The sequence below is a fragment of the Penicillium daleae genome (genome assembly GCF_028827525.1).
Source record: "Penicillium daleae strain IBT 16125 chromosome Unknown utg000006l_segment0_segment0, whole genome shotgun sequence".
Taxonomy (NCBI): Eukaryota; Fungi; Ascomycota; class Eurotiomycetes; order Eurotiales; family Aspergillaceae; genus Penicillium; species Penicillium daleae.
In genome coordinates this window covers 723082-999970 of record NW_026623154.1, presented here as the reverse complement: position 1 = coordinate 999970, position 276889 = coordinate 723082, and the positions used below count along the sequence as shown (strand labels likewise).

Genomic DNA, 276889 nt, shown 5'->3' with positions numbered 1-276889 from the left:
CTATCTAGAGATCTAGCTACTAATAATATAGTAAGCTAGAATTCGATGCTACAAAAATCAGTAGCCCTATCTACCTACGAGGCCGAATATATAGCTATAAAAGAAGCTATACGAGAAGCTATCTATCTAGCTAATCTCTTTAACTATCTAAACGATAGATTAGGCCTAGGCTATATACCTAGCAAGCCTACTATATTAGTAGATAATAAGGCAGCTATTAAGCTAGCCGAAAATCCTAAATTTCATAAAAGGATAAAGCATATTAATATACAATATTACTATATTAGAGATTAGGTTAAACAAGAAAGGGTCGATATTTAATACGTCTCTACTAAACTATAATTAGCAGATTTCCTGATAAAAAACGTTAGAAGAGAAATATTTAAAGACCTAAAGAATCTAGCTAACCTCCGAGAGATCGAGATTTAGGAAGATATATATCTAGCTATCTTATAGTAGTATATATATATATCGATCCTATCTACTCTATACTAATCTCTATACTCTACTACTATCTATACTATAGTATAAAGATTACAGGGGGGTATAAGATATTCGGTGTGAGATATAGGGTAAGATACCTAAACCGTTATATAGCATATCAAGCCAGATTTATAAGGCCTATATAAGATAGCTAAATCTCTATAAGCTTTATACTATACTATTATTACTACGGTTAATAACATCAAGTAAGACGTATACAACAGTATACGATCTATATTATCACTACGGTTAATAATACGATCTATATCATCACTATAGTTAATAACATCGTATAATCAAGTAACCACCGATCAAACAGCTACTACATAAGATCACTATATATCTAGATCTGTCTGCATAAGATCATTATATATCATCTAGAACGATCATATACAAGAGACAAGTTGATTATAAATATGCCCTGCTTTCTCTACTAAGATAATAATTATGTTGAAGATATACAAGCAAGATTCAATACAATCAACCAAGCTTCAGTCCCACTTTACTTTTCTCTCATCTTTATGATTCTAAGCCGAATTGAACTTATCCTTCCTATTCAATCAAGAGGAAGAAAGATCAATCGATCTTATTTAATCATCTTTAATTTATCTTCCTCTTTACCAACCTACGCAGCATCGCTTGCTCATAAATTCCTACTTATTAAATTTCAACGTCTCGTACGCGAATAATACGACGATTAGTCGGAATCTAGATACGCTAGATATTATAGACTTTATAGCCTACTAGATAGCTAATAGTAGCGTAGGGCGCTAGCTTAGCTAATCTTAGTAGCTTATTAATTCGTATATAAGCTTTATATCCGAAGATGCGTATATTCGATAGATTAGACTTTATTTATAGCTAATATAGTATTTTATTACTAAGGTAGGTAGTAAGGGATTTATACGGAGATTACTAGCTAATTAATTAATAAGATAATTAATTTTAGATATAGATAGCTATCTTAGCTATCTTAGGCTAAAGATAGCTTAGTAGGCCTAAATCGATTATTATCTATCTAGCTATCTTTAATATTAATATACTATATTACTTAGCGTAGCCGTTTTAATTAGGTTAATAGGGTAGTATAGTTTCTAGATTAATTCTAGAAGATTAATCGAAGAATTCGGAGAGGACTCTTTTATTATCAGTATATACTATAAGAACGCGTAGATCGAATTAATTTTAGATAAAATTAATCTATTTCGATAGAGATTAAGATAATTTAGTCTTAGAAGAAAGATCTTCTATAATTTAATATTTCGTAATAGGATTAACCGAATATAATAGGTAGGAAGTTTTAGCTAATAATAGCTTGAAGTAAATAAGATCCTAGTATAGCAATTTAATAGGCGATTATACTATATAGGTAATCTAGAGATTTAACACAGCGAATTAGCTAGTTTATATATTTTATAATAGCTAATTAGCAAAGATATATCCTTAATCGTGATACTAGATACGTAGTTAGGTAGGCGAGATAGTATATCTTTACTAATATAGCCTAGTCGTCGGTACTACTAATTAATTATTCCTTCTAGCTATTTCTTAGTATCTAATACTAAGGTAATCTTACTAATTTAATTAACAAGAGGGTTTATATAATCTTATAATATAGTAGTAAGGGGAAAGTAAGAGTTTAGTAAGGGATAAGAGATATAGTTAGTAGTAGGATAGCTAGTATCCGTTAATTCGTTCTATTTAATTAGATAGATACCTAATTTCGGATTTAATCTATAGATAGGCGTTCCGTCTTCCTCTTCTAGTAGGTAATTTCTCCTATTAATATAGATTCCTATATTAGCTACTCGTTCGGCTAAAATAAGGTTAATATAGATAGAATCTAGAGTAATAGGTAACTTATTTTAAGAGAAAAGTAGTTCTATTAAGAGATTTAGTATAATTTCGAGTACTCTATAGCCGAGGATAGTAGTTTTAGTATTTCTAACTATAACTAAGGACATAAATAGCCTATAGTTTTATAGTAGAGATCTATTATTCGTGATATAAACTAATACTCCGGTATTATAGTACTAGGAATTACTCTACTTAGTAGAGATCCTAATTATACTTATAGCTACCCTATTTTCTTCTCGAAAGAGGTTTTTAACTTTATTCTTTAGAATAAAGGCTAAAAAGGTATCTCGCTTTCTAGCCTAATCTAATTAGCTAGAATTAATAATATCTAGCTAATCTAATTTGTTTAATTAGTATTCTCTAATAGCCTTTTTATATTATTATTTAAATAGAGATAACGATTCGTATCGGAATTAGAAGTTCTTTATAGCTCTCTAGTCTAGTAGCTAACCCTTTAGTCTAATTATTAGATTAATATATAGGTACTTATTAAAATCGTGGTTACTATAGCTAGAAGGTCCTTTATAAGGGTAAATCCCCTTTTAGCTAGGTTTAATTAGTCGATCTTTATTAGGTTTTCGTCCCTAATAGGTTAGATAAGTAGGTTTATTATTAGGTTCTTGTCCCTAATAGATTAGATAGATAATTAGTCGTCTACTAGGCAAGACGATTAGTCGATATTAGTTAATAAACTAATTAACTAGTTTAGTTAGGATAGGTCTCCTTAGGCCCTAAAGGATTATATTATACTAGAAGGTATAGAAGTCTTAATTACTATATTAAATCGTCTCTAGGAAATCGTATACTAGAGATAGTAGGTCTTAGAAGTAGGTAATTCTAGCTTTCTTATCTTCTAATTAGCTAATTAGCTATTTCTAGCCCTATATAGTAAGATAAGATAATTTAGATAGTAGTATTTATCGTTTAATTATATCCTAGTCGCGTAGGGTTTAGTAGTTCTTTAATTAGTATAATAGAGTAAATATAGTACGTAGCTTAGTAATTACTTCGCGTACTATTAACCTATTAATAATCTATCTTCCTTCTAGTATAAGGGAGGATCGAATTCCTTACTTAAGAATCTTGATAGATTATATATATCGTAGATAGTTAGATCTAGCTAACGTATATTCGCTAAGTAAGACTTAATAGATAGCTAATTAGTTAGAGGTAAGATTAATAAGTCTGATTTGCTTATTAGGAAGATTAGATATAAATATATTCGTAGGTTTCTTAATTATATTAGATAGATACGGCTTAGTTAGTTCCTATATTAGTATAGTAGGAATAGGTAGATCTAGATTACTATATTTCTATATACTATTTGCTAGTATATAATCTTTAATAGCTATAATCTATAGGATCTAATACGTGTAGTATTTTAGAGGATAATTAAGCTAGGTAGCTTATAGATAAGACGAAAGTAAGAGATAGATAAGAGGAAAGTAAGAGGCCTTAGTAGAGGCTTAGGCTTATAACTATTAGAATTACGTATAGTATATAAAACCTTAGTAGAAATCGTTCGTACGTACTAATCTTAGTACTATAATTATAGAAGAGAGACGAATTAGGATAGATCATAATCAACTAATTAGACAGAAGAATCAAGTAGTAGAAGGTTAATTTAGATAGTCTACTATATCCGGTGATTCTTCCTAGGATAAAAAAGATGTCAAACTTGTTTATTCTAACTAGGAAACAGAGTATAATTTATAATATTAGGAATATAGCAAATATTATATAAGGAAATCAAGAATATTCGAGGTCATTTTGGAGTATTAAACATTCCTTTGCCTAGTTAGATAATATTGACACGATCGTTAAAGATCAGAATCTAGGATTAGAATCTAGGGGTAAACAAGATTAGGTTTTCCTAGCGGTAAGCAAGATAGGAATACTTAGTAAGCAGGTAGGATTCAAGATGTATATCTAGCCTATAGGCTATACATGCCGATACCTTCTTTAATAGCTATTATTATAGCGTAGTATTTAGCTATTATAGATAAAGTAGTAATAATTTCTTACGAATAAGAAGACTATAAGATAGAGACTCCTATAAAGAACTAAATATAGGCCTTAGTTAATTTCGTACCTTCTATATTAGTATAGGAAGAATTAATATAGCCTTCTAATCCTTTTAATAGGTCTCTTCTAAATAGGATACTAAGATTAATTATACTAGAGAGATATTATAGAAGATCTCTATATACTAAGATATTAATCTTTCTTAGTATACTAGTATATCTTTATAATTTTAAGTCTAGGTATATAATATTAGGTTATATTTTAATAGATAACTATCTAACTTTACCTATTTTCTATATATATACTAGTTTATTAATTTTAGGTTTAATCTTCTTATTAGTAGTCTTCTAGCTAAGGTTTATATAATAGAATTATAGCCAGATTAGTATTTTATAAGTTTTCTTAGTTAATTAAATTTATTAAATAAACTTATTAGTTTATAATAATTACTCCTAAGGATTCTCGAATAATATTATAGCTAAGAAATCTTTTAAATAGTAGTTCTTTTAATTTCCTCTTAGATAATAGACCCTTCTTAATATAGATAATTTTATTATTATATCTAGTTACTGATATATTATCTATATAAATTAATGGAGGTTCCTCCCTCCCTTAGCCTTAGCCTCGGCCTCGATCGTTTAGCTATAGGACTAGCAATTATTCCTGCTTGTAGGATATTGCAGGATGTAGAGGGTTTTCTGGCTTCTTCCTTCTATTTCTCCTAGATTGCTTTGTTCGATGGCCTATATAGGCTATCTCCTGTCTTCTTCCTCTTCCTGTTCCTTAGAGGTTTCTCTAGATAGAGATTGATGATTATTTTCCCTGCTTCCTTCCTGGCTTCCTTTGCGTAGCAGCGATTTTCGCCGTCATAAATTATAATAAAGAGTATAAATATAGAATTAGTATAGATATATAGTTGTGAGATATAGGGCAAGATGCCTAAACCGCCATACAGGATTCATAAGGCCTATACAAGATAGCTGAATCTCTATAAGCTTTATGCTATACCATCATCACTGCGGTTAATGATATCAAGTAAGACGTATATAACAGTATACGATCTACATCATCACGACGGTCAATAACACGATCTACATCATCACTACAGTTAATAACATCATAAAATCAAGCAACCACCGATCAAACAGCTACTGCATAAGATCACTATATATCTAGATCTGTCTATATAAGATTATTATGTATTATCTAGAACGATTATATACAAGAGACAAGTTGATTATAAATATACCCTGCTTTCTCTACCAAGATAATAATTATATTAATAATATACAAGCAGATTTAATATAATCAACCAAGCTTTAGTCCTACCTCACTTTTCTCTTACCTTTATAATCCTAAGCCGAATTAAACTTATCCTTCCTATTTAATCAAGAGGAAGAAAGATTAATCGATCTTATTTAATTATCTTTAATTTATCTTCCTTTTTACTAACCTACGTAGTATCGCTTGCTTATAGGTTATAAGCCCGAATTGATCCTACTTCAATTCGGCTTATACTACTTCTTTAATCTTCTATCTTCAATGAAGAATCCCTTACTTTTAAGAGAAACTTCTCTCTCTTAAAGAGAAACAAAAAGCTCCTCTGACTTCTTGTTTTTAAAAATTTATACTCGATTTTTACCGGTCGCGTCTACTTCTCTATACGAAATACTAAGAAATCTCGACTTTCTTAATAAAAACAATCATTTTTCAAATATTTAATTAAGTTTTTTGAACTCAAAATAATTAACAAATATAATATCGATCCTCTTAAAGGAGAAGGAAATTATGTTACCTGGTCTATCCGAATTAAGGTAATTCTTGATCAAGAGAGACTAATTGATACGATTCTATATAATTATACAAAGCTACCTACTATTTAACAAGATTAGATTCCTAATTAATACTAGTCTTATAAAAAGGCAATCGCCCTACTACCGAATTAACGATTATCTAATTATAGAAATACTATAATTTAGAAAGAATAAGATCTCGTAGACCTATAAGATCTACTAGCCCTACTATCTCTAAGATAGGTTAAAATAAGCTAGTTATCCTATCTAATAAATTCAAAACTATTAATTAGATTAATCGAGACGCTTTATTATTAATTAAACTATTATATAAGGATAGCCTACTCTTTTAGTTAGGAGATACTATATTAGCCTACTAAGTATAGGTTACCTTAGCTACCTAATATCGACCTAAAGGCTTTACTACCGAATTCCTTATATTAAAAAGCCTATTTAATAGTTAATTAGGCGATTTCGATAGTATATATGTGAGATATAGGGCAAGATGCCTAAACCGTCATGCACTTTATGCTATACCATCATCACTGCGGTCAATGACATCAAGTAAGACGTATACAACAGTATACGATCTACATCATCACTACGGTCAATGACACGATCTACATCATCACTACAGTCAATGACATCGTACAATCAACCAACCACCGATCAAACAGCTACTGCATGAGATCACTATGCATCTAGATCTATCTGCATGAGATCATCATGCATCATCTAGAATGATCACATGCAAGAGACAAGTTGATTATAAATATGCCCTGCTTTCTCTACCAAGATAACAATCATGTTCAAGACATACAAGCAAGATTCAATACAATCAACCAAGCTTCAGTCCTACTTTACTTTTCTCTCATCTTATGATTCTAAGCCGAATTGATTTTATCCTTCCTATTCAATCAAGAGGAAGAAAGATCAATCGATCTTATTCAATCATCTTTAATTTATCTTCCTCTTTATCCAACCTGCGCAGCATCGCTTGCTCACAATATATAATTATCTTACTAAGATAAGACGCCTGCTAATCGAACTAGTAAGCCTAGGAATCGATTTCCCTAAGCAAATCATTTTCGTATAGGTCTTAAATAATCTTGATCAAAGTTATATACTAATTGTTCAAAATATTATTCAATCTCTTCGTAGAGATTCTAATTCCTATTCGATTCAATCGTTATTCGCTAATCTAATTAACGAATCGCGCGGTTATATTTAATTAAGCAAGTAAATTTTCATAGCTGCTAGTCAAAGTAATCGTTAAAGCAATCGTTAAAGTAATCGTTAAAGCAGTCGTTAAAGTAATTATAAGGCTAATTATAAGCCTAACTATTAGGTAAATCACTAATCAAATCGTCAGGCTAATTAAAAACATCGAATTAGCAAAAAACTATAGAAAAAACTATTAAATTCAGGAAATATTGCACGTATTATAATATACGAAGCTATATAGTATTAGATTGCTAGTATCTATATCCTTCTAGTAGACTAGCTAATTAGAGACCTAGGGTAAATTAGCCTAGATCTAATCAAATCAATCATTAAAAATTTGATTAACAAAAGAAGATAATCATAGCAATGCTTAATAAGCAATCTAACGAGGAAGAAATCTATGTTACTAGTTATATAACTAATTACCCCGCAGAAGCTAAAGAAACCTCGGCTAGCAACCTACTACCTACTAGCCTATTAGCTAATAATCTTACTAATCTTAACGGTGATATCTATTATACACCGATTAGTTAAATTAACTATAATATACCTATAATAGAGGTATAGCTAATTAGGTATAGCCTACTAATCTTTAATAATTAAAACCTAATAAGAGACTACTTAAATCTAAGTAATAAATCTATAGTGAATACACTAAGAAGTCTCTTACTCTACGATAAGTTCTCGTATAAAACCGATTAGGTAATTTATCTACCTATCAAAACAAACTAAGAAACTAATTCTAATATTACTATAGAAAGTGTATATAATCTAATAAATTTAGATCTTTCTACTACAAAGTGATTTTTATTATTAATACAGCTACTACTATATATATAGTATCTAAATTAGATTTGTTTAATAGTATATATAAAACTAATAAAACTATTATATAGGGAAATACACAAAGATTATCTATCGATCTTGCTAGAGATATTATCTTCTAGATAAATACTAATCTAGTCTATAAATTAACTAATATACTCTATATCCTATAATTAGGAATTAATATATATATATATACACTAAAAAATTCAGTATCTCTATTTAATAGAGAAAAGGCTACTATTTTCGATCAATATCGAAATATTATGCTAATTAGGTATAAGTAAGATAATCTATATCGAACTATCCTATATATAATATATATAAAGCTATATAAGGAAGATTCTGATTAATTAGATAATTAGGATTAATCTATCTAAAGTACTAGTAGTACTACTAGTATATTAAAACTTTAGTATAATAGATTAGGTTATATAGGCCTAATACTACTACAAAGGCTATTAAGCTAGACTAATATATCTCTATCTAATATAGAGATAAGAGATTATATACAAAATATATACGAAATATATATATAGTCAAAATATAATAGGAAGATTAATAAATCTTCTACTTCTGCTACCGAATACGGTATTAGCAAAAGAATATATAGCGATATTAGAGGGCCTATTAGCCCTAAGACCAATAATAGCTATTACTACTATATTACGTTTCTTGATAAAGTATTAAGATATCTATATATATCTCTACTTCGATCGAAAGACGAAGCTATTAAGAAATTTACCTTATATAAGTAATTAGTTAAAAACTAGCTTAATAAGAAGATTAAAGAGATATTTACTAATAATAGTACTAAATACGTGAATAATAACTTCTATATATTATTAGGAAGATACGGTATTATACACCGAACTACGCCTATCTATATAAAAGAGCTAAATAGCCTAATTAAGCGTATAAACCTAACACTTATAAATAAGGTTAGATATTTATTAATCTAATCAGGATTAAAAGATAATATATAGGGAGAAGCCTTATTAGCTGCTACCTATCTATATAATATAACCCTATATAGTGCTCTAGGGTTTAAATCACCCTATAAGATATATCACAAGCGCTTACCTGCTATTAGGTATATAAAGACCTAGGGATCTATTACCTACTATTATATAAATAAAAACCTGCCTAGTAAGCTATCGCTAAGAAAATCTATAGCTATTATTATTAGCTATAGTAAGTAGAAGCACTATAAGCTATATAACCTAAAGTAGAAGAAGATAGTTTAGTTAAGAGACCCTACTATCTTAGAAGGTAGATTCCTAATAAATTAATCTAATCTAGCTAATTAGGAACTAGGAACTAAGAAAAGATCTACTAAATAAGCAGTAAACCCTATTAAAAAGAAGATTACTAGTAAATCTACTAGTAAATCTACTAGCCTATCTACTAGCAAAATAGCTAGTAAAGAAACTAGCAAATTAGCTAGTAAGCCTACTAAGCAAAAAGCTAGTAAGGAAGCTACTATAGCAGCAGATCTGTCTTATAAGATTAAGATTCAAATCCTATCAACTAGTAAAGATATATATACTATATCTAATACGCTACTAGGAGATTTTATAAAGACTATTATTAACGATCAGCCTACTAATTATATATTATCGGTAGGAACTAATAAAGAACCCTCTACTTTTAACTAAGCTATACAATTAGCTAAAAGGAATAAGTAGTATAGGGCCTATCAGGACGAAAATCAAAGCCTAATAGATTAGGCAACCTATAAAATCGTTGATATACCCCCTGGTGTAATACCTATTAAGGGTAGATAGGTATTCAAAAAGAAGCCTATAAGGAATGCCTCAGGTATCTAGGCTGATTATATTACAAATACGAACAAAACGATTCGCTATAAGGCTAGATAGGTTATATAAGGATTTAATCAACGATTAGGTGTTGATTTCCTAGAAACCTTCTCTACTACTACTAGAATAGAAACCTAGTATATATTACTAATAATCGCGATAAATAAAAGATAGTATATTAGGTAATACGATGTTAAAAACGTATTCGTATATACTAATATCGATAGTGATATATATACTATCTTGCTAACTAGCCTATATAGGCCAGGAGACCCTGCCTATTAAAATAAGTACTACTACCTAAAGAAGGCTCTATATAGCCTAAAGTAAGTACTAAGGCTTTAGTCTGAATTCTTTATAAAGGCTATCGCGAACCTCGGATTCGATAGAGTTCCTATCGACGAGGGTATATATATAAATAGCAAAACCTAGGCTATTATTATTATATATATTAATGATATAATTATTATACACAAAGATCTAGCTTATATTAATAAGCTAGCTACTACAGCTAGGTAGTATATTCAATTAGAAGAGATAGGCGAATTAGCTACCTTCCTAGGTAATAATATTAGCCTAAATTATTAAGATTAATCGATAACTATCGATTAAAATAATTATATATCAAAGATCTTATCAAAATTTGCTACTACTAGCAAACGGCTAAAGAAAACGCCGGGTAAAGCAGGGATCTACCTAAGAAAAAATCAATTAAAAGCTTTAGAGCAAACTATTAATCTCTATTAAAAAGAGATTAGCTTATTACTATATACTAGCCTAAAGACTAGGCCTGATATAGCCTATCTAGTTGCCTATTACTTAAGATATATAAGTAATCCTAACTAATTATATATCTCTAAATTAAAGAAGATATAGCAATATCTATAATATCGGCTAAATCTAGGCCTATACTACGATTGTACAGGGAATAACCTATATATAAAAGGCTACTCTAATACTGATTAGTTAGGCGATATTAATAGTAGAAAATCCACTACTAGCTATATATTTAGCCTATCTAGAGATCTAGCTACTAATAATATAGTAAGCTAGAATTCGATACTACAAAAATCAGTAGCCCTATCTACCTACGAGGCCGAATATATAGCTATAAAAGAAGCTATACGGGAAGCTATCTATCTAGCTAACCTGTTTAACTATCTAAACGATAGATTAGGCCTAGGCTATACGCCTAGCAAACCTACTATCTTAGTAGATAATAAGGCAGCTATTAAGCTAGCCGAAAACCCTGAATTTCACAAAAGGACGAAGTATATTGATATATAATATTACGATATTAGAGATCAGGTTAAACAAGAAAGGGTTAATGTTTAATACGTCCCCACTAAACTATAATTAGCAGATTTCCTAACAAAAAACGTCAGAAGAGAAATATTTAAAGACCTAAAGAATCTAGCTAACCTCCGAGAGATCGAGATTTAGGAAGATATATATCTAGCTATCTTATAGTAGTATATATATATATCGATCCTATCTACTCTATACTAATCTCTATACTCTACTACTATCTACACTATAGTATAAAGATTACGGGGGGGGATAAGATATAGAGCAAGATACCTAAACCGCTATACAGGATTCATAAGGCCTATATAAGATGGCTGAATCTCTATAAGCTTTATGCTATACCATTATCACTACGGTCAATGATATTAAGTAAGACGTATACAACAGTATACGATCTACATCATCACTACGGTCAATAACACGATCTACATCATTACTACAGTCAATGACATCGTACAATCAAGCAACCACCGATCAAACAGCTACTACATGAGATCACTATGCATCTAGATCTGTCTGCATGAGATCATCATGCATCATCTAGAACGATTATATGCGAGAGACAAGTTGATTATAAATATGCCCTGCTTTCTCTACCAAGATAATAATTATGTTGATAATATACAAGCAGATTCAATACAATCAACCAAGCTTCAGTCCTACCTCACTTTTCTCTTACCTTTATAATCCTAAGCCGAATTGAACTTATCCTTCCTATTCAATCAAGAGGAAGAAAGATCAATCGATCTTATTTAATCATCTTTAATTTATCTTCCTCTTTACCAACCTGCGTAGTATCGCTTGCTCACAATAGTTCTAATTATAGTAGTAAGAGATCTAGTTCTTCTAAATCCTTTATAAAAAGATTATACTAAAGATAACCTATCTACTATAGACTATATAGTACTTAGTTTAGTAGATAGACGTATTTAATTCCTTCTAAATAGTAGTATTCGTAGCCTATTAGTTACTTTATAAAGATTACTCTATTATTAAGAGCTATATTAAGATATACGCTAACTATATCCTATTAGTCGATATTATATTTTCGAATAGCTACTAGAGAGAGGAATAGTTTTACTACTATATTAGAAACTACTAGGATATAACGTTATTAGATTAGAAATTAACTCTAGGTATTTAGTAATTACTATATACTACCTATCTTATACGAAATTCGAGAATATAGCTATTATTATCCTCTTTTAGGTTATAGACCTATTTATCTAGTAGAATTAAAGTATCCTTTAGGAGAATTAGTACTAATATTATTATATTACAAGTAATAATCTTATCTAATTAGGTTTTTTCTACTTATAACTAATAATCTACGAAAGAGGTTTTTATAGCTTATATATATATAGAGAGAATTATTATAGTACTAGATCTAATTCTTTTAGTTATAGTATAAAATATACCTAGGCTAATAACTTTATAATCTTCCTTAAGAGAGCCTATATAAAATAATCTAATAGCGAAAATCGCCGCTACGTAAAGGAAGCTAGAAGGAAGCAGGGAAAACAATCATTGATCTCTATCTAGAGAAACCTCTAAGGAACAGGAAGAGGAAGAAGATAGGAGATAGCCTATATAGGCTATCGAACAAAGCAATCTAGGAGAAATAGGAAGAAGCTAGAAAACCCTCTATATCCTATAATATCCTATAAGCAGGAATAATTGCTAGTCCTATAGCTAAACGATCGAGGCCGAGGCTAAGGCTAAGGGAGGGAGGAACCTCTATTATACCTCCCTCAGGACTAGCGCTAAAGAAAAGAAAGAAGTAATCTATGATAAATAAAAGTAGTCTTTTGTATAAAACTATTCTATTATAAGCAAAAATATATAGAAAATAAAATAGTTAGTCTTTAATTAATCATTTCTTTATTAATAGTGCTCTTATATATAGTAAATTCTCCCGGTCGGCTTCAAAAACTCTATAGGGTTTTACTTTAGTTAAAATATCTACTAGGTTCTCTTTACTCGTAATCTTGACTAATATAATTAAGTTCTTTTTAATAAGATCTCTAACTAATTAGTAGCGTAAGCTAATCTATAAAACTTTAGGGCTTAATTTGCCCTAGATAACTATAGTAATAGCGTTATCTAAATTATAATATAGAGCTAAAGGAATATTTTTGTCGAAATTAGCGTTATAATTTAATAGGTCTATTAATTATAAATCGGCTATAATTCTTGCTAAGTATAAACCCTCTTTAATAGTAGTACTTAATACGTAGTATTCGGCTATTATAGAAGAATTTATAACGATGACTTACCTATAAGAAGCCTAGGAAATTAGTACGCCTACGAAAAACTAAATATAGGCTTTAGTAGATTTACTATCTTTAGTATTAGCGTAAGAAGTATTAATAAAACCCTTAAGACTCTTAGTAGGATCTCTTCTAAAAGGGATTCCTAATATAATTATACTAGCAAAATACTATAAAAGATCTCTATATATAGTATCGTCTTCTTTTCGTAGTATTCCTATTCGTCTTTATAATTTAGAAACTATATAGGTAACGTCCGGTCCTATTTTAATTAAAAGCTATCTAATCTTACCTATTTTCTTTATATAAGATAATTTCTCTATTTCGGTGATTATATCGTCTACTATTAGTATTTTCTAGGATAGGTTTATAGGAACTAAAAAGTAATTAGTATTAGAAAAACCCTTATTATTAAGTAATTAAATTAAATACTCCTATTAGTTTATAAAAATATAATTAGGAGATTCGCGAAAAATATTATATCTAAGAAATCATTTAAAAGGAAGTTTCTTTAATTATCGCTTATTACTTATTCCTTTTTCGAATCGAATTCGTTTATCTTAGAGGCCTATTAATAATATATTATCTATATAAATTAGTACGTAGAGAGTATAATTAGTATTAGTAAAAATATAAGGTTCTAATTCTAATAGATATAAACTAAGGTCTTTTAAATCGTTAGTAAATACCTTATACTAAAGGTATCCTACGTATCGTAATCCGTAAAGGGCCTAGTTTAAAAGATATATATATTCGATCCTATTAGGGCTATAGTATTCGTGTCTAGTTAGTTATTTTATAAAGATAACTCTATTATTAAGAGCTATATTAAGATATACGCCTATAATATCCTATTAATTAATTTTAAATCCTCTAATCGCTACTAATAATAGAAATAATTTTGCTATAGCGTTAGAAATAATAGGGGAGTAATATTTATTAGGTTAGAAATTAATACTAGGTATTTAGCGATTACTATATATAACCTAGTATACACGAAATTCTAAAATATAGCTATTATTATCTTTCTTGATATCGTAAACCTACTTACTTACCTAGAAGAATTAATATACCCTTTAGTAGAATAGGGATAAGAACTATAGCTTCGGCTGCTTAGATCTTTTTTAATTAGGTTTCTTCTACTTAGTACGAGTAATCGGCAAAATCTAATTTTATTACTTCTATATAGGCGTTAAGGATTTTAACTATACTAGATCGAATTCGTTCGGTCGTACTATAAACTATATCTAGTTAGATTATTTTATTAATTAATCTAGTAAATACGGAAGTATTTCGTGGTTTAATTTTTCCTTTATTAGTATTATAACGAATTATACTAGGAAACAATTCTCTTTCTATAGTCTCTCATATAGTTCGTCGTAATAGTCCTGATAGTTTAGAGGTTAATTTAGTTAATCTTCTTCGAATTAGTATAGGTAGTAGTTAATTAATTATTATAATTAGGTCTAATAAAGATATTTAACGAATTGTTATAATTAGGTTAATCGAAGAACTTTCACGAATTAGTAAAGTAGGTTTAATTATTAAATACCTTTAAGTTAATACGGTCGGAGATAATCCTTATTATTATAATTAAGGTATTTAGTGTTGAATTAGTTGTTACGAATTAGAAGGTATAGGGGTTAGTAGTCTTTTATCGAAATCCTTTTCAATCGTCGGAATTAGTGTATCTAGATTTTGAATTTCTCTAAAAAGTCTTCTTGCTAGTATATTCGGTAGTAATCCTCGGATATTATATAGTTAACTAAATTAGTAGAATTAGAGGTCTTAGTGTATTCTGAAAACCTAGCTAAGGGCGTAGTTACGGTTAGAAAGTAATATTAGTCAAATCCTGATTATTCGAAAATGTTGATTTAGTCAAATCGTATATTAGATTATTATATTAAATTTAAGGTAGTCGCAATTCTTAGTTTGTTAAATATAACTAATTTCTTTTAAAGAGAGGATATAGAGTAATATATAATGTTTCTTATAGATTAATTTGAATTAGATTCGATTATAATTAAGGTTGTGAGATTATATTTTGTGGTAGTTAGGTTTAGTTAATACCTCGAACCTTTCGTTTTCTTACGGCCGGTTTAATTAGGATACTAGCTTACGGTACTAGTATCTTTTCGCTAATAGTTATTATTTACTACTAGTAGTTAGCTTTAATAGGTAGTTCTTCGGCAATTAGAGGAGCTTCTTCGAATTTTAGTAATCGCTTTATCGGCAAAGGTTCTTCCTAAAAGGTAATATCTCGTCTTATTACTACTTGTCTCTTAGAAGGGTCGTAAATTCGGTAAATATAGCTACTATATCCTTTATAGCTAACTAAATAACTAATCTATACGCAAGGGGCTATTTTATTACTTTGCACTCTTTATTCTTTAGGGATATATACGTACGCTTTAGAATACTATACTCGTAAATAACCTAAATCTACTAGTTCCTGATAGCGAAGTTATAATACTTTATTCTACTTCTTAATTAGTACTTCTAGTTCGTTCGGTCGTCGAATTCGGTTTAAGATATATATTAACACAATTATAGCTTCCGGCTAGAGAAATACGGGTGCTTCTAGTACGGAAATTATTAGTACTCTTGTAGATTGTATAATAATATAGCTAGAAAATTCTGTAATACCGTTTTGTTTATAGGTATATAGGGGAGAAATCGTTATAGCTATTCCTTTTTCTTGAATCTAAAGAACGAATTTTCGCAATCCTAAATCGCTATTAGTCTTGATCTCTTGTAGCTAGTAGTTAGTAATATTGAAAATTAATATTACCTAACGGGTTAATATAATTAAGGCTTCGTCTTTCGTTTTGACTAGGAGCGACTAACGAAGCCTTGTATAATCGTTATAAATAATAACCAAATAGTTTATTCTGTTAATTCTAGTTAGTTTGCAAGATTATAGATTAATATATATATACTACTATAGTTTTGTTACGCGGTTTTATAGTAAGTAGGAGATAATCTTTCTTGATTTTGCTTTTCGGCATAGTTCGTAATCGAAGATATCGTCTCTATAAACTTTATCTCTAATTCGATAGTAGTTAATCTTTGTAGAGGGTTAGCTAATATAACCTAATCGAAAATGCGCAAGTTCTAGTATAATTATCACAAAACTATATACCTAGGTAATATTTAATAGTGCTTTTAGTTCTGTTAAAAGAGATAGGCGAACAGAAGTAGTATATAAAAATAGAATACCTCTTTTTCTATAGGCGTAAGCAAGAATAATCGATTCGTTAGTTAGATTAACAAAAGTGTTAGTCTAATCCTTCTAGCCTATCTTGTAGTTATAGAATATTCTCGTTGTTAAAAGCAAATTGAATAGGCCTTTTAGTACGTATTCGTATTTAATATCTAAGGGGGTTATACGGTCGGGAAAAACTAAATTGATTCGTGCAATCGCCTTTCCTTTTAATTCAATAACTCGACCTTCTAAAGTTTAGTATTTATAGCTATAATCGTGCTAGTAAGGTTCGAAATAAATAATTATATCTCTATCAAGGCAGATTAATCGTGAAGCACCTGAATCTATAATCTATTCTCTATAAGTTCGTGCAATATTCGCTATTGCGGGTAGAACAGGTATTATTATGTTAATTCTAAGGATATAGACTAGTTAGGGGTTAAACCTTCCTTTGTTAAAGTTATATTCTTCTAACGTAATTCACGGCCGGTCGGGACACCCACTCTAAAATCGCGTATTCCTATATACCTGCCTTATTCAACCACCTACTATGCTACCAAAACGATCGGAATCATGGCAAAAATCGGCTAATCAAAAGGGCAAGATTATATTAGCCCTTGATGATTTAGATAATAGCCGTATACCCTCTATTCGCGTAGCAGCGAAGCTATACGATATACCGCGTTCTATACTACACGCGCGCGCGTAGGGAAGATGCTCATACGTCGATAAACGCCTATTAGGTCATAAACTAACTCAATGCGAAGAGGATTCGCTTACTGAGTAGATTATCTCTATAGATACGCGTGGAGTAGCGCCTAGGCTAGCTGTTGTGCGAGATATAGCTAATATCCTACTAGCTACGCGTGGTGACGACCTACCGGCTACTGTAGGCGTAAATTGGCTATTATTATTCATTAAACGGCGCGATGAGCTTCGATCACGATTCTCTAACGATACGATTACTAGCGCGTATTAAATAAAGACCTAAAATCTTTACGCGAGTAGTTTACGACCGTACAGCACGCGATCGACGAGTATAGTATACAGCTAGAGGATATCTATAACTTCGATGAAACTGGCTTTGCAATAGGCCTTATATTATTATAGAAGGTAGTTACGCGAGTAGAATACTACGGTCGGCGATCAATCCTATAGCTAGGAAATCGCGAATAGGTTACTGCGATTGAAACGATCTACGCTGATAGCTATTCGCTACCGCCCTGTTAATATTATATTTAAAGGCCAGGTCTATATCTCCGGTTGGTTTGAATCGTCGAATCTCCCTAGAGATTGGCGGATTAAGGTTTCGAATAACGGCTGGACTACTGATGAAATCGGTCTACGCTGGCTACAGAAGATCTTTATTCTATACACGAATTCGCGTGTACGAGGGCGATTTCGGCTATTAATCCTCGACGGGCACGGTAGCTATCTAATACCTTAATTCGATCGAATCTGCGCTGAAAACAATATTTTACCGCTCTGTATGCCTTCGTATTTATCGTACCTTCTATAACCGCTTAATGTTGGGTGTTTTGCAGTACTAAAACGCGCGTATAGTCGCTTCGTGAGCGATCTAGCGCGAACTAGCTATAATCACATCGATAAGCTCGATTTTCTAGCCGACTATCCTCGCGTAAGACTAGAAGCTTTCTAGCCGAATATCGTTCGAAGTAGCTTCGCGGCTAGTGGTATAGTACTAGTTGATATAGAAAGAGTGCTTTCTAAGCTTAATATCTGCCTAAAAACGCCTTTACCACTAAGCAGCCGACTAAGCAGCAGATCTAGCTAATTCACGCCAAAGACGCCTAAACCGGTGATTCAGCTACAAAAGCAAGCTTCGATACTTAAAGACCTACTAAAGCAACGATCGAAAAGCCCGCCTATACCGTCGAAAATCATTCTTGATCAGATTATCAAGGGCCACGCTAAAGCCCTATACTATACTGCGTTGCTTGCGCAAGAGAATACGAATCTACGCGCAGCGAATAAAAAGAAACGTCAAAAGCGCACTAAATCGACTATGCGGATCGCTCACGAAGAGGCTCTATCGATCGAAGAGGGCCTGTAGCTAGCTTAGTAGCTAATTCAGCTAGTAGAAGCTGATAAGGTAGTATCGTATAAGCAGGGCGATTTACCTACTTAGTAGGATCAGCCACGTAAGAGGGCTCCGCCTATATATAGTGGGTACGGGCAGATTAGGTATAAGATTAATCAATGTAAAAATCGCTAGTTTTATAGGAATTGAGTCGTTTTCGTTGAGATATCCTGTTTTATAATTTTATTATGGTGGTAGGTGTCCTGACCGGCCGTGTGTCCCGACCGGCCGTGAATTACGTTAGTAAATCGGAGGCTTCATTGTTATCAATACAATCGTTAAACTAATCGTCGAGGTTAAGTATAGTTGTTGCAAAATCGTATATAGAATCGTAAAAGTGGTCTCTATCGTCTTTAATAGTCAATAATGAAAAAGTATATAGTGCGTAATAACCTAATTCGCTTCCGATTGCTATAGATATCGGTTAGGTAGTTAATGTTGTATCTATCTCTTGTGATTTTGGTATAATTATAATAATTAGTACTAATATAGTTAGTATTAAGGCCGTTTGGGTTACCGTTTGCTATAGTGTAATATTAGTAGGTAGTAGGTTTGCTAATCTATCTTTTCGAATTCTGTTTTCGTATCTTGTTTTAAAATCGTCTAGTCTTGTTGTATTTAGATTATCACGATTTTTCTATAGGCAAAGCACCTAGATTCCTTTAACTAGTATCTAATTAGGTAGTCTGTCTTTAATCGATATATATAGGCAGTTTCTAGAGCTATAACTATTTCTTCTATAAAAAGTATAATACCTATTTAGTGTAGTTTAGTTTAGGCTATCCGTCTAGTCTTTAATGAATTTAGATATCGTTCCTTTAGGTCTACTTAGCGGGAAGTTCTTTAATAGGTAAAATTCGTAGTTAATCTTCTTATTAGAGTTGTTGTTCTTGTTATTTGACGAAGAAGAAGATTTCTTTTGTTCCTTATTAACGGTAGAAGATGCGTATAGAACTTCTATAGTTCGGAGGTTATTAAGTAATTTATTGAAAGGTTTATAAAGATCGATAGTAGTGAAATCAGCTAGCTTAGCGTAAATCGTGTTAAAGCTCGTATATTTATTAGAGACTAATGTTAGATGATCGTCTCAAATCCCTTTTAAAACTAATTAGTAAATAAAAAATAGTAGAAGGGCAATTCGTTAGTAGGTTTTTGTATAAAGATCTCGGAAATAGTGAATTCGTATGCTAAAGTAAAGTTAGAACGGTTAATTGCTAAAATAGCAATACAATCTTAGATAGCTTTGTTGTAGCCTATTATATTAAGGGTTTATTTAAGACTTTTAATATATTCGTCGGCGAAGTTAAATCGAAATTAGCGGGATTAGATTATGTAATTAATCTCTTTTGAAACAGATTAGTATAACCAAATTTAAATATTACGAGAAGTTTTAACCTATCAGGTCGTAAGTATAGTAGAACGAGCTAGTAGTCTTCTAATTTAGCTATTAATAAATCGGTGCAAGCCTTTCTAGCGGAGAATTCGTATCACGTTATTAAGCTAAGTATCAAAATCAGCAGGGTCGTTTAGTTTTTATTCTAAAGGGTTCAATTAATAGTCTTGAGGTACATCTGTAATTTAGGTAATCTCTTAACTAGTTATAGAATCCGTAATAAAGGTACTGTAGTCTTCGCTAGCTGCTAGTAGCTTAGCAAAAGAAGGATCGTATTCTAAAACTATGTTAGAAGTGCAAAGTAGCAAGTATAAGAATCAAAAAGAAGAAGAAAAAGGTAATCGGGCGCAGAACCTAACGGCGAAAATCGCCGCTACGCAAAGGAAGCCAGGAAGGAAGTAGGGAAAACAATCATCAATCTCTATCTAGAGAAACCTCTAAGGAACTGGAAGAGGAAGAAGATAGGAGATAGCCTATATAGGCCATCGAACAAAGCAATCTAGGAGAAACAGAAGGAAGAAGCTAGAAAACCCTCTGTATCCTGCAATATCCTATAAGCAGGAACAATCGCTAGTCCTGTAGCTAAACGATCGAGGCCGAAGGCCAAGGCCAAGGGAGGGAGGAACCTCCATCACTAGTTATTGGTTATGCACCAAGAACTCAATAATAACAGCCACAATCTCAATAACAAGAACTTGCTTCTGCTATATTGCAAGATATGTCTTATTACTATCCGCAAGGTTATATATCTTTAACGATTAAACCTGTTAATTCGGATTTTGATTCGGCAAAAGACTACTTTATAACTGCAATGATTAAAACTAACGATTAGTTTGATAACCTATACTCTTTAGGGGATAATCACGATTTTGATAGTAGAAGATTAGAGCCTTCTGTTTTGTATACCTATAGTATTAACTAAAGATTTCCTATTCCTGTTTCCCTTGCTAATATTGTATATTCTACTAGTGAATAGATAGTCGATTCCGGTGTATCTCGAATAATTTATATAGATAGAGATACAACCTCGGAAGGTCGAACCTTAACTACAAAAGGGAAAGGAATTGTAAGAATTAATTTAGTATTTCCCGATTATATTAAAGAACTAGATATTCGCTACGAATACGTTCTAGAAGGACCTTTTAATTTGTTATTAACTACAAGAACCTACTACGACTATATAATAGGTTAGAAGGATTAGTTAAATATGATAGTTAACCCTTAGAACGAATCAATTATCAAAGTATACGCATTCCGATAACGTAGTATACTATTTTTCTATATAATATCTATTCGACCTTCTCTGTTAACTAAATTGATTGTACCGAAATATATTATCGAAGCCTTTTCTTTTACTACGATTACCCCTAAGCTTACGTATTTTCGATTAGGCTATATTAGTTAACCTACTACGAAGATTAACTATTATTGTATTAGTAAAGATATAGAAGGCGACCACGAATTTAATTACGAACCCTGTCGACTAGCTAAATCAAAGAAGATTGTTTCCTATATCCCGTAGAAACGTACGTTAAAACTATTCGAATTTATTTATTTTAATATTCAACCTTGCAAGCTAACTAGAATTAGTAGTATCGACTATATTATTGTTGTATATAACGATATAACCCGAAGGCGTTCGTCAATTCTAATCAAGACTAAGGGACAGGCTTCTAATATTTTGATTAACTAGGCTACTTAAATCTATAATATTATAGGATATTAGCTATTTGAAATTCGAACTGATAGCGATTTGGGTTTCTTGTGATTTACTAGATAGATTAAAGAAAAAGGTACTGTTGTTATACTTTCGCTACCTTTAATATATAAACCTAATATTATAGCCGAATTATTAGGTTATATTATTATTTAAGAGTAAGAACTTTGATGATTTTAGTACTAGAAGTACCTATCTATCTCTAGCTAGAAGTAGTAATAGCAATAATATACGTTTTAAATAGAATTCGCCGTCTAGGTTAGTTAGAGTCACTAATTAAGATATAGAATAAAGCTTTAGGTCTTCGAGATATAGGCCTAATTAACCTAGGTTTTTTGCGTGTGTGGTTTTTAAAAGCCTACGTTTATATTCTAAAAGAGCTTAGGGTTCAAGGAAACAAGATGGCCCCTTGCGTATAGGTTAGCTATTTAGTTAGCTACGAGGGCAATAATAGCTATATCTATAGGATTTACGACCCTTCTAAGAGATAGGTAGTTTTGCGCCGTAACGTATTTTAGGAAGAACTATTACTACTACGATATTTATTAAAATTGATTGAAGATTAAATTCTAGAAAAATTACAAGAACCTCGCGACTGCTACCTATTAACAATCTAGAGAACTAAAGAAGATATCTAGATATAACCTATTTAATAGCAAGAGCAAAGCTAATTGTATTCGAATCTACTAGAAATTATTATTTATAAGGTAGTTAACCCTATTACACTAATTGCCGATCGGGAGTTAAGTATATTTTATTAAACTCTATTAATTACTATACTAAACCTACTTATATTATTAGAACTAACTACACTAAGATAATAGAAATCTATTGCTTTACGACTTTAAAAGACAACAAAACTAATTATATTACTAAAGGCGAAGATATAGACTAATTCTTTAATTCAAAATTTGTTACTAGTACTAATTGTATAATCTATTCCTACTTCTTTAGTTTCTCGTTAATCTTCTTTTTCTAAAAATCAAAATATAATAGATATTTCCGTTTTACTAATTTAATAGACCTAGCAAACTATCCTATTAACTACGCGACCACTAATTGTACCTATTTAACTATATACAATTCGAGATTTACTACCGAATACACTAGTAAAAAGATTATTTAGTGATATAGCAAGTATACATGATCCTGATTTACTAATTCCGAGTATAGAGGATTTTTCCTGAGCGTTATCTATTTAAACACTAATTTAAATACTAATACTACTAGGTACTTTTCTAAGAAGCTCTTCTATACTAATTTATCATTCTTTTACTCGAAGTTCTTCTCCAGATCTAATTGTAATTGTATAATCTCCCCTATATACTACTTAATCTACTTCTTCCTTATTAATAAATCTAATTAAGCAGACTGCTTCTCCTGACCTAATTCAAATTCAAATTACCTATCCTCCTAAGCTAATTAAGCAACTAGTTCAACAACAGCTAATTAACCAACTAACTCAATAACAACTACCGAGAAGATCTGCTAGAAAAAGTAATAGAGGTTCCTCCCTCCCTTGGCCTTAGCCTCGGCCTCGATCGTTTAGCTGTAGGACCAGCGATTGTTCCTGCTTGCAGGATATTGCAGGATATAGAGGGTTTTCTAGCTTCTTCCTTCTATTTCTCCTAGATTGCTTTATTCGATAGCCTATATAGGCCATCTCCTGTCTTCTTCCTCTTCCTGTTCCTTAGAGGTTTCTCTAGATAGAGATTGATGATTGTTTTCCCTGCTTCCTTCCTGGCTTCCTTTGCGTAGCGGCGATTTTCGCCGTCAACTTCTCCTTCTTCAATTCTAATAGATCCTTCTTAGAAAACAACAGACGATAAGGTCAACGACGGCACTGACAAATTAGATTATATAAAGAAAATAGGAAAAATTAGTTAGTTATTAATTAAAATACGACCTGATATTACAACAACAGTTTCTAAATTATAACGACGAACTAGTTCTCTACGAAAAGAAGATATTAATATATATAAAGATCTTCGTTACCTCTCTAGTATAATTAACCTTAGTATCCTATTTAGAAGAGACCCTACGAAGGGTCTTAAAGGTTTTATAGATTCCTTATACGCTAATACGGAATATAGAAAACCTACTAAGGGCTATATTTAGTTCTTTACGGGTACGCTAATTATATAGTTATCTCGCAGGCAAGATATTATAGTAACTTCTTTAATAATAGCTAAATACTATACTGTAAGTAGTATAGTCAAAGATAGCCTTATACTTACTAAGTTAGCTAATAAGCTAACTCTAGCTCCCATATTAAGCGAGGATAATTTCAACAACCTATTACCTTTATATTACGATTTAGACAACGCTATCAAAATTATTACTAATAGCAAATTAAGTACTAAAGTCGTATAGATTAGCACAAGATACTATTTAGTACGCGACTTGATTAAACGAAATCTTATTACCTTAATCAATATCTCTAGCAAGGATAACCTAGCCGATATCCTAACAAAATCCAAGCTATTTAGTATTTTCGAAGACAATCGAGACAATTTATTATATATAAGAACACCAAGTTGATTTTATCAAATTACTTTATAAGTTTATTTCTCGCCAAATTGCGATTTACAACACTCTTTCCTACAAGATTAAGCTTTTTCATAACCTTCCTATTTTATTTCCTACTATTACTATATACCAGAAGACGTAGCTTCTAAGGCTCTTTTACATTATATTATCGTTACCAAGATTATATTTACGATTGGCTTATTACGAGATTGTTTTAGATTTTTCAACCTTAATCACATTAGATCTCTTCGGCCTTGGCCGTGTAGGGGATATAATAACTCGACCTCGATCTTGCCCGTTTAGCAGTACATACGCTCGTCTTCCTTTTCCCTGCAGGTTTGCTAATTGTAGGCCTAGGCCTTTGTTTCTTTCTTCTTGTAGACCTATATAGGCCTTTCTCTTCTTCTTTTCCTTCTTCATCCTCTTGCTCTCCTAGATAGACCAATCTAACTTCGTTCTCCCCTTCTTCCTGTGTACTTTGGTGTCTATAACACCATCAGTAGTAGATTTATTAAAATCGTTATAATTAGGTTAATTAATAAAGTTTCTCTTACAAATAATAGTTAATAAGATAGAGGATCTAGTTCTATATTCGATATTAGAATTAAATTAATAATCGAATTAGAAGATATTAGTATAGGGATATACTATTATAAGTTAGAATTTTCTATAGTTAGGATTAGTATACCTGGATTATAAAATTCTCTAAATAATCGTTTTACTAGAGTATTAGGTAGTAAATCTCTTACTGAATAAGGTTTAATTAGTCGAGCTAATAGTATATTTACTATTAGAATTCCTAGCTAATAAGGTTAAAAAGAAATAGAGGAGATATTTTAGTATTAATAAAAAATTAGTTATTACGAAATTATAGATTTAGGTAGTTAGGTATTAATTAGTAAATTCGCGGAAACAGGAAATTATTACTTAACTAATAGTATAATCCTCGGTCTTATTAGTATAGTAGATACTATCGTCCACGTATTTACTTATAAGATAATTAGATTTATAACTATATAAGGAATTAGCGTAGTATAAGTAGTTATTCGAATATTTAATTCGGTAATAATTAGTATAATTAGTATAATTAGTATAATTTATTACGGTCGCTATTACTATCTCCGTTTTCTAGAAATTATTTATAGTTATTAATAGCGAAAATAGCTGCTACGTAAAGGAAGCCAGGAAGGAAGCAGAGAAACACTTATTAATCTCTATCTAGAGAAACCTCTAAGGAACAGGAAGAGGAAGAAGATAGGAGATAGCCTATATAGGCTATCGAATAAAGCAATCTAGGAGAAATAGAAGGAAGAAGCTAGAAAACCCTTTATATCCTACAATATCCTATAAGTAGGAATAATCGCTAGTCCTATAGCTAAACGATCGAGGCCGAGACTAAGACTAAGAGAGGGAGGAATCTCTATTATATCCCTCTTAGGACTAGCGCTAAAGAAAAGGAAGAAGTAATCTAAGGTAAATAAAACTAGTCTTTTATATAAAACTATTCTTAAGTAAAAATATATTCTAGAAAATAAAATAGTTAGTCTTTTGATTAATTATTCTTTATTAATAGTACTCTTATATATAGTAAATTCTCCCGGTCGGCTTTAAAAACTCTATAGGGTTTTGCTTTAGTTAAAATATCTACTAGATTTTCTTTACTCGTAATCTTAACTAATATAATATAATTAAGTTCTTTTTAATAAGATCTCTAACTAATTAGTAGCGTAAGCTAATCTATAAAACTTTAGGGCTTAATTTATCCTAGATAACTATAGTAATACCGTTATCTAAATCGTAATAAAGAGCTAAAGGAATATTTTTATCGAAATTAGTATTACAGTTTAATAGGTTTATTAATTATAAATCGGCTATAATTCTTACTAAGTATAAACCCTCTTTAATAGTAGTACTTAATATATAGTATTCGGCTATTATAGAAGAACTTATAACAATATCTTGCCTATAAGAAGTCTAGGAAATTAGTACGTCTACGAAAAACTAAATATAGACTTTAGTAGATTTACTATCTTCGGTATTAGTATAAGAAGTATTAATAAAACCCTTAAGACCCTTAGTAGGATCTCTTCTAAAAGGAATTCCTAATATAATTATACTAGTAAAATACTATAAAAGTTCTTTATACATAGCGTTATCTTCTTTTCGTAGTATTCCTATTCGTCTTTATAATTTTAAAACTATATAAGTAATATCCGGTCGTATTTTAATTAAGAGCTATCTAATCTTACCTATTTTCTTTATATAAGATAATTTCTCTATTTTAGTAATTATATTGTCTACTATTAGTATTTTCTAGGATAGATTTATAGGAACTAAAGAGTAATTAGTATTAGAAAAACCTTTATTATTAAGTAATTAAATTAAATACTCCTATTAGTTTATAAAAATATAATTAGGAGATTCGCGAAAAATATTATATCTAAGAAATCGTTTAAAAGGAAGTTTCTTTAATTATCGCTTATTTCTTATTCTTTTTTCGAATCGAATTCGTTTATCTTAGAGGCCTATTAATAATATATTATCTATATAAATTAGTACGTAGAGAGTATAATTAGTATTAGTAAGAATATAAGGTTCAAATTCTAATAAATATAAACTAAGATCTTTTAAATCGTTAGTAAATACACCTTATACTAAAGATATCCTACTTATCGTAATCTGTAAAGGGCCTAGTTTAAAAGATATATATATTCGATCCTATTAAGGCTATAGTATTTATATCTAGTTAGTTATTTTATAAAGATAACTCTATTATTAAGAGCTACGTTAAGATATATACCTATAATATCCTATTAATTAATATTAAATTATTTAATCGCTACTAATAATAGAAATAATTTTACTATAGTGTTAGAAATAATAGAGGAGTAACATTTATTAGGTTAGAAATTAATACTAGATATTTAGTAATTACTATATATAACCTAGTATATATAAAATTCTATAATATAGCTATTATTATCTTTCTTAATATCATAAACCTATTTACCTAGGAGAATTAATATACCCTTTAGTAGAATAGGGATAAGAACTATAGCTTCGGCTACTTAGATCTTTTTTAATTGGTTTCTTCTACTTAATACTAGTAATTAGTAAAATCTAATTTTATTACTTCTATATAGATATTCGGGATTTTAACTATACTAGATCGAATTCGTTTAGTTATACTATAAACTATACCTAGTTAGATTATTTTATTAATTCATCTAGTAAATACGGAAGTATTTTGTGGTTTAATTTTTCCTATTATATACCTATTTGCCTAGTAGGATTAACGTGCCCTTCGGTAGATAGGGAATAAGAACTATAGTATTAGAAGTAGTAATCTTATCTAATTAGACCTTTTCTACCTATAACTAGTAATCTATAAAATTAGATTTCTTTACTTCTATATAGGTATTAGGGATTTTAACTATTCTAGAACGAATCCTCTTAGTTATACTATAAACTATACTAGGGCCTAGTATATTTTCTTTAATTATAATTATTAATAGATCTAAAACTATTAGGCCTTTCTTAGGATATCTTACTATACTAGGACCTAAATTAACTAGCTTTCTTTCTCTAGTAGATCTTCTCGGTGGTTATTATTAAGCTAGTTAGTTAATTAGCTTAGGAGGATAGGTAATTTGAACTTAAATTAGGTTAGGAGAAGCAGTCTACTTAATTAGATTTATTAATAAAGAAGATTAAATAATTTATAGAGGAGATTATATAATTATAATTAGATCTAGAGAAGAACTTTAAGTAAAAGAATGATAAATTAGTATAGAAGAGCTTCTTAGAAAAGTACCTAGTAGTATTAGTGATAACTTGACCTCGACCTTGCCTATTTAGTAGTATATACGCTCGTCTTCCTTTACCCTATAGGTTTGCTAATTGCAGACCCAGACCTTTATTTCCTTCTTCTTATAGGCCTATATAGGCCTTTCCCTTCTTGTTTTCCTTCTTCGTCCTCTTGCTCTCCTAGATAGACCAATCTAACTTCGTTCTCCTCTGTTTCCTATATGCTTGGTGCCTATAACACTATCAATTAGTATTTGAATTAGTGTTTAAATAGATAATAGTTAGGAAAAATCTTCTATACTTAGAATTAGTAAATCGGGATCGTATATACTTGCTATATCACTAAATAATCTTTTCGCTAGGATATTCGGTAGTAAATCTCGAATTATATATAGTTCAATAGGTATAATTTGTGGTCGTATAGTTAATAGAATAGTTTACTAGGTCTGTTAAATTAGTAAAAAGGAAATATCTATTATATTTTAATTTTTAGAAAAAGAAGATTAACAAGAAACTAAAGAAGTAGGAATAGATTATATAATTCGTACTAGTAGTAAATTTTAAATTAAAGAATTAGTTTATATCTTTGCCTTTAGTAATACAATTAATAGAGGTTCCTCCCTCCCTTAGCCTTGGCCTTAGTATTACGCGTAGCCGACTAGTCACTACGAGTAGTGCTAACCGGGGTTATACTTACCTAATCCTACTACGGATTCTAAGAGTATCTCGTAACCGTACCGTTACTATACTAAGCCTTATATAGACTTAGGCCCTATTAAGTATCTTATAGAACGTGCTAGAAGTACGCGCTAAGTAAGTTAGTTACTAAGTATTACTACAGAGTAAGCTCTCCTACTTATAGGTTAGATTATCTTAAAGATAAATTATAAAGTACTAAAGATAGTAACTAAGTAATAATATAAGGATTAATCGCGAAGAACTAAATATATATATACTAAATAAGTATCCTTATATATCTAGTCCTTCTCTTAGTAGTCTATAACTAGGTAGTTATTATAGTATACTAGATTATCGATACTAATAGTCCCTCTAGTATACCTAGTTATATACCTATTAGGTTATATAGTTCCTTTTTAGGGTAGTCCTAGCAGCCGGATATTATCTAAGATATATATAGATATATATACTAGATATTATCTACTATATAGATATAGGATCCTTAGTTACCCTAATTAATTAATAACTATAATTATATAAAACCTACCTAGTTTGTTCCTAGGAGTACCTATTTAAGTTACTTTTGCTCCTAGGAGCCTCTTAGTTAGGGATCCTGGTTAGTTATATATAACTCCTATAAGTATTCCTATTCCTAAGGTCTTGGTTAGCTATCGTTATCCCCTATAGGTTGCTAGTAGCTTGCCTCGTAATACTTAGCCTCGATCGTTTAGCTATAGGACTAGTAATTGTTCCTACTTATAGGATATTATAGGATATAGAGAGTTTTCTAGCTTCTTCCTTCTATTTCTCCTAGATTACTTTATTCGATAGTCTATATAGGCTATCTCCTATCTTCTTCCTCTTCCTATTCCTTAGAGGTTTCTCTAGATAGAGATTAATAAGTATTTCCCTACTTCCTTCCTAGCTTCCTTTACGTAGTAGCAATTTTCGCTATTAGGTTCTACGCCCGATTACCTTTTCTTCTTCTTTTTAATTCTTATACTTACTACTTTATACTTCTAATATAATTTTAGAATACGATCCTTCTTTTACTAAGCTACTAGTAGCTAGCGAAGACTATAGTACCTTTATTACGGATTCTATAACTAGTTAAGAGATTACCTAAATTATAGATATACCTTAAGACTATTAATTAAACCCTTTAGAACAAAAACTAAACGATCCTACTAATTTTAATACTTAGCTTAATAATATAATACGAATTCTCTACTAGAAAAGCTTATACTAATTTATTAATAGCTAAATTAGAAGACTACTAATTAGTTCTACTATACTTATAACCTAATAGATTAAAACTTCTTATAATATTTAAATTTAGTTATACTAATCTATTTTAAAAGAGATTAACTATATAATCTAATCCTACTAATTTCGATTTAACTTCGCCGACGAATATATTAAAAGTCTTAAATAAATCCTTAATATAATAGGCTATAATAAAGCTATCTAAGATTATATTACTATTTTAGTAATTAACCGTTCTAACTTTACTTTAGTATACGAATTTACTAAAGCTTTCCGAGATCTTTATATAAAAACCTACTAATAAATTACTCTTCTACTATTTTTTATTACTAATTAGTTTTAAAAGAGATTCGAGATAATTATCTAATATTAGTCTCTAATAAATATATAAGCTTTAATACGATTTACGCTAAACTAGCTAATTTTACTACTATATATCTTCTACTATTAATAAGGAATAAAAGAAATCTTCGTTAAATAATAAGAATAATAACTCTAATAAGAAGATTAACTATAAATTTTATCTATTAAAGAACTTCCTACTAAGTAGACCTAAAGGAACGATATCTAAATTTATTAAAGACTAGATAGATAGCCTAAACTAAACTATACTAAATAGGTATTATACTTTTTATAGAAGAAATAGTTATAGCTCTAGAAACTACCTATATATATTAATTAAAGATAGACTATCTAATTAGATACTAGTTAAAGGAATCTAGATACTTTACCTATAGAAAAATTATAATAATCTAAATATAATAAGACTAGACGATTTTAAAATAAGATATAAAAATAGAATTCGAAAAGATAGATTAGTAAACCTACTATCTACTAATATTATACTATAGTAAATAGTAACCTAAATAGCCTTAATACTAACTAGATTAGTACTAATTATTATAATTATACTAAAACTATAAGAGATAGATATAATATTAACTACCTAGCTAATATCTATAGTAATTAGAAGCGAATTAGGTTATTATATATAATATAGTTTTTTATTATTAACTATTAAAGACGATAGAGACTACTTTTACGATTCTATAAGTAATTTTATAATAACTATACTTAACCTCGACGATTAGTTTAATAATTATATTAATAATAGTAAAGCCTCCGATTTACTAGAAGAATATAACTTTAATAAAGGAAGGTTTAACCCCTAACTAATCTATATCCTTAGAATTAATATAACAATACCTATTCTACCTATAATAGCGAATATTATACGAACTTATAGAGAATATGACGACATTTGGAGGAAGTATAGTGGGGTCGAAGGACGGCAAGGTCACATGATATATCCAGTAGGCCAAAAATGCTCCTAGGGGCGATATTTCTAGCTTTCTTAGACATATATCGACCATGCAGTTCAGGTGTTAGATTCTTTTCTCATATAAGCGGATTGGTATGCCACACATGCTAACAGAATAGATTATAGATTTAGGTACTTCACGATTAATCTATCTTAATAGAGATATAATTATTTATTTCGAACCTTACTAGCACAATTATAGCTATAAATACTAAACTTTAGAAGGTCGAGTAATTAAATTAAGAGGAAAGATAATTATACGAATTAATTTAGTTTTTCCTAACCGTATAACCCTCTTAGATATTAAATACGAATACGTACTAAAAGGCCTATTTAATTTACTTTTAATAACAAGAATATTCTACGACTATAAGATAGGCTAGAAGGATTAGACTAATACTTTTATTAACCTAACTAATAAATCGATTATTCTTGCTTACGCCTATAGAAAAAGAGGTATTCTATTTTTATATACTACTTCTGATGACTCGACCTCGACCTTGCCCGTTTGGCAGTGCATGCGCTCGTCTTCCTTTGCCATACAGGTTTGCTAATTGCAGGCCTAGGCCTTTGTTTCTTTCTTCTTGTAGGCCTATATAGGCCTTTTCCCTTCTTCTTTTCCTTCTTCGTCCTCTTGCTCTCCTAGATAGACTAATCTGACTTCGTTCTCCCCTGCTTCCTGTGTGCTTAGTATCTATAAAACCATCAGGTTATCGAGCCCGTTATACTATTTTACTTCGTATCCTTCTTGTATTTTTGCAATTGACCTTCGTAGGGTAGTAGTGCTATTTTGCCTATATCGTTATTACCCTTCATCCTTTTTCTCCTTCTTGAACTATTAGGAAGATAGCTAGACGCTAAGATCCCGTGTTCGCTAAATCTGTTACTACGCAGGTTGACTACAGCAACTACGTTTCTACTACTTCTGCTTAGGGTACAATTTACCAAACTACCGATACCCCTGAAGAGTATTAACTCAATCCTCTTAACCTATTTAATGATATCGCCGATTTTGACACTTAGCTAGATAATGTCTATCGTGTTTTGTGCTAGAAAGGTTTATAGCGTTTCATTAATCAAGATATTCCTCGCCTACTAAGGGATTTAGTAGATACAGACCGTTAGGTAAAGATCTCTCGTGACATTCAAATCTAGATATACCAATCTGTTTCTAAAGAGATTAACCGTATAGTAAATTCTCGTAACTTCTATACTGAATTCGCTAATAAGTATATTAAAAATCTTAAATATATCCTTAATATTACTAGTTATAATACAATAAACAAGGATTGTATTACTTAGTAGATCCTTCGTCGATCGCAATATACTTCTAGTGTAGATTTCGTTAATTTATTCAGAGACACTATTACTAAGGTATCAAAACGTATTAATATTAACCTACTTCTCTTGCGTTAGGTTCTTTTATATAAGATTCGAGAAGATAACCCGATAATAGTTACTTCTAAACACTCCTCTTTCGATAAGAAGTATACTAATAGCACCGAATTTGATATTAATAAGTTCTATAAGCTATATAACGATCTTATAACAGAATTAGAAACAGTCTAAACACTTTATACGGTCGTAACGATTTTAAAGGATACTAAAAACAACAACAACAATTCGGATTCTTAGCTATTAAAGAATAGGCTACCCCGAGGACCCCTAGGTTTAACTAACAAATAGATCACTAATTAGATTAAGGGCCTAAACTAATATATACCCTAGGGTTATTATGTATTTTGTGGTAAACCTAGTTATATTACTAAAGATTATCTTTATTTAAACTACGAGAAGCGTTCTCCTAGTTAGAAACCTATTAAGGGTCTTTAGTGTTTATACCCTTAGAGGAATAGAGATAACCTTAAAGGATCAAAACTAGCGGATTAGAATTTTGATAACCGTATTCGTAAGGATAGCTTATCGTCTCTATTAGATATCCCTCCTATCCCTAATCACAATTTATTAACTTCTTCTTTTTCTTCTTCTATATTAAACCAAGTTCTAATTACTTCTTCAAAGAATATTAACTCCTATATAACGATTACTAGTCGAGGACTATAACTAGTTATTAGTTATATACTAAGAACTCAATAATAGCCATAATCTTAATAACAAGAACTTACTTCTACTACGTTATAAGATATATCTTATTACTATCCGCAAGGTTATATATCTTTAACAATTAAATCTGTTAATTCGGATTTTGATTCGGCAAAAGACTACTTTGTAACCGTAATAATTAAAACTAACGATTAGTTTAACGACCTATACTCTTTAGGGGATGATCACGATTTTGATAGTAGAAGATTAGAGCCTTCTGTCTTGTATACCTATAGTATTAACTAAAGATTTCCTATTCCTATTTCCCTTACTAATATTACTCGTTCTACTAGTGAATAGATAGTCGATTCCGGTATATCTCGAACAATTTGTGTAGATAGAGATATAATTATCTACTTTAAATCTTACAAAATCAATAAAGGTTACTAATATCAAACCTCGGAAGGTCGAACCTTAACTGCAAAAGGGAAAGCAATTACAAGAATCAATTTAGTATTTCCCGACTATATTAAAGAACTAGACGTTTGCTACGAATACGTTCTAGAAGGACCTTTCAATTTGTTGTTAACTACAAGAACCTACTACGACTATATAATAGGTTAGAAGGATTAGTTAAATATAATAGTTGACCCTTAGAACGAATTAATTATTAAAGCATACGTATTCCGACAACGTAGTATACTATTTTTGTATATAATATCTATTCGACCTTCTCTGTTAACTAAATTAATTATACTAAAATATGTTATCGAAGCCTTTTCTTTTGCTACGATTACCCCTAAGCTTACGCATTTTCGATTAGGATATATTAGTCAACCTACCGCAAAGATCAACTATTATCGTATTAGTAAAGATATAGAAGGCGACCACGAATTTAATTACGAACCCTATCGATTAGCTAAATTAAAGAAGATTGTTTCCTATATCCCCTAGAAACGTGCGTTAAAACTATTCGAATTTATTTATTTTAACATTCAACCTTATAAGCTAACTAGAATTAGTAGTATCGACTATATTATTATTATATATAATAATACAACCCGAAGGCGTTAGTTAATTCTAATCAAGACTAAGGGATAGGCTTCTAATATTTTAGTTGACTAGGCTACTTAAATCTATAATATTACTAGATATTAGCTATTTAAAGTTCGAACTAATAGCGATTTAGGTTTCTTGTAATTTACTAGATAGATTAAAGAAAAGGGCACTATTATTACACTTTCGCTATCTTTAATATATAAACCTAATAGTATAGCCGAATTATTAGGTTATATTATTATTCAAGGAGCAAGAACTTTAATAATTTTAGTACTAGAAGCACCCGCCTATCTCTAGCTAGAGGTAGTAATAGTAATAATATACGTTTTAAATAGAATTCGCCGTCTAGATTAGTTCGAGTTACTAATTAAGATATAGAATAAAGCCTTAGGTCTTCGAGATACAGGTCTAATTAACCTAGGTTTTTTGCGTGTATAGTTTTCAAAAGCCTACGTTTATATTCTAAAAGAGCTAAGGGTTTAAGGAAACAAGATAGCCCTCCGCGTATAGGTTAGCTATTTAGTTAGCTACGAGGGTAATAATAGCTATATCTACAGGATTTACGACCCTTCTAAGAGATAGGTTGTTTTACGCCGTGATATTGTATTTTAGGAAGAACTATTACTAATACGATATTTGCTAAAATTAATTAAAGATTAAATTCTAGAAAAATTACAAGAACCTCGCGACTGCTACCTATTAACAATCTAGAGAACTAAAGAAGATATCCCTTAGTAGACACAACCTATTCAATAGCAAGAGTAAGGCTAATTGTATTTAAATCTACTAGAAATTATTATTTATAAGGTAGTTAACCCTATTACACTAATTACCGATCGGGAGTTAAGTATATTTTATTAAACTCTATCGATTACTATACTAAACCTACTTGTATTATTAGAACTAACTACACTAAGATAACAGAAATCTATTGCTTTACTACTTTAAAAGATAACAAAACTAATTACATTACTAAAGGCGAAGATATAGACTGATTCTTCAATTTAAAATTTGTCACTAGTACTAATTGTATAATCTATTCTAACTTCTTTAGTTTCTCGTTAATCTTCTTTTTCTAAAAATCAAAATATGACCGATATTTCCTTTTTACTAATTTAATAGGCCTAGCGAACTATTCTATTAACTACGCGATCACAAATTGCACCTATTCAACTATATATAATTCGAGATTTACTACCGAATATACTAGCAAAAAGATTGTTTAGTGATATAGCAAGTATACACGATCCTGATTTGCTAATTCTAAGTATAGAAGATTTTTCCCGACCGTTATCTATTCAAACACTAATACTACTAGGTACTTTTCTAAGAAGTTCTTCTATACTAATTCATTATTCTTTTACTCGAGGTTCTTCTCTAGATCTAATTACAATTATATAGTCTCCTCTACAAATTACTTAATCTACTTCTTTAATAAATCTAATTAAGCAGACTACTTCTCCTAACCTAATTCAAATTCAAATTACCTATCCTCCTAAGCTAATTAACTAACTAGTTTAATAACAGCTAATTAATCAACTAGCTTAATAATAACCACCGAGAAGATCTGCTAGAGAAAGAAAGCTAGTAGATTTAGGTCCTAGTATAGTAAGATATCCTAAGAAAGGCCTAATAGTTTTGGATCTATTAATAATTGCTATTAAAGAAAATACACTAGGCCCTAGTATAGTTTGTAGTGCAACTAAGAGGATTCGTTCGGGAGTAGTCAAAATCCCTAATACCTATATAGAAGTAAAGAAATCTGATTTTGCAGATTACTAGTTACAGGCAGAAAAGGTCTAATTAGATAAGATTACTACTTCTAATACTATGGTTCTTGTTCCCTATCTACTAAAGGATATATTAATCCTACTAGGCAAATAGGTATATAATATAAAATCTGATAGCGATAGCTACGTTTTGGAATTTCGAGTAAGATAGGTAGTTTGTGGTAATCGCTAATCTCTAGGAGTTAATTTCTAACTAGACGAGAGATTTGTACCTATTATCTCTAACGCTATAGCTAAACTATTTCTTACTTTAGCTGCTATTCGACGATAGAATATTAAATAATAGGATATTATAGGCGCCTATCTTAATACGGCTCTTAATAATCGTATTATTTTTATAAAACAACCTACTAGCCACGAATACTATAGTCCTAATAGTGTTAACATAGTCGTATTATTATAAAAGGCTTTGTATAGTCTTCGCTAAGCAGGCTACCTTTAGTATAATCTCTTTACAGAAGATTTGAAAGATCTTGGTCTTGTTCCCTTGATTTCAGAACCTTGTATTTACACTAATCATAACAAAACTGTTTTCATTTTGATCTACGTGGACGATGTCCTTTCTACTAGCCTTGACGACGAAATAGCCCGTGTTCGTGATAGTATAGCATCAAAAAGGAAGCTTAAGATGTTACTATTTAAAAGATTTCTTAGGTGTAATATTTTTTATAACAGGAGCGAAAGTGTTATATTCATGAACTAGTAAGTTTATCTTTCTACTTTAATTTCTAATAAGGGTTTTACTAATACTTCTCCTTCTTTAATTCTAATAGATCCTTCTTAGAAAACAATAGACGATAAGGTCAACGACGGCACCGATAAATTGGATTACGTAAAGAAAATAGGAAAAATTGGTTAGTTATCAATCAAAATACGACCTGATATTACAACAACAGTTTCTAAATTATAACGACGAACTAGTTCTCTACGAAAAGAAGATATTAATATATACAAAGATCTTCTTCGTTACCTCTATAGTATAATTAACCTTAGTATCCCGTTTGGAAGAGACCCTACGAAAGGTCTTGAAGGTTTTGTGGATTCCTTATACGCTAATACGGAATATAGAAAACCTACTAAGGGCTATATTTAGTTCTTTACGGGTACGCTAATTATATAGTTATCTCGCAGGCAAGATATTATAGTAACTTCTTCAACAATAGCTAAATACTATACTGTAAGTAGTATAGTTAAAGATAGCCTTATACTTACTAAGTTAGCTAATAAGCTAACTCTAGCTCCTATATTAAGCGAGGATAATTTCAACAACCTATTACCTTTATATTACGATTTAGACAACGCTATTAAAATTATTACTAATAGCAAATTAAGTACTAAAGTCGTATAGATTAGCACAAGATACTATTTAGTGCGCGACTTAATCAAACGAAATCTTATTGCCTTGATCAATATCTCTAGCAAGGATAACCTAGCCGATATCCTGACGAAATCTAAGCTATTTAGTGTTTTCGAAGATAACCGAGACAATTTATTGTATATGCGAAGACTAAGCTGATTTTATTAAACTGATTTTCAAAATACATTTCTCGCTAAATTGCGATTTACAACAAACTCTTTCTTACAAGATTAATCTCTTTTATAACCTTCCTGCTTTATTTCCTACTATTGCTATATACTAGGAAACGTGGTTTCTGAAGCTCTTTCACATCATATTATTGTTACCAAGATTGTATTTACTATTAGCTTATTACGAGATTGTTTTGGATTTTTCAACCTTGATCACATTAGATTTCTTCGGCCTTGGCCCTGTAGGGGATGTGATGACTCGACCTCGACCTTGCCTGTTTGGCAGTGTATGCGCTCGTCTTCCTTTGCTATGCAGGTTTGCTGATTATAGGCCCAGGCCTTTGTTTCTTTCTTCTTGTAGGCCTATATAGGCCTTTTCCCTTCTTCTTTTCCTTCTTCGTCCTCTTGCTCTCCTAGATAGACTAATTTGACTTCGTTCTCCCCTGCTTCCTGTGTGCTTGGTGTCTATGACACTATTAACTTCTATTCGCCTATCTCTTTTAATAGAACTAAAAGTGATAGAGATTTCCCCTTAGAAATCCCTATAGGAGATTCCCTTAGAGATTTCTAGGGCAGCGCCTGGTATTTACTAGTAAGCCCTATTTAGGCCTACTTCTTTCCCTTCTTCTTTTACTTCTATAGATAGTTCTCTTATAGTTCGAACTAGATCTGTTCGCTCATCTTCTATTTCTTACTTCCTTATATAGTAGCGCTAGATATACTATTAGGTTCTATACCTGATTACTATCAGCATGTATAGCCTATAGGCCAGATATGCATCCTGAATCCTGCCTGCTTACTAAGCATTCCTATCTTGCTTACCGCTAGGAAAACCTAATCTTGTTTACCCCTAGATTCTGATCCTAGATTCTGATCTTCAACGATCGTGTCAACATTGCCCGACTAGGCAAAGGAATATTCAACACTCCAACATAACCTCGACTGTTCTTGATTTCCTTATGTAATATTTGCTAAGTTCCTCATATTATAAATTATACTCTGTTTCCTAGTTAGAATAAACAAGTTTGATATCCTTTTTATCTTAGGAAGAATCACCGGATATAGTAGACCATCCGAATTAACCTTCCACTGCTTGATTCTTCTATCTAACCAGTCGATTGTGATCTATCCTTATTCGTCTCTCTTCTATAATCGTAGTACTAAGATTAGTGCGCACGAACGATTTCTACTAAGGTTTTATGCACTATACGTAATTCTAATAGTTATAAGCCCGAGCCTCTGCTAAGACCTCTATCTTTTACTTTCGTCTTATCTATCTATCACTTTCGCCTTAGTAATAGATTTATCCGATCTACGAGCTACCTAGCTTAATTATCCTCTAAAATACTACGCGTATTAGATCCCGTAGATTATAGCTATTAAAGATTATATACTAGCGAATAGTATATAGAAATATATTAATCTAGATCTGCCTATTCCTACTATACCGATATAGGAACTAACTAAGCTGTATCTATCTAATATAATCAAGAAACCTACGAACACGTCTATATCTAATCTTCCTAATAAGCAAATCAGACTTATTAATCTTACCTCTAACTAATTAGCTATCTATCGAATCTTGCTTAGCGAATATAAGTTAGCTAGATCTAACTATCTACGATATATACGATCTATCAAGATCCTTAAGCAAGGAATTCGATCCTCCCTTATACTAGAAGGGAGATAGATTATTAATAGGTTAATAACTAACTAGTTAGTACGCAAAGTAATTACTAAGCTACGTACTATATTTACTCTATTAGACTAATTAAAGAACCGCTAAACCCTACGCGACTAGGATACGATTAAATAATAAATACCGCTATCTAAATCGTCTTATCTTGCTATATAGGGCTAGAAATAGCTAATTAGCTAATTAGAAAGTAAGAAAGCCGGAATTACCTACTTCTAAGACCTACTATCTCTAGTATACGATTTCCTAGAGACGATTTAATATAGCGATCAAGGCTTCTATACCTTCTAGTATAACACGATTCTTTAGGGCCTAAGGAGACCTACCCTAACCGAACTAGTTAATTAGTTTATTAACTAATACTAACTAATCGTCTTGCCTAGTAGACGACTAATTACCTATCTAACCTATTAGGGACAAGAACCTAATAATAAACCTACTTATCTAACCTATTAGGGACGAAAACCTAACGAAGATCGACTTATTAAACCTAGCCGAAAGAGGATTTATCCTTATAAAGGACCTCCTAGCTATAGTAACCACGATTTCGATAAGTATCTATATATTAATCCGCTAATTAGACTAAAGGGTTAGCTACTAGACTAGAGAGCTACGAAGAACTTCTAATTCTAATACGAATCGTCGTCTCCGTTTAAATAATAATATAAAAAGGCTATTAGAGAATACTAATCAAACGAATTAGATTAGCTAGATATTATTAATTCTAGCTAATTAGATTAAGCTAGAAAGCAAGATACCTTTTTAGCCTTTATTCCGAAGAACGAAGTCAAAAACCTCTTTCGAGAAGAAAATAGGGTAGCTATAAGTATAATTAGGATCTCTACCGAGTAGAGTAATTCCTAGTACTATAATACCGGAGTATTAGTTTATATCACGAATAATAGATCTCTACTACAAAAGTATAGGCCGTTCGTGTCCTTTATTATAGTTAGAAATACTAAAACTACTATCCTTAGCTATAGAGAACTCGAAATTATACTAACTAAATCTCTTAACAGAACTACTTTTCCCTTAAAATAAGTTACCTATTACCCTAGATTCTATGTTAATCTTATTTTAGCCGAACGAGTAGCTAATATAGGAATCTATATTAATAGGAGAAATTACCTACTAGAAGAGGAAGACGGAACGCCTATCTACTAATTAAATCCGAAATTAGGTATCTATCTAATTAAATAGAACGAATTAACGGATACTAGCTATCCTACTACTAACTATATCTCTTATCCCTTACTAAACTCTTACTTTCCCCTTACTACTATATTATAAGATTATATAAACCCTCTTACTAATTAAATTAGTAAGATTACCTTAGTATTAGATACTAAGAAATAGCTAGAAGGAACGATTAATTAGTAGTACCGACGACTAGGCTATATTAGTAAAGACGTACTATCTTGCCTACCTAACCACGTATCTAGTATTACGATTAAGGATATATCTTCGCTAATTAGCTATTATAAAATATATAAACTAGCTAATTCGCCGCGTTAAATCTCTAGATTGCCTATATAGTATAATTACCCGTTCGAATTACTATACTAGGATCTTATTTACTTCAAGCTATTATTAGCTAAAACCTCCTACCTATTATATTCGGTCGATCCTATCACGAAATATTAAATTACGGAAGATCTTTCTTCTAAGACCGAATTATCTTAATCTCTATCGAAATAGATCGATTTTATCTAAAATTAATTCGATCTACGCGTTCTTATAGTATATACCGATAACAAAAGAGCCCTCTCCGAATTCTTCGATTAATCTTCTAGAATCAATCTAGAAACTATACTACCCTATTAACCTAATTAAAATAGCTACGCTAAGCGATACGGTATATTAATATTAAAGATAGCTAGGTAGATAACGATCGATTTAGGCCTACTAAGCTATCTTTAGCCTAAGATAGCTAAGATAGCTATCTATATCTAAAATCGATTACCTTATCGATCGATTAGCTAGTAATCTCTATATAAAGCCCTTACTACCTACCTTAGTAACAAAGTACTATATTAGCTATAAATAAAGCCTAATCTATCGAATATACGAATCTTCGGATATAAAGCTTACGTACGAATTAATAAGCTACTAAGATTAGCTAAGCTAGTACCCTGCGCTACTATTAGCTATCTAGTAGGCTACGAAGCCTATAATATCTAGCGTATCTAGATTCCGACTAATCGTCGTATTATTCGCGCACGAGATATTTAATTTAATAAGTAGGAATTCTATAATCCCTTGCTAACTAATTAGAAGATCCGGATATACGATAATACAGATCCTACGTAGCTAATCGCTGTTCTTAATAATAAAGAAACTATACGAATTATTAATAATATCGATATAACGTAATTCCCGGCCGACCGGGACACCCGGTCGCGCGGGACACCCTATCCAAAATCGCGTCTTCCTACTAACCTACCCTATTCAACCAACTACCATACCACCAATTCGCTCTGAATCTCGGCAGAAATTAGCCAGCCAAGAGGGCAAGATACTTCTAGCCCTTGATGACCTTAAAAATAGTCGTATCAAATCTATTCGCGCAGCAGCTAGCCTATACGCAATACCGAAGTCAATACTGCATGCGCGCGCTGATAGGCGAATACCACGCGTTGATAGCCGCCCAACTGGCCATAAACTGACACAACTAGAAGAGGATTCGCTTTGCAAATGGATACTCTCTATGGATTCGCGTGGAGCAGCCCCTAGGCCAGCTACTATACGAGATATGGCGAATATCCTCCTAGCCGCGCGCGGTAGCCAGCCGCTACCTACCGTCGGCAAGAATTAGCCATCAACCTATATTCAACGACGCGATGAGCTTCGGTCACGTTTCTCTAGGCGATACGATTACCAACGCGTATTAAACGAAGATCCCCGATCGCTCCGGCAGTGGTTTACTACCGTCCAACGTACAATTGATGAGAAGGGGATTCAACTAGAGGATATCTATAACTTTGATGAGACAGGATTTGCAATAGGCCTTATTGCAAATCAGAAAGTGGTTACGCGCGCTGAATACTACGGTCGGAGATCTATATTACAGCCAGGAAATCGCGAATAGGTTACTGCGATTGAAGCAATCTGCGCAGATAGTTATTCACTACCGCTATGTATAATCTTCAAAGGCAGTGTTTTCCAAGCTGGCTGGTTTGATAACCTACTAAAGGATTAGCGATTCGAGGTCTCTAATAACAGTTAGACTACTGATGAGATTGGCCTACGCTGGCTATAAAAGATCTTCATCCCATCAACGAATTCGCGCGTACGCGGCCGATTTCGCTTATTAATTCTTGATGGTTATAGTAGCCACCTTACGCCCCAATTCGATCGAATCTGCGCAGAAAACGATATTATACCTCTTTGTATGCCTGCGTATTCATCGCATCTATTACAACTACTAGATGTTGGGTGTTTTGCAGTGCTTAAACGCGCGTACGGTCGCTTCGTAAGCGATCTTGCCCGCGTAGGATATAACTATATCGACAAGTTTGATTTCTTAGATAACTACCAACCCGCGCGGCTAGAAGCCTTCTAATCGAATACTATTCAGAATAGCTTTATAGCTACTGGTCTAAATCTACTAGATGCAGAAAGGGTCCTTTCCAAGCTGAATATCTCTCTACGAACGCCTACACCACTAAGCAGCCTACTAAGCAGCAGATCTAGCTAATTCACACCAAAAACGCCTAGGACAGTGGTTTAGCTATATAAGCAAGCTTCAATGCTTAAAGATCTACTAAAGTAGCGGTTAAATAGCCCTCCGAGCCTATCAAAAATTATATTAGATCGCATTCTCAAGGGCCACTACGAAGCGCTGCATAACACTGCAATACTTACGCAGGAGAACGCGAATCTCCGCGTAGCGAATAAGAAGAAGCGCCAGAAACGTAATCGGTCAACTAGGCAGATACCCTATAAGGGTGGCCTATCAGTCGAAGAAGGCCTACAGCTAGTTGAACAGCTAGACCAGCTAGTGGAAGGTAATGAGGTAGTATCGTATAGGCAGGGCGAATTGCCTAGTCAGGCAAATCCACCACGTACTAGGGCCCCGCCTAAGTGTAGTGGGTGTGGGGAAATTGGCTATAGGATCAATCGATGTAAGAATCGCTAGTAGTAGTAAATTCAATGCGTTTTGATGGAGATAATTAACTTAGAAATTCTCTTATGGGAGTGGGTGTCCCGCGCGACCGGGTGTCCCGGTCGGCCGGGAATTACGTTACTAATTCCTGCTAACTAATTAGCTAATACGCCGGTATAGTAAGATCTCGGGGGTAGAAGTACTACTACGGCTAATTTCGATTATACTATATCTTAAATTTAGCTTACTTCGGACTAAGACCCTTCTAATCTAGACGAAATCCTTAGAGACTAACTAATCATACTACTACTTAATACAAAATTAGACGGATCTATATTAGATCTAGAATAATCCTACTAATTAGATTAGCTATTCGTCTTGATTAATAATATAAACTTTAATCCCTCCGGCTACGAACATCTTTCTTTAATAACTAAGCGCCCTCGATCTAATTCTAATACTAGCCGAGACTAAGATAAGGTAAAACAACCTTATTTTAGCCTTACTACGTTTATATAAGCCTTCTTATCTAATTAGATTAAGTAGCTAAAAATCTTAATCTTATTAATCCCTCCTATACCTTCTAGCTATAATTAATTAGCTAGTTACCTATTCGAAGATCAATTCCGATAGGCTATATAAGTTAAATTTAATAAACTCCTTAATATATATATATTTAAACTAATTAGTGTAAACTACGTTAGATATACCTACTAATTAAATTACAAGAATCTCGACTAATTAAATTGCCCTTAATACTAATTTATTCGAATACGATAGGTTTTTACCTATAAATTAGACGAATTAGGCTATTTAACTAGATTTAAAGCCTGCCTATACGTACGCGGAGATACGTAAATCCCTAATAATTAAGATATACGTACTAGTACCCTTACTACTAGAACCTTCCGTACGCTAATAGCGATTACTACTCGATTTAATCTTGAAACCTTTTAGATAGATATAGTTAACGCTTTCCTAAATAGTACGCTTAAAGAGGAAGTTTATTACTAATACCCTCTAGGAATAGGACGAAAATTAATAGTTCTTCGCCTATATAAAGTAGTATATAGCCTACGAATCGCTAGGAAGAGATAGGAAGATAATATTAAAGAGCTACTTCTCTTACTCGGATTTCGACTATATCCTAATAATCTAGCCCTCTATACTAATAATCGTATAGTTATTATAGTATTCGTTAACAATTTTCTAGCTACCTACTATAAAACTAAGAGCTTATACGCTTACTAGATAAAAGACCTACTCTTATAGTAGTTTAAGATAAAAGATTATAGTAAACTAACTTAATTTATTAGAGTTCGCGTTATTAGAGATCGTTAGAAACGAAAGACCTAGCTTAGTTAAGTAGCTTATATTAAAAAGATCGCTACTAGATTTAATCTTCTTAATAAAAAGCCTCTAAAAATACTACTATTAACTAATCACGATATTAATCTAGTTTTATCTAATCTAATTAATCCGAAAACCGCTAAACTATATTAACAAAAGTATACGGAGGTCCATTTCAAAAGAAATAAGCAGCGCATTGACCACCACCTTTTTAAAATACTATATGAACATCGTTTTCTACTATACCCTAAACATCTTCCCAATCACCCTGCTGCTTCTCCCTGCCCTCTTTATATTCGTTTCCTCCTTCTAGCTCTATAATCTGCTTTATATGCCAAGGAATACGCTCAATCCACTACTGAATCCTTTCCTGCAGAAGTTCTTGCCAAGCTGCCTTCTATACACTAAACGCTTCCTGCCAGGTCTTCGGTGCTCCCTTGCGTGTTGTTCTTCGCTTCATCCAAGGCTACGCAGGCTCAATTGCATTAAGATCAGGCGAATTAGGGCACCAGAGTAATCGTTGTACTCGCGCTATATTAAAAACACGCTGTTGGATATGATGATTATACGCTGGTGCTTTATCTTCTTGTATAAGTGTTCCTGGTCTTTCAATAGCACATTCTTGCGCAAATAGAAGCAATTTTGGTAGTAAAATAAGGCGTTGATATCGATACCAATCGATTCCACCTCGCTTTCCACGGCCTAATTTACTAGTCTTTGTAGTAAACTTCTATGTAGGCTTCCTACTACTAGGATTTTGACGAAGATTTAGACGGCGTACGCCAGTTTTAATCTCCCACGCAGTACGTAGAGTAGGTTCAATCTCGTTATTTAAACGTTCGCTCTAGTACTATTATAACCTAACCGTACTAAGCTATTTGTTATTAAAATAGATATCTCTAAATAGGTAATTAGTATAGTTCTCCTATAGATTAGCTATAATAGAAAACTTTACCCTATTACGTTTAATAGAAGAAAGCTAATAGGGGCTAAGTTAAATTATCCTATTTACGAGAAGGAGCTTTTAGTAATTAAAGAGGCTTTACGTCTCTAGGATTACTATATCGAGAACGGAACTTAGACTATAGTTATTACTAATTATATAAGCTTATAATACTTATAGATAATAGTAACCTATAGTAAGTAACTTACTAGATAGATATATAAATTTTAAGAGTATAACCTAGCTATATAGTATTAGAAGGGTGTGATCCTGACGGCCACGTGTGGCCTGATTACATCATCCGTACGGCTCAGGCACCTCGAATTCTGCCGGTATCTACCGGATTACACTCATTTAGACCCATTTCCTTACGAATATAACAAAACATGCTCTACCAAGATCACATATGGTAGCAAACCCTTAAAAACGGGCGACCTTCCACGGCCGCCCGGGGGAGATCGCTCTCGAATGGAGACGAGAGGCCTCCCTAGAAGATCCGAACTCACGATCAACGGAGAGGATCGCGCAGTAGAAGGATCGCTAGATGGGCCTTATTGCGAGCGAAAGCGTCAGGAGAGAAGGCTTCGAATAATATTATAGTGACCTTAAACCCTCACCGTAGTGTAGGCTTTCCCTTCCCGAGGCGCGTAACGCAGCAAAAAGGGGCTTAAGCGACCTAATTACGCACGATTCCTCTAGTGGGGCATCCTTCCGCTCGCACACGGCTAGAGTCAGGGCCGTAAGCGAGCTAAAGTAAAACTACGAGAGTATTAGAAAGGAACGCTTTGACTAGAACGCTTCGAGCAGAAGAAATCAGCGAGAAACCTCCTTTTACCCTCTAGTTAAACAGTCAATCGTTATAGAATACTTCCCGTACGTACTAACCGATAAGCAGGCTGCCTAGGCCTATAAACTATAGGACCCGAACACCTAAGGTCCTGACTAGCCGGACCCGAATCCTCACGCCTAGGATCTACCGGATCCTCTAACAACGGTAGCGTTGCTTCTACTACCGTACAAGATAGGCCAATAGTATCTCTACCTATAGCGGACCGCACCGGATCGAGATACTACCGCGCGCCTTATTAGAGAAACCGTCCGCTTTATATAGCTCGCAGAAGCGAATACGAGAGCTATAGCTACGCAGCCTACGCCGACGGCTACCCCGGCTGGAAACGATCGTGCGGAAGCAGATAAGAAATAGGCTCTTCTTAAGACAATCCCTAAGATTAGAGATTATATAGGGAAGATTCAAGGAGACGCCGCGCGCGAGTATCTCTACGATTACGAGCGTTACTTCTAGCAAGTAGCCGAATTCTCGGCTTCGGCTCTAGTCGATCGAGAGAAGATTATGTACGCTAGCGGTGTACTAATAGAGAAAGCTCTAAGGAGCTAGCGTAGCCACGAGTGCTAGGTCGTAGAAGGATACGAAACTGCTATTTCGACCTAGCAGGGCTATAAGGACTAGATCAATCGTGAATTTTCGGAACACCTTAGCGCTGCAAAGAGGTAGAATCGGTTCAAAACGCTCCGGCAGGGAGAAAGGCAGCTATTTATAGAGTACGCAACTCGGCTCCGACAGGCCGCGATTAAATACGAACAGATTATTCCGGACCCGATCTTTGTTGAATTCTTACGAGATAGCGCCTAAATACACCTATAGCGTCGGTGGGTAGAGGAGCGAAATCCCCCGACCGATCTCCGCGATATTATCGAGCGCTTCAAGAGTTACGAAGAGGGAGCTACTCTCGCGAGCTTCTACTCGAGATAAGCTCCGAACAACAGCGATACGATAGATTTGTCCGCGATGCTAGCTAGACCGATGTATCAGGAGAGAAGGAAATGCTTTAACTGTAATAAGATTAGGTATATCGGGAGGAACTGTCCGAAACTAAGGAGGGAACGAGGCAATCGGAAGCAATTAGAGGAATCGGGAAACTAGAGGGCCTAGCCGATATCGAAGCGCTCGCTAGCCGCCTCCGAAAAGCTTCACAAGTTGCGGAGGTTCCGCCTAAGGACCGACTAGACCTGAAAGACAACGAACCTGCGCTAAAGCACGCCTTATTACTCACGGTTAGTAAGGCCTTGCTATTTTATAGCGCTATCTTGGGCCTACTACGGATAAACGTGACTATTTGCGCCCTATTAGATTGTAGAGCATTATACACGTTTATATCCTCTACCGTTGATAAACGACTAGATAGGCTAATAGTACGACGCTATAGCAAGCCTCTTGCTGTTAGGATACCCGATAGGAACGAACTATACACGAATACGTCTATTCGGGTCCCTATAACCCTTGCCTCTTGGCGTAGATACGTAGAAGTATAGATCCTAGAGCTTCCGGGATACGAGTTTATCCTTAGCCGCGATTTTCTCCGGTCCTAAAACCCTCGGATTAATTAGGTTATATCGGTTATAAGGCTACGAGATCGCTTTAAAACGCACCGAATCGAATTATTGCCCGGGAGTAACGAGCAGGCTTTAGCCGAAGGGAAGCTTAACCTTCTAAGCGCGAGGTAAGCTACTAGGGTAATACGGAAGAGAAATACTGAGGGAACACTCTTTGTACTACGACAGGCCGAGAAAGGAAGCGAATGCGCGCTACCTAGGTATAAGGACGAGATAGTCGGATAGATTTTGAAGCGTTTCCTAGAGGTATTTAGGGATTCGCTACCGGAGGCGCTCCTACCTAAACGAACTACCGCTTATAAGATTAATATAGATAATGCCGCTCTAGTCAATATTAATTCGTACCTGATATCGGACGAGAAGCTCCGCGAATAGATACGGCAGGTTGAGATGCTCTTATAGAAGGGCTTAATTCGACCGTCTGCTAGCGGATAGGGCTTCCCGGTTATCTTCGTGAAGAAGTCTAATAGAATATAGCGAATATATATCGACTACCGGGCTCTAAACGAGCTCACGGTCAAGAACGGATATCCTCTACTACGGATCCACGAACTATTAGACCGTGTCGGCTAAGTAAAGGTTTTGACGAAGATTGACCTTGCTTCCGGCTACTAGTAGATCCGTATAGAGGAGAAGTCAATCGAAAAGACCGTATTTAACACGATTTGGGGAAAATACGAATAGCTTATAATACCTTTTAGCCTTTACAATACACCTGCAACCTTCTAAACGGTTATGAACGAGACCTTGCGGCTGTATTTAGGAATATTCGTTGTTGTCTACCTCGATGATATCCTTATCTACTCGGAATCGATAGAAGACTACTACGACTACTTAGAAAAGGTACTTACCGTACTCTAGAAGAACCGATTAGTTACGTAACCGAGCAAATGCGTTATCGCGGCGAAAGAGCTAGAGTTCTATAGGTATATTGTAGGGTTAGGGTATATTCGGCTACTACCGGCTAAGGTCGATATAATCCGTACGTGGCCGAAACCTTAAAACGTACACGAACTACGTTAATTTATCGGCCTTACTACGTACTACCGTAGATTCATTAAGGGATTCGCCTAAATCTGCGTCCCTTTACACGAATTGTTTAAAGAAACTAACGAGGAACTTCGACGAGATAAGTTCCGCCCCCTTCGGTAGACGATAGCGTGCGAGAGTGCCTTTAGTACTCTTAAATAGAAGCTTATAAACGCTCTAGTTATAGCGCAACCGGACCTGTCGAAACCGTTTGTGATTGAGACAGACGCGTTAGAATAGGCGATTAGGATAGTCCTACTTTAGATAGGAGCGGACGGAAAGTTGCATCTAATCGTATACAACGGCCGGAAGCTTTTAGGGGCTAAGCTAAACTACCCCGTTTAGGAGAAGGAGCTTCTAGCGATTAAGGAGGCCCTGCGCCTATAGGATCGCTATATTAAGAACAGCACGCAGACGACGATCGTCACCGATCACGCGAGTCTATAGTACCTAATATCTACTAAGACCTATAGCAAGCGTTTAGCTTGCTAGGTGGCTGAATTTCAGGAATATAACTTGCGTATCTAGTATCGGAAGGGATCGGACGTAGTAGTCCCTGATGCGTTGAGCCGTAGGCCCGATTTCGTAGAGGATAGGCCTGCTAATATATCGAAATCCCGACTGATATAGAACTTTTCTCTAGCTATCGCCTAAGCAATTAGCCGTACGGTTATGAAAGTTCCTGAAGATGAGTAGTTATCCGCAACCCGCTAGTTCTTGGAGACTTAGGAACTACTAGTAGATCCCCCTATAGCAGCAGCCGTTAAGCGATTTGCACCGAAGCTAAGCTTACGGGATAACAAGGGCAGCCTAGGAGACTAAAAGCTTATCTTCGCCTACGAAGACGGGCTCTACGCCCCGTATTTAGAGCCGATCTTCCGTGGAGACCTCTTAAACCGCCTACACAAGGAATTTGGTTATCTTAGCTATCCCGGCCTAATAGGTATACTCCGTCCGCGAGCGTAGTAGCCCTAACTACGGTATGATATTAAAGATCTAGCACGTTCGTGCCCGAATTGCTAAATTTCGTAGGGTTCGCGCACGAACCTAGAGAGGGAACTAGCCTAATATATAGTTACGGCCGGTATCCGCCCTTTCTAGCGATAGGGAATTAACCTAATCGGACTATTACTAAAGACGCCGAATGGTAATAAGTAGATAGTCACTGTAATTAACTATACCACCGGCTGGCCGGTCGCGAAAGCCCTCTAGGAAGTAACCGAGGAAGAATTAGGTTAATTCTTGCACGATTAGATCTTCGCAAATTATAGAGCCCTAATAGAACTACTCTTAGATAACGGCCCGAACCTTCTATCTAGGGCCGTCCGGTTCTATCTATAGCTTATAAGGACGAAGCACCGCACAACAATACTATATTACCCGCGAACGAATAGGAAAGTTGAGAATTTGAATAGACTGCTAGGCCGAATACTCACGAAATACCTTATAGGGAAACCGACTAGGGCGTAGGATCTCTACCTTACGCAAGCGATAGTCGCTACGAGGTTCTATAAGTATACTATAACAGGCTACAGCCCGTTTTACCTTATATATAGAATCTAACTACGCCTCCTAGGAGACGAATTATCTACGAAAGTATTGCCCTTCTACGAGAGAACCGAAGAGCTCTAGAATATAGCAGATACTCGGACGAAAGTAAATAAGCTTTTGCTCGCGAGAGCGATTCGAACGAAGCGTATCCGTGATAGTACGGTCACGAAAACGAGCTTCAAAAAGGGCGATTAGGTATTAGTTCGAAACGAAAGTAGGAAGAAGTTCGAGAGCAAGTAGTTCGGGCCCTATAGGGTCCTATCTTCCTATCTACTCGGAATATATACTCTCGAGGAGCCGTCTAGCCGCGTACTTAGGAATCTTATCAACGGATCCCGGCTATTAGAAGCAAATATTGCTAATCCAACGAAGCTATAGGCGTCTTCGGCCGCGAAAGCTGCCCTCCGGAGGGTAGGCCTACGCCTACGAAGACCGGAAGAAGTACGGAAGGTACTCGAGGATAAGACTAGTATCCCCGATTACTCGGAGTTGTCTACGTTTACTCGAGAAGAATAGGCCGACTTTAGGCGTAACGGTACGCGCCACGAGCTAGTAGGGGAGGAAGCGATCGCTAACCGTGTTATCGCTAAGAGAATCGTAAGAAATCGGGCTAAGCGAAGGCGAAAGGATATAGCCGTAGAGAGAGGCATAGGGGATTCGGCAGCAAGCCTATCCGAAAGCTCTTAGGAAGACTCTAATCAGGGTAATTAGAGTATAGCTAAAGAAGACGTTCCTTAGCAAGGTGCGAAAGGGCCGCGGGATGCTAACGCCTACGAAAGTATACTATTTAACGGGCTACTAGCCGTTATAGTCCCCTTAGGAAGGTCTACGACTACGAAGAAGTCTACGAATTGATCTACTAGGAAGAAGATAGTCACGAAAGGTCATATTTCTACGGCCTATAGACTAGATAAGCAAGGACGGGAAAATACATCCGTTAGAGCCTCTTAGGCTAAAATAAACGAACAAGGACGGGCGATAGATACTCCGTTAGGGCCTTTTAGCCACTACTAGGGGGAGAACGGACCTTATCTACTAGTATATACCGTAGAAAGGGTTGTCGGAGTCCTCCTCCTCTACTTCCTCTTCCGACTTATCCGGAAGCTCGCTATTATCACGAGCATATACGTATAGCGACTGGTAGTTAGCTATAACGCGAGCAGCAGTCTCCGGTAGGACGCTAAGGGCCTTACGGATAACGTCCTAATCGGTCTTCTTCTTACCGAAACGCTTATTATCTAGAGGAGAAGCGTACTACTCGTTAGAATAGCGGCCGGTAGGAGCGTCGACTAAGGGGAATTCGACCTTATCCGGTCTGATAGCCTCCTCTTCCTCCTCTTCCTCTCCTTTAACCGCGATAGCCTCCTGCTTCTTGGCCTTCTTGGCCGAACGGGCGAGGGTATTAACCGTAGAGGAGCTAGAGGGAGCGCTAGGAGCCTAACGTTTGCCCGAACGGGGGGTACTAGCCTTAGTTAGCTTGCGGAGGAACGGATGGTTAGGATTCTGCTCGGCTAGCTCCGAACGGATCTACTCGGGTAGCAGGTCGGTCTCGGAACCTATGTTAACGACTAGGGGTTAGCAAAAGCGGGCAGAAGGATTAGGATTAAAGGACACTTACGGAAGGAATAGCCTTTGCCGCCTACGTTGAAGGAGTAGTTAGCGTAAGCGCCCGAAAACCACGGCTCTCCGTCCAAGACGAGGACGCGACAGATTGTAAATAGACTAAAGCCCTTGCCGTAGGACACGCACGCGCAGCTATCGGGAGTAATAGAACCGACCCGCTAGACCTAAGCAGCCCGAAGCTAGCCTGTACCCTTGCAATCCTTAGCCTTATTGCCACGCTAGTCTACGTCCGTGACAGGAAGCAAAGATACTAGTCGACGGTCCCGTTCGGTTATGAAACGGTCTATTAGGGGGTTGCTATAAGGGTCCAGGTTGACCTTTACGGTCACGGCAGGGCTACTAAGAGAGGTTTAGGCTAGGTGTTGAGCGTTCTGGTCTATAGTAGGCGAAAGGGGGACGAAAAGCTCGTTATCGGGGTCTACCACAGCCAGCGTTAGTATACCAACTTCATCAAATCTCGACCGATTTCATCGAAAACAACGCGCGGGGGAACTCACTTATAGGCAGAAGGATGGAATTAGAGGTTCTAGGGCACAACTGGGAGCTATTGCGCCTAGAAGGGGATGAAAATACGCTGTGGGCTGATAGAACAGGCCGATAGGGAGAGGTTAGAGATAGCGAAGAGGGAAAGTGAGAAGTAGTAGGCAGAAGGGGGGATTTTATACCCGCTATAGCCAGGCTCTAAGGAAACTGCCGTTTTAGGCTTTGTTGAAGCTATTCGGAAAATTCTACCTCAGGCTTTTAGCCCTACAGGTCATAGGTTCGAACCCTACTACAAGCAATTAGCCGCACTCTTTTCTTATTCTTTCTTTATGTTTCCGCTTATGGATGCGTGCGTACGGCTCCTCTACAACGTGTGCCTGACGGGTGGCTATACTCGCAAGCTATCGGGCCCTTCAGGGTAAGCGAAAAGCTCGTGGGCAAGCTTCCGTCTGGTAGGGGAGGATGTGATCCTAACGGCCACGTGTGGCCTGATTACATCATCCGTACGGCTTAGGCACCTCGAATTCTGCCGGTATCTACCGGATTACACTCATTTAGACCCATTTCCTTACGAATATAACAAAACATGCTCTACCAAGATTATAAGGGATTAGACGCTATAGTCCTAGATACGCTTAGCTATAGGCCTAATTTTATTAGAGAAGGCTCTACGAACGTATCTCTATCCTAGCTAATTTAGGATATCTCTCTTACTATAATTTAGGTAGCTTCGCTAACTATTATAAAAGTCCCTAAAAGTAAGTAGTTAGCTATAATTATTTATTTCCTTAATACTAGAAAGATACTAACCGATAAAACTATTATAAAGTCTATTAAGAAGTACGCCGCGAGCTTAAGCTTACGCGACTAAATTAATAAGGGCGTAATAGACTAGCTACTTGTTTTTATCTATAATAATAGGCTCTTAGTACTATACCCTAAGCCTATTTTTCGTAGAGACCTTATAAACTGTATATATAAAGATTTTAGCTATTTAGGCTAGCCTAGCCTAAATAGGGTTATTCGACTAAGAGCGTAGTAGCTATAGATACGAAAGGATATTAAAGGTATCGTATATATATACCTAAATTATTAAGTTTTGTAAAGTTCGAGGAAATCCCTTAAGAGAGAGCCTCCTTAATATATAGTTATTTCTAGACTCCGTCTATTCTAAAGATAAGGGATTAATTTAATTAGAATCTTACTAATAACCCTAAATAGGAATAGATAGATGATGGATTTTAAATAGTGATCATAAAATCCGATTGTACACAAAAGGATATATATATCATAAGTAGGTAAAGAAAGACTATTATAAGAGAAATAGAGGTTGGCTAATTAGACTAAAAGAAGAATATAATTAGGTATGCTAAAGAAATCTACTTATAAATCAAAAGAGATATCCAACTTATTCAATTTAGATAGGAAAACAGGCAGAATTTATAACACGAGGTACATAGTAAATATCATATAAAGAAATCAAGAATCGTTCGAGGTTATCTTAGAGTGTTGAGTAGTCTCCGGCTAATATAGGTAGTTCAATACGAGATCGTTAAGGATCGTTAAGGATTAATATAATAAATCAATATAGTAGTTATGAAGGTATTTCTAGGGAAAAAATAGTGGCGGCTTAGTTATCTGCGGGATAACCCTATATAAGTTGATATACCCCCTTAGCTCTCGATATAAGACAAAAGCAAGAGCAAATTAAGAGCTAAATAAGATAAAAGGTAAGATCTAGGATAAGGGGGATACTTCTATACCTAGTTGCCTAACGAATTTATAGTGTTTCTTACTTAGTAATCGTTTTGTGAAACTATCTGCTAGCATTTCAGTCGTCTTAACCTATTTGACTATTAACTGCTTAGCCTAAACTTCTTACCGAATCTAAAGCTGATAGATATCGACGTAGCGTAGTTTAGTCTGAAATACTAATTTCTCGCGATTTAGTAGGTTAATAGTTTACTTATTATCGCAATCTAGCGAATTAGATTACTTAGTATCGAATTAGATAAATAAAAATAGCCGCTTTATCTAATATAGCTGCCTAGTAGTATAACTAATTATAAGTAGTTTAGCTTCTGTCGTTAACGTAGTGATCGTCTTCTACTTACAAGATCTCTAATTAATTAGCCTACCGAATAGGTAGAAGAGAAATCCTTTAGAGCTTTTTCTATTATAATTATTAGTAAAGCTCGTATCGGATAAAATAGTGAAGATCTAGCTATCTAGTTAGCTATCTCTAAAGTAGATTACTAGATATCTCGTCCTGTATAGATAGGAGATAAGATAATTAGCGGCAGCTAGATACTTCTCGTTATACCGAGTAAGCAATTAAGCTAGTAGCTAATTAGCGAATACGGTATCTAGTCTCGTCTAAATAGCCGCGAAAAGGGTTAATCTATATTTTTGTTAATATAATTTAACGATCTTTAGATTAATTAGTTAACCTATTACTAGATCAAGCTTGTGATTAGTTAAAAGTAGGGTTCTTAGAGGCTTTTTGTTAAGAAGATTGAATTTAGTAGTAATCTTTTCGATATAGGCTACCTAACTAAGCTATATCTTTCTCTTTAGACGATCTCTAATAACGCGAATCCTAATAAATTAAGTAAGTTTACTATAATCCTTTATCTTAAATCGTTTTAAGAGAAGGTCTTTAATCTAGTAAGCGTATAAACTCTTACTTTTATAGTAGGCAGCTAGAAAGTTATTAACGAATACTATAATCACTATACGATTATTAGTATAAAGGGCAGGGTTATTAGGATACGGCCGAAATCTAAGTAAGAGAAGCAGCTCTTTAATATTATCCTCCTATCTCTTGCTAGTAATTTATAGGCTATATACTACCTTATATAGGCGAAGCACTATCGATTTTCTTCCTAATCCTAGTAGATATAGATAATATACTTCTTCTTTAAGTATACTATTTAGAAAAGCGTTAACTATATCTATCTAGAAGGTCTTAAGATCGAATCGCGTAATAATCGCGATTAATATACGGAAGGTTCTAGTAGCAAGAGTGCTAGTACGCGTATCTTGTTTATTAGGGATTTACGTATCTCCGCGTATATATAATCTAGCTTTAAAGCGCGTAAGATAGCCTGATTTATTAGATTTATATACAAAGACCTATCGTATCTTAATAAATTAGTAACGTGAGTAATCTAATTAGTTAAGATCTTTATAATTTGCCTAATATATAAACCTAATATAGTTTGTACTAATTAGTTTAAATATATATATATTAATAAGTTTGTTAAATTCAACTTATATAGCTTAACGAAATTATTCTTCGAAAGGGTAACTAGCTAATTAGTTATAGCTAGGTAGTATAGGAGGAATAGACGAGATAAGAATCTTTAGTTATTTTATCTAATAAGACAAGAAAGCTTATAGAAAGGTTATAAGGCTAAAGTAAGGTCTTTTTACTTTATCTTAGTCTCGGCTTATATTAGAATTAGATCAAGGGTATTTAGTTAGCATAGAAAGAGGTTTATAGCTAGAAGGATCGAAGTTTGTATTATTAATTAAGACGAATAGTTACTCCTAAGTTCCTGATTAGTTAGGATTATTAAGAGATTAATTAGAATCGGTAATAGAATCGTCCGATTTTAGGTCGAGTAGTAGTATAATTAGTTAATCACTAAGGATTTCGTTAATAGGAGAATCGAGTCGAATATAAGGTAAATCTAAAGCTTAAGAAGGTATAGCAAGATCGAAATCAGTAGTCGTAGTATTACTTCTACCCCCTAGGTCTTACTATACTAAATCTAATTAGTTAATAGTAATTAGAATATCGATATCGTTAAGGATTTAAGAGATTTCTTTATCGTTAAGAGTTCTAATTAGCTAAGAGAGATTAGATTCTTCGTATATACGAATTCTCTAATTAGATAGAGAGGAGTCGTAGAATTCTTGCTTATTAAATTAGACGTTACGTACGCGAATAATACAGCAGTTAGTAAGAATCTAAATACGCTAGATATTATATACTTCGTAGCCTACTAGATAGCCGATAGCTACACGTAGTACTAGCTTAGCTAATCTTAGTAGCTTGTTAATACGTATATAAGCTTTATATCCAAAAATTCGTATACTTAAGAGATCGGGTTTCGTCTAAAGCTAATATAGTACTTTGTTACTAAGATAGGTAGCAAGGGCTTTATACGGAGATTACTAGCTAATCGATCGATAAGGAATACGATTTTATATAAAGATAGCAGTTTTAGCTGCCTTAGGCTAAAGATAGCTTAGTAGGCCTAAATTGATAGTTATCTGCCTAGCTATCTTAGAGATCGATATACCGTATCGTTTAGCGTAGCTATTTTAGTTAGGTTAATAGGGCGGTATAGTTTCTAGGTTAATACTACGTGATCTAGTATCTTAATCAAAGAATTCAGATAGAGATCTCTTGTTATCTAAATATATTATAAGGACGCGTAGGTTGAATTAGGCTTAGACGAAATCAATTTATTTATAGAGAGATTATAACGAATTAGTCTTAGAAGAAAGATCTTCTGCTAGTTAATATTTAGTAACAGGGTTAACGGAGTAAGAAAGATATAAGGTTTTAGCTAAAGATAGCTCGAAATAAATAAGATCCTAGTACAGCGATTCGAACGGGCGACTATACTATATAGGTGATCGAGAGATTTAGTAGGGCGAATTAGCTAATTTGTAGGTCTTATAGTAGTTAATCGGCGAAGATATATCTCTAATAGAGATATTTAATAAGTGATCTAGTAGATAGGATAAAATCTCTTTGCCTACGTGGCCTAGGCGACGATACTATTAGTTAATCGTCCTATTAAGCTAATTCTTCGTATATAACAATAGGGTAATATGATTAGCGGTTAGTTCGCTAGTGATTGCTGATTCGTCCTACTTAATTAGGTAAATACCTGATTTTGGATTTAATTTGTAGATAGGTGTTCTGTCTTCTTCTTCTAGTAGATTCTTTCTACTATTTAGATAGATTCCTGCGCTAGTAGTATATTCTATAGAGATTAGGTTGATATAGAATCTAGGGTAGTAAGTAACTTGCTTTAAGGGAAAAGCGGTGCTGTTAAGAGACTTTGTTAGGGTAACTTTAAGGTCTCTATAGCCGAGGATAGTAGTTTTAGTATTTCTAACTATAACTAAGGACACGATAGACCTATAGTTTTATAGTAGAGATCTGTTATTCGTGATATAAATTAAGGCTCTAGTATTATAGTACTAGGTATTACTTTACTTAGCAGGGATCCTAATTATGCTTATAGCTAACCGGTTATCTTCTTGAAAGAGAGTTTTAGCTTCCTTCTTCGGAATATAGGCTAAAAATATATCTCGATCTCTAGCTAGATCTTGATCTCTAGCTAGATCTTTATCTCTAGCTAGATCTGATTTGTTAGAGTCGTTTAATTAATATCTCTTGATCGTATGATTATATATAGTTTTAAAGATATATAACGATTTATATAGATCTTTAAAGATCTTCTCGATTACCTAATCTAGCTTCTAACCCTTTAGTCTAACCTTTGGGTTAATATATCGGTACTTATCGAATTTATGCTTAAATCCGTAAGGGTAATTTCGATTAGTAGGCGGCTTTATAATATTCGACTCGTTCTCTATATCTCGTCCCTAATAGGTAGGATAGGTAATTAGTCGCCTAGTAGAAGAGCTAATTAGCTAGTATTAGTTAATAAATAGGTTAACTAATTCTATTAGGGTAGGCTTCTTTAAGCCCTAGAGGATTATATTATACTAAAAGGTATAGAAACCTTAATCGCTAAGTTAAATCGTCTCTAAGAAATCGTATACTAGAGATAGTAGGTCTTTAAAGTAGGCAATTCCGGCTTTCTTGCCTTCTAATTAGCTAATAATCTACTTCTATCCCTATATAGCAAGATAAGACGATTTAGTTAGTAGCGTTTAGTATTTAATTCTATCCTAATCACGTTAGATTTATTAGTTCTTTAATTAGTCGGATAGTACGAATATAGCTCGAAGTTTAATAATAGCTTTATATACTAATAGGCTATTAATAATCTACCGTCCTTCTAATATAAGAGATAATCGAATACCTTATTTAAGAGATTCGATAGATCGAAGATAGCGAAGATAGTCTAATCTTAATAATTTATACTTAGTAATATCCTATAGATAGCTAATTAGTTAGATATAAGATTAATTAGTTATATAGGAACGTTAGCAGGATCTTTAGTAAGATTAGCGAATTAAGGTTTTATAGGTTCTTATAGCAGGGTAGCAGGATCGGATTAGTCTAGATTAATATACTTCTATATACTATTCGCTAGTACGTAGTCTTTAATAGTAGTAATCTAGGGTACCTAGTATACGTAGGTTTTAAGTAGGTAATTAAGCTAGGTAGCTCGTAGATCGGATAAATCTATTACTTTTAAGACGAAAGTAAGAGATAGATAAGATAAAAGTAAGACAAGGAAAGATTAATTAACTAGTTAGAGGCCTTAGTAGAAGCTCGGGCTTATAACTAATAGATTTTAAATAGTGATCATAAAATCCGATTGCTGTGAGATATAGGGCAAGATGCCTAAACCGTCATGCAGCATATCAAGGCCTATACAAGATGGCTGAATCTCTATAAGCTTTATGCTATACCATCATCACTGCAGTCAATAACATCAAGTAAGACGTATACAACAGTATACGATCTACATCATCACTACGGTCAATAACACGATCTACATCATCACTACAGTCAATAACATCGTACAATCAAGCAACCACCGATCAAACAGCTACTACATAAGATCACTATGCATCTAGATCTATCTGTATGAGATCATCATGCATCATCTAGAATGATCATATACAAGAGACAAGTTGATTATAAATACCAAGATAATAATCATGTTAAAAAACATAGAAGCAAGATTCAATACAATCAACCAAGCTTCAGTCCTACTTTACTTTCCTCTTATCTTATGATTCTAAGCCGAATTGAACTTATCCTTCCTATTCAATCAAGAGGAAGAAAGATCAATCGATCTTATTTAATCATCTTTAATTTATCTTCCTCTTTACCAACCTGCGCAGCATCGCTTGCTCACAGGTTATAAGCCCGAATTGATCCTACTTCAATTCGGCTTATACCACTTCTTCAATCTTCTATCTTTAACGAAGAATCCCTTACTTTTAAGAGAAACTTCTCTCTCTTAAAAAGAAACAAAAAGCTCCTCCGACTTCTTATTTTCAAAAATTTATACTCGATTTTTACCGGTCGCGTCTACTTCTCTATACGAAACACTAAGAAATCTCGACTTTCTTAACAAAAACAATTATTTTTCAAATATTTAATCAAGTTTTTAAAACTCAAGATAATTAACAAACATAATATCGATCCTCTTAAAGGAGAAGGAAATTATGTTGCCTAGTCTATCCGAATCAAGGCGATTCTTGATCAAGAGAGACTGATTGATGCAATCCAACATAATTACATAAAGCTTCCTGCTATTCAGCAAGGCTAGATTCCTAATCAATACTAGTCTTATGAAAAAGCAATTACTTTATTACCTAATCAACGATCACCCGATTACAGAAATACTGCGATTTAGTTAGGAAGAAGATCTAGTAGACCTATAAGATCTACTAGCCCTACTAAGATAGGCTAGAATAAGCTAGTTATTCTATCTAATAAATTCAAAACTATTAATCAGATAAATCGAGACGCTCTATCATCAATCAAGCTATTATACAAAGATAGCCTACTCTTTTAGCTAGGAGATACCACATCGGCCTACTAAGCATAGGTTACTTTAGCTACCTAATATCGGCCGAAAGGATTTACTACCGAATTCCTTATGTTAAAGAGCCTATTCAACAGCTAATTAGGCGATTTCGATAGTATACATGACTATCTTACTAAGATAAGGCGCCTGCTAATCGAATTAGTAAGCCTAGGGATTGATTTCCCTAAGCAAATCGTATTCGTATAGGTTCTTAATAATCTTGACTAATTATACGCACCGATTATTTAAAATATTATTCAATCTCTTCGTAGAGACTCTGATTCTTATACGATTGAATCGTTATTTGCTAATCTGATTAACGAATCGCGTGGTTATATTCAATCAAGCGAACAAATCTTCATAGCTAATAGCTATCAGCCTAATCGACAGAACAAATATCAGGCTTATCGTAAGCCTAATTATTAGGTAAAGCACTATTCAAAAAATCGTCAGGCTAATCAAAATCGTCGAATTAGCAAAAAACCGTAGAAAAAAGTCTCAAATTCTAGCAAATACTGTACGTATTGTAATATGCGAAACTATATAGTATTAGATTGCTAGTATCTGCATTCTTCTAGCAGACTAGCTAATTAGAAACCTTGGCTAATCAGGCCTAAATCCTATCAAAACGATCATCAAAAATTTAATAAATAGAAGAAGATAATCACAGCAATGCTTAATAAGCAATCTAACGAGGAAGAAATCTACGTTACTAGTCATGTGATAGATTACCCCGCAGAAGCTGAACATCAAGAAATTTCGGCTAGTAACCTACTACCTACTAGCCTATTAGCTAATAATCTAATTAATCTTGATAGTGATATTTGCTATACACTAATCAGTCTAATTAACTATCAATTAGATTATCAGATAAGATCTAATACACCTATGACAGAGGCACAGCTAATCAGGTATAGCCTACTAGTTTATGATTAAAACCTAATAAGAGACTACTCAAATTTGAGTAATAAATCTATGGTAAATACACCAAGAAGTCTCTCACTCTGCGATGAGTTCTCGCATAAAACCGATCAGGTAATTTATCTACCTATTAAAATAAACCAAGAAACTAATTCTGATATTACTATAGAAAGTGCATATAATCTAATAAATTCAGATCTTTCTACTACAAAAGTGATTTTTATTATTAATACAGCTGCCACTATTTGTGTAGTATCTAAATTGGATTTGTTTAATAGTGTATATAAAACTAATAAAACTATCATATGGGGAAATACACAAAGATTATCTATCGATCTTGCTAGAGATATTATCTTCTAGACGAATACTAATCTAGTCTATAAATTGACTAATATGCTCTATGTCCCACAATTAGGAATTAATATATTAAGCATATATGCACTGAAAAATTTAGTATCTCTATTTAATAGAGAAAAAGCTACTATTTTCGATCAATATCGAAATATTATGCTGATTAGGCATAAGCAAGATAATCTATATCGAACTACCCTATATATGATATATACAAAGCCATATAAGGAAGATTCTGGCTAATCAAAATCAAAATCAAAAGATCTATCTAATATGATTTATTAAGATTAATCTATCCAAAGTACTAGTAATATTACTAGTTTAAAACTTTGGCATGATAGATTAGGCTATATAGGCCTAATACTACTTCAAAGGCTATTAAGCCAGGCAAATATATCTCTATCTAATACAGAAATAAGAGATTATATGCAAAATATATGCGAAATATGCATACAGTCAAAATATAACAGGAAGATTAATAAATCTTCTACTTCTGCTACCGAATACGGTATAGGCGAAAGAATATATAGCGATATTGGAGGGCCTATTAGCCCTAAGACCTATAATAGCTATCGCTACTATATCACGTTTCTTGACAAAGTATCAAGATATCTATATATATCTCTACTTCGATCAAAAGACGAAGCTATTAAGAAATTTACCTTATATAAGTAATTAGTTGAAAACCAGCTTAATAAGAAGATTAAAGAGATATTTACCGATAATAGTACTGAATACGTGAATAATAACTTCTATATATTATTAGGAAGATACGGTATTATACACCGAACTACGCCTATCTATACAAAAGAGCTAAATAGCCTAATTGAGCGTATAAACCTAACACTTATGAATAAGGTCAGATGTTTATTAATCCAATCAGGATTAAAAGATGATATATAGGGAGAAGCCTTATTAGCTGCTACCTATCTATATAATATAACCCTACATAGTGCTCTAGGGTTCAAATCACCCTACGAGATATATCACAAGCGCCTACCTGCTATCAGGCATATAAAGACCTAGGGATCTATTGCCTACTATTATACAAACAAAAACCTGCCTAGCAAGCTATCGCCAAGAAAATCTATGGCTATTGTTATTGGCTATAGTGAATAGAAGCACTATAAGCTATATGACCTAAAGCAGAAGAAGACAGTTTAGTCAAGAGACCCTACTATCTTAGAAGGTAGATTCCTGATAAATTAATCTGATCTAGCCAATTAGGAACTAGGAACTAAGAAAAGATCTGCTAAATAAGCAGTAAACCCTATCAAAAAGAAGATTACTAGTAAATCTACTAGTAAATCTACTAGCCTATCTACTAGCAAATCAGCTAGTAAAGAAACTAGCGAATTAGCTAGTAAAGAAACTAGTAAATTAGCTAGTAAGCCTACTAAGCGAAAAGCTAGTAAGGAAGCTGCTATTACAGCGGATCCGTCTTATAAGATAGAGATCCAAATCCCATCATTAAAATCTACTAAAGATAGCGAAGATATATATACTATATCAGATACGCTATTAAAAGATTTTATAAAGACTATTATCAACGATCAGCCTACCGATTATATATTATCGGCAGTAACTGATAAAGAACCCTCTACCTTTGACTAAGCTATGCAATCAGCTGAAAGGAATGAGTGGTATAGGGCCTGTCAGGACGAAAATCAAAGCCTAATAGATCAGGCAACCTATGAAATCGTTGATATACCCCCTGGTGTAACACCTATTAAGGGTAGATAGGTGTTCAAAAAGAAGCCTATAAAAAATGCCACAGGTATCCAGGCTAATTATATTACAAATGCGAACAAAACGATTCGCTATAAGGCTAGATAGGTTATACAAGGATTTAATCAACGATTAGGTATTGATTTCCTAGAAACCTTCTCTACTACTGCCAGAACAGAAACCTGGTATATATTACTAATAATCGCGATGAATAAAAAATGGCATATTAGGCAATACGACGTTAAAAACGTATTCGTATATACTAATATCGATAGTGATATATATACTATCTTGCTAACTAGCCTATATAGGCCAGGAGACCCTGCCTATCAAAATAAGTGCTGCTACCTTAAGAAGGCCCTATATAGCCTAAAGTAAGCACCGAGGCTTTGGTCTAAATTCTTTACAAAGGCTATCGCGAACCTCGGATTCGATAGAGTTCCTATCGACGAGGGAATATATATAAATAGCAAAACCCAGGCTATTATCATTATATATATTAATGATATAATTATTATACACGAAGATCTAGCTTATATAAATAAGCTAGCTACTACAGCTAGGTAGTATATTCAATTAGAAGAGATAGGCGAATTAGCCACCTTCCTAGGCAATAATATCAGCCTAAATTATCAAGATCAATCGATAACTATCGATCAAAATGATTATATATCAAAGATCTTATCAAATTTTGCTACTACTAGCAAACGGCCAAAGAAAACGCCGGGTAAAGTAGGAATCTACCTAAGAAAAAATCAATTAAAAGCTTCAGAGCAAACGATTAATCTCTATCAAAAAGAGATTGGCTCATTACTATATACCAGCCTAAAGACTAGGCCTGATATAGCCTATCCAGTTGCCTATTGCTCAAGATATATAAGCAATCCTGACCAATCATATATCTCTGAATTGAAGAAGATATAGCAATATCTACAATATCGGCTAAATCTAGGCCTATACTACGATTGCACAGGGAATAACCTATATATAAAAGGCTACTCTGATGCTGATTAGTCAGGCGATATCGATAGTAGAAAATCTACTACTAGCTATATATTTAGCCTATCTAGAGATCTAGCCACTAATAATATAGTAAGCTAGAATTCGATGCTACAAAAATCAGTAGCCCTATCTACCTGCGAGGTAGAATATATAGCTATAAAAGAAGCTATACGGGAAGCTATCTATCTAGCTAACCTGTTTAACTATCTAAACGATAGATTAGGCCTAGGCTATACGCCTAGCAAGCCTACTATATTAGTAGATAATAAGGCAGCTATTAAGCTAGCCGAAAACCCTGAATTTCACAAAAGGACGAAGCATATTGATATACAATATCACTATATCAGAGATCAGGTCAAACAAGAAAGGGTCGATGTTCAATACGTCCCTACTAAACTGCAATTAGCAGATTTCCTGACAAAAAACGTCAGAAGAGAAATATTTGAAGACCTAAAGAATCTAGCTAATCTCTATGAGATCTAGCTATATATATATCTAATTTGATATATAATATCATGGATACCTTCGGGTATGGTTTTCACCTAAATAGGTTTTTCTATACTCTATACGCGAATGCGGAAGGAACCACTTAACCCTGTGAGATTGAGATTTAGGAAGATATATATCTAGCTATTTGATGGCAGTATATATATATATCGATCCTATCTACTCTATACTAATCTCTATACTCTACTGCCATTTACACTACAGTATAAAGATTACGGGGGGGTGTGAGATATAGGGCAAGATGCCTAAACCGTCATGCAGCATATCAAGGCCTATACAAGATGGCTGAATCTCTATAAGCTTTATGCTATACCATCATCACTGCAGTCAATGACATCAAGTAAGACGTATACAACAGTATACGATCTACATCATCACTACGGTCAATGACACGATCTACATCATCACTACAGTCAATGACATCGTACAATCAAGCAACCACCGATCAAACAGCTACTGCATGAGATCACTATGCATCTAGATCTATCTGTATGAGATCATCATGCATCATCTAGAATGATCACATGCAAGAGACAAGTTGATTATAAATACCAAGATAATAATCATGTTAAAAAACATAGAAGCAAGATTCAATACAATCAACCAAGCTTCAGTCCTACTTTACTTTCCTCTTATCTTATGATTCTAAGCCGAATTGAACTTATCCTTCCTATTCAATCAAGAGGAAGAAAGATCAATCGATCTTATTTAATCATCTTTAATTTATCTTCCTCTTTACCAACCTGCGCAGCATCGCTTGCTCACAATTGCACACAAAAGGATATATATATTATAAGCAGGTAAAGAAAGACTATTATAAGAGAAATAGAGGTCGGCTAATTAGACTAAAAGAAGAATATAATTAGGTATACTAAAGAAATCTACTTATGAATTAAAAGAGATATCTAACTTGTTCAATTTAGATAGGAAAACAGGTAGAATTTATAACACGAGGTATATAGTAAATATTATATGAAGAAATCAAGAATCATTCGAGGTTATCTTGGAGTATTGAGTAGTCTCCGGCTAATATAGGCAGTTCAATACGAGATCGTTGAGGATCGTTGAGGATTAATATAATAAATCAATATAGTGGTTATGAAGGTATTTCTAGGGAAAAAATAGTGGCGGCTTAGTCATCTGCGGGATAACCCTATATAAGTTGATAATAGATTATTATAGCAATTAATTATACTACTAGCTAGCTAGTTATAAAAGCTATCCCTAAAGTAACTAAGGAGGAATTAGATCGTTTCCTATATAAATAGATCTTTATAAACTATAGAGTACCTATAGAACTTATCTCGGATAATAGCTAAAACCTCCTTTTAGGAGCTATCGACTACTATCTTAAGCTCTTAGAGATAAAATACCGACTTACTACGCCGTACTATCCCTAAATAAATAGAAAGGTAGAAAATCTAAATAGACTATTAGGTTATATATTAACGAAATACCTAATAGGTAAGCTAATAAAAGTATAGGATCTCTACCTCGCGTAAGTAATTATTACTATAAGGATCTAAGAATATACTACGACTAGCTAGAGCCCCTTCTACCTTATCTATAGAATTTACCTATAACTACCTAGTAACGACTTATCTAGAGATACTCTACTCTATATAGAATAGGCTAATAAGCTATAAAATCTTAATAATATACGAATAAAAGCTAACAAATTACTCCTAGTACGTACTATTAAGACAAATTGTATCTATAATAGCCTTATTATAAAAACTAGCTTTAAGATTAACGACTAGATACTTATTTATAATAAATCGCCGTAAAAGTACGAAAGTAAGTAGTTTAGACCTTTTAGAGTCTTATAATCCTATCTACTTAGTACTTATATACTAGTAGAGCTAAATAGCCGCGTACTCTATAATCTTATTAATAGATCTTAGCTTATTAAAGTAAATATAATAGATCCTAAGTCCTTATAGGCGTCTCTAGCTATATAGAGTACTCTTTAGTAGAAGGATTTACGGCTAAAGAAGCTAGAAGAGCTTTAGAGAGTCCTTACTTAGGACGACTCTCTATCTACTTACTAAGATCTATCTATATTTACTCGCGAGGAATAGGAAGCTTTTAGGGTAGATTAGGCTATAGGTACTAGCCTAAAGTAGGTAGAAGAGAGTATAATTATAGAGAATATACTCGATTATTACTAAAGGAGAATTACCGTAAGTAATAAGAAGAAGGATAAGAAGATAAGGGACTAGTAAGAACTTCTATCTTCTTCTTCTTTAGAAGCTTCTAGTAATAAGAGCAAGTAGGATAGTATAATAGAAGATATTCCTTATACTATAATTAGTAGGTCTTAGGATGCTAATACTTACGAAAGGATACTATTCGACGGGCTATTAGCTATCGTAATCTTCTAGTAGAGAAGGCTTCTCTACCTATAATTAGAAGAAAGGAAGTTATTACTTATATAGATTAAATTTAATAAAGATCTAATAAAGAAATCTAACTACGAAGCCTAAAAACTACTAATTTCCTTTCCTCCTTACTAGCTTTTAGCTTATACGTAACTAAAAGCTTAATTTCCCTTACCGAAGACCCTAAAATAGGATATATACTCCTAGAGAATTTTATTTCTTTTTTATAGCCTTCGTAAAGGATAAAAAAGGGTTCTTTTTAACTATAGGCTCCTTCTTAGACTCCTTATCCTCTATATTAGAATCCTTAATAGCTCCTTAAGTAATAAGAGCCTACTTTAGGATCTTCTAGTCGTATTCTAGATAGTCCTTAGTCCCTAAAAGAGCTTAGTAGGCCTTAATAGTAGCTACTAGATCCTCCTCTAGATTCTAAATATCTAGGTTATTAAGGGAGGAGCTATACTACTTATTTTTAAAAGGAGATAGAAGCTCCTTCTTAGCTATATCCTTATCCTTCTTACTACTCTTAGGAGTAGCGATAGGACCCTTCTTAGTAGTAGTATCTCCCTTAGGAGTACTCTTCTAGGTAGTATCCTTCTTAGGAGTACCCTTTAGCTTCTTTTAGGTAGAGATAGATAAATCCTCGTCCTCCTTATATAGGCGCTTAGGAGTAGGCAAAGTAGCGCTTCTAGCCTACTTCTAGAAATCTTTATTAATAAAAGCTAACTTAAGTAGAGAAAGATATTTACTTATAGTAGTAGGAGTTCTATAGACGAGAGAATAGCTAGGATTCTAGACTACTAGGATTACCTTTACCTAGAGAGCTAGCCCTTCTTAATCGCCGTCTAGCTATAGTAAGTAGATATTACTTCCGGAATTAAATAAGTAATTTCTATAGAAATCCTAGAAGTAAGATTCTTCTCTAACTACTAAAACCTAATAGAAGATAAAAGGACCCTTTAGGTTCCTATAGTTCGTATAATCAGCCCCTAAGAGAGTAGTAGTTCTAGCTTATTAGATATAAGCTACACGATATTAAGCGCTAGTCTTAATAGCCTTAGCCTTACCCTCTTACTAGTCTATATAATAGATATACTTAGCCTCTAGGATCTTTTTCTTAATAGGAGTAGAGAAAAACTTTAGAATAGAGTCGCTAAACTAATTAAGACTATCTAGAGCTACGGAAGTTAGTATTTATAATAGAAAGAGAGAGGATAGGTCTTATCTTTATTTGTATAGCGCTTCTATTTAGTATTCGGGTTAAAAGAGGTAGAGCTACCTAACTTATCTTTAGAGGACTCCTCCTAGACTAGAGCCTTTTCTTTTCTTTTACTAATAGGCTAAAAGGGACTAGTAGTATCCTTATCTTTCCTCTTATTAGTACTAATAACTTCTTCTTCTTTAGAAGAACCTCCTCTACTATCTCCTTCTATAAAGAAGCCTAAAAGGAACTTCTACCTTATTAACTACTTATCCTTTCTTTTATTACTACTAGTAAGAAATTACTTACGGATATTACTCTTTAAGTTATTAGAAAGAAAGAGGCTATTAGTTCCTAGACCTCTAAGAAAAGAGGCCTACTAGAAGAGAAAGCCCGAAACCGGGGTATTTAGGGCCCGGAAGGATATTTTAGTAGTTAGTAGGATTAGGTTAGAGATATTAGGAGCTTCCTTTTCGCTACTAGAGACTACGAAAGAAGACTCCTTATTATTATCGCTTTAGTAGACGAAAAGCGCGCTATTAGAGTCTTCTATAGAGAAACTCCTTAGCGGATTATCGACCGCGCTATAAGAGTAAAGACGTACTATTATTCGCGTTAATCCGGTTCCTTTTACTTTATTACTAATCTAGAAGCTAGCTTACCTATACTAAAAGTAATTAAGAGCGATTAAAAGTAATTAGAAGTAGGAAAACTTACGTATATACGCAAATACGAAGAGTATATAGGAAGGAGAGTTATATTAGAGAGGGTAGAAGAAGAAGCGCGTATTTATATTAACAAGTTCTTTGTTTATTAATTTTCTTTAAATAATACCTTTCTAGAGGAAAGAGCTACTTTTAGTTCCTTCCTAATTTATTCTAGGAAATCTATCCACGGATTTCGACTTTCCTTTATTTACGGTTATAGGTTCAAACCCTATATATCTCCTTTATTCTATTTTTACCCTTCTTTAGTTATATATATACCCTTTTATGCCTATATACAATAATCTCGGGTCGAGATTAGATTTAGTGAGGGAGGATAAGATCCTAGGAGCATTTTCTACCTTAGGCTCTCTTTTAGTAGGCCTAACCTACTAACCCCTTCTAGCTACTTCTAGTCACGTGAGGTCGCGGTCGGCCGCGTATGTGTATGTAGTCTCTCCTTTTACTATACTTAGAAGGGTATGCCCTATCTACCCTTAGGATCACAGATACCTAAACTGTTATATAGTATATTAAGCTAGATTCATAAGGCCTATATAAGATAGCTGAATCTCTATAAGCTTTATACTATACTATTATTAATACAGTTAATAATATCGTATAATTAAGCAAGACGTATATAATAGTATACGATCTATATCATCACTACGATTAATAATATCGTATAATCAAGCAACCACCGATTAAACAGCTACTATATAAGATCACTATATATCTAGATCCTAGATCTAGAACGATTATATATAAAAGAGGTTTGATAAGTTTGTATAAAAGATTGATTATAAATATACCCTGTTTTCTCTACTAAGATAACAATCATGTTTTTATATAGATAGCAGATTTAATACAATCAACCAAGCTTTAGTCCTACCTTACTTTTCTCTTACCTTTATAATCCTAAGCCGGATTGAACTTATCCTTCCTATTCAATCAAGAGGAAGAAAGATTAATCGATCTTATTTAATTATCTTTAATTTATCTTCCTCTTTACTAACCTACGTAGTATCGCTTGCTCATAACTTTTCTAGTAGTTATAAGAGGGATTTAAAACGTTTTAATATTATTTTCTAGCCTTTTCCCTATTAATTAATTTTCTAAATTTATTAATAAGCTTCTATATATTCCCTATATCTTCTTTAGATATCTATTAGTTATATTTAGAAGGCTAATCTTTCTATTTAAGCAAGAAGTAGGTTATTCCTCGAATTAATTTTTCTTCTTTAATTTCTTTAAATTCCTATTTATTATTATCGTCTAGTTTAGATATCGTTATCGGTTTACTATCGATTTTATCCTCTCTCTTAACCTAAGATTCTAGAAGAGAAATATAGAAGATATTATTTATTCGTTCGTATTACTAAGAGAGTATAAGATAATAGGCTTACGTACTAATTTTCTAGAGGATTTAGAAAGGCCTAATAAACTTAGGAATAAGCTTATATAAAGATAATTTTAATTTTAGATTATATATAGATAATAAGACTAAATCTCCTTAATTAAAATTAATTAGCTTATATTTTTAATCGTAGTACTTAGCTTATATTTTTATAGCGTTTTACTAATAGTTTACTAGCTTTTCCCTAAGCTACTATAATTTCCTAATATAGCTTAAAGCTACTAGGACCCTATTAGAATATAATTCGTCCTTAGATTATATACGAAAATCTAGTAAATAGCCTATAAAGGCTTTAAAAGGAGATATACTAGTTATCTAATTAGGAGTATTATTATAAGTATATTTAGCTATAGCTAGTAATTTAGGCTAATATATTTATTAATTATTAATAAACCTTTAGAGATATTATTCTAAAACTTAGTTTATACGCTCTATTTAACTATTAGTTTAAGGATAAAATATAGTTAATAGCCGTAATTTTATATAGGAGTAATAATAAAGTTTACTCTATAACTTACTAGTAAAGACTAGTTCTTAATTAGAGATAATTCTATTAGATAGCCTATATTTTAATTTAATCTTATTATATAAGAGCTCTATAAGCTCTACTATATTAATATCTATTAAAATAGTAAAGAAATAGGCTATTTTCGTAAAATAGTCTATAATAATAAGAATAGTATTAATATAACGCCTATTAAAAATAACCTTAGGTAAACCTATTATAAAATCTATAGTAGTCTTACTCTAAGGTCTTTTAGGAATTAGAATAGAGATTAACTTACTATAAGGTTAATATTAATATATAGTAGTATACTAATAGACTATATAAGAGGAAATATAGTCCTAAATATCCTTATATATTCGAATCTAATAGAACTTACGCTTAAGAAGAGCCTCTATATAACTAGTACTAAAATAGCCTACTAATAGATCTTTATAATAGAGAGAAAGAAGCTTCTAACGAAGATTCTTACTAGAATGAATAAATAAGTAACTCTTATAATAAAGAGCGCTATTATAGCTAAAGGACTAATATTTAGATAATAACCTAGTATACTTTAGTCGAATATATAACTTATTATTCTTCTAGACGCTTAGGATAAAATAAGGGAAACCCTGTTCGCACCCTATAAGAATACTAGGCGCACCCTATATGGCCTGATTTCTGCCTGAATTACCCTGATTTCTGCCAAGGCCGTCACACTAAACAATTACGATTCTAAACATACTCCCTTTATTATACACACGCATCCTTTTCTTCTTCTCTTCTATCCTACCTACCCTACTAGAATCACATGACCTATCACTAATTCAATTTAATTTAATCTAGTTAAGTTACCTAATCGCTACTTACTAAGCTGCCTAGCCCTTCTCTTTAATTACTTCTCTATTATTACTAATCTCTAGTTCTTACGACCGCCGCTAGCCCTACGCCCTTAACGAAGTTTTCTCTCCTAGTTTAACGGTATTCTCCTTATCGAAGTATTGGTTCTCTTTAAAGGCGGTCGTACTACGATTCCTATAGTTTTATCTATAGAAATATAGGTACCTCGGCTTCGCTTTCTCCTAAACTTCCGACCGGTAGTATTCTATATCCCCTATCTTCGCTAACGCTTAATAGTCTCTAGTAACTTCGGCCGCCTAATCCCTTTTATACGATTCGGTTTATTAATCCTTCCTATCCTTCTAATTCGCTACTAATTTATCTAAATTACCTGATTTAGTAGGCGAAGCTAGTATTGTTAGTTAAAATAGGATAGGAGAAGGGATTTACTACTATCTATAAGATCTTTAATTATATAATTATATAGAAGACTAAGAGATTTCCTATAATACTAGGTATAAGAGGCTAATAGCTTCTCTATTCGGAGGTATTCCTGCTAGGATTAGTATATCCTTCGAATTACGCTTCTTGAGATCCGACTAAGGAGATCGCATAAAAGTAGGACTTAAAGGGCGATAGGGTAACGATAGATTTCGTCTTAGATTAAGTTAAAAGCCTACGAATTTATATAGGAAACGACTCGAGAAACGACTTATATAGTCGTAAGAATATTGCTAGTTAAGGTATAAATTTATTGCTTAAGCTTTGTATAGGCGCCTTCTACACGAGAAGAAGTAAGCTTATTATAATAGAGAATTCTATTAAGATAGTACCGTATAAATTACTTTGCTTTATTACTAAACTACTGCTTTTAGATATATTCGATTAATAATTAGTAGATCGGATCGCCTAGGGCTTCTTGAAAAGAGGCCTTTCTTGCTTCTATCCCTTCCTTAGTAGCTTCGAGGACAATTTACATAAATTTAGCCTTCGTCAATCGCTATTCGTTAATAGTCCTCTTGTGAGTAAGCGATACTACGTAGGTTAGGTAAAGAGGAAGGAAGATTAATTAATCTTCTTCCTTTGATTAAATAGGAAGGATAAAATCAATTCGGCTTAGAATTATAAGATAAGAGAAAAGTAAAGTAGGACTGAAGCTTGGTTGATTATATTGAATCTTGCTTGTATGTAATAAACATAATTATTATTTTGGTAGAGAAGGCAGAGCATATTTATAACCAACTTGTCTCTTGCATATGATCGTTCTAGATAATGCATGATGATCTTATGCAGACAGATCTAGATGCATAGTGATCTTATGCAGTAGCTGTTTGATCGGTGGTTGCTTGATTGTACGATGTCATTGACTATAGTGATGATGTAGATCGTATACTATTGTATGCGTCTTGTACGATGTCATTGACTGTAGTGATGATCTTGTACGATGTTATTGACCGTAGTAATGATGGTATAGCATAAAGCTTATAGAGATTCAGCTATCTTGTATAGACCTTATGAATCTAGCTTGATATACTGCATAACGGTTTAGGTATCTTGCCCTATATCTCATACCTCTTCTAATATTCTAAATTAGGAAGGTGAAGGTCCTGTAAGAGTAATTACTTTATAATTATTAGCCGGACGCGTATTTCAATATTCTTCATAATATACTAGAGACAAATAAGGCTAATTATATCTTTAAAGACCTCCCTATATATAGTTAAAAGAGCGTCTACGTCGTCGGAGAAGATAACACGTAGGGCTTGAATCTTTACTTATTTTAGCTATATTTAAAGAGTTTGAAATATCTAAAGATATAACGATTATTACTTATTACTAACGAAGCAATAGGCTAGATAGAAGGTTTTTCTAGTTAAGGTTTGTCCGACGATATTAATTATCGGTATATTATACCTAAGTTAATTAGCTATCTATTATCTTTCTCTTACTTATCTCTTATCTTACTAATTAGTTTTATATATAGTATTAATCTATAAGAGATTTAGATAGATACGTAGAAATTCGAGGCCTATCCTTAAGATAAAAAGGATTCTAGTTAGCCGCCGTTAGTTATCTAATTCGTATTATATAATCTATCTAGGTAGGCTCTTAATTATAGCTTTAATTAATAAGCGCCCGCTAAGGAAAATTGATCTTATCCGGGCGCGGAGGTTTTCAAGATCTCTTAAGTTAAGTAGACTCTTTTTAGGCTCTAAAAGCATCGAAATTGCTATAGGTTTTAGGCCTTTTTCAAAGTAATCAAGGAGTTACCCTTCCTTCTTTTCTCTCTCTTCCTACTATAGCTTAATAATAAGATTTAGTAGAATTATCCTATAGTTATATTCGCTATACTTTATTATAACTTTATATCTATCCGGATAAACCTTTCTCCTATCCTTCCGCCGGTAGATTTATACGTTGTATAGGTAATTAAACCTAATCTTGTTAACTGCTCGCTGCTTAGCCTTACTTGTAAGGGAAGGTCCCTTAGTAGGTTTTAGCTAATAGCAACAAGATAGGGTAACCTTCTACTTATCAGATCGCCTTATTACTAAGGTAAAACCTAGTTTTATAGCAGATTCTTAGAGGGCTTCCTTTATAAGGTCACGGGTTTAGTAGAAAAGCTGCAGATTTAGTAGTAGAGTAGGTAGTATAACGGATTAGGAAGGAAGGAGGGGGTTTTAGTCTAAATTAGGTTAAGATTCAGCAGAAGAATCTATAGTTCGTAGTTTGTAGGGGGGGGGGTAGAGAGTAGGAACTTCCTAAAGAAGATTAGATTAACTTAGTAGTAGGTTATATGACTATCCTAATTGAATTAATAGGTAGTAGGTTATGTGATTCTAGTAGGGTAGGGTAGGGTTATATGATTCTAGTAGGGTAGGTAGGATAGAAGAGAAGAAGAAAAGGATACGTGTGTATAATAAAGGGAGTATGTTTAGAATCGTAATTGTTTGGTGTAACGGCCTTGGCAGAAATCAGGGTAATTCAGGCAGAAATCAGGCCCTATGGGGTGCGCCCAGTATTCTCATGGGGTGCGAACAGGGTTTCCCAAAGAGAATTATTTCCTAGTATAATTCGTTATACTACTAATAAAGGAAAAATCAAACTACGAAATACTTCTATATTTACTAGATTAATTAATAAAATAATCTAACTAGATATAGTTTATAGTATAACTAAATAAATTCGATCTATAAATAATAATTTACTATAACCATTTAATCAGTTTACAATGAGATTTCGCTTGATTTCCTAAGTTAAGCCTGTCAAGCGAAGGTTTAGTTAATTAGTGACTAGAATATATGTAAAAAACAGTATTCAATCTAGATGATTAATCCGAATTATATACGCCAAGACCATGATTTTATACGAAAATGGGCCTAAATGGGTGGTAATGGGCCTAAAGCTCTAACCCATCGTGGGTTATAGGTTAGGTTGGGCTTTAGCTTTTAGGCCTATGACCTATGTGGGTTGGGTATTGGGCCGGACTTTTGGGCCTATCGTGGGCTTTGCCGCAGTCTGCTTACATTCGAATTTCTAGAGACTTACGAAGAGAATTCGATTATCCCTTTTGTATTTATACCGTATTCAACGTATATCTGCTAGCCACTTGACGGAAAGCCCTTTCTAAATTATAAGTAGCAATTTCGGTTGATGAATAATAAGCTAGCTTTCTACGGTGGTAAGCCGTATGGAAAATCGGATTTCCTCGCGATTATCGGGCTAATTCGCAAGAAGGCCTTTACGCAGCGAATTATTCGCGAATCCTTTAGAGATCGTGGTATCTATCCAGTTGACGGTAGTAAGATTATTGAGAATCTTGCGAATCAACTAGAGATTCCTGATCTATATACACCAGATCTTCGCTTATAGGGCTCGCATATACTATCACTACCACTAAATCTCTCGTCTTCTAGTATGGAAAATAGCCCTCTAAAATCTATTAAGGCACTAGAGAAGAACCAGGCGAAGATTATAAAGGAGCTTAGTGCCCTATCTGATAGGGCGTAGCGGAATCTTACCAAGATTTTCGCCTACCAGCGGGAGAAGCAGGAGGAGCTAGCGATGACGCAGGATACAATTCGGCGAATCAGGGCCGCGCAGGCGCCAGTAAAACGCAAATACACCAAGCGGCAGGTCAAATTGCTTAGTGCAACTGGTATATTGACTACTCGCGATGCAAATCGGTCAATTGTAGCCAGGAAGGAAGAAGAGATAGCGAAGGGGGAGAGGAAGCTAGCCAAGCAGTTCAAGAAGGTGTATGGCTACGAACCCACGCAGAGATCAGAGGATAGTATTCAACGGGCGATTGTACGCGAGAGAGAGGCTAGAGAGGCAGGAGAGCTATTTTTTATTGATAACCAGCTAGTTCGCTGATAAATTTGACGATTTCTTCAAAAAGCGACGGGGATTTCGGGATGACGGGGATTTAGGGCGCACCCACAAGCGAAAGCGGTGGGTGGGCAGAAAAGGCACGGATACTAATCATCCATTTTTAGCCTTCCGGGCTGACAGGGCGTTGAGCCACGTGACCATCCGCGCGTCCCGCATGCGCGGTTTTCGCTGTCACTGTACTTTTTCTGATGTGAATCACGCCTCCCAGCATCTGCTTGATCCCTGTATGCTTCTTTCCGCAGATGAATCTTGTTCAGTCTGGTTTGACGGAAAATAAGACCTGTTCTCGCTGCTTTCTGTTTATTACGTCACCGATAATCAGATAGCCTGAGGATATCATGCTCTCCTCGAAGGAAAATATCTCGGACTTCCTGGCTTTTGCTCCAGGCTGCAATGAGGGCATTGCCTTGAAGTTCCTTGAGGTATCTCTCGCCATGTCCCCAATGAGCGGAATGTTTTGTTCACTGACCTTATCCCAAAGAAGGCAAACACTCTCGATGAGGCCGTGGGCCAGTATTATGACAATCCTGACAAGTACTCACACGCCACAACTAAGCAGGATGAAAAGCCTCAAGCGCGTTACAACATGCCACTTCCGCCAGTGACTACAAATGGCACCGCGCGACGAGCTTATATGAATGTCTTGATTGAAGCGGAGAACATTCGAGCCCGAGATGAGCAACAAATGCAGAACTTGCTACAAACAGTCCAACTAAACTTTGGCATTTACAATCCGGAGATTGAGCCAGAGCACGATGCAGACCTATATTGTATGTGTGAAATTCACCAATATAAGAGAAGAAAAATGAATCGCCTTTATGTCCACGACATTTGGAACAAAGCGGTCATGTATCCAGGAGAAAAGGTCTATCACGATTGCTACCAGAACCCCATTTTTAGCAACAACCCTTATACTTATTCTGTTACATCTCCCTACGCATTCACTCGATCATCCTTTTTTGCAATTCCGAGACCTGATCCATACTACCACGCTAGGTCAGTCCATCAGACGATAGAGTTAAATGCGGCTTTGAATGCAAAGGCACAGGCTTTGATAAACTCTCAAGAATTGAAGGTCAATATCTGGAGGGGCGAGGAGCTAGAAACGGCAATGTCAAATGTAACAATCGCTGGCCCCTCGAAATTGTCTGGTTTGAAGAAGGTGCTTTCAATCAAATCGTCTGAGGAGAGGACTGCTATCAAGTTAAGGAAGCAGGCTGCCTATACATTGGATTTGCGTAACAGAATACTTGAGGAAGAGCATGGGAGGTGGCCCGACGAAAATGACCGACAAATTGTGGCTACTTACCAGGCAAAAGTCGGCATAACTTCAAAGATAGCAAATCTTCGGACCTATTACCCTATTCAGTATCTCCACCTACTACGAGCTGGTTACTTCGAACCAATCCCAGTCGCTTGGGCTAATTTGGCTTCAAACCCATTGAAGTTTACTATCGACGCCCCTGCTGGATGGAGAGGAATTACTCCAAGCTGGAGAGGATTTGAGGACACGGCTGAAGAGCGCCTGTATTGGGTCTTGAACCATAGAGAGGGGGATGGGGTCAGAATGAAACCGGATATGATCTCTGCGCTCAATATGGCTCGCGCCAGAATGGCCTCTGCTGTTGAACCTCCTCCGGCATACTACTCTGCCAACGACACTTGCCATATCCAACATACCTCGAAGGGATACTCAAGGCAGGTTATGCCCGCCCCTTTTCGACCATTTCACACTCCTGAAATACCTACCGACGACACGATGATTTTGTTGGATGTTTCTGGCTCTATGGATTTCGAGCCCATGCGGCCGAACTATATCCAATATCTCATAACTGGCTATTCACCGTCTACTCAGCCAAAGAATAAAGGTTAGCAATTTCAATTTCTTTCGATACAATAATAGCTCAAAGCAGGTGGGGATCAAAATATGGCAGGAATATTCACTCAACTATCCATCTTTGAATATGTTGTGGGAACAAAAAGTCGTGCGGGGCTGAGGGTGGATACCCCTCAATGGGGTGGGGTGGCTGTATAACCATACCCTACCGCCAGCATATGCATACTTGATCGATTCATTTACCGATAGCTAATTCTATATTATAGATGTTGCAAAGGCTATAATCCGCAGATTTACAGACGCAATGTCTAATCACCATCAAAACTGGCAAGGTTATCAGCTCACAACCTTTTCATCTTACGCCAACTATATCGGTGTCGTTAATCACTGGAATCTCGATCAAATGTGGGGGGGTGTTCGTTTTGGGGGAGGCACAAGAGTGATGACCGGTTGGCAGAAAGTTAAGGAGCTACATTTTCAGAAACATTCCGAATCGGCCACATATCATCCTGTTTTCGGATGGCAAGCTGGGCCACAAACTCCTATTCTAAGACTACTGCTTTTGCTTGACGGCGAGGCAACCGACATGGATGAGTTTGAACTGGACCTCCTCAGTTTGTCTTGGGTTCACGTCACCATTTTCTTGATTGGTGTCGATGGGTGTCCTCATCACCATCGCCATGCCAACGAGTTACAGCGAATCAGCGACGTCAATCATCATGTGTCTTTCGTTGATGCGCAAGGCAATGCCCCAGAAAGATTTATTACTCATGAACTTCTCAAGCGTCATCTAGGCTATGAAGTTTCTATGTCGGAGTTTGAAGAATTAGAGCAACCGCCTCCATATTCTTTATCGACATTGTGATAAGGTAATGAATCGGCTAGGAAAGGCATGACCATCCTCCTTTATCACGTTTCAGTCACATCCCGCGCATAGAGTCGACGTGATACGACGCGAGCTTCGCGTTCCTGTTTATGCAGGCGTCGAATGTTACTTTTGCTGGGTGGGGCAGAATGTTCCGAATTAGGCTTAGTTTGTCGTGCAATAAATTTGAATGTTCGTGCAATTAATAAAATCCTATATAAAAGGTTACTCTAATACTAATTAGTTAAGCGATATCGATAGTAGAAATTCTACTACTAGCTATATATTTAGCCTATCTAGAGATCTAGCCACTTAAGATCCCAGGAGCTTTTTCTGCCTTAGGCTCCCTTTCCAGTAGGGCCTAACCCACTATCTCCCCTTCCGGCCACTTCTAGTCACGTGAGGCCCTAGACGGCCAAGCATGTGTATATAGTCTCTCTTTCTACCATACTTAGAAGGATATGCCCTATCTACCCTTAGGATCTCATCTAGTAGCAAACCCTTTAAAAGGTAACCTTTTACGGCTACCTACTAGAGGAGTCTATTTATCGATATAATCTAATCCTCTCCTAACGCTACGAACGATCCCTTTTTGATCTAAGGGTACCTAGAAGCGCCCTTTTAACTCCTATACACTGCGAGAGGCGAAGAGATCTCGTATATAGAGCTCGCGAAAGTTCTTAGGAAACCTCTATAAGAAGTAGGAGATAGGTTTAACCCTAAGAAACTGCTATAGCTATCTCGCGATCTCGGAAGAGCGGAACCTTTTCTCTATTATATCTATACTTCGTGTCTATAGACCGAGATTATCCTATCTTCTTAGAGTCTAATAGGAAGACACCGATCGCCGACTCTCGTAGACTACTAATAAAGTAGTTAGACCCTTAGGGTATCTGTGAGCAAGCGATGTGCTGCGCAGGTATATAGGGAGGAAGAAGATTGAATAAGATAGATTGATCTTTCTTCCTCTGGTTGAATAGGAAGGATAAGTTTAATTCGGCTTAGGATCATAAAGATGAGAGAAAAGTGAGGTAGGACTGAAGCTTTGTTGATTGTATTGAAACTTTTTTGTTCATGAACATGATGATCAGATCTTAGTAGAGAAAAACAGGGCATATTTATAATCAATATTTTATGCAAACTTATCAAACTTGTTTATTGTATATGATCTATCTAGATAGATCTAGACGTATTCTAGATGCATAGTGATCTCATGCAATAGCCGTTTGATTGGTGGTTGCTTGATTGTACGATGTAATTGATCATAGTGATGATGTAGATCGCATGACTATTATATGCGTCTTTTTATGCCTGATTATCCGATTGGATAATAATGACCGTGGTATAGCATAAAGCTTATAGAGATTCAGCATGTAGTTCCTCCTATAGAGTAATTCTTGTATAGGCCTTACGAATCTAGCTTGATATGCTGCCTGACGGCTTAGGCATCGTGCCGGAGGAACCAGAGGAGCCTCCACAAACAGTAACAGTGGAGGAACCGCTGCTCTCGTAGCTCTTAGTGGAGAGAATCTGGTAGTTGAAAGTACCGAGATCCAATCCCAAGCTGGTCCAAGCATTGAAGCTGTTGGCGGTGGTAACGGTTGCGCTAGAACGGGTGATGGAACGGATAGACCAGTACTGCTGGAAGGTAGAGGTGCCTTCAATGGAGGGCTGATCGGTCTGGGTGTTCGTATATATGGTATAGCTGGATCCATCACTGGTGAGGGTTCCGACCTCGGTCATGGCCGAGCCAGGGTTATAGTCTCCATAATTCTCGAGGATGTAGTACTCGACCGGAGGGCTACTGGTCCAGCCATAAACAGAGAGATAAGCATTTCTGTCGTGGCTGAAGGTAGCGGAGTACGTAATATCCAAATAATGGGTGAAAATATGGGTTAGCATGATGTACTTTAGACAGATATGATCTAGGGGTCATTGAATCACTTACTGGGCGCTACTAGATTTCCTTCCCTTTCCAGCCGTGAAGTCACCACCATCGGAATTGGACTAGGTGACGCTGTACTCGCCACCATCGCCATTGGTGTAGTCGATAGTGCCACCACTATTGGTCTAGAAAGAGTAGTAGTAGCCATCGTTGGTACCAGTCTCGCTGGAAGTGATGGTTTGGCGCTTGTTGTAATCGCTAGGACGAGCTATAGAAACCTTTCCCGCTCAGTGGGCTCTTAGGCAATATGGAGGAGGGTGGGGAAATTCCCCTAGATTTTGCCAGAGGCTAATTCATAACAAACTCCAGCAGGTCTCAAGTAGCCCTAGTTCCGGGTCCAAAACCCCTCATTCTCTCCACTAGCAATAATCTGTAGAGGAATAATATCAATGCATGTATCCAGAGACCTTGACCTATAGGCTGAAAGCAAAACTGCCAAAGTGGAAAAAATAATTGAAGCCAGAAGTTGACTATGGTTCGGAATGACGCCTGAAAACCACCATGTACGGCTCGAGGATGCCAGCGAAATGCAGGGTCACTACGACCATCCCCAACCTACCAGAGAATTTTTTAGCCTATTGGTGCATTTAATTAGCCTATGTTTATGTAAGTACTAGTACTTCGTAGTCCCGAGTCTAATTATGTTGCTGAAGAAATCTATACCCCATGTGGGAATTTAGGCTCTTCCACCCCGCAATTGCGGGCGAAACTGCGGTAATATAGGCTAAAAATCCAAAATGGCCTTTCTTCACGGTTCGACCCCCTAAATCCCTCGAATACCCCGGATTCTGTTTTTCTTAGCATATTTTCTCACTCCGCGAATTTTCCTACATGAACCACTGAACTTGGCACCACCGAATCATGGAGCCGATCCGAGAACAACATGAAGAACGGGAAGCATTCCTTCCCAATGATCCCGAGGATAATTCGTTCCGTGAGAAAGATTCACGAGAAGCGCCGTCGGTTTGGAAACGGTATGGGCGGTTGATTTTGGAGATCGCGATGACATTCGTGATCGTTGCTTTATTCCTCAATTCCCTTTCTGATAGAACAACAGAAAAAGCATCTCCAATACCTAAATGTACGTTTGTATCACTTATCAAACAAAGACTAACTTTTTATTACGATTACTAAAAACAAATTCATAAAGTTCCAAGAAAGACCTATACATTTACCGGCAATCCAAGATACCTACACGACAACATGTTTTCCAGCAGAAATGAAACGATTCGTACACTTCATAACTGGATCGAGCTGAGCGCAAGTAAGTAAATAATCTCCTTGATTAGAAATGATAAATATATGTACAATAAAACTTATAACGACCCTCTGATATAGCTGGGAGAGGATATATAGGAGTAGACAATCCCGAGTCCTTTGACCTGCCTGAGCCGTACAGCGTGAATTTGCATTTTCAAGCCAAGCCAGCATATATGATGTCGGTTTTTCACCAGCTTCATTGCCTTGTACGTATCTTTGGAAAACTCATCCAATAAAACCATATGCTAATAATACTGTCCTAGTCATACCTTGTCCAGCAATATCAAACGGCATTTGACAGAGCAGAATTAACCCATGAGATAGCCCATCACTCCGCGCACTGTTTCGACTATCTTCGACAAGCAATCATGTGTGCTGCAGATACCTCTCTGGAGGGAAAAACGGAGGCTGGGCCTGGCTGGGGTTCAAATCATGAGTGTACGGATTATGATGCGTTGTTGGCATGGGCGGACAAAAACTCTATTAATTGGCTCCCAGGAACCCTGCCCGAAGAAACTGTACTTTAAGTGATGCTTGATCCTTGATGCTTTCCGACAATTTCACTACTAATATGTTGCATCACTGAAAGCAAATACTAGATCCATTCATAATTGTAACCTTACGTTCAACAATGAAGCAGAGAATTCATCCTAACCGGACGCCAGGCTGCTGTCGAAGCGATATGTTGAAAGGCTACATAGGGTTGGATAGTTCGCGTCCTGTGGAAGACTAGAAAGATTTTTCCCTGGCTAATGTTGATGATTGGTAATGGGAACAGTAATTCCTGGAACGTCAAAGGATCGGCAATCTAAAAAGAACGGTCCGTGGACGGCCAATCCGTCCCACCAAGAACCCACACGCAATTGTTCGTATTTGAATCATTTACTTCCCTTTAAATGTTCTTGAGAGCTGGATGGGGCTCCGTTATAACTGTTGGGGACCTTCTGAAGCGAAATCTGTACACCTTCTATATAGCAAATCATAGCATTTAGGTACCTCTAGAACTTTAATATTATACTATAGTTTTATTATAGCTAGATAGCCTAACTTCCCCGTATTCTAAAACATATCTTATCTTCTTTCTACGATTCCTATAGCATCGTAAATCAGGCGTTAAACTTCGGGCTTCTATACCTATTTTTAATATACGGGAGAAGGTACGCTAACCTAATCCGGCTGAATCTTGTACGTACTATAACTACCTAATTAGTCTAATAGCTATTAGCTATAAAAATTTGTTCGCTTCATATTAAATATAGCCGCGCGATTCGTTAATAAGATTAGCGAATAACGATTCGATTAAATAAGATTCGGTATCTCTACGAAGAGATTAAATACTAACCTAATTGGAAGAGGATTCGCTTGTTGATTAGATAATCTCTATGGATTTACGTGGAGCAGCGCCTAGGCCGGCTACTATGCGAGAAATGGCCGAAATTCTACTAGCTGCACGCGGTAGCTACCCTCCGCCTACTGTTAGCAAGAATTGGCCATCAACCTTTATAAATCGACGCGAAGAGATTCGATTACGCTTCTCTAGGCGATACGACTACTAGCGCGCACTAAATAAAGACCCAAAATCGCTACGAGAGTGGTTTATTACCGTATAACGCGTTATCGATGAGAACGGTATACAAGCAGAGGATATCTATAACTTTAACGAGACCGGATTTGCAATAGGTCTTATATCTACGTAGAAGGTAGTTACGCGAGCTAAATACTACGGTCGGCGATCGATACTATAGCCAGGAAATCGCGAATAGGTCTGCTATCGAAGCAATTTACGTAGATAGCTATTCGCTACTATGTTAGATATAGGGCAAGATGCCTAAGCCGTCAGGCAGCATATCAAGCCAGATTCATAAGGCCTATACAAGAATTACTCTATAGCTAGAACGATATTCTAAATCTCTATAAGCTTTATGCTATACCACGGTCATCATTATCTAAACGGATAATCAGGCATAAAAAGACGTATACAATAGAATACGATCTATATCATCATTACGATCAATTACATCGCACAATCAAGCAACCACCAATCAAACGGCTACTGCATAAGATCACTATATATCTAGAATATATCTAGATCTATCTAGATCGATTATATACAAGAAACAAGTTTAATAAGTTTATGTTGGAATTGCGTACGGTGCATAAGACCTTGGTAGAAATCGTTCGTGCGCACTAATCTTAGTGCCACGATTATGGAAGAGAGACGAATCAGGATAGGTCACAATCGACTGATCAGACAGAAGAATCAAGCAGTGGAAGGTTGATTCAGATGGTCTACTATATCCGGTGATTCTTCCTGGGATAAGAAAGATGTCAAACTTGTTCATTCTAACTAGGAAACAGAGTGCAATTTATAACATGAGGAACATAGCAAATATCACATAAGGAAATCAAGAACATTCGAGGTCATTTTGGAGTGTTGAACATTCCTTTGCCTAGTCGGGCAATGTTGACACGATCGTTGAAGATCAGAATCTAGGATCAGAATCTAGGGGTAAACAAGATTGGGTTTTCCTAGCGATAAGCAAGATAGGAATGATTAGTAAGCAGGCAGGATTCAAGATGCATATCTGGCCCATAGGCTATACATGCCGACAGTTTATATAAAATATTGATTATAAATATGCCCTGTTTTCTCTACCAAGATCATGATATTCATAAGTAATAAGACGATTTAATATAATCAACTAAGCTTCTGTCCTACCTCACTTTTCTCTTATCTTATCTTTATAATCCCAAGCCGAATTAAACTTATCCTTCCTATTTAACTAGAGGAAGAAAGATTAATTTATCTTATTTAATCTTCTTCCTCCTTACCTACCTACGTAGTATCGCTTACTTATAGGTTATAAGCCCGAATTAATTCTATTTTAATTCGGCTTATACTACTTCTCTGATCTTCTACCTTTAATAAAAAACTTCTTACTTTTAAGAGAAACTTCTTTCTCTTAAAGGAAAATAAAAAGCTCCTCCGACTTCCTGTTTTCAAAAATTTATACTTAATTTTTACTAGTCGCGTCTACTTTTCTATATAAAATACTAAGAAATCTCGACTTTCTTAATAAAAACAATTATTTTTTAATAATTTAATTAAGTCTCTTTAACTTAAGATAATTAATAACTATAATATCGATCCTCTTAAAGGAGAAGAAAATTATATTACCTAGTCTATCCGAGTCGAAGCTATTCTTAATTTAGAGAGATTAATTAATACTATTCGATTCGACTATACTAAGCTTCCTACTACTTAGTAAGGCTAGATTCCTAATTAATACTAGTCTTATAAAAAAGTAATTACTCTACTACCTAATTAACGATTACCTAATTATAGAAATACTATAATTTAGTTAGGAAGAAGAAGACCTAGAAGATTATCTAGCCCTACCATCTCTAAGATAGGCTAAAATAAGCTAGCTATCCTATCTAATCGATTTAAGACTATAGATTAGATAAATTAGGATACTCTATTATCTATTAAGCTATTATATAAAGATAGCCTGCTCTTTTAGCTAGAAGATACTAAATTAGCCTATTAAGTATAGGTAGCCTTAGCTACCTTATATCGACTAAAAGGATTTACTACTAAATTCCTACATATATATTTCCATTTGGGCCGGAGCTGCCAGAATTGGCGTCGTTTGACGCCGAAACTAGCGTCGTCGGCCCAGGGGCTTCATGCCACGGCCTCCAAAGCGACTCGCCCATGCACGCACTAATACGCTCGCACGGCCCACCTAACAGGCCGCCCTACCACTGCTAGCAACAACGTCTCGATTATGGTGGCAGCTTGAGCACAGAGCAAAGTGGACAGGCTAGGGTGTAGGCTGAAGGCTAGTGCCACCAAGAAAGGGAACAGCCAGAAAGGGACAGCCAGAAAGGGACAGCCAGAAAGGGACAGCCAGAAAGGGACAGCCAGAAAGGGACAGCCAGAAAGGGACAGCCAGAAAGGGACAGCCAGAAAGGGACAGCCAGAAAGGGACAGCCAGAAAGGGACAGCCAGAAAGGGACAGCCAGAAAGGGACAGCCAGAAAGGGACAGCCAGAAAGCCACTGCCAGAAAGCCACTAACGCATCAGCCAAATCCGGTTGCGCCAAAAAGCACCAACAAGAGGAAAGCCAAAGCCACTATCCACCGTTCCGAAAATCGCGCCAAAAAGATATAATGGGCCGAGGAGAAGAGGGGAAATAAAAATTGATAGACGAGCATCACCCTGACGAAACAGGCACAATACTAATGACACTCCCTCCAGCATATGGTAGCAAAAAGAAAAAGAAAATAGACGATGCAGAAATCATCAACCGATTGAGAGAGAAGACGCTAGTGAGGAAGTGGACGGGCAACCGTACGAAGGTGCCCCTCAGCATGACTTAAAACATGATCATAAAAGCAGAAGTTGACAGATGGTGGCAAAAATAGATGACCCGCAGGTGGTGTCACAATGGAGGCTGGAAAGGTTCACGCCACCAATATGCCAAAAAGAAATGAATGGACAAATGGAAGGATGTGGCTCTAGGCAATAGCAAGCACACACCCACTGGTCAAGAAGTTGACAAAAGCCGAAGTATCAGCAGCTTCTGCCGAAAAAGATTACCGAGGTCAAAAACGGATGGACCAAGTGGAAAGACGTGGTTCCAGGCAATGGTAAGCAAAAACACTTCACTCGACGGGCAAGAAGTGGACAGAAGCGTGTTAGTAACACCCCCCTTCTCACAATAATGCTAGCACCCTACGTTGAATGTGTGTTATTTTATTTGGTCTTATTCTATTGCATCAAATGAAACGCGCAAACGTCAGTCGAAAACGGATGACCTAAATCCCGTTTCAGTAGAAGGCTCACGCTCGCAGCAACGCAAAACAGGCGTTGCTGTTCAGCACTGTGAAAATCCGCCGGTTGCTCTTGGCTCGGTGTCACCACGATGCCAAGCAGTGCAGCCGGACTTTTTGATTGTAGCGGAGCAGTTGGGCTATGCTGGTGGTGGGCGTAGGGCAAGATGGAAGGTGCAGAGGAAGGGAAGCAATCCGAGGAGTATATAGTGCGTTTGGTAACATTGTGCGCACGTATTCACTGGCTGGTAACTGCTTTAGCGAATTTGAACCATGTTGAATTTTTCATGCTATCTCTTTATTTCTTGGCTGCACCTTACTCTATCTACTGATTCATCTTCGAGGCAGACATGCGATATGAGGGTTAATCGAGCTTCTCTTGGCACTCAGAGACATCTGACTGTTTCTCTGCGAGTTCCCAGTGGACACCACGTGGAGGTGGAAGCTCATCGTCCACCTACGCAAAAGTGATGAACGGAGCTGGCAATCTCCTGTTTTCTCACATCAAAAGGCTTCACCGAAAGGGAGTAACCTGAGTAGCCCGCGAGGCCGCTCAGCAAATGGCAGTCAGCAAAGCGAGTAACCTCTGTGGCCTGAGGCCGCTCAGTAAATGGACGTCTCCAAAGCGAGTAACCTGAGTGCAAGAGCAAGCTCCTGCACTGGGGAGAAAGGAAAATAGGAAAAACAACTGGCATCACCGTGGATATTTGTACTTTTCTGCCTCGTAGACCACCACCGCCCAAAATTGTGGCGTGTACCTTTCAAAATTTTTACAGCATGGGCTTTCCTGTGACGGTGCGGCCTAAATTGGACGTCTGGTAGACGTCAAGTGGACGCCGGCGCATCGACAAACGCAAGCGTTGGCCAGAAGTTGCCGACACACTGGTAGCGTCGTTTACACCCTAAAACGTGGATAGATGCAGCGTACATATCTTGCTGTAACCCAAGATATCCCTCAGGCCGAGACTCTATATTTAGAAACAGTCTTTAACACGGTAGACAAATCACTCAAACTGGTGGAGCATCCCATGAAATCGCTTCTACGCCATAACAACGACCCAAAAGTTCACAGCCTCCAAGTCCCTTGGCCATGACAGTCTGTTCATCGCCCGGTATTAAATCAAGCCCGTTATCATCAAACTTGACCGAGTCCACCTTGTCCACATATAGCCACAGGCCCTTTACTGGCACGTTGGCTTTTACATAAATCGCATCATTAATGACTTTGATCTGTAAAACTGGTCGAGGCATATCAAGGTACCGATACGGTTGTGGCCAGTTTGTGCGTCGGGCAACAACCTTGGACTTGTCGCAAGGGTCTAGCAGCCGTGCCGAAACAATCAAAGGCTCGTTGGACTTGCTCATCTTCTCCAAGTTTGATAGCTCCGTGACGAACAATTCCACGCTCGAGTTGGCTGGTAGCTCACATGGCTCTTCCTTGGACAGCACTTCCTTGCCGGTGGATAGCTCAAAAACCTGCAGAGAAAGCACCAACCTGACGCAACTGAGCGTTAGGTTTGTCGCCCATCCTTCAACAGTTGTTTTTTCATCCATGAATGCTCTGGTAACCTTGAACTTTGAGGTTTTGCAAGTTTTTCGCTTCATTCCAAGCGTAATTGGCGCCATATCTCGCTTTACAGTGAAATACGCCATCTTTGGGCGACTATAATAGTCGATAAGCGCCTTAGAGGTCACTTGCCACGTCGAATTCAGCTAGAGATTTGGTGAGATGGTCAGCCCATGAAAGCTTTTTGCTTGAGCTCAGAAAACACGTGTGTGCGTACCTGCCATATCAAAGCGCCGCCACAATACTCATTGCCGCTCCCTTTCCATTCTCGGTGCCAGTTCTCAAGAGCACAACTCAAAGCTTCAGCCTGATTAAGCTGCGAAACATATATGTAATCTTCTAGGGCATAGGTATATCTGTAGTTCTCGACAAGGTAAGTGGCCAACTTGCGTTCGTGCTGGTACTCTTTGTTATGCTCGTCGACGGTTCGCGAATGAGGATGGCGTTCAAAGTCTGGCGATTCGACAAGGTAAGACTCAACAGTTTTAACATGTGGCAAAGACGCCATGCCGAATTCGGATATGAACCGGCTCTTCAGACTGTCATAGCTCTGCCAGGGAAGCAGGAAATGCCAAACTAAGAGTGACAAATGGATTAGATCTGCTTTGGTAACCTGTGCAGGACATCAAAAAGGCATAAATATGTCTTTTATTACAAAAAAAGAACTGGCTCATACCTTCCCATCTATGAGTATCCCCAACCGTAGAGTCGTTGAAGCTTTCACCACCCCAGGGGGATCCCGGATGGTAGCTGGCGTCGGGGATTAATTTCCGGCAGAGATCTGGCAACACCACTTCATATATGTAGCGAGACGGAAACGTCGACTTCAACCAGTTTCCTGGATCAGTGTCTTTGATATCGTAGTTTGTTTTGAAGAGCTCCGCAAAGAGGTAATCTTCATTGTTTCCATTCCAGGCAACAATACAAGGATGGTGACGTAGACGCGTCACGTTGTCCACGACTTCCGCAGTAATATTTTGGATAAAGTCGTCGTGCGCCGGATACGCAGCACAAGCAAATAAAAAGTCTTGCCAAACAAGGATGCCGAGTTCATCACAAATGTCGTAGAAGATGTCTTCTTCGAATATACCACCGGCCCATACGCTGATCGGAACATTCAGTGTTAGAAATAGTTAAAATGTGAAAAAATGTGAGTCAACTGGCGCAAATTGGGCTCTACTTACCGCACGGCATTCTGGTTGCCTTCGGCGAGCAGATTAAGTTGAAGTCGGTATCGTTCTGGGCTGACTCTGGGAACAAAGTGGTCTGCAGGACACCAGTTGGATCCGTTGGAAAATATTGGAATCTGGTTGACTTGCATGAAGAATGATGTTCCGGGGGCATCCGTTAGTGGCCGTCTAACAATCTGAGCTTCTCGAAGTCCAATTCTTTTCGCGATTGAATGCACACAAGCACCCTAAGTCTCGCAATTAGCCGTCAGTTTTCAGTCTCGATATCTTCGAATAAATCACATCATGGGCATGCTTACTCGTGTAAACAAGTCACTCGAGACTGTGTATAAGGGCTGATGTCCATAGCCGATGGGCCACCAGAATTGTGCATCTTGAATCTCAATGTCCGCATAGGCATGATTACCGTTTATAGGCAAGTTGCAAACTTCATGTATCACGTCGCCCTTCGGATCCGTAATTGACACACTGATTGTGTCACCGGCAACACAACCCTCAGACTGGATTGCAATTTTCACGACCGCAGTTTTGGTATCCATGTCAACCTTGATCTGGCAAGATAGATCCGAGACCTTACTCGAGTACTCCTCCAACACAATCGGGCGCCAGGGTCCACAGGTCGTAAGCTCGGGGCCTATGGTAATATTAGCAAGTCGAACATCTGCCAGGTTCATTCTTGGATATGTAATGGGAACTCTACACACCCCAATTCCAACCGTAGTGATACTGAGGTTTGCGGACAAAAACTCGACTTTTTTCTGATTTTTTATCGAACTGAATAGTGTGGTGAGCAAACTTATCCAGCAACTCTCTACCTCTAATCAGAGCAACGTCGAAAAGTATATCTAGCTGATTGATACCTTGTTTGATAAACTCAGTGACATCAACTCTATACGTCCGATGGGCATTGTCCGATTTCAGTATGTCCTGTCCGTTGAAGGAGACGGTCGCGAATGTATCCAAGCCCTCAAATCGAAGGACACATTTGCTGCGCTCCTGCTGACCACTGTGGTGGAAATCAGCTCTGTACAGCCACTGCTGTTCCCCAACCCATTGCACGTCAAATTCATTGAGTCCCATGTAAGGGTCCGGTATTTTGCCGTGTTTCATGAGATCGAGGTGAACATTTGTTGGAAATTGGGATACTGATAGGAATCCATCTGTCCAATCTGGCACGCCAAATGCGCCAACCTGTTTAAAGCGCCAGTTGGATACTATCGGAGCTGATTTGAAAACAGTCATTTTGGAGAGGTGAACAGAGAGGTGTGCCTCTATTGGCATTATACAGAGACTAGATGGAAATATGACATTGTAGCGGTATGAGCGTAGCATTGAGGTACCATCTTATAATGTGTGTTCATCCTTCAGAAAGTGGATATTGGTATTGCGCGTCGCAGAACGAGGTGGTGCACAGGGCGTTGCACATCACTTCGGGACTATTTTCCGGCCTCCGGTCCGTTACTTTGCGTAGGTTCGGCGCCGTTAGGGAGCTTGCGGCCTGTGGAGAAACCCACTGGGCACCGGCCACCGGTTCTTCCTACGGTCGGTAATTAGTAACAGTCCGATCGTACAACGTTTGGCTGCAGGCATTCGCACCTGTACTTCACCAAAGCCGGATCTGGTGGCCGGGCATCGTCATACATCATATGCACTAACGTTCCAGAGTACTTGTCCAAAAGTTAGTGATTCTTGGAGTCCCACACTACCTACTTATAGGGAGGCCCTAGACGTGTGGCTTGAGATATAACTAAGGGATCGTAGGCATAGGTATCGTTACGAGATTAACTCTTAATAGAAGAACTACTACTTGGATTTGATAATAGAAAATCTAAAATATACAGACTAGCTATGGTCCTTTCTGACCCTTGCAGATATGACCATGTTCACAAACTGCCTTTGCAATGACCTCACTCCCTACCAAGATGGACTCTGCATCATCCTCTGGGGATAAACGCAGGTACTGTTTTACTGCTAGGGCATCAAAGTATGCGAGCCAGCCGTGCGGCATTCCCGCTTCAACCTGCAAATCCACGGAAACTCCGTCTTTTCTAGCCTCATCGACAAAATTAATCACGTCGGAGAATAGAACATCATTCCCACCAATCACCACCCAGGTAGGGGGCAAAATCTGGGACCATGGCAAATCCACTCGTGGAGGGGATGATGCAAAGTTCATAAGATGAGAAAATCTCAACCTACCGTCGCGTCCAAGGAGCCAATCAACGCATTTATCCATGTCTTCCTTCACCAAGCAATCTTTATACTTGTTTGTTTTAAAGGTGGATCCTGTGTTCTCAAGATTTACCCATAGGTAAAGCAAACCGACTCTCCCGGGTCGAGGGATACCTTGTTGCTGCAGGTTGTAAGCCAGTGCCAAAGCCAAGTGGCCGCCCGCCGACTCTCCCAAGACATGGACGCTACTTGGATCGATGCCTGCCTCTTCTATCAAGTATTTATAGGCTGCAGTCGCCTGGGCCATCTGCATTGGAAACTTTGCTTCTGGGGCGAGCGAATACTCCAATGTGAAGATGTTGAGTGAGAGATTCTGCTCTGCTTCAAGCTCTGCGACCCGTAGCAAGCTAACAAGCCCAGACAGTGCGGATCCGGCGACGTAGGCACCTCCATGTATCCACAGTAGAGTGATTATGGCCTCAGAAGGCGGCACTTTGGTGGCGTTGATTGTTCCCTTGCATACCCAGTATCCAACAAAACCCGGCCGGGACACCTTTTCACATATTGCTGGGTCCGCTCCTGAGAATCGGCGAGAGCTCCGCACAATAGCAATGTGAGCTTTTCGTTCCAGTCTTTGTCGAATTGAGAGTGGCATTTTTCCCAAGCTTTGATACATGGCATTAGTTGAGGTTTTTTTTTTTGACGAGGTGAACGTATATGGCTGCTTTATTTTCTTACCTCCGAGCATAAGCCAGGATAATGTCATCTTTTAGACTGTAATCGCTAGATCTTCGCAAGCGTCTAAATAGGCAGGTTGCCACAGTGCTAGGCAGAGCAAAAACAAGATAAAAAGCAAATGCCACAGCGTCACCCAGTGATACACCCCTGTGGTGGCTTCGGGTGTCCATTCTTCTCATTCGCTGTGTTATTGATCTGCTCTGTGTTTTTATGTGCTGGGAAAAATCCTCTTTGCGTAGGGAGAGTTGCGTAACGACATCGTTTTTATCTGTAATCGGGAACTTTGTCGCATATGTAGAGGAGCTGATCAGCGTCTCCTGTCACTACGGTGAAGAGACGAACAACCAGTTGATTACTGATGTGCGACATCTAACCCCATTCAGCCATTGGCCGGCAGCCCCTTACTAGCGGCAGATGGCAATGGCCGGTGGCCGGTCCCAACGCGATACGAATCCACCGGCAGCCGGTTCTAAACCCGCATGATGCATGGCCTGTAGCCCACGGAACAGTTGGAATCGCCACGAATTTATGGTACAGTACAGTATGACAATAAACGTATTGCCACTGACACTTTCACATTTTCACGAATCATAGAGCAAGGTGTCTATCAGTATCATCTGTCATAAGTACAATAATGCAATCGACTTTTCCTACTTGAAAAATTCTCTTGTCTCCAATACATTCTATAATGCACACGACTGTATGCAAAGTGCTGGTTTTTACGCTCACGTGTCATCTATTTAATGGGTAACTATCAAGGGTTCGCGATGACGACTGTCTTGGGATGGTGTAACCCTCAGGCCCGACCCTGCATACGCCGAAGTTGGTAGATTCAAATGGTTGTGTAGTTGCTAGGGGACTAAAGAGAAAGGCTGCGAGAACAGTGCTTTGTCGATATCGGTTATGGATTTCTACTTCTTCTCCAGGTTTCAAGTTCGTCTCTTAGAATCTAGTGGAATTGCTGGGGGGAAGAACGAGAAACACTATTCTTGTGGGAAGGACCAGGAACGGTTAAAGGGGCGCGTGGCGTAAGTTATGCAGGCTCTAACCTTCCCCCGGCGTTGCCTGCCAACCTGCTTACGATGTGTTTCTGTTTCAGTGCCTGTTGCCGCGTTGACCCAGCAAATGTAATTTTACGCCTGTGCGTTGGTATTGTGTTCTTTCCACACTTTTTGTCCAGTTCCAAACATGCCCATCTACTTCCGTATCCAATACTCTTGCTGTAATCCAACAGTAATATACAGTGGCACACCAAAAGTCTGTGATCACCGTTCTTCACCGCTCCTATCCCCGCCTTCCTAAAATAGGCTAGTACACAGCGCGTTTGAGAATTGCGGTCGTGTCTCTCTACTCCATACGATACTCTCTATATCCTACAATGCCTCGTACAAGAGATTTACCACAGCTCCCAGTGCCTAGGGGCCCACTACTTACACCTCCTAGGCCACATTCGAATATTACATAGAGTTTATTGGTACGGCAGAATCATGGCAGAAAATAGCGGTGAAGAAGGGTGGTCACAGACTTTTGGTGTGCCACTGTAGATGGCCTGTTCTACACTGGTCTTCCACTGAGCCGAGGTGCGGGGTCGACGTGGCTTATAGGCTCTCTATCTCACAACGAAGCCGGACGGGCTTCGCTTCTTCTCACCACAAACCAAAAAAAAAAAAAAAAACCGTATCTTGCCATGGAGAACATGGACACAAGTGAGCGTCTGACAGGTGCCGCAGCTGTAGCTTGCGTGCCTTGCCGCAAACTGAAGGTTTGTCTTTTTTTGTTTGGTGCTCCACAGAGCCGACTGACTATTTATCCATGGCTAACAGTATTGGCAAGATGCGATGCATTGGTGCTACCAACCCACCTTGTGCTCGTTGCGTGAAAAGTAATCGGGAATGCATTGTCCGCCTTCCAAACCGAAACCAACATCGAAACCAGCATCGCTTGTCGACACGACTCGGTTCCAAATCGCCAGCCGATCGGCCCCGCCGCAACCCAGAATCAGATCTACAAAGCCCAAACCTCGACCAGACTCCGCTGCCATCCATCTTTTCTTCCCCACCAATTACCATTGCGACCACTGAGAGCGACTACCGGTCTGGCGGCGATTCTGGCTCCTACGATGCGATTTTGTTGAATGAAGTCCCAGACTCCATCATCTTTGATCTGGTAGAGTTGTGAGTCCCCCCACATAGGAATAACGATGCCGCCGCTTGTCAGCAAGCATATGATTGACAATTTTTTGTAGCTTCTGCCAGAGATTGATCTGTTACGTGCCGGCTCTCGCATTGGAAGATTTAGACGACATTGCGAGTCTGATAACAAGTCGACGACCTCTTGCTTATGCAATGGCATTTGTTGCCTCAACTTTCAGCCTTGGCAGCAGATCAATACACCTCGCTCTGGCTCCGCACATGTCACAATTGTTAGTGCAGGGGAATCATGTCGCCCAGTCCACCCCCGAAGAAAATTGGACTCTTTTGCAAGCCCTGGGTGTGCTTTATTCCTATACAATGGTGGCTGTCTCTATGCAGAGTGCAGAAAGGACCCTGAGTCCTTGGGCCGTCAAGTCCGCAGTAGAGAGTTGCGCCATGCAAATGTCTCTTCATCAGTCCATAACAGATCTCCAGGCGCTTCTCAAAAAAGGATCGACGGATATATCAGCTTCAATTTCATATCGCCGCTGCTTCTACTGGCTTTGGCTATTCGTCAAGTCCCGCCACCACTCCGTCCTCACCAGGACCCCACCAGCCGTGCGAAATGATTCCACCATCAAGTCTACGCTGGAGCTCCTACTACGCCTAGAACCGCAGCCACCGGTGTGGAGGGTGCTGGCCGAAACAGCTCTACATCGGCTGTGGGACGAAGCTGCTCGCTCCGATACGTGCCTGGCCGAATGGTGGTGTGCGCCGCCAACCACTATGGATGTTACAGCCGTGCTGAAGCTCCTGCAAAACATCGAAGACATGCTCGAGGAATGGAGCTCAACCTGGCTGCCGCCTAATGACATGAGCGCTCCTGATTTCCCCGGCTCCGACCTTCTCAACCCATCTATTTTTGCCAATTCCATCACCGCCTTCATGGGTGTTTTAACACGCTTCAGCATGGTTTCGTTTGCTGCGCCCATTGTTTCGCACCAGCTAGTTCTCAAGACTGGCCTCACTACATTATCACCCCCCCTCCACACCTACCAGAGGCATCCGCTTTTCTGGATTGCGTGTTGCGGTCAGCCGATGCAGCAAGTAAATGCTGCGACATTATACTTAACATCAAACCCACAGATAGAGACATTTTGCGATATACACCCGACTACGGTTTTACCATGATCACCCTGTGCTGTCTACATATGATGTATGCACACCGCATGTGCCCGGAAAACCCAACACTGAAGACCAATTTACTTAAAGCCGCGCAGGTGGCTCATCTCATGACAGACTTGCCTGTCGGAAGTAATATATGCCCCAAAGTCTACGGGGATTATATTTTACTCCAACTGCGAAATGAAACTTCAAGCCCAGCATGTCCAACTGACAATCGCAATGCGGCCCAGCTCATTGCCAATCCTCAGCAAAACGCCGACTTTCATTTCTGGTCTCAGATGCGACTTCCTCTTGGTCCGGCTCAACCCCCGTTGGAGAATGATACTTGGACACCAGACGACAGGTATTCTGGTGGCCTATGGCCATTGGATTCTAATTTGCTTCCCATGTTCAATATTTTTCATGACACGATGCAGCAATCGAGTACAGATTCTCTGTAATGTATTCATTTACTTAATATACATCAAGCATTTGGCTCTGCCATCCAGTCGCTCCCAGCCAATAAACTCTCAACTTAATCTCTCTTCCAGCTGTGAGCCCCGAGACTCTCACCCTTGTAGTCTCCTCCGGCACAAGGTCTACGCCGTTATCGTCCCATTCAATCGCATCGTCCTCGTAGTCAAGATACACGCACTTCATCGGAACCGATGCGGATAGCTCAATGTAGGAGCCGGTTTTCTCCTCGATGAGTTTTGCAGTCATCTGTCCCTCGTCCATAGCAAACGGAACTTCCTTTAGTGGCTCGTGGAAGTTTACAAAACGAGCGATATCGTTCTTCCTTCCAATAGCGCCACCGACTGATACCTCCGGAACGGTAAAAAGATAGATGGCAAATGTCATCTCATTCCAATGGAATTGCCGCTCACCGTCCAAGTCGGAACGCAACTGTGTGCTTCCTAGTTCCGTGCTACGGTTAGGTTCAAGCTGGATCCGCGTCGACACTGTTTGTGTCCACAGGCTTTTGCCCGTCTTGACGTGCCATGCATGAATCTGGTAGCCGACGGAAACCGGCTGCATTGTCATGTTGCACGCCCATGCCTCTAGCTCCAGCAAACCACCGTTGACTCTGCGTGATAAACCGGCAGTGATGGGCTGATTCTCCCTTTTGAAGGTCCAATATGCCAGCTTCGGTCGCAAGTTCGAGTCTGCGATGGACCATGACGAGACTGGCCAACAGTCATTCAGTTGCCACAGCAATGCTCCACCACAATATTCCTGGCCAGGACCCCTCCATTGTCGTCTCCATGCTCTAAATGCGGTTGATATACCTTCGGACTGAATCAATTGTGAACAGTATATGTAGCCCCGCAGAGAATGTTCATCAAAAGGGATGTTGTCGACACCATACTTAAGAATATTCTCCGGGCCTCCATGGCCCTTGTTGTGCCATGTCATGTACTCTTCTGTAGTGCAATTTTGAGACGCATCCGGCGAGAAGGCGTAATCAGCCGGGTAGTACTGTTTTACAGTCTTCCAATGCGGAATTGATTGCAGGCCAAACTCTGTAACCATTCGCCCACCGAGCTGTGGATAATCTTGGTAGGGACGTTTGTCGAGATGCCACACATACCACTGATGGATATCCCCGTCTGTCATGTCGTTGCAGAAGGATCCGCCAAATGGAGATCCCGGCCAGTATGGAGTATCCGGGATTAATTCCTTGCACACTTCTGGGAAGCGCACTTCATAGAATAGTCGCGCCGGAAAGCCGGATTGCCTGATCTTGTCAGGATTCATTTCGCCTGGGTCGTATTCAGCTTTCCCCACATGCTCACGCGCAAGATGCGCAATTGCATAGTCCTCGTTGTTTCCACACCATAGAGCGATTGAAGGATGGTGCCGTAGTCGTACGATGTTTTGACGCGCTTCAGTCATTACGCTCGATTCGAAAGATGAGTGTGCTGGATATATGCCACATGCGAACATGAAGTCATGCCAGACTAGTAGACCAAGCTCGTCACAGATGTCGAAAAAGTCGTCGTGTTCATAGATTCCCCCGCCCCAAATGCGAATCATCACTTGGTTGGTGTCTTTGGCCAGTTGTATCCAATTGCGATACTTTGCCGTCGTTGCTCGGCATACAAACGAATCCAATGGTACCCAGTTTGAACCGGCAACGAAAATCGGAACGTCGTTGACCCGGAAAAAGAAGCTATTACCTTCTCCTTGGCGTAATGGCTGGTGAATAAGTTCGATCTTACGAATACCAAATCGCTTATTCATAGAGTCCAGTTCCAATTCTTCCGTAGCGTCCTCGAGGCGATTAAATATCGTGCATTTGACGGTATAGAGGTTCTGCTCTCCTAGTGTCCATGGCCACCAAAGTTTCGGATTCCGGATTCGCCTAGTCGTTGTGGTCCTTTCACCACATAGCGTAATAATGCACGATTCAATCTTGACGCCGTCCTGCTCAATGTCGATTCTCGCGTATCCCGCTTTTCCCTCCACCTCGACCGAGATTTCAAGTCCCGCTCCTTGTTGATCAGAGTCAAGACTTGTCCGGATCGATAAGTCGGTCAGTCGGGCTTGATATGCTTCCAGAAAAATTGGCTTCCATGGTCCGCAGTCCGTCAGTACTGGACTCCAATCCCAACCCTACCTTGTATTAGTTATCAATCTCAGCAGGCAGAAGGAACGGGGAGGTATTTTCTTTTTCTCAACACGTACAAAGTGATATTGTGCCTTCCTCGCAGCTAGACGCTTGTTTCCGAAATGAAAGCTGAACCAACTATGCTCAGCATGCCTCTCCATTTCCTCGGTCGCCATTTGCTTGGCGTTGTGAAAGATGATTTGCAAAGTATGCATCTCCTTGTCTGGCGTCTTGGTGGAACGAATTTGATCCGTTATGTTGACCCGATGGCTAACAAACATGTTTTCTGTTTCCAGAATTTTGACGTTGTCCAATATCACAGTCGTGAATGTGTCTAAGCCTTCAAAAACCAAATCAACTTGCTGGCCCGGGTTGCTGCGCAGCCTTTCAGGAATGGTAAACTGCTTCTCGTAGATCCATGTTTTGTCACCAACCCATTGTACGAGCTCCTCATTCTTTCCCACAAAGGGGTCCGGGATGGTATGATTGGCAAGTAGATCCAGGTGGATTGATGTAGGTAAAGGTTGAGCATTGTGCCAGACTGACGAATCCCCAGCCTCCGACTGCTCGCCTGCCTTGTACTTCCATCCGTCCGTTAGGGGGAGCCGTTCTTTTGCTATACCCATAATCGTTTATTAGGCGGCCCGTGTAGACTCGTTATCGCTAGAGAGCAAGAATGTAGAGATATCCTGGCACGGCGGTCTGATTGACACCGAAGGCAATTGCTGACTGTTTTATAGTGTTCTCTCGATTGCTGTAAATTGGTTTCTCGGTCGGCAAGAAATGATCTACAACCTCGGGTGTAATGTCCTTTTGTTCTTCCTGCTTCCTCCGGCCTCTTCTTCCGGCATTCTGTCCCTCTCGTGTTTACATATGCCATCAGTCTGGTATGACCGGCAGAAATTGGCGCGAAGTTACGGACCCGGCGGCCGGAATCAGACACGACCGGTGACCGGTGGCAGGTCCCAGCGCCTGCGCCTCGTTTGTCTTACTCCGAGCCGCCCACAATCAAATCACATGACTCAGCCGTTGACATGTTCACAGCGATGATGATAGATGACATTTGTCCCCAGACTCCTGTAAGGGCCGCTCCACATTATGGTCGGCCTTGCGTTTTGCGGGGTAAAATATGGGGGGTTTTGAGGCTGTATTTTGGCGTAAATTTTACTTAAAAGGAGGCGAGCTGTCGACTGGACCGCAACCGCCTTGGGGTAAAGTCAACCATTGTTTTCGCATTTATTACTCCTCTGAACTTTGACTCCGCATCGCTTCAGCAATCTTGTCGAGGACAAGTAATTTTCATCATGACTCACAAGAGTCAGACCACTGCTTTGGAGGAAGCTCCGTCTGTAATCATGTGTGAAAATGAAACGACGGAGAAGAACCCTACAATGATCCAGCCAGGGATGGATGATGCTCTTCAAATGGCCATTGATGGCCAAGACGAGACATGGACTGAGCAGGAAGAACGCCGGGTTTTGCGGAAGATCGATATGGTCCTTGTGCCACTGGTATGAACGTCCCTTTTAACTTTCAGTGCATATTGTGAAAGGCACCAACTAAAAACCCGAGTAGCTGTTCCTTGGCACGGTCGTAGGCTACGCTGATGGTCAGGCTTATGGATTCGCAGCTCTATTCGGCTTGGTCAAGGACCTCAAATTGTTCACTCCGACCCTTGTTGATGGGCAGGTGGTATTGGACACCACAAAGTATCAGCTTTCTTCTGGCATATCGTCACTCGGTGGAGTAGTGGTGAGTCATCCGAATAAATCTCCTGAGGGTTGCGCAAACAATTGACCTCGAGCCACATCTACATATAGGGACAATATCTGATTCTGTTCCCGGCCCAATTCTTACCGATTGGTATCGTGTATGGTTCTTGTCTAATATACATCGGGCTCCTGGCTACCTTGACTATTGTGTGCCAGAGCTTTGCCCAGATCATGGCTTTGAGGTATGACGATGGGCATACGTCGCCGAAATGCGTTGTTCGCCGATTAAATGACCAAGAAGTTAACGCACATGGCAGATTCTTTTATGGGTTCAGCCAAATAGTCCAGCCATTGGGCATCATCATAGTGGTTATGTGGTAAGCCCGCAACCCCTTGTGTTCAAACTTTATGCCCCTCATTTTGCCTCGTGTGAGATGCTTCTAATATATGAACTTAGGTGGAAGACGGATGAGCAACCCTTGCGAATCGGGCTTATGATCGCGGGTAATGCCGTAGGTTCCCTTTGTGGGGAATGGAATCGATTTCGGCGCCGTTCAGCTCAGCGGTGCGTACGCGGCTAGCCGATGGAAGTGGATTTATGTGATCCTGGGACCTTGTGCACTCCTTGTTGGTGTCATGGTACTGTTCTTACTTCCAGCAACTCCTATGAAGGCATGGTTTCTCACGGCACGGGAAAGACGAATCGCCGTACGCCGTCTCATGAGTAATAAGACTGGCATTCATACCCGAAAGTTTAAGCTACGTCAAGGTCTATCTGCGTTTCTAGACCCTCAGGTTTATGCTCTATGCATATTCTCCTTTACCTTTGCCTTTTCTAACGTGGCAATTTCAAGGTATACATTTCTGTTGCCCCTTGCTCTGTTTACTAGACGGACCTGAACATTCTCTTTTGTCCACGATAACATGTCGTGTTAACTTTTTCAAGCTTTGGCGGATTTCTTGTATCCTCTTTCGGGTACTCGCAGCTTCGATCCCTAGTTCTTTTCATGCCAGCATCTGCCATGGCACTGGTTTGCATCGTCTTGGCTGGGTAGGTCCTCTATTCAAAGACAAATCATGATCAAGTTGCTTTGTCAAAACTTGCATGAAATCTTCGCCGGATATTGTTGCTGACTATGGCAGAATTTTGGGTAATCGATTCCCACATCATCGCATCATCATCGCCACTGCATTCATTTTGCCTTCTTTGCTGGGAAATCTCCTGCTCTGGAAGTCAAGCAGGGAAAACAAAGCGGCACTTTTCGCAGGACTTTACGTGGTAAGTAAATTGCGTGGCTTTTTTACTCCTTCATATTCGGTCCAGACTGCGGTCAGTGTGCAACTTTGGAGATGAAGCGAGGCTAATTTAAGTGATACGCGCAATAGTCTACAACTTTCTATGGCGCTCTCGTCCAGCATTATTCTCTCCTCGCGGCAAATATTGGAGGACATTCTAAAAAGACCGTTGTGCTGGGTACCATCACAGTTATGGCCGCTCTAGGAGGTTTCAGCGGACCGTGGGCGTATAAGGGAAGCCAGGCAGCGCAGGGTTACCCGGATGGCCAGATTGCGACTCTATGTCTGTTTTGTGCGTCCATTGTCGCATATGTCATCCTTTGGTAAGTCATGTACGGCGTTATACTATTGAATAATTACTAATGGAAAATGTTATATGTATAGGTTTTATTATGGCTATCGTAATAAAAGATCCATGGCAGGATTACAGAACCAGTCTGACTCGGCTACTGACCCCATGATGGCTTTCATGGACCTTACAGACAAGGAGAATCCTACATTTCGTTATACTCGATGAGTTTTACTCTGGAAATCGTTTTATTCTCATCCCTATATTTTCTTAGTCCCTCTAGCATAGTCACAATTGAGTTACCTTTGCTTGTGTTTGTCACTTTCCGTATACCCTCCACCGCAGGTGACGAGGCTCAATGCACCAAATACGTAGTTTCTCAGTCGGATACTAGACAACCGACAGTGTATACCGGGTCTCATGCCTTCCACGCTCAACCGTGAGCCCTGTTCCATGTTCCACATATATGACTTGTCCTTGATTGACCCTGGACTGCTACCCCGAAGCGCAACTTATTACGTCCGGTTCCTGCAACGATTGGTTTGTCTTATATAACCAGTGCCAAATGCCGTCCTAACTTCAACGAGCCCGTTTATGAGGTTCACTCCGTTTCTGGCTCTTTTTTATTTGCCCTCTTGCCGTATTTTCTGTGATATGTCATACCCGTTACTATAAGCACGCACACACAATTTGTGACACCCAGTGGAGATTTCTCTGACAAGGAATTCTCCGACACGGAAATTTTACCCGCGATTTCTAAACAAATATCGAAACCACCGAGTTCGCGCTCGAATAGCGGAGCCAACGGGAACGGCATGGCACGAATCCGCTGTCACCGGCCAGAAACATGGGATATCAGCAGCGCACTCGGTAGACTCCTGCTACCGCACGCTTCAACGGAGAGCGGGGGCACTATGCACTTCCCCAGCATTCTGTTCAAAAAGATTACGGCGCAAGGATGGTGGTGGAGCAAGAATTTAACGATGAAGTCTGTTCACCAATCACATTCACCGTCAACACCAGGCTCCCGCCACTAGGCACCCCCCCACCACCGGCCGCCGGTGAGGCCACCGGCTACAGCCACCGGCCACCGGTTTGGGTACGGGCAGGCCATCCTTCCCGAAATCTTTCGCTGGACCTTGTAGACAGGGTCGATGGCAAAGCTCCGCTTCCCTGTGGCCGGGGGGTCATTCGGGCGCCTGAGCTACTAAAGAACAGAAGGACGAATCCAAAGATTGGAGATTGAGATACGGCCAACACCATCAACCTCACGTTGTGAATTTATTATACACTTTAAATCAAAATTCAGTTCAATTAGTCAGGAGTATCAACAAATCCCGTCCACCATGTTTGAATATCCGCCTGCCCGAAGAACAGACGTTGCCCAGCAATTCTCTACCGCCAATACTGGTTCACAGCATTCTCCGTCTCTAGTCTCTGTTCCTAATACATACAGTTGGCTGGAGGACGAAGACAGCGATGAAACCAAGACGTTTGTGGCCGAGCAAAACAAGTCTCTGAATAGCCATCTCCTGACCGACTCATCCGAAGCGGTCAAAACCCGGCTGATGACCCTGCTTCGCTCACAAGTGCAAGGGGAAGAAATCAGTCAAGCGCCTGAATCAGCAGGCGAATATTATCTGTTGCGCGTTTCCGGCTGCGGGCGCCCATTCCCTATTACTTTCAAGTTCAAGAACAGTGATTTGGGCAAACTCCTACAGCCGCTGCGCTCAGGTCCGACGGAATATGACCCTCAAACGGAAGGAATGGTGCATTCGTTTCACGACGAGGCCGCTAGCGGAGCTGGCAAGCTACTCTCTTCTGGCGTAAGCGGAAGTGGCAAGTACTGGGCATACTGCACAAGTGTTGAAGGCTCAGACTGGGGCATAATCAGAGTAAAGGAAGTTGAGACGGGTCGTGAGCTCCAGGAGGAGATTCGTGATACCAAGTTTAACAACTCTCGGAAGCCAATCACCTGGTTGGGGAACTCTGGTTTCTTCTATCAGTTCTGGCAGTTCTCTGAAAAGCGAGCCACCTCCCACCCCCAGCTGCGATATCATGCCCTTGGGACATGTCAGGCAGATGATGTGCTAATCTATGAGGAAAAGTCTAACCCAGGTCGTTGCTTCTGGCTGAACCTGACTGCTGATGAAAAGTTTGCAATCCTGAGTATATATGGCAGCGGACAAGAATGCCAAGTTTTGGCTTCTCGATTGCAGGTTACGGAGAATCGACCCGTTGTTGATTTTAGTGTCCAAATTTGCGATAATTTTGACTACAAATGGGAGTGAGTTTCATTTTGAATAAGCTTTTCACGCGAAACTCTTAGTCGCCCAATCTGACAAACAAATGCTCGCAGATATATCGGGCGCGTACTGCGAGGCGACCAGCAACTCTATACCTTTTTAACCGATAGGAACAATGGCGAGATTGTCGGATTTTCACTCGATGGCTCCACAACTGGCTCTACATTGCTTGTCGAAGGGGTTAAGCAACAGACATTAAAACTCGCCCAAGTAGTACGTTGTATTTCCCTTGAGTATCCCCTTTGTCAGATGGCTGTTTTGCCTCTAACTCTCACGATGAAAGATTGGAGATTGTTCTATTCTCCTCATCCGTTCCAAGGACGTTTGCGACCGGATTCAGACCTTTTCCACTGTAGATGGAGAACTTTCAGCAATCAATGCTCCCTTAGCGACAGTCTTTGATGTGCAATACAGTGCCGCGACCAAGGATATTTTCCTCATCGCTTCGTCATTTTCGCAACCTTTTTCGCTATGGCATATTGATGGGAAAACTCTCGGCTCGGCTCACGGGAACTCCGATCAACCGCAACTTGTGAAAGTCCATCCGACGACGCTTGCAAGCACTACAATGGGAGGAGTGTCTAGTACACAGGTCTTTTATACGTCGGCAGATGGGACACGAGTTCCCATGTTTCTGATCGCCAATGACTCGTGTCCAACCACGGCCGATACACCCATACTCCTCTACATCTACGGCGGCTTCGGCATCTCGGTGATTCCCCATTTTCGACCCGACTTTTTGGTCTTTATCAAGGCATTCCGAGGAATAGTCGCCATTGCCAACATTCGAGGCGGTGGCGAATACGGGCGGTCCTGGTATCGCGCTGCCTGCGGACAACATCGGCAAAGAGTTTTTGATGATATTCACGGTGCTTTGCAGCACCTGGCACATTCCTTTGGCACGCTGACAAGACGTCCTATCCTGATGGGGGAAAGCATGGGTGCCTTGAATGCCATGAGTGCCATTCTTCAACAGCCGGGCCTCGTATCGGCGGCTTTGTTAAACGCGGGACCATTCGACATTCTTCGCCGACAAACCTCGGGTATGGGGTTACGAGGCGTAGAGGATATCGGTGATGAGACGGACCCGGTCCAGTTTGCGCACATTCATAAATGGAGTCCCCTGGAAAACGTGGGAGACGGTCAACGGTACCCGCCTGCTCTGCTGACGGCCGGTGACCGGGACGACTTGGTAAAATGCGCCAATAGCTGCAAGATGGTTGCTACGCTACAGCATGCGCAAAGGCTGCTTGAAGGCAATTCTGCTGTCCACCTCCGAGTGATTAAAAATCTTGGGCATGGCGGGGCTGTGTCGACGGAAATGCAGGCTGTGATTAGTGTAGAACGCTGGTTATGGTTGGCAATAACGCTGGGGTTGAAGGTGTATTGATTTTGGAGAAATAGACGTCTTGGCCAAAGTCACGAGTAGTTGGACTTGACGAATGGCCGGATGCTTTGGCGAATATAAAGTACTCGATTCAAAATTGCCACATTATTCTGTTTTTTATGGTTTCGTGCTAGCGCAAATGTAATATGGCGAATATCAAGCAACTTACTCGATTCAAGACTGCCAGATTATTCTGTTTTTGATAGTTTCGTGCTATTGCGCAAATGTAAATATTTTGAGCAAAACACGCCCCCTTCTCTCCTAGTACAGGTATCCCACTACTGTTGACCCTATCAACGTGCCATTCCCCAAACGCAAAACAAGTCTTGAATACAAGAGTGGAACATGAAACCATGGCTCCTAGCATGTGTATTTCTCTAGAAACTAATAAGTTTCTGTGCGATGTGATGCGACTGGGAATGGGATTATACATGCAACTACACCGCAATGATGCTAGACGACCCATGGCAAAAAAGTCGGGCACAATTTCTCCAAAAAAAAAAAGGCCAACATTTACTGTGGCTGGGGAGGAGTTGACAAGGGATGTCGAGGATTTTGTGTTCCCGGGATATATGCAGACTGCCGAGAACATGTTATACTGGGCACGTATATGCATTGTTGTGGCTGAGGAACGGAAAAGGACATGTTGCCACTTCCGAAGGTTATTATAGTATAAGAATCCACGTAAAGCACGTTCTTTTACAGCGTAGTCAATAGAGACTAGAAGGTCTTGGTGTGTAATAGTTGGTCGTTCTTTAATTTGATCCAGTATATGTTGCTTTTGATCCTCAGATAGATTCCCTGGTCTCCCTGACCGTTGTTGGCTTGCGTTATCCTTTCTTTTAGCTTCTTGGGTAATGGTATATCGTATAGTTGAAAGAGGTATTTCTGGATAAAATCTATGTATCTTTTTATAGCCGTATTTAGCCTGTGAATGAAGCTCGCAGATACGTGCCCTCATCTGAGGAGGGAGCTCCTTTGACCGAGCCATCGTATACGTACCCTAAAAAAGAAGAGAAAATAGGCACCCTTCCATCCCAGACTTTAGGCACCCATTGTATGTATCAGGCATCATAGCTAACCCTTTACGGCTCTAGGTTGCCCCTCGCCTACCGATATTCACAATAACTACTAGCCTTAACTTGCCCCGTATCTTGCCATAGGCCAGCCACCGCCGGATCAACTCAATTTTTTCCATAATCTGAATGGGAGGAAGGCAGATAGGATGACCGAACATTTAGTGTGGCTCCTAATGAGTGTTAAGATGAGACTTTGAAAGCAGACGTTGAAGATATGCTGCGAACGAAAAAGAAACGTCACTAGAGAGTTCGACCTGAAGGCACGGCAGTGACGATACAAGTGAATGACTGGTCTCAAAGAAATCTCGAAAATTTCTGTAATTCCTTTAATATTGACTGGAAAGCAGTGAAGCAGTTGCGTAAATGGAGCAATCTTTCGCGCAAATGGCCAGTCCTTCCGAGGACCTGTAATGGAATTTGGAGCAGGCAGAGTCAAACTTACAGTATCTGGTCGCAAGATGGCCAGAATTTCAGTTTCGGTGATCATACACTTGGATGCCAGAATCTGAGTGACTGAAAGAGCTACCGGCTCCCAGAGCTGGAACAAGCGCTCCTCATAATGATAGCATCCTAGAAGTTTCTGAAACCTGGAGTGGCATACTTTATTGAGTAGTCGAAAGGTTGACGAGTCTGGCTTGGCCTGCGTGCGTTGCTCGATATACACAATCTCGGCCGGCTTTTGTCGATTCCACGCAACGGTTCCCGTTCGACCCTGAGTGATGGTCAAGAACGGCTCGTGCGTGTTCTATGGGTCTTGATTGAGGAGAGAGAGTCCAGCAGGTGGAGCCCTGCCGGTCAACGTGGGTGACGTCTCTCTGTCTTGGGGACTCGAAGACGCCACTGTGGCACCATCTGGTGCAGCAAAAACAGACCCAGCGATCTGCGACGGGCCTGCCGTGCGCGGTCCTTCTAGTGAGTCGCCGTACCTCTGATTCTGAGTTCTGAATTTTAAGCGTGGGGGAGGCATCGCTGACCTTGTTGGTGCTGACATTGTGGCAGCTGAGGATGTTTTCCCGTAATTTATACTGTAGATGAAAATGATTGCTGTGTTTCTAGAAGATCCCTCGCACCCTGGAGATTGATATGTTCTAGCCTGTCATGGCGACAGCAGTGGCACTAACGGAGCGCTTGCCCGCAATCAGTGGCGGGTTTCAAGGTGACTTGTAGCTTCTTTACTCACCCCCTGAATCTCTCCTCCCCTGACTTCCCTCTTGCTGATAATAATGTCCAGTCTTTGCATGGGGGTTTTGCATGGGGATACTGGGGCGCTTAGCGTGTGCTCTATCTCCATCTACTATCTTCTGTAGTCTATCCTTCTGGTGCGCGAATTCTTTGGCGATGGTATTGTCTACGTGGATCCGAGGTTAATTCGTCCAACCGCGGATGTTACATGTGCGGTGGTGGATATATATTTCGCACCAAGAAACCCGTCTAGGGTATGGAACTAGCTACGGGGAATCCGTTTCTCTTTGGTTCTTTATCACGGCCTGCTGTCCGTTATCGATTATTTGACATTATAAGTCTCTCTGTCCGTTCTATCATGAGCGACTCAATGTGTATTCCCTCCTGGGCGCAGAATGTATACGAGATATCCAACCTGGCCGCAGACTGTCCCCTTGGGATATGTGTATAAGACAATGCCTCGATCCTTTGCCATACGGGAATTTGCTCCATGCACTGTACCATTTGCTCTTCCCCAGCCGCACCCTCTTCAATTTCGATAACCCGCTCAACCACCCTGGCAGTAGAGATGCTATCCCAAGTCGCCTCCCGTATTTGTTGCCGTCGCAAAATACTCAAGGCCTCACGACGGACGCTAGGATGCCGGCACTTAGCCCCAATTATGTAAAGAACGGGGATAAATCCGATCTCTGGCGTAAAAGTCGACCTTGACGACCCCGAATACCGCTGATGCGCCGCCGCTACCTCGCCCGCTAATACGACACATTGCTGGAACTGGGGCAGGAAATTGTCATAGTCCATTTCTCTGCCAGGTCCGTAACCACTGAGGAGAGTCCATGCGATAGTATATTGTAAGCGCAGGAGTGATACGAGAGGGTCAGTTTCAAAGTCTGACTCAGAGGGGCTGCCTTGTTGCAGGAGATTTTCGAAGAGACTCGACCACGTTTCCAACTGCCCGAGAACGATGTCCTTGAGTGAAGAAGGTAACGGCGGCATCATACCCGTCGGGGACATTTGTTGCTCTGTGTTGCGCAGCCTCATTACCTGAGCGACGAGAATCTGGAGGTGGTCGGCAGCTTGGTCGAGTGACCAAAAGGTACTGTCGAAGAGTGAAAGATGGGACATGAATGTCTCTTGGATGTCGGCTGGAGTCCAATCGACCAGAAACATGGTGGCCTGCATGTCAAGGCGGCGAATCTGTTTTGTGACCTGGCAGATAATCGCCCGAACCCCCGAGGATTGGGCATCGTCGTAGGTACAGTTGTTCAATGTAGCGTTGTCGATGTTGCGTGAGAGCGCCACACCTCCGCGCAGGTGTTTCAGTGCTTGTACGTCGTCGCCCGCCAGATGATCAAAGCAGGTAAAGAGATAACAGACCAAAAGCGTGACAGCTGTTATTTCGGCGCTGTCACCACTTTCCGGGTTCAGCAGAAGTTGAATGGCGCGGTTATAGTGAAGCAAAGGAGCCTTATCCGGTAGAGGGTCTTTCAAGGAAGGCGGTTGATACACCCGACCGTTAGAATGACGATCCAGGTAGTTTCGGTGAATCAAGGCCAGAGCAATGGCAGCATGTCGCACTGATGGCACTGTTTGGGAGAAGAACATGAGAGTGTTCCGCCATGGTTCGCAAGGGCGGTATTCATTCAGATGCTTGATCGAAATATCCTTGAAAAAGCACATTGCCTCTGCCTGGGTTGACCCAGTCACAGGTAAGATCATAAAGGATCCGAGATTCTGCAAAACGAGGCCATGGTATTTCGAGTGCCATTGCTTTGACTCGTACGCACTGATCGTGGTACAGGGGTGGTAATTGTCGCAGCTATCTGCTCTGTCGGCGATCTCCTTGTGATAATGAGTTGCTTCAATCTCGGTCTTCTCGGTCTTCTCGGTCTTGAATGCGAGGGGCATTTCACTATAGCCATCGCAGGTGCGACCGGTAGAAAGGCATTTCAAGCATGAGGGCCGAGATAGATCGCATTTAACTCGTCTTATCCTGAGGGATGTCAGTTTTGAAGTCTTTGAACACAATTGATCGCTCTGTAGCAATACGTAAACTCAAGACATACTTGCAAGTCTTACAGCCTAGTCTTGACTTTGGAGCGAACTTGCGAGGCTTTTTTCTCCAGGCTTGATTGCCCGTCTTGGTGTTCTTGTTCTTCATCCCATCCATCACGGTGATGTGAGCTGTATAAGATTTGCAGTTCGCACCGTTTCAGGCAGAGGTCAATTTTGAGGCCACCACGACCCGTAAGCCACCACCTGCATGCGTTGGCTTCGAAAGGGAACTTATGGGGTGCCGATGAAATTTCAAGATGATGATCTGTTCGTCGGCTCGCATGCCAGTGAGGAAGTCATCGCCACATCCTTTGCGATGGACAGCGGAGTAAGAAAAGGTGGACTGTACGGAGTACAAAAAACGAAGCTTGTGGAAAGACTGGGCTGATGGGCTGGTTCGTAAAAGCGGGGCACTTTAAAGCGGACTTCTCAGTGATGGTGAAGGATTGGATAAGTAGCCTAAAGCTAGACCAATTGGCATTAATCCTACTAAATAGAGTCTAGTGCGTTCATGATAAGTATTGATTGGCTAGTTCGTACACGCGGGACCCCTAGTGCATATTGTGATAAGTACTGATTGGTTAGCTTGTACAACCGGGGCGCCAAGGAAGGCGAGCCTCTTCCTCTTCAGCTATTTAGGATAAGGAGGGGACTATATAAGTAGTCATCTTTGTGGGTCGGTGGACTAAGAATGCAAGTATCCATACAGACAAGAGCATAAATCTCAATTGAAACGTGGAGTAAAGCCTTGGACCCACCACTACACTTACAGGGGTAAGATCCTGCTCCTCGCACCCGCCATACTTGGTTATACTTGTGGTGATCAAAAAAATATTGATTGGCTGGTTCGTACAAGCGGAACGGAAAGCGATTGTACGCAAGAAGAGGTATTGTGAGTTGATGGGAAGAATGCAGCTGCCTATTGAAACCGTCAGACTTGACACTACTATCTAAGGAAATTCAACTGGTATAAATAGTTCCCAGATATCGCCATTGTGTCGGCTCTTGCAAGCAACTGAACGGAAAGATCAATGAGAAGCCCCCAGGGATTACAATGGACCGACTTGTGAATGTGCTTATCCTTTTCATGAGCTTGGGATTGAAAGCCGACAGTTTGCATGATCGGGGCATGGCCTACGGATTTGACAATGTGAGTCCGGGACCTTACGGCACCACATTGCCCAAGGGTTTTAAGCCTTCTGACGAGCCATCTAGCTTGAACCATCAGCCAACCTCACATGGACACCATGTTTCGATGCCTTTAATTGCTCTAGACTGGAAGTTCCTTTGGATTATTCAAACAGAAGTCTTGGCACGACGTCGATTGCCTTCATCAAGCTGGCTGGCAAAAATGCCACCGTCGAGTCTCCAAGCATTGTACTCAACCCCGGTAAGATCTCAATTCTATCAATTATGCAACGTTGTCTGAACTTCATTTGACTGGACTGACACTTCGTTAGGCGGTCCGGGTGGTTCTGGTGTCGACCTACTCCTCACATACCAGAATCTCCTCGGGCAGATGTTTGGAGAGCAGTACAACTTCGTCTCCTTTGACCCTCGCGGTGTGAACAACAGTGGCTTGCATCTCGACTGCTTCTCGGGGGACGCAAAAGCAAGATCGGCTTTCTATCGACTGCACAGAACAGGCGCCACCAATATCTCATCAACATCGCTTGAGGAACAGTACTATTCAAGCTCTATCTACGGCGAGTGGTGCAACAATGCTGTCGAGAACAAGTCACCCTATTCATATTATGTGACTACGCCAGCAGTTGCCCATGATTTGCTCACATTTACCGAAGCCGAGGCTGAGTTGGCCGGTCAGTCACCATCAAACGCCAAATTGTGGTGCTATAGCGTCAGTTACGGTACTGTCATCGGCAGCACTTTCGCTTCCCTGTTTCCTGACCGCGTTGGGAGAATGATACTCGATGGTGTTCTGAACGCAGAGCAATATTATAATAACTATTGGACGGACAATGTTGATCAAATGGACGAGGCCATGGAAACATTCTCGACCTTCTGCTATTCTGCAGGGCCTGAAAAGTGCACATTTTGGGGACCCACACCGGCTAACATCACGGCAAGAATGGATGGCATCATCCGTCAGCTTCAGAACCATCCAGTCCCGCTAAGCGGCGTCGGAGATCCAGACCTGCCGACAATGGTCACCTATTCAGACCTGAAGGCTCTTTTTCTTAACACACTCTACATCCCACTGGCAAGGTTTCCAAGCATGGCCGACATCCTACACCAGGCCGAGTGTGGGAATGTGTCTGCTCTTGCGGGCATGTATGACCAGTCAAACTCTATAACCGATGCCCGTCTCGCCATTACATGCACCGATTCGTATCGGAGGAACAGGCTTACTACCATAGAAGAGTTCAAGAGTTGGGCGAAGTACACGATTTTCAAGAGCAAATACATCGGTGATATCTACCCCATCTTCCTGGAAGGTATCTTATGCCGATCATTCCGACCGCAGTTGCCTGATAGCATGGTAGTTCAAGGTAGTCAACACTCCTTTGTCTCTTTCTCTTTTTCGGCATTCTATAAATATCGTCTTCGGCAAAATGGGTGACCATCTGCATTGGAAACAAAATCTAACCAGGTTTGATGCAGACGAAATAAGTGCACTAAACATGCCTACGTCCTTCCCGATTCTCTTTGCGAGTAATACCATCGACCCTATCACGCCGTTGGAATCGTACGTTTCGGTAAAATCGCATCGACATTGGGCATGCTACTAGCTGACATTATATCTTTGTAGGGCGCGCAAGATGTCTTCTCGGTTTGCCGGATCGGTACTTTTAATGCAAGAAGCCGTTGGTGTAAGTTGTTATCAATTCTCAATCCTACAGCCATCTCGACCAAGAGTCTAGGCTTACTCGTGGGATGTTTCCTTTGAATTCAGCATACGGTCATCGACCAGGGGGCGTCAAACTGTTACTTTGGACATATTCAGGCATACCTCCAAGGCACAGTTCCATCGTCCAACACTATATGCCCCCGACAGTACATTCCTTTCATAGATGCCCCCCCTCTTTAACGATTGTCAAAGACATGGGAGAAAAGTTCGGTCAATTTCAGGAAAGAACTGAACAGTGCCAACTAAGTGCTGAATTGTCAAAGTATGTGGCTCATATACACTCATTCCAAGGTAACCTTTTCATATCTGTTGTTGATTCCTACGCTCCTTTTACTCTTTTGTTATTAGATTGTGTATTATTTTGTTCTCCCTTCATCTGAAATGTGGGTAATCCATCTGACCCTACAATCATCCCTGTACTATTTTCTTTTGTGATTTCTCCCTATGCGTCCATGACCTTGGCTACCTACTATGTGAATCTGCATAGCGGAAGGCTGAGCTGCCGGATTAGTGAACAGATTTTCTTGATATGTTTGGAAATCTGGCAAGTATAGTTACTTGACTCCCGTACCAAAGCACTTGTTTGACTCGATCCGAATGATGCGGAGATGCGCTATCCATAACAAGCGCGAATTTTGGCTCCGGCCACCTCCTGTAGCGCTGCAGAAGCTTCTCCATGAACGATTCGAAGAACGCAGCGTCAATTGAAACTTCAAAAAACGAGATAAGATAAAACCGTCTTGAACATATACCGGGAATATTTGGTAGTGTTGGTGCGGACGAAATTTTGACACTTTTAACGAACTAATAACTATAGAGACCGAAACTATCTATGCTAGTTAAATAGCCCTATTAGACCTCGACCTAAACCTTATAGCTACTTAGGCTACTATTAAGAAACTATAGCGCCTAAAAGACCTATAAGACTACGTAGAATACCTAAGGTCCGAAGTCCTAGGCCGAAAACCTAACGTAAGATAGTAGTGTAGGGGAATTGAATGACGGTGGGACTTAGTTAAATCAGAACTCTACCGGTCAAATTCTCTATTTTACTAGCGCATTCTTCTATGGCCGTTATAGGCCGCTGTAGACGAATATGGGAGGGAAAAGGTCATGAGGATATAGGGGATAGTTTAGCGGCCTTGGTCGCATTTATGTTAGTTATTCTTTGCGCGGTTAACATTGGCTAGGTACCCTCGCAGAGCAACGCGGCCAGTGCGAAGTGCATCAGCACTAATTGAGGTCCACGGGTGGCCTTGCGTAGGCGAAGGCCCTCTACGTATTCCAGCCCCTTTTTGACTGGTCGGTCAATCAATCGCTTGGTCGGCCGCGCGATGACTCGTGGACCAGTTATCTGTTTCTGCCAGGCATGCCCCTATGGCAACCTTGGCTTTCTGTCGTATGCAGTATTCAGCCGCAGGGAAAAATCAAGGCGCACAAGGCTCGGGTATAAGGATGATTACGTACCAAGAACGGCCTGCACTGAGGGGCATTCAAGTGGGTATAAAGTGAGCCCTAAATCCCAAGAATCATAAAGAAATAACATAATATTCCTATACTCCCCCCCCTGCTGCAAGCAATCTCTTCAAATTAAATTCAAAATGAGCGACTCGTTATCTAAAGCACTGTCTGCGGTGACCGAGGCATTGTCTAACCCTCCATCTCCCGTTAATATAAATCTGGGGACTGCCTTTCAGCTGTTGGGGGCAATGGATAAGCTTCGTGTGATGCTCGAGCCACCTAATTTGGCAGTTCTCAATCTCAGCCTTGCGGTAAGAAGCGGGCCAACCTGTCATTATGAAAATTCCGTTTGACTGATTTCACGAACAGCCATATGCTTTAAGTGCGACTCGGGTTGCCCAAGGGATGGGTGTCTTCAATGCCTTTGTTCGCGCAAATGGAACGAAAGATCTGACGCTCGAAGAACTTGACGCTAAGACTAAAGGAGATAGGCAGCTATTATGTATGTTGGTCATCCCGAAATATGAAGCGATATCTAACAGTGTGTCTAATGTCATTAAGCTAACTATGATCATCGTAGTTCGTATCATGCGTCACCTATGTGCATGTGATATCTTCACCTTGGTAGAGGGCACAAAATATCGGCCCTCTCAACTAGCGTTGCAACTAGCGGATGGCTCGCCCGTCGGTGACTGTGTGAAGCATTTGTGAGAAGCCCGTTAGGATTTCCTTCAAATCCATAGACTAACACCATCCCTCTCCAGCTACCTTAACATGAGAGTCACGAGTTTCTTGAATGAGTACCTTGAAGAGAGGAACTACGCCAACCCAGTTGACGCAACAGATACGCCTTTCCAGTACGCCCACCGGACGAAGGAAAACCCCTTCGAGTGGCTTGCCCGCCACCCGGCAGATCAAGCAGCCTTCAATTCCGTAATGACCATGAATCGCAAGCTCATCGAGACAGAGTGGTATGAGACCTTTCCAGTCGAAGAAAAGCTCCAGGTCTCTGCTGATAGAACCGTCCTCGTTGACATCGGCGGTGGCATTGGCCATGATCTCTCTCTGTTAAAACAACATTTCCCTCAGCTTCCAGGAAAGCTTGTGGTACAGGATCTCCCCGGTGTTATTAAAGATATCCGAGAGCCCTTACCTGATGGGGTTGAAGCGGTGGTCTACAATATGTTTGACCCGCAGCCTTTGAAAGGTGCCAAGGCATATTACCTGCGCACAGTATTGCACGATTGGCCTGACAAGCAAGCAATCGAAGTTCTCAGAAGAATTCGTGAAGCTATGGTCGAGGATTCTATTTTACTCGTCAATGAGCTCAATATGGCGGGATCCAATCCCTCGCGCATTCAAACTGCAATCGACCAGGACATGATGGAGGCATTCTCCTCTCTAGAAAGAACAGAAGAGGAGTGGAGAGCTTTGCTCAACAAGGGCGGCTTCGATGTGGTGAAGGTTTGGAAACCTGCAGTCAAAGGTATGGTTGAGCTCGCTCTATATGAAGCAGTGCCAAAGCCTTGATGAAGATTCAAATTCGATTTGCGCCAACCTAGACCAACGTAGTACTCCGGGGTGCTAATTCTAATCTGAAATTTATCTATATTTGTTCCATTACCACTAGTAGAGTGCTTGATGACAGTTGTCTGCTAGCTACACTAGATCTCTCGCGTATTTTGTGTAGACAAGCTAGAATACAAAACGTATCATTGATGGATTTATTTATTTAGCTGAAGCCTCGTTTTGAGCAACTACTAGGTACTTCAATTGGGATTTAATCCCAGGAACACCCAGGCTAGGTCCTGGTATTATTATGTTTCCAATAAAATCAGCTTGAGGATTTCAACGCCACACCTGGGTTACTAAAGTATGAGGACTTCTGGGGCTGATACTGCGCTATATCAAAGAAGGAGCACGATGTGACCTCTTTGTGAATGAAGTTCTCCTGACTTGGTCGCGTATTCTCCCGAAAAGACAGCATTCAAACCTAGCGACGAATCACAAGTACTTCCTCTATCCCACATGAAGTCAAAACCGCTCGCTTGGACTTTGAATACTACTATCTGCTCATTTGCCATCGTTGAATCTAGTCCGTAAGTGTCCACCGGTTTCTCTGATGCCGTCTCCTTCAGTAAGCTGCTTTCCCTATAGCACAGTCAATAGTCACCCATTTTATTCCTGCATTATACACCCCACCTTCGCTCGATATAAGCCTTTTTTCAGAGCAGAATTTACACATCAGTTAGTTAGATATGATAGATACCCAACATCTTCTCGGTACGAACCGAGAAGCTTGAGACATGTTCACCTTCTGCCAGTGGGAACGAGCATGAGAATTCTAAATGCCGAGATTTTTTGATCACCATCCATGCCCTGGAAGATGTTGGGTTGAGTAACTCCTATCAAGCTTTCCGTAAATCCGTGTAGCTCTTCTGGTTAACCCATATAAGGCGACATTCTGGCTCTCCTTTTTCAGAATCCAATCTGGTATTACGGCTAGAATCATCAATGCAGGCCCGGGGGCGAAAGTCTGAAAGAACAAATATAGTTCTCATATTCTGCATTTTGATTCTAAGTCCTTGGCCGAGTAGTATTTTCGACCAGCCTTTAGATGCGAGAACTTTACCTTGAGGGAGTCGCTGACCTTCATAGATTGTTCGTCATGAGTGTAGTTATCTCGCCAAGTTAGATATAAAGGTTCTGAGCAGATAATTACAGATTGTGTTTACCACCAACTGTGTTTAATTTATCCCCGATAGATACGACTTAGAGGGCAAAGAGAAAATTTCGGACCATTACAAGTTCTTGCACCGGCTATTCAAAACTTGGTCCTTGACTAGTAGTATGAATCATACTATAAAAGACCATAATTTGACTCAGGGAATTTCGGTGCCATCGAATGTGTAATACTCTGATTATTGTTGATATTAGTGCTGTGGAGCGATGATTGGTAGAGAAAAGGACTTGGGAGGACAAGAATAGTATACACTCTATTAGAGATTCGTGTGTTATCCAACATCATGCGCAATTTATTCGCCCTGGTATCCTTAGAGACAGCTTCCCGCGGAGCTAGCTAGGTACGCAATTTATTTAAATTTCATCTAGAGTTCAAAGAACTGTTTTCAAAATACTACAGGTTTTGTATACGCTTGCTTTTCTTTTAGCAGGTATTGTGACCTGTCTTCAAACCCAACCAACCTGGCGTGAATATTTACGATTAAGACGTTATCAACAGTGTAATGCGCGTTCCTCTTGAAAGTCCTGTGTCTCTAAACTCCGTGTGCATGCAGACCAAGGAGTGTCCAGGAGTTTGCATGTCGGTTCCTGTCAAATGAGCCAGGTCTTCGGCGATGTAGATGGGATGTTTCATGGCCCACATGCGATCTTTTTTTCGTCTTTCTCACGTCTGACGAGACAAGATGTGGAAGAGCATCGAGAGATTAAGGTGTATTGATGATGTATCGGAATTGGAACTAAATGGCCTCTGCTAACTTCGGCATAAGAACCTTTGTGTTCTCATAGACGAGAAATGTGACCCAGGTGCTTGGCAAAACTCGAAGCAAATTCGGGCCCAGTCCTTTGTAAAAACCTGCAATACCCTCCTTTGCCCAAATCTGACCGATTGCATCCATTACCCCCCGGTACAGTATGTGAGCTTCATAGGTCTGTAGCCGCGATCTGATGACTTGATACGGATAAGTCACACACCCGGCAAACACTTTGGATAGACCGGAGAGGACCAGGAAATCCAGGTTACCAAGCTGTTTTGTCACCACGGCATCAGGTCTCCCTTTCGAGGACTCATTATGTAGCGCCCGGGAACGGAGAACCTTCAGCCTTTCGTAGGCCATGAACTGAAAGGCGCCGTGGCTGACTCCGAATAAGGAGGGAACCAATCCACGATAGAAACCACGCATGCCTTCAGTGCGGTAGATTTGCTTCACGCCAGACATGAACGAAGGATAAGCCCCAGGGGATTGGGCACCAGTCGCGAGCATGCGGGTTTTGATGACCCAGATAGGGTTGGTAAGAACAGACGTCAAGGCCCCTAAAATAAATACATGAGAAATTAGAAGATCAAATAGTTTTTAGCTGGTGAACACGGACCTGCTGCGCTCGAGGCAAGAAAATAATCAGAAGATGTGAGCATCCAGTGTTCTTGTCCTCGGTAGATGCGAATGGCGTCCTTGAGACTGCCATAGCATAAAAAGTACAGGGCCCAGCTTGTCGAGTTTCCAATCAGGTTGGGAGCCAGACCACGGTAGAAGGCACCGAGACCGCCCTCATAGGTGGAGATTTCACGGATAATGCGCAAAGAGCTGCCAAGCCGGGAAGGTGATGATCGATCGACTGAGAAATTAGCATTAGTCGAGTCAGAACCCAAGGAATTATTCAAATCAAGAATAGGGGGGAAAATGGGCTAGAAGCGGGACTTGTGCCATCATCGTACCTTGAAGACGGGTCTTCACCAGGTCCAGCGGGTGCACACAGAGTGTCGAGGCAACCCCAGCCGTGAATCCAGCTACGGTCTCCACAACGGATGAAGACAACCCATCCTTGCCAGTCATGAACACTGGGCTGGAATCAAAGAAGGTCGATGAATTGAAGAGATGCACTGGTGACAGCTGCTGCTGAGTTGATGTACCTGAAGAGTTACTCACAACGAGTGAATAATATGATTGTCGATATCGGAGAGCGATGGCAGAATGCCGCCATCTCCGATATCTGTTGGTCACGGGTCACCCAATCACGGGACTCAAGGAAGGACCAGGAGGGTGCTATATTATTCTACTGAATGGACAAGAGATAGGGTAAATTACGAAGATCATGGAGAGAGGCATATCAGACCTCGCTTAGTAGTGGCTCATACACATCGAATTAAGAATAGAATGGCAGTTTTTAACCCATAATCAATTAACATCCCATGTTTCATTTAAAAATACATATCAAGAGACTCAGGTGTGGAATTGTACAGCCCGCCCCCGACTTCAACCGCCGAAGAAAAAGAGGGCCGGTCATCGCTCTAGAGTGGGCGAAACGTGATGAAAGAGGCCAATGGATGGAACTCCAAGAGGTCCCTCAATGTGGCCAGCGGAATGGTCCTTTTGTGTCAGATGGATGCCCTGCAGCGCGACGCTTATGCCAGAGGCGAGAACAGCCTAATCAACCAGGTTAGGCAGAGGCGCTTGAGGATTCGTGGACTTTGCGACCTACTTGAACAGAGACGGCTTAGGCTCGCTGTAGGAGTAGCCTGTGCGTTGCGCATCAATAACCTGATCGTATCCGCATTGAATGACGACTAGGAGAAATTCGATTCCGACTTACCAAGGTAGACAATCAGAGGCAGATAACCGCTATCAGATCCAGTGTGTCAGCTCGGTGATGAGAAGGGTATTGAGAAGGTGGCAGCTGGATGTTGCGGGCAGGCCGGGGGCCTTACTAGTGGATCGCAACGCGGGAAATATCGATCACCTTCGAAACGCGCTCCTGTAGAGAAAAAGAGAAGACCAGATTAGTGATCATATAACTGTTACGGCGAGGATGCCGGGACGGAGGGCCTACCTTGGTCTCCTCGGAGAATTGAACCATGATGAATAGTAGGAGTGGAAGAGGTGGGAGGTTTAGAGAAGAGTGATCCGTCGAAAAGGAACGAAAGAGTTGTCAGCACTAGAGTGGAAATCCGAAAGATGAGGTGGGTTGGAAGGGTTGGAAAGATTGATGGTGGAAAGCGGAGGTTAAAGAACAGCGGGAGCTGCGAGAAGTTGCTCAAAAGTTTTCGGAGGTCGGGAAATCCAATGATCACCGATCACTGCCGCTCCCATTTCCAACCACCACTCAAGGCCTCCCCTTTCACCCTACCCACCTCCTTCTCTACTCTACCCCGGCCTCGGCAAATACAAGACGAATCTACTACTGAGAAGTTTTCTTCGTTCTGCCTGTCACAGTTTTTCGTTCGACCTCCAGATTTACCTCTTGCCGCAGCTGGCGTCGTCGCCGTTATGTCTGGCGCAAGACACTGGTAAGAAGATATTGTGCCTCGTCATCCCAGGCTTCCAATCGAAGTGCCCCTCGCACTAACAACAGAAAACCAGGGAGCAAGACAAAGAGGCCACGGTCTACATCGGTAACCTGGATGAGCGGGCTTCCGATAGCTTGGTATGGGAGCTCATGTTGCAAGCTGGGCGCATTGTGAACGTCCACCTCCCTAAAGACCGAGTCACACAGTCACATCAAGGGTATGGTTTCGTGGAGTATATCAGTGAGGAGGATGCGGAGTATGCCTCGAGAATTATGAACGGGATTCGCCTTTATGGCAAGCCTATTCGGGTGAACAAGGCCTCCGCAGATAAGCAAAAGTCAGTGGAAATCGGCGCCGAACTCTTTGTCGGAAACCTCGATCCCATGGTTTCGGAACAAGTACTGTACGACACGTTCAGTCGCTTTGGCAGCTTAGTCAATTTGCCCAAGGTCAGTGCCCCTTATGGTCTCTGTTCTGTGAGAGACACAGCCCGAACGAACGCTAATTCGAATATAGATTGCTCGGGATGACAATAATCTTTCCAAGGGTTATGGGTTCGTGTCCTTTGCCGATTTTGAATCCTCCGACGCGGCCATTGCCAATATGAACGACCAATACCTTATGAACAAGCAAGTTTCCGTACAATATGCCTACAAGAAGGATGGCAAGGGAGAGAGACATGGTGATGAGGCCGAGAGAACGCTGGCAGCGCAGGCTCGGAAACATAATGTTCGCCCACCAACGCAGCAGGTTCCACCGGGTCAATTCTCAGGAACGGGTACCGGTCCTTCTACTACCCCTGCCGCTATACCAAATGGCGATGCTTCTCGTCCTGTGAGCACTGGTCCACAGACGCCTGATCTTGGAATGGGGAGGAGCATGCCAATTCCGATGAATTATCAGAACGTCCCTCCTCCTCAGCAGGGCCGACCGGGGCCTCCTCCTCCTTCATCCCTCATCACTCCCCCGCCAGGCCTCCCTGCCCGTCCCCCGCCATCTCAGGTTGGCTATGGCGGCCCTCAAACCTTCCTCCCTCCGGGATTCAATGGCGCAGGTCAGCAACCAGCCTATCCCACACAAGCGGCCGCACCACCGCCAGGGTTCGGCCCTCCTGGCTTTGCGCCTTCAGCAGGGGCCCCTGCGGTTCCGGGGGCGCCCCCTTCGTTACCTCCTGGGTTCCAGCAGCCAGGGTATGGAACAGGTCGTTGAGCAACCATAGGTGGCGTTTGGTATGCAGCCATGGGCTGCATCATGTCGATAAATTCTTTTTGAAAATTGTCTTTGCGCATGCTACGATCTAAAGATTGAACACAAAGCGGCTACCTCAGACTTCAGGGGTTCGCTTGTACATAGCATGCCTCGACTAGGGTGGAGACGACAAGGCTGGCCACACGTTGGAGTCCAGATCACATTGACTGATCTGCGAGATTACATGACCCTTGTGCTCTCAGCGGGCTCCTCCGACATGAACAGACACGGGGAAGCGGCGTCCTGGACGCCAGCCGTTGCTCTAGCTAATCACCTCGCGAGGCCACTCCCTTGCCCAATCAAATGAGATATGATAGAAAGACATTCATGGAGGTCCTTGGGAAAAAAAAGTAGAGTGACGCAATAATTTAGATGAAACGCACTGTGAGTAACATGATGGATGAAGTGCTGCCATCATGATTTGGCCTGAGAGATGTAGACCAGAGGTACGATACCAGATTCTTCAGAGGTTGCAAGTAAGGGACAAGAGGAAAGAGAAGTTGAAAAGAGAGACTCAAACGAGAGAAAGTGCTATGCGTTTGTGTATGAGATCATGAGAACGAGACAAATTTGGGGTCTCGGGGTCGACCATCGGGGCCAATATTGTTCTTTGCGAATCGCTGTTCCGTGTAGATGCGACGGGCCTCATCAAAGTTGACCTTTCGAAGCTTCATGATTTTTTGAATCTCCCGCTTGGCTGTTTGATCCAATCCAGCTCGGGTATCCCCATCTGCAACATTAGCCGTAATGTCGAATTGCGAGGAACTCAAGCCGGCTTCCAAGTCGGCGGTAAAGCTGGAGGGAAGGCGATGGTAGATGTAATGAGGGACTGGCAGTAGATTGATCCATCGTGATCGGGTGAGATAGAGCGCTGGAGATTGTCGTTAGCCTTCATTTAGGGTAGATCCGAAGGGCCCATGTTTGTGCAAAGAAAGGTTGAGAACCGTTTGCGACATACCTGTTCCCGCGATGATGACGGAGAGTATAAGGGAGTAGAACAGGAAATAGGTCATGATGAGCGAGGCACAAGTAGGTCAAAGGAATCGAAGGAACTTGAGCGCAGGCCGACCGAAAGGCTTCGCGAAGCCAGGCGTTGGAAAAGCCAGGCGTTTGGAGGGATCGCAACAATGAAGAGGAGGCGGAACACCACAGCCTTAGGCAGTCGTCATCCGCGACGCCCGAACTCGCCGAATGGGGAAGGATTTGATGCCTGAGAAAATAGGCGTAAAGAGGTTTGAAGGCCCTGAGGCAAGAATGGAATGAGCTCCGATTAGATAAGGAGGATCCAAGCATCCAGGCATACAGGCATCCAGGCATCCAGGCATCCAGGCATCCATGCGGGCACTATTCCCAAAGCGGCCTGCTTAGCGAGGCGTCGAGTCGAGAATTCCATCACACAAGACGTCCCCGACCACCACCAGAAGGCGATTCACGATCCAATTCCACCGAATCCAGCATTCCCGTCACCATGTCCGTCCAGCGCGCCAACGTCTCCAACGACCTGATCTGGCAGATCACCCGTACGTCTTTATTTTCCGCCTCCTCGAATTTTTGGACGAGCCCGTGACTGACAGCTGTGGCATCATAGGTAACCAGAATGCTTATCTGGTTCGCCGCAACACTGGTGGTGGCTCCCAGTTCTCCCGGGACCCCCTGAACCTGGTCAACAAGCACTCCTTCAAGGTACGATGGTGCAATTGATGTTTTCGATGCCGGATTCCGGATTCGAAAACCCCCACGTCAAATGAGCTAGTAACGCGAAAGCTAACGGAGGGAATTTCTTATAGTACGCTGGCTACACCAACAACAAGGTATTCAATTACTCACCATTGCACTTGACATTCCTATCTCCCTGAAACCCCCAATTCAGGCATTCGACAAGACCTTAACTCACCACCATATGTCTCGTCCAGGCCGTCGGTGTCCAGTCCACTGAGAACGGTGGTGTCGCCGTCATCACCAAGAAGCCCGGCAACCCCCAGCAGCCCGCCCAGAACCAGGTCACCGTCACCTACGGCCCCAAGACCGGCATCCGCAAGTAAGAAACCCCCGAATGCCCTTTGCGCCAAGTCCCGTGAACCGTTGTATTTCCACTCTTACGTCTTTTGCGATACACGCGTGGAATCGGGAAAATTGGTTCTATCCAACTTGAGACCACCAAAAAGGCATAGTACTGACCGGAGTGCGTGTGTGTGATATCTAGGATCTACAAGGGTGTTGCCAGCAAGACCGCCCGGCACGGTTACCGCCCTGATGTCCGCGAGGAAGCCGTCGCCCGTGTGAGCGCCCTCCGCCGCTCCCACCAGCCCAAGAAGGAAACCCCCGCCTCCAAGCCTCGTGGTGCCCAGGCCCGCAAGGCCGCCGAGCAGGCCTCCGAGTAAATATGTGTCGCGACGAGCAGTGATGAAGGAGTCAAAACGATGGAGGGGCGAACGCGCATCTAAGGTGGATCGGCATCGGGCATCCTGAATGAACAAACCGTATGCGCGCGCCCAGTGCTGGAAACACGATGGAGACGGTCCATGTAATCTAGCAAATACACTTTTTTTCTTTTGCTCCGCGGGGGAAAATTGCCCGACCCCGGTTGTTTGAAGAAAAGAAAGAAGAATTCAATTTCTATAAGAGAAACCATGATCCTCGACATTCGGAGATACGGAAAAGATCTCATCAGCTCTGTTGCGGGTGTAGTAGGAGATGCTCACTGGGCAGCCGATTCGTCGGGCCGAATGGAAATCAGCCTCGGGCCTAACGGTCCGAAGGTGAATGTGGGCGCGTAAGCCAGACTTTAAGAACAAAGACTGGGGGGGGGGGGCGCAGTGGAGAGTTCGACAGAGGCATCGGTCTACTGGACCAGGTTCAGCGGGGAGGCATGATGTCGTTTGCCGTGGAATTAGAGCGCCCTTTTGGAGGGGATCCCGCCTTTTCCCGACGGCGAATGGACCAGACTGTCAAGGGTTCCGAGAATCACGGGCGTGATGAGACAATAGCCGAGATCTGTCCAGGGCAGTTGCCGCGAATTACTCCTGAGAAGAGCAAGTCGGAACAGAAGGGCCGGGAAGATTTGCCTTGCTGGGATGGAAAGGAGGAAGCGGAGGAGGGGACGGATGGTAATCATGGCTGGATTAAGTATTGACGAGACCGTGATAGTAACATCTTCATCCGCTAGCTATACGGGATCAATATCCAGACTAGTGGAGGTAAGAAAACAGAATATAGTTACAAGTATACCACAGTATACTCTTGTTGGACAAAAAGTAGAGCAGTTCCTTTGGCTGTCAAGATTATGACTATCCTCGCTCCTACGGTCTGCTCTATTCAGTTCCGTAATAGGGGTCCTAGGGACTAGAGTAAGTGGTCGGACTAAAGAACTGGGACTACTTCGAATGTGGTACTAATAGTACCAGAGTACTTAGAGTACCAGAGTACCATAGGGACAGAGTGCTCCGCCATGTAGCTGAGAACAGTTCTCTGGAAGTACTATGTACGAGATGTCTGGGGTCCGTACCGTAGTCGTGCGAGTTTGTACGGAGGTAGTCAGAGTCGTCCACATGACCTGCGGAGAGTTGCCAGACCGGGCAGCCCAATCCAGTAAAAAAGCGAGGAGCCACCAACTGGATGATGATGATGATTAGTATTATGATGATGATTATGATTACTAGGGTAGGAGATTGGATCAAGTAGTGACCGACCATTGATTCCTAAGGAATGAGCTAGAAATAATATAGAACGGGTCTCAGAATAGGTCGATCGATCAAGAGTGTACTCATCGGATCGAGTACACTTCTACAGTAGATAGAGAAGTACCGATTATAGAGCCCTTCCAGAGACCATCGAGGGGTCTAGCCTGACCAATGTACAGGACAAGCATCGCAAAGAGTCATCGAAGACACGATTAATATTAAGCACGAGACTAGCCAAATACCAACAATATAGTAATATATCAATCCTCATCTAACTGTACAGTAGTCAGTTAGTTAGCTTGTGAAGATGACGGACCACCCGATGGGCAACTCCGGGGTTGCCCCTCAATCCGCGCCCCTCCTCCTCCTCCTCCTCCTCGTCTTCCTCTTCCGAGTTCAAATAAATAACCCGATCCCCTCCTTCCCTCCTCTCTTCTCCTCTCCCCCTCCACAACCCCCTTCCCACACTCTTCCATCAATTCTTCACCTTTCTCAACCCCATCTCACATCATGGTCAAGGCTGGTAGGTTATCATGATTCCGGTTCTTTACCCATTGACTGACCCCGATTGCGCCCAGTTGTTCTTGGTGCCTCTGGCGGCATTGGCCAGGTGAGCTTACCCCAACGAGATCTCAACACCAACATCTCATGCGCTAACAACTATCCGTTCCTATCGTCCAGCCCCTCTCTCTCCTGCTGAAGGCCTCGCCTCTGGTTGACGAGCTTGCCCTCTACGATGTCGTCAACACCCCCGGTGTCGCTGCCGATCTGTCCCACATCTCCTCCGTTGCCGTACGTGAGAAGATCCTTTCCGTTTGCCCAATTTTCCGACTCAATTCCTTTGGGTGGTCTATATAATCGCAACAAAGATGCTATCTGGCCGAGAATGTCACCATCGCTGACTGTCAGCTAGAAAATCTCTGGCTACCTCCCCAAGGATGATGGCCTGAAGCACGCCCTGACTGGCGCCGACATCGTTGTCATCCCCGCTGGCATTCCCCGTTCGCACCCCCTCCCATTACCAATGATGGTGGAGCGTATGTCACTAATGCTCTGAAATCCAGGCAAGCCCGGCATGACCCGTGACGACCTCTTCAAGATCAATGCCGGCATTGTCCGTGACCTGGTCAAGGGCATCGCCGAGTTCAGCCCCAACGCCTTCATTCTGGTCATCTCCAACCCCGTCAACTCTACTGTCCCCATTGCCGCCGAGGTCCTCAAGGCCGCTGGCGTCTTCAACCCCCAGCGCCTGTTCGGTGTTACCACTCTGGATGTTGTCCGCGCCGAGACCTTCACCCAGGAGTTCTCCGGTCTGTCCGACCCCTCTAAGGCTACCGTCCCCGTCATCGGTGGCCACTCCGGCGAGACTATTGTTCCCCTGTTCAGCAAGGTCTCCCCTGACTTCAAGATCCCTGCCGAGCGCTACGATGCTCTCATCAACCGTACGTACTTCCTTTGCTTTTCGTCTCATGGACTCCCATAAGGTTCTTCTCTTGTCGAGTCGCAGCTATTGACCTTCCCTACAGGCGTTCAGTTCGGTGGTGATGAGGTTGTCAAGGCCAAGGACGGTGCTGGTTCCGCCACTCTGTCCATGGCTTTCGCCGGATTCCGGTACAGTCTAATCCCCGTCTGCTCATGCAAGTTCTATCACTAACCTCTTGCAGTTTCGCCGAGGCTGTGATCAAGGCCGCCAAGGGCGAGAAGGGCATCGTTGAGCCTACCTACGTCTACCTGCCCGGTGTCCCCGGTGGTGAGGAGATCGCCAAGGCGACCGGTGTTGACTTCTTCTCCACCCCCGTTGAGCTTGGCGTAAGTTGACCCAGACATCTCATTGGTTTTGGGGCTCGAATGACATCCGCTAACACAATACATACAGCCCAACGGTGCCGAGAAGGCCACCAACATCCTCGGTGGTGTTACCGAGAAGGAAAAGACTCTCCTCGAGGCTTGCATCAAGGGCCTCAAGGGCAACATCGAAAAGGGTGTTGAGTTTGTCAAGAACCCCCCACCAAAGTAATACTCTCCCTCCTCTCTCCGTGTCTCCCTCTCCATTCCCCCCCCCAATTGTCTCGGCCCATTATATTCCATGTCGGGTTCTTCGATCATTCCTATACCACATTTCATATCCGCCGACAGGCCCCCCATCTCATTCTGGCCTCGGAAATTGCAGAACCTCGCTAATTATGATTCTCGCGGAAAGATAGGCTTTAAGCGCGAGGCAATGAGATTATGAACGACCATGGAAGACGAGCGGAGGATTTCTCAGTCCAGCGACACGGTATTCCACAGATAGGCGAAAACCATGCGCATAAAGAATTAAGATTATTTGGTTCAAGCCTTTGTACTCGTTATTCCCTCCATTTTTTGATATTCGTTCCTGCGTAACCGACGACCACAGAGGCTTGTAGTGGTGATGGGGAGACCGTCATCAATAGAACGAAGGGAGGATATTCGGCGGATGGCACAAGCAGAACCCTGGCCGGCCCTGCCGGCGAGGGTCCAGAAAAGAAGCGCCAAGTCGCCAATGGAGCGATACAAATCCCCGGTCGTGGTCCAGGCCTGCCTGGACAGTATGTAACTCCTGGGTACTCTTAGATCTGGCTGCTCTCCTGGTTCCATTTCCAATTCACGGCCGAGCCTGCACCGTCTTAATTTGAAACGTTGCTCCTGGCAGTTCAGACGTCTCCGCCTGCACGGTTGTGTTGATGCCCAGGTTGGCCAGAGCGCCGCGAATAATACCGCAAGGGAACCACAGGTACTAAGATTTTTTGGATCACCATCGGTCAGCTTTTCTGCAGGTACATTACCAGCGGAGAACGAGAGGTGTCTTACTGCTTGCGCCATTGTAACAGCTTCAGCTCGCACGGCCATGCTCATCCGAGCAAATGGGCGGAATGCGCTATCAGTCAACACGTAGACTCCCTATCCAGTCTCAATTAGCGTCACGATGGCCCATCAAGTCCAGCCACGGCAGAAATCCCCGCCGCGAGGACTGCTTTGCGGTCTGGCGGGCCACATACTCGGTGGTTTGTTTTCAAATTATCAATTTGTTTTCTGAATAGCACCGTCCACAGGTCTTTGCAGAGAAACTTGATCACGTCGAGGTTATCGGTAAATCGGGGGCGATCTTGGGAGAACCTGGATCAATTGGGTCGGTGTTAGTGCAATTGTCCAGGACTGTACACAGATATTTCCGTATGCCGCCTAAAACAGTCTGAAAGTGGCAGAAGGCAAGCGGAGGTTTCCAGGAGTCTGCGATAGTCGAAAGCACACCAAGAAGATTGCGAGATTGCGGGGGATGTTGTGTTGTGTTGTGTTCACGCACCTCTCAGCAAGACCCTGTCCCACCCGGTAACCCAGCGACTCGAGACGGAAATATGTAGACTCTCGCACCTCCTCATCTTCGGGGTTATCATCTGTGGCTAGATCCTTGGCGAGACGTTCGGCCATTGGCACCAGCTCGATGAGTAGGAAGTCGAAGCATGAGGAGCTCAGGGCGCGGGCATTTGGATCGGAGACCGATAATGAGGCTGAGGCATCGAACGACATTGTGGGAAGAGGGAGAGAATATTCGAAAGGAGGCGGTAGTGGAGACGAGGAGGTGGAGACTGAAGCTGAAGATGCGAAGGTGGTTTTTGTCGTGGTGGATGTCAACAATTGGAGGGGGGAAATGTACGGAGTACACTGGACGGGAAGTGGTTTCACGTAGTCAGCCAGCGGAGTTGGAGAATTAGTGAACTAACAAGCTCGGCATTCCCCACTTCCAACAACAGCTCCGTCACTGACATGACACGACATGACAGGTTGATAATTACAGACTACATCTTTTGAAGAAAGCTTCAACTAATACATCCAATGGAACAACCTAAAGTCCGCAAAAGATGAAACCAAGTCAACATGTTGATCATTACTGACAAGATTCATACAGTTCAATTCCAGGTATGGGATGCTTTTTATTGCTGGCATCGGACAGCCACACGTGCTCAAGGAAAACCCGAATGCAAATCCCACGAAGACCAGGGGTACGCCAGAAACACCATGGCCAGATGCATGAGACATAAAGGGGGAATGGGGGATCAACAAAAGACAAGAAAGGATAGGGAATAGAAGGCCAGCCCAAATGAAGAGGTAGAGAAGAGCAGCTAAGACCACGCGAATCCGATGAATCACGATCCCATGATCAACACCCTAGTACGGAGGGGGTGGATAAGCTCGGTGATTCAAAGGGCTGTTAGCCACTGGCTGGTGAGAATCATGCGATGCTATCCCACGAACACCAAAGTTCAAGGCGGGACGTTTCACCGGAGGAGCTGGCGAGTCATCATCGTCGTCGTCGCTGCCAGTGAGATCGATGACCTGCGCAGCAGACCGCTTCTTGCTTGATAACCGAGCTGCCGAGGATGGGGTCGATGCCTCTCGGGACTTGGATTGGGCTGGCGTGCGCTCCAGCATGATGTTTACAGACATCGGTTCTTGTTTCACCGTAGAGACTCCAGGCTCGCTGATCTCGATTAGATCATCGTCATCATCGCTTGCGGGCGTTTGTCCGCCTATGTTCACTGTGTCTGCATCGGTGGGTGCGGCCCATACGCCATCCGGCTCCACGACGACGGAATCTACATCTCGTGACGTGGACCCGAGAATATCATCGACGTACCTGAATGGTCACAGTCAGTTGCCAAGTTATGGATCCACAGGGACATATTTCATCCAAACTTACTGGTCTACCTGCAACGACTCGAAACTCGTGGACTTGGAACATACTGGACAGGTCCAGGTGGGAGCCTGCTTTTGCAGCTGTAGAAAGGATGCTGCATCGAAGCACTGGTTATGTGTGCACACCACAGAACGACAAGGAACTTGGATTCTGAGCGTTGACAGCGGGCACTTGAGCGACATGATACTTGATGTCGCAACTATATCCGTGTCATCTGCGCGGTTTTTCACTATAACGGACATGTGTCAGAAGGCAGAGTCCAGGGTACAGAGGAGATGAATATTGTTCTTACTTTCGCGGATGACCTGCTCCTTTGAGATGATCTTACGAGATTTGAGTTGCGAGACAAGCTCGTCAACGGGGTGTTGTCGGACAAGGTTGGCAACCACGAAGAATTTCTTCAACAGAGTATCAGCAACACATTTCCATGACAAATTATAAGAAATCCGAAGATAGCCTCAAGGATAAAACACACCTTTGTTGTTAATGCATAAGTTATCACGATGTTGTTAGGATAATTTGCCTTTTTGCGTATATGGGCAGTGACATCGGCGGGTTGAGTAGTACCAGGTCTATTCTTTAGTCCGCGGAGATTGGCCTTGACTTCATCAAGGTTTGCCTTTAGCTCCACTTGATGGGGGAAAGCAATATCCGACTTGGTATACTGCTTAAGGCCCGAGTCGGCTGCACAGTAGACCATCACCCGAAGGTTGGGGTCGGTTTGCAGATCCGATGCCGTGGATACACTCAGGATGACCTTGAGCTCAACACTATCCCTTGTCTGTTCACGGACTGGTACATGTTAGCAAGATTGATCCGACTGTAGGTAACGGGCAGGGTGTGTAGGCTGCAGTGTATACCTTTACATTCCATCACCGAAGTGAGGGGAGTCAAGATCGTGAAAAATGGGCTTTCTTTGAAAGAAAGACGACCTGAAATCCTGTCAGTCATTACTAGTGACATTATAAAGGCAATAGGTGTCGAACCGGGTGAGCTGGAATGGGAAGCCATGGTACCTCCCAGAGATGCAGGCCGAGGTTGTGACGGTGCAGGCTGAGCAGAAGGTGGAGGAGGAAGCTGATAACTGGGCGAGGAAGACTGAAAAGCTGAAGCACCAGGAATTGCAGTCTGGTAAATGAGTCGCCTCAGGGCGTCGTAGCGGGCCCCATTACCCTCCGAATTGGCAAGGCGTTCAAGATCTATTGCCGCGAAATCGTCAGTGACTTGTCGATAAAGGAAAGTGCAGTGCGCAGATCAACATAAGCAAGGAATTTTGGTAGAAAACCAAGAAACAAGCCATAGAATAGGCAGATATATCATTCAAGGGAAAAGAAAGGGACCGGAACAGAGGGAGAGTAGCAGAGATAACGAACAGTCAATGATGCGCAGCTGCAGTGATGCCTTGACACCGGATACTGCGAGTCCCTCATTGCGTAAAAGATCCTTCAATTGTGGATTTGTGAGAGTCTTGATGAGAGCCACGAGATGTGGAATCTCAGACAGCTGGCCAGAGGAAGCCATCGTGGTCGACGGAATGTGAGTGTGGTGTCGTGCGGCTGTGATTCAAAGGACCTCGAATGGGCATCGCTCAGGCAGAGCGCAATGCAACCAAGCCAGATGTATAGGAGGTGGACATATACATCGCTGAGTCGCGACCCAGGCTTGGAATTGCGAGAGGGAGGGTAGCCTCGTGGAAACGAGCCCGAGTGAGGTTCTGGTTTGTTCGGCGGCGGTTGTCCGTTCCCCGAAGGCGCCTTGTTGCGGATGACATAAGACGCCCGCCTATCGCGATAAAAAAAAAAAGTTTCGAGCCGATGACCTTGTCGCAGTTCCCCCTCCAAAACACACTACACAACGGTTGTTACGGGCCCGGTGTTGATTAAAAAAATCCTTCTTAATATACGAGCAATCATATCACGATGGCCAAAAGTGTCCGTGCCAGCGTTTCCAAGCGCAACAGAGCCGCCCTCCGCAAGAATATCTTCGGCCCCATTGTCGATGCCCGCACTGAGCGACTGGCTGCAAAGCTGCAGGAAATCGCCTCGCAACCCAAGCCCGAGGCTTCAAAGAAGACCACCATGGACCTAGAGGCTGATGAGACTGGTATGTTTGCGTAGAGTGCTTGTTTCCTCCGGTGAACTTTTCTAACATGTTCGTCTTGTCCCTACAGCCGGTCAAAACGAAGATGCCGAGAAAGCCACTGCTGCCGACGAGGGTCAGTTCTCCCCCTTATGATACTCAATGCCCCTTGATATTGGTCTGATTGAGTGGCGATCTAATCGTGATACAGCCATGGATATCGACACCAAGTCCTCCAAGACCCGATCCCAGAAGTCCGGCCGCGTGCAGAAGCAGCATCGCAACCGCCGCACCCGCCCCTCCATCATGTTCCAGAAGCCTGGATCCAAGAACAAGAAGGGTGGCCCGAAGAAGAAATGAAGGGTGTCGGAGACAATGATATTTGACGATATTGCGGTGGGATGTGGGGATGCAGAATCATCCGCGGCGTTGGGAGTCCCTTGGGCATATATGTTTCTTTCTTGGTTACGACCCTAGTCAATTGCATCTGTAGATACACTACGACAGAAGTTTAACGCTCCAAATTGAGATTGTGTAGATGTAGCAGATCTGATCGAGGTAGATCCACTGGAATAAGCAACCAAAGAGGCTTTGTAGAATGCGGGCGAAGGCGGTGTGTGGTCGCGCATCGCTAACGCGACAACAACCAGACAGTTAATTCCATATCGCGATTCATCCAGTGTGGACCCTCTTCTACGGATCAAGTCGTGTCTGATGGGGGTGAGCATCATGCGTCTTTTTCGAGGCAGCTGGACTACGCTGCTGGCCAATATCTTGATCCCCGTGGGAATCCTCACCTTTTCCACTGGGTTCTTCCCCTATAAACCACTCCTTCCGGGCCTTGCGACATTTGACGAGGCCGATCAGGATGCCCCATCTGCAGTATTTGATAAAGTTGTATTTATGGTGGTAGATGCATTGCGCAGGTATGGATTTCATTAACCCGAATTGTCAAGTAAATCACCCGCTAATCCAGAATGCAGTGATTTTGTCTACTCGAACGAGTCTGGATTCTTGTTCACGCAAAGGTATGGGATCTCTTGCAAATCTGTCCAGATGATATCCAAGAAATGAGATAAGAGCTTTAATACTAAAAGAATTCTTTACTGACTTTGTTTTTAGTCTGATTCGAGCGGGTGTGGCTTTGCCCTTTACTGCTCATGCAAGCTCCCCGACAGTCACCATGCCTCGATTAAAGGCCATGACTACCGGCTCCGTTCCGTCATTCCTGGATGTGATCCTCAATATCGCCGAGTCAGACACCTCGTCGACTCTCGCTTTCCAGGACACCTGGCTAGCCCAATTGAAAGCTCGCGGAGATCAACTCGTCATGTACGGGGATGATACGTGGCTGAAATTATTCCCTGGCATGTTTGGCCGGGCCGATGGTACCACCAGCTTCTTTGTATCGGTCAGTGATCTTGAAAGGGACAATGTTCAATCCCATCGGAGGCCCTAGATGAGAATCAGCCGTCATTTCTAACCCTTTTTCATGCAGGACTTTGTGGAGGTGGACCAGAATGTAACCCGTCATGTTCCTACCGAGCTTGCGCAAAGTGACTGGTCAGCTATGGTCATGCATTACTTGGGTTTGGATCACATTGGCCACAAGGCAGGACCTAAAAGGTAATTGACTCATATTCTGTGTTGCTACTTCTAATCGACATGTTTGACATGATTTCACAGTTCGTACATGATACCCAAACAGCAAGAGATGGACTCAATAGTGAAGGAAGTCTATACCGCAATCGAGCAACAGCCCCACCTACAGTCTACTTTGTTCGTCCTTTGCGGCGATCATGGCATGAATGATGCCGGAAACCATGGTGGTGCATCGGCTGGAGAAACTTCCCCAGCCCTGCTTTTTCTCTCTCCTAAATTCGAGGCTTTGGGGGTTCGCCAAGAAAGCCCCGTTGAGGCCTTTGATGATCTCCAGTATTACCGCACGGTTGAGCAAGCAGATATTACACCGACGTTGGCAGGTCTTCTTGGGCTGCCAATCCCTCTCAACAGCTTGGGCATTTTTATTCCCGAGTTCCTGGACATGTGGGATTCCAGTAAGTCAATCCTGTATCTCGTTGAAATATTTCCCCTGCAATCATCCGAAGTACATCGGCTCACTCAGTCAATAGAGTCCCAGCGGCTTCAAATGTTATCCCGTAACGCTCGTCAACTCTTAAATACCATCCAAGCTACGTTCCCAGGCTTTACATTCAACCAAGAGGCCATTGCTGGAAGCTGTGCAACGGGAGCAGACTCTGGAATCGAAGGCGCCCAGTGTGCATGGTCTCAAGTCCTTCAGCTTTCGTCCGATGATATCTCAAATGATGATACCTTCTCCGCCCTGGAATCATCTCTGCTACGGTTCTCACGGATAGCGCAAGATATGATGAGCAGCACCGCCAGTAACTACAATATCTTCAGGCTTTGCCTAGGATTAGTGATCACTGGCGCTGCGGCAGTTCTCGTCTTTCCCACCACTTATTATGAATGTGCACGGTCGACGTACACTGGCGTGTTCCTCGCATTCATGATTCTTGGCTATGGGAGTATGATGTTCGCGAGCAGTTATGTGGAGGAAGAGCAACAATTCTGGTATTGGATTTGCTCCGGGTGGATGTTCTATCTGCACATGCGCTCGGAATCGTCGAGAACAGGCTCGTCAAGGACGACCAGTATGTTTTCTCTTCGCGGCCGTAAGTTGACTACGCTGGGACTCGCTGTGGCTCAACGAGTTCTTCGGCGTTGGAATCAGACTGGCCAAAAATTTGCAGCCGAGCCAGATATCGCGCGCACGTTCTTTCCGGCTCACCCCGCCATCTTTTGGGGTCTATTCATGATCACATATGCAGATGCGGGCTATCATCTTCTGCGAAGTCTTCCATCTGCTGCTGTGCTGAAGCTTGGAGGGTAGCCCTGACAGCCCTGACCTTCATGTTCAAGCTGAACTTCGTAGCAAACGACTCTCCCGAGCTCCTGGTAGGCTCCTTCTTATCAAAAACTTCAGAGAAGTGGCCGGAAAGTGTCTCTCTGGTTCTGCAGGCAAGGCTTATCTTCGGAGGGCTCATATTTTGTGCCGTTCTGGCGATCGTGGCCCAACATACGGTGAGCGTGAAGCGCAGTAAGCAGTCCTCTCTTCCTTGTAAATCCGTCCATTGATCCCATAAAAGAAAATATTGACGTGTGCCAACAGTCCCCAATACGCTCCTCCACGAGGCTCTTCATCTGTTCTTGATGACCCAATCTCGAGCCACCAACGTTCCTCTCTTCCTCGTATTCCGCATCGCTGCCATGATTCTGTCCTCGATGCGCCTCACAGGGATCGAAGTGACGATCACCACGTTGATCCTCCAGTACACAACATTCTTCGCATTTGGAGGCTCGAATGCGATCTCCTCAGTCGACCTTTCGAGTGCCTACAACGGAGTCGGCAGCTATAGTGTGGTGATGGTGGGAATTCTGACGTTCGTCAGTAACTGGGCAGGCCCAATCTGGTGGGTTTCTGCAGGCCATCTGCTTCGACCCCAACGAGGCTCGGAGGATCACAACGCGGCATCGCTGCTAACATTCCACATTGCCACCTCACTAATGTCCGTCATGGCAGCTTGTACTGCTTTGCGAACACATTTGTTCATTTGGACGGTGTTCTCGCCCAAATATTTGTACACGATGGCGTGGGCGACCGCCAACCATGTGGCAGTGAACCTGCTGGGTGGTGCTGGCCTCTCCTTTCTTCGATCTCGGAAATGATACATTCCAAGAATAGCGCAATAGACATCATCATATATGCCGAACTTAACCTGTAGAATGAGCAGATAGAGTGCCGCGCTACAGAGCCTAGAGTAGACCACTGAAGAGATCATCGATGGCGTTCTTCTTTCGCTTGGTCTTCTTCGACTTTTTGATGGCAGGGTCTTTGTCTGAGGTTGATTGCTCTGACTTCTTCCGCGACACCTGCGGTCTTGGCTCCAACGAAGGCACCGTGTCAATATCAGCGCGACTCACGCGTTCCCCGCGGTCCTCGGTGGGCGGAGCCGGCTGAAGTTTTTTCACCCGCGGTCGCTGCAGCGTCTCCTCCTCCAATCTTGTCCCCGTTGCCTTGGCAAAGCGGGACAGAGTCGCCATCAGCACGATTCCCAGTGTCGAGAACTGGTTCTCGGCGATGACAGTAGAGAATGCCCTGTTGCAATCGTCAGTCAGATTCTGCATCCACGTCCGTCGCCTGCGTCAAGTAACCCTCCCGCACGAGTAGAAAAGAGCGATACATACAAATAACACCTCGGAATCAAATGCGCAGAAAGATACTGCTTGTAAGAAGCGGGAATCGCGACACTCGCGTTCTGAGATCCTAAATCAATAGCAGTGCGCTTTAACCGCGCCAGCCACTTCCACCATTTTGCCCGCTGGTGCTGATTCTTGTTGCGATGTGATATCAAATGCAGCACGGCATGCACTGCCTGAATCTCCTGCGTATCCATGGGGCTCGAGGGGTCCGATGAGGAGCAAAGTCGAGCAGAAAATGGAGAAGTCCACAATTTTGCGGGTGGCTCCGCGGCGGAAGTTGCCAAGTCCGCCATCGATAAGGCGTTACTACTGCGGCCGAGGGCGAGCTAAAAAGTTAATATACCACTGTCCATGGATGCAACACCAGCATAACGCTCAAGCCGTGCATGATAGGTCAAAATAATAATGACTCGTAAAAAATACAAAGGACTAGATGCAAGTGAAGTTAAGATAACCGAAGAAAAGATCTGGGTCACGGCCAGATCATCTCAACAGGCAACCATAGCGACCGAAGCCACCATGAGTACCCAGAGATTGACCATGAAACCGGTCCCTGATCACTGGATTGAACAAAATAAAAAATGAAAGGAAAAGTATCAATAATGAGATCAAAAGATCCCAGAAACACAAAAGCAAAGAGATCTCCCACCCTTCCATCCTTCTCCACGCACCAAACTCCAACAGGGTTATGTTCTTTCCCTTAGCCACGGGGATGATGAGCCCGGGCTTTGGGCAGGTAGTCGTATGTCCGCCCTTTATTTGGCCTGGTCATCCTCCGCCGGGGCCGCTTGTTGAGCTGCAGAGGGTCGGCGGGGACCCCTGCGAGTGACATTGGGGGTAACATTACCCCGTTACATGCCTGTAAAGAGTAATCAGTGACAGGTTCACAAAGTCAGTATACAGGTCAAGGTTGACTGACCAGCGTCACCCTGGCTGCGCTGAACACCCATGGACAGGGTGTAGAAGTTGTTGACAGGAGGGAAGCTTGCCTCCGCCCCCTGCTTGGGTCCACGGGTGTGGAACAACTGGATTGAAGGTTAGTATCTGTTCTAGATAGAAGATGGAGAAGAGAATCGTTACCTTTGGCCGGTTGTCCGGCAAGTTGAGGATTATCGGGCTGTTCCGGAATCGCTCAACCAGGGTGCCGATTCCCTGGACATCTATCCAAGACGAATTGAGTCAATCATCGAAGAATACCATCAAGAATGGAGAAAATCCTTACCGGCGTAGGTGATTTCGGCGATTTTGTCGGTCCATCGCTCGAAACCAGGCCAGGTACGGCCAGCGCGGGCCCGCACGAACTGGAACCAGTGTCAGTATCAATGAGTCATTCAAGAATATATTCAAAAACTAACCGTGATGATGTCGGCGGGCTGAGAAAACTGTCAGTGAATGCTGGATATTGCCAAACGTATAAGAGGGCCAACTTACTTTCTCAAAATTGATGAACGCGTAGCCCACGCTACAAGGAGTGGTCAGTAGATGGCCCAAGACACCTTTCCGTCTCATCAACTTACTTCAGGTTTGCTCCGAAGTCTAGTAAGAGGTGAAATGAAATTAGTCAAAATGTATCATGAGAGATGAGGACGAAAAGAGATGGCTTACCCATTCGGAGATACAAATAATTGTAGCGCCCAGCGCTACTCTTGTCCAAGATGCCCTTGAGATCTCTCTAATAAAACAGTTAGATTTTTCCATGATGCAGCCAAAGAAGAAGAGGAGAGTGTGAACCAAGACCTACCCAGTGCATCTTGACGGGGATGTTTCGGCACATGACCTATTAACGAAAAGAAGGAATTAACTTTCAATTCTCCCTGTAAATTCTTCGTAAACGAGTACTTACCGCAGTTCGCTGGTCACGGCCGTACGAGATCTCGTTCAGGTCGATCTCGTTCTCGCGTTCGCGAGGAGATTTGGCAGGCTCCTCGCCTCTGGGCGTCAGTGGGGGACGGCGGCCAGGCTTGCCGCGGCTGGAGGGAGTCCTTGCGGCACGACGACCGGATTGTCGGGCCTTAACGCCAGCCTCATACTCATGACGGGCCCTGGTTGAAGTAGCAAAGTGGCCGCTGTCGCGAGCCATGACTTCAATGATTTGTCCCTGAACAGTGTATTTAGCATGCATTCCTCCATCATGCTTTCCAATACGTACCTCTGTGCGAACTCCATTGAGTGCCCTGATAGCGTTGACGGCTGAATTGAGATGGCGGTATCGAACTTCCAGGTCATAGGACCGAACCACGGCAGAATATTCCACGTTGCTGGATTCCATCAGATCGCAGGAATAAACAGGTCCAACCAACTCAAGGAATTGCCTCCCGAATAGTGTGACATTGGAAGCATTCACCACAGACTGGGGGCCACAGTAAAGTGTAGCAATGACCGTGTCATCAAGCTCTGTGGGCAGTGGGAATGCCAAATTGGTGGCGATATCGAATTCTTCCACCTCCATGTAATGAATCTCCCAGTCCAGTTTCATGTTTTTGAACTTTTCGTCCGCTTTGAGTGCATCATTGAGATCGCTGAATCCGATGTAGAATTGACCCTTGGTGTTCAGCTCCGAGAAGAAAGGACCAATGGTCGTTTCGTAGTCCTGAACCCATGATTAGATATCATCAATCATCGAAAATAAACCAGACGAAACATACCTTGAACTCCCTCAGCACAGCGAAAGCTTCGAGGTCAGTATCAACGTTTGTCACTTTGAAGCGGCGAGGAGGGCTGTATTTGAAAGATCCGAGTGGAGGGAATTGGGGAACCTCCTGGTAGATCTGAGAACCAGGGTCTCCGTGAGCGTGACCAGGCTCTGTAGGCACAGGATGAGCAGGATTAAATTGAATCCGGCGAGGGTGAGGAAGACCGGGTGGAGGGAACCGAGCGCCGCCATACCGAACGGCGTGAGCATAAGAATAACCAAGTCCAGGTGGGGCAAAAGTCGGACCAGGACGGTTCAAACTGGCGATCTGTTGAATATCCAGATCACTCCGTCCATGATGTGCAGCAGCGGGAGATGGCTGGTGCTGCGAAATGTTACCATGGCCGGTGTATGGTACAACGGCGCAAAGGTTAGGGTCGGCTGAAGCTGGAGCTTGCTGCTTCAAAGGGGCCTCAAGAGCTGCTGGAGCGGCCTGTGACGAGTTACCATGGCCAGTGGCTTGCTCAAGGATGAAAGGAAAGTCTTTGCAAAGCTCCAGGTGCATCGAATCGGCGATAGTAAGCGGTTCCCCGAGGCCAGATGGGATACCACGGCCCCACGACTGCTCCGTAGTGTAAGGATTAGGCTCATCCGCAGCACGAGCCATCGCCGGTGAGTAGACCTCCGTAGTAACAGGTGGTCCAAATTCCTTCTCGCACGTGGCCCACAAATCCTTGGGAATAACCTGTTCGGCGTAGTTGGGTTTACGCTGGGCCGAAAGAGGAACAGCCGGAAGAGCACACCAGTTTGGATCGTAGCTATAATTCATTTAGCCCTGTCGTCGCAAGAAGGATAATCCAAGAAGAAATAAAGGCAATCCGATGGTGGAACGTTGTATTCACATAGAACGCATGTATTGAACATGCACCATGTGTCACAATAACGGTTGAAGCACTTGGTAGACATGTTCAAGTGCCATAACATCCCATAAGGATTGTGATAGGATAGAGTCAGAGAACTTACCGAGAGAACTGTTGGGTGAACCAAGCAGGAGGGTAGGGCTTTTCCGGGGGAATTGAGGATCCCCCGGGGCCCAGTCCCGGAATATCGGGCATGCCCTTTGGATGATGGTCACTCATGATGAAATTGAGACGTTAGATCAAGAGCGGAATTCCTAAATCAAGTCGTTAGATGATGAACTGGCATGATATTCACGGAGATCTGGGGCAGTGAAGATGGCACCATCTTAACGAACTCTCGGGGCGTCTTTCACCAAACTCGGTGGACTCAAGGTCAACCGGCGAGGGTAGACAAAAAGCGCTTGATGAGGAGGGACTTTGTCGGGGACTTGACGAATGAACAAAGCATAACTTACGTGGGCTCGAAGAAATCTTGACCGTCAGGCAGTTGTTGGTTCGACTGTTTTGTTAACCGGGGAACACGACAACGACGCAGCGGGCGAGATAAAGCAGTCGAATGATTTGGTTCGCAAGAAATATGGGACAGGAAGGGGTTTAGAAGGTAGAAGGATAAAGCGAAAGAGGAGTTGAAGAAGGAGAAAAGGGATTGAGGACTGGGGATAGAGGAAATATTTATAGGAAGCTATGAGTCGCGCCGTTTCTGAGTATGAGTCGCCGATAAAATCCTACAAGGCAGCGATGTCACTTAGGATGAGTCGCGTATGAGTCGCCATACTCTAACAAAACTCTTGAAGGCAACGATACTCTCGGGACCCGCGTTACAGACGTTCAAGGGAGATCATTCGCTGACCAAATGTAGGACCCAAACGTTGCCCTCGACGATGCGATCTCCAAGGTCCATGATTGGCTTAAGAACCGCTCGTTGCCTGGGTATCCTGACATGCCACCAAGTTTGCCGCCGACGAGCTTATTCCTAACATCAACGATGCGAGATTCAAGACGGCTGACTGGGTCAATGAGCGCGGGATTGATACTGTGGGCTTGCTGCTGCCTATAGACAAAATAGCGCGGAAGAAATGATTGAAGGGGATTGTTGCAGTTTGAAATCTAGGAGTAATTCGCGGTGGATCAATATTCACGAACATCAAAGTCCTGGAAATGACACCCGGCAGGGTAGTGCATTGTCCAAAGAGGCGGAATGCTACAGGGTGTGCCTGCAATGGGGCAGAGATCTTTACAAGTGCCCTTCTGTGTGGATACAATGACAAGAACAGTTCCCGTTGATGATTTCTGTGTGATTTCGTATGATTGAAAAGCCCCGGGCAAGTCTCCAGCTTGGGCTTCATTTTATACTTCGGAAATTAATTAGTCCGGGGTACTAGTCCAAAAATGGCAAGGGGCTTTCGTCTGATGGGAGGAGCTGATAAGCGCCAGATAGTGACCCCAACGTCTGCCCACAAGTGTATGCAGCACAAGCGACAAAAGCATTGGGCCTGGAGGAAAAATGGCCTTGTCTAATGGCACGGGTGTATTGAATCAAGTCAGAATCTATATGCTTCTAAAAGGGCTGGGAGTCCTGCTAACCAAATAATGCTTATAGATCATCATCTCGCCTTCCGACGCAGACTACCTGGAGCAGCTCATCCCCTCTATTCGAGAGTACAGCGTCGGCAATCGGACCCCTCAGCTTCTGCAGTCTTTATCACGATTTGCAAGTGACAAGGAGGCTGAAATTGAGAGCATCTGCAACACTAACCACCAAGACTTCGTCTCCTCGGTCAATTCGCTCCTACGCATCCGAGAAGGCACCGTTACCCTCACCGCCGAGATTCTGGATCTCAACCAGTCCATCCAAACGAGTACAGAGCGTCTTGCAGAACAAAAGAAGGCCTTGGTGGAGTCTCGGAGCCATCGACAGAATATTGACGAAACATCACGCGCCATACAAGATTGTCTGGAGGTTCTGCGATTGGCAAATCAGGTCCACGACCTGCTAGCCAAGAAGAACCATTATGCAGCCTTGCGTGCACTGGAGGAGTTACAAAATGTCCATCTAAAAGGGGTAACGCAATACAAAATTGCGGAGATGATTCAACGTTCGGTGCCTGCAACCCAACGGGCCATCGCGGAAGCCGTCATGTCGGATTTGAACACCTGGCTGTATCGGATTCGAGAAATGTCGCCGTTTCTCGGAGAGCTAGCTCTGTTTCACACAGATCAGCGAAAGTCCAGGCTAAAACAACGCGCGGAAAAGGTTCCGTACCTTGAAAATTTCAACCTGAACTCTGCCATTGAGCTCGTGGCGGACGAAGATGAAGAGTACGATCTACTACAGAACGACGATCTTCAGGTACCATTTGCACCTTTATTCGAGTGTCTGCACATCCATCAGTCCTTGGGGCAGATGGACAAGTTCAGGATTGAGTACGCAAACACGCGGCGTCGACAAAAAGACCTTTTGCTTCCGGCTTCCGTCACGCTCGTCGATGAGGATGGCGCCAGTCTTCATAATATGTTGGAAGAAATGGCCGGATTTGCAATTGTTGAGCGCGCGACGATGAAACGCGTGCCAGACTTGAGATCTTCCATTGACGTATGTGGTTACCTTCCCCACAATATTTCTCCTCGATCGCTCGACTTTGCCCAGGATGGGCTTGCTGACGTGTATGATAGATTGACGAACTGTGGGATTCATCATGCCAGGCCGCGGTTGGCTTGATATCGAAGGCACTACACGAAGTAGACAACGCAGAGAGCATTTTGAAAACAAAAAATTTGATTGCGCTCTTCATGCAGACAATGAACGTAAGCGGATCCTTTTCCCTCTCGAGTCGATTCAGACAGCGAGGCTGATCGGCTACATATCAAAACAGACGTGGGGCTTTTCCACCAGAGTCTTCGACGACTTCCTACTGAAGCTGTTTGAAAAATACGCGGAGCTACTTAAGAGGCGGTTCAGCGATGATTTCCAAGAGGTACGCGGGGTTTCTCGAATTATGAACAAGACCTTTCGGTACTAACGCGCCTAGATCGTATCAACGGATGACTACATGCCCATGCCCATCCAGACTTTGGAAGAGTACGATAAGGTGCTCAACGTGAGCTGGTACAGTCCTGAAAAGCCACGGGATGAACAAGTGTATGATGTTCCCTGATCCACCTCCGCATGACCGTTAACGAACTAAATCATGGAGCAGTTTCCCTTGTATCCTACCATTCTCAAGAATGTATCCCTTGTGTTGCATCGACATTCGAAATTTCTTGAACCAGTTCTACTTCTTCGCGAATGACGACTTTTCTCATCCGAATGTGATTGATGATACCTTAAAGGACGTAAGTGGCTGCTATCCAGAGAACAGAATTTAATACGGATTCCTAACATCACGAAATTAGGCGTTGGATGACCTTCTCTCTCGAAAGGTCTGCGACACTCTGGTGGAGCGTCTTTCCTCGCAGTATCTTGGGCAAATTGTTCAGATTTTGATCAATTTGGAACACTTTGAACTGGCCTGTCATGAACTGGAACTCCTCCTGGCGGCTGCGAGATCTCAAAACTCGACAGGTACCTCCATCGCACTCAGGGCCACCGAGAAGTTTAGAAGCAACAAAAAGGCTGCAGAAAAGCGAATCTTCGAGGTTGTCAACTCCAAAATTGATGATCTCATCGAAACTGCAGAATACGAATGGATGGCACCCAACCCTCCCAGCGAGCCCAGCAATTACATGCAGACCCTAACACGATTCCTGTCCAACATTATGAACTCAACCTTGCTCGGGCTGCCCACGGAAATCAAAGAGCTGATCTACTTTGACGCGCTCAGTCATGCCGCAAACATGATCTTGGTAAAGCCTCCCTTCCCTGTTCATACCCCCACATTTTACCAGATACCAGTTTGACTGACTGCCTTCTAAGGCCCAACCTCTCGCACCCGAAGTCAGATCCATCAATCCTAATGGTGTCACCGCACTTGCCAAGGATGTCGAGTACCTTACACACTTCGTGGATAGTCTGAACGTTCCTATCCTACGTGAGAACCTCGACGAGCTACAACAAACGGTGCAGTTGATGCAAGCCGAGAATGCGGATGAATTCTACGACATCTCAACCAGGAATAAGAAGTATGGGCGGGTCGATGCCATGCAGGGGCCTATTTTGCTTGAGAAGTACGTTTCTTTTCAACCCATTGACTAGAAATAATCTGCTGATCGCTACCTCCCAGGTTGACTCGAACGGTACAAGTGCCGACCAAGGTGGACAAATTCGTGAATCTTTCCTCCCGATTCAAGAAATCCTCATAACTTGGGAGGCACTCATCTGCTTGTTGTGAGGATTTTGTGGTGTGCCGAGAATGCCTCGCGTATGGATTTCTAGGCGTAGATTTAGCAAAGCTTAGTCAAGCACGAAGCAACCTAAATTTAATCGTATCCGATTCCAAAGAAAGAAATAATGAATAATATCAACTCCAGTTGCGATTCTGGACCGAACCACATCCTCTTTCCCGGTTCCAACTACAGGTATCAGATTTGCCTTAATCTGGCAGGACATAGAAGAACAAAACAAGATGTCCATTGGACAGAGGAGGAAAGGGCAACACATGGAAAAAAAATCACAGACAACCAAGAAAAACACAGTATTCGCCGGAGAAGACACACGCATAGCTCTCGAGTCAAAATATTGGAAGACCAAATGTGCTCGATTTTAGTGGCTCACTGAACGACATTAGTTCCTCGCTCGGGTCAGGAAGGCGGGAGGGGCTTGGAAAAAGGGGATACGAACCTGCTGAGGGGGCATATGAGGGTAACCATACATTCCTTCGAACATCTGAGGCTGTGGCTGACCGTACGCAGCCGTTGGGTCCTGCTGAACTGCACCAGGGTACATGGCCTGTTGTTGACGATACTCCTGCTCTTGCGACATACCATGTTGACCCAGAGAACCGTAGTCTGCCGGGCCCATGTGCGGTTGAACGCCATGTTGGGCAGCGGCCATCTGACCCGGAGCCGCAGCAGGACCCGGGGCCGTGGCACCTGCCTGGCTAGAGCGCTTAGCATGCGAGGTAGCCTCCTCACGAGGAACAATGTCAATCAGGAAGTCGAACATGTCGGACTTAGAGAGGGCGGCGGCGATGTCGGATCGTTGGAGAGTACGGCGCTTGTTGTCTTCGGCGTGAATCCAGGCACGCATCGTCAGCTCAGTGATGAAGATGTCACAGCCCTTGGCAAACAGGATGGGGGCTTCGGCGGAAATCATTTTGACTTCGGGATCGGCCTTCATCACCTTCTTGATTCGAGCAAGGGGCAACTGGTGGATTTTGTAGTCGTGATTGTCTGTCTCCAGGTGGTTGATGACATGCTGCCAGTAAGTTGTCAAGATATCGCGAGCTGTACCCTGCAGACCTTGGTTCACCTGGACTCTGTGTTAGTGAGGGTCATGGTACCCAATGGCTCAAGCGAGCGACTCACATTGGCCCAGGTTCCGGTATACAGCTCAGCGACAGGAGCGTATCCTTGCGCAGAGAGCTAAATCATATTCAAAATCCAGTCAGCTTCGAGATTTCCCAGGGTCTTGCATCGATCGATCGCCAGAGGACTCGGATCGGGGCGGGCTGGGTAAAGGCATACCGCTGCGCTGGCACCTGGAACGAATAGTCAGCATGTAATCAAAGTACAGACGCGACAATGATAATAGCAGCATCGCATGCTCTCATGGGGAATTGGGCTCCAATCCGAAGCTATGCGATCACCGCCTCTAACTCTCCGGGAGGCTCAGTACCGTAGTGTCCGCCATTCCTGATATCATAGACAGGCTGTTGTTGCTGCTGCTGCTGCTGTCGGCCTTGCTGTTGGCCACTACCTTGAGGCGCCGGCTCCATGATGATACAATCGCGTTGCGCGCACGAGGACGATAGGCGGAAACGTAATCGGGCAGGTCTCGGGAGAGCTTTGGTGTGTTCCGCGAATGCGACGCGACGGGCGACGAGCTTGACGGAGTATACAGGAATTCGCGAAAGCGTCCGGAGCTGATGGTGCAAGTATGCTTGAATCAGCGATAGAGGTAGCGCGTTTTCCTAGAGTTGTTGGAGAGAGCGCGTCGGGATGGTGCCAAGCGTGTGAGGTGTTGCTCTTTCAGCTGTCTGACGTTCCTGGACAAGCCCCCGCTCCCAAGTTGCGCCCGTGTCGGCCCAAGTTCGAGTTCGAGTGCTGGACGGAGGATGCAGGTACAGTACTACACACTTTCTACGTACAGTTGAGCTCCTAGAGGAGAGTCTAATATTTCAAGGTTTTCACGTTCAATTGATTAATATTTGTCCATTAATAGGACATCGCTATCTTGTGAGGTCCTCCAGAAGTGCGGGACAAGTACCGGTACCTTTTGTCTGCCGGGTTCCTCTCAGTCAGGAAAGTATCTGTGACCTCTGCAATCACATGACCAGGTCTTCCCGAAAGAGAATTCTGGTAAAAGTTTGTCCGCGCCGACGGAGCATCAACAGAAAAAAAAAATTCCTATAAAGCCCACTTACCTCCAGCTCTTCTTCATTCTCCGAGACCTTCAACCCTGACTCGCAGGGATGGGTGACACAATTACAATGGGGTCTAGTGTTCCATCTCAAGAGGAGGTGGAGCTCACTGATGACCAGATTCAACAATTGTTGCTGGAAGCAGAGAACCGACTGCGTGGTTCGGATACCCAAATCGCCCCGGCCGACGATGTCGCTTCCTTGAGGTACGCTGTCCATGCAACCGATTAGCTAGAGGCAACTTGACTCATGTCTTTCTAGAATTCCCAAGCTGTCTACCAGCTCTACTCTGGCGCCCTACATGCGTCCGGATGCGGAGGACATTGCTACCGTTGATTCGGCCCAGCTCATCGATCCCAAGCAAAAGAAGCTGTCCAACTCCCTTCGGTCTATTGAGACCAAGTCTGCTACAAAGAAGGTTAGTGTATACCTTTGCTGTCCTATATTGCTTTCATTTCCTTTTTTCGTTGCTATGAGGAAAATTTTCCCAACGCCTAAGCGCTTGATGCGGCGTCCTCAGTCCGTCTTGGGCTGTGCTGCACTAGTGAGAGCCTTCATTTTCATAGTTACTCTGAGCATACACACAATCATCTTTTTGATTTTCAGAAACGACTCTGTGACGATCTTCATTCGCTAACTAGTCGACTCTGCAGGACAAAGCTACCGCTGGACCCGATTGGTTCAACCTCCCCAAGACCGAATTGACTCCCGAGCTCAAGAGAGATCTGCAGCTCATCCGGATGCGTTCGGTGCTGGATTCTAAGAGACATTACAAGAAGGAGAATGGCAAGGCCAAGATCCCCGAATTCTCGCAGGTTGGCACCATCATCCAGGGCCCTACCGAGTTCTTCAGTGGTCGTATTGCCAAGAAGGACCGCAAGAAGAACTTTGTCGAGGAGGCCTTGGCACTGGAGCGGGAGAACCGGCGCTTCGAGAGCAAGTACCGCGAAATCCAAACCACCAAGACCAGTGGAAAGAAGGCTTTCTACAAGAGTTTGCAAGCCAAGAGAAATCGGAAGATCAGATGAGATTAGCACGACCGCTCTACTGGCCGTTTTACTCTATGCATGGTCTGCTAGTGTCTATTCTCCAGCCGCTATACACACTGGGCGGCATTCGCGTGGCCTTGAAGTTCGAGACCACTACCATCTATGCCTGCCCAAAGACATTCACAAGACTTTGCAATACCAATTTCTGCAATCGTCAGTCATGGATCTGCTGATACGCGTGGGGACAAGATATCTCACCTGCATGTCCAATGCCGCATTGCGGCCAGCCTCCAAGACTTCCTCGTGTCCTGCCTTGCCCTCTTCGATGATGGCATTCAGCTCACCGGCGTCCTTTCCTTGGAGCAATTGCTCATCGCCACGGGGCACAGGTGCCAGCACTGCGTTGTTGGTCACCAGACTGAACGCCAAAACGCGAAGCCCACAGTGCCTCGCCACCACGATCTCTGGCACTGTGGACATGCCTACCACATCGGCACCGAGCATACGCAGCATGCGGCTCTCCGCTCTCGTTTCATAGCTTTGGCCGGTCAGTGAGATGGTAGTGGATGGATGCACAGTAAGAGAAATACTTACGTGGGTCCTCCAACAAAGGCATATACTCCCTCGTGCAGCTTCCTTGTGCTCTGGGCACTGATTACTTGCTTCCACGCTTGATGTACCTGACGACGAAGGTCCAGGTCATATGCGTCGGAAAGAGGTGGGAAACGGACTCCAAACTCTTCGTCGTTGGGTCCTCGGAGGGGATGAACTCCCGCTAGACCGGCGAGGAAGATGTGCTAGAGTCACTGTTAGCCATTTAGTTCAGATAGAATGGGGTTGAAAGCAGTCTTGCATCATTCAGCATGACAATATCGCCCACGCAATAGTCAGAATTCAGGCCACCAGCCGCATTCGTCACTGTCCATCATGATCATTAGTCCCATTCAGTCGTAGATACTTGGTAGAACTTTGTTGTGGACTTACACACGACTGTATCAACTCCCAGTTGCTTGAAGACTCGGATCGGGAAGGTCACTTGGTCCATAGAATGGCCCTCGTAGTAACTATCCATGCTTGAATTAGCCGACACCTTTTCCCATATCTCTCCCAGACACTCCTCATAGGATTCACTGACTGGGCACGGCCAACCATCAAGACAGCGGGAATCTTCTGGCCCAGCAGACCAAACACCAACTTCCCAGCATGTCCCGCAACTGCACCAGTTAGCTAATCTTGCTCTCCATCAACTCCTCCATTGATCATCTTCCATGTGCAAAGGGAGTACTCACCTGTCGGACGAGGGAAATGCGGAATTGACGCGTAATCATATTCCGCTCGACCTTCAGCATGGACTGTATCGGCCAGTCCTCCCAGGCCGGAGCCACATACAATAGCCACTTTCGGCGACTGCAGGCCCTCTGGCAGACGACTTCTTAGAAAAGCCACAGCCTCGTTGGCTCGATCAAAAGCGGAGATATCTGCTTGAGCCATGATTTCCGATCTTCTCTGACTGATATGTCTATGGAAAGAAAGGAAAAAATTGATGGCGAGGGAGAGGTGGGGGTGGGCTCTTCTGATGTTGCGGAGTTGGTGTGCGGTTTCATTGGCCCACCGTTGGAGACCCGATGTTACCCTTTGGCAGTTGGAAGTCTACTGATTGAAGTGTTTACTGGGTGTTTGTTTGGTAGGAATCTACTGTGTGTAATATAAAGTGCTCGTCAAACCAGTATATCCACCCTTTGCTCGGGTTTGTTCGACTATGAACGGTCTGCTCGGACTTTGTTGCTCGCATGTTGGTCACTATATATTACGACCAGACAGGATCCTATTTGGAACACCACCTACATCATGATATAAGAAATAGCCACAATAACCCAGTCAATTCACAGCTGACACATGCCATAACCCCAGAGAAACCATACAACCCCAAAAAACCGAGCCTTGGGTGATGCTCGTAGTAGCCGTGGATGATCGGGATGGTCGACAGTGAAGGCGGTCAGTCCGCATCACCTCCAACTCCGAAAAAAAACCCGCACCAAACAGACTGCAACCACCAGCGACCATGTTTCCCAGCACAACACGCTCCTTGATTGGGGCTAGCAAGCGTCTGTGGGTAGGTTGAGCACTGTTAATTGCTATCAGGGTATTGGATCTAAGTTAATCGACTCGACAACAGGCGCCTATCCCCATTCGCTCACTATCAACCTCGAGCCAGTCCAGTGCGCCATCCAGCGAGAAGGCGGCCACAACTCCCCAGGCCAAGCCTGAAACAACTGCCACACCCGTCGCGTAAGGACTCATGAACTACCGGAAGACTACAAGTGCTTGGAGCAGAACGGCTGATGGAATTGGCTTCATGCTACAGTCCCCCGACCGCGGAACAACCCTCCGAATTGCCCGTCAAAGAATGGTCAGTCAATCGCATCGTCTCTACCCCCATAAAACCGAAGAGTGCAGTAGCTCATTGTTATTCCAGGTCCGACCGGTTAGGAGCTTTCGGTGAACACGCCCGACTTCCCCGAAGTGTCCAGGCACTCTATCTGCGTCCCCTGCGGAGGAAGGCGGAACACGGCCTCCCCGTATGCGACCTCCAGCTGCGATCCTACAGCGTCCAGAACCTGGAGTTCTTCGCCGACTTCGCCATCCGTGCCGCCTACTACCTCAACCTCCCCGTCTCCGGCCCTGTGCCCCTCCCCCGTATCACCGAGCGCTGGACCGTGACCCGCAGTAACTTCGTACACAAGAAGAGCAAGGAGAACTTTGAGCGGATCACCCTCCGCCGCCTGATTCAGATCAAGGATGGTAACCCGCAAGCCGTTGAGGCATGGCTGGCCTTCCTTCGGAAACATGCATTCTATGGAGTCGGCATGAAGGCCAACGTCTGGGAGAATGAGAGCTTGGGTATGATGACCCTTGAATTGTCAACCTATACTGGAATCTCAGGACTAATTCATGGAAATAGATGCTGGCAAGGCACTGGATGCCTCCCTCCCCGAGGTCCAAAAGACAGTGGGCCCACACCTCGCACGTTTCGGACAACGACAGGACAGCTCTGTCAAAGAGACCATCTTCGATTCGCTGGACAGCGAGCGATTTGCGGAGCCCAAGAACCTGTAAATTGGGTAGAGGGGTTTGGTTTGTTGCTTGAGCTTTGCATAATTCGTGTGTGTTTTATTTGGGGAAACACCAGGGCGTCATGTAGTTTTATCTCGTCATTACCTTTGGCCTTTGGTGGCTCTGGCCAGGCCCGTCTGTATTCTACTTTTGATCATTGCCGTCTCCCAATGAAGAACTGGAGTCTGCTTTTTGTGGTGTCTTTCACCGAATTGGTCAGTCTGTGTAAACGTTGAAATTCAATTATTTCCAAAAGCTTAGAACGATCACCAAATAAGCTGAAATGCCAGATTGGCACTGAGCAGTTGACCAGACCGACATGAGGAACTCGAAGACGGTCACGTGATAATTGGATGTTTTGCGGCGCGGAGGCACGGAAGTCCACGAAGGATTGTGCTTGACTCAATCATCCTATTTGCTCTGCAAAGCATACATAAGTTCATCGGCAATGAGTGCCAAAGTTTACCATCAGGGAAGCACATCCCTGAGATCGGTGGGCGGGCGCATCAGCCGCATTCGCCCGAGCACCTCGATTCGGCCATCCTTATGGCATCGATCAAATAGTACGAGCACAAAGGCACCACCATCTCAAGAGCCCATCATCTTTTCTGGTATCCAACCAACTGGAGTGCCACATCTCGGTAACTATCTAGGAGCCCTGCGGGAATGGGTGAAGCTACAGGATGAAGCGAAACCAGGAACGAAGCTGTTATTCTCCATCGTGGATCTACACGCATTGACAGTACCGCAAGATGCTGCGCAATTGAGGCAATGGAGGAGAGAGGCATTTGCTACGCTACTTGCTGTGGGATTGGACCCAAAGCGCTCCACGGTCTTTTATCAATCTCAGGTGCGTGGTTGCCGGGGTGTTTCGTCATGCTGGACGTGGGAGGTACAGAGGATTGAATGATTCAATGGGAGCTCTGACGGAATACATTGCAGGTTCCAGCACATGCAGAATTGATGTGGATTCTGAGTACAGTTGCTTCGATGGGTTATCTATCACGAATGACCCAATGGAAGGTTAGTGTCTCATTCCCCGGAGAAAGTATTGGCATGGCTAGAGATGCTTGGAGTGGCCCGTTGACCGATACAATGTAGAGCAAGCTCCAGTTGCCAGAGGACACGACTTTAGAGCAAGCAGAAGCTCGAGCACAGCTGCGGCTCGGTCTGTTCTCTTACCCAGTGCTCCAAGCCGCCGATATCCTCGTCCATAGGTGGGATTCCCCGTCCATTGTGGAAAGACAGAGAATATCGCGAACTAAAATTTGATAACAGGGCAACACATGTCCCCGTTGGCGAGGATCAGAGGCAGCATTTGGAGTTTTCGAGGTATACAGCTAACAGCTTCAACCACCTGTACGGGCCAATCTTCCCGATCCCAGAGGCCCATATCTGTGAGAGCTTCCCTTTTTACCATTACAATAGCAAGAATTGCCCCGTCTAACAAAATACAAGCCCCCGCCAAACGAGTCATGTCCCTCAAAGAACCCACATCAAAAATGTCCAAATCCCACGCAGACGAAAAGTCCCGAATCATCCTCACCGACCCACCTTCCGTCATCCAAAAGAAGATCAAGGTCGCCCTAACCGACTCCCAACCCAACATCACATACGACCCAGTCCAACGACCCGGCGTCTCAAATCTGATCGAAATCCTGAGCCATTTCGAAGGACAGACATGCCCAGAAATTGCCGCCGAATTCGACGGCGCCAGCCTGCGCGCACTGAAAGAACACGTGGCCAGCCGAATCACCCACCACCTGACAGAGATCCGAGAACGGTACGTCTCTATCATGGATGATAAGACTGGGTACCTGGACTCGATTGCGCAGCAGGGCGCAGCAGCAGCGCAGGCCAATGCCAACGTGACTATGCGGAAGGTTCGGGATGCGATGGGATTGTAAATTTGAGAACTGAGACAGTCTCGTTTTCGCGTCCACTTCTCTCGTTTTCGCGTCCACTCGTCTCGTTTTCGGGTCCACTCGAACTATACTGTACTAACATTACTTTTCTGTGGTGGTCAGCCAAGACGAGTTGTTTCTTCTTTAGGCAACTTTGGCAGGCCGTATGTATTATATAATCGGATCTAGAGTCCAAGAACAGTAGAAAATCGCATCTTTAACCAGTCCACTCTCTCCTGATACTATACTGGTCTTACGTCATGGTGCCGATACGTCGGGAGTAGCCGGTGATGAACATGGCTTCCGGCGTCCCGAAGCGCATAAATTTGGGCCTATGCTCAATATTTCAATATTTCGGGGATGAACGAGACCAATATGGAACGCACTAGGGACTTTGTGCCTGCTTGGCAGACTAAGCCTTATAAATGTGGGGAGATGGCGGCGTTTCCCAGCCTCATGAAATATGATGTTTTCCAAGGTTGATTATACGCTTAACCTCAAAGAAGTCTCCAGCAAAACGCAGTGTACAGGAGAAGCTACATTGTTTGGGATATAGTAGAAAGAGGTACAGAGTGCAGAGTCGTTATTTGATTTGCCACGACTGGATATTTCATCTCGACCGTTCCAACCTTGGAAGGACCTTGGGGTAGACCCAAGATCCGCCAGTCGCTCGTTTGGTTAGTGGTTATGTAGCCGCCTGGTCCGTGGCTGTGCAGGCTTACTTGCCGCCGTGGCTATGCATCAACGAAACTGAACCTCAAGTAGGTAGTAATTCATGAGGTTCAGAAGGGCTATTATTAGTGGAGACTATGAACGGTGAGGATCATTGTGAATAATTGTATGGATGTGATCCACCTGCCATATCCAGTATGTAAGGACGTCCGGAGGGGTATAAGTGGGTATGCCTCAGTATGGAGTTTGTTAGGACTCTACAGTGTATATGCAGAGTGATATTCGATATGTAATGGCCCGCGCCACTTACACTGTAATCGAATGTATTCAGTGTTCATACAGTTAGCCTGCTTTGCTCTACGAAGGCCGGTTCGTCCACATACAAATTGTCGAAACAGATCCTCTCCAAGTCGAGATGATACGAGACATAGTTTAGAGATCGGCAGGACCAACGCAAAACCTCCGGCCCACGTGGTGAAGTCTGATAGTAGTAACTTTACAATCATGACATGAATAATCACTCAAATCCCGTCCGACTTCAGAATGAAGCGTAACGATGTCTGGATAAAGCAAAAAGCAATCGCGTCTTGGCTCTGCTAGTCACCAGACTAAACCGGAAACGGGCTGGCGGCGGTGGAGCGCCATCCTTCCGCGTCATCAGCAACTCCTCCGACCCCAACCACGTACGTTGCATACGTACGCCAGATGAGTTTGGCGTTGCTCCAGGTCCGTCAAGTTCTCTGGGGGACTGGCTCAGCGTGATAATGATGGTGAGAAAGTCGGTGTATGTGTGTATGATGCGCGGTCTCATGGAGTGTAGTCTGCACTCTGTACAATGGACTAACCTCCATACTCCTTTCTGCAGACGCCCATCACGCTGATGACGACAGCTCAACCTGGTGGGGCCCCTTTCTGGTTCCCTCTCCGGCGCCTTACCCGAGGTGTTGCACGTCGTCTCCACGGTCCTTTTTCAGCGCTTAGGAGAGACAGAGGAAAAGTCAATGGTCCACTTGTGGACTGCTGACTGGCCGTTGGGAACAAATGAACCTGTCAAATCTACCCGGCTGGCCCGAGGTGCGCCAAAGCCGCCCAGCGAAGAATAGTCCAGTCAACCAAGTTTGCTGTCTGGGGCTTGAGAGTGCATACGACATCTATCGCCTCTCCGGCACAGCCGCCGCATCGATGTCTGCGACCTTCTTAGACTGCATCTTTCCCGTCTTCTCTTCTTCTGACTCTTCTTCTTCCCCGGCTTTCACCCTCACCGTCCCACCTGAGAACCCTCCCCATCTCCCCTCAAACAGACCTCGATCGCATCTCCACATTCCCGCGATCTCGAATTTCCATTTCCGGCGCATTATTCGGGAAACGGCAGTGGTGAGGATCGCGTCGATCAGCAAAAAAAAGTGGAAAGGCGGCTTGCCGATCCCATACATTCCTACGGGGAGACTCGGTCTATCTCGGTGGACGGCGAACAAGCATGAAGAATTCTTGGCTTTGGCTGGCGACTCTCGCCATACCGGCGCTGGGGAAGCTGAACCTGGTTCAGCGAGATGTCCCCGCAGTCGTCGACATGAGTATTCAGCGCAAAGAGGTTTCGGATCCCGTGGCCCGAGACCGAGTGCGACGGATGAAACGGAGTTCGACAATTTCCCAGACCCTGGACAACGAAGTATGTCTTCAACATACTATACTCAACACCGCTTTCCATCCACTAGAACATTCTTGACATATAGCTGACAATAAATTATAGGAAACCCTGTACTTCTCTAATGTCACCTTGGGAACACCGAAACAGAGCCTGCGCTTGGTCTTGGACACTGGTAGTAGTGATCTATGGGTCAATGCACCTAACTCGACCCTCTGTAAAAGGAAGTCCGACCCCTGCAGCGACTCCGGCACCTACGACTCTAGTTCCTCATCAACCTACGCCTTTGTAAATTCCGATTTCAATATTACTTATGCGGATGGCTCTGGTGCGACGGGTGACTATGCCAGTGATACTCTTACCATCGGCTCGGCGACCTTAAAGAGTTTCCAGTTTGGCATTGGCTTCACGTCAAGCTCCCCGGGTATGTGAGAACCATAGTCGCCATCCTTGAATCTAAATGAACCACAGCGGATTGCTAATAATGCGGTGGTATAGAGGGCGTGCTGGGAATTGGATACCCATCTAACGAAGTTCAAGTTGGTGTGAGCGGGGGAAGTCCCTATGCCAATCTCCCAAAGGCCATGGTCAATAAAGGACTGATCAAGTCCAGTGCCTACAGTTTGTGGTTAAATGACTTGGATGCTAACACTGGCTCGATTTTGTTCGGTGGTGTAAATACTAAGAAGTACCACGGCACTCTGGAAACCCTGCCCATTCAGAAATTTGGAGGCGGGTTCTCTGAGTTTATCATTGCCCTGACTGCCGTGGCCCTCACCAACTCATCCGGCACTACCAACTACTCGTCCAGTGCACTGCCAGCGGCGGTTCTGCTCGACTCTGGCAGCTCCTTGACGTACCTCCCAGACGTGATTGTCGAGATGATCTTCAATGATCTAGGGGTCACTTACGATTCCTCGAGCGGAGTTGGATTCATGCCGTGTAGCAGTGGCTCGCAGAACATCAACGTCTCGTATACCTTCTCGTCACCTACCATCAACGTGGCCTTGAGCGAGCTACTCCTGGATGTGGGCGACTACTCCTTCAACAACGGCGAGCGCGCCTGCGCCTTTGGTATCGTCCCGGCTGGTGACAGTATGTCGGTTCTGGGCGACACATTCCTGCGCAGCGCCTATGTGGTGTACGACCTGGCCAATAACGAGATCTCCCTGGCCAACACGAACTTCAATTCGACAGGGAACAACGTCCTCGAAATTACCACCGGCTCCGACTCGGTTCCCGACGCTACAGCTGTTGCCAACCCGGTGACCTCTGTCGCTGCCGTAGGCTCCGGAGCTCGCATTGGCGGCCCCCCTGGAGGCACTGGCGTCTTTTCATCAGCCGGAGCGACCAAGAATGCTGCTATGCCCCGGCAAACGAGCATGCCCCGGCAAATTGTCCTCGGCTTGGCTGGTGCCGGGGCCTTGTTGGCACTCTGAAGAGTTTGATTTGGAGTGACATAGACATGGGGTTTGGATCGTTGCCATGTTAGAATTATTTTTGCATGTTCTTGCGGTGTATTGGAGTCTACGAATACCTGGTCTTTTTTCTGTCTTTAACCACGAGTACAAATTTTTCACTCATTTAACGTGATACGAAATTCAATGATTGTCAATATTTGCAAAATCTCCGTCTTTATTTTATCATTCCAAAGTCATGGTAAGAAAAATGATCTTCGTAATGTAGATGATCATCCGAAGCCGAGCCTGTCCCTGAGCTTAACCAACTGGCCAGTTAACGCTTGGCATCGGTCAACCAGCCTCCGCGCAACTTTGCACCCTCGCAAGATGCCTCGAATACCTACCTCACTACTTCTCAAGGCCTATCGAGAGAACTCTCTTCTACCCATCCTCCTCAAGGAATGCCGGTCGCTTGACTCAGCCCGTAATGAACTCCGATGGCTCCGAGAACGCGCTGTTCGCGACGTTCAGGAACACTCCCGCCAGGCCACGAGGACACGACAAGGATGGCGGACACGCCTACGGGCGATGTGCCACAAGCGCTCACGGGGAGTTCCATTGCAGTATATCCTCGGTGACCAACCATTCGGAGATCTAGAAATCCTCTGTCGACGAGGGGTTTTGATCCCAAGGTGTGAAACAGCGCTTCCGCAAAGGCGGCATATCGCCAATTTCAACGCGCCTAGCAAAGCTAACCATCTCCCAGGTCTGACACGGAATCATATACATATGAAGCAGCCAGACTCGTCCGCCAAATGGCGGTAGAAACGTGCAAAGATAGCCCGTCGCCATCTGGCAGCAAGAGACCGCTTCGAATCCTCGATCTGTGCACGGGCACAGGCTGCATAGCGCTCCTTTTGCATGCGCTCCTCGCGCCACAGTTCGAGCGTATACAGATTATGGGCGTTGATCTCAGTCCCATAGCATTGAACCTTGCCCAACGAAACTTGGAGCACAACATCGGCCTGGATGTTCTGGATCGTCGCGCGCGTGAGGAAATTCAATTTCACCGTGGAGATGTGCTACGTCGCAATGGCATCGCCAATCCCAGCACTGGTACCAGCGCCGGTGGTGACGCTATTCCAACCGTGGAAGAACTTCTATCCCAGCATACCACACAATCTGAACGTGACTCCAAATCATCGGATGGATCACCACTCCCCAAAATCGACCTCTTAATCTCCAATCCACCCTACATTTCACACTCCGACTTCCACAACGGCACCACGTCACGGAGTGTACGGCTTTTCGAGCCCCGACTGGCACTAGTGCCGCGTACCGATACCAACATCGATAGCAATGCTATCAGCCAAGAAGGCGATAAACCCGAGGATATATTCTACCGCCGGATCCTGGAATTATCGCAGGATGTACAGGCTAGCCTTACGATCCTGGAATGTGGGGATAAGATGCAGGCTGAGCGGGTTGTTGAAATGTTTCGGGGTAATAGCCCTGCACTGGGTGATGGCGGTGAGACTGATGGTGTGTTTACGGCGGAGGTTTGGCCTGCTACGGAGGAGGATTGCCTGGCTAATGGGTTTCATGTGAGGGATGGATCGAGGTGTGTTATTATCCGGAAGGGAGGATGTTAGTTGATGATGGTTGATAGTTGATAGATGGGCTGGTGTGGTATATCCCCTGGACATTGTACACCAGCGTCAGCGTGCTCACGATTTCATGGAGGTACGAGTATCATTGCATCAGCACCGATTTTAATCACACAAGGAAACATAGTCTTATATGGTGGAGTGCTGCATCACGGCTCGCCCTAATGCCACTGGAAGCTAGATATACGTAAAGCATGATCAAGCCTAGAAGATATCGGGTATAAAGTGCCATGTAGCTGAATGTTTGCAGGATCTACACAACCCATCGCACAGATCGAGTCCATCATCCTAGCATTAACGTGGGAGAGGGACACGGGCATTGATGGGTAGGAGCGTTATGGTACCTCGGGGTGTTGATCATTTGGTGCGAGCTCGTCGTGCTATCGGTGTGGTTGTGATAGATTAGTACATAGCTGCATTTAGAGTTAAGAGGTAGAGGGTATGATTTGGTCTAGGCTAGCCTGATGGACGAGGGGCGCGGTTTGGATGTAGATTGATAGAGTCGATTCGATACGGTTACATATTAACTTTCTGTGGAACTAGATTAAAGTTTCAGATCAAATACAGGACGATTTATAGAATACATGCAATGCTGATAAGAAGTCAAGCATAATAAATAGGAAGGCATAATGGAGAGATAATGGAAAACTTTCAATCGTCACAATGCATTCTGGTCGCCATGGTCAAAAAAAGTATGTACAAACAATGCGGCAGACCATGGACCACCCGGCCAGCTTTTTTTTTGGAAAGTATTAAAACAGAGTATGGGATGTGCATGGCGCATGATTAATGGGTAATGTACGTAAAAAAAAGGTGGAAGGGGATGGGAAAGTGGGTGGGCACAGATTACCGTGGCAGCCAGAAGCCAGAAGAGGATATTCCGAATCGATCCAAGAGAAGAGATCAAGGACACTTCCAGACATGGTCCTGAATGACAAGCTGGTGGCACACGCGGGTCACTGTACCACCCAAAGTATAAAAACAAGAGATCGAAGATAGCAGCAAAAAAGGCCACATCTCTCTCTCATAGGTTCTTCTTTGTCTGGTGGGAAGAAGAGTAGGTGCGGTCATCCTCACCTTCGACATCCTTGAGGATAGTCTCCATCTCCTTGGACTGGCGCTGCCACTCCTTCTCGCTCATCTTGGTCTCACGACGGAACAGCTCCTCATTAGGCTTGCGGTAGCTACCACCCAAGCGGTCCCACAGGGTCGTGAACTGGCCGTAGTTGTAGTTGAAGTAGAGGTGGTGCATGGTGTGGCACGCGGCACCGTTGACGACCGGGCTGTTGGCGACGTACTCGCCATCATGAATGAAGACAGTCCACAGGTTGATGAAACCGAAGAGGAAGACGTAGGCGAGCTTCTGCAGCGGGAAGATAAAGGGGAAGACGTGGTAGGGCACGCTCTGGGACCAGCCGTCGAGAGGGTGGAACGCGTGGGAAGCGAAGGGGGAGGGCATAATCCACTTGTGGTGAGGCTTGTGGAGAGTGCGATAGACGAGCGGGTGGTGCAGACCTCGGTGAATCCAGTAGATGAAGAAATCGGTGAACAAAATGAAGATCGGGAACTGGAGGATGCTGTAGTAGGGGAAGGGTTCCTCGGCGACGGTGTCGTAGAGCTTAGCGTAGCCCCGGACTTCGAGGACGAAGAAGGGTGCGGTCAAAAGGGCCATTGGGGGCATGGAAGACATGGCCTGCTTGATTTCCAAGGGGATTTGACCCTTGAGGAACTTGGGGTGGTTGAAGGTGGTTTTATCCCAGATGAAGACGTAAGACGCGGTTGCGACGACGAAGTATACGAGAAGGCCGAAGATCCTAGTTCAATCGCCATGTCCGTAATTAGTTTCTGATATGTCTGCGCGCATATTTTTCGCCCCCTCTCGGAGAGACTGAGGGGTGGTGGCGAAGGGGGTGGAAAGGAGTGCCTGGCTGGTATTGAGCGCATACCATGTGATGAGGAAAAAGCTGGTAAATTGGCGATAAATGTTATTCCGGGGCCAAGCACTGAGGTAGGCATATTTGGAAGGCTCCAAATGGATCAACTGTGTCGCCGGCTCATAGATAAAGGGCTCTGCGGCGCCAAATAGGGCCAAGGTGCTGTTGGCGGCATTGACAAAGGCCGGCAGGCCGACGGAGGAGGAGGAGAGGGAGGTCGGGAGAAGAGTCGAGTAGAGGCGATCACCAATGAAGGTGTCCCAGATCTCAAGGATAATATCCATGACGGGAGGAGAGGAGCGGTCGTTTGGAGAGGAAGAGAGAAGAGGTGGAAAGGGGGGAGGGGAGGAGATTCTGAGATTGTTATTTTGGGGCGGCGAATAATAAATTCTGCCCGCAACACACCAGCGCGGAACGGGGCCAGCCGTTGGGTTGGCTGCCGGTTCTTAATAATCAATCAGCACCAGAAAGTACGCCGAAGGATGGCGGGATGTTTCGAGACTGGGCCTGGCCCGATCGAGTTAGTCAGGGGTCAGTTGCCTGAAGAAGAAGGCTGCGAGATACTCCTCAGGCATGAAGGTATCCAGGCAGTCAGGCTACCAGGCCACGGGTCCCGGCCGGATGCGGCGATTGAGCCGACCCACTCGGACCCGAAGAATGATCCAAGCGGCCGTCGAAGAACTGGACGGATGAATGGACTACGAGGCAGAGTATCATATCACATCGTATGATAGGAAAGGCCGATTAGAACAGTTCACATCACTCTGCCAACAGATATAAACCCTTCTAGATCGATATGCTCGTTTTTTATCCGGTATTCAGGATAATATACCTCGTTTGCAACTAGGTCATTTCCTCCTCCTTTGTCCCGGTTATAGTAGCTTCTCCGGGAGTCTCCTGCATCGTATCCCGGTTCATGCGATCCGGTCCTATAATATTAATTATCACCCCTTTTTGTTTCGCTTCGTCCTCCACTCGGAACCACTCCGTCATCCATTTGGAGCGTCTCTCTACTGCGCTTCTCGGCTCTTTTGGCTCGCTTCTCGCGCCAACGCTAGCCGCCCCGTTCCCATCTCCACCCCCCAAACTCAACTCAACCTTCCCGCTGCCAGCCTCTTCCTCCTCCTCCTCCTCCTCCTCCTCCTCCTCCTCCTCCTCCTCCACCCCCTCTTCGTCTGACCTTCTTCCTCCTCATCCGATCTGCGTCCACCCACCCACCCCCAACAATCCCACCACCCTCGATCTATCCAAGCTTTCCCTTTCTTTATCCGACCATCTTTTTATCAACTTCATTGGCCTAGCTGCCTGGTGTCGTCCACCAAGCAGCAATCGCGCCTCCCAGCGATCGCAGTGTCAGTCAATTGAATTCATTGTTCAAGCTGCAATCTATCGTCGCGAGCTGTCGCTGATTCGGATATCCCTTTTCTAGAGATCGGTTTTATAGTAACCTCGTCTCTTGGACGTGATACCGTTACCTCGATTCCGTCAATTTAGCCATGTACAACGCCCACCGCGGCATGGTGCCCGCCCCCAACTCCCGCCTGACGGAGTTGCTCGACCAGCTGCGCCAGGAGTTTGAGAGCCAGTCTCGGAGCACCGGTGAATATGAACATCAGTGTATGTTCCCTATACCTTGCTCTCGCATAACAGTCCACTTAGCTCCTTGTCTACACTTATTTGGCTTTCTCCTCCTTTCCTACCGTTTCCAAGTGTCGCCCAGTCCATCAATGGCTGAAGCGCTCTCTCCTATGGGTCGCGAAACTTCGCTGAAACGTTTCTAACTGACAGATCACGCAGTAACCGGACAGCTCCAGGAGATGGAGATGATCCGCCAGAAGGTATACCAGCTGGAGCAGACTCAGATCAAGATGAAGGCAGAGTGCGTTTTCCTCCCCCTATGAATCTAGATTTTGTCTAGAACGATTCCCTTTCCCACTACAATCCCTTATGCACCCCCTGCGACCCTGGCGCAAATCACAAGAAGCGCTGTAATGGTGTAATGGGATGGGAGGCTCTTTCGCGATTTACATAATCTCCTGCGACTAACATTCTCCTCCCACTGTACAGCTACGAGGCTGAAATCCGAATGTTGCGACACGAACTCGAGCAGCGCGGTGTGCAACCTGTCTCTTCGCACATCGCGGCCGCGCCGCACACCGGTCCTCAGGCGCAACCACCATCATTGGGTCACGGCCCCAGCAACTTGTTTGGTGGAATCATGACCAACCAAGGAGGTAGTGGTCCCGGTCTTGCCCCTCCCCCCCTCCCAGGATCAGCAGCCTTCCCAGCATACCCTTCAGCAGCCTGCCTCGGCTCCCCAGCCTGGTGCGCCGCAGCCCCCGCAGAGCTTCCCTGGAGGATATCAGCCTGGTGCTGCTGTGAACGGTATGTTTGCACGAGTGGAGATCGGTTTTCAGGCTGGCTAACGTATTCGACCCCTCCTGTTTTTGGGGGTCGCATCTTTTACAGGCTATGGACCTCCCCCTCCTCCTACTGCATCCCCTGGCCCGGGTAAGGGTCGTCGCACCGCCCCAGGTCCGGCTACTCCCCAGCAGACCCAGATCGCGTACCCGGATCCTCGCGCCTCGCCTCAAATCCCCCGTCCCACGCCCCCGAACCAGTCCCTTGTGCGCGCTGATCGCCCGGGTAACATGCTCGCCAACTGGGACCCCGCGGATCTCCCCGCGTCGCAAAAGCGTGAGGGCTCCGATTGGTATGCCGTGTTCAACCCGGAGGTTCAGCGTGTGCTGGACGTTGAGCTGGTGCACCATCTCAACCATGACAGCGTGGTCTGTTGTGTTCGGTTCAGCCGTGATGGCAAGTACCTAGCGACGGGCTGCAACCGCTCGGCGCAGATCTTCGATGTGACCACTGGTCAGAATGTGGCGACGCTGCAGGATGAGAATGTTGACAAGGATGGTGATCTCTACATCCGTAGCGTTTGTTTCAGCCCGGATGGCAAGTACCTGGCCACCGGTGCAGAGGACAAGCAGATTCGGGTAAGCTATCCTCGGACTCCGTGATATCCCTGTTGAGCCCGAACACCCGATAGCTATCGGTATTAGGCGAAAGAGGGACGAGGCAATTCACTATTTTCTAAAAAGGGAGAATCAATAGCTGACAAAACTTCCAATGTTTTCATAGGTTTGGGATATTGCTGCACGCACCATCAAGCATATCTTCAGCGGCCACGAGCAGGATATCTACTCGCTGGACTTTGCCGGTAACGGTCGCTATATTGCCTCGGGCAGTGGTGACAAGACTGTCCGTCTGTGGGATATCCTGGATGGCAAGCTTGTTTACACCCTGAGCATCGAAGATGGCGTCACCACGGTGGCTATGTCCCCCGACGGTCACTACGTGGCTGCCGGTTCTCTGGACAAGAGTGTGCGCGTGTGGGATACCACCACTGGCTATCTGGTGGAGCGTCTGGAGAACCCGGACGGCCACAAGGACAGCGTGTACTCGGTTGCCTTTGCGCCCAACGGTCGCGACCTGGTCAGCGGTAGTCTGGACAAGACCATCAAGTTGTGGGAGCTTACTGTCCCGCGGGGCATGCACCCTCACAGCGGCGTCAAGGGCGGCAAGTGTATTCGCACTTTCGAGGGCCACAAGGTATGAATTCTCCCCCATGATTCTCTCTCTCTCTCTCCGATCGACTCAATTCGTTCATCACCCTTCATCCCGTCCCATGCCACCCATGATCTCCCCTCTCCCATGGAACGGCCGCGCCACAGGGCAACCGTCTGGGGGCTCCACTCGTCGACATTGGCTGGGTACTGACTACTGCGTACTATAGGACTTTGTGCTTAGCGTGTGCCTGACGCCCGATGGCCAGTGGGTCATGAGTGGCTCGAAGGACCGTGGGGTCCAGTTCTGGGATCCAGTTACTGGTAATGCGCAGATGATGCTGCAGGGCCACAAGAACTCCGGTGAGTCTATCGTCCGATAGTTTGGGATTTTAGCCGGGGGGGGGGGGATCGATAGTGTGCTGTCATATCTGTCACTTGTCATCGTTTCCCCCTTGGGCTTATCCTACTATCTTATCATTCTTGGATTCTCGTCTAGCGACATCTAGCGATGTCGTGCTCGTCGATCATTTTGGTTTCTAATTCTCCGCGGATAGTCATCTCGGTGGCCCCCGCCCCGACCGGCAACCTCTTTGCTACTGGCAGTGGAGACATGCGTGCACGGATCTGGAGGTAAGCAATCGCTCTTTAGTTTGATTTCCTCTGTCACCCTTATTCTCTCCCTCTCCACTCTTCTTCTGTTCCCCGTTGTCCCCTATCCCAGACTGTCGGGTCAACGATCGTCTCTCGGGGCGTCGCTGGGCAAGTGCGATCCAGCCCCTCCAGCGTTGTTTTTCTCTTCTATCCGCGATCGATCATTTTTTTTCGTTGCTCTGGTACTCTATTCTGGCAGCCTACTGATCCGCTGATCTTTTCTCTTTCGCCACAGATACTCGACGTACACAGGACGGTAAAAGGGATCGGCTCAGCCACGGCGCAATATGACTTTACTTGCTTGGATTCCTTCGTAGCCAGGTTGGGGCTTGAATTTGACGGTGTCTTTTATGTTACTCGTGTTTGTTGATTCTCTTCTTGAGTGCTTTTCTCCTTTTGATATCTTTGTTGGATCAGCCTTCTGGTGCCTTGTTCTTGGATAATGCACATGCACAGTGTCTATTCCTTTGTCTTGGAGCGTAGAGACCCAGTAATTGTAATTGTGTTTGGTAAAGAGTCTCCCTCCTGAGTAGACTACTTGGGCCGGCCCGGCGTCATCACATCATCACATCGTCTCCACGGGGTCTCGTCCAGTTCCAACCAACCACTGCCTCAGCTGGAAAGAATATACTATCCGTCTAACCCATCAACCCCTCGTCCGACTACGCCAAAACACCCAAACAACCCAGACCAACTCTCCACCGAAAAGACCCATTCAGGTAAACCAGCATGGACCGGGGCGCATGACCAAATGACCACGTCCCCTCTAGGCAAGTTGCACAAGCAGGGCGGAAGGGTGGAAAAATCAAGGCAGGACTTTCGACACGCTCTTCATACAAAATCACTCATCACTGGCCAGTCCTCCGTACTGGACTCCGTAGTTCCCCGAGTCACTGCTGTACTGTGTACTTACTGGTTAATCGGGACTCGGGACTCAACTAGGTACAGGAGCTACATACTAGACAAACCCAAGAGAAAATCAAAATCAAAAATAAAAACGATCAACAAAAACTAAATTAATCACCAAGCCCGCTGGCCCGACAGCCTGGGACAGGGGACCCAGCTACAGTAGACAGCACTGGCCAGTGCCGCCGCCCCGTCTGAATCGCCACAGAGCCGCGAGAGTGGTGGTGCCGTGGTGGAGTGGGACAGACACGACCTGTCGACTCCGCGAGTCGTTGATCCGAACCCTGGAGGACGATCAGTGATGTGCATTGGCAATGGGGGAGCAATGGAGTGGAGACTTGTTTTAGGGTGTGGTTTGTTGGGGTTTGGTATAACTTATCTATCATATCAATTTGGGTATATATTGTAGTATAGTACCTTATAACACTGTAGATGGAAAGGTTTTGAGTGTACAGGGGGAATGGTATAGGGTTGGATATATGTACATACACGGAGTAGGGGGGTCCCTGACACTGACATGAATATGTACAGTATTGTAGATGTACACTTGTCTAATAATGTCACTGTTAAGGAATCAAGTACATAACTAATCATCACCAGGGTGACTACCGGACAGTCCCGTACTCTCCGAGTCTCCAATATAACCTGCGAACCAGCGAACTACTGCTTACCTACTTCTACTTCTACGTTAGTTTGCTACCTAATACCTAATTAACTCATCCCTCTTAAGCTAAGGAGCTAGCTCAACGTGCTTGAGAGATTAATATTGTTTGATCAGCTTCCTCTCTACCAACGGGACGGTACCGACAGCTCGGAGCGCTAGGATACTTGGGCCACAGTTAGCGGCTGCCTGGTTGTGTCGGGAAACAGGCTTGTGGGTTTTCGACGTGCTATGGACTGTCTGGACTAAACCATTGACTATTTACGGAGGACAGAGTACTGTACTTTTGTTTGTCTAGGACTCTAGGAGGATGTCTGGGACGTTGGTTTCGAGTCCGGGTGGTGATCTGCCCGAGCTAGACGAGACAAGCAAAAAGAGCGTAATAATTGAGTTGGACTAACTTGTTCTGGAGCTGGAGCTGGAGCTGTCGAATATCTACATAGCTCTAACCGTTTTGTGATCGGTAAATGGGTATTATTAAATTTGATTATTCTGCGAAACGCTCTGAATTCCTACCAAGTCAGAGCTATAGTACGTGGGTAACTACGTAGAACCCTACTCCTACTGTACTCCGTACAGTTTGCACATTCACCAAGTTCCATTCCCCTTTGTCACAGTAGTATCTAGTTCGTATGCATGTACATATTATTATATGCACCCCCCTTAAACAACGACCGTATACCTATCTCGACCAGGATTCTCCACTACTCGATCGGACTCTACGCACGCGCGCTCTCACCCGCCGAGAGCCACCCCCATTATTGGCAAGAGTTCGTGAGCAAACTCGCCCCATCCCCCGATCTCCCCCTGCAGGAACCAGCAAGAACTGGACGCCTCCCTGATGCATCAATATGTAGTTGTAGACATGCAGGTTCGGGCCTGTACCGTCGATGAGGAAAAATGACAAATACAAATCTTGCCGGAGACGTGGCCTGTCATTTCGGGGAGATCATGCGGTATGTAGTTACTAGATTACGGAGTACTCCATTGTTCTGCATGGATAAGGATGTGTTGAAGCCTGTCATAGACTCATAGTCTTGTAGTCCCGAGGAGAAGGAGAATCATAGACGTGAGCAGTCTACTCTCAATCTGTCTGGAACCTGGGTACAAAGTACTACACTGTACAGAGTACGACTAATGGGTCTGGATGTACCATCCTCCGTATTTAGTCCACGCACGGAGCAACCCGCGACCAGCAAACCAGTGTGAAACCCAGACGCCCCGAGAAGGCAACAGACCAGACCAGCGACCAGCGAGTAGTAGGACTGTAGCTGTGTGTCCATACGACGACTATTGCATCTCCATCTCCGTGGTCCGTGGTCACTGGAGTAGCATACCAGCCCGAGCCAGAATCCCAGGAGATCGGCCCAGATCTGGGCAAAAAGGCCCCAATCTGGGAAGCTGAAACCGATCGGGAGGGTCAGCAAAAGGAATTTTCCAGGGCCATGGGCGGCTAACCAGGATATTCGCTGGGGCTTTACTCAAACTGGAGCTGCTGCTGAGGGCGGGGATCGGACGCTATTGGCGACTATCGGGTGGGTGCAGCCGGTCCGTAGTCCAATCACAGGATAGTCCAGGGTAAGCTGCAAATGTGGATTATTATTGTTCGTTGGTCCAGTACAATTCCCAGCTTACCAGCCACCGAGGGCTAGAGGGCAAATGTATCCCTGCTCCGGGCTTGATCCGGGTGGTGGAGGTGGAGGTGGAGGAGGGGGACCATAGGATGAAGAATGGAGTGTCATTGAATAAAACATAATAATGATGTGAAGAAAGTACGTATTAGGTGGATTGTTCTGGATATAGTTGACCAGTGAGATGCCAAAGGAAACGAAGCGCCCCCTCCCCAGTCGAGGCCCCCCCCCCCCCTGGGGCAGAAATCGGGAATATGGGGACTAAGGGGACTAAGAGGACCTGGGAGTGGCTCCAGACGAATCAAGATGCAGATAAAGGGGTCTCTCTCTCTTCCTCACCAGTCCAGTTTAGGGAGAGAGAGGCTGACTTGAAGCTGGGTTGACCTGTCGACTTCTGTCGAGTGCAGATCCCCGTCCACATTGAAAGCTCGAAGGCCCGGCCCGCCCTCGAGGGCAATGCAGTTTGAGTGATTGCTTTTTTTTTTATTATTATTTTTCTTCCATTCTGCTGAATGATTTTAGTTCTGTGAATGGAAGATCGAACAAAGGGTTATTAGAAAGAAAGAGGAAAAAGGAATGGAAAGAGAAAATATCGCGGGGAAGAGTATAGATGATGTGCTGCATAGGGTAATCTGTACATCCTCAAAGTCGAGAACAGTCATCATGAACCCAGAAGATCCAAGACTACTCCACCACCGACAAAGAGAGCTATCGCGAGAGTGGGAATTGGGAATTTGGAAAGGTCAAGGTGGGCCACCATGTCGCTGAGTGACCGTCAGTGGTCGATGGTTGACAGTCACGCCCCCAAGTCCTGGATTTAGTTTAGTAAGGACTTTTTAGTCGTCCAGTTGTGATTTTGGGGGGGGATTTTAATATTTACCTACTGAACTAAACCCAAATAGGCCACGAAATTAGCTAAAATCCTCGCCAGTCGCGGCTGCGATTGAATTCGACTGGGGGCTCACCGTGATTCTCGCCATCTGGCCCCCCTCCCGTCCCGTCCAGCAGGTTCTTCGAATCAGAGCAATGAACTGCTAATGGAAAAGGATTGGGCATGATAATAGAAATTGACCGACACCAAATTGCTATCACTAATCCGTTTGATTTGTGCGGGAACGAACAGAAACAATTAGAAAACTAGATCAGAATATTTCTCCTTTCTCGTGATACAGCAGGATCTTCCTGTCCGAAATGATGCGTCTGGCCAGTGGAGTCCTTTTTTTTCAGGTCGCCTCATGTTGATGTGTATTCTAATAGGATTATAATAAATTATTACTATACTATTATTATTTTGATTGAATTATTCTGATGATTTCATTTCTTACCATCTCCATATCCAGGGTACTTGGTACATCTTTACCACTTGCTGACCAGCGCTTGGGACTGTGTACCTGTTCCCTACTGCTGATCATCCTCGTTTCTCTCTTTTCCTTTCTTTCCACTAAAGAGTCTCTCCTATATCGTTATTCTCTTATTATTATTATTATTATTATTATTATTATTATTATTATTATTATTATTATTTCTGGAGTATCTTTTTCTTTCCCCGGTGAGATCGCCACTGCACGTCGGGGCCTCGAACTGCTCCCCTTTCCGGGCGAACGTGATACTGTATACAAAGACAGATCCTTTCTCGACTCAGTCTACTCGAGTCCACAAGCGCCTCTCCTCCACTCAACCGTTCAACCGGGACGAATGAACCTGAGCTTGGACTTCTTGATTTTGACTACTTTTTTGACGGCGGACGACGCGGGTGATCACCACTAGTTCCTCGGACTTTCTGGCTTATGCTGGGCCGACCCATCGAGTGGACTGTCTCTTTTTTCTTCAGCCCACCTGCAGCCCGTGGGAATAGTCGTGGAATCTGCGCCCCTTCCGAAATTACTCGTTCGCATTCACTTACTTATTCTCTTGTCAAAAACGTCTGCCTCGTTCCGTGGGAGATCCTATATAGATCGATCGGTGACCACCCCCCCCCCCCCCTGGATCGTTGCATCTTGGCTCTGCGAGACTTCCAAACAGCCTCCACATTGGATATATCTTTCTATATATCTCATCTGTCAGCCATACCCTGAATATCATCAACTGTCAGGATATCCCAGTATTGAGTCTGCGCCCAGGACCATCGGCGTCGTGCATTTGCCCCGGCCGAGTTGTCTATTTCTATACATCTCTCCCCCTCAGACACCTGGATTTCCTTCTTCTTCGGACATAACCTAAATCAACCTTGTTTCGAAAAAGAACTGAGATCTTCGGATCCTATCCCAGCAGACAGGCACGAAGCAAAAGCAAAAGCAAAAGCAAAATACAAGAACAACAACATAAGCCCTCCCGAGTACGTGGCTTGGGGCTGTCAGGCTGCCAGTCCGGGTTTCACTTTCGGGGTATCCCAACCAACTACCCTCTTCTAACCCCCCCCTGATCTGTTTTCTTCTGCTATTCATCTGTCTTCTATCTGTCCCACTCATTATTATGGAGACTGCCGAACCGGTTGCCTATGAGTTCCCTGGCCATGGTGTGGGCTCATTCCCACATCGTCGTGCAGTGGACTCGCCTCTATACTCCTACTATTCCCACCCAACTTCGGCCCCGTACACGCTGCCCTTCCAACCAACACCCACATCGGCCGCATATAGCTTTGGCTCGGGGGCCTTGAGTCAACCCTCGCATCCTTACCAATACTTCATGAACACCCAACCATCGCTGGGCTCGCCAGTACGCTTGTCATCAGACAACCACCAGCCTCAACATGCTCATCACCACGCCCACCATCACCAGCAGCAACATCAATCACAGCAGCACCATTCACAACAACAGCATCACCAGCCCCAACCACCCCCACTGCAATCACTGCCAGAAATAAGGCCTGCAAAGAACGCCATCAACCCACTCACCACGCGGACCGTCGACTATAGCCCAGCGAACAATCAACCCTCCTCAACAGGAGGCGATCCAGCCTCAAAGAAGCAAGGCAAAGAAGCCGAATTTTCAACCGAAGTCGACGTCCTGATGAAAGCAATCCAGTCCAAGCCCGGAACCTCGACATCACCGGTACCCATGCAGCAGTCCCTGCCACCACTGCAGCAGCTGGCACCACCGGGATATCCAAGCTACGCTGGCTATCCGATGTCACCGCCTCGCAGCTTGCTCACTAATGAGGGACAACTGTCACGGTCTGGCAAGAAGCGCAAGTATACTTGCACGTTGCCGAACTGCGGGAAGAGCTTTGCGCAAAAGACGCATCTGGATATTCATAATCGGGCGCATTCGGGGGAGAAGCCTTTTGTAAGTATATGTACCAGCAATACATCCCTTGGACCCCGAGAAAGAGGATGCATATCGTTTCCTAAATAAGGAGCTTGGGATGTTCTTTTAGAGAGAAGCAGAAGGGTATCATTCGCTAACGAGTATACAGATCTGCAAGGAGCCCTCATGCGGGCAGCGATTCTCCCAGTTAGGAAACCTCAAGGTAAGCAGATGCAGTGACGATTCCACTCAAGACAAGAGGCTATGACCCCCCTTGTCTCTATGTGAGAACAAACTAGCTCACCCAACCCTCGATCTAGACCCATCAACGACGGCACACGGGGGAGAAGCCCTTCAAATGCGAAATCTGCCACAAGCGCTTTGCACAGCGGGGCAACGTTCGCGCCCATCAAATCACCCACCTCCAAGCAAAACCATTTACCTGTCTCCTCGATGCCTGCGGAAAGAATTTTACACAACTGGGTAACCTCAAGGTAAGCCAAGCTCCTCTCCCCTTTTCCCTTTCCTCCTCCACAACTACAGCTACAACCAAAAAACCAGCCAGCAACTTACACAACTCTTCACAATATAGTCCCACCAAAAAAAATTCCACTCCACAACCCTCCGCGATCTAACCCTCCGCTTCGCACAAATGGGCGACGCAGGCCCCATGAACCCCGCAGACCGCGAACTATGGGAGTACTTCGCCGAACTATACAAAAACAGCAACAAGGGCATCAAAGGTCGTGGTAAAGATCGGCGAATTGCCACGACGAGTACCCACGGACACGGTCTTAGCCGTGCGCACGGGCATGGGCATGGACATGGGCCTATCCGCGGCGTTGCGGGGAGAATGTCCTCTATGGAGTCTGAGGAAGATAGACGCGTGTATGAAGATGGAATGGGGATGTATGCGGGTGCGAGTCCGAATGGGGGATCGAGTAGTGAGGGAGAAGAGGGGTGTATACGTAATATGAAGGGAATATGGTGAATATTTTCATCTAATAAGGTTGAGGTTGGCTCGTTGAGGCTTTTGGGTCATAGCGATGGGCTATGGAGTATATTGGGGTTCTGCGGGTTTGCGCTTTTTTTTCGGGTCTTTCTTATCTCTGTTACATCATCATGTATACGATGTTACGAGGGGCCTTGATTTAGATTCTGGACTTTTGTGTCATTGTGTTTCTGTTTTCGACGTTGTGGGTTGTTTTCTTGTTTTGTGATTTGTGATATCCATTTCTTTTGTGTTGGTGTTTCCTATTTGATATCTTTTGTCATACTCATTCCCTTTGTCTAATCCTGTATTTTTGTATTCTATCCAGCTAGATGGGGAGTATCCAAATCCAGCTCTCGTTGTATCACAATCTTGAATGAGTCTCAGACGGGGTCTTTCGATTCCACGGATTTGATGTCGGGTTGACATGGAGGTATTCATACACCCCATGAGTCATGGAGCTCCAGAAAAGGGTCGTCATAGTACAAATGGTCCTAAAAGAATTCCAATCATACTTTTTCAGGTTCATATTGTAAAATTTAGGAGGAAAGGCTGGTTGGGTGTCCGAGGATGGATCGTACGGGCTAGTCGAAGTTGAAGTGTAAACTAGGAGGAATACTTCAGCTAGTTCCAGTTCAGTTGTACAAGCCTACGCAACAGAGGTCGAATTTAAATTAAGAGATGTTTTTATGTTTCTTTGCTTTTTGACTAAATCTTAATATTATTTCTTTGCGGCAGCACGCAAAGACTCGAGTTTCGATTTGAATTTGGTAGTGTACAGATCCAGGGCCACCCGTGGTATGTCATGGACCAGAGGGCAATCGGACAAGAAGACAACGAAGACTATGCAAAACACAGAGATCGAAGCGAAGTGGAAAAAGAAAACGTGAAAAGGCGCAAGATCAGTGAGTGCTAACTTCGTTGCTTAAAACGTCCATTCGATCTAGTCATGAATTGCGAATTACCGCAGGTCTCCGAGTCCATTATTTCATTGCTCATCTGCATCGGCAATGTGAATGTCTCCGTCAGCCGCGGTATCCGCGGGATCCTCACGCGTCGGGGCGTGAGTGCCCACCGGGGTGGCATTGATTAGCGCATCGGAGATAAAGGCGTCCTCCACAGCAGCCTTTCGGCGGAAGACACGCAGCCAGCGGCGGCCCCATTGGCGGAGAATGGCATCTTCGGGCATATCACCAGACCCATCCCCACGCTCCATGAGCTCGTCATTGCTGCCGGAGGCGACGGAGACGACAGAATCCTCGATGAACTTGAAGAGATTTTTCATCTCGACGCGTTCACGGGACAGAGTCTCCTCGAGAACGCTGAGCTGTGGCTCGTACAGACCCTTCTGGACACGAGCAGCGACAATCTGGCGCATACGGGTTGTGACCTTGCCAACGGTGGCGGAGATCATCTCGTAGATGTGGGATTTGGAGAGGATGGCGCCAGCGGCAATGTGCTCAGTGAGGGCCCACTCCAGCACAGAAAGAGGGCTGATAATAGTGTAGTTGAGCAGCTTGTCGACAATGTTGATGGCAATGCCCGGCTGGTCAGCCCAGTACTCCATGACTGAGGTGATTATTTGCAAGCGGGCCTTCTCAGAGGCCGCGCCAATGGCAAGCAGGCGGTCCTTGTTGCGCTCGATGCAGGACAGAACGTGTGATAGAGACTTGGAGCCCACGAAGCAGATGGAAGTAACGAGGGCGTCTGTAGAGGGAACCTTGGGGTCTTCCACACCCAGGCCCTGCGCTTGCTCCTCGATGGCGGCAATGTTGGGCTGGAGCTCATCGTCGTTGGCCTTCTTGCGAATGAGCTGCATGAGCTCTTGTCCTTCCTTGGAATACGGGGTTGCTGTTGATAATTAATTGTTAGTGGATTAGGAAAACCACAAGGCGCACGGTGACATTTGTCTTCAAGCGTACCTTCGGAGGAATATTTGAACTCGGGTGTATCCTTCTCCTTGCTTTCTGTGATCAAAGGCAAGTAAGGCTCGGGCAGAGTACCCTTAATACGCTGTGCGAAGCTCAGTCGGATTTCCTTGTCCAGTGCTCCATTAATGAATGCCATCCTAGGATGAATGGGAGGAAGCTCGAGGTTATCGACCCTAGTTGTCACATTGTCAGCATTTTGCCATTACCGATCGCTGCGTCCTGCATCCCCTGGCTGAGTCGATCACTTACCACTCGCTCCACTTCCAGGTGAAACCAAAATTACTCAAATGATGAGCAAACCAATCCAGGAACCGGTTGCTCAGCTCCAAGTCCATGGTCTCCAGGTTGTTGTACAGGAACCGAATAGCACGGCCCAAGCTTGGCGCAATAGCTGCAGGGGCGATCTTGCAGCACTCAGTCAGAACAGAGTGATAGTATACAAGCTTGTGTTCCGGCGTAGGAAGTTGGAACAACTGTGAGAAAACGGCATCTACCGCAACATCCTCGGGCTTCCACGATGTGTTATCACCCGCCATCTCACGCATGCGGTCAAATGGTGTAGCACGCTTGACGAAGGTGTTACGGGTGTAATAGCAATCCACGTCGATAAGGTACTTAGCCGTAGCGACACGGTTGAAGTCAAGAAGGTTGAGGGTATCCACCAATGCATCTCTCATGAGAGAGGTGGCGATGTCCGAAACGGGAGGCACGGTATCGACCTCCTGTCCGGCATAGACCGAGAGGTAGACCTCTGGGAAGAGAGCTCGGGAGCCATACGGCACCGGGTTCGGGACGGTGATCTGCGGGAAAGCGACCTTGGCCACGACCTCGAAAGGCTTTGGCTCGTCACCCTCTGGTTCCCGTGCATCCTTCCATGGACGAGGCAGGCACTTCAACTCCCATCCTTTGCTGGATTCACCTTGAAGCTGACTCTGGAGAACACTGATCAAACTGGGACCGGCCGCGGATTCATTCTCTTCGGGACTGAAGGTGTTTACCAAGTCCACCAGGGCGTGGGGGTAGAGGCAATGATGTCGGTCTTCTCGAGAAGTGCGGAAGCTTGAGATTCGAAACCAGTGGCGGGGGATGCCATTACGTAGGGAATGGTGAAGAGGATGATTTTGACAAGCTCCAAGCCGAGCAACTATACCAGCAAAACGCGTCAGTACGAACATGATCGTTAGGTTCCAAGAGGCTAGTAGACTTACGTCCTCCGAGGATGCGGTCTGAAGATCGACCGCGCGAGCAAAGAGCTCCTCCAAGAGCGTAAAGATACCCTCACCCTCGAACAGTGGCTGTAAACATCCCAGGAAGCGGACGAGAAGCTTGACCTCGCGCCATGATCCAGAATCAATGTATTTCTGCAAAGCCCCAGCCGCCTTGTTCAAAAGTTCCGTTCCCAGCTCAGGCTTGCTGTTATACGTAAAAAGGGCTGTCGCAGCAACGAAGGGGATTTTCATCGGTTGTTCCAGGACGCTATACGGAATGGATGTGTCAGTAGGCGCATCGATGTTGTGTTGGTGGCAGTCAAGGGCAGGGTTTCGTACAGGTCAAGGGAAATGTTGATCAAGGTGTCGCGGAGCTCCTCATCCTCGTAGTTTTCAGCCACAGTTTTCGCGATCCCCACAACATCATCCTCGACTCTGCGAGCAGCCTACGTAATGAGTTCCAGCATCAGTAACCAGTCCCGAATGGATGTAGCACTACAACGCGCCTGGAGATTGTGAAGGAAGGTGATCCTACCGATTCCGCAATAGTCAGAAGCTGCCGACGGACTTGCACAAACAGAGGCTCCTCATATCTCCGTCGCTGAGGGCGGCGATCATAGTCCTCATCGTCTGGAAATAGCCATGGTCAGCAGCGCGTAAAAAAGAGCCCTTCCGGAGGGTTGCTCACCTCGATAACGGCGCTTGCGTCCGCCTCCACCACCGCCCCGGTGGCCATTGTTCCGGCGCTCGTAGTCGGCCATTGCGTGTGGAGATTGGGTCGACAATGGGAAGATTCAAGAGCTTGAGATTGGGTTGGGAGTTCAAAAAGGTTTCAGCGGAGGAGAGCTTCCCCAAAGGTCAACGACAGCTCGGAAGGAGGGATAATCCGGCCCGACCACCTGCATCAAACAAGATCGACAAATGTTTTGGTCCACGATGACATTGGCAATTGCCCACTTCTTTTACGGCCACCTAAATCAATACTTAGTCTCGGCGTGCATTTGAGTTCTGAATTGAATATTTATGGATGAAAGTCATCTTTGTTGTGCGCAAAATTCAGAGCCGATCTTGGGCTAGCAGCAGGTTCTGATGTTGAAGACCAGCTAACGCAAGCTAGTGATTGGAGCTTGATTGATCAGAAGATTATTTTGATTTCAACTGATCGATTGCATTGGCTCTATATGCAATCTGAAATACACATTGGAACACGTTGGGACATGATCTCTGGGCCTTGATCTTGAATTCCAAAGGGGCCTCGAAGGTGCTGTTTCTCTTCCTTTGGCAACTTCAGATGGTTATGAGAAAAGCTTCCAGCGTGCTATGATAACCAAGTCAAATATCGACTTCAAGTATCTCCAACAGCCTAAAGACACTGAGAATAGTACTGATTTTGGACTTGGCAGGCGTACGGGCTCACACAAGCCTGAGGGTCTGTCCAGCCTTGGCCACCCCAATGAGAATATTGAGTCGCAAAGCCACCAGCGCTTGTCGAAGACGCAGCAGAAGATGTGGTAGATGTCACCTATGTTGCTGATGAAGAGATTCCTCGTGAGCTCCCCCCTCACACGTTCTTCCACGAACCTAGATGAGATGCTTGCGCTTTTTTATGCATCTAGTGCATTTTGGTGGTACTTTTTCTATATAGGGAATATTACTCAAGTAATTTCCGGATCTTGAAATGTCCCGGTGCAGCGATATGTAGGCAATGCTGCCATATAATTCTGGTGAATTATACGGTATTTGTTTCCTGCGTACGATAATCGATCTAAAATATACATTGTCTCGGATGATAGCCTGGATAGTCAAAAGCATGAAAACTCGCATTAAATCTTGGGAATATATTCCGTCATATCTTCCTCCGTTGTAGGAGAACCTGGTCTAAATATCGGAATACAAGCTCACATTTGTACAGTTACCCCTGCCAGATGACCCAGGCACTGGCGAGACTGAGGATCCGCCGGACAGTCCCTCGGATGGACATGATTAGGAGAAACCCAGTTTTTCACAACAACTAGAAGATTCGCAAAATTCGACTCCACCCACAAACAAGAGCGATACACTCATATGCTGGGGTTCGGAGGCCGCTGAGGAAGTTTTGTTGAAGCATATTGCCAAGTTACCTGCTGCTGTACAACGACGGACCGAAAATCATAAACGCATCGACTTGGGAAAACTGCAGGAGCTGGCACCAATAATGGAAAAAGGCTCTTGCTTCAAATGATGACTAGCAGACAATTAAATGGTCAGTCATAGATCGATACAGAAGTAATGCCATCCTAATTTCCTTTGTAGAACTGTTATCTAAAGGAGCAAAGGATCTACAAGCCAGGCGGGGGGTCGATGATCACCCCGCTCGAATCGGAGTATAACAACTACTTGACCCAATAGAATCCCACCCAAAGAAGTGCTTACGAAGACAGACACCTCTACTAATCCAGTCAGATACCCTTGAAGCTTCACTTTGATACTAATTATCCTTGGCGTGGCTGCAGCTGCTTCCTAAGACGGCAAGTGGCGTAGTAACTTGATGCACAACTTGGACGCTGAGCCCGTTCAGCGCACAGTCACCAGGGTCTGTAGATCGGGATAAGGAAACGTGAATGACGTAGTTTTAATATCCTCCTTTGTTAATATTAATGGCAGGTCCACCTTTTCTATCACCTCTTATCCTTACTCTTACTGACTCGTGCAAATCCAGCCAGTGATGCTTCGGGAGCTATTCAATTTTTCCTATTCTCTTTCCCCCCTATTTCCTTAGCTCTTTCTTGCCTATTATGTCGGACTGCGGTGCCCCAGCCTCTACTTCCGTCGATGTAGAGCATGGCGAAGGTCAGGAAGGCTTGACACAATCGTTTCCACGCTCCAAGGAGCACGACTTCATCGAATCATTCTCCCGGCGACCGAGCTTTATGGACCATCTAGCGGACTCACGAGAATCGCAGTTTCAGGTTCAGGACAGAAGCGAGTTGGAACGGTACTTCGTATGTAGCCTCCAGACTTTTGCTCCGGGGTGAAAATTAGTATATAATAACTGGGGCACCAGCATGGACCACGGAATATGACCAGGCATTCAAAATGGCCAACGGTAATGAGGGTTCAAGGGAGTGTACTGCCTCAGATGATTCTACCGCTGTTGCTTGTTGGAGGCTGGGCCACTCTCATTACCTGCATTTCTCATTTCAAACATAATCGTAAGTTTGGCTTATGATGGACCTAGGGTGAGCTCATACTTATTGAGATGGGGAATAGTTGGTATTAACAATATCCTTTTAACCGTGCTTGGTTTCGTTGTGGGTCTGTCGTTGTCTTTCCGCGGGTCGACTGCGTACGAAAGGTATGAATATGATTCCCCAAAAAGGGATATTTTGATGTACCTGACATGCTATAGATGGGCAGATGGACGCAAGTACTGGGCTGGGCTTATTCAGACCTCGCGTAATCTGGCCCGCATCATCTGGGTACACATCGGCGAACGAGAAGGAGAGGAGAATAGCAAGGTGGATCTTCTGAGAAAGCTGTATATCCAGGGACCCTTCTGGAGCAAATCACATCTGCATTGATCACTAATCATTATTACAATAGATCAGCCATGAACCTCATTCTCGCCTTCGCAGTCTCATTGAAACACAAGCTCCGATTTGAGCCTGATGTCGCTTACGAGGACCTAGCAGGTCTCATCGGCCATCTAGATACGTTTGCTTTCGACGCGCACGACCATAGTGTTGTATTGCCGCATTCAAAAACGCCGTGGAAATCCATGGGAGAGTATCTTGGTTTCTCGTTCGCCAAGTCTAACCCCCGCAAGCTCATCAAGCGGTCCAAGAAACCACTAGGGCATCTTCCTTTTGAGATCCTGGTCCATCTCTCTGCCTACGTTGAGTCGTGCGTCAAGAATGGCACACTCTCCTTGCCTCAGTATCAGGGCCAAATTAGTAAGTCAAAGAAATGCAAAAGTGCACTGGGATCTTGTGAGCTTAAACAATCGCACAGTGGCTATGCTGTCCTCGCTCAATGAGATCTTGACTGGAACGGAGCGAGTGCTCGATACGCCTCTACCTGCGGCTTATAGTATCGCTATATCGCAGATTTCGTGGGTCTATGTGATGCTTCTCCCATTCCAGTTATATAACTTCTTGCATTGGACTACAATCCCTGCATCTATGGGTACGCCCGTTTGCCGTCTGATTGATAATGTCGATACTCAGACAAAATGAGCCTCACTGATGAAACCTTTTAAATATTAGTTGCCGCATACATAATTATTGGTCTCCTCTTCATCGGCAGTGAGATTGAGAATCCCTTCGGAGAAGACGTCAACGACCTACCGCTCACTACATACTGTCGCCAAATCGCCAAGGAACTTGATATTATCACCGCAACTCCACCTCCAAATGTTGAAGACTTTATGAGCCGACCAGAAAACTTGGTGCTCTTTCCCCTTAGTCAGGATGGGTATCCTGCATGGAAGAATAGGAGCAGGGCAGATATCCATGCTGCTTTACGTGCCAAGTTCGTTACCAATCCAGGCTCTGTGGATGGATCAAATATCTCTACCATGGGAACGAGTTTCTCAACACGAAAAACAATGGATTCCGTGTGATCAATTGGCTTGAAGCCAAATTATTTGGGCCCGATAGGCTGGGTGATGTGAAAAAGATCAAGTTGTAACTTAGATGCGACCCAGAGACGCTTAGTTGATGGAAATTGTCTTCGACTATATGCTGCCAGCACTTCTGGTATTCAGGTCGAGAGAAAGAATGTATGTGATTGAAAAACTGATATCTGGGCAATGCTGTTTTCTGGGGCTTTGGTTAAAGCTCCACACACTCGCCAGAGTCCTATTGACACAAGGGGTCGCAACTTGTACTCTAGGTTGGTAAGACTAACATAAAGTCAGTTGAGTAGTTTTGGCGATGGCTTCCTTTAGAGACGAAAGGCCTTCAAATTATCCAAGTGGAAAATTCCGAATCTGAAATTCTAGTCTTTATAGGAGGCGGCAAAAATATACGATATCGGAACACCGAGCTAAAAAGAAACCAGACCAACCGCATTCTTCAAGTTCCTTTGGAGCAGTCAAAAGAGCAATCAACGTCCCGGAAGCCAGCATCGAAGCCACTGGGATTTCCATATCCATTGATCCCGGTCTCCCATTTCGATCCTGCATAAGCCAGCGAGATAGGGTCACTGTCCGTCTTCCCACTAGTAGCAAGGAGCTGGAACTTCAGCAGACCCTGGACGCTCACTGTCCCAGATTTGAGGAATGACATAGACTGGTAGCCGATGAATTTCTGATCAACGTCATACAAAGTGAGTTCCAAAGCGTAGTAAGGATTCGGGTTCGAGTAACCGTTGCTTGCAGCTTCATTAACCTGATATTGGCGAATATGCAATCCACAAGACCCCTTGGTGTTGACCTTCTTGATCGAAGGCAGCGTAACTTCATTTTGATTTCGGCCAACGCCATAGTAAGCACCAACTTTTTTGTCCTTTGGCTTGGTTGTTGCCTTGTCGGAAACTGCGCAGGGAAAAGTACAGTCACCTTGGCGATCCTCACCGTCTCCCCAATACTTACCCATCTTACAGTTACTGGTCTTCGATTGAAAGTGCTGGTTTGCATACCAAATCTCAACGGTGTCTTCATCTGAAGAGGTAGCCCATATAGTGGATGGAAGAGAGCTCTTCACGTTCAGTACACCCTGCAGGTGAGTATAAGATACAATCCTACTTACCATAACTAGTAAAAAGGCTTTCAGATGTTCCCTTGGCCCCTCAGGACAAAGGTATCTCGGAATCATATCGGGGTCTGACCAGGGTCCGAAAGGTATAGGTTCATCATCAAAAATAGGCCCATAATTGAACTAAACACTACGAGATACTCTTTGTAGAGTCAGTATTGGTATATCATCGCTCCTGGGTCAGATATATCATATATCGGACTGTTGATGCACCCGTTCGCTAGGGTTTTTGATCACCCGGCTGTGCCCACTGCTAAAGCACTGAAGTGGATAGTGCTACTGTAACATGAGATTAATATTAGCTTAGCATCAGCTTAATCTTCTTGGCCCCTGGTCTTGCTTTGCCAGGTACTTTTATCTAGAGATGCGCGATTTCTGTAATAGCGTAGATATAACAACTTATGGTTTCTCTCTGTTTCGGGAAAATATCATGCCCTCGCAACCATTCCAAATTCTATTCACGATGTAGAGATAGCGAACGATTCAGTCTTCTGTTCCTGCTCGCTATATAGATACACGATGGGCCATCTATACCTTACCGGGTAGGAGTCTTAAACTGGTCAAGGACAATCTAGCCATGACTACACTTAGTTTAAGAATAATCAAAATATAGATAGTAAGCTCTTTATAATAACTCTAGCCATCACATAGCAATACCTAAAGCGATATGACAGGTTTGGCAGGTGGAGGCTCTAGGCTAGCCCGACCCACAGGCACTAGACAGCGCTCAACCATCCTGATGAGCCAAGATAGCCAATGGAGAGCAGAAAATTAGAAACAAAAAACATAGAAGAGCTCGGATTCGCATGTGGTCACCCATAAAACTAAGTGTCTAGCATGTGGCCTATGTGCGGCTACTAGTTGGGTAAGGATGCTTCGTTCTTACTGGTGGTCCAGGGATTGGATGACTTTCTTTATAGTTCAATCCAGCACAACAAATCGTTTTATCCGTCTATATACATTGAGATCATGGGAATATGTTAGAGATAGCGTATATGCGAGTGGACGTATCTTCGCTCGCCACAGCAAGTTCGAAGCGAGTCCTGTTATCCACATCGGCGACAGGCACAGGTCTCCATGATAATTGAGTGATTGTCTTTGAAGGGGCAATCAGCGGATCAATAGTAACAATGTGTTGGGCCTCGAGGTTCTCGATATCAATTCTGTGGATAGAGATGACGCCACTATCTTCTCCTGCAGCCAGAATGAAGTTGTTTTTATAAGGGGTGGGCAAGAATGCAACCGCCGACACTGCAGATGTCAAGGTAATCGTAGTCTTGCAGGCAAATGTATCTTCGGTCTTTTGCCAGATCTTGACGGACTTGTCACGACCGGCTGTGGCGAAGATACGTTCGGTGGTGGTTGGGGCCCAGGCAGCGCCCAGAATCATTCGAGAGTGGCCCTTGGGGTTTGTGGACCAGCTGGTGAATGTGGTTGGGTACTGTTCATTTCGAGCAAAGACGGCCCATTGGCGGTCTCGACCCACACTAAGGAGGAATTTGTCATCGTCGGAGAATGATAGGTCGGTGATGGTGAGGGAGTGTGCTGTCAGAGAAGGCTTGATCTCGTGCCAGTCTGATGTATCATACAGACGAATGACTGCGTGATCGACGGAGCTGGCCTTGCAAGCAGTGGCGATGAGTGTGCGGTCGTGGCTCACGGCAACGCCGGAAATTTCGTATCCGTGCCCGTAGAGCTTCTCGTGCTCGGGCCACAGAGTATATCGAGATAGTTGGTCTTCAAGTGGTGGGGAGTCGGTCGACAAGGAAGCAGGAGGAGCCGATGGTGCTGCACCGCTGGAGCCCTCGGTTTCTTCAACGGGGGCTTCATTTCCTTGAGCTTTATTGGAAAGACCCAAGACTGGAATCTCAGCTGTGTCTGGCATGTCTCCCTCAATCGCTTGTCGGAAGTCAGTCAATTTCTCGAGCAGCTCTGCGATCTGTTTGGGTTCATTGAAGACCCGAAGAAGTTTCTCATCTGCACCAGACACGAACTGTGCAGGCCCTAAAGTGTCAATACAGTTCAAATCGTATCCGTGAATCTGAGGGCGAGAAAACTCATGCCACGAGCGCTTGTTATCACGCAACCATTGAGCATGAAGGCGTGTAGTTTGGTCAGCACTGGTGGAAAGTAGATAGCCACCGCTGGGCTCCCATTGCACACCGTTGGCTGACCGCACATGGCCCGAGATGCCGAACTTCTGAACCCAAATATCGGCTTCAGAGTCATACTGCCACACTCTCCAACTACCCGTGCGCCCAAGGCTGACCACTTGCTTGCCGTCTGGTGACCAAAGTCCGATCCAGAAACCACCGGCACTGCCAGTTGCAGTAGTCGAACCCTTCTGCGTGCTAATCTCTCCCATTCTCTCCCCTGACATCCAGACACCGGATGCTGGATCTTGTTCCCAAATTGTGATAGTGTTATCGGCCGATGCAGTCAGCAGCTGTGATCGCGCCGGATCGGGGTTCCATGCTGTAGTGTAGATCCAATCTTCATTTCCGAAAAGAAGGGCTTCGAATGTGATCGAGTATTTTGAGCCAGCTGCTTCGAACTCGTGGGCCTTGTTGGAGAGGGTAGGCTCCATACCACCCAATAGAGGATCGTCTTCATCGACCTCGGCCGAGACCAGTGCTTCACCCTGACATAGTCGCCACAAGCGAATGTACTTGTCTTGACTAGCAGAGGCAAGCAAGAGATCATTGGTCTTTCCTTGCTTGTCTTGCGTGAATGAAAGCGATCGAACCCAAGCTTCGTGACCCGAAAGCACGGCCCGACGTTGGAAATTCGGCTTGTCGACGGACGATTCCGCTGCATAGATCTGTACACTCGTGGTAGTGCCTGCGACAGCCAGCACCAAAGGCTTGCCATTGTCTCCCTCGAGAACCCGCAAAGCCAAAGTCAGCGGGAAGAACCTAGGCTTCATAGTGATTGTCTCCACTGATTCGCACTTCAATTCGCCTTGCGCACTGATTCTCCAGATCCGTACTGTTCCATCTGCAGCTCCAGTCGCAACGATATCCGTTCCATCCGCCACGGCAATCGCGTTCACCGTTCCATCATGCCCCTTAAGGGACGCGACTTGATTGTAGTTGCGCAAATTCCCATATTCCTGTTTCCATACTTTGATTGTACGATCGACGGAGCCGGTGAGGAGGAACTTCGTCCCTGAGGCGGGGCAGGTGTAAAATCTAACGACGCTGACTTTGTCGGAATGGCCCACGAGTAGGGCATACACGCCCCTGTGAGAGTCATCCTAAGAAATATGTCAGCTCTGCAGCAATCATATAAGCAAAACCAGAACACTCAGTGGGACACACCATAGGCTCCCACAAGGCGACATTATTGTCCGCACCAAAGGCGAGCACGCCCGACTGAACATCCCAATCTGCAGCCCCCGGGTGCCGGTTCCCTCCCACGCTGATATAGTCAGTCGCAACAGACGCCATGCTTGCAAGGACTTGTGCGCGCTCAGACGTCCCCGTCGTGTCGGCGCTGGAGATTGCAGTGACGGAGAAAAGAGCTGTCGCAAAAGATAATTGTGGAAGCGGGCTTATCGATAAGGATCATTCTGCCCAGCCCCCCTCTACCGCCATCATCAACTTCCACCTTTCACCAGTCCAGTCAAGAGAGCTTGCGACGGTGTCATAGGGCCTACGAACACCAGGGATCTGTCATTATACTCTCTACAGCCATGTCTGACGGTGCAAAGGGGGCTGGTGGCCCATCCATCCCCATCACGGTCGAGTTCACGTACCGTCCCTCGATTTCTCCGAACGTCTTGATCTAGCAGAGTCTAACACGATTACTATAGTGGCGGACTTGAGTTACTCTTTGGCAATGAGCGAAAGCACAAGGTCTCAATATCCGCCTGCATGGATGACGGCAGCCCGACCAATCTCGCATATCTGCTTCCCTACCTGGTCGATAATCTCATGCAGGACCAACGGAAGGAGATGTTCATCATGGAGGATAATGTGTATGTGACATTGAGACTATCGACTACACCGAAAACTGACCAAGGTACAGGCGGCCAGGTATCCTTGTCCTGATCAACGACGCGGATTGGGAACTCGAGGGCGAGGAGAAATACGAACTTCAACCGGGAGATAACATTGTATTTGTCTCGACGCTGCATGGAGGCTAATAATATTTGCGGGTGGTACAAACGTGGATAATGATATAAGCAATCAATTTGCTGCCGAAGAAGTTTTCAGAAATGAGGGCCCGCCTTGTCAGACCATCAAAGATTCTCAGATCGGCTTTAGACAACGTCCTCGACGTGTTGTTGGGAGATTCTCTCCCGCTCACGAGGAGTGCGAAGTCCGCTTGGGGTCCTGAATCCGCTCTGAGGAGTCCCAGCCCCGTCTAGTGGGCTGCCCAAGCCCTGAATTGGCGTAACAAATCCGCTGGGAGGCACGGGGATCTTCAGATCTTCAGGCGACCCGGGGATAATCTCTTCTGGCAGGTCGGCAATATGGATTCTGCGTGCTTCATTCTGGTAGCTCTCGGGAATGATCTAATATAGTTCAGTTCGCATAATTCATCGAAACAATCAGAAGAATGACTTGTTCGTACCTCAATAATCTCATCGCGCGGGAATTCCAAGAACGGAATGTCGGCGGCGTTACAAGCCATGAGATAGCCATACAAGACTCTCAGGACGCTTTCGTGGGCGATGATAAGCAAATCGTTCTGCTCTCGCTCGAGCTCAAGAATCACGGGCTCAAGACGGACTGCAAGATCATGATAAGACTATTACGATGTCAGCCCAAGCTTAAACATGAACAATCTGAGAATCCCTACCTCGGCTCGAGGATACCGGTGATGATAGGGATCGAGCTCATGCTTTGCGACCTCATCCGGCCACTCTGCGCGAATCCGTCTTTCTGACATCTTCTCGCAGACACCAGGGTTGAGTTGACTCATTTGAGACCGCTGTCGAACCTTGTAACCCTTGTCGTAGAGATACTTTGCAGTCTCCACGGTCCGACGTCTAGTAGACGTCCATACCTTCAGTGGTCGTAATTCATAGCCCGTGTCACCCCGGGCGATCATATCCTGTTTCTCGGACTCTCGGTGAGCAAGCAGGCGGTCGGTCATTTTTCTGGCGTAATCATCACCCTTTTCCGATAGACCAGAATCGGACCTGTATGATGCGGAATCTTTGGATACACCGGCCTAGAGAAAATAGTCAGTCTTGGTCCAGCAATCTCAGGACTGAGGAGGACCTACCCGCACGAAGTAGGTTCGTCTAGATTTGATGTGGAGATTCAACAGATAGAATACGATGCGGTTGGAGAGATAGCCGAAGCTACAGTTGTTGACAATGAGGCGCTCTCCGGCATTGATCATCTAGTGACAAGTAAGTATATGCGGTCGATGGAACCTCAAGTGCAACAAACCTTGATGTAGTTCAGGTCCTTCTCTTCCATGGTCTGGAATTGGGGGATACGCGAAGAGATACGGGTCAAATAATGCTTGACAGCGTCCTCTGGGCTCCATGAAACATACTAGTGATACAATCAGTCCGGAATCCTCTCCATCTAGCTGTGCAGCACTTACATCGGGGGACGAGATCTTGACTCGACGAACGTTCTCCTCGATAATCCGCTCATCATCGCACCAGGACTCAATGAAGAGTGTCTATGTAATCATATGCTCAGCTTCTGGGATCATTCTCAATCTCATTAGGCCGGCATACCTCAATATCATGCTTTGCAAACTCTTTGGCAAGGGAGCGCCGACCCGAGGCCAAGGGATTCACTGCATCATAGATTGCAATTTGACCGTTTTCGTGACTCAAGAAACGGTAAATGTCCTCGCGGCACTTTCGTACAATTTTCTGGCGAAGCAGAACAGATGATGCCGATGCTGTATGCTGCGTAAGTATGGGCCGACTCCAGGGGCATGTATGGCTAGGGCACTCACCATTCACAAAGAAATAGTCGTCGGGCATGTCTTCACCAAAGGGGATAGTAGCCCGTCGATAGTCGCCAAGATGGAAAATTCTAGTTTTGACTCCAAGCCTGTCTCGATTGTTAATTTGATACCAAAAAGTATTCAGGCACGGAAGCTGTCTAGCTTCCCAACAAGGAGACATACCATCGAAGGTACCGAGCCAATGCCACAGACATGTGTCTGTCATGATTCAAGAATGTTAGCGTACCACATGTACCGTCATATGCAAATTGGGTGGAACCTACGTCTTTCCTCTGGCAGGCAACCCCACAGTAATGATCACGATGCGACCTGAGTGGAAAAGCCGGCCAGATTCCGTGCTATACAGCTGAGCTGGAGCCAGATCGGCCTTTTCCGGTAAATCATGAATAGCATCGACGAAGATTGAGGATTTCCGCCGAAACTGTGGCGAGTTGGCCACGATCTCTGCCGTACTGTACTGACGTCAGGTATGAATCCAGGGGAGAGGCGATGTACTTTCTGGCGAGCTTGGCCTTCAGGCTGAGAATCCAAGAAGCATATATGTGCTGCTTATCTAGCCATGGCATGATATCTCTGTACAGGAAGTACCAAGCACAGTAGAAAGCTGACTTACAGTAAGGTATCCATGATGGCGGGGCGATCAAGGCACAGGGCAAGGTCAAGGTCCTCAGTCCTAAAAAAAAGAATCAGGCAACAGCAATGCTACACTCTGGAGCAGCTGAGCAACCAAATAGAAGGGAAAATAAAGTGTTTAATCCAAAGGGCGAAGTCTTGAATCGAAAGAAAGTTGAAGAAATGATGGAAGCGCACTGGTGGAAGGCGGCATAGGCGGTATACGCGATAACGAGAGGTCTAGATATCGGGTGGATCCTCACCAAGAGAAGCCGATCGGGTTCCAAGAGAAACACCTCAGACTCATCAACGTGAGTCCGGAACGGGTTCTCTAGATATGGAGCTTCCAATTCCACTCTATGAGGTTCCTTGTCTTTACTTTCCTTGTTAAATTTGGCAGATCATCAATTTTCTTTGCACATACTCAATCCATCGCCGCGTCCGAGAATCCCCGGTCTGCTTACCTAAGACGACCCCGGCGGACGGCAGCAACCAAAGACGCACCGCAACTGGCATTTGGCATTTTTCAAACTGGAAAGTCTTCAGCTCCGCTTCCTTCAGTAACCTCAAGCCAACCTCAACCGCCCCGACTCCTCCGGGAACCCCCAGATACAGCCCTTCTTCCACAAGTCTATCTGGTCTGAGACGTTTGTTCGTCCCAGATCTACCGGGCTGGTCTCCATCCTCTTTCCTCTCACCCATTGTTCTTCTTTCCAACCTTCCAACCGAAAAAAAACCCCCGTTGACCGGCATCGCGTGACGACCCCTTCTATAACCCAACTCTTCTATCCTTCAAAATGGCCGACCTCACATCATCTCTGTCCATGCTCACGGACAATCCCGCGATGGCGATCGTGAACGATCTATACACTTCGTTCTCCGAGCGCCGGGCGTTGCTCAACCTGCCGAATCCCGGTACCGTGGACAACATCGCGCGCGAGGTGCAGAAGGAGGTTCTGCTGTCCAACTTCATGTTCGCAGGCCTCCGGGCCGACTTGACCAAGGTCTTTGGCATGTCTCCTCTGTTCCGAGTGTCCCATGCCTTCTCAATGGGCTCCTCGGGCAACCTGCCCCCGTACGCTTTCTCCTCCATGTACGGCAGCCCCAAGGTAAGAACAAGCTGTATTTCCGGATTTCTTTTACACAACAAGAGGGGGTTACTCGTCTTTTTGAATTAATGACTGATGGCCAATCTTCTCCTTTCTATAGGTCTTCATGCAAGGCAACCTCGGCAGCGACGGTACCCTCTCCGCTGTGTACAACTGGCGCTGGAACCAGTCCCTAGTCACCAAGACCAACGCCCAGATCATGCCCGGTGCCACTCAGGGTCTGATGCAGATTGACAACGACTACACTGGCAAGGACTTCTCCGCTTCTCTCAAGGCTTTCAACCCGTCGTTCCTCGAGGGCGGTCTCACCGGTATCTTCGTTGGTAGCTACCTCCAGTCCGTCACCCCCGGCCTGGCCCTTGGTTTCGAGGCTATCTGGCAGCGCCAGGGTCTGAACGCCCGCCCCGAGACCGCTCTGTCCTACTGCGCCAAGTACAAGGGAGATGACTGGATTGGTACCGCCCAACTGCAAGCTCAGGGCACCTTTGCCGCCACCTACTGGCGCAAGCTGTCCGAGCGTGTTGAGGCTGGCGTCGACATGAACCTTCAGTTCGCCCCCAACGCTGCTGCTATGATGATGGGTGGTCCCAGCCGCGAGGGTACCACTGCCATTGGTGCCAAGTACGATTTCCGTGCTTCTTCCTTCCGCGCCCAGGTCGACAGCGCTGGCAAGGTCAGCTGTCTGTTGGAGAAGCGCATTGCCATGCCAATCTCTTTGACCTTTGCTGGTGAGATTGACCAGGCCAAGGTATGATCATGATCCTTCTCCTCGTTCCTGCTTTTGAATCCATCGTCCACCTTGTATGAATTGATGCTAACTGTCTTTCCTGCAATAGCAAACGGCCAAGGTCGGCCTCGCTGTGTCTCTCGAGATTGCCGGTGAGGAGTTGATGGAGCAGCAGGAGAAGGCTGACCCCAACGTGATGCCTCCTCCCTTCTAAACTAGTCAAACCCTTCCCTCCCTCTTTCCGTCCGAGATTCCCACCTCTTCAAAAATCTTCTCGAGGTTCGAGTGCATTCATCCCTCAGTGTCTCTCGAATTAATCACCCTTTCTACCTCTCTGTTTTAGTAGTTCTTCCTCCCCCCTTCCCCCAATGTCTGGATTGACATGGCACGTCAATTCCATCTCCCTTGGTCTATCCCACCTGAACCCGGGTAGCTGGAGTAGGCGGCATTTGTTTGGCGCCATGGAGAGTCCCGCATGACCTGTATAGATTCACAACGCTGTTTTCTTTTTGCCAATGGTTTCTTTTCGCTTCTATCTCTTCTATCTTCTCCCTCTGATCTTCTTTTCATCCTTCTCCGTCTCCGCCAATATCTGATGCTCGCATTTCTCTGGCTTTCTATGTCTTGGTCCGTGGTCTTATGTGTCTTATTCCTTCATTTGACTGGTCGGGGGCTTCGTCTTTTCGTTCTCATCCTTTCCATTCGAGGCTATGGTGTTCTCATGTGGCCTATGGGATTGCGAGAGGTTTTTTGTGAGGTAGGAAGTTGGAGGAGGTGCATGGGTTGCGTCTGGAGAGATCTCTGGTTTTTCGCATCATAGACGGACCAATGTAAAACAGTCTTTGAATCTTAATTGCAGCGCTTTGCATGTATAATGTTGTATCCCGGTAGAGTAGCGGGCCTGTTTTCTGCTAGAACTTGAGCAGCACTTGTTTCACGTTAGGTTCTGTATGGACTGACGAGCTGAGCTAGTCTCATGAAATACTTTATCCAAACTCGAGCCATGAAATCGAAGACCACTACCTCATATTTGCAAATGCTTGACTTCTCTCTACGTCCTTCACAGACTTAATCATCTCCTCATTCTTTTCTCCATCAACAGTACATACAGGACATGTATATCACCTGACCAACTCCATGACAGAGATCAGTACTTCTTCAGAAGTACCAAACGAGCAAAAAAAGAAAAGAAATAATTGTGGAGAATCCCTACTGTAGTGGGTTCTTGCTGGACACCATCCACCAGCCCTGTACAACTGAGCAAACCGTTCTATTCTGGTTCAACTGCATGGCCCAGTGTCATCAACATCCATCACTGACTTCCAATCACCATCTCTTACATACTTATCCTCATTTGTATTGGTCTCTCGTGGGAATATGACAAAGTAATATTAATATACAGGTGTTATCCGCGTTATGAGGGATTATCAGAACCTTGCTCACTGGTCATCAGTCTTAAGTGCAGGCCACTTGAATAGGGAATGAGCTGTTTTTGGTGCATAAGCCCCGGGCGTTAGGTATTTGAAGACTTTACTGCCGAAGTTCATCATAGCTTGTTATCATAACTGCTCTTCTGACGTAGGTTTTAGTATATATCTTCCCATTCTCAGACCCATCAACCATGAATTGACGGTCACTACTTCCTATCCAAACACCCTGTAAACACACAGAAACAGTTCCTACAATATGAATCAAATACCACCTCTAATAGAAAGCCCCATATTCCCCGCCATAATTCTAAAAGTCAAAGATGATGATGCCTAGATTAGGTATTCACGCTTCCCCGCCCTCCTCCCCCCTCCGCACATAATCATCGTCATCATCATCACCACCCACAAGCACACAAATCCCGAAAGACACCCCCTCGCACCGCCGTCCCCTCAAAATCCCGAATTAAATCTGATAGTCAGCGGGGATAGTGCGGCCCTGACATTATCCTCGCAGCCCGTTAGCCCGGTCATTTACCCGGGTTCGTCGACCTGCATGGGCGTCTGGTGGAGGGGGGGACACTAAGAGGTGACTACTGCAAGTACTGTAGTTGGTACAAAACCACTAGGTAGGGTTTGGGTTGAGTATCTCCGAGGCTGGTGGTTTTACTGATAGGGATGGCGAGTTAGATACCACCCGCTTCTTGGAATGATATTAGAGTGACTAAAGGTCTAAGGACATATCAAACGGTACTGGAGGTAATTAACTCTCTGATATTGCGTTCTCTACAGTATATGATGTTTTGTAGCATTGGTTTGATTGACGACTGTATAGGAAGTAGGTATGTATCTCTCCCCCTCCACAAACTCACGGACCTCCCAGCACCCCCCGCGCCCCCCGTAAAAGGAAAGTGTAAATTATAGTCTATAGTGCTGTATGCGTAAGTCGAGAAACCATCAACGACTACTTAACGTTGGATCGGGCCTGACTGACTGACTCGGTTCGCAAATTGGGAGGGAGCGAAGGGTTTATCTAAATGATTTCTTCACTGTAGTTGGTTACAATGGAAGTGGACTCTCATTCAAAGAACTCAGTTCCATCCAGTCGTTGACTCGTTACGCTAGTCGAGTCCCCGCAGGGGTCACACCGTGCTGGACTCTGGTTGCTCGTTTCCTTGAAATTGATTGTGGGTAATGGTCCACTCATAACTTCCGAGGTTGTCGGTGGACTGGATTCACGGACTACTGGCTGGGAGCCCGCTTCTTTTTGCCTGTGCGGAAATTGGGGACTTACAGTGTGGAAAGGTTTCTTAGTAAGGACTGTAGAATGGATGCTCGTCTACTAATAACGTGATGATAGAGGGAGGTACCAAGGAAGGGGTTTGAGTTGTGAATATGTTCATTAGTCATTCATTATGTTAGTGCGGTGGAATGTGGTTGTGCACGTACAGTACTCGACTCCAGTAAAGGACAGGAAGATACACAGACAGCATTTGAAAATTACTTCCTAAGTTTCACTAGCCGGTGCAGCTCCTCTCTAGTTGCAACAAATAGATGTGCTGTACCAGGCGTTAGACACGGCATAGCTTATTTCCCACACCAACAGCTAACGTTAATCCGAACCCAAACAACCCGCCATCCCTATAGACGCGCTGAACGAAAGGGGACCATCTTATTTGGATCGTCGCGAGAACTAGCAGATCGCCGAACCTACAGTAGCGCGCGGCCCAGCACGAACGGCAGAGCAGAAACCCAATGCGTCTACGGCAGGTAGATCGCAGCATCGCTACGCATGTATCCTTTCGAACGAGTCTAATCATGCCTACACTCCGTACAGAATGTATCAGGCGACCACAGAAGAAAAAAAAAAAGGCATCGGCGATATAACACATACTGTATCACAATTTTAATCCCGAGTCCGGTAGGACGATATGATTGGAAGCACCGAATCCTGGAGATTAATAAATTAATATTGGATCCTCCCAATCTCGGGGTCTCGGGATGGTAGCCAATGAGCCTTGCGGAGAGTAATGTGCTTTTCGCATATTTCGGTACATTCCTGAACTTGTCTCCGATGGGTACAGAGTACTGTACTGTAGTTCCAATTCTCGCTTCCGAGGACGGTCTTAATGCAAACTTTGGGGCTTGGGCTTTGGGTTTGCATTGTCTGTTACAGAAAAGGGTTTATGTATGAGTGGATTGTTTGCGGCATGTTATGTTATGCAGGTGCTCTGGTTCTCTGAGAGCTCTGGCTGTACAGTATTGTAGTTTTGGCTCTGGCTCTCGATGCTTAGACGAAGTGCATACAAGATGCAATGAATATGCCTACTCCCGAGGATGTGTGTACTGGTGTACTGGTCAATTATGAAGTGGAAATACGTCTCTTGTTATACCTTTATGCGTCTTTATAGCACTCCATAGCCGATGCGCTTCCTTCAGGGATCCATGCTATCTGTAGTACAAGGACCTGCCAGTACATACAGTACTCACGATATATGTACTGTCTCCTAATAACTACACTCTCCAACATCACAACCACCAAAGTAAAACGCAAGGCTAAATTCGCCAACTCCACGTGTCTGACACGGAGGCGCCGCATTGCAGAATGCCGTGCCCGTCCTCACCCTTGCATCCGACCCAGTCGCCATTCCCCTACCCGTGTGTCTCTCAGCACAACTCTCCCCCATGAGTCGAGGTAAAACACACATACCAATGCCGATGCCATGCCATGCCAGGTCCATATGCGCATTCCCAGGGCGCTCCTTATCGGACTGCGGCAGGTATACATACTACTGCTAACTACTGGAAGTACTACAGTAGAATTGACTACTGTCATCCTCTGCTCTACTCTGGGTAACTAGCAAATGCATAGCTCTGCATTCTCATGCCAGTGGCCGGGCGTCCACGGCTCGGTTGATCATGTCGTGTGCCCGATTATCCTAGGTCCAGCCCGTTCGTGCCGAAGCCACGGGGTCTGTAGACTAGACCCGGTACCAGGTATGTAGTATGTACGGCGTACTCCGTGCTCTCTTCGGTGTGATGCGGACCCATGATGGGCCGTGCTGTAGGGCAGGACAGGGTAGGGGAGGGAATGGCGATGCGACCCACCAGTTAGGGAAGAAGGTTGAGGGTTGATGGAGACTTGACCCGTATACATTTGATACTACTGGGCTGGAACTCGGATGATTAGTTTTGTGTGAAGGTACACTTGTCAGTGGTCAACGAATTGGTCGATGGGGCTGAACCAGTCATGGAGATGGGTCTTGACCCTGTTCATCATCCTACTTGGCCAGTTGGGATCCAGCCCGTGAGACGTGGACCATCCCCAGCTCCGAGGAGGGACATACAGGAGTATAGTAGCAAGTATCTGGCATCAGGACACAGAGATGAACAGTAGACTCGCCTGTCCCCATACTTGCCTAGTAATTTGCCAACACAGTCAATTCAAGTATTCATATGATTTAGCAAATTCTCGATCCAGTCCTGGCATCGTCGAATTCTCTATCGTTCATCCCCCATCGCCCAGCAATGATCATCCATATCCCAGTGCCGACGGGACTGTGCGGGCCTACGTCATTACAGGGAGGGGTGACAGCTGCGTCGCATGACAAGCACGAACTGTGGCGAGTCCGCCCCTGGGTCTGGTGATGTCGATCTACCAGGGCAGGAGGGTAGTGTACAAAGGGAGGGGGGGGGGTTAGTTTAGTGAGGGCGCTAAGGATTGTTGGTCCTCGTTGGTAGGATGGATGCATTATGGGGTTAGCGCACTGAAGATATAACTCGGTAATTAAGATGGTCACTACGGAAGACAGAGAGAGAGAGAGAAATAAGGGATATTAGGCAGAATAGTGAGACATATCACGGAATAAACTATGAGTAGTTATCTAAATACCAGGTACTCTAACTATGCCTAACGAGTTGGGCCTGACAGTTCCTACCTAAAACCTATACCCAACGACTGTACCCAAGTAGAAAAGGAAAACCCGGTACAGTACAATTCCCGTTGGTAAAGAAGGAAACAAGTCAAGACCAGGTCAAGCATGAATTACCGGATCAATACCGGGACAATACCGGTCAGCGGTCACCATAAACGGTTCGACCGGGTAATCTTACGCGGTCATACGAGTTGGCCCGTGCTGTCCGGGTCTTGGCTGATCGTGCGCCCATCACGAGGGGGCGGACTCGATAGAGAGAATTCAAGGATGTCTCTTTTCTATAATGGAAGATGTGTGATTCAAGAACATCCTGATACCTACCCTGGATATACAATACTATATCTCCCTATAACTCACTTCCAAGTCCTTCCAAACCCTCGCCCAGCTCCTGTCCTCACCCTGTGTGTGCATTGACCAAAGCCGATGCAGATGCAGGCCTTGGCCTACCCGACCACCCAGTAAGCGCCCGCCCGGGAGCTTCTCAACATTAACCTTTTCAGCCAGGTGCAGTTCCCATCTCTGCACCTCCCACTCCTGCTCCCCATCACAACCTAAAATACCTCGTAGTGAGTTAATGAGGAGGGGGAGGTACTTGGCACACGGAAGAATCTGACAAACAAGAGAGATATTGTCATCATAATAGAGTACAACAATGTGCTAATCATATTATGGTATGTAGACTGGAGTCCTCATTCAAATTTCAACGGTCTGCTGGTTGCTGCTGTTGAGTTGGCCTCCCCCTCCTACTTAGTACTGTACGTTCCGTGCGCGTCCCACTCCCGCCCCAGCAGCAGGACCCGCCGTGTATTATTGGAGGATCTGGAAAGCCCAAACCTAAGAGCGATCTGTGTGTGTCACTGAGAGGGAGGATGTTGGATGGGCACGGACGGAAGTAGACCACTTTCTACTCTGACAGGCTGACAGGCCAGTCACGTTCTTTGATCAGGGGTAAAAGTGTCACAAACCAGCCCGTGTGCCGTGAGTAACTCAGTAAGATATGATATGATTCCTGACTTTCCACAATAAGGTTGCTCCCCCGTTTTCTTTGTCTCATAAATTTTTTTTTTTAAAAAAGAACGGGAATGGACGATACTAGACAAAAACATGGGCTTGAACTTCACTAGTCCTATTATGTAAGTGCTCACTAAGTTTTCCACTACCTTCGTTAGTGGTGGGCGTTAGGATGATTTAGGGCTTAGTCTGGTTGATATTGGAGTCTTCAAGGTCTTGTGATGGAATTGAGTTGGATTCGCTGGGTAGCTTTCCCGGGGTCTGGGTCTGGGTCTGGAATTGGGTTGAATGGTTGATGGTCTGGACTGTTGAAAATTGTTGATTGCTTCGAAGATCAGTGCCTGACTGAGGAGCTGCCCTTTTTGATCCTTCAATCGGTGGGTATGTTTTCTTCTGCCGGGGCCCGATATCCGACTCACCGTACCGCTGGGCTCGATGTATTTTGTCGATAAAGTACATAGTACTTTGCACACGTCAATATCTGTTGAGAGAAACTCTTCTCGTGTAGGTACCTCCTCTATATCCTGATCGGAGAAAGTATACTTTGCAGCAATCCCGTCATCACATCCTCTCCTCGGTGCGTCGATGTACTGTCCCATCACCCCGAGTCCCAACGAGGACTAGAACTAAGCGGTGTCTGTACAATGGGACAGGAAAACGCACGGCTGGAATCCCAATTACTCGGAGCTGGACATCGCCTAGCAGTAGCAGCGCTGCAGGCTACATGCTAAGCGGGAATATCCCTGTGGGTATTATCTCTACTGCGTGAGCGTCAGGACAGAGTCGCGTAGCTGCTATACATAGGTACATACAGACAACACCGTACAGGCTCCAATGTGGATGTAGTGATGTCTCCCAAGAATTTCCAACTTGGTCCACCGGAGAAAGAACTAGACCCTCCGCAGGCCCCAGGGAGGTCCCGACTCCCCAGGGGGAAACATTGACCAGGATCGACGCTCGGTTGCTGGGCTGCCGGGTCCCGTTCGTGCCGTATCTCGCATGGCATGGAAGTGGCTCAAGCTTTGAAACCGAGATCGGCCGCAGGAGAGGGACCAGAAGCTAGGAGCTGGGATTGACTAGTCATGTATGGATGTTTGTACAGTACTCCGTACATGGAGTCTGGCGTCTCTGGATTGGTGTAAATGTTATTTCCATGTACGGAGTACAGTATAATTATATCCATCCATCCAGTCGGGACTCGGCTCGGTACGGTGAAGGTTATTGCTTGGAAGTAAGGGGAAGAACCCCCAAAAAAGGACATAGCCAAAAAAAAAGCAAATACTTAACGGAGTATCCTCGTATAAAAGGAAATACTGTACGGAGTAGAGACCGTGCAGCCGAGAACGAGAGCAAATGATGGGCTCGGGAAACTCCAACGCATACTTCCCGTCCGGCAGACGGAGAAGGGCCACTCTCCCTACTACTCCGTATAGGTTGAGCCGAAGGATCTAGACACTTTAAATAGACACTAGACAGGACAGGAGAGGAGCGAGGCTAGACTTTTGAGCTAGATCTTGGCCGAGCCGTGCGTTGAGCGTTTAAGCGTTGGAAATTGGATATGGCATGAGACTAGACTTCACTTGACAGCTAGAATGGAAGGACTCTATACTCCACATTCAGAGGAGTATATTGTACTTACTGTAGCTACTGTAGTTAGCTCCAGGAACAAACTATATAATTTGTGGGATAGAAAAACGTGGTCATTAAAATCAAAGCATACTCCGTAGTGTGCTATTATAATTAGTCCTCTAATATTATTGAGAATCTCCATAATCTACCTGCTGGAGTGCATAGCTGTGTTCAAAGTCTTGCCCAGAAACCAGCTGGAACCCGTGGAAACGGGAACTACGGAACTATTTCCACGGGCCACTTCATGGCCCAAGCTTCCAAGTCAGCTGGACTCGATGACATCGTGGTCACGAGGCGGACGCAGCCAATCGACGGGGTTCCTGCGAAAATCACGGCTGGTCACCCGACCGCGGAACATCAGTGCCTCCGGGGGGACCTTTTTTTTTCTGGTCATTTGGATGGTTCTTTTGGAAGAGAGGCCGGGGGGGGGGAAATATAATATTGTATAGAGTATGACGGGACTATATTTAGTAAGGTCGTTTGATGATCAATAAGTACGGAGTAGATGTTGACAAAGCCATGGAGAAACAGAGACATGGTGAGGAAACTCAGATTCCCAGTCCCGACACGGGTATGGTTGATGTACAGTATATACAGTATATTCCTGTATTGACGAGTACATACCCTCCTCCTGTCTCGATGATATCATTCCCGTCTTGAGAGTGTCGTATTGGTTATTCCAAAATTACAGTATTTTGTATTGTATACCCGGCCAGCCACCTTTTCATCTGTACGGAGTACAAAGCCAGAGAGTCAGACTGCGAGAATAGTAGTTAATAATCATGGGAAGGCAAAAATAAACCAAGCCATGAAACTGATCCTGATACTGATGGCGAGTTCTTTCAGCTTAGAGAGACAAATCAAGCGAGATCAGCTCGTGGTCTTTGATGTTCTTTCTCGATCTTCAGGGCATAATCCATATTCCATACTCCATTATTACTGTGTACACAAAGAGGGTCCATGTTTATAAAGCCTGAATGAACACATACTGGGACATTCCCTTTTCTTTTTTCTTTCTTCTCTTCTATGCACGTTGGCTTAGGCTTTGTTATAAGCGTAAGAGGTCATTGAATGTAGTGTTTTGGGTGGGTCCTCCTCTTTCTACATACGTCTCTAATCCTCCATGCTATACATGTACACTGCCACGACCACTGCCACACATATCTCCTCTCACTCGGGCTATTTCCCAACCCCTCATCCCCCTTTTCTTTTCTTCTCTTTAATTTATTTTTGCTCCAGCCCCTCTACTCTCTTATCGTCTATCTATCTCATTATACTCCTTTATGCTGGGTAAAACCTCGTACAGACCAAGGAAGATTCATTGCTGGAGCTGAGTGTTCCTCGTACGTCATCCCCAGATCTGTGTCTATGCATCCCAATCTCCATACCCGTTTCTTACACCAATACCTACTTCAATACCCATCAATACCCATCAATACCCATCTTCGTACTCATCTTACCAACCAGACCCGAAGCCAAGTTTGTAACTGACTGAACCTGACCTGACTAACCAACAAACAGGTGACCGACCTCCAATCCACCACCAACCACCACTTAACCTTCCCAGTCTAACCTGTCTTATTTCCTCCACGTCCTGTCCATTGGTCAAATCATTTTATCCTGCTATTTGCCCACCTTCTCTCTCTTCCCTCTCTTCTTTCCTCCTGCTTGCTCTCTTGTGCTCGCTCTCTTTCGTGCATTCTTGGCGCTCGCCGTTTCTTCTCAACTCGCCCCATTCGGACCTGCCGCCCACCCCCCCCCCCCCCCCCCTCCCCTCCGAAGCTACTCCACCACCGACCTACACCTCGCCCAAAACGGATTCTCTTTCTCTTCTACGATAGCACATCCCCCACCCTCACCCTCCCCTCCTCCCCCAAAAAGAGATGGCACAAAGTCGACCTGGGTTGTTCCCAAGTTTGCGCATGGGTGGTAAGAACTCCTTCACTCCGTTGGTGCTGGTCAATTGCGCCTGTCTTGAGTTTCCGTGATTTCCAAACTGACGTCTCTCTCTTCATCTTTCCCGCGCAGAGGTCATCCGCGAAAAGGTCCAAGATGGCCTGACAGGGGAGCACAAGGAGATCTCGTATACCCAGTGCAAGATCGTCGGCAATGGATCGTTCGGTGTCGTGTTTCAGACCAAGATGGCCCCCAGCGGCGAGGACGCTGCCATCAAGAGAGTCTTGCAAGACAAGCGGTTCAAGGTAAGGCGGACGTTGGCGGAATCCTGAATCCTCTGAATCCTCCATGGGTTTGGAGATCTCTTCTCTCCCCAGGCTAATCCATTTGTCTTGCTTTCTTGCAGAATCGTGAGCTTCAGATTATGCGGATCGTGCGCCATCCCAACATCGTCGAACTCAAGGCTTTCTACTACTCTAACGGCGACAGGGTACGTGTGTGACGGACTCACTTTCTTCTTCTTCTTCTTCTTCTCCCCTCTTTCGCTGCACTGGCTCCCTCCATCTCTCCTCCCATCTCTGTCTCTCCCTCTGCTACTGTTTCTTTCCCCGCCCGGCTGACCTCGCTGTTCTCTTAACCCGTGACTACAGAAAGATGAAGTGTACCTCAATCTCGTCCTCGAATACGTCCCCGAGACCGTGTACCGCGCATCGCGGTATTTCAACAAGTTGAAGACGACAATGCCCATGCTGGAGGTCAAGCTCTACATCTACCAACTCTTCCGGTCGCTGGCCTACATCCACTCACAAGGCATTTGCCATCGCGACATCAAACCCCAGAACCTGCTCTTGGATCCCAATACCGGCATCCTCAAGCTCTGCGATTTCGGATCCGCCAAGATTCTCATCGAAAATGAACCCAACGTGTCCTACATCTGTTCTCGGTACTATCGAGCGCCAGAGTTGATCTTCGGTGCCACCAACTACACAACGAAGATCGGTACGTTGTTGTATTCCCCTCTCTCTACTCCCATCTCCTCTACCAGCCCGGTGTGGCTAATTCCTCCATAGATGTGTGGTCAACTGGCTGTGTGATGGCTGAGCTCATGCTGGGTCAGCCGCTCTTCCCTGGTGAATCCGGTATTGACCAGCTGGTGGAAATCATCAAGGTGCTCGGCACCCCGACCCGTGAGCAGATTCGCACCATGAACCCCAATTACATGGAGCACAAGTTCCCTCAAATCAAGCCTCATCCCTTCAATAAGGTATGTCGTTGATGCTCTGATCTTTTTCCCTCGGTCGCACGATCGTTGGCGGGGGAAATAGTGCTAATAATGCTGACCAACCCAGGTTTTCCGCAAGGCACCCCCAGAGGCCATTGACCTCATCTCGGCGCTTTTGGAATACACTCCCACCCAACGGCTGTCGGCCATTGAAGCCATGTGCCATCCCTTCTTTGACGAACTGCGGGACCCAACCACCCGGTTACCAGACTCGCGACACCCCAACAACCCGCCCAAGGACTTGCCCGCCCTTTTCAACTTCACACGGCATGGTGAGTGCCAGCCCTGAGACTTTTGTCTTTTGTCTTCTTTTCTTCTGTGCTACTCGTTCCATATTTTCATCCTGGTCTGCGCGAGCAAAACTAAATATCCCTTAGAACTCTCCATCGCTCTTGAATTGAATAACCAGATCGTCCCCCCTCACGCTCGCCCGGCTCTGGAAGCTCAAGGTCTCGACATCAACAACTTCAAGCCCTTATCCAAAGAGGAGATGATGGCTCACCTCGACTGAGTCGATTGATACCACCTCCGCGAGGGACACGTCCGTTTGTTAATGCGTTCCGCACCTGTGCATGAGTATTCGATGACCTAACCGATCCGACAACCTATCATGTTTCGAGTGGGCTCTGAATCAAGAGCACGGAGGGGGTTCCCATTGTCTATTGCTGAGTCTGTACACCCTTTTTGGACTTAGCGGGGGAGCCACGGTGAGGAACTGCACATCTTTGTCGAGTCGGAGAAGGTGGAGGGACGAGGGAAAGTGTGAAAGGAAAGACGAGCGAATGAAGGTGACGAGAAGGGGCGACAATGGAATGAGGTTTGGAGAGGACCTGGACGTGCAAACGCAGAAATATGGAACATTTTTCTTTCTTCCATGGCCTTTCTCCCTCAATGGCCAGAAAAAAAGGGAAAAATCTTTCGAATTGGTACAAGTGGACGGGTGTCGGTAACCGTGGAGGAGTCTGATGATTGTTACGTCAACTGGTGGGGAGGTCCATGACCTGGAGTTTTGATTTTTGGAGGTGTCTGCGACATGCTCTTGGGAGGAAAAAGTGATACCCTTTTCTGTGCAAGTCTGACCTGTCGGGGACTGAAGGCTGCATAGCTCCGCCGGTTGAGGGAGAGAGAGGAGATGGGAATCTGGATCTGGACTGGTTGAACATTCGGGAGAGCCCTATGACCCCCCTATGGCCGTCGTGCCTGACTGATGCCCTGATATCTCCGAGACAATGAACCAGAGATGCATCACCGATGGTTGTGGTGTTTCCCGCTTCTGGTTCCTCGGCTTTCTTTTGTTTCTTTTTCTTCATGTCGATTTCCAATGTTTCCTGTGATGGGGGCTACCGCTGGGCCTGATTGGGTCTGATCGGATGGAATTGGATCTGATATTCTGATTATCTGATTATCTGATCCGTGATATCTGATTCTCGTCTTGATCGGGACCTCGGTCTGAACCTTTTCTTTTTCCTTTGGAACTGGAAATGGAGATCAAATGTACCCCCAGCCTTTTCTGTCCCTTTCGACCTGCAGCGCTAGAATTCTGTTCTTTTCTTCCCCCTTTCCGTCCATTTTTTTGGCTTTGTTTTTTCTGGGTCCGTACTTTTTTACTCTACCTTCCCCCCATTATCCTATTTACCTTTTTCTTCCATGTTCTCATTTTCCCTGCCTGTGTCTGTGTCTCTTGCCTCTCTCCGTGTCTCGATGTCTTTGTTGCAAATGTCATTTATCCTGGTTTTAGCGGGCTCGGCTGGTCCCTGGTTCCCTCCCTGGTTCTTCCCCGGTTCGGAGTCTCGAATTCTCAAATGTCGACTTGCCTTTACCTCCCCCAACCTTCAGTTTATCTATCGACTTCTCTCTCCACCCTCGTACTCCCTCCTGCCTGAGCCGGCGATGAGCTACTCGTTTCAGTTGAAGCAGATGGGTTTTCTTGTCAAGGTCTGGTCCGGTCTGGGTGTATTGTTGTAGATGGTGTAGTGTAGTCGTGGGAGAGGGTAGGTTTACTTTAGGGTATGTGTAGAGTGAACGTGGTAGAGAGTTGGCTATACCTCACCGATGTATAGATCTTGGGAGTTGTGTTTACTACCATTACCATTATGTTCGCCAGTTGGCCTCGTGCGAGTACAAAATTCATGCCTTGTCAATTAGTTGGAGTATTCGAATTGAAGTATACTAGCCTTTTCGGAAGACTTACCCCCTTGCTCGTTTGAATCGTCGATTGTATAAGATTTGATAATCTGCGTACTAGCTTAGAATAGCGCGGAATAGCAGGTAGAGTCTTGTTATTCCTGCTACGAGGATACACAACCACCACCTTTACTTTTAGGGTTTACCTACTACTGCAACCTCGAGAAAGGGAGACTGTCTTCTTGATGTCGAAGATAATGTCGATCGTTGACCATGCTTTTCTATACATGCAGAACATCAGAACACAAAGCAAAACCCAGCCCAGCCCAGCCTTCTATGAGTCATGGTTGAAAAACTCCAAATGTTGAATATCGTCCTCCTTCGAAGCTCCAACCTCCTTCGAAGCTCCAACCTCCTTCGAAGCTCCAAGCCCCACGCTTCAAGATTCAAGATCCAAAATCAAACAATTAAAATGCAGCAAAAACCCCTGCCCATGCCCTGGTGGTTGAACCCGATGATTGTTGAATGGCACATTGGTAACAAGACTCCCCACGCTGCATCCCAAAACAAACGAAAGAATAACCACCAAAAAAAGGTTGTAAAAAAAGAAAGATTATACCTACTCATCACGCTTCTCCAACCCATACCCACCAATCCCATCCGTAGCCCCATAAGTCTTCGCCTGACCAGAAACCCCATTCCTCGGTCCCCTCGACTTAAGATCCTCCTTCAACCACTTCAGCACCAACTCACCCAACCGACTATTTTCCGACGTCCAATCCGGCACCTGATCATAAAACGTCTCCAAAGCACCCCAAGCCCTAACCTTGCCCAAATGCATATGCACAAGATGCGTCGGCCACTGTGCCAGATTATCCAGAATATGCGTCGCATAGACAATAGTGCAAGGCCGGGACTCAGTCTCCCTCTTGAGAAACGCGAGAAAGTTGCTCCGCGAGAGTAAATCCAAATCCACGGTGATTTCGTCTAGCAGGAGTACCGTCCAGGGTCGGAGCAGGCCCATGGCTAGCTGGACGCGCCGCCGCTCGCCGTCGGATACGGCGTGCATGCGCCAGCGCAGGTCGATGTCGAGGATGTCGACTAGCTCGTCGCGGCGGGCGGGCCAGACGTTGCCGCCTACCGAGGCGAGGAGGGTGGGGACGTCGATGTCTGTGCGGACGATGCTGTTAAGCACCCATTCGACGCCGAGGTAGGTTACGCCTTCGAGGGTGTCTTTGAAGGGGTCGACGCCGCCGACTGTGATGGTGTGTGTGGGCGCGAGCCGTTTGCCGGAGAGGAGGCGGAGGAGGGTGGTTTTACCTGCGCCGTTGGCTGTAGATAGTCATTAGCATTGGCATTGGCGTTGGCATTGGTATTGGCATTAGCAGTAGTTTTGGGAATAACGGAGCATTGGAAGATTGGGGATGTATTTGTTGTTTCTTTTTGGGGGAGGACAAGGACAAGCATGTACCGCCGATTAGAAGGGTTCGACTGCCGGCGGGCAGATCGAGGGTTACGTGTTCGAGGCCTTCGGAGCCATCTTGGAATTTGTAGGAGAGGTCTTTGACTGCGATTGAGGGGTCGGGCGTGGAGATAGACATGGTGGGGGTGGTTGTGGAAGGTGTTGGTGTGGAATTGGCAAGTGATGAGGGTGAATAGAGGGAAAAGAAAGGAGAATAAGAAATGCGGGAATAAACAAATATGAGTCACAGCTTTGTCAAGTCCCAAGTCCTTGGAGCAAGGTAGTATTCGAGTTGGAGAAGGAAACTAGACTGAAGGTTAATAATGTTAGCGTCTTCGCTGTCGTGGACGCGGATGAGGTAATGTCCGATGTCCGATAAGGACCCCCGCGATAACGGCACTTCTTTTTCTTTTTGTCCTTTACAGTCTGGACAGTCTCGTGCATCATCTGCCACCCCCGCAAAGGCAACATGTGGAGCTCGGTATGCTCTCAGCCCTTCGATCTTTCACTCCCAGTCGAAGAGCAATCATGGATCCCCTCATAGCCGTTGTCGGTGCCACGGGTACTGGCAAGTCTAAGGTAATAGCCCATCCCGCAAGCTCAGCAGCCCAGCTAGCTAGCTCTAGCTACCTGACTAGCTACCATCCCTCCTCTTCCGGGCAACGAGAACGAAACAAGCAAAGTGCAATGACTAACAGGTGCAGACAGCTCGCTGTGGACTTGGCAGCCCGATTTAACGGAGAAATCATCAACGGCGATGCAATGCAAATGTATCGCGGCCTCCCAATCATCACGAACCAGATCCCCATCGCCGAACGCAAGGGCATCCCACACCACCTATTGAGCTGCGTCGATCTCGAAGCCGAGGCCTGGCGAATCAGCCACTTCAAAAGGAAGCACTGCGTCTTATCACCGAGATCCGGAGTCGAGGAAAATTACCCATCCTCGTCGGCGGAACGCATTATTATACCCAGGCCGTGCTATTCAAAGATCAATTGGTCAGCGAAGGATCCGGATCTGACGTTGAAGATGGCGTGGACGCAGACGGAGCCGGATACGAGGAAATACCATCTACATCTGAGAAATGGCCTATCCTCGATTCACCGCCGGAAGTCCTGATGGAGAAATTAAAGGAGGTGGATCCTGTCATGGCGGCGCGGTGGCATCCCAAGGATGCGCGGAAGATCCGCCGATCTCTCGAGATATATTTCCAGACTGGACGGCCTGCTTCGGAGATTTATGCTGAACAGCAGGCGCAGAAGGAGAAGGCTGTTTCGGAGTGCGAGGGGCTGCTGCGGTTCGATCATACCCTGATCTTTTGGGTTCACGCCGAGAAGGACGTTTTGAATGCGCGCCTGGATGCGCGTGTTGATGATATGGTTCAGCAGGGGTTGCTCGATGAGGCTGAAAGTATGTTTGAATTTTTGCAGCGGAAGGAGGAGCAGGGGGTTTCTGTTGATCTTACGCGTGGTGTGTGGGTGTCAATTGGGTTTAAGGAGTTGGCTCCGTATTTTACGGCGCGTCGGAAGGCGGAGATGAGTGAGGAAGAGCTTGATGCGTTGCGGAGTAGGTGTATTGAGGCTATTCGGACTGCGACGCGGCAGTATGGTGGATCTCAGGTTAAATGGATTCGGAATAAGTTGTGGCGGGCTCTTGCTGAGGCGGGCATGACGAGGAGGCTGTATCTTCTCGACAGCAGTGATGTCAGTCAATGGGATGGGTGTATCACGGAACCCTCTGAGCAGATTTTCCAGTCGATGTTGCAGGGTGACACCACGCCGGATCCAAAGTCGCTTTCCATGCTGGCGAAGACGGTGCTTGGAGCGAAAGAGGAACAAGCGCAGGCGCAGCCTGGATCGGCGATGAAGAGCTTTACCTGTGATGTATGCGGGAAAACTGTGGTGGGTGATGAACAGTGGGAGAATCACCTCAAGAGTTACAGTCACAAGCGAGGGGTCAAGTCCGCGGCGAGAAAAGCCGAGCGAGATGCGTATTTTCGGATGAAAGAGTTGGAAGCCCAGAAGGGAGAGAGAGAGACCGAGGTTGATTCTGAAGACAAGTTGAATCCATCGCCTTGATTTGGACAGCAAGCAGATATCAGTGCATCATCTTGCATTAAATTACCATATAAATCATACATATCATCTATCAAGCCAAATACATTTACAATATTCCACCCATATAAAGGACGCTTGGAGCTTAGAGCTTCTAGTAGGCTATACTAATAAGTGTCGCGGCCTAGTCCCCGAAATAGTCTTCTGCCCTGCCTAAACCGGCAACCCTTGAAAAAAAGGTATTTTAGTTCTAGATCAACCCCGAGGTTCGGCACTCCCGACATAGGGCTGTTCAAGGGAACGCGACGCGTTCGGCATTGTTGGCAAGTGGTGTGGACGTGCATATAATGTGGGCGAGTGAGGTGACGGAGGAAAAAGCCAAGAAAAATTTCTACGAAGCAACCGGAAATCTATTTTGTCTACAGTATGTCGAACCATGGAGCGGGTAACTTCCTGCTAGGACAGACTTGCCGTAAAACCCTGTATCATAGCCATCTATGGGGCATTTCAACCTGCCCCATGACTCGTTCTTTCTTCAATCGATCAGCCTCTTCATCCAAGAGTGGTTCCGCTTGACCCGATCATCTATCCCATTATCCTATAGAGATTACTAGCCCATCCTGTTCCAGCTTGTGCCGACATTTTATAATGGAGGTAGGTGGCCTGTCCGGCTGGGAATTACCTTAAGTTACAGATATAACAGTCGATAGGTGACTATCCAAGGGAGATCGGCTAGACCACCACCACAGAGAAACATGATCGCTACTTGTTCCGCTGCTTGTTACGAATCTTATATGAAGAGCACTTAACACTATTTTCATTCTAGGGTACTGAAGGACTGCGTCATTCACTTGGCCCACTCTCCATCTGCTGATTTTGAAGACTGATCTACAAAAGGCCCTCCAGGCAAAAAATACAAGTAATATTACTGCAATAACCACAGAGCATCATACAATACTTGTTCTATAAAATACTTGAAATTGCACCACTTTGCCTCGGCTATTTAGAATCAACGTATCTTTCGTTCACCCTGATCCTCCTATATAGATAGAAATTCAATTAGTACACAACATTCAGCGAGGTAGGCGTAGGGTGGATATGTATTCACCTTCAGTATATCTAGTAGAATTGCGAAGGTCTGAGCTCCAGAGTTCGAACTAGGTCATCAGATCGAGAATTTCATGCTTTCTGAGTGGTAGGAATTCTCACTCCAAGCGTTACCTGAAATCATGTCTCGTCACGTGTATGAGCAAGGTTCCGAAGCTGGAACTTTCCCTAAAATTGCTAACGAGGGGCTAGAAGCCTCTTATTTATCAGACGGATCTGTAGATATTGGGGGTTCTAGAATCCGATGGGGTGGATTGAACCAAGTGGCAATTTATCGCTCGGTAATGCTCAAGTCCTCATATATTGGAACGAGCGGAAGATGTATGTCGGAACCAGTCATGAGGAGCCAACCAAAGTAGCTGTGGCAAAGGCTACCGGGAGACGAGTGGGGTAGTATACCACTTATTGGGATGATGATTATCTGGCAATTTCAGAAATGAAACGAGCTGATGTCAACCAGAAGAGTGCAGTCACTTTGAGCACCATTCAAGCCGTTTGCATCCACGCGTACTTTGGATACAGATGAATATATTGTGGTGCGATGACATCACAAGTGCTCCAAGAGATATTATAATACATTTGTACCCGCTTGAAGTACGACGAATGTAATTAATTGCTCAACGTTTCCGCCGCGGTTGTTCACTACCTTCATAGGCATGGTCTTTCTACAAAGATGGCCTCGAGCTTAGAGGACTTTCACACTGCCACAACTATCACAATCCCCCGTCGACCACCTTCAGTCAGTCATAAAAAAATTATTATTTGCTGTGACGGGACTTGGAATAATGAGATATTCCCCATTCCAATCACCAATGCCTCGAGAATATCCCGCTGCATAACAAATTTTGACCGGCAAGGAGTCCCGCAGGTCGTATATTACCAACCAGGAGTTGGAACAGGTACTTCAAAATTGGGTAATATAGTTGAAGGTGCTACTGGGAGAGGTAAGCAACGTCGCTCCTCATTAGCGGTAGCTATAGCTGACCGACCAGGGCTGTATGAGAACACTCTTGAGGCATACAGCTTTATTTGCCATAATTACGCTTGGGACACACAGAGAGATGAGATATATCTGATCGGATTCTCGAGAGGTGCCTTTACTGCGAGATGCATCGCACAATTTATTAACGATGTTGGCCTGCTTCACAAATGGGGTCTTGTCAACCTTCAGACCCTTTTCGGACTTTGGAAGAAGCAGGATGAAGTCAGCGATAAAGACAGAGTGAAAACAACGGAGGAGTTGTTGCAGCTATGTGTGGATCTTGAAAAGAAGGGACAATTAAGGAGGAAGATAAAAATCAAAGTTTGTGCGGTATGGGACACGGTTAGCTCGTTAGGACTCCCAACAGTGGGCGAATTCCCACAGCTATTTTCGCGGAAGCTACGATTTGTCGGCTCGGATATGTGTGACAGCATACAAAATGGCTTTCAGGCTCTTTCATTGCACGACCATCGACGTCCTTTCAGCCCTATCGTTTGGAAAGCTCCCCATGATCTCGGCAACCGGACATTGAAACAGTGCTGGTTCGTGGGCTACCACTCTGATGTTGGCGGCGGGTACAAGTGCGATGGCCTTGCACATCTTCCACTGGTGTGGATGATGTCTCAACTTAAGGACTATTTATGGTTTGACCTTGCAAGTTTGTGGAACAAGGTCATCGACGGTTCGTTGGGTTTGCGCAATTGTATCCCACATGGTATCCATGCACTACAAAGTAAGTTTAACAGATATGATTAACCATTGATAAAACAAAACTAAATTTGTAAGTGGGTTTGAGGGACTCTTACTCTGGATTATTTCGATTTGGTGGTTCAGCGATTCGGAGACCGTGTGAACAGTTTTGGGATGAGAGAGGATTATCAATAACATCGCATCCAGAAGCGACTCTCTCTCATGAGAAAATGCATTTCACTACGCGAATCCTTCTTGGCAGTGGACTCTGTGAGCCTCCTTTATCTCTAAAGGACAGCCACGTGAATATTCTGAGGAATGGATCACGCAATCCGAGGGTTGTGTGGACATTTGGGACATCATCCACACCGAGAAAGGAATATGAGATTGAAGAGGATCTGCCAGGAAGTTTTGAAATGGACTTGCTCAACGAGTGGCTTCAACGTGATCTGGATGAGCAGAGACGGCTGATGAGAGTATGGGATGAGAGGGATATTACCCCTACACAAGAGGATCGCGAAAATTTGGGCGCATACCATGACCATACACAAACTCTGATAAACATTCTCAGCGAGGCAGGCAATCCTACCCTCGAATGGTCATCTGCTACTTTTCCTTACGCCTCAGGAGGGTGGTCTCTGTTGCGTGTTGGTCTACCTTGCTTGGCTTTGTCTGCTTTTGGAATCCTTGCTCTCACTAGAATCTTTCATCAGGAGTCCGTGTAACGACGAAAAGATCTCAGTTTTGAAGATTTTGTTGCAGTTAAGGCCACAAGGATATTGTGTTTCGAGCTAGGATCTGCCTTTACTGATGTCTTCCCCCTACCAGCCCTTGTGTTCTTTGATATCCACTCAATTGTTGTTCAACTGCAAAAGCAAGCTTCGATGTTCAAGGGTCTACTAAAGCAACGGTCAAATATCCCGCCGACCTCGACGAAAGAATGCTAGATCAAATTATCAAAGGGTGTGCTGTGACGATCCATAATGCAGCGCTACAAGTGCAAGAAAAGACAACGCCAATCTTCGCGCAGCGAACGAGAAGAAATGCCAGAAACATACACGATCGAATCGGAGATAGCACCTATACAGGGCGGTCTGCCTAATCTCCCAGATCAGCCGGCCAAAAGGGCTTCGCCAAGGTGTAGTTGATGCGAGGACATTGGCCACAAGATCAAATTATGTCAAAATCGCTATATATAATTTAATCAAGGCGTTTTGATTGGGATATCCTAGTTTGATATTTTGTAACGGGGGTAGGTGAATTCCAGGATCCAGTTCTCAAAACTGACGCAGCTAGAATGGAGCGGTGCTGGATGAAGGCCGATGATCAAGAAATACAGATCAGAAGTTCACTTCCCCGCAAGCGTGGCAGTGGATACTATCACGAGTGTAGGTGGTATATTGCCCCAGAGAGGCTACTAAAAGTTCGAGGAATTTGGGAAGATTCCATAGCCTCGTGAGTTTTGCGATTTACATTTACTTTTGAAATCCAGTTTCCAAGCATGTTTGATTGGCATATCGTGCTGAGGAGGTATGATCAAGTATCCTTCCAGTAGAGACTCGGATCTGTGGGGACTGCAAAGAGTCTATCCATGAGTCCATCGGACTTTTTAGAAGTTTCTGAAAGATCAAATACAGTTATACAAGACTGTCGAATTGGCCTTACAGCTTTTCGAGTTCAGAGGTCATCTCCGAATCTAGATACTACCTTTATGAAAAAAGTATGAAGTGCAACAATGTGCTGACCCGTGAAATCGATTTACACCCTACGCAACAACTTCCCGACGCATATCGCCGACTAAACAGTCTGTCGATCAAAAGAGACCACTATCGCAATCCTTCGGGGTTACCCAAATGAAGCAGACACCATAGGCCAAGCTTGATATACAGGGGCCGAGAGAATGGAATGTTACCGCAGGCAAACACACGTTTCACATAGTCGTTCCTGCGAACGAAGCGAGAACTGAGGCTGCTGCTGCCACAGATACTGCAGATACTGTCCCGAACTTCTCTCCAGCACTTTGATCACTGGGAATATTATAGAGAATCACTTATATACTAGATACTAAAAGCCTATAATGGTTACGAAATGTCGGCCCTGCATCTGCCTGGTTTATCAAACAGAGGAATATTAGAGGCGATAAGTTGACAAAGAGTAAGAACTCTCTCCATTCTCGTCCTTTGCAGTGAGTGGGCGGATGTTCCTCAGAATTATTAGAGGAATCTGCGTAACAGCAGGATATATCGTGCCTGTGCTACTGCAGAGAAGGTGATAAGAAAAGATAGACGACCAAATCCCGGAGAACAATTTAGCTAAAGTCTGGGATATTCGAGCCGTCTTTCACAGGAAATAGATCTTATCCTGATGGATTGAAACGAATAATCCACACGAAGTCCTTAGGCGTGACTTAAAGTCCTCGTCTTCCTCTAGATCGAGGTCAAGAATAGATTTTGATATACTATCAACATTAAATGCAATATTCATTTCAGAGAGTGTTAACGGCCGACTCGCCGCCAAAATAATGCTTAAGGCCCTCTAAACTATCGGGTCTTTCTTTAACTTATTAAGGATCCGCTTATATACCTCATAAATATTTAGTAGCAGGGTTAAAATAGTGGAATCGACTCTATTAGGTGTCTGTTTGAAGTGTTCTGTCGTTAAGTAGTTGAATACAAGGTATACCTAGAGGTAGGTACGGTACGAAATTCTAAGCAATCTCTTTGTTAGGTAGCCTTTAACGTTATCTAAGAGCCGTTTTTCTTTTACTAGCTACTCGGCTTAGTATTAGATAATATATTTAATTTCTCGACTGATAGTTTCGGACTCTTCCTCTCCTGGTATACGGATATACATAGGGGAATAACTCTAACGGGCCTATAAACTTACAGACGATCTATTTAACTAGTTAATCAGACAGAAGAATCAAGCAGTGGAAGGTTGATTCGGATGGTCTACTATGCCCGGTAATTCTACCCGTGATAAAAGAGATGTGAAACTTGTTTATTTTAACTAGGAAACAGAGTGCAATTGATAACATAGGGTACACAGCAAATATCACATGGAGAAATCAAGAACATTCGAGGTCATTTTGGAGTGTTGAGTATTCTCCAGCCTAGATAGGCAATGTTGACGAGATCGTTGAGGATCAATATGATATATCAAGCGGGGTAAGCGGGGTAAGCAGCAAGGTTCATCTAGCAGGAAGCATGATCCCTCCAGGATCCAACAGAGTAGGAAGCCGACGTAAGATCTTATGCTGCATACGCATATTTATATGCTGACAGAAGCTATATAAGAAGCTATCTATCTAGCTAACCTATTTAACTATCTAAACGATAGATTAGGTCTAGGCTATATATCTAGTAAGCCTGCTAGTTACTCCGTCAAGGAAGTCTCTCGCCATGTCTTGAACGTCGATGAAAGGATATCACCATGCCCGGACTCCTCAACCTTGAACACCTCAATAGCATGAGACTTTTCCACCTTTCGTATCCTCCAGACTCCATCTCCCTGAATAACCTGCTTCAGCCCTGTAAGAAAATCAACATTAGCCCAAACCCAAACCTTCAACAAGCCCTGCTCCCAGTGCAGGTATATTTAGAGCAAGACCTTAGTTAATCAGAAGAAACTCACACTCCAAAAACGCCGCCGCAAAGTTAATACAAATATTCCCGTCCCAACTCCCTCGTCCCACCTTCTTCACCTTTCCAGGTATACCAGCTGTATCTAGTTCTTCCAGACGATGCACGATACCCTGTTGATCGCGGAATCCGACGATGATCTTCGGCACACCGAGTAAGAACGACTGCGCCCAGAATTTGAGCAGTTTCCGCTCGTATTTGAGCATGTCGCGATCATTGCGGATTTCCGCCGAGGTCTTGAGTTCGACCCAGTGGATTGAGTCTTCTTTGCGGTCTGGTTTGCAGTCCCATACTGGTCAGACACGGAGTTAGAGTTAGTGTGTCGTACTAAGAAGTAGTGGGAATGTTGATGGATGGCGAGAGGAGAGGAGGACAGGACTACGTACCGGCATCGACTTCCCCGCCAAGGACCATGCGGATACTTCCCATTCCGGTCTTGACGACGGAGCAGTACTGGGCGCTATTGTTCACGACCTCGTTTTGGCGGTTTTCGATTTCTTCGCGCGTGCACGGGTCCCATGGTTTTCGGAGGACGGATAGGACTTCGAATTTGTATCCTTTTAGAAGCGGGTGAGCAAGATATTCACCCTTTATCTATCTTGGAGGGTGGTTGTAAGGGGTTTCGAGTGCGTCTTACCCCAGTACATCATGAGATCTTGTGATGCCATTCCCGGGGGCATTCTTTGGTTTCGTTGGAGTTCTTTTTGGCGGTTTTTGTAGGAGTTATTTTCCTCGATGAATCTGGGTACGCCGTGTTAGTGTTTTTGCGGATGGAAGTAGTAAGATTTCCAGTACGCACATTGTGCCCTGGTCGAGATTAGCTCAGGTGTTTTGAATGCTCTTGTACTTATGAGTGGGGTCTTACCTGGTAACACGTTGCATTCATCTCAAAGCTGTGTAGACGAGAACATGTCAGCTAATCGGTATCAAATTCGTATTCGAGGGATGCCCACCCATTCATCATATCAAAGGGAGCAGTCAATATCTAGCGCCGCAATCAGTATATCTGTGTAGTCCCATAGCGATCATCAACATCCATGCACTCACCTTGGTCATCATCCCCCGCCACGTCACAACATCAGTCTCACATTTCCTCCCCGTCTCCTTCTCCATCGCTACAATAGTATCAAGCAACGCATCCAAATGCTCATCAGCCGCATCATTCAGTTTCTGAAAAGTATCGAACCCGATATTCAGATCTGCGGGTAGACTTGGCGGGTAGTAGTATGCGATGGATGCATCACCAAGGGAAAAGCGGCGATCCTGATCATAGGAGAAGCACGCGATTTCCTATACCCGGTTTGTTAGAATGGCTATGGTGCAAGGGGATGGTTTCGATGGTTTGTTCTTGGTCGGGGGACGGTTCTCACCTTGGGTCGCCGGATTGTAGTATTTGAACCGCCGAAGCGGTTCACGGGTTGGATGTCGAAGATTGCTTGATTCATGGCTTGGAGTGATTATGGAAGGAGGATGATCAATTGGGGTTGGATATCATCCGCGCAATGGCGCACTAGCTCTCGGTATAGAGCTCTGACTGATGATAAACTCTGCAATAAGACTGAGAAGGGTGGATGAAGTGAAAATCGGCAGTTCGTCTCAAAGGAGAGGTTGCGCTCGGTGATGCGCCAATATCAGAGTCCCTAGCTAAGGGCGGCCCTGGCTAGCTCTGAACCGTGGAGAAGCTGCGGTGTCCTCGCTTTCGCCTCAAGAGTTCGAACGCGATTTCGCTGCAGTAGCGCAACTCTTCCAATTCAGAGGAGAAAGGCTAATCTAAGCTACTGACGTCGAGCTTATTCGTCGAAGATGAAGTCAACCGGATCGAGCGCAAACAGCTCAAAGTAGCTTTAGTGCTTTCGGGGAAAAGGCCCGCGTGGATTGGCTCTCGTTCCCCACCAACTTTGTGTGCACGCCCCGCGGTCTCTCGTCAACCATCACCAACGAGCCTGAGCTTGAGCTTGGGTCCTGCTTTCATTCTTTGAATAGTACTCCCCTTTCCTATCTCCTCTGGCCATTCTTGTCCGGGGTATTCCCATCCGCTCGACAATGACTTCCCGCATCGACAAGACCATCGCCCGCCAGCGAGAAAAGTACGTCTTCATCCGATTCACCCGCCAACCTTCCCTGTAACAGACCCAACAATCAACTCGATACTGACATTCTCTTTCTTTACTCTCGTGACAGGATCGCGGCGGGAGCTTACTACGAGGCACACCAGCAACTACGTGTCATTGCGGCGCGCTACATCAAGCAGTCCAACTACGATGCCGCTGCGGAGTTACTGGCAGGCGGGGCGACGGCTCTGTTGAGGGCTGGTTCTCAGCAGGGTGCGTCGGCGAGTGGTGGTGATTTGGCGATTATGTTGGTTGTGGAAGTTTACAACAAGGCTGAGTGGGAAATTCAGGGTGGTGATAATGATACAGAGGGTCGGGCGCGGAAGAGTGAGTTGCTTTCAGCCTGTTGTTTTGAATCATTGCTAATGATGCCCGTGTCTCCGATAGAGCGTCTCATCGAGCTTCTGCGTGAGTTCCCGTCGGAAGAACCTACGAGAAAGCGTTATATTCAGGAGATCATTGGGTGGAGTGGACGGCATGGGCCTCTGGAACGTGGAGATGCCGAGCTACACCATGCTGTTGGCTCGGTTTACGCAGAAGGTTAGTAGGACCAGTGACGGCTATTTGGATATATGTATACATGGATGTCGCTATTAATGGGGATTCTAACTCGGTACTCTTACAGATAACGAGCCTTACGATGCCGAGAGACACCTCGTACTCGGAACCTCCGAATCTGCAGAGACTCTGGCCAAACTCGAGTACGAGTGGTACACGCATGATGAACCACACACGGCCGCCCTATACGCATCCCGCGCCGTCTTCCCCTACCTCGTGACCGGTAACATCCGGAGCGCAAACAAGGCCCTCCTCATCTTCACCTCTCGTCTTTCAACCGCGAACCCTTCCCTCGCCGTGCAGGACGTCAGCAGCTCCAGCTCTGATATGCGCCTCTACCCCGCGCTCCCGCTGCTCAACTTCCTCAGCCTGCTGATGCTCACTATCCAGCGGGCTAGCGCGGACCTCTTCAAGCAGCTGACGGCCAAGTATGCGGTAGAGATCCGGGAGGTGGGTATTTGGGATGATTTCCTGGCGCAGATTGGCGAGCAGTACTTTAGTATCAAGATCCCTCGGCAAGGGAACCCGTTGTTGGATATGATGGGTAGTATGCTCTTCGGCGGTGGTCAGGGTCAGGGCCAGGCTGGTGGGAGATCCACGAAGAAGGTCGAGGCGCCTCCTTCGAGCATGGAGCTTGACTAGACGGGCGTTTAAGGAGGAGGCTTGAATAGAAGCCTCAAGCTTTGCCTGGTAGTGGACATACCCAATTGATGGTGTAATGCCTTGAACAGCGGTATAACATCGAGTAAATGAAACGGCCTAGAACCGCGTATCTCTCTCCGGCTCGAACATCCAATTATCGTCGTCTATAGAGGCGACCTTCTTCCGTAGACTCTGGTGGACAATATTCAAGACCTCTGCCCATCACCATCAACAACATCAGTAAACCCGCAACAAACCAAACTTCTTCTCAGGCAAAAAGAAAACAGCCAACTCACCATCCGGCTCCCCACTCGACTGCCGATTCCGATGCCGAATAACCATCTCAACCAGCGCAGCTTCAAATTCTACCTCCCCCCAAAATAACAACCATCAGCAAAACTCCCGTACAAGAGTCACCATCACCTTCACCACAGATATATTTCAAACATACTCTCTTTATCCCTCCCACTCAACTCCGCCTCCAACGCAGACTCCCCCGCGTCATCCCCCCTCAGCCTCAAGTTCCCCCAACTCCTCCCCGTCCTCCCCAATCAACGCATTCGGCAACGCGGGTACATCCAACTTGTACCCGCCATTCTTATCGCGCACCACGATCTCCCTGGTCTCCGAGATCTTGATCGCGCGCGATGTCTCTGAGGATGTGGGTTTGAGGCGGTGCTGGGAGGGACGGGTTGAGAGGGCGTTGGTGGTGTTGGTGGTACTTGGTGCTATGCCTATGCCTATGTTTGTGTTAGGACCTGGGCCTGGGCCTGGGCCTGGGATTGTGCTGGCCGTGGGTTGGGGGCCTGTTTGGGGGCCTGTTGAGGCGGGGCGGCGGCTGAGGGTTTGGTGGAAGAGGGTGCGGCGGACGGAGGTTTGGGACATGCTTGGCATGTTTATGATGCGGTGGATTGAAGGTGTGTAAGTATAAGGAACTGTGTGTGGTGGTTTGGTAGTGTTGTACTGGACAATTGCGGAGTGGAGCTTGTGTTTCGGCGTAGAAGCGCGTACGGTTGTAAAGTGAGTGGACCGACTTGACAAGCCACGTCGAGTCTTGGGAAATTATTTGAGGGTGAAGAGGGATCGGGAGTGTTGACTGGACACTGTGTGGGTGGTAAGGATAGAACTGGTAGGTTGTGGGTCGTGGTGGTGGTGAGGGTTGATATTATTGAGGGGGTGGAATTGGTAGTTCTGTTGCCGCGAACGGCGGAAGACGATGCCCAGCGACGCGCTAAAAGGGGAACTGGCTGTTGGGCTATGAGACCAGAAGACAATATCAATGTCTTTCTTTGACGAGAATTTGAGCTTAGTTTTCTCTCCTATATAGATATTTTCTATCAGATTTTAGGTCTTTTATTATACTACTTACACTGTCGGGCGTTCTCTTAGTGTACTATATCATGAACTTGTCCAAATCTTGGCCGTTTGACTTGAAGCTCTGAGAGGAAGCTCTGGTATAAAGTGCTCTCAAGATCAGACTGACTGAGACAAATAGCCCAAAATAAAACCTTTATCACTGAAAAATTCACTTTCGAATTGTTCCTTACCACAAGCCCAAGAGCAACTACTGCCTTTGTACTGTCCAACTTATCAAAGCTCTTATCGCTTATCGCTTATCGCGAAACGCGTCCACTTTCGCGTCTCTCCACCACCGCTTTCTTCCCCCACGACCATCATCCCAACCACCTCCACCATGGTGCAAGCTGAATCCTCCAAAACTGCCGAGCGCAATGCTCTCCGGGCTGTCACGGCAGGTGCCCCTGCAGACTATGAGCTGCCCTGGTCAGTGCCATTCCTCATATACATTGCAAGAACCTCCACCTGACTTTTTACTCTCCACTCGTGGATGCAGGGTTGAAAAGTACCGTCCGATCTTCCTCGATGATATCGTCGGTAACACAGAGACGGTGGAACGACTGAAGATTATTGCCAAGGATGGCAATATGCCTCACGTTATTATCTCTGGCATGCCGGGTATTGGAAAGACGACCTCTATTTTGTGTCTGGCGAGGCAATTACTGGGTGATGCCTATAAGGAGGCTGTTTTGGAGTTGAATGCTAGTGATGAGCGAGGTGAGATTGATTGATATAGTTGGAAAAGCGTGGGGATCTTGGGCGATGCTGATAGTTGTCTTCGGTGCCGTTCAGGTATCGACGTGGTTCGTAACCGAATCAAGGGTTTCGCCCAGAAAAAAGTCACCTTGCCTCCGGGCAAGCACAAGCTTGTCATTCTGGATGAAGCCGATAGGTAAGACAGCAAAACGATCCCATGGTTCCGAGGTTTTGTTAACATTGACTCTCCCAGTATGACGCCCGGTGCCCAGCAAGCCCTCCGACGTACAATGGAAATCTACTCAACAACGACCCGTTTTGCCTTTGCCTGCAATCAATCGAACAAGATTATTGAACCCCTGCAATCCCGTTGTGCGATCCTCCGTTACTCCCGCTTGACGGATGCCCAGGTCGTCAAGCGCGTGATGCAGATTTGCGAGGCGGAAAAGGTCCAACACTCCGAGGATGGCATTGCGGCTCTGGTCTTCAGTGCTGAGGGTGATATGCGTCAGGCTATCAATAATCTCCAGAGTACCTGGTCAGGCTTTGGCTTTGTGAGTGGTGACAATGTCTTCCGTGTCGTGGATAGTCCACACCCGGTCAAGGTGCAGGCTATGATCAAGGCTTGCTGGGAGGGGAAGGTGGATGCGGCGTTGGAAATTTTGAATGAACTCTGGTAAGATATTCCTCCCGTGTCAGGAGACTGGGATGTGCCTGTAAGAGACATTGCTAATTCGGGGCCCTACAGGACGCTGGGATATTCCTCCCACGATATCATTAGCACCATGTTCCGGGTGACCAAGACTATTCCCACTCTCTCGGAGCATTCCAAGTTGGAATTTATCAAGGAGATTGGTTTCACGCACATGCGTATCTTGGATGGTGTTCAGTCACTGCTGCAACTGAGTGGATGCATCTCGAAACTCTGCAAGATTAACATGAAGCCGGAGCTGTTCCAGCCTCCCAAGGCTTGAAGACAGCAACTTGATATTCCACCGCATATTCCCCTGGCGTTGAGGGCGTCTTATTTAAAACTCCAATGATGAATGATATTTTCTCTTCCTCTTCTCGTCCATACCAACTCACTCCACAGTCTATTCTCCATTCCCACCATTCTTCCCTCCCACATACTCCATCCAAATTCGTTCAATAACACTCGCCGCCCCCAACACCTTCTCCTCCTCAAGCTTCTTCCCAATAATCTGCAAGTTCACAGGATACCCATCCACCGCATCACCATCATACAACTTCCAATTCCACCCATCCAACTCATTCCTCGGCACATACCCCTCCTCCATCCCACTAACCCCATCCATTTCCCTCCGCACCCGATCCACCGGAAACGTCAAGGCAGTATAATCCAAAAAATTCCAAATCTTCGTATACCCAACCCACCTAAACGTGCGGTGCGGGATGCCCGTATGCGGCATGGCCGGCGCCAACAGTACATCCACAGTCCTTCCCGACGGCGCTAGCGTCGTCCTCCACTTATCAAGGTACTTCTTCTGCGCCGCATGTTTCCGCCTATTTAGTTGCCAGTACTCGTAGACGGAAATCGGGGTTCCGCGGTTCACTAGTGCTTGAACGTGTGGGAGATATGGTTCTCCGGCAACGTCCATGTCACGGCGGATATCCTCGCCGCCGTCGACTGTGTAGTAAGTGTCCATGATCTCGATGCACCCTGCGTGGTCGGTCGTATCCCAGGACACGAGTTCGTGGCCTGCTGCGGTCAAGGCGGTGGAGAGTTCGTGGAGGGCGCGGGTTATGGGTGGGTGTGGAGTGACGATGCCGTCTGTTAGGATTAGGCCGATTACGAGGGAGGGATTGGATTGCGTGGATTTGTAGATGGGTTCGTTCCAGGGTAGGGGTGTGCAGCGCGGATCCAGGCTCCAAGGCTGACTGGTTGTGATTTGTTTGGTGATGTACGTTAGCGAGGAGAGGTCGCGGGTCATGGGGCCGATGGAGGAAGGGACGTGTTCTTGGCCTTGGGTTGAGACGGGGACGCCTTCGTAGGGGAAGCGGCTGCTCTGTATTAGGGATTAAGTTAGCAGTCTTGCTTCTTGACTTTATACCAAGTGTGTAGGAGATGGCTTCGTTGGAGCGTGAACTTACGCTCGGTTTCAGGCCGTATAGACCGGCAAAACTCTGTGGGATCCGTATACTTCCTCCTATATCTGTGCCAAAGCCGAGGATTGATCCGTGCAGTGCTAGTAATGGCCCTTCACCTCCCGTTGAACCTCCTGGTGTGAAGGCAGGGTTTCTGGGGTTGGTGGTCAATCCCCAGAGAGGATTCTCCGTCTCTCCCCACTGCATCGAGTTAGAAGAATCAAGAATGAATCCATATCATTTATGGACATGTAGTACAGGAGTAGATGCATACACACCATAATACTTTGACACAGATTCGTCTTGGCAATGACAATCGCCCCCATATCCTTTAGTATCTGAACTAGTACTGCGTCTTCGCTGGCGGGTTGAAAGGATCGTCCAACGTAGCCTAGAGTCGAGTCCACGCCCTTGACGTTGAATTGATCTTTCAGTGTGATGGGAATGCCATGTAGAGGGCCCTTGAGCTTGCCGGTGCTGGTAAATTCGGCATCTAGCTTTTTGGCTTGTTGTAGGGCTTCGTCGAATAGGACTTCCGTCAGACAATTGGTCTGGGTTTTAGGGTTAGCTGGTGGTTTTCGTAGAGAATGAGAGGGCCTTACCAGTTGATGTGCTACCACGGCGCTAGAAGAACCAATTTAAATGATGTTAGCAATGGTTTCATGATCGCCCTTCTACTCTGCTGCAAGATCATGTCTCACCGTTTGATATACGATAGGATAACTTGGTGCGCTGTAAACTGGCCCGTCTCCAATCGCTTCAACAAGCCGGTAAGGTCGAGGTCAGTGATTTCTTGAACTTCAGGCTCATTTTCCAGGCGAGAACGGCAATCCACATGGTCCATCCGTGGAACTCGATGTTCGATATCGACCAAGTACGGAGCCAGCAGCTTGTCCCTGATGGCACGTTTTTTGGAGACGATCTGCTCCCATGGTTGTTGGATGGTGCCCATAGTGCTGGATATGCTGGATATCTGAAATGTAGTCTTTTCAATCTTGGTGCTTTGGTTATTTTCTGTTTCTTTGCAGGGTTGAGGGTTCAAGAGCTCGTTATATACGCGATGGGCACGGCTCGGAAAGGGGTGCCGTTATCACTGGTTTACTCCAATACTCCATCTTTATATCGGACTGCTCCAATCTTTCGTTCTCTTGGCCGAAAGTGGGGGAAGGTCGTTTAATTCTGCAGAGTTGGAGTAGTTTACTCTGGACGTGGTCTTACAGGACTAGACTAGTGCAGAATAAGTTAATACTCTCTCCAACGGAGTTATGTCGACTTCTTCAGCCATGCTAGAATAGCTTCTCCCAAGGATCTAGTCTATCTGCTACAGAAATATTATCTAACGTACATTCGAGCTAGACTACTTCTACCGAAAGCTCTCACATGCCATCTCACCCAATTGTGGGCCATAAGTTGAAACAACGCTTCCATCCTCCATTTGCGGACTTGAAGCGGGGAATGTGTGGATCCTCTCAACATCCTCCACCCAGCCACAGCAACCACCCACCAACGCGAAGACCCCCATTCTCTCCCCCTCAAAAGAACGAGTCCAAGCCCAAGCATCTGAGATTGTGATCTACCCAGCTTGATGGAGTGGAGGCGCCATGGATTCCACGAGCTCAGGGTCGCCGACGGCCAGTCCGCCCGGCGCCGTCCGCACACGCAACAAGTCCTCCGGCTCCATCGCAAAGCGAGCTTGCGACCAATGCAAGTTCCGCAAGATCAAGGTATGTGACATGCGAATTTGTACCGCGAAATCCCGGCGACGGCCCCCTCATCCGATCCCTTCGCGTCCAGCCTGGCGCGCTAAGGGAAATTGAGCAGCACTAATAGTTTCCTATAGTGTAGCCTATCGCAGCCCTGCAGGGCCTGTCAATCGATGGGCTTTGACTGCACATTCCTTCAGCCGCAGAAGAAGCGCGGGCCAACCGGACAGTAAGTTACAACGTCAGAATATCGCGCATCGCGCAACCCGCCAGTATAGTGCGCTGACTGGAAGCTCTCCTATAGTCGTGTCTCGCAAATTCGCCAGCAACAAACGCATATCATCTCTCGTACTCCGCAAGAAACCCCCATCCCTAAGCAAGAGCCCTTTCGGTATCATGGCCCAACGTCCGGCGTGGAACAGGGTCAGTCCGTCTCGATGCCCGGAGCATCATGGACATCCGCGCAAGGCCAGGTCACCATGTCGATGGAGGGAACAACCGGTCTTGCACCAGCCGGGCCGGCACCGGCTGTTGTAGACGCCTGGGCGGCGGAGACGGCATCTCTCGACTCACAAGGGACCACCGTGGGCTGGAATGACCGTCCGGATGTGGAATATTGGCTACCAGATCATTTGGGCGCGCAGGTCCCCGTCTTTGAATTCCCCGGCAGCAACATCTACCTCAAACCTTCTCTTCCATCCATCATCCAGCCCGTGCCCGATGTAACGACTATCAGCCTCCCACCGGCCGAACCCCAGGGGATGCCATATTCCCCGGCCGTGGGATCAGCCGTGGGGTCAATACAGTCCTCAGAGAGCCAGGAATCTGAAGGATTTTGGCCTAATTCGATCGACGAGGCGAATATGATTCCCTGGCTGGACGTCTACTTCGACCGTCTTCATCCGACTGTACCCGTGTTGAGTCGCTCGTCGTTGTACACGCGGATGATGTGTCAGGAACATCGCAAGAATACCCAATTCGGGGCGATGCTGCTTTCTTTATGTGCATTCTCTCTAACGCAACCCATCGAGATAAATGAGCGCGCTACTACCTCTTCACGCGCCACCCAGGCCCGGTTGATGATGCACGAAGCTACCAAGATGCGGAGTTGCTGTGATTTCGGTGAAAATCCGACGATCGAGGCTGTTTTGACGAGTTTCTTCCTTTTCGGCTGCTTGTTTGGAAGTAATCAACATAATGCTGCCTGGCTGCGGCTGCGAGAAGCTCTAGATCTTGCGTCTACTTTGGGACTCAATGATCCAGAGTCATATCGGGATTTACCCGGTGATGAGAAGGGTCAGCGATTACGGACGTATCTAGTCCTGTCAATCACGGAAAGGTATGACCCGATAACAGCAAACCCGTAAAAGAGAAACCATGGATCGTATGCTAATCCTCTATAGAGCATATGCATTGCAACGCCTACACCCCGTCACATTCTCCGGCAAGCCCGGATTCAGCATGCGCTCCGTCCATGACTTCCTCCACAACGCCACAAACAGCCTCGTCTCAGGAATCATCGTACACAACGAAAAAGACGCCGAAGGCATGATGGGCCTAGTCCGACTAATGGAACTCTTCGACGCCATCGACGAAGACTTCATCTACTGCTGGAACAGACGCTGCGACCTCCGCAACGGGTACTGCGAACGCTTCACCGAAGCCAAAGCCCTATCCATGTACGATAGCCTTCAGCAAGTCAGCCAAGCGGAGCGGTACAAGGGGTATGACTGGTTTGAAAAAGCCAAGGTTGACGGTAATGATAATAATGCGCTTCTTGCTATGGGACTACGAGAGACTCAGGCTGCGGATGTGTTTATCACGCAGAAATGGGTACAGAATCGGGTTTGGCTTTTGTGTTTGAATCACGGGCTTTTGAGGACGCAGTCTGATCGGCCGGAGTTGACGTTTGGGTTTGCGGTTAACATTGCTGAATCGACTATTCAATTGTGTCGGTCGTTGAGGTTGAGTTCGATGGAAGCCCATGGGATTGGATTTGTATGTGTCCCGCACAACCCTACACATATCCCCAGACCAGTTCCCACCGCTATCCTTTTCATTCCCGCGTGGTTGGTCTCCTACTAACAAATTCCAAGACCGAAAAACTATACGACATTGCCGTCAGCGCCACAGATATTCTCTGCAATATTAACCCCCCCTTCGGCACGGGGATAACCCCGCTAGGCAACTTTTCCGAAACACTACCTACAACATCCACGCCGCAGGCAATGGCCGAAGACTTTTTGTTACTGCTGAGCAGTTTCCGGGGTGGGAATCATCCATTTGTGGAGAAGTATCGGGCTCATTTGCGGGCTTTGCAGATTCCGGGTAGTTGGAGTCAGGCTCAGGGTCCGTGATGGATGGAATGATGGATGATTTGATCCTTGAGCTGGAGATTGAGATCTTGTGGTATCTGTTTTGACAACTTTTGTGATTTTACTCGACACACTTGTTTGTGTAGGATGTGTTCTTTCTTTTCTTCGTCCTCGGGGTTCAGGCGTGTTGTATCAATAGATGGGGGTGGGATGGGCAATTCCTCTGTATCTGTATATTTATGAAATAGGCTTTCCTCGCCTTGTATTGAGACTGTCATTTCTATTCCTTCTCTATGCATCTTTGATAGTTGTAAATATATGGTATCTCCTGGCGTAAGCTATCCACCAACATCAACCTATCACTGGTCCATCACCAAGTCCATCCCAAACCTCAGCCCGAACAAGCAAAGCAGCTCCCTCCTCACAACCTCCAACACAACTCTTCTTCGTCTCAGTCACTCTCTCTGTATCTATTTCCTCCGCGAAAAACCGCACCCCGAAACACCGTTCTAACGGGTAATACACACGTGTTGAGATAACAGTCCGTCCATTCACGAATACTTCCAGCACGGACTTGTCGAAGAATGCGTGGATTTGGAGTGTTTCTTCGATTTCGATGCCTGATTCATTGAGGAATGTGAAGAGAGTGTGTGGTGCGGATTCGTAGCCGTGGTTTATTGTAGTTTCTGTTGGTGATTGGGGACGGTGGATTGTGAATGTTTCTGTGGTTGGTGTGTAGCAGAGGGTTGTTGTTTGGTTGAAATCTAGGGTTGGTGTTAGCAGGAGAATATGATTATCGTGATGTGCAGATGGGATGATGATGAATTCTGGTATAGGATGCGATTGATGGCTTACTGGGGGTGTGTGCGATTTGAATACCGACTCGTTCGCATGATGGTCTGACTGAGAAGTCGGCCTCGAGTTCCCAGCGGGATGTATTCAAAGACAGAGTCTCATTGGAGCTATTCCGTAGAGCAATAGGTAAATGTGACGATGGGAATTGTCTCCTTTCAGCTCCATCTCGAAGAATTGAAAGTCGAGGATCAGGCTTAATTCCCATCGTATGAATCGTGTACGTCCGTGGTTCGGATGTATTCGCAATAGCCTCGATGGAAGTAATAGTGTTCAGCTGCGAGCTACGCGCTGTCGTAACATGTCTCAACGTCATCAGCTCTACCACCCTCGGAATCGAAATCATCCCACTCCATCCCTGGCGATGACGAGGTCCGTCTGGTAGATCCTCCTCCGTGATCCAGCCATACACGATGCGCTGGGACGTAAGAGGGTCCCAGAAGGAATTGGCGGCGTATAAGCATCCGTGGTCAAAGTATCCACCGAATGCATAATCGGCGAGGATATCATCGTCGTTTCCATTAGGTGTCTTTCGTGTCTTCACGCACATCCACAGCTGAGACCGGGCTTGTCGTTTATAATGTGCTGAACCGGGTGTTCTCCAGAGCGAGTCTTCGGTGCGGAGACATCCTTCTGCGCCCATGATTGCGAAATCTCGAGAGTCGCCCGTGTCATTGGATAGAGTCATTAGATTGCCGACTTCCCAGTTCACGCCAAAGTCTCCGGACCAGCGTGATGGGTGGAAGTTTAGACCGACGTCGACGAGGAGGCCAGTGTATTTCCATGATCGGAGATCCGTTGAAATGACGGTATACACAAATATAGCGGGTGTTTTACCGACGATACCACCAGATACAATGCCGTGAAATGGGTGGTGGTGATTCCCACAGCTAGTCTGCTGCTCTTCCGGCCAGGTCGTAAGATGGGGATCTCTCCAGCCTGTCACTGATAGGTGTTCTGGAGGCCCCGTGAGCACTGGATTACAATTCAGACGCTCCCATGTCTGTCCACCATTCTTAGAAACAGCCAAACTGAGAGACTCGCAGCCTGCGATATACGGCAGTGTATAATGGAGTGGCAGATGTCGGACAGACGTGTACATAGCCGTCAATGAGCCGGGATTCCCATGGATATCTGTAGCCTGCAAACAGCCTGTAAAAATACCGCAGCGATCATACTCCGTCGACGGGGTTAGGGCCGGCGTAGGCGATACTTTCCACGAAACCAGGTTGGTAGAAGTAGCATGGCCCCAGGACATGTTGCCCCAATCATTGCCGTGAGGGTTCCATTGGAAGAAGATGTGGTAGAGACTCGTAGCGGGATCATAGCCTAATCCACAGGGATCGTTCATCCAGCCATTGGGGGCGGTTAAATGGAAAGCTGGTTTAGAAGTGGCCAGCTTTGGAGGGGAATCATCTTTGGCGTCTTGCGATGTAGTTTCGAGGTGTTTCTCTCGAAGCTCAGGCCCCGAGGGATCCGGTGAACTAAGTAGAACAGACATGGTCCGGTTGGTGGGAGTTTAGGTCAAAGAACTGTAGACCAGAGGCATCGATGAGGTTGATCAATTGTGGAATTGGGTATTATCCCTTAATATGTCGATTGGAAGTGTAGCGAGACTGCGTTGCTGGGAGAGACTCGCTGGTTGTCGTAATATCGGACGGACAAATCTGTCGAGGGCTCTTCACCCCATTCACCTCACTGACAGGGATGCCAGATCAGATATAAACCCCACCAGGCCCCTAAAACTCGTACAGACTTTGCGGAGGTTTCCCCGATCAAAACCGGTACAGCGTCGGCCATCACTGCGGAGGATCGTCGGCGAAACTCCACTACGCAGCGACGTAATCAAAGAGCGGCCCCAGACACGATCGATGGTGGATTCGACTTCTGCAATTCTCCTGTTTCATCTGCATAGCCCCAATCAGGAGACTTTCATCATGCAAGAAGCCATCTGTCCCTCTCTGTGCTTCAAAAATGGCAACGTGTGCTCGGCTGGGAAACCTCGGAGAAACCGAACCTGACTAACAGCCCTTGACGGAGTTAAGTTAACTTGCGAAACGAAAAGTCTGGGGAAAGGAAGTGGCCCCATCGATTCATCGCCCAGCTTCTCCATGGGGAAATCCACAAAATCCACCTGCGCTCCTGAGATCATGAAATATCCAAGGAGGCCTTCGGCTGAGCTGAACTGAGCTCGAGGAGCATCTCAATCCTCACTATGAAGATGCAGCCGGAGTCTCGTCTGCACTTTTTCACTTTGGCCCCGGTGACTCTGCTGTCGCATTGGACGGGATCGCTTCGGACGATGATGGCCATGTCTGACAAGGATGAACATGGCTCTGCGGAAGTCGAGCATGTTGACCGTTCGACTCGGGAGAAGGGCGCTGTGAATGCGCGTCTGGTCTTTGCTTGTATCGTATTTGGCGCAGCGTCGTTTATGTTTGGATATGACGATAAACTTATTTCGCCTGTGGCAGCTTTGTCCGGCTTTGTGAGTGACTGGCCTGTCTTTGCCAAGTACGAGCTCATTTCGAATGAGATGTCTGGACTGACACGATGATATCTCAATAGGTGGAAAGGTTCCAGGGACCAAACCCGGCGACAGGCAAGCTGGTTCTCACAGCGCGCAATCAAAATTTGGTCTTTTCGTTGCCCCTAGTGGGTGCTGTCCTTGGAGGACTGCTGGCATCACCATTGAATTTTCATTTTGGTCGCAAGTGGCCTCTTATCGCAGCGTATCTTCTCTCCATTGGCGGCGGTCTGCTCCAAGTGTTTGCGCCTAACTTGGGGGCTTTCGTTGGTGGTCGGTCTATTAATGGGGTTTCAATGGGAATTGCAATGGCAACGGCTCCTCTTTATCTATCAGAGGTGAGTTATATGCATATTCATACACAGATACACTAGACCTGGCAACATGCTAACACATATATCCAGGTCGTCCCTGCTTCTATGCGAGGCAGATCCGTCAGCTCCCTCAACATCCTGAACCTGACAGCTGGGGTAGTCAGCACTGTCATCGTATGGGGTACTGAAAAACTCGGAGGTCATTTATCATACCAAATTCCTCTCGCAATCCAATCAGCCGTACCCATCATCTTGATTTGTCTCACGATCCCCCAGCCAGAAAGCCCCGAATGGCTCGTGGCAAAAGGCAACCTCGCCCAAGCCCGACAAAACCTTCGCAAACTCCGCGGCTTCAGCGACGCGCACGTCAACGACGAACTCCGGTTAGTGGAGCTATGCGAGAAACAAAACCGCGAGATGCGAGCAGAAGTCAAATTCTGGCACATTTTCAAACGACAACATCTCCGGCGGACCCTCGTCGGCGGCTCCTTCTTTTCTCTTAATCAAATTTCCGGTGTTATTTTGTCGACGACGTATACGACGGTATTTCTTACGGAATTAGGCATCGGGAATGCTTTCACCTTGACTATCATCGCTTCATGCTGTACTTTGGCGGGTACAATCGCCGCACCACTCGTCATCGACCGCGCCGGTCGTCGACCAACAGCCTTTGTCGGAATGGCTATCCTATTCATTATCGACCTGGTGGCCGGCGTACTCGCTTTTTACCATAGAAACACCCAAGCCACCCTCGCCATCGCCGCGCTATCCTTCATATTCAATTTCTTTTGGGCCTCCTCCTTCTACTCCCTCTCCACCCTAATGCCCTCCGAAATGGCGACCCCCAAACTGCGCCACCACACCATGTCATACACCATCGCCTGTCAAGAGGTGACAGCCGTGATTACCACACTGGTAGTTCCGCAATTAACATCTGCAGATGCGGCGGGTCTGGGTGCAAAGACGTATCTTGTTTTTGCGGGGTGCATGGCTGTGATTATTGTCTTTGTGTACTTTTTTATGCCGGAGACGAGGGGGCGGACGTTTGCGGAGATTGATGAGATGTATGCGGCGAAGGTGCCGGCTTGGAAGTGGAGGTCTTATCGGACTTCGATCAAGGCGAGGACTGGGGAGGGAGCGGTCGAGACTACAGAGCAGAAGACATGATCTGTGTAGCGTAAGATAATGGTTGGATATTGGTTGAATGGTATATATGGAGACATTGTAGATCTTTACTACATGATCTATCGTCCCTACTCAGTTCCTAACTCTGTACTGTATCTCTTAAGCACAACGCAAGACTCAATTCCGTCCTTGTAGCTTTCTCCGCTCAATAGCTTCGTCCGTCTCATACCCAGCATCCGCCAAAGACCAAAGCATATCCCCCACCTGACACATACTATCATCCTCTAACAAATCCACACTCCTAGCACTAGCAATCATCCTACGAGCACCAATCACAATCCTTAAACGAAGTGATCCAGCGTCGAACGCCTCCATAAGAGCATCTACCTCCAAATCATGCCGTGCATTCCTCCCCCTCTGGTAATCTGAATACACAGATCTTCAAGCTAAGTCGTTTCAGGCTGGAGAATTTCTCCAAAGACCTGCTGTATTGTATGATAGCATTAAAGAATCCAGGCCGTTGATGTCCGTCTAGCATAACCAGTCACGCACAGAATTCACATCCTGGCTCCGTGTACCGTGGACATGTAGCTGACTTCCATTCCCCGGTGCATGTATCAAGTGATTCCCTTCATCGCCAACTCCATCCTCAAATTGAGTGTATATCATCCGTTAACAAGCAAATCCATAATCAATATCCAACTCCTCGAGCATGGATTTATGTTTGCATAATACCTTCATCAGCGGAAAAATGTAGAACCCGTAATCCAAATCCACATGACACGCTCGCCCTCCAACAGTATACTTGAATTCCTTAACGATAGTTGCAGAGTGCAAAATCCGATAGAGAAAACTTGTATTAAATGCTGAGTGGTGAATGGAGAATCTGCTGATATTTGAGATTGTCATTTCGTGTAGCGAACGAGTTCCGTCCATTTCGTAGAGAAGGTCGATGCTGATTGATTCCATGGATGGGAGGGTGTCGAATAGATTGATGCAGTGGGTAAAGTCTAGCTCTTGGTAATAAGTGTGTGAGTCGCTGGGGCGAGTTGCGTTGATGATGTAGATATTTTGGAGTGATTGAAGATGGATTTGCTGGTTATTTTGGAGGAATGATTGTAGTGGTAGTGGTGTAATGTTTGGATTTGGTTTATGCACTGATGTTGCAAAGCGTCGAGAGTAGAATGGGAGCACAAGTGTTAGTTTGCGAAGGCGAGGGGAGACTGTGATTAGGAGAGTGGTGAGGGCTTGGATGATGAATGACTCGTTTGTTTGTCTCTCGACTTGTTTCTTCTGTCAGATAGATTAAGCTATCAATGGAGAGGTAAGGAATGAAATCTTACCCATCACCCTCGTCTTCGTCCTGGTCTTCAACGTCAAGATCATCAATATCAAGATCAGATTCCTCATTCCGTTGCAGAAGCATATTAACCAAACGATCCTCGGAGATTCCAACTCCCGAAATACGAACAGCCTTTGGTAACAGTGCCATATCGGCATCATCAACCTCACCTGAGCCTCTCGCATCTCATACTTGAACTCGCTATACAGCACACGATGATGACACTCGATATGGCGAACGTATAGACCCAGACTAGGATTTCTCAGGATTTCCAAGAGTAGTTCAAATGCTGGATCTGTACTTCTTGCACCGGCCGAAATCCTGATATAATGGAATTTTTTGCGGGCTGCCATGTCACATACTGTGGAGAGGGCTCTACATTGGAGTGAGAGGGCGGCTACATCTTTGTTTGAGAGGAGATATGAGAGGATACGCTGGTGGAGTTCGGGTGGTAGGTCAGGAAGAGACATTGTCATTGTGTGTGTATAGAGGAGATGACACTCATTCAGCAGGTAATAATCTCACGTAGATAGACCAGCTGGAACCTAGCTGCTGTAATTGGAGTCGTCTGAGTGAGCATCACATGATAGAGATTAATATGCAGATTGAGGGATCTATTTTCAGATCTAAGTAGACCAGGTTAGCTATCAACTATGTTAGATAATTCCATGACTTACGGTCTGTGCTGTGAACTGTTGTCAGCATCGCATATCCGGAACTCCCTCTGTAAAAGGGGTATAAAGCATTAAGAAACATGTCAAACACCTCTATTTCATAATCATTAATAAAGCTTCAAGTCCAACATCCAGGATGCAATTACAATTATCAAATCTATATAAATCACTCACAAGATCATCAAGTGCAAGTGCGTAAGCTAATAAGACAGCAGTCGAAAAAAAAGAAGAAAATGCCCAGGCCCAAAGCCACCGTCATCACTTCGTACGCCCAATCACAGGCTAACAAGAAAACAAAGTAAATGAGGCCAATGTCAATCCAATCGCGTACAATGAGCGAGAACACGAAAGACGTATGTAGTAGGCGCAATCGCGTGGTGCACCACAAACTCACACCCGGGTTGTATATGCATGGGTATCAAATCATAAAAACAGACCAGTGATGCGGGGGATATACCACCAAGGTAAAATAAATTCAGACTCGATTCATCACCTTCTACCGCGAGCGCCATTTCCAGAATTTCCAGCCCGAGATACCCGTGGACCCATCTCGCTGGTAGATACGCCAGTAGTATACCGGAATACCAGTGATGATAAAGCCCACAACGATCAGAGTCTGGAGGGGCTCTGCGATAACGGCGCGGCTGAGGAGGAACAAACTCACGCAGCAGAAGATAATTGGCGTGGTGATCCATGTGCGATATGGGCGTTCGAGGTGTGGCTCGCGAATGCGTAGGACAATTAGGCCTAGCACGGTGATGAAGTAGAATGTGTAGCCTGCGACGCCGTAGAATGTCACTAGGGTGCTGAACTCGCCGACGCCGATGTAGACCATGGTCAGGGCGGTGTTGAATGCCATAGCGTTGATGGGGGTGAAGCCGAGGCGAGATTCGTCGCCAAAGACTCGTGACAAGGATCGGCTTGCCCATGATCGTCGGCGAAGACGGCTTGCGGCTGGGGGAGCTGGAGAAGAGGAATTGCCTAGGCCGATGCGGCCGAAGAGTGAGGGAGGTAGCCTTCTTTGGCAGCGGCGTAGACGAGACGGCCGCTGGTGAAGGTGGTTGCATTCAAAGCACCGAAGCAGCTGGCTCCCACGACGAGGGCGAGAATCAGAGCGCCGACGGGGCCGAATACTTTGCCGCCGAATTGGACGGCAATGGTGTTGCTTGCTTCGATGGTTTCGTGGGGGAGGACCAGGAAGTAGGAGACGTTGGCCATGAGATAGCATAGAATGACCAACGGCATTGCTGTATGGATTACTCGTGGCAGATCCCGACTGGGATTCTTGAATTCGCCAGTGACATAGTTTGTCTGTGAAGGATTAGCACGAGCTGTTCAGAATATCTGAAAGGCATTCTCGACTCGTTGCTTACATTGTCCCATCCGTCAAAAGCCCATAGCCCTGCATACAGAGCCACGGCAAAGTCCGAGATCTCCGTATTCGTCCCCTCGAACCAGCCATGGGTCTTCCATTCCTGGTTGGCACTTCCCTTGGACGAAAGGCCAGTCACAGCGACCACGATACCGGTAATCGTAACACCAAGCAAGGCGACAAACTTGAAAAACATAAAGAGATCACCAATTCGAGTCGCAATCTTAGTAGAAATGCAGTTGAACAGAGTGACGGTCAGCAACCCGCCCAGCGCAACGCCCTTATTAATCCATGGATTGACATGTTCCACATCGGCACCCACAAATGCACGCACAATATACTCGCCAAAGATAATCGAGATAATCGCCGCGGACCCGGGTTTTAAGACCAGCACCGCGCACCACGTGAAGAGGAAGCCCGGCAGCTCGCCAAAGATCTTGGACAGATAAACCTGAGCACCTCCATTCAGAGGAAGGGCGCCTCCCAGCTCGGCATAGCTCGCAGCTCCAGTCCACGCCAACAGACCCGCCACAGCCCACACGATGAGCGCCGCACCGGGCGACCCTGCGTTCGCATTGACCTGACTAGGCGAAGAGAAAATGCCCGATCCAATAATCAACCCGACAATCAGAGACAGGCCATTCAAATATGTCAAGGTCTTATTCCGTTCCAACGAACCGTCCGCTCCTTGTCGATCCAGCGCCGACGATGTTCCGAGCGGAGCATATCCAGCTTGCGTTTGCGACAAAGGGAACAAGTTCCGGCCAAAATCAAAGGCGGACGAGACCGAGTAGGAGCGTAAAGGGCGTTGGCGGCCTGTTTCTAGGTAAAAGTCCCGTTCTTCGCCGGCGAGGGGATCCTCATCTTCGAGGGAGAGTTTGCGCGAGGAGGATATTCCATCGGGGGAGGAGGAGCGCGAGGACCCTGGGACAGAGACGGCCGAGGAGGACGCGAGCGAGGCGAGTTCTAGGGAGTCTCGGGGGGCGGCCAGGTTGCCATTCCGGGTGTCGTGGGTGAATGCGCTATTCGACATCCTCCTTTGTCTCTGGGTGGTCGGTGGTCGTGGTCGTCAGATCTGGAGAGGATCGCGGAAACACAGAGGAGCTTTCGTTCTCGGGAGGTGAATAGGATTCAGAGCAGCGCAAGGCGAAAGAGTGTTGGATTCAAGAGCAGCCGAGTGGACTCTCCATTTCCTTTGCGAAGCACCAGTAACAGAACCCGAGGCAACCCGGACAAAGGAGATAAAAAAGAGAAAGGGATGCTTGGTGGGTAGTCTTACCTCTGCCAAGGGGGTTCGAGTGCAGTTTAAGTCCAGTAGCTCACCCAATCGGCTTTCCGTCTGCGCCAAACCCAATTTCCCCGCGGTTCAACTTCTCGACCATGCCGCATGCCTTTCATAACACCTCTTCCTCTCAGGTCTCCCAATGAAACCCTCTATATCTATTCTGCACTGCCGGTGCAGCAGCTCCGGCTTACGGTCGACAGCCACTCGCTTTCCCCGATATGCCTCAACCTCCTCAACGACCTCAACATCTTCCTCCTCCTCGTCGTCACCACCATCCTCCACCACCACGACACCCTCCTCAACCTCCCCAAAAACCCGCTGGCTAGCCCTCACCCTGGTGAGCCTCGCCGCCGCCGGCGCAGGCGCCTACATCCGCTCCCAAACCCCAGACTCGGCAACCCTCAACAAAGAAACCTTCACAAAATACAGCCTCGTCTCACGAGACCCCGTCTCCGCAACAAGCAGCCTCTTCACCCTCCGGCCCCATTACCACAGCGACAGCAACTACGACGTCTACGAAGAAGCCTGGCGCACCGGCGTCTGGAGCGTGATGTTCAAGCAGCCCCAGCTCCAAATTGGCCGCGACTATACACCTCTGCCCACGACGGCGGCGACGGCGTTGACCGTTGACGAGGAGAATGAGGGATACTTGCGGTTCTTTATTCGGAAGGATCCGTTTGGTGAAGTGTCGCGGTATCTGCATAGTCTTGACGTGGGCGCGGATATTGAGCTGCGTGGGCCGCAGATTGAGTGTGAGATTCCCGTGGGGACGAAGGAGATTTTGTTTATTGCTGGTGGGACGGGGATTGCGCCAGCGCTGCAGGCGGGATATTCGCTGTTGAATCGGACGAGCGAGGGCGATCGGCCGAGGATTCATATTATTTGGGCTAGTCGGCTGAGGGCGGATTGTGTGGGTGGTGTGAGTGATACGGTCAAAGCTTTGGATGCGCCGTCGAGTCGATCGTGGTTCTCGGGCTGGTTTGGTTCGTCTAACAGCGTCTCTCAGAAGGAGACTGTTAGCACGGTGTCTCGGGAACAGGGACAGTCGCTGATTGTGCGGGAATTGGAGGCGCTCAAGTCGCAGTATCCTGGCCAGATTACGGTGGATTACTACCTGGATGAGGACAATCGCTTCATTGGGAAGAATGATCTGGCCGAGTTTATCAAGCCTTCTAAAGAGGTGGAGGGCCAGCAGAAACATAAGTTGATTTTGGTGTCTGGTCCCGAGGGCTTCATTAGTTACATGGCTGGGCCTAAAGTGTGGGCTCAAGGTACGGAGCTCCAGGGCCCTCTGAAGGGCATCATTAAGGAGTTGGATCCTAAAGACTGGGCTGTATGGAAGCTGTGAGAGGCTTTCTTGCGGTTCATTCCTTTTGAAGTCATTTGTATCATATTATCTGTTTTGGTAACATATATAGCATATACCATGGAGTTATGTTGAATAGTTGCAACAGTCCCGGACCAGCTTTTGCCGTCGGCTCTCCCAATGCCCACTCGAGTTCAATAAACATAGAAAAAAAAACTTCGAGTTGAATTTTGTTTTGTTCCTCGCTAGAAAATGATCATCGCACGTGCCTCCAGGGCAGCTTACTGGGACGAAGCAAAGTCCTCAAGATACTGCACCAGCTTCTGGACGTTCTCCAGAGGGACTGCGTTGTAGTTGCTGGCACGCATGCCACCAACGCTGCGATGGCCCTTGAGACCCTGAAGCAGACGCTTCTCAGCACCGGCAATAAACTCCTTCTCCTTGGCATCGTCACCGCCGCAGACCCGGAAGCAAATGTTCATCCGGCTGCGGACGCTCTTGTTGGGGACAACCCGGTACACTTGGGGGTACTTGTCCAGAGCGCCGTAGATGAGGGCCGACTTTTGGTCGGCGATTTGCTCCTGGCCGCTGACCTTTTGGGCACCAAAAGCGGTCATCAGGTCGGCCATGACCTTGCCAGCAACCCAGAGGTTGAAGATGGGGAGGGTGTTGTAGAGAGAGTTGTTCTTGGCGATGGTGGCATAGTCGAGCACGACGGGGCCGGGCAGACCACCAATGTTCAATCGGTGCAGCAGAGCAGCGGGGGGAGTCGCAGTCTGAGGAGGGAGAAGGTCCTTGCGGACAATGGCGATAGTGATGCCAGTGACACCAATGTTCTTCTGGGCGCCGCCCTACAAGTGAGTTAGCATGGATGTTTGATGATAGGCTAATCCGAGTCACAAAAACATACGAAGATAACAGCATATTTGCTGACATCAACCTTCCGGCTGATAAAGTTGGAGCTCATATCAGCCACGACAAGCCGCTCATCCTCAGCATCCTGGCCCTGCGACTCGAGAACCTTGGGGAAGCTCTGGAACTCCACACCATCGACAGTCTCATTGTCGCAGAAATACACAAACGCAGAGCCCTTGCCACCCTCATGCTTAGTCGGGGTCAACGACCAAGTATCCTCAGCAGGAATAGCACCAAACTTGCCACCATTGGCTTTGCGAGCATCCAAAGCAACATTGACGTATTTAGATCCAATCAGTCGCGCAGCCTCCTGGGAAGCCTTGAGAGACCACGATCCCGTAACGAGGTAATCAAGCTTCAACTCCTCATCCACCTCCTTCTGCAGTCTCTGGAAAACCAATTCATCGACCTGGGCCTTTTCAGCATCTGGGTTGGCCTTCAAGACATCAGCCTCCGCGCGGCGGCGGCGGCGCTCAATCCAGACGGGGACGAGGTTCTGCACGACGGCACTGAACTCGCCACTGCCACCGGCCTGCATGAACAGGATCTCATAGTTATCCGGGATATCGAGGAGGGCGGACAGGTTCGCCTTGGCGTCATCGAGAATCTTGTTCGCGGTGGGGGAGCGGTGCGAGATCTCACCGAGGCCGAGACCGGAGTCGTTGAAGTTGACGAAGGCCTGGCCGGCAGCTTCGACGACGGGAGTTGGTAGGGGAGCTGGACCAGCTCCAAAGTAGGAGACTTCTTGCCGGGAGGGCATTTTGTGGGGAGGGTGGAATGGGTGGTGAGTGAAGGATTGGAGGGTATCTTGAGTATCGAGAAAAGAGAAGAGGGAAGGCAGTGGGGAGGAGAAAAAGAGTCACAGGTGGATCGCGTCCGCAAGTGGATCAATGGGTTTTGGGAGTCATCTCCTTCAATTTAAGTTGGTTCTACTTCTAAGGACAATGGTTACATTTTTAGTCTCTATGAACATTCACCGGACTCCCTTTTCAAGGCCAATGGGCCTGCGTTGCTGGTAATTCTGGCGGCTATGGCGGGGTATGAGTCAAGTGCGCGCGGGGAGAGTTCAAAAGTGCAGATGCGGAGGTGGACAGACTGGTATATTATTGCTGGGAAAATTCGGGATTGGAATTAGTTACTATACCATGATTGAAGATGCTGTCAAGACTATTACTCAATTCTGGCTATTTTCTGTTCTGATGTAAACTGAGGGTATATTCTTAATTATTTTTTTTTAAGATAGGAGGCTGGTGGGGCTGATCTACCTTATCGTACGAGGTACATACTTTACCTTCATCACGGATGATGACATACTATACGATCACCATCGGGGACCTGGGGTGCATGCTGAAGATTAGTGCAAATAAAAGCTCTACCTTATCTCTGTGTAGCCTTGGGGTCGTATTAGACTATTGGCATTGAATGTTCATGAATCGATAGACCCGATTTTATGTTTCACGACAACAAGTTGCCTTTTGTATGAAATGGAGTATATGAGCACGTGATACCATATACTAGGACTACTCAGATAACCTCAATAGGTATTTAGATTGGTTGTTCAAAGAAAAAGTGGTGATTCCATGGTCCATTGTCCTCGGCATCGACATTGTCCCATACAAAGTAGCTTTGATGTTCACGTTATCGGGTGTTTAAGATGAACTATTTTGTTGCATCGCATCTGACAAGTCATCGTTTCTTCAAACCTCGAAGAATCGGTATATTTAGGTCTTTTAGTTTGCCAAATCAACACACTGGCTAATCGAATCCAATCTCAGGGATTGAGACAAGTATACAAGTCCGTAAAGTCCATCCGACATCGGCAGAATAAATTCAGTCACGTGCCTGTTGATGCGCGCTGTTTGTCCTGTTTGTCCTTCACCTTTATAGCCCTGTCCAATCAGATTGAAGATGAGTCACCTCTCCAAATCCCCGGCCGCTCATTTGCCGAAAGCCGGGGATTCTTTTTCTTGCGCTGTTCCTGTCTTCAAGACTATACACAAGGGCACCCATGACTGTAAGGACTCAATTACTATTCCCTGTTGAACCAGCGACCAATACTAACCTCCCCGCTCATGCAGTCCCGATTAATGCCATCGGGCCGCCAGGCCATGCGCAGCCCCTTCCGCTCTTTGCGCCGAACCTTTGCGACCTCCCGAGTGTTCCTCCAGACCTTCAACTCCCAGCAGGGATTCCACTCCCAGCTAGAGTCCGTCACTCCAGAGGTCCTGTCGTCACTGGCTTCCAAGGCTGTACCGCAGACCCTGACTGAAAAGATTGTGCAAAAGTACTCTGTTGGTCTTGCCAAGGACAAGTTTGTCCAGTCTGGCGACTATGTGACCATTTCTCCCCACCGCTGCATGACCCACGACAACTCATGGCCCGTTGCCCTGAAGTTTATGTCTATTGGTGCCTCCAAGATTCACAACCCTGATCAGATTGTTATGACGCTGGACCATGATGTGCAAAACAAGACCGAGAAGAATCTCCAGAAGTATCAGCAGATTGAGGACTTTGCGAAGCTCCACGGTGTTGAGTTCTATCCTGCTGGGTATGATCCTCTATTGATGTGACATGCGCTTGGTATTTGATGTTCATCATTGCTAATACTCTTCTTAGCCGTGGTATTGGTCACCAGATCATGTCCGAGGAAGGGTTGGCTTGGCCCGGAACTCTTTGCGTTGCTTCCGACTCTCACAGCAACCACTACGGAGCGCTCGCTTGCTTGGTAAATACGCACTTCATATTATGCCACGAGAATGCCAAATACTGACTCTTCTAGGGAACGCCAATTGTCCGAACCGATGCGGCCAGTGTCTGGAGCACAGGCCAGACTTGGTGGCAGGTGCCTTCCATCGCCAAGATCACTTTCACTGGCGTCCTCCCGGCGGGTGTCACTGGCAAGGATGTAATTGTCGCTCTGTGCGGTCTCTTCGACAAGGATGACGTTCTGAACCACGCTCTCGAGTTCGCTGGTTCCGAGGAGACCATGCGCAGCCTGCCTATCGACAGCCGTATGACTATTGCCAACATGACCACTGAATGGGGTGCCTTGTCTGGTCTGTTCCCCATGGACGACGTGCTCAAGGGCTGGATGAAGGGCAAGGCTACCACTGCTGCGATGGGTCTGGCGGATGGTCCCTTCAAGACCACGGCTGCTCAACGCTTCACCCACGAGGCTATCGAGGAGCTCTTTGCTAACCCTCTGACTGCGGACAAGGGTGCCAAGTACGCCAAGGAGCTGTTCCTGGATCTTTCCTCTTTGTCTCCTTACGTTGCTGGCCCGAACTCGGTCAAGGTTGCTACTCCTCTGAGCGAGCTGGAGGCTGCCGATATCAAGGTGAACAAGGCCTACCTGGTTTCTTGCACCAACTCGCGTGCCTCGGATATCGCTGCCGCCGCACGGGTCTTCCGGGAGGCTGCCGAGAAGAACGGTGGTCAGATCCCCAAGATTGCCGATGGTGTTCAGTTCTACATTGCCGCTGCCTCTATCCCGGAGCAGCTTGCTGCCGAGGGCGCTGGCGACTGGCAGGTTCTGATTGATGCCGGTGCTACCGTTCTCCCCGCCGGCTGTGGTCCTTGCATTGGACTCGGCGCGGGTCTCCTCGAGCCCGGCGAGGTCGGCATCAGTGCTTCCAACCGTAACTTCAAGGGCCGCATGGGTTCGACTGATGCAAAGGCTTACCTGGGCTCTCCCGAGGTTGTGGCTGCTAGTGCTCTTAGCGGAAAGCTCTCCGGTCCTGGTTGGTACAAGACCCCCGAGGGCTGGACTGGCGTGCAGCGTGGTGAGGGTGATGGTATTGCCGAGGAGGACCGTATGCTCACTACCGAGGAAGCTCTTGAGAAGCTTCTCGGCCAGATTGATGATCTGGTGGCTGATGGCGAGAAGAAGTTCGCCCCCGAGCCCACCGAGGCCACCCAAGCCAAGGTTGAGGAAACTTCTTCCGAGGACTCCCTGACGGACGTCTACCCCGGATTCCCTGAGCGCGTGTCCGGAGAGATTGTCTTCTGTGACGGAGACAACATCAACACTGATGGCATCTACCCCGGCAAGTACACCTACCAGGACAACGTCCCCGTCGAGACCATGGCCCAGGTCTGCATGTCCAACTACGACACCGAGTTCTCTACTATCGCCAAGGCAGGTGACATCCTGGTCACCGGCTACAACTTCGGCTGCGGATCCTCGCGCGAGCAAGCCGCCACCGCCATCCTCGCCAAGGAGATCCCCCTCGTCGTCGCTGGCAGCTTCGGCAACATCTTCTCCCGCAACAGCATCAACAACGCCCTGATGGGCCTGGAAGTCCCCCGCCTACTAAGCCGTCTCCGCGAGACCTTCAGCGAGGGCAAGTCTCTTACCCGTCGCACCGGCTGGACCCTGACCTGGGATGTTCGCCGCAGCCAGATCGAGGTCCAGGAGGGCCCTAACGGAGCCAAGTGGACTCACAAGGTTGGCGAGCTGCCTCCTAATGTGCAGGAGATTATTGCCAAGGGAGGTCTGGAGAAGTGGGTCAAGAACGCGATCGAGACGTAAGGACCAGCCAGGAAGGAAAAGAAGAAAAGTCTGGCGTTTTTTGACGTGATACCCGAGCTTTGGTTTATATAGATGCCGGCGCGGCGATGATTAGCGAGATCCTTTTGTACCGTTTGAGCATGTACAGTATGGAAGAGCGTATAGTTCAATTGCATTGCATGTTAAATGTCATCTATGTGTTTTGAGTTCGATTGAGATGTGGATTAAGGTCGAGTTGAGAGTACAGACTATGTTTGATAGATCATAGAGGTCTATACAAGCCTGGATCATTTTCAACGAGATGATGATTCCTTATATTCAAGCAAATAAGCAAATAGAACAAGCATAGATCATGATTACTATGAACAGAATAAATCACTCCTCAACAACCTGCCTCTTCCAAGTCAAAAACACCACATAAAACTCCTCCGCATTAACTTCACCCCCAGCCTGACCCCCAGACCCAGCACCCCCAGCACTCGCTTCAGGATCAAAAGGCCTCAAAACAGGAACAGCAGGAATAACACTCTGCCCCCGAACAACACACGACACCAACGCCCTCCTCGGCTCCAAATCCGCCCGTCCAACAAGAGGCTGCCTCTTCAAATCCCCCTCCCCCGCACCGATCCATGTATACGCCCTCCTCGACGCAGGCTCAGCAACGAGATACAGCGGTTTCTCTAGCTCAGGCTGGACGGGGAATTTCCAGGATAAAGCTCGCTGGATGATAGCGTCTAACTGGTCTCTTTTCCGCATGATGGTTTCGAATTCGATTACTAGTTCTTCCAGGCTGGGGATGGTGGTGAATTGGTTTCCCCATGCTTGTTTCAATTCGGAATTTGGGTGTGCATGCGAATGATCGATTCGACGGCCCATTTCGTTTGCACGGGTACGGCCTGGTCGAAACGGGTCTATACCGAGTGGTTCGTTGTTCTCCCAGAACCACCAGTCCGTATGGCGGAACGTGATTGTCATCTTTTTAGGTGCGATGACGCATTTTGGAGCTCGATTATTCTGGCGCCGGCCGTATCTCTGTCTTTTACCACCGTCTGGATAAATATCAGAATCAAGATCGAGAGTGCCTATTTGCATCCCCTCCCAGATCCGAGACCAATTTTTATCTTCCAAGAAGAACTGCTGCGTAAAGAAATGCAGATGGTGTACTTGGGCGCGCTGCTTGGGACTCATTTTTCTGAAATAGCCTAGTGGCGAGCTGGCATCTTTCACGTGTGGTGGACTGCGGTAGAACCAGAATGTGTGTTCGTTTATGGAGGCTGGGAGGAGGGAGGCTTCGTTGTAGATTTGTTGGCATGTTTGGAGGAGGGCGGTTTGGATGCGTTTGGGTTGTTTGTAGCCTGGTCGGTAGTAGAAGGCGTTTTGGCGGTAGAGATGGGGGTGGATGGTGGGTTGGTTTGTATTGTGTTGGTTATGGTTTTCATTGTTGGTGGTGTTGTTGTTGTCGTTTTCATTGTTGGCTGTTGTTGGACTTTGGGTTGCGGGGATGTCGATATTCTCGGATTCCAGGGAAAAGGTGTAGATGCGGTTGCGGATTTCTGGAGGGAAGATGGTGAAGAGGAAGCAGGAATTTTGTTGGATTGCGGGAAGTGAGGGGATTAGATCGGAGTCGTTCTTTGTAGATTCTGTGTTTTGAGGCTGCTTGGGTGGTGGTGGTGGTGGTGGGCGGGGGCGTAGGACTCGTCGGTTTGGATCCATCTTGAAAGTGTTGTACCGATTGATAATTGAATACTCGGAGAAGAGGAGCGGGTTCAGGTTAGAATATATATACCTGACGTGGAAAGAATCGAAGATCCCCGCTAGGTGCTTTTCTGGTGGGTAATTCGGTGCTTGGACTGGAGCCCCGCTGTAGCCTGAATCAGAATATGGACCGTTTGGTATCTGAGAGGCTGAGATGCATCAGACTTGCCCAAATAGGAAAGGTTAGTCTGATGGTTGCCTGAAATTCGATGCTCGCGGAGTAGTTTTGAGCCGCAAAGAGTGCGAGCTTAGAGAAGTGACGTATCTTGCACGACCACCGAGTTAGGTAACTGGTGCTCGGAAGATGATGAATAAGCGCTGCTCATCAATTAACTAACTAGGTATCTACTAAGAAAATAGTTGGTTATGCTGAGGTAGCTCTAAAAGTATATGCAATTCATGAATAAGTCTAAATACAAATAACTCCTCCCTGCGCTAGATGTTGAATGGACTCTTCACTCCCAATGTGCCGATCCAGATGTTGAAGACACGATTCCATCGTGCAGTCTGTGATCCAGTGAAGATAAATCAAATAAACAAGAATATCAATATCAGAATCCCGTGAGGCCGAAGACCTAAAGTCCCGACGCTATGGGCTCTGACGGAGTAAACACGTTGCACACGGTCCGCAGCTTGGTCAACATCTCTTGCCATTCGCCCTCGGCTGTGCTGAGGGTAGTCACTGCGCCACCGGCACCAATCCTCCACGTCTGATGGCTTTGAGTCTCATCTGGGAAGCGAGTAAAAGCGGTTCGAATCAGAACTGAGAAACTTCCTCCGCCGCCAAGGTCAAGATACCCCATCACGCCAGAGTAGATACTGCGCTTCCGCGCTTCAATGTGCCGGAGGTGTAAGCACGAGCGCTCCTTCGGCGCACCAGTCATGGACCCCGGAGGCAGACAACGCTGAAGCGCTGTGAGACCATGAACGGCCATATTCGACGATTTCAACTGAGGCATATGCCTTACAGCATACCCGAGTTGTTCTGCGCGAACTTCACCCTTCACATGCGTGATCATCTGGTAAACTCTCCCATGATCCTCGACTTCAAGTAACTTCTCGACGCGAACACCGCCTGATCCACAGATCCCGTATAGATCGTGGCGAATTAAATCAGCGATCATCAGGTTCTCGGCCATTTCTTTCGTCGTTCCTAAGATTTCACGGGCTTTTTCCATGGTCATGTCTGGTGTTTTGCGGACGGTCCCTTTCATGGGTTTCATTTCTAGCATGGAGGTGCGGTCCCAGTTGAGGAAGCATTCGGGACTGCTGCTGACGATTTTGGCGGGGCCGAGGTCTGCGAAGGCGCTGAATGCGGCCGGGTTGTATTTTCTTAGTTTCTTGTATAGTTTCCAGGGGAAAATGGCTTGGTCTTCTTCTGTTGCGGGGGTCGGTAGTGTGATTGATGTCTCAGATGTTAGACAGAGCTCGTATGATTCACCGGCTTCTAGTTCGGCTTGGCAAGCCTCGATTTGCTGTTTGTAGGTCGCTTCCTCTGGGAATGTGATTTGACCATCTCGGAGGATAGAGTCTAGGAATTGGGTATCGACAGTTTCATTGTTTTGAACGGCTCCAGAAGACTCCTGTAGCAGTTGCAATGTCTCGTCGAGCCAGCCACATGGCAGGTTATCGAACTCGCAGGTTGACTGTATGATGATATTTCCAGTGGTGTTGTCGATGACGATGCTCCTTTCACACCATAATAAACTAACGTCGGCCGGATTGTTTCCAGAACTCTGGGACGATTTGCGGGAAGCGCTTTCATGAGATGTTGGCGGCGTCGAAGATCCCTTGGGATGAGGCAGGCAGGCCAGGCCCAGCTCGTAGGAGAAATATCCCAGGAAGCCACCCCAGAAGGGAACTCCAGCGCTGCCCGAGTGGACCTTTTTCATTTCCATCAAGTATCGAAGAGCATCCCAGACTTGAGTGACGGTCAAGGAATCTTCGACTGTTTTGCCGTCAGCGTTGAGTTGATACATGATCAACTTCAGAAACTCAACGTTGAATTCGAATCGCCATGAACCAGGGCTAGGAACTGAAATGATGTTATAGCGACCATTTGACTGAAACAGCACTGTCGGTGCTCCAGGCTTGTTGAACAGCTCGCTGATAGACTCTGCAGTCAAATTGCCTCGATTGAGAGATCGACATGCCGAAGAGGAAGACGTGGATGAGCTCCACTTCAACATTTCATATGCGATTTCCGGGAAGCACTTTGTATCTTCGTGTGGAGTGATGATCGTCTCAGGAAGGATCGCATATCCCCCGCGCCCGACGATCTTATTAAACGTAAGAGCCTTGCGCCACCAATTCAACAGCAACGTTTTGCAAGCATCCTTTTCCGACTTGCAAGATTCAGGATGAAATTGAACACCCCAAAATGGCTTTTGGCGATGACAGACTGCCATTGGTATTTGGGCTACCGAACCAGACCGCTTCTCAAGAGGAAGCCACGCCAAGAATTCAAGATCGTCAGACGGCAAACCCCGCGGTCTGCTCACGGCATCCAGATTGGCGTACAGCGAGTGATAAAGCGTAACCTCCACATCGGATAGGCCTTCAAAGATATCCTTTGATGTTGTTGAAATATGCCGGACCTGACCATGCAGTGGATAAGGCAGACGCTCGATCGGGACACCGTAGTGTAGACACAAACTCTGAAAGCCCAGACAGATGCCGAAGACCGGAAGCAGCTCGGCATCCCGCAGATTCCAGATATCTCGCATGATGCCGACGTCTTTGGGCAGATTGGGATTTCCAGGACCGGGACCTAATACGATCGCTTCATAGTGTCGGAGGAATTCGTTCATGTTGCCGTCCGGCCAGTCAGAGTCAATTGTCATTACGGTGACTTGGACGCCCAGCGTCTCCTCAAGCATTGCGACCACATTGTAAGAAAATGAGTCGTAGGCATCCACATAGAGAACGCTTTTCATAGAATCGACATCCTTGTTGGATGAATGTGATGATGGAGTGGCGTCTCCATCCCAATTGCCCAGCAGCGGCGCCATCGTGGGCTGCGCCTTTTGAGTCACCGAAAATACACAAACAGATGAAACACGCACAAATTCTCACAGCCCGAGGGACTAATAGCTCGGTATAAGAACAGCTGAGACCGACGGTGCGCGTGGAAAGCCCCGGCTATTAAATTTTCGCGGCGCTTCACGAATCCGAGTCAGACATGTCCCGATTGAGGTCTCGGAGAGTGGCGTTGTCAGCGTTCATCAGCACCACGCCCCTCGTTTGATAGGTTCGGGCGAGGAGAGTTAGCGCCGCATCGTATATCGCGGCTATGATGGCGATGGAAATAGTCGATGCAGCTAATAATGCATTGTCCAGGAATTGGATGAGGTTACAGAAATGAAAAATTAAGGTTGGGATGCAGGCAAAAAGCGGGTACCGCCGGAAAACGGATGGAGCCATTCGGGTGGCGACGCCCTTTTGATGGAGATTGGTCTATGGAGAGAGGTTCTTATCGATTGGTGATATGGTACTGACAGAAAGGAGAGGGTATCCAGCATTTCTAAACATAGCAAAATTCTAAATATTCAACATCGATGACACTGCGCATGAATCACTACTGCTGCTGCTGCTGCCGCTGAGAAAGCGTGGCGAGCTTGGCCGCCACTCTGGGGAAATACTGGGCCACAAAGCCCTCGGTATAGTAGCTATGCGCAGAGCTATGATCGCCAACAAGATTGTGGGCCAATTCGTGACACAGAATCACCCACCAGTAGACAATCGCATCAGTACGGTCGGGAGTCGCGCTCTGGAGGAGGGCTGGCTCCTGCAACTGCTGGAAGTAGAAGTAGTTACAGAAGATGCTGCCCGCTCGGTTGAAAGCAATAGTCTTGCCACCAGGATCATAGAAGATACTCAAGCTGTCAGCACGCATTGAGAAGATGGAGCCGCAATCCAGAAGAATCGATGCGAATAGGTTGATACCGGTTCTGTTGTTTGCGAGGAAGGCAGACCGATCGGTGATGGTCCGCACAAACAATACATTGACGCCGCTGGGGAGAGTAGCAACGAATTCCAGATCGTGACTCGGTCGCTCATCGCAATAAGACTTGCTTTCTGAGATTTGATTCGTCTCGGGTCGGCTGTACACGTCGGACGAACCATGAGGTCGACAGGCCTGGACCGCGGAAAGAAGTTCCTGGTTCAATCGGTGCGGAGAACTGACGGATACTGGTTGTTCAGGACGTTTGTTCTGAGGATCTGAGGCGGAATAAGGCGGTGGTGGTGGAGGAGGAGGCGTAGAAGACTCGGGGAGTAGAGACTGTGACTGCTCTGACGTCAAAGAAGATTGGTTCTTGTCCAGGCCGAATCGTTTTGACAGATTCGCAAATATCCCACGAGGAGTCCGCTCGGGAATAGCAGATCCAGCAGGTGTTGCTTGGGCTTCATCCACCAAGGATTTAGCATTAGGTGACTCGGGGAAGACGCCAGGCATAGGGGTCTGCGGCTTTGGCTCAGGCGTCTCTTCTTGAGCTCGCTGTGCTTGAGCCTCAGCCCATGCCGCTTCCTTTTCTTTCAAGGCCCGCCTGTCCTCTTCCAGCTGCTTCTGGCGTTTATCCTCGGCCATCCGGGCTTCATGCGCCTTTTGCCGGAGAATACGCTCCACATTGTAACCACGAGCACGGAGCTCCAAAAGATCGGTCTTCAACAGCATCTCCAAGGTCAGCGTGGAATGGAGCTTGGGCCGCTTGAGGATCAGATGAACTAGTGATTGACTGATCTCATAAAGATCATACTTGCCTGGGCAAATGCACAACCCACAGTTGCTAGACAGTCTTGCAACAATGGCACTTCGCTTCTGGGTATGAGATGCCCTCCGACCCTTCAATGAACGTGTCAGCGTGATGGAATTGACCACTTGCACCACAAAACTCGTCTCCAACCATCTGGCGCCATGCTGAATCGAGTCGGCGGGCTGGTCGTGTAAGAACAGCCGTGCGCGTTCGAGGATCACTTTGTGCAACTTGGCGCCCGAGCTCTGGTCAGCGGCCACGCCACCAAATCGCGCTTGTTCCTCAACAAGACTGCTCAGGGGAACAGCGCCCAGGGCCACGTAGAAGTTCTCCAAAGCTTCCTCCTGGGGTGCAGCAAAGATGTGCTCTTTGAAAAGATTGAAGCTCTGGAAGTCATCAACAACGACGACATCCTTCGCAGCCGAGAGACTCCATTCACGGATATCCAAATCTTCGTCCGCGTCTGCGGTATCCTTCTCGCTGACCTTAGCTTTACCACTCTGAGTAGGCGGGATGTCCCGACTGGCTAGCAGAAACTTGGCCCTCTTCATATCACTGAAAAGCTCCCGGTCCTTCTTAAGGACGGGGAGGTGCTCGGCCAGAGTCCGCAAAAGCATCAAATATTTGTCAGAGCTTTGAAATGCAGCAGAGATACGAGCGGGTTCTTTCACGAGCATGCGAGCAATCTCATTCTTGGTCGGCTCTCTCCTCGAGCCCACGGCCATAAGGAAAAGATTAGCTTCCTGTCCAAAGTCCACAAAGTCGAAAACATCCTTGTAGTCTTCGCCGTCACCGAGATAGCACAGTCGGGGTGCAACGAGACGAGTACGAGGACCCTTTTCTGACAGGCTGTGAATGGCAACAGGAATGATGGGTGTATTTCCAACTCGCTCAGTATCTTTGGGACTGAGGTCAGATACCCTGCCTGCAAGATATTTGAAAATCGTTCTGGCATCTCTTTGAGTAGCCGGAGGCTGGCGAATGAGAGTCTCAAGACAGTCAGACATGGGAGGATGAGGCTTCACCCCCCAGTTTGGAAGAATGTGAATGGAGGCGCTTTTGCAGAATATTGAAGCCAAATAAGGATGCACCTTCATCAGTGAAGCATCTCTTTGGTGTGCTGAGACTGTCCGAGCCCTCAACTGGGAGGAACGGCACCGTGACCGCATTGATATCAAACGCGGCATATCCATTTGTGTGGTACTCGTTGAGGAAGTAAGCCAGTGCCTTGCTCTTTCGACTAGCATCCTTCTCAGAATCGCTCATCACCATAAGCCGGATGAGTTCAGACCCAGACGGATAGCTCTTCAACCCCATCATGGTGAGGAATTTGCCCTCATTGCTTGCATTGTTGTAGATGCCCGGCCATTCGATGACAGGTAGGCCCAGTGCACGGAGTGAGTCTTTCGGCTCATACAGCTCAGCAATCTTATAGCGAGTGCCTCGGCTTTGAGCATCATTTTCAGCAGTGCAAATGCTTGTGTTTTTGAGTCTCTGGATATCATTGGCAGGAATGTCCTCTCGTACAGAGGTGAGGTAGCGGATGAGATCCACGTGGTTCCATCTCCTGGCTGGAGGCCCTTTCGCGTCCACAGCTTCCGGTGTATTGATCAGGCGATCAAAAATGACACCGAGCTCAACGGTCTTGCGAACTCCAAGAGCAACCAAGAATTTCTCCTTTACACCGTTGAGGCTGTGAACGACTGGTAAGTCATCAAAAAGTCGAACAGAGGCGAAATATGTCTGCGTCGGCTGTTTCATACCGAGTTTGGTCGGAATCACAGTTTGCGGTTGCAGAACATCAATGACTGCTTGCCGTGAAGAAGAGCTCAGAATCTCCCACCCCTTGGACAGCACAGGCAAGACCTGTCCGGCAAATGCAGGGTTTTTCATGATGTTTTGCTCCTTCTCAAGGAGACTTTCATCACCGGCATTCGTAACGAGCCATCGGAGCCAGGGGACAATTTGGAGCTCCACCCAGCCTAGGGCCTCGAGCTCCGATTTACTCAGGGATTTGGTGAATTGGAAGGGCATCACCGAAGGTGGCACGGGCAGATCAGCTGGAATGCGATGAGGATTCAAGAACCCAACAATGTCGGCAAACACGATCAAACGGGTCGGACGCCCTTCTTTATCATCATTATTCGCCACTGCAACTCGCAATAGACTCTTCACGGACATGCCGTCGAGTTGTCCGCTAACGGCCTTGCGGCCAAGCCATGATAAGAACTCCATAATCTGATTAGGTCGTAACGTGTTGGACTCCAATTCACGTTTGATATCAGAAACGGTGATTTCTGTAACTAATCCAAAGTCTGTTAGCCTTTGGACAAAGTCTTTGGCATTGAGCACAAGTTCATCGGGCAAGGCTGGAATCGAATCCATGAAACTAAGCTCCTTGGGAGCAATGCGCGTTTGGTGACTGGGAATCACGCCGCACGTAGAAAGCACTTCTATAGAAGCATTCTTATTGCACATCCAGAATGCATCCTCGATTGTCTGCCCGAGAACAGACGAAGGCGTAGACTCGCGAAAGACAAATTGATTTGCAGTGTGGATAGCCTCGGGGAGGACGTCCACAATGTCCTCTTTTCGAATCTTCGAAGCACGTGTTGAGCCGACTTTGGCGGCAAGCTTGGATTTGATGGTACTCATCTCCGCAGACCAGGCGATCCGACAAACAATGCCAACAGCCCGGAGCATCTCAAGATTCCACTTGCTGATGTAACGGGTATTGAGATCAATGCTTTCACGCTCCACCGTAGGGATGACTGATGGTGCTGACACATGAGCATGGAGGCCGGTGGTTTGTTGCGTGGGGAAGCCGATGAATATCCTGCCAGCTTTGGTGGGTAGAATCGAGGCAAGGATCTCTGACTGCGACTCAGATGCGCCCGTCGCGATGTTGGCATCGTAAGACGGTGTCAATATGGCAATGGTTGCTCTCTTTGGAGGCGGCTTCCTCGTGGCCCGTTCAAGTTCCTTGGCGAGAGAGGTTGTAATTGAAGGCTGGATAGACGCAGTATTGATATGTAGGAACACAGTCGCCCTAGACATGATGGACATATTGGCTGTCTCGTCGATTTTCTCTGCTTGCTGAGTACTTGGAAGCTTCTCAGGTCCACTTTGACCAGTAAACTTGGAGAAGAAGCTGCGCAGGGAGCTCGTGGTATCTCGAAGGTTGTCCAAGCGGAACATGCTTGCATTAGGATTCCACTCCACGATTCGCATCCATGCCGCATCAACTTGTGCAATTTCTTGGGTGATGCCGGTAACCTTCATCAGGCCTTCGTTCGTTTTTGTTTCGACATCCCTGGGAATTGGAACATTGACGCCAGGTGCTGTCTTCTTCGACAGCTTAAGCAAATTCCAATCATCTAGCCACAACTCGATCTCTTCCAAGGCAACAAATGTCAGACTGCTCGACAAAAATTGACACAATTGCATCAAGGAAGGAATCGGCGAAGAATCATTGCGGTAGTCCAGCACAAAGGTCGTGTCTCGGGATGGGGTTTCACCCAGGTCTAAGCGACGGGTGAACAGAGCATTGCCCTTCCAATAAAAGGCCATGGCCTGACTGCCCGAGGATACAAATGGTTCTTCACAGTCATCAAATACACTGTAGAAGCCAACACCAAATGCGCCAATCTTTGTTTCGTCCGGGTTTCCATCGGCAATGCGCTTCAACCTAGCCCAGTCCTTCTCGCTAAATGGGAGACCATTATTTGAGATTAGAAGACGACGAAGGGTATGGTTGGATATCGTGTGTTTTAAGAGGGCTGTCGGGTCTGTCGTCGATGGAGTTGGGACTATCGTGGAGGGTAAGGTCTCGAATTTAATGGTCACTTTGGTCGCGGAAGCATCGGCGGCGTTCTGGATCATTTCACGTAGGACGGTCCTGTTGACAGCGTGTTAGTATTCTTACAGGTCGTAGAGTGCATCCAGTGTAGGCATTCCCAAGAGACTGACCATTTTCCAGAATACCGAGCGAGAACTTTGGAGATCAAGCCTCGTGTATCAACCGTTACTGCTTCTTCATCAGCACCAGACCCCATAGTCCGGGCTTTTAGTGCGTTGAAGTCCGTATTCAAAGCCATTTTGTAGTCTATTATCAGGCGATGTCTCTAAAGCGTAGCTGTCTCGATCCAAGTGGCGTATGCAAAGCTTGCATGGAATGGAGATGCCTATGTCATCTTTCGGCGGGTAAACAAGCTCTGGCGGGGTCTGCGATAGAAGGGAAATGACCGATAGATATCTAAGCTGTAGCGAATGTGTTCGTGGATGATTATTCACAGCAAACAGATGTAGATCAACGAAGGATATGACGAGTCCACTTCGAAGCCAAAAGAATGACAAGTGAGACCTTCGACGGACACCTCGGCGACTGCGGAGAGCCCCTTATCGCTCTGAGCTTATCGGCGGCTTAGCTCAGCAGCCAACCTTACCTAATCAAGTTTGTTTCCCCAGTACATCACAGCTTCAGGAGCCTTTGCGGAGTCGAGTTCCTTGGTCGAGCTCAAGTCGCTCGCTGTTCTCGCGGCTTGTCCAGTCATTACTGTCGCTTTGCTGTGGCATTTTGTTCCCCTCCTGCTTGGTCCCTTGAGCCGGCGCCTTCTGGAAGCTGGGCTGTTCCGTCTGTTGTGAATGTGGGCCTAATACTGTCAACCGCTTCTACCCCGTTCTCTCAAATGACACCATGGGAGTCGACCCTCTATCTCCAATTGCGCCGGTGCGCCTGCGGGCGTTACTGCTTCCAATTGGCAAGATCAAGCGCTCACGCTTCTTGAGCTTCGCCGCTAGACTACAAGCTGAGAATGTGGTGCGGCTAGGGGACATTAGTCCCGACTCTCGTCCAAACCGAAGTACGCAATGACTAGCGGAGTGTCAACCGGCCTGTGCAACTGCAATGACTAGATGGGAAAGCTGACTATTTGATTTCATAGATATGTTCTCCCCGCTTGCCTTCCCCACTGGAATGATTCTCTACGATTTGTCCTTCTCCGTTCCCCCCACCTCGCATCTGGAGCTGTTCCCATTCGAGATATTCAGAGAGCCGCTGGTCATTATCGCTATAGCCGACGGTAGAGAGCTGTCACAAAGCTCTGGAGCCAATGCAAAGCATCCCACGCCGCAGGAATTGGACCACTTACAAGAGGAGCTAGATGCGGTGAAGGAGAGAAACCCGCGGGCATTGGTGAATCAACTCCTGGTCTTCGACTATGAGGGCCTTGATAGTATCACCAATGGTCCAGAGAATGTTCTCTGGGTTCCTCGGCCCGAAGCCTCCAAGGCGACTACTATGAAAACTGTCCTGTGCGATATCACTTCCATCCTGCTATCAGAGCTGGATGAATTCGCCAAGACAATTCAAAATATCCCGTCGATAGAGTCACCTAGAGCTTCATCATGGGGCCCATATCGAAACCCGGAGTTGCGGCCGCGACCTGTGGACCGACTGTTAAATCGGATGACTTTGCCTGCGCAACTGCCATCCACCCCGAATGGCGCACCACCAGAGACACCCCTGAGATCGAATGCCACATCCCCCGCTCCTAGTGATCATGAAACGCCTACGACGTTCGACGAGATCACGCGATCCATTCACCTCTCTCGCACAAACTCGGGCCAAAGGAGTCCCTCAATAGCGTCTCCCAAAGAGCATAGCCGGGATCGCATGTCTGTGAGTGGCATAAGCGCCACTGATAGGACCAAAAATCGTATCAAGGGCCGGTCTGGTGTTGTCATTGGCACTCTCTTCCTGCAGGCAGGAAGGTGGCCAGATGCGCTCAAAGAGCTAGTCGAGGCAGCCAACAATGCGCGAGCTGGTACGGACTATGCCTGGCACGGTAAAGCTCTGGAGAACATTCTTCTCTGCCTCGTGATGATGGCATGGGCAGGGATAGACTTTCAAATACCTCCCGTTCTCTATCCGGTTGCCGACAAGGCCTCTAAGGCGGTTAGAGATGCGATTCAGGCACCATCTGCGGCTGGGAACCGCATGGTCTCTCTCCAAAACCTCGCCAACTTATTACCCGACCTTTCCAACACCATTCTGAACCTCTACACTCGTGCCGCCAATATAACAGAGGAACCTCTGCCTCAGCTAGTATTCTCCGAAACTGTAATTCGATTGTCGAGGCTGATGGTCTCTGCTCGTATCCGGGACGGCGGACTTGATGACAATGCTTTGAAGCACATCGTGATGAATGAGCCTTTAATCCCGTTACGTCAACCAGAACTTCCCCGCGGCACTATTGTGCTTCGCAAGTCTGAGATTGCCAATTTCCTCTATCGGGCTCTCCCGCTTGCCCCTGAAGCAGACTTGCCTGCTACGGATGCTGTTCCGATTATTGTGGGTGTCATATCCGTCCTCAATACTCTCGACCTGCCACGGAAGAAGGCCTTTGTCCTGCGTGAACTTCTTACCGTGATGGTACCCAGTCTTGTCCAGGCTCGGAAGATTGGTGCTGCAGAAGTTGGTATTCATCCTGCGGCCGGATTGGCCTCTCTCAGTGACACGGCATTTGATGTCAATGCTCTCGATGTTGGTCCTGGTAACATGGAAACGAGTGTCCGTCTTCTTCTAGCTACAATTGGCGAGATTTATGGAGTACAGCCTTCGGCATCCTATGAGTGGGAGAAACGACAGAGTCGGATGTCCTCTTCGGGCGGCGCACAAGATCTTCCCGCATATGATTCAATTGCCAGCATTGCAGAGCGCTCTTTCCGTCATATTGCGCTGGATCGATATGGCGATATCAATCTCAAGATTGATGTTCTAAAAGCGTGTATCAACTGCTGTGAAGCGCTTCCCGATTTCGATGGCGTCCTCCGTTTCACAGTGGAGTTATTGCAAACGATTCGTGGAGACATGATGCTCAATGAAGCTCACAGGGTACCACCATATCTGCCACAAGACGAACAAATTCGTCTCTTGAATAATATCAAACGCACGGTGGGAGCCGGAACTCGGTTGGGTGCGGCCAACATGGCTGCTGAATACTGGGATGATTTCCTAGTCCGTGATGTTCAGCTTTTGGCACTACCTGATCCACGCCGACCAGTCCGTCGATCCAAGACAGAGCTTGATGCCGTTACAACGGGCTCTGAAAAGGCAAAGAAGGATCCTTTCCTGTATAACCCCTTCGCCAAGCCCAGTAGCAAGGCTTTGGAGGTTCTTGCAGTGACTGATGAACCTGCCTCTTTCCGAGTGACCCTTCAGAATCCTTATGATTTTGAGATCGAGATTGAACACCTGCGGCTAGAAAGCGAGGGTGTGAACTTTGGGGCTGTGGCAGAGAACATCATTCTTCCTCCACTCTGTCTGCACGATATTATTGTGCTTGGTACTGCTCACGAGGAGGGAAACCTTGAAATATCTGGCTGTATCGTCAAAGTGCGTCATTGCCGGGAGCGACGATTCCCTATCTTCAGGGAATTATGGAAGCCTGAACCTGAGATCAAGTTCAAGCGAACGGGACTCTCTGCAAAGAAGCCGCTCAGCAATCGTCCAATGTCCTGGAGCTCAACTACATCCAAAGATGGAAAAGTTTTGGCGAAGAAGGGACCTCAAACGGAAACTTGCCAGGTAAAGGTCATTGGCAAACAGCCATCTCTACTGATTGAGTCTATGTCGCTCTCGCAATCGGCAATGATGCTCCTCGAAGGCGAGGTCAAATCATTCTCCATCACTCTCCAAAATACATCCTCGTGCCCTGTGGACTTTGTCTTGTTCACCTTCCAAGACTCGACCACTCGCCAGCTTCAGTCGGCCTTGAGAAATAAGGACTTGCTTCCGGTGGAGATTTATGAGCTAGAATTGAAGCTGGCCACTCAACCTGCCTTGAGATGGCGCCGTGAGGGCCCGCAGTCCGATGACTGGAATATCTCACCTGGCGAGAAGGCCACGTTCACCGTGGATGTGTTGGGTAAGCCTGGATTGCAAGATACGACGGTGCAAATTGACTACTCGTACTTGAAGAGCAAGCAGGGACAGCTGCCCGAGGTGTTTTACACGAGGCAACTGTTCGTCCCACTGACTGTCACGGTCAACGCCAGTGTGGAGGTTGCTCGTTGTGACATCCTGCCTTTTAGTGGGGATTTCGCTTGGAAGAATCATCTCGATGCCCCGTTGGACTCGGTTCAGTCATCAGACTCCCCATTGTCTGCCACCGACAAAGATCCGTTCTCTCAAATTCTTTCCCGCCTTGGAAATGGTGCATACGGACCAGATCACTGCATCGTTCTGATCGACCTCCGCAATGCATGGCCGAGCCCCCTGTCCGTATGGCTGCGCGTGAACGAACACTCTATTGTACAAGCCCCCGAGTCGTTCAAGGATGACAGCAAGGGCCAGTACTCTCTCGATGGAAGCCTCCAACCCGGTCAGGTCTCGCGATTCGTCCTCGTTCTCCCTCGAGTCTACTTGGACAACCCATATGCCAGCATTCCCGTCGTCAACACGGGCACTCGTCGCCAGTTCGTCGTCAGCGCTAACAAGCTCACATTCGAGGCGGAGGCAGCCTCGCGTGAGGCATTCTGGTTCCGGGAAGAGCTTCTCAAACGGATACTCGGAGGCTGGTCCGAACCCGCTACTGGCCGCAAGGGAACCATCGATCTACGCAACATCCGTCTAAACACCCGCATGGTAGAGGCAATGCGTCTTGAAGACATGGAGGTCTCCTTTTCCCTAACATCTCCCACTTCCAATGACACACCCTCTACAGTACAACAAACTGGCCGCTCCTGTTTCCACGCCCAAACAGACGACCTCCTAACCCTAACGGTGACCGTCCGCAATCGTTCTTCTCGTCCCCTCCATCCCCTCCTCCGCCTCCAGCCAAGCCTACGCCACCAACCAAACAACATCGCATTAGATCTGACCCGCCGTCTTGCCTGGACTGGCATGCTCCAGCAAGCACTTCCCATTCTTCAAGCCGGAGAATCCACCCAAACCTCCATCTGCGTGACAGCTCTCTGCCGCGGCGAGTACGAATTCGGCGCCAGCGTCGAGGAAGCCCGCCTCCTGCGGCATCTTGGGGAGGACGGTAAAGAAGAAGATCCCGATGCTGCTACCCGGTTCATCGAGGATGGGATTAAGGATACCTTTGGTGCGGACGTGGTTCGGCGTCGACGGATTTGGCATGCGAAGGAGACTTGTGTCATCTTCGCTCGGGGTTAGTCTTTGCTTTGCTCGGCAGGGTAGTTCTGTTGTGATGATGGCCCACTCTCGCGATCCTTTTTATTGTTGAGTGACGTTTATGATACATAGACCTTGTTGTTTCCCATGACTTTCATGTCATCGCTGTGTTTTGAGTGGTCTAATGTGATGATGGGTCACATCTCTTCTTGTATACTTTTTACATAGTCTTAGCGTGGTACATATACACCCTGATGAATGAAACTTTCTCGATTACGAGGATAAATTGATCGGAAGCTACTCTTCTTCTTCTTTATGCTTGGATCCTTGTAACTTGATCGATGCCGGCTCAACGTCGTCCCTACTCCTAATCAGTACGGCTAGCGCTGAATCCAGTATAGAGTCGTGAATTATAGCAAGGTTTCAGTGTACGAGTTTAGACTGAGAGTTGTAGACTGATCATCATTCATTCAGTGGCATTATGTCTAAACACCGACAAATGCTGGCTTGGTGCACATAGATTAGGCTCCTGAAACCAAGTCCATGGCCAGCCAGCCCTGGATCTATCGGGTTGTACACGACCATATATACGCCCAGGGTAACCTAACAAAGGCTCGAATGGTAGGTTGTGGGGGCTTCCCTGTCGGAACCGGAGGGGGAATGCCGCTATAGCTCCGGGCTTTGTGTCGGGGTCAGATATTGCAATAAACAGCAACTGCTTGGCAATGTGCTGTCGAGGATGATTGGGATGTTGAGTACTGTCAGACAAATTGGATAATGTCAAGTCCGACAGAATCATCGTCGTGCAACACTTCACCCCGTTCCGCCCTCAGCCCCCTCAGCAGGCACAGACTTGTCCCGATTCCCAGCCACAGGCTGCGTCTCTCCCAGCGGGAAACTGAGATGCTTCCAATCCTCAATCTCCTCAATGATACACTTCAAGCGATCCCGAATACTCTCCACCGCATAAGTCCCCAGAATCAACCGCAACGGAGGGTACGAGCAATGCCCAAGCTCCCAAACAAGATGGGCTGCCTTGACTGCTGAAGCAGGCTGCTTATCCCCCAGCCACATTAGCATGCGTCTCGCATGTGCCGCGGGGGATGTCGGGGTGTTATACGGCTCGCTGGGCGGTTTCACCAAGAAATGTCCGTACAGCGGCAGCGGCGAGGAGAGATTGTGTTCGGAGGAGTTAGCAGCCATGATGGATGGGGAGACCAAATCACCAATATCATCGCGGCGCATATGACCCGGCTCAACGAGCGTCCCCTTAATATTGAAGCTATCCACTTCATACAGCATACTCTCCATCAACCCTTCAACCGCATACTTGGACGCACAATAAGGTCCCAACCCCGGCACACCCAGCGCACCAGACGTCGAGCTGAAAATCAAATACCGACCGGCGCGCCGTTCCCGAAAATGCGGCAATGACAGCTGAATCATATTCAACGTGCCGGTGAAATTTGTCTCGAATTGATTGCGAATGTCGAACTCGTCTTGGTCCTCGCAGGCGCCGATCACGCCGTAGCCGGAGCAATTGGCGATTACATCGATGCGGCCGAAGCGTGCGATTGTCCGGTCGATGACGCGCTTGACTGTTTCGCGGGCGCGCACGTCGCAGAGGAGGCCGAGGCAGTTTTCGTGCTCAGCTTCCAGCTCTTTCATGCATTCGGGGCTATTCTCGTACGTACGGCCCACGGCGGCGACGAGGTCGTTGCGGGATAGGGCATTTTTGACCAGAGAGCGGCCCATGTGGCCTGTTGCTCCGAAGATCTTGACATAACATGCAGGGTCAGTCGTTGGAGCTTGCGTATGAGCTGTAGAGTGGGGGAGGTGCACTTACCAACCATACGAGGGGCTTGGGGGGATTCTGTGGGCCTGGGGGGTCAGTCGTTGACGGAAGATGCAGTCGCGGCTCGCGAGACGCGATAGGAGAAGCGGGTCCCCCTTTTGGAGGGGAGTATTGCTCCATTTGCAGGTAGGCAGGTGAAGGCGATGAGAGAACGAGGGGAATGGGCGGTGGAAATCTCCCGCATTGTCCGGGGAGACCCACCCAACACCAGACGGAGTATGTAATCCATGCATATGGACGCTTCGAAGAATACAACGATTAGCTTAGGAGATATTCGATGTTTTCATGAATCCAATGGTAAAGATGAGTGACATTATCATATACTAGGTCCCACCAGGGAAACATCTACAGCGCTTAATGCCCATTACCTAGCGCCCAACCTCCCTCCGCAGCCGTCCAGCAGCTGTCGTGGGACCAGACTCTGGCCAGCTGCCAACGGCATCGTCCACTTCTTCGAGGAACGTGGTACTGTTGTGAATACTAGTACCGCTCAGAATGACGCGCACACCGGGGGAGCTGGCATTGACCTGCGCCACCATCTTGGCCTCCTCGTACGTGGTGCCACCGACCATGAAAATGATGATATCCTGTGGCTTGTCCCGGGTATGCCCGCTGCCTTCGAGGAACGGATACTGCAGCTCTTTCAGACGACCTTTGATAAGATTTTGGAGGGTCACCTCTAGTCGCGGGGAATGTTGGGTGTATACATTCTCGACGCCCTTGAGACCCTTGAATCGGTCTCTGGCGCCTGAAAAGAAAGAGGTTGATTCGAATAGATCAGTAAAGCCACCGGCCACGGGTGGAGCTTGGAGAGAGTGATGATAGGCGAGGAGCTTGGAGATTATGTTGACGCGGTGGGAGGGAACATTGCCAGCGGTGACGAGCAAGTCGAGCAGGACTGGGAGAGAGTTGTTGGGATGGCTCTCGTAGCGAAGCCCATAAAGAGCTACCAGGCGTACTTTGCTATCCGCAGGGACATTTGGTAACTGGATAATCCGTTGAAGTGACTGCAAGATCGATTAGCATCGACGTAATCCGAATCCCTGAAGCACAACATACCTTGAGGTCATTGGAGTGGTTATCAGTACAGGCCAAGCTCTGCTCCAACTCACTCACATCCAACAAATTATCCTCACCAACTCGTCGACTCAGTTCGCCCACCAGAGTGACGTGCTTGCTCACGTTGCCAGAGAGCTTGCGGAATTCTGGATAGTCCTCCACAAACCGCTTCATGTCGGCAATGGAATCGATATCCATATTGCTTTGCGTCTTGACCTGGTATTGCTCCACATATTCCTTGATGTTCTGTCCCAGGTCGCCAAAATTTTGATACATGTTCTTCTTGAAGAAGGGGTCTTGGTCTTGAGCGAGAACAATCTCCTGCAACTCCGGCCGGATGTCCGGTACATCGTGCAAGTCGACTCGTCCGTTATTGATGCCGAGAAGCTCGTGCACCATGGCCTGGTATGTCCATTGTGAAAGCAGCGGTGTGATAGGGTCATCACGACGGTCCAGAATAAGCAAGATGGGCGGCGTGTCCGTCCGGCGGAAATTAAACAACTGCTCCTCCTGCGTGATATGGTATCGAACTTCCGTCGCCAGTTTCCGAGCCAGGAGGCTGTTCTTCTCGTAACGGATCAAGGGGTTCTTTTTCAGCGATAGCAGCAGAGCCAGAGTTCCCTCGGTGGCCCGCTGCAACGCGTCCGGATTCCATAGATCCGGCGAATGGCTCCATAGTCGGGAAAGTGGGAATCCGAGATTTAGAGTACATAGATCCGGGTTTATGACGAGGAAATCTGCAAATTGTTCCTGCACACATTGCACGACTTCGTGACTGTCTGCCTCGGCAAGTCGCTCGAGAGAGGACTTGCGGATGATGTTGCTTAGGTAGATGTAATATTCGCCGTACTTGGGCTCTCGAAGCTCATCGATAAGGAGCTGGATCGAGTTCGGGGAAGGTCGCACAAAGCACAGGCATCGCAGATGGCGCATCTTCTCGCGCGCGGCGTTGTCCAGGCGGTCAATGAGGTAGACTTCATGGTTCAGGAGGGCGGATTGAGTGATGGCGGTCGAAACAATGGAGACCTGGATGAACAGCGATTAGTCTATCGTATCCGGCAATGGTTTAGTCAAGCGCAAGTCCCACTGTCTCACTATCCAAAAGCAGGATTTTCATCTTGGTGGATGATGACCCTGAAGCCGACTCGCCGGCCGTCACCATCTTGGAGATGTAGCCCGAGACGGCCGCGACGACGTCCATGATGGATAGAGAATGCGCCCTGGCGCGGGCGATCGACGGCAGAGAAAGGAAGAGGACAAAGCTGGAAGGAGGTTGCAGCTGATCTCGGTGGTTGGTGTCTTGCCCGCGGGGGGGGGGTGGAGAAGGACGAGGTGGTCGAATGTTGGGGCGCGTCCGCTTTTCCACATGACGTCCTCACCTGTCGATCTGTCGACGTCTTTTTCTTGTTCCGCTCTTGCATTTCTTCTTTACCAGCTTGCATGCGTTCTTTTCTCCTGAACACTGGTCTTCTATCTGGGTCGACACCATGTTGCCCTATGTAGACGCTTGTTCGTTCCTCCATATTTTCTCCCTGTGAAGCTACCATAGCTGTTGGACCTCGGACTGACCTACCTCTCCGCAGTGTTTAGCTACTCTGCTCAGCTTACCGGCGCCTCGGTGGATGAGCGTACGTGTTCTCTTCTCACAGCTTGCTCAGCCTCGAGTCGAAGCTTCTAACGCTCCTTTTTAGTCAAGCTGATCGGTTCATTCCTGCTCTCCTATCCACTCGCCGCCTTGCTGAAACGGATCCCCGACGCCCAGCCTTGGAAAAAGAATGCGTTCATTATCGGTGTCTCGCTCTTCTACCTTGTCGGTCTTTTCGACCTCTGGGATGGCCTGCGTACACTTCTTTACAGCGCAGCCGGCACCTATGCCATTGCCTACTATGTGGATGGCTCGTTGATGCCCTGGATTGGGTTCATCTTTCTCATGGGCCACATGTCGATCAACCATATCTACCGCCAAATCCTCGATGACGCGCAGGCAGTGGATATCACAGGAGCGCAGATGGTGCTGGTCATGAAACTTCATTCCTTCTGCTGGAACATCCATGACGGTCGTCTCCCTCAGGAGCAGCTATCGGATGCGCAAAAGTACTCTGCGATCACCGAATTCCCCAGCATTTTCAACTACCTGGGCTACGTCTTGTTCTTCCCATCGCTCTTTGCTGGTCCGTCATTCGAGTACGTCGACTACCGCCGCTGGCTGGACACAACCCTGTTCGATGTCCCCCCAGGCACAGACCCAGCCAAGGTCCCTCTAACCAGGAAGAAGCGCAAGATCCGCGCAGCGGCACTCCTGCTGCCAAGAAAGCCGCCATCGGTCTTTTCTGGATCTTCGCCTTCCTGAAGCTGGGAGGGTGGTTCACTACGGAATTTGCTTTGTCCGATGAATTCCTAAAATTCTCCTTCCCTAGCCGTGTTTTCGCCTTATACATGCTCGCCTTTACCACACGGCTGAAGTATTACGGTGTGTGGTCTCTGACTGAGGGTGCTTGTATCCTCTCCGGTATGGGATACAATGGATTCGATGCCAAATCAGGCAGAGTCTTCTGGAACCGCCTCGAGAACATTGATCCTTACAGTCTTGAGACCGCCCAGAACTCATATGGTTACCTCGGCAGCTGGAACAAGAACACCAACCACTGGCTGCGCAGCTATGTCTACCTGCGTGTCACCCCCAAGGGCAAGAAGCCGGGCTTCCGCGCTAGCATGGCTACCTTTGCGACCAGCGCTCTGTGGCATGGCTTCTATCCGGGCTACTACCTGACCTTTATACTGGGCTCCTTCGTCCAAACCGTTGCAAAGAGTATGACTTCACTCCTTCCACGGCATTTCCACCTGATATAACAATTGTCTCTGCCTTGGATCTAATGCTGATACCTCACAGACTTCCGCCGCTACGTGCGCCCCTTCTTCCTCACCCCTGACGGCACCAAGCCAACCCCCTACAAGCGGTACTACGATATCGCCAGCTGGCTAGCAACCCAACTCACGCTCGGCTTCGCCGTACTCCCCTTCATCCTTCTCGGCTTTGCTGACTCAATGACCGTTTGGTCCCGCGTCTACTTCTACGGTATCATCGGCACCGCGTCTTCCCTCCTCGCCTTCGCCTCCTTCTCCCCAGTGAAGGCGTATCTAGTCGGCCAGCTTAAGCGCCGCAACCGGCCTCACATCCCGCGCACAATGAGCCAGGAGACCTTGCGCCCGCCAACACTGGGTCTGCCGAATGACCCGGAGCGCGACTTTGATGAGGCCGTTGCTGAAATCAGGTCGGAGATTGAGTCTCGGCGTCGTAGGGGGAGTGTGGTTACTATGCCTACTGGGGAGGAGTTGAAGATTGCTGTTGAGCAGAAGATTGGGCGGAAGCTTTGAGATTTGCGAAGAACTGCTTTTCATAGTCGGATGGCTTGTGGGTTAGAGCTTGTATAGATAGTGTGATGGGAAAGAGTGTGGGTTGACCCTTTGATCTGGGTATGAGATCGAAGCTGGAATAGGTCTTGTCTTGTTTTGTTGGGCCGTGTCCTTTGCGAATAGCGATTAGAGAGTTTCTCGTTATTAATCACGACAGATGTCATTTCGGGTTTCAGATGACTGATTGGGAAAGGGCCTTGTACATTACACGATTCCGTAGCAATGCATTGCGCGGTGCTATCAGTGTTGACTATTAGCCATTATTCGAGCACGACCGGCATCTAACGAGTCCTTCCATAGTCCTATCTTATTCTTACAAGATTCTATTTCTCTCGCACCTTATACTTAGTAATATTAATACACTGTATGGCCGAGTTTATTTCAGCTTATTTCGCGGAATGAAGTTCAATTACAGAATGCCTTGATATTGACACATCAGGTTCAACTCTCATACAAATCAATCTTCAATGTGCCTAGCCGCCCCTTTCTTAGCGGGTAAGCCTAGATAATACTATCTATATTACTACCGAGTCGAACCTACACGAACTCTCTTAGTATCTAGAGTCTTACTAAGCCTAGGTCAGAAGTAGATTATAATTGACTTGCCTTAAGAGGACTATCCGCTTTAACCTTAGCTTTAACTTTAAGTATATAGAATATACTTAATATTATTAGGGGGAGTATATATTAGGCCTAAAGTTATTCTATAATTTGGGCTTTGACCCACGAATCCAGTTCCTTTGTGATGTGCAAGTGAGCTCAAGCAGGGTTGGATGGCAGCAACGTCTGTTTCGAGAAGGAGAAACGACTAGCCAGTGTAACCTGGTAGGCTCGCCCGTAGAACAGGCTTGTTAGCGAACCCGATCATCGATCGTTTCTTGGTCTTTGCCTCCCGAGTGACTTTGTCGGTCCGCGGTGTTAGCAAAGGCTGCTGAATTTGTGACAGCTGTTGCTTGTTCTGGATGTGAAAAGAGATACGATGATGGGTTAATGACCCAGGGCGTTAATGACTAAGGGTCAATAGCACTCCTTATTGAGGTACCAAACAGCCAAGCACTAACGGACTGGGTTAACGCTACATGCGAAAAAAAAACCTGGGTTTAGAATGGATCAAGAGCTTCAATAAACAGATCGAGACGCAAACAATTGGCCATTATCGTATCCTGAATTTGCCGACAGCTATGAGAATGACCACTAGACGAATTCTGAGATTCACTGCAAAGGGAATAATATAAATACTCAATCCATGTTAGGAAATGAGTAGTGGCGCGCCAATTTATGCTTCTGTGACAGCGGCTATAGATTCTAGGGGGCTGTCGATGCTGAAAACTCCTAACTCGACTAGTATAACTTCATTAAAAATTATAAAGCTGCAATCTACCTAAATCGGATCTCGACCAACAAAGAGACTCTGCCCTGAAGGGAAACAAATGGCAATGGTGGCACTGGACTTATTATGTTCGCCCAAAGAATTAAGCTCTCCAAGAATCGCGGTAACCGTCTGTATGTGAGAATCACTCGAAGATAGCCAGCCCCTGAGAGCTCTTGCTAGCACCAAGGTGGCTCACTTGAAAGTGCTGGATTTGCTGTTTGCGGTGAATGTCGATCACTGTAATCGCAGGTTCCGTAGTGCCATTTCCAGGTGAGAGTGCATAGACAAATTCCCCAACAGCTTGGAGGTCGATGAGACCAGGATCACCGTTGGTGAGATCAACCGTTGAGATAACTTCCGCATTGACACTACTCATTTCAATAAGACGATTGACACCGACATCCGTCACAAACACAGTTCCCTGTTCCTTGGAGAACGCCGCCCAGCATGTGGCTTGTTGCCCATCAATTTGTTGCTTAGCTAAAAGTGAAACATGATTCCCGGCTGAATCGAGAGTCAGCACCGCACCGCCAAAAGCGGCATCCGTCACAAATATCCTGGATGTTCCAGGGATTTGCACAGAGCCAAAAAGAACAGCTGTTCCGTTTGGTGAGCTTTGGAAATCCCTTAAAGCAAGGGCACGGGATTTTCCGCTGGTTTCCATGATAGGAAATACCGAAAAAAAACCAGTCGTATTCTGAGTAGGATTGCCTTTCACAGTAACAAACAGTCTCGTCTCATCTTCAGAAAAGAAGGTTTGCGAGATCGTGTTGAAAGTCCCAATAGGTGGTGTTGTCTGGTGTAAATTGAGTGGTCGTAGCTGGTCGAACTCGCTTAATCCAGTTCCAGAGAACGATGCGCAGGAAATGCCCGCTCTAGCACCTGTCGTGCCAACGCATACTAAATTGTTTTTCAAGGAAGCCGCAATAGTGTTCGGAAAGTCACCAGGAATTGTTGCCGGCTCTCCTAGAAGGACTAGGTTTGTTGGATCATCCTGGGATATTTGCATCATACTTAAAGTGTTGGAACCAGGATTCACAGCAAAAAGATACTAATATATTTGTTATTCACTCCGAAAATCATTTAAGGCGTATAAATGATCGCACTTACGTTGCCACATATAGTCAAAGCACCTTGTGAGCTCAGAGCATCAGGGCCAGCAGCAAGGCCCGTTTCACTGCTAATGCTGCTGGACCCGTTGCCACCGGTAATTGTTGAGCTGCCTTCGAAAAGGGTGCCATCGGAAGCGATAGGTATGCAAGCCACAGAATTCACCTCGCTATTGGTCAAGAAGTAGACAGCCCTTCCAGCTTTTGACAAGTTCTGTTTTCCTGGGACACTGCACCCTAGTGAATCCGCCGTGGGAGCATCTAGGTGGTGTTTGTCCAGCACACGGGTCGCATCAACCGTTGCAACCAATACCAGAATTAAGTAAAACAGCATCTTGTCGGGCAATCAAAAACCTTCTCGACAAATTGCAGATCGCGAATTCTTAATGAAAGAGAGGAAAAAAGATGGTAATTGTTGGTCGATGATAACAGTGCTTTGCTATTAATCAAAGGTCAAAGTTCATGTAGATGCTCTGGATTAACGGGATACTAGCCGCCTTTTATAAAATTTTGACTGTCTCTTGAGAGTGGCGTTGGATTTTTCGCGAAATTTGGTTCGCGAGTTTCACAACAAAAGAATGCTCCAAAGAACGCCAAGACAAGTAGGGAATCGGGATTATGGAATCAGTGATCCTGCTGGATTGACAAGAATATGAAGCCCAATGTGGACATAGTTGATCAGGAATCATACCAAGTCACCCTGAGCTACATTCTTTGGCTGAAGCGCATCATAATCCTCTCTGGAGAGCCGAACGAACACAAAGCCATCTCGTCCCTAACAAATCTCGGGGTGTCGGTCTATTCATGACCAGCATTCGGGTGTACACAAAGTTGAAATTCAATAAGAAGCCAATGTGAATGGGATTAGCAACCAAGAAATATCTTGTTTGTGAGATATAACTGGTCTTCCGTGTCGTCTGGTGAAAACACTAACGGTGCCACAGGTGTGAACATGCGTCAGCCTACGAAATACGTTAATATCATGGTCTACTGCAGAAAAGAAGACATAAAAAGTGTTCCAAGGAGATGACTAAACATGGTGTCCTTAACCGCCTCTCAATTACCGTTGTTGTGGTACATCTTATCCCAAAAGCTCTTTTCACGGACTAGAACGGATGATAACGCTCTTATTCTGAACGCAACCAGAAAATGAACATGCTCGCTTCTTGGAGCGGGCTTTGTCAAAGAGACCCTCGTATCTCTTGAGGTCTTTCTTTGCTTGCCTAGAGAGAGGTGTCAATTGCGTAGGTATCGGACCTTCGGTGGGTCTGGGACTGTCTATTTTGATAACTCCGACCGAGAGGTCTGATCCGGAGGTTGTTGATGGAATTTTCGCTGTTATCCTGACTTCCTTCTCCGTTTTGCTCATATTCAAGGACTCATCTGGATGAGGTTCACTATTGCCAAAGTCGTTAGACTCTTTGATGTACCGTAGGATCAAAGCGTTGAACTGACTTTGTTCTGCAAACTGATATGAACCCGGCTTCTTCTCGCACGTTAAATGGAGAGCCCTGATGGTACATGTTTGTAAATTATGCTCCTTGTCGAATATTAGAATTGTGTCAGAGAACTCACAATTTGCAGGGCAGGCCTCTTTTCTCGAGAGATTAGGCCAGTAAAGCCTTGGCATAAACCACGCCAACACTCCATTTTCAATGCCTATTTATAAATCAAAAGATACCCAATGGATATGCTTTGTCCGAGGCCGTCAATATGGTGTTGGTACCGGTGCAGCACGAATAATAAACAGGACATGTGCTTAAAAGTATGCATCTTTTCATTAGCAAACAAACAACAAATCATGAATTCGGAATTTGCCGTATTGATCAACAAGACGCAAGGGAGACTTATCCATGCCTATCTGCCCATCCACTTCGTTGAATTCCTGGTAGCAGCAAGGAAATTGAATTGATCTTCCAGAACTGAAAAGCAAAATGTGCGCGCATCACATATCTCACTCTCTCTATATCCACTTTTCCTTCCCCCTTTCACGACCCGGGGGATTTCTTTTGGTGCGTACAAGCCATCAAGGGACAGGAGTGCTATGAGACTCGGTCCGCACACAATAATAAAATTCCCCAGGCGAATGATAGTAGCCTGAGCTTCATTATTCATTGTTTTTGGGGTACCTCGGACAATGTTGATTGGAATAACAAAAAGTCGTATGCCATAATAAATTGGCTGGGCAGCGGAGAAGCGAAACCGAATATTCCAGATCCTATCCACGTTAGGAAGGCCAGGTTTTCAGTTTGGCCCATACTTACAGTAAAACCTGATTCCCAAAGTCGAATACGCGTCACTCCGTCCATTTTCGACGTGCCATAATATCTGTCGCCGGATCGATTGACGATGTAGCCACGCCCTTCAGTCGCGAGCCCAATAGCCCATGCCGCTAGCTCACGTCTCAGCGCTCTAGCTTGATCAGGGAGACAAACATGGCTGATAGTTTGTACAAGTATATGCGTCGGTTGGTTATCCGGTAAATAGGTAATACGAGACTAAGCGTCATCGGGAATTCGCGATTCAGCCATAAATCAACAACTCGAAATAACCCGCTGTCTATGCATTTTCTATGAAAGGTCCCCTTTTAGACCTAGGATTCTGACCACAAATCTCGCGCAGCAGGATTGCATACGCTTGGAACCCAAGCAAAATCCAGCAGTACCCTCTCAACTTCATCCCACGACCGAAGCTTCAAATCTTCAACTATTTCCATCACTCTCGCGCGGAACCACTTTCGCTGCTCTTTCACATAGGACGAGGCTCCCGCAACGACTAAACACCATAGCAGCAGTCGTAATAACTTACGGTTATTAAGCCCACCCGGCAGAAGCGATATTCTCTCCTGGACTCGAGAGGCAGCTAGCTCTCGTGCGTATTTCGAACGAGGAATGGGAAATGTCACCAAGATACCATATAACTGTGCCGTCCACCGACACACCGAGTATATTTCGACAGTGGCGTTAGCTTCAGTACGTTCGTTAGATAACGTGGGAAATGAAAGGCGCTGTTGCATGGTCATCACATCAAAATCGTGGGGAGATGGCAGGGACAAGAGTCTGTGCATCATGACATCGCGGCTATCAAACATGTCGTCCATGTTGATATTAGTGATTCGACCCGTAGAATATGCATCCAATGTTGCAGAGAAATCTCCCAGGGCAAGGAAAACTTTCACAACTTCATCAGCCAAGCCTAGGTCGTTGAGGACCGTGAAACCACGGCCCATCGGGCATGTAGGTTCCCATATACTTTGCGGGACAAAGTCGTCGTACTTTTTCATCGTGCATGGTTTTCCTCCAACATCCAACATTGGGTATGGAGGCCGGGAGAGCGTGCTGGAAGCCATGATCAATGCTGCGCTACTGAAGTTAGGTACATCAAATAGACAACTAAGTAGGAAAAGGGATAGATGATAAGGGGACTCACCAGGAAATAACCCATGGAAGACCAAAAGATTTTATTTTTTGAAGACCGCCCCGCTTCTCAACGAGCTGCAGCACAGCATTCCAATGAACGTTATGGCAAGCAAAAGCACCGTATGTGTCTAACCAACGGCCACTCGCCAAGATAGGATAGAAAGGTGATGGGTCGCGAGCCATCGACTGGTCACTGTCCTGCACATTTGTGGCAAGGCATATGGTAATCATCAATAGATCTTCGAGATGATCAGGGGTCGTAATCGCGCTGGAGCAGTCAATCTGCTCCTTTGTAGCCATGATAGCTTTCGTTTCAAGAGCGATCAGCTCGCCCTTATTCCGCGGCTTCTGTCCTGCCAGGCTCATCCGGGATGATAGATGACAAAGGGCGGAAAATAGAAGCGCTTGGTACAAGGCGGGGTTCTCAACGGTCCGGGGAAGCCAATACGCAGGAAATGGGTTTGCGGACCCTCTGAACCTATTGCGGAAGCCAGGCCACAATCGTGAGGAGATGTGCTCAATCAGCTCTGCGTCATACGGTTTGCCGATTGGCAACGACAAAATACCCAGCCGATCGAACACCGGTTTTTCATCTTCGGGCCGTGTGGGGCTTTCTTCATCCGAACATTGTCGATCAGAATCACTGTCTCCAGACGTTACGTGATTCACGAACACGGGTTCGCGAACAACAGGTAGAGCAAGAGTAGCGCGTTGCGCAACTCGTTTTCGCAGGCTTTCGTTGGCGACGTGTCTCCGAACACAACCCCGCCCAGTGCGACCCACACCACCGTGGCGACCCGTGTGCTCAATGAAAGTATATTTGTCGCTCTGATCAAACTGTCCCATTCTGCAAAGAAAAAGTGATGCCACTTTCTCACTACTACGGTGTATGGTGACCACGCAAAGTGAAGGGCCTGAAGCTATTTTCACTGAAGCATTTGAATGAAAGACCGTCTTTATGATCCCCCGCTTTATCTGGCAAGCTTATCTATTCGTCATTGACCTACAGCTAAGTTAACTTATCCGTGGGCCGATCGATTCCTTTCCTTCCGAGGGCTGTTCAACGGGTATCTGATTGGCGCTCAAGCATGAGCTTATGTGATATTTGTAATATGGGCAGATTCTTCCGTGGATTGATTCTGAAGCTTCGCCGCCGATCTCAGTCTCTGTGAGGGATATTTGTTTAGGTTTAGCCGCCACATTTCATGAGCCCGCTAGACCAAATCAAGCCATTCCTGTGATCAAAACACTTTGTGTCAGCCCTAATTCTGGCGGTAGACCTAGAATGAATCCCTAACATGGTCCCCTACCAAGTCGCCGAAGTTTGCTCGTGGTTATGAGACTCCACCAAACACCTTCGCAACCCGGGCGACTACCAACCTAATAGGCGAATAATTATGAAGAAAGAACAGACTGACCTGGGCGACCGATGGTCTTCGAAAGGTGAATTGGGGTATTTTGGTTATTTATACTTATTGACCCTGTTTAAGTTTCTCTTGAAGAGTTTCGCTGAGGAAAAATTATCCCGGCACCTAAATCAAAGACTACATGAGCATCCAGCAATGCGAAAATCTAGGCGCTCAGAACAGAACGACAGTCCCAACTACGGCATCAAATAATTATTTCATTTTGTACCTACTCCCATCCGAGGTGCCTTTTAGCTATATCTTATGGGAAATGAAAAGAGCTAAATTTGAATTCTAATTATTTCCACCCCTTGATTTAAGAGTACAGGTAGGAAGAGCGTGAGTTACATAAATTTATTACGGATCTAGTTGTACTGGGTAGAAAGCCTGTTAACCAGGTGAGGCATGAGAGCCAGAAGAAGGAGGTTGGAGCAGGTGATGGATCGCCTTAGCACAGGAACTGATTATTGAAGAAGGCAACTAGATACGGAACATATGTGCGATCCGTTTATGCCCCTCTCCTCTAGTGAGGGCTTAACTCCCTAGCTGCAGTTATTGTACATCTAATCAGCCACATATTTCCCGTCGCATGGGGCAGGATTAGAAGTCTCTGGGAGACTGCTTCAGTGTTCTGAGCATTTAAGGCTCCATCGCTTTAAATCCATTGTATCAAGACTACTCCGCACATGGCTGCTGTCTTTATATATAAAACCTGTTCAAATTTCTGAGAAGATACATGGCCACTAAATGTGTAGGCTTTTTAGTTCATTGGGATTCCGCAAAATCTAGTCAGTATTACCACATTTATCACCACATTTAACTATGCAGAGCGGAATCGCACAGCCTCGGCCGTCGTTTAGACACCTATCCTCGTAATTAAGTGCTCCTACCTGGGCATAATTCCCAGCTGCCTCTCAACTGCTGCAAGAACCTTGTCAGGCATACTCAAGAATGGCGAGTGACTAGCCTGAAGGACATCGGTACAAAACGATATGCGATACCGCTCACTGATGGTTCCGACCATCCTTTTCTGTACTGCGTATGGGAGGGCCTGGTCAATAGTGCAGTAGAGATACGAAACAGGGTGGAACTTGTAAGCTGCATAGGTTATCGGTGCGACCTGTGTTGAGGCAGGGCTTTTCAGCATCTCGCCTGCCCATTGCTCCTGTTCGGCTGGAGGTAGGTCATGATAGAACATTTTCTGGGGGCTGCTCATGATGCACATCTCTTGTTCCTGGATGTAACTGGATGTAAGGTCTCATTAGTAGACTGACTATGCAAATTGTGGGAAAGCTTTTGAAGTAATTGATATGAAGCACAAAGTCTTTGTCCCAGGTGCTTGCTGCATGCATATGGCCATTTACTTACATCCACGGGAATGAATGGCGGAATCGTACCGCCAAGAGGGTCACACAGACTCGACCCAACAGGAACGAGGAAAGCAGCAATGTAAATAATGCGGAAGACGCCGCCCTTTTGCCCCGCTTGCGCACGAGTAGCCTTGCTGGAGCGTCCTTGGACACCTTCGGTGGCAACGATGCCGCCGTAAGAATGCGCCACCACGGCAACATCTTTGCCCTCGGTCTCGACTAGACGAGCCAGCTCATCGGTGATGCACTTGGCGTCATCCATCATGCTAACGGGGAGCAAATTACCCACGCTAGGCTGCCGCGGGCATTTCGTCTCATAGCCTGCCTCTTCAAAGACGCGCCGCACACGCTCGAAGTGCGCTGGCGGGTGCCAGGAGCCGTGCACGAAAAGAACGTGGGTTTGGGGGACATTGTCGAGACGGCGGAAATACTAGTCTGAAGTAAAGGAATTAGAGCTTTTGGTAGTTTTAGAAATGTAGAACTTCATGGCCTTTATGTATTCCACATGTAGGTAGAAGAAAAGGTTATCTTAGCGTGCTTCTTCAATTTCGATTTCTTTACACGTAACACAGGTGTTTTCATTTATTTTCTTCAAAGGTCAGTTCATGTATTAATCTTATCTACTCATTCGGTCTATCCACCAAATGCCCCACAAAGTCCTAATTGAGTAAATGCTGTTTCCGGTGTTGCCACAGTGGCTACGCAAAAGCCTTAGCGCCGATCGAGACCGATTTATCGCACCGCCCGTGCCAAGGCTCTACCACCTACCAGTTCGCTCACCCAAATGATGTGACTGCACAGTGACACCTCATAAGTTTTAACAACACCAGGCCTCACTTTCAGACCGCCTATGTAGATAATCCACTGCCTCCCAAAACATGTAGTAGAAAATCTAGAGCAGCTATCAGAGATCATACCTAATAAGGTCGAAGCAATCACTGAATCAGAGAGATTGTGTGTACGCCCTATTCGGGTCTACTAGGGGGTATTATCCGTGCCTTACCGCCCACCCAAACCCTATCAATATTTTTCACTCACTATCTGACTCACTATTTGAAACTAAATTTGACTCAATCTCCCACCTAATTTCGTACTCGATTTCCACTATGGCAACCCTACTTGATCAAGCGTACGATTTCCGTGAGGAATTGCTTTCAACTCTCCGCAACTACGCAGTTTCTCAAGGCTACGCCATCACTACGATTAGATCAAACGCAGACAGAAATATCTGTATTGGCTGTGATCGTGGTTGCCAGTCTACCGATCGTATCAATGCACCGGAGGGGGCAAAGCGCCGGAAGACTAGTACTAGGCGAATTGGATGTAAGTTTCTCTTATATGCCAGCAAATCAAGTGCTAAAATTCAGATAAGAAGTGTTATATAAAAGTAAGTAATCTTGACCATAATCATGAGCTTGAAGACGATATGATTGCCCATCTAGCTGCACGTGCGATTACTGTAGAGCAGCGAAGTACTATCTCCAATCTTCTTAATGAGGGTATCCCTCCACGGCAGATTATCAGCGTGATGAAAAAGACTGATCCTACTCTATTAATTACACCAAAGGATTTATATAACCTTAGACAGGCCCTTCTACGTGAACGCCTTGCTGGTCGTAGGCCAATTCAATATCTTCTAGACCAACTGCTTGCTCATCAGTGGAAATTTACATTTAAACAAGATATAGAGGGACGTAATACATTTTTTATGTTTGCCCAACCTGAATCAATTCGATACTAATCAGTATAATAGAGTGTTTATTTTAGATTGCACATATAAGACGAATCGCTATGAAATGCCATTACTCCATATTATAGGTGTTTCACCATCAAACACGACGTTTAGCGTCGCCTTTTGCTTCATGCAAAATGAACAGGAAGAGTCATATAAATGGGCATTAAAAACTTTCTTCTCGTGGCTTGAATCGCTATAGGCTCATCGATAATATATTGATTCCAAATCAAACGCCTAAACAGGAAAGTCATCACTCCCGTACCCCACCCCCCCCCCTCCCTTCAGGGGGGTCAAATCCAAGTCTTTGAAGCCAAATACGAAGGCAAAATGAATTGCCCTGTCAGATAGGAGTCATGAGCTGGATTCCAAATTTGAATGGCTCCCTAGATGGGCTGGCGGTGGAACAGTCGGGGTAGAGGTATCGCTCACACCAGGGCTGGAAGCATCGAAGTCGTGGGGGCGTGTGCTGATTCGGAAATGCCTGAGGAAAGGACTAGACAAGCGGCTGTGGCCTGGTCGTGCGGTTGTATCTTCGATGCCCGCACCCTCCCGTTGGCTGACTTGACGGATATGGCGCAAGGAAGCAAGACGTTCCTCAACGGTGGCATCGTGTATGCGCCGGACGTTCAATGGACCGTAGGGATAGTTAGTGAGTCGATAGCGAGAGTGGCGGGACTGCGTGCCGTCAGCTATTGTGGAGGTGGACTCCTCCGTGGCAGCATTCTCGTCGGCATGCTGCTCGGCATTCTCTCCTTCTTGTTCGGCCTTTTTATCGGCCTTAGGAGGGTTGAGATTAATGCGGCTGTAGGTGGAGTTAGAAGTTTTGCGATTTATTGAGGGTATATAGTTGTCATTCTAAGAGTCAGAAGTACAACCTACCAAAGAGGGCAAGTGCCAGAAAAGTTCACGAGCCATGGGTCAATGCACTCCGGATGGAATTGGTGGTTGCAAGTAAGGACACGTAGGTCCTGGCCCCTGACGAAATCATCGGTACAGATTGGGCAGGAGACGTTACCTTCGTCAGGGGCTGCATCCTTCTTCGACTCACGATCGGCGGCCAGGGTGGTAGGTTGCTTGGATGGCTCCTCGGTGGTTGCCAGCTCAGGTTCATACAACCTGGTAGACTGGCCGACGCTGGCGATGCACTCGGAGCGGGAAGGAGAGTGCTCGCTAGCAGGGCCGTTAGCTATCATCTCCACGTCGCACCTGGCGGCATCGACCCCGTCGTCGTCATTGTTGAATTTGACAATAGGGATGGTGTCTAGTACAATTTGCGCTATACCTCTCGCTCTACTTCGTCTCGGTCGCCCAGCGAGCGTGGCTTGTGTTATATCTCCGGCTCTAATTTGCGGGGTTCGTCCAGCGACCAGGCGAGGTATATACCGCCCGGTATGGCGGCGGGAACAGACAGCGCCGGTAATGACAATAAGCAAGAAAATGGCTGCAAAAGCACCAATAATGCCGTACACGATAACCATTCCTATAGCAGGCAATTAATACTCGGACTCGTGGATTTGGTGAGATACAGGTTGTGCAAACGAACCAGTTCTTGGGCCCTCAACGGGAACGCTAGCCCCACTGCTACTAGTAGTGTTTAACCCGGTAGCGGTTGGGTGAGACATGAGGACAACGAACTAAGTCTCGTTAACAGTAGCGGAAAATGTATTCTCGATTACTATCGCAAGGTGACGGTGAAATTATATGTCTCGGTCTGAGCATTCGACGTTGGATCATAGTGGTTGTCAGAAGCACTCTAGAGCACATTCATTGGTAACGGCTACTCGGCAGAAATGGCGTTCTCAACCATATTACTGAATCCGTAATTCCCTGGATCATCCACGGAATCCAAATCGGACGGATTACCGGCAACCGACGAACTCTATATAGAGACTACGTTTAAGCATTCACGTAGGTGCCAGTGCCCTCGCTACTGAAGTCTTATAGAGTGGCAATTAGCATGCCTGGTGAGGGCAATGTATTTTAAGTCTAAGATATGAGCAACAAACGAGAATAAGCCTAGACTTGGCTGGAGAGTGGACTAGACACCTAGAGGCGGAAGTGCGCGGGATAGGACCAAGCCATATCGAGGTCGTTGTTCGAGGATGACTGTCCGTCCGATTATGAGGATTAGGGTGGCCTTCATAGAGCCATTAGTGAGTTTCATTATCCACATTGGGTAGATCGGTCATGGTCCTATAGGCTTAAAGAATCGTGTTGGTATTTCTCCCTGTGCCGGCATCTATTACGTATCTGTATGGCGTATTGCCTTCGTGATACATCTCTGTGACCTCTCTTTATCCTACAATGTGCGCAATAAGCTCTGCTATTTGGCCTGTCTTCTTGGTTGTCATTGAGTAGTGCCTATGATTTTAGGAAAACGCCGTACTGGAGGACATCTGTCTTCTCCTATTTGTGAATGCCATTGTCTATGAGTCCTGGTCTAGCCCTATCTGCGGGGGATCGGGCGGAAGGTTCCTACATAGGAGTGCCCATCTTTCTAGGGCTACTGCCTGGCGTGGCCTATAGGATTCGTCTTGGTGTGTTCGCCTCTATTTCTGGCCCTTGGCCCTATATGGCCTTTCTGTGGCTCTTTTGGGCATTCTGGAAGTTGTTCTATGTGTACTGAGCATGATTTACCCGTCCATCCTCTTTTGCAGTCTTAACCTATCTGCCGGCGTTGCTGACCTCGTGGTTCCACTATGGGGCTACTCTCCTAGGCTCCCTTTTCATCACAGTATAGACACGGTTGCGATCCGCTGGTTGTCCTTCAGAGGGTCGTCATATTGTGCCTCGATTTCTGACGGTGTTGTCCTTCTAGCCGGGCAGCTTAGGTGTGCTGCCTATACTGTAACTCTATTCTTGTTCATCACCCACCAGTTGAAACTTTCGTTGCTTAGAGAGGGGATAGTATTTTTCTTTTCTAAACGGCCTGTGATCTCATCATCGAGCACAACAGGATGGCAGATGTAAACCTTGGCAGGCCTCACAACTATTCATTGGCCACCTTAATTTGAGTCATATCTGACTGTCTGTGACACCAGATTCAGAAACACTTCTTTTTGAATGACTGCCCCAAATCTTTGCAGGAAAGTATTAGCGGCGAAAAACGACTTCGATCTTCCACATAGAGAAAGCACGGTACTAGTATGCTTACCCATGGCATTCCACGTATCTCAGTGCCTTTTCCGTCAACTCCTGCAGTTGTGCTATCGCAAGAACAGATATCACATTGTGCTGCTGCAAGTAGTCCCAGGCTTGAATAGGAGTAAACTCTTCGCCAAGTACAAGGTCTCGAGAAAGGATTAAAAGACGATCAAAAATCGCCGTCGGTGCTTCCCACGTTATGGTTTCACCGGGAAGATGGTGTTGAGGGGATGATAGATGTACCAACGGCGCAGTTATTGTCAGGGCATGTCCGCTTGACTCATTGCCACCGGTTGTAGGCGCGTGAATGTGATGACGACACGGACCTTCGAGCCTAGATACCAACAACAAGTCTCAGAACAAGTCGAATAACTTCTGGGGAAGGGGACATATACGCCAAAACAAACTCCACACCAATCTGAACCAAGTCTCCACCGCTGATATTTGAAGAATTACTAGACGGGGAAAGGCAGTCAGGTCTTTCGGAAAATTTCAAAGCCGCTAGAACCGTCGCATTTGCACATGTATAACTTAGTCAAAACTGATCGGGGGTTATGGGATGATTCTGGAATGTACATACGCGAACTCTGGTACCTCGGAACACTCGAAGACTTATCAGAGTCATGCACCAACTCTTGAGCAGGTGGTGGAAATGCAGCAAAGGTCGTTCCTCGACCAGTTGCGGAATTATCGATATCCCGATTCTCCGCTCCGAGCTGAGCGCCAAGAAAGTGAAACTGAGGCCCGGTGTTGATGTCAAACTTAATATTGACAACAGGACTACGCCTATCATCAATAGAATAAGTGCCTAGATCGCCCGGCTGCGTCGGGAATGTCGGCACTTCGATCGCGTTTTGATTCAATATATTTTCGAGTAGACCATTGTAGGATCTCAGTTTCTGAATCTCTTTCAGTAGGTTCGTCTCTCGGGTACGAAGCTCAAGAATTTCGGTCTCAAGAGCCTTGAAATATCTTTCTTTTCGCTCACGGTGATTCCTACCGCTGCGTAAGTCGCAGAATGTACAGAATACGATGCTGTGGAGGTCTCACCGTTGGGCCTTTCGGACCTGTTCTCGACGCCTAGACTGTTTGAATTGTTGGCTATTCACCTGGGTTTCATTCTCGGAACCTAGATGGTTTTCTTTGATTAATTGTTATCCCAAGTCCATGTATCC

The 276889-nt window shown here is 45.1% G+C and overlaps 72 protein-coding genes across 72 annotated transcripts; 37 read left to right on the top strand and 35 right to left on the bottom strand.

Moving 5' to 3' along the window:
- Nucleotides 1-77265: 77265 nt before the first annotated feature.
- On the top strand, nucleotides 77266-79629 carry N7458_006106 (uncharacterized protein; the record flags this gene model as incomplete). Its single annotated transcript, XM_056909488.1, has 3 exons — nucleotides 77266-77349; nucleotides 77409-78795; nucleotides 79031-79629. 3 exons carry the CDS (start codon nucleotides 77266-77268, stop codon nucleotides 79627-79629), a joined length of 2070 nt encoding a protein of 689 aa, XP_056765192.1.
- A 1416-nt stretch (nucleotides 79630-81045) lies between these two features.
- N7458_006105 (glycoside hydrolase family 11 protein) lies at nucleotides 81046-81531 on the bottom strand (the record flags this gene model as incomplete). Its single annotated transcript, XM_056909487.1, has 1 exon — nucleotides 81046-81531. One exon carries the CDS (start codon nucleotides 81529-81531, stop codon nucleotides 81046-81048), a length of 486 nt encoding a protein of 161 aa, XP_056765191.1.
- A 7150-nt stretch (nucleotides 81532-88681) lies between these two features.
- N7458_006104 (beta-mannosidase) lies at nucleotides 88682-91672 on the bottom strand (the record flags this gene model as incomplete). Its single annotated transcript, XM_056909486.1, has 6 exons — nucleotides 88682-89386; nucleotides 89458-89816; nucleotides 89917-90344; nucleotides 90425-90657; nucleotides 90730-91064; nucleotides 91135-91672. 6 exons carry the CDS (start codon nucleotides 91670-91672, stop codon nucleotides 88682-88684), a joined length of 2598 nt encoding a protein of 865 aa, XP_056765190.1.
- A 604-nt stretch (nucleotides 91673-92276) lies between these two features.
- On the bottom strand, nucleotides 92277-93257 carry N7458_006103 (uncharacterized protein; the record flags this gene model as incomplete). The annotated part of the gene is made up of 1 exon (XM_056909485.1): nucleotides 92277-93257. One exon carries the CDS (start codon nucleotides 93255-93257, stop codon nucleotides 92277-92279), a length of 981 nt encoding a protein of 326 aa, XP_056765189.1.
- A 1916-nt stretch (nucleotides 93258-95173) lies between these two features.
- On the top strand, nucleotides 95174-95518 carry N7458_006102 (uncharacterized protein; the record flags this gene model as incomplete). Its single annotated transcript, XM_056909484.1, has 1 exon — nucleotides 95174-95518. The coding sequence occupies one exon, from the start codon at nucleotides 95174-95176 to the stop codon at nucleotides 95516-95518; it is 345 nt and encodes a 114-aa protein (XP_056765188.1).
- A 410-nt stretch (nucleotides 95519-95928) lies between these two features.
- N7458_006101 (uncharacterized protein) lies at nucleotides 95929-96663 on the top strand (the record flags this gene model as incomplete). Its single annotated transcript, XM_056909483.1, has 1 exon — nucleotides 95929-96663. One exon carries the CDS (start codon nucleotides 95929-95931, stop codon nucleotides 96661-96663), a length of 735 nt encoding a protein of 244 aa, XP_056765187.1.
- Nucleotides 96664-97110: 447 nt separating this feature from the next.
- N7458_006100 (glycoside hydrolase family 2 protein) lies at nucleotides 97111-99873 on the bottom strand (the record flags this gene model as incomplete). Its single annotated transcript, XM_056909482.1, has 2 exons — nucleotides 97111-99252; nucleotides 99325-99873. 2 exons carry the CDS (start codon nucleotides 99871-99873, stop codon nucleotides 97111-97113), a joined length of 2691 nt encoding a protein of 896 aa, XP_056765186.1.
- Nucleotides 99874-100551: 678 nt separating this feature from the next.
- On the top strand, nucleotides 100552-101044 carry N7458_006099 (major facilitator superfamily domain-containing protein; the record flags this gene model as incomplete). Its single annotated transcript, XM_056909481.1, has 2 exons — nucleotides 100552-100758; nucleotides 100823-101044. 2 exons carry the CDS (start codon nucleotides 100552-100554, stop codon nucleotides 101042-101044), a joined length of 429 nt encoding a protein of 142 aa, XP_056765185.1.
- A 1403-nt stretch (nucleotides 101045-102447) lies between these two features.
- Nucleotides 102448-102772, top strand: N7458_006098 (major facilitator superfamily domain-containing protein; the record flags this gene model as incomplete). Its single annotated transcript, XM_056909480.1, has 2 exons — nucleotides 102448-102578; nucleotides 102640-102772. 2 exons carry the CDS (start codon nucleotides 102448-102450, stop codon nucleotides 102770-102772), a joined length of 264 nt encoding a protein of 87 aa, XP_056765184.1.
- Nucleotides 102773-103890: 1118 nt separating this feature from the next.
- Nucleotides 103891-106240, top strand: N7458_006097 (uncharacterized protein; the record flags this gene model as incomplete). The annotated part of the gene is made up of 3 exons (XM_056909479.1): nucleotides 103891-104831; nucleotides 104961-105063; nucleotides 105134-106240. 3 exons carry the CDS (start codon nucleotides 103891-103893, stop codon nucleotides 106238-106240), a joined length of 2151 nt encoding a protein of 716 aa, XP_056765183.1.
- A 2573-nt stretch (nucleotides 106241-108813) lies between these two features.
- N7458_006096 (uncharacterized protein) lies at nucleotides 108814-110406 on the bottom strand (the record flags this gene model as incomplete). The annotated part of the gene is made up of 1 exon (XM_056909478.1): nucleotides 108814-110406. One exon carries the CDS (start codon nucleotides 110404-110406, stop codon nucleotides 108814-108816), a length of 1593 nt encoding a protein of 530 aa, XP_056765182.1.
- Nucleotides 110407-111607: 1201 nt separating this feature from the next.
- Nucleotides 111608-113602, top strand: N7458_006095 (uncharacterized protein; the record flags this gene model as incomplete). Its single annotated transcript, XM_056909477.1, has 6 exons — nucleotides 111608-111703; nucleotides 111769-111943; nucleotides 112014-113009; nucleotides 113068-113260; nucleotides 113324-113384; nucleotides 113468-113602. 6 exons carry the CDS (start codon nucleotides 111608-111610, stop codon nucleotides 113600-113602), a joined length of 1656 nt encoding a protein of 551 aa, XP_056765181.1.
- Nucleotides 113603-115023: 1421 nt separating this feature from the next.
- On the top strand, nucleotides 115024-116413 carry N7458_006094 (O-methyltransferase; the record flags this gene model as incomplete). The annotated part of the gene is made up of 4 exons (XM_056909476.1): nucleotides 115024-115194; nucleotides 115253-115385; nucleotides 115464-115590; nucleotides 115648-116413. The coding sequence occupies 4 exons, from the start codon at nucleotides 115024-115026 to the stop codon at nucleotides 116411-116413; spliced, it is 1197 nt and encodes a 398-aa protein (XP_056765180.1).
- A 1949-nt stretch (nucleotides 116414-118362) lies between these two features.
- On the bottom strand, nucleotides 118363-119457 carry N7458_006093 (putative mitochondrial folate carrier protein Flx1; the record flags this gene model as incomplete). The annotated part of the gene is made up of 3 exons (XM_056909475.1): nucleotides 118363-118937; nucleotides 118997-119239; nucleotides 119340-119457. 3 exons carry the CDS (start codon nucleotides 119455-119457, stop codon nucleotides 118363-118365), a joined length of 936 nt encoding a protein of 311 aa, XP_056765179.1.
- A 1431-nt stretch (nucleotides 119458-120888) lies between these two features.
- On the top strand, nucleotides 120889-122117 carry N7458_006092 (U2 snRNP complex subunit HSH49; the record flags this gene model as incomplete). Its single annotated transcript, XM_056909474.1, has 3 exons — nucleotides 120889-120908; nucleotides 120982-121357; nucleotides 121425-122117. 3 exons carry the CDS (start codon nucleotides 120889-120891, stop codon nucleotides 122115-122117), a joined length of 1089 nt encoding a protein of 362 aa, XP_056765178.1.
- A 590-nt stretch (nucleotides 122118-122707) lies between these two features.
- On the bottom strand, nucleotides 122708-123169 carry N7458_006091 (DUF2015 domain-containing protein; the record flags this gene model as incomplete). Its single annotated transcript, XM_056909473.1, has 2 exons — nucleotides 122708-123027; nucleotides 123115-123169. The coding sequence occupies 2 exons, from the start codon at nucleotides 123167-123169 to the stop codon at nucleotides 122708-122710; spliced, it is 375 nt and encodes a 124-aa protein (XP_056765177.1).
- A 455-nt stretch (nucleotides 123170-123624) lies between these two features.
- Nucleotides 123625-124537, top strand: N7458_006090 (uncharacterized protein; the record flags this gene model as incomplete). The annotated part of the gene is made up of 5 exons (XM_056909472.1): nucleotides 123625-123676; nucleotides 123745-123839; nucleotides 123944-123967; nucleotides 124070-124194; nucleotides 124360-124537. 5 exons carry the CDS (start codon nucleotides 123625-123627, stop codon nucleotides 124535-124537), a joined length of 474 nt encoding a protein of 157 aa, XP_056765176.1.
- Nucleotides 124538-124786: 249 nt separating this feature from the next.
- On the top strand, nucleotides 124787-125289 carry N7458_006089 (uncharacterized protein; the record flags this gene model as incomplete). The annotated part of the gene is made up of 2 exons (XM_056909471.1): nucleotides 124787-124929; nucleotides 124974-125289. 2 exons carry the CDS (start codon nucleotides 124787-124789, stop codon nucleotides 125287-125289), a joined length of 459 nt encoding a protein of 152 aa, XP_056765175.1.
- Nucleotides 125290-126346: 1057 nt separating this feature from the next.
- On the top strand, nucleotides 126347-127853 carry N7458_006088 (malate dehydrogenase; the record flags this gene model as incomplete). Its single annotated transcript, XM_056909470.1, has 8 exons — nucleotides 126347-126359; nucleotides 126415-126446; nucleotides 126518-126628; nucleotides 126750-126837; nucleotides 126901-127278; nucleotides 127363-127447; nucleotides 127501-127645; nucleotides 127713-127853. 8 exons carry the CDS (start codon nucleotides 126347-126349, stop codon nucleotides 127851-127853), a joined length of 993 nt encoding a protein of 330 aa, XP_056765174.1.
- Nucleotides 127854-128462: 609 nt separating this feature from the next.
- On the bottom strand, nucleotides 128463-129385 carry N7458_006087 (trafficking protein particle complex subunit; the record flags this gene model as incomplete). The annotated part of the gene is made up of 4 exons (XM_056909469.1): nucleotides 128463-128594; nucleotides 128669-128758; nucleotides 128857-128974; nucleotides 129162-129385. The coding sequence occupies 4 exons, from the start codon at nucleotides 129383-129385 to the stop codon at nucleotides 128463-128465; spliced, it is 564 nt and encodes a 187-aa protein (XP_056765173.1).
- A 639-nt stretch (nucleotides 129386-130024) lies between these two features.
- On the bottom strand, nucleotides 130025-132074 carry N7458_006086 (uncharacterized protein; the record flags this gene model as incomplete). Its single annotated transcript, XM_056909468.1, has 7 exons — nucleotides 130025-130493; nucleotides 130557-130782; nucleotides 130846-130951; nucleotides 131029-131345; nucleotides 131414-131485; nucleotides 131540-131752; nucleotides 131927-132074. 7 exons carry the CDS (start codon nucleotides 132072-132074, stop codon nucleotides 130025-130027), a joined length of 1551 nt encoding a protein of 516 aa, XP_056765172.1.
- Nucleotides 132075-132472: 398 nt separating this feature from the next.
- On the top strand, nucleotides 132473-132992 carry N7458_006085 (DUF2423 domain-containing protein; the record flags this gene model as incomplete). Its single annotated transcript, XM_056909467.1, has 3 exons — nucleotides 132473-132656; nucleotides 132724-132768; nucleotides 132844-132992. The coding sequence occupies 3 exons, from the start codon at nucleotides 132473-132475 to the stop codon at nucleotides 132990-132992; spliced, it is 378 nt and encodes a 125-aa protein (XP_056765171.1).
- A 369-nt stretch (nucleotides 132993-133361) lies between these two features.
- N7458_006084 (GPI ethanolamine phosphate transferase 2) lies at nucleotides 133362-135546 on the top strand (the record flags this gene model as incomplete). The annotated part of the gene is made up of 4 exons (XM_056909466.1): nucleotides 133362-133558; nucleotides 133755-134043; nucleotides 134131-134258; nucleotides 134319-135546. 4 exons carry the CDS (start codon nucleotides 133362-133364, stop codon nucleotides 135544-135546), a joined length of 1842 nt encoding a protein of 613 aa, XP_056765170.1.
- A 320-nt stretch (nucleotides 135547-135866) lies between these two features.
- Nucleotides 135867-136382, top strand: N7458_006083 (GPI ethanolamine phosphate transferase 2; the record flags this gene model as incomplete). Its single annotated transcript, XM_056909465.1, has 1 exon — nucleotides 135867-136382. The coding sequence occupies one exon, from the start codon at nucleotides 135867-135869 to the stop codon at nucleotides 136380-136382; it is 516 nt and encodes a 171-aa protein (XP_056765169.1).
- Nucleotides 136383-136469: 87 nt separating this feature from the next.
- Nucleotides 136470-137110, bottom strand: N7458_006082 (uncharacterized protein; the record flags this gene model as incomplete). Its single annotated transcript, XM_056909464.1, has 2 exons — nucleotides 136470-136812; nucleotides 136902-137110. 2 exons carry the CDS (start codon nucleotides 137108-137110, stop codon nucleotides 136470-136472), a joined length of 552 nt encoding a protein of 183 aa, XP_056765168.1.
- A 657-nt stretch (nucleotides 137111-137767) lies between these two features.
- N7458_006081 (putative meiosis protein MEI2) lies at nucleotides 137768-140687 on the bottom strand (the record flags this gene model as incomplete). The annotated part of the gene is made up of 13 exons (XM_056909463.1): nucleotides 137768-137775; nucleotides 137836-137941; nucleotides 137997-138076; nucleotides 138139-138217; nucleotides 138272-138289; nucleotides 138348-138378; nucleotides 138434-138452; nucleotides 138522-138588; nucleotides 138658-138693; nucleotides 138760-139014; nucleotides 139066-139506; nucleotides 139562-140366; nucleotides 140572-140687. 13 exons carry the CDS (start codon nucleotides 140685-140687, stop codon nucleotides 137768-137770), a joined length of 2061 nt encoding a protein of 686 aa, XP_056765167.1.
- A 1252-nt stretch (nucleotides 140688-141939) lies between these two features.
- Nucleotides 141940-144767, top strand: N7458_006080 (Rab GTPase-binding exocyst subunit SEC15; the record flags this gene model as incomplete). The annotated part of the gene is made up of 9 exons (XM_056909462.1): nucleotides 141940-142008; nucleotides 142069-143061; nucleotides 143142-143273; nucleotides 143342-143443; nucleotides 143498-143607; nucleotides 143666-143801; nucleotides 143862-144311; nucleotides 144382-144632; nucleotides 144689-144767. Coding segments are annotated over 9 exons (2322 nt in total), but the record flags the coding sequence as incomplete, so codon positions are not given.
- Nucleotides 144768-145188: 421 nt separating this feature from the next.
- hapE (CCAAT-binding factor complex subunit HapE) lies at nucleotides 145189-146341 on the bottom strand (the record flags this gene model as incomplete). Its single annotated transcript, XM_056909461.1, has 4 exons — nucleotides 145189-145875; nucleotides 145932-145988; nucleotides 146091-146104; nucleotides 146242-146341. 4 exons carry the CDS (start codon nucleotides 146339-146341, stop codon nucleotides 145189-145191), a joined length of 858 nt encoding a protein of 285 aa, XP_056765165.1.
- Nucleotides 146342-147055: 714 nt separating this feature from the next.
- Nucleotides 147056-148014, top strand: N7458_006078 (Fcf2 domain-containing protein; the record flags this gene model as incomplete). The annotated part of the gene is made up of 3 exons (XM_056909460.1): nucleotides 147056-147192; nucleotides 147248-147404; nucleotides 147628-148014. 3 exons carry the CDS (start codon nucleotides 147056-147058, stop codon nucleotides 148012-148014), a joined length of 681 nt encoding a protein of 226 aa, XP_056765164.1.
- A 121-nt stretch (nucleotides 148015-148135) lies between these two features.
- N7458_006077 (purine-nucleoside phosphorylase) lies at nucleotides 148136-149466 on the bottom strand (the record flags this gene model as incomplete). Its single annotated transcript, XM_056909459.1, has 7 exons — nucleotides 148136-148180; nucleotides 148234-148513; nucleotides 148570-148772; nucleotides 148829-148893; nucleotides 148960-149039; nucleotides 149111-149189; nucleotides 149265-149466. The coding sequence occupies 7 exons, from the start codon at nucleotides 149464-149466 to the stop codon at nucleotides 148136-148138; spliced, it is 954 nt and encodes a 317-aa protein (XP_056765163.1).
- A 571-nt stretch (nucleotides 149467-150037) lies between these two features.
- Nucleotides 150038-151092, top strand: N7458_006076 (mitochondrial 37S ribosomal protein uS10m; the record flags this gene model as incomplete). The annotated part of the gene is made up of 5 exons (XM_056909458.1): nucleotides 150038-150088; nucleotides 150152-150264; nucleotides 150341-150385; nucleotides 150452-150876; nucleotides 150938-151092. 5 exons carry the CDS (start codon nucleotides 150038-150040, stop codon nucleotides 151090-151092), a joined length of 789 nt encoding a protein of 262 aa, XP_056765162.1.
- A 445-nt stretch (nucleotides 151093-151537) lies between these two features.
- Nucleotides 151538-152996, top strand: N7458_006075 (tryptophan--tRNA ligase MSW1; the record flags this gene model as incomplete). Its single annotated transcript, XM_056909457.1, has 4 exons — nucleotides 151538-151939; nucleotides 152191-152306; nucleotides 152368-152486; nucleotides 152548-152996. 4 exons carry the CDS (start codon nucleotides 151538-151540, stop codon nucleotides 152994-152996), a joined length of 1086 nt encoding a protein of 361 aa, XP_056765161.1.
- A 1820-nt stretch (nucleotides 152997-154816) lies between these two features.
- On the bottom strand, nucleotides 154817-155020 carry N7458_006074 (uncharacterized protein; the record flags this gene model as incomplete). Its single annotated transcript, XM_056909456.1, has 1 exon — nucleotides 154817-155020. One exon carries the CDS (start codon nucleotides 155018-155020, stop codon nucleotides 154817-154819), a length of 204 nt encoding a protein of 67 aa, XP_056765160.1.
- A 122-nt stretch (nucleotides 155021-155142) lies between these two features.
- Nucleotides 155143-156749, top strand: N7458_006073 (pepsin-like aspartic protease; the record flags this gene model as incomplete). Its single annotated transcript, XM_056909455.1, has 3 exons — nucleotides 155143-155334; nucleotides 155416-155734; nucleotides 155809-156749. The coding sequence occupies 3 exons, from the start codon at nucleotides 155143-155145 to the stop codon at nucleotides 156747-156749; spliced, it is 1452 nt and encodes a 483-aa protein (XP_056765159.1).
- A 348-nt stretch (nucleotides 156750-157097) lies between these two features.
- On the top strand, nucleotides 157098-158362 carry N7458_006072 (N5-glutamine methyltransferase family protein; the record flags this gene model as incomplete). The annotated part of the gene is made up of 2 exons (XM_056909454.1): nucleotides 157098-157402; nucleotides 157477-158362. The coding sequence occupies 2 exons, from the start codon at nucleotides 157098-157100 to the stop codon at nucleotides 158360-158362; spliced, it is 1191 nt and encodes a 396-aa protein (XP_056765158.1).
- Nucleotides 158363-159401: 1039 nt separating this feature from the next.
- Nucleotides 159402-160595, bottom strand: N7458_006071 (sterol desaturase family protein; the record flags this gene model as incomplete). The annotated part of the gene is made up of 2 exons (XM_056909453.1): nucleotides 159402-160191; nucleotides 160324-160595. The coding sequence occupies 2 exons, from the start codon at nucleotides 160593-160595 to the stop codon at nucleotides 159402-159404; spliced, it is 1062 nt and encodes a 353-aa protein (XP_056765157.1).
- Nucleotides 160596-161807: 1212 nt separating this feature from the next.
- Nucleotides 161808-164517, top strand: rcoA (uncharacterized protein; the record flags this gene model as incomplete). The annotated part of the gene is made up of 8 exons (XM_056909452.1): nucleotides 161808-161928; nucleotides 162109-162190; nucleotides 162379-162497; nucleotides 162550-162696; nucleotides 162781-163310; nucleotides 163456-163926; nucleotides 164111-164243; nucleotides 164438-164517. 8 exons carry the CDS (start codon nucleotides 161808-161810, stop codon nucleotides 164515-164517), a joined length of 1683 nt encoding a protein of 560 aa, XP_056765156.1.
- Nucleotides 164518-170204: 5687 nt separating this feature from the next.
- Nucleotides 170205-171939, top strand: N7458_006069 (C2H2-type zinc finger protein; the record flags this gene model as incomplete). Its single annotated transcript, XM_056909451.1, has 4 exons — nucleotides 170205-171017; nucleotides 171148-171201; nucleotides 171299-171472; nucleotides 171571-171939. Coding segments are annotated over 4 exons (1410 nt in total), but the record flags the coding sequence as incomplete, so codon positions are not given.
- A 1018-nt stretch (nucleotides 171940-172957) lies between these two features.
- N7458_006068 (NCBP1 family protein) lies at nucleotides 172958-175869 on the bottom strand (the record flags this gene model as incomplete). Its single annotated transcript, XM_056909450.1, has 8 exons — nucleotides 172958-173820; nucleotides 173892-174073; nucleotides 174150-174851; nucleotides 174899-175044; nucleotides 175109-175376; nucleotides 175448-175554; nucleotides 175644-175738; nucleotides 175797-175869. The coding sequence occupies 8 exons, from the start codon at nucleotides 175867-175869 to the stop codon at nucleotides 172958-172960; spliced, it is 2436 nt and encodes an 811-aa protein (XP_056765154.1).
- Nucleotides 175870-177882: 2013 nt separating this feature from the next.
- Nucleotides 177883-179708, top strand: N7458_006067 (bestrophin family protein; the record flags this gene model as incomplete). Its single annotated transcript, XM_056909449.1, has 7 exons — nucleotides 177883-178089; nucleotides 178152-178299; nucleotides 178358-178442; nucleotides 178497-178625; nucleotides 178691-179040; nucleotides 179099-179272; nucleotides 179353-179708. 7 exons carry the CDS (start codon nucleotides 177883-177885, stop codon nucleotides 179706-179708), a joined length of 1449 nt encoding a protein of 482 aa, XP_056765153.1.
- A 454-nt stretch (nucleotides 179709-180162) lies between these two features.
- Nucleotides 180163-180684, bottom strand: N7458_006066 (uncharacterized protein; the record flags this gene model as incomplete). Its single annotated transcript, XM_056909448.1, has 2 exons — nucleotides 180163-180623; nucleotides 180681-180684. The coding sequence occupies 2 exons, from the start codon at nucleotides 180682-180684 to the stop codon at nucleotides 180163-180165; spliced, it is 465 nt and encodes a 154-aa protein (XP_056765152.1).
- A 1126-nt stretch (nucleotides 180685-181810) lies between these two features.
- N7458_006065 (Elongator subunit ELP2) lies at nucleotides 181811-184292 on the bottom strand (the record flags this gene model as incomplete). The annotated part of the gene is made up of 2 exons (XM_056909447.1): nucleotides 181811-184099; nucleotides 184164-184292. The coding sequence occupies 2 exons, from the start codon at nucleotides 184290-184292 to the stop codon at nucleotides 181811-181813; spliced, it is 2418 nt and encodes an 805-aa protein (XP_056765151.1).
- Nucleotides 184293-184537: 245 nt separating this feature from the next.
- On the top strand, nucleotides 184538-184990 carry N7458_006064 (ubiquitin-related modifier 1; the record flags this gene model as incomplete). Its single annotated transcript, XM_056909446.1, has 3 exons — nucleotides 184538-184596; nucleotides 184658-184822; nucleotides 184873-184990. 3 exons carry the CDS (start codon nucleotides 184538-184540, stop codon nucleotides 184988-184990), a joined length of 342 nt encoding a protein of 113 aa, XP_056765150.1.
- Nucleotides 184991-185107: 117 nt separating this feature from the next.
- On the bottom strand, nucleotides 185108-187413 carry N7458_006063 (bifunctional fructose-2,6-bisphosphate 2-phosphatase/6-phosphofructo-2-kinase; the record flags this gene model as incomplete). The annotated part of the gene is made up of 11 exons (XM_056909445.1): nucleotides 185108-185362; nucleotides 185422-185598; nucleotides 185650-186024; nucleotides 186079-186198; nucleotides 186249-186356; nucleotides 186409-186489; nucleotides 186548-186717; nucleotides 186775-186872; nucleotides 186949-186984; nucleotides 187050-187238; nucleotides 187400-187413. 11 exons carry the CDS (start codon nucleotides 187411-187413, stop codon nucleotides 185108-185110), a joined length of 1623 nt encoding a protein of 540 aa, XP_056765149.1.
- Nucleotides 187414-188195: 782 nt separating this feature from the next.
- On the top strand, nucleotides 188196-189448 carry tom40 (TOM complex pore protein TOM40; the record flags this gene model as incomplete). The annotated part of the gene is made up of 3 exons (XM_056909444.1): nucleotides 188196-188507; nucleotides 188608-189255; nucleotides 189344-189448. The coding sequence occupies 3 exons, from the start codon at nucleotides 188196-188198 to the stop codon at nucleotides 189446-189448; spliced, it is 1065 nt and encodes a 354-aa protein (XP_056765148.1).
- Nucleotides 189449-199119: 9671 nt separating this feature from the next.
- On the top strand, nucleotides 199120-200925 carry N7458_006061 (GSK family serine/threonine-protein kinase; the record flags this gene model as incomplete). The annotated part of the gene is made up of 7 exons (XM_056909443.1): nucleotides 199120-199165; nucleotides 199265-199437; nucleotides 199539-199622; nucleotides 199783-200131; nucleotides 200203-200396; nucleotides 200482-200686; nucleotides 200792-200925. The coding sequence occupies 7 exons, from the start codon at nucleotides 199120-199122 to the stop codon at nucleotides 200923-200925; spliced, it is 1185 nt and encodes a 394-aa protein (XP_056765147.1).
- A 2232-nt stretch (nucleotides 200926-203157) lies between these two features.
- N7458_006060 (putative ABC transporter) lies at nucleotides 203158-204139 on the bottom strand (the record flags this gene model as incomplete). The annotated part of the gene is made up of 2 exons (XM_056909442.1): nucleotides 203158-203870; nucleotides 204010-204139. 2 exons carry the CDS (start codon nucleotides 204137-204139, stop codon nucleotides 203158-203160), a joined length of 843 nt encoding a protein of 280 aa, XP_056765146.1.
- Nucleotides 204140-204528: 389 nt separating this feature from the next.
- Nucleotides 204529-206078, top strand: N7458_006059 (tRNA dimethylallyltransferase; the record flags this gene model as incomplete). Its single annotated transcript, XM_056909441.1, has 3 exons — nucleotides 204529-204579; nucleotides 204709-204947; nucleotides 205004-206078. The coding sequence occupies 3 exons, from the start codon at nucleotides 204529-204531 to the stop codon at nucleotides 206076-206078; spliced, it is 1365 nt and encodes a 454-aa protein (XP_056765145.1).
- A 1756-nt stretch (nucleotides 206079-207834) lies between these two features.
- Nucleotides 207835-209558, top strand: N7458_006058 (T6SS phospholipase effector Tle1-like catalytic domain-containing protein; the record flags this gene model as incomplete). Its single annotated transcript, XM_056909440.1, has 3 exons — nucleotides 207835-207900; nucleotides 208219-208825; nucleotides 209041-209558. The coding sequence occupies 3 exons, from the start codon at nucleotides 207835-207837 to the stop codon at nucleotides 209556-209558; spliced, it is 1191 nt and encodes a 396-aa protein (XP_056765144.1).
- Nucleotides 209559-212208: 2650 nt separating this feature from the next.
- On the bottom strand, nucleotides 212209-213919 carry N7458_006057 (DXO/RAI1 family decapping nuclease; the record flags this gene model as incomplete). The annotated part of the gene is made up of 9 exons (XM_056909439.1): nucleotides 212209-212363; nucleotides 212467-212766; nucleotides 212861-213031; nucleotides 213112-213215; nucleotides 213274-213281; nucleotides 213340-213367; nucleotides 213428-213459; nucleotides 213522-213764; nucleotides 213845-213919. 9 exons carry the CDS (start codon nucleotides 213917-213919, stop codon nucleotides 212209-212211), a joined length of 1116 nt encoding a protein of 371 aa, XP_056765143.1.
- A 598-nt stretch (nucleotides 213920-214517) lies between these two features.
- Nucleotides 214518-215785, top strand: N7458_006056 (protein GET4; the record flags this gene model as incomplete). Its single annotated transcript, XM_056909438.1, has 4 exons — nucleotides 214518-214561; nucleotides 214656-214912; nucleotides 214973-215125; nucleotides 215211-215785. 4 exons carry the CDS (start codon nucleotides 214518-214520, stop codon nucleotides 215783-215785), a joined length of 1029 nt encoding a protein of 342 aa, XP_056765142.1.
- A 501-nt stretch (nucleotides 215786-216286) lies between these two features.
- Nucleotides 216287-216670, bottom strand: N7458_006055 (uncharacterized protein; the record flags this gene model as incomplete). Its single annotated transcript, XM_056909437.1, has 1 exon — nucleotides 216287-216670. One exon carries the CDS (start codon nucleotides 216668-216670, stop codon nucleotides 216287-216289), a length of 384 nt encoding a protein of 127 aa, XP_056765141.1.
- An 808-nt stretch (nucleotides 216671-217478) lies between these two features.
- Nucleotides 217479-218811, top strand: N7458_006054 (replication factor C subunit 4; the record flags this gene model as incomplete). Its single annotated transcript, XM_056909436.1, has 5 exons — nucleotides 217479-217567; nucleotides 217638-217858; nucleotides 217934-218033; nucleotides 218091-218513; nucleotides 218586-218811. 5 exons carry the CDS (start codon nucleotides 217479-217481, stop codon nucleotides 218809-218811), a joined length of 1059 nt encoding a protein of 352 aa, XP_056765140.1.
- A 120-nt stretch (nucleotides 218812-218931) lies between these two features.
- Nucleotides 218932-220895, bottom strand: N7458_006053 (uncharacterized protein; the record flags this gene model as incomplete). Its single annotated transcript, XM_056909435.1, has 5 exons — nucleotides 218932-219864; nucleotides 219950-220144; nucleotides 220222-220494; nucleotides 220546-220567; nucleotides 220645-220895. 5 exons carry the CDS (start codon nucleotides 220893-220895, stop codon nucleotides 218932-218934), a joined length of 1674 nt encoding a protein of 557 aa, XP_056765139.1.
- Nucleotides 220896-221544: 649 nt separating this feature from the next.
- On the top strand, nucleotides 221545-224003 carry N7458_006052 (CeGAL family transcription factor; the record flags this gene model as incomplete). The annotated part of the gene is made up of 5 exons (XM_056909434.1): nucleotides 221545-221667; nucleotides 221784-221875; nucleotides 221951-222985; nucleotides 223050-223644; nucleotides 223743-224003. 5 exons carry the CDS (start codon nucleotides 221545-221547, stop codon nucleotides 224001-224003), a joined length of 2106 nt encoding a protein of 701 aa, XP_056765138.1.
- A 309-nt stretch (nucleotides 224004-224312) lies between these two features.
- Nucleotides 224313-226314, bottom strand: N7458_006051 (glycoside hydrolase family 32 protein; the record flags this gene model as incomplete). The annotated part of the gene is made up of 2 exons (XM_056909433.1): nucleotides 224313-224725; nucleotides 224817-226314. 2 exons carry the CDS (start codon nucleotides 226312-226314, stop codon nucleotides 224313-224315), a joined length of 1911 nt encoding a protein of 636 aa, XP_056765137.1.
- Nucleotides 226315-227028: 714 nt separating this feature from the next.
- Nucleotides 227029-228821, top strand: N7458_006050 (uncharacterized protein; the record flags this gene model as incomplete). Its single annotated transcript, XM_056909432.1, has 3 exons — nucleotides 227029-227301; nucleotides 227382-227678; nucleotides 227745-228821. 3 exons carry the CDS (start codon nucleotides 227029-227031, stop codon nucleotides 228819-228821), a joined length of 1647 nt encoding a protein of 548 aa, XP_056765136.1.
- A 2470-nt stretch (nucleotides 228822-231291) lies between these two features.
- On the bottom strand, nucleotides 231292-233200 carry N7458_006049 (putative amino acid transporter; the record flags this gene model as incomplete). Its single annotated transcript, XM_056909431.1, has 3 exons — nucleotides 231292-231843; nucleotides 231891-232106; nucleotides 232169-233200. 3 exons carry the CDS (start codon nucleotides 233198-233200, stop codon nucleotides 231292-231294), a joined length of 1800 nt encoding a protein of 599 aa, XP_056765135.1.
- A 391-nt stretch (nucleotides 233201-233591) lies between these two features.
- On the top strand, nucleotides 233592-234800 carry N7458_006048 (cytochrome b5 reductase family protein; the record flags this gene model as incomplete). Its single annotated transcript, XM_056909430.1, has 1 exon — nucleotides 233592-234800. One exon carries the CDS (start codon nucleotides 233592-233594, stop codon nucleotides 234798-234800), a length of 1209 nt encoding a protein of 402 aa, XP_056765134.1.
- Nucleotides 234801-235039: 239 nt separating this feature from the next.
- N7458_006047 (O-phospho-L-serine:2-oxoglutarate transaminase) lies at nucleotides 235040-236433 on the bottom strand (the record flags this gene model as incomplete). The annotated part of the gene is made up of 2 exons (XM_056909429.1): nucleotides 235040-235609; nucleotides 235669-236433. The coding sequence occupies 2 exons, from the start codon at nucleotides 236431-236433 to the stop codon at nucleotides 235040-235042; spliced, it is 1335 nt and encodes a 444-aa protein (XP_056765133.1).
- A 1248-nt stretch (nucleotides 236434-237681) lies between these two features.
- Nucleotides 237682-240204, top strand: lysF (homoaconitase LysF; the record flags this gene model as incomplete). Its single annotated transcript, XM_056909428.1, has 4 exons — nucleotides 237682-237687; nucleotides 237752-238221; nucleotides 238290-238398; nucleotides 238453-240204. 4 exons carry the CDS (start codon nucleotides 237682-237684, stop codon nucleotides 240202-240204), a joined length of 2337 nt encoding a protein of 778 aa, XP_056765132.1.
- Nucleotides 240205-240558: 354 nt separating this feature from the next.
- N7458_006045 (uncharacterized protein) lies at nucleotides 240559-241896 on the bottom strand (the record flags this gene model as incomplete). The annotated part of the gene is made up of 1 exon (XM_056909427.1): nucleotides 240559-241896. One exon carries the CDS (start codon nucleotides 241894-241896, stop codon nucleotides 240559-240561), a length of 1338 nt encoding a protein of 445 aa, XP_056765131.1.
- Nucleotides 241897-242513: 617 nt separating this feature from the next.
- Nucleotides 242514-244949, bottom strand: pabA (aminodeoxychorismate synthase pabA; the record flags this gene model as incomplete). Its single annotated transcript, XM_056909426.1, has 1 exon — nucleotides 242514-244949. The coding sequence occupies one exon, from the start codon at nucleotides 244947-244949 to the stop codon at nucleotides 242514-242516; it is 2436 nt and encodes an 811-aa protein (XP_056765130.1).
- A 566-nt stretch (nucleotides 244950-245515) lies between these two features.
- N7458_006043 (histidine kinase-like ATPase domain-containing protein) lies at nucleotides 245516-250789 on the bottom strand (the record flags this gene model as incomplete). The annotated part of the gene is made up of 3 exons (XM_056909425.1): nucleotides 245516-247617; nucleotides 247784-250590; nucleotides 250662-250789. 3 exons carry the CDS (start codon nucleotides 250787-250789, stop codon nucleotides 245516-245518), a joined length of 5037 nt encoding a protein of 1678 aa, XP_056765129.1.
- Nucleotides 250790-251388: 599 nt separating this feature from the next.
- N7458_006042 (TRAPPII-specific subunit TRS120) lies at nucleotides 251389-255873 on the top strand (the record flags this gene model as incomplete). The annotated part of the gene is made up of 2 exons (XM_056909424.1): nucleotides 251389-251554; nucleotides 251636-255873. The coding sequence occupies 2 exons, from the start codon at nucleotides 251389-251391 to the stop codon at nucleotides 255871-255873; spliced, it is 4404 nt and encodes a 1467-aa protein (XP_056765128.1).
- Nucleotides 255874-256644: 771 nt separating this feature from the next.
- N7458_006041 (SDR family oxidoreductase) lies at nucleotides 256645-257806 on the bottom strand (the record flags this gene model as incomplete). The annotated part of the gene is made up of 2 exons (XM_056909423.1): nucleotides 256645-257607; nucleotides 257678-257806. The coding sequence occupies 2 exons, from the start codon at nucleotides 257804-257806 to the stop codon at nucleotides 256645-256647; spliced, it is 1092 nt and encodes a 363-aa protein (XP_056765127.1).
- Nucleotides 257807-258054: 248 nt separating this feature from the next.
- Nucleotides 258055-259946, bottom strand: N7458_006040 (Sec1 family protein; the record flags this gene model as incomplete). Its single annotated transcript, XM_056909422.1, has 3 exons — nucleotides 258055-258693; nucleotides 258746-259771; nucleotides 259833-259946. The coding sequence occupies 3 exons, from the start codon at nucleotides 259944-259946 to the stop codon at nucleotides 258055-258057; spliced, it is 1779 nt and encodes a 592-aa protein (XP_056765126.1).
- Nucleotides 259947-260232: 286 nt separating this feature from the next.
- N7458_006039 (lysophospholipid acyltransferase) lies at nucleotides 260233-262120 on the top strand (the record flags this gene model as incomplete). The annotated part of the gene is given in 5 exon segments (XM_056909421.1): nucleotides 260233-260254; nucleotides 260329-260373; nucleotides 260437-260999; nucleotides 261014-261554; nucleotides 261636-262120. 5 exon segments carry the CDS (start codon nucleotides 260233-260235, stop codon nucleotides 262118-262120), a joined length of 1656 nt encoding a protein of 551 aa, XP_056765125.1.
- A 1553-nt stretch (nucleotides 262121-263673) lies between these two features.
- On the bottom strand, nucleotides 263674-264974 carry N7458_006038 (uncharacterized protein; the record flags this gene model as incomplete). Its single annotated transcript, XM_056909420.1, has 2 exons — nucleotides 263674-264525; nucleotides 264642-264974. 2 exons carry the CDS (start codon nucleotides 264972-264974, stop codon nucleotides 263674-263676), a joined length of 1185 nt encoding a protein of 394 aa, XP_056765124.1.
- Nucleotides 264975-267233: 2259 nt separating this feature from the next.
- N7458_006037 (uncharacterized protein) lies at nucleotides 267234-268905 on the bottom strand (the record flags this gene model as incomplete). Its single annotated transcript, XM_056909419.1, has 2 exons — nucleotides 267234-268032; nucleotides 268070-268905. 2 exons carry the CDS (start codon nucleotides 268903-268905, stop codon nucleotides 267234-267236), a joined length of 1635 nt encoding a protein of 544 aa, XP_056765123.1.
- Nucleotides 268906-270351: 1446 nt separating this feature from the next.
- Nucleotides 270352-271100, bottom strand: N7458_006036 (alpha/beta hydrolase; the record flags this gene model as incomplete). The annotated part of the gene is made up of 2 exons (XM_056909418.1): nucleotides 270352-270699; nucleotides 270834-271100. 2 exons carry the CDS (start codon nucleotides 271098-271100, stop codon nucleotides 270352-270354), a joined length of 615 nt encoding a protein of 204 aa, XP_056765122.1.
- A 1821-nt stretch (nucleotides 271101-272921) lies between these two features.
- N7458_006035 (RING-H2 finger protein) lies at nucleotides 272922-274048 on the bottom strand (the record flags this gene model as incomplete). The annotated part of the gene is made up of 2 exons (XM_056909417.1): nucleotides 272922-273372; nucleotides 273450-274048. The coding sequence occupies 2 exons, from the start codon at nucleotides 274046-274048 to the stop codon at nucleotides 272922-272924; spliced, it is 1050 nt and encodes a 349-aa protein (XP_056765121.1).
- Nucleotides 274049-276889: the final 2841 nt, after the last annotated feature.